At 36.4% G+C, this 259,699-nt stretch overlaps 1 protein-coding gene and 1 pseudogene across 2 annotated transcripts; one reads left to right on the top strand and one right to left on the bottom strand.

The window, feature by feature from the left end:
- The first annotated feature begins 17,281 nt into the window (after positions 1 to 17,281).
- GRB14 (growth factor receptor bound protein 14) lies at positions 17,282 to 135,215 on the top strand. Of its 2 annotated transcripts, XM_054562513.1 has the most exons (14): positions 17,282 to 17,646; positions 18,865 to 18,997; positions 95,120 to 95,276; positions 110,477 to 110,598; positions 112,446 to 112,520; positions 115,244 to 115,381; positions 120,019 to 120,129; positions 120,323 to 120,418; positions 126,093 to 126,173; positions 131,018 to 131,134; positions 131,227 to 131,299; positions 131,437 to 131,524; positions 133,511 to 133,604; positions 134,836 to 135,215. In XM_054562513.1, exons 1-14 carry the CDS (start codon positions 17,456 to 17,458, stop codon positions 134,980 to 134,982), a joined length of 1,623 nt encoding a protein of 540 aa, XP_054418488.1. In that variant the 5' UTR covers positions 17,282 to 17,455; the 3' UTR covers positions 134,983 to 135,215. The 2 variants fall into 2 exon arrangements, with proteins under 2 accessions (XP_054418488.1, XP_054418489.1); XM_054562514.1 differs by lacking the exons at positions 17,282 to 17,646; positions 18,865 to 18,997 and adding an exon at positions 75,934 to 76,160.
- A 44,005-nt stretch (positions 135,216 to 179,220) lies between these two features.
- Positions 179,221 to 179,354, bottom strand: LOC129062008 (uncharacterized; annotated as a pseudogene).
- Positions 179,355 to 259,699: the final 80,345 nt, after the last annotated feature.

Genomic DNA, 259,699 nt, shown 5'->3' with positions numbered 1-259,699 from the left:
ACAATAATGGACATAGGGACTACAGTTACTTTCTAAATAGTCTAGGTATTTTCAGGGTTTCTCATAGCAGTTGAAATTAATAACAGAGATTATTATCAGGGTTTGTTCCAAAGCCTCTGTTTATTATTCAAAAAGAACAAGTCTGGCTTAGCAAAAAATATTAAAAAGCTATGGAATATGCATATTCTTATCGATACTGAGCAAATAAGCTCTGATCTTGAGCAATTTGGGTTTTTTTTAAGTTTTTGTTGGCTTTCTATAAAAGTACTGCATAGTAAAACAATAGAAACACTATGTGTGTTTATCCACCAAAAATATCTGAACATAGAACAGCATTTTTGTCATTTAAGCATTATGAAAGGATGAAAAAGCAAATCTAATGACAAATTGAGACTTTTAAAAAGTAAAAGGACATTACCTAATTTACAAAATATTGGAAACCAGAGGGCAAAGAGGGACTAGTGTTTCAGAGACAAATATTGGAAAAATAAGAGTACATTAATAGCTTAGGCAATCATTCAATTAATTTATTATTTTCAATTCAAAGTCTGTTATAACATCAATTGCTAGTAAATCAATTCTAGCAATCAAGTTTAAAGAATGGTTTAGAAGAATATTCTAAATATTTAAGTATTTATTAGGATTCCACCATCTGTTAGTATTGCCAATTACTTTTTTCAAAATGGGGGCAGGGAAAATAAACCAGTGTTGAAATAGCATTGTAAAATAAGTTTTTAAAGTAAATGCCCACAAAAATTATCTTCGGCTCATCAAATTTGCCTTGGCCTATTCCGTATTTACCAGCTTACTTCCTCCTAGCTATTTTCATCATCTTCTATCATGAAACTAAGACAGTAGTTCTTAGTCTTAAAACCAGCAGAAATAACCACCTGAGGGAAGTAATAACTGCCTACCTCTTTGACCACACCTTCTCTGTTTACTTTGAGGTTTTTTCTTCCTTCTACCCCCTAAATGTTCCTGCTTGAGGTTTTTTCAAGTCTTTATTCCTTACTTTTCATACTTTCGCCTCTGATAATCTCATTTACTTTACCATTATAATTATTGGCTCCCTGCAGAAAGATCCCAAATATGTGACTCTAGCCAAGATTTTTTTCAAGCTACAGTATTACATTCCAACTTCCTGCTGGTCATCTACATGTGAATATATTACAAGTAATACAAAGTTAATGTCTACAAAACCAAAAGCACAATCTTTTCCATAATTAATTTAACTTCTCTGTTTTTATTAATGCTCTATTCCCCTACCTATATTGCCTTGAGAGAGCTCTTTGAGTCCTCTTCCTCCTCTCTTCTGGATCCATCCTTACTGTCATCACATGTACTATGATCAATAACATCTCAACTAGTGTTCTTTTTTCCAGCTAAGGAGCATGTCGATTTGAAGCATCATTCCAAAGCATAGCTTTAATCATGTTTCTTATCTCCTTCAAAGATCTTTGCATCTGATTACTTACAAATGTTCACATTCTTCACTCTACCATTCAGGAATTTAATGATGTCATACTTGTCTAGATTCATTGCCTATTATCCTATAATTTATAGCTTATACACAAACTTTATTGTTTACTATTTCCTCAGTATAACATGCAATATCTTGTCTGTTTGCCTTTGATATTGTGTATCTTGTCTCTAGCTTGAAGTACTGCACAATCTTCAAAACCTAATTAAATATTTGCTAAGAGCCCTACCTGGTGTGGCTCAGTGGATTGAGCACCGGCCTGTGAACCAAAGAGTTGCCGGTTTGATTCTCAGTGTAGGGCACATGCCTGGGTTGCAGGCCAGGTCCCCAGTAGGGGGCATGTGAGATGCAACCACACATTGATGTTTCTCTCCCTCTCTTTTTCCCTTCCTTCCCTTCTCTCTCTCTCTCTCTCTCTCTCTCTCTCTCTAAAATTGCTAAGAAGCTTTATCTGATAGCTCAAGCTTAGCTGTGATCTCTAATTGTTTATTTATTACTACGGGCACCATGATGCAATGGGAAGGGTATGGGCTTTGAAATTCCCCACATCTAGGTTCCAAAATCATTCTGTTAGCTTTGAGACAATAAGCAAGTTATTTAACTACTTTAAGTCTTGACATTCATATCTATAAAATGGGAATTTGCAGCTCTCCAAGAAGTTCAACAGAAATCTTGTGTGGTCATCAGGAGAGAGGCCAATTGAATGGCTATCAAGAAGCTAAGGAGTCAAAAAGGCTAAGCACTTAAGGAGGATTAACAAGATAAAGACAGTCCCCGCCTTCCTGGAGCTAACAGCAGTAGAGTCTAAATTCCCCTCAGCCCAGAACCTAGTCCTTTACCTGCAAAATCAGAAACAACCTGGAATTGATTGGATCAATGGATATGACTCTTGCTAACACCATCCTTAATTAACCCTGATGCCAGAAAAACAATTTTTTATTTATATTGAAAATGTAACTGTCAAATAAACTGACCCCTCGACTTTGTCTAACCAGGCGGCTGAATGAAATCAGAAATAAAATTGAAAAGATTCAAATATTTGGTGGGCTTTTGCTCTGATAGCCAGATGGGTCAATTTGTAAAACAGGAAGGTAGACTTTCTTAATATATGTGTATAATATCATGGCACCTGGAATATCATTATTCAAGAGAGGCCCCAGAATGATACCTCTCTCCTATTTTCCTCAATCTCTGAAAGAATTTGCAGGAGAGGTTCCCAAATATTCCTATGCATGTTAAAGGTAATGGTGAAAATGCTTGCTACGGATCCCTGCCCCAGGTGTTATCTCATGGTGAGTCTGGGGATAACAATAAAAGAACAGAACTCAACTAAATTTTGAACAGGACCTATGAATCCTAATCTGTGAAAGAGAAATCACTGAGTATGAAAGAATAGACTCAGCAGAGTATCTTCTATTAACAAAATAGCAGCTGAGGGTCATAGGATAAATTTTAGTATGAAGAGAAAAGAAATGTCCTTGTTTTCACACCTACTTTTAAGTTGTGGATGGTACTCCCATAAAATTTTGTGTTTACTAATATGTTATCTAAATTTCTTGAAGGGCTGTGACAAGGCCTGGTTGGGCTTTCTATTAGAATACCATGCTCAATAGACAATATGCTCTGCACCAATGTTTGAGAAAGAATGAATGATTATCTTATCTTTAAGTACAGGGAATGCATATTATCTAGACGCTATCTGCACTTGGATAAACACCTTATAAGACAGACATTTGGTGACTGGAAGAGGCCATGCGAAGCAGGCCTTAGATGGCATGAGACTTAAGTAGTACTAAGTTGGCACCAGAAAGGTGGGTTGAAATGTTATCTCTAGCTTCTTCCTATTCCTTTGATATTTGAGTGTTCAAAAAAAGAGAGATCCTTAAGATGTATTGACTGGGCATGGGTATAAAAGAAAACACAGAGTCAGAGCAGCCTTAACACAATAATATTTCTCTGGCTTTGTCCATACCCACTCTGCAGGCCATGTAGCTCCTCACAAAACTATAGAGGACCTAGTAATCTTTTTAAGCTGTTAACTATTATAGTGATGCACCATATAAAAATGTTTCCATCAAGAATCAACATCATTTACCATGGTGGTCCCGTAAGATTATACTGGAACTTAGGAATTCCTATTGCCTTATGATGTAACCATACTTGAAAGGTCCTAATGCACATATTCCTGTTTGGTCCCACTCAGTCTAACCATAGGAATGCCTAGCGGCACTCACCTGGAAAATGTGAGCTTCCACAACTGTCTCCCCTTTGCAAACCAATCTGAGGAGTGGAACCAGCTTGTGGTTCTTACTACAATTGCAAGACACCCTTCAGTGATAACTGTTAGGAAACTTTGAAGAAAACATGTTTCTTACTTAGAGGCCCCGGAGTGTACAAGGCAGGCCAAGGGGCACACTGGCAGGTAAAACGAGGGCAGAGTGTAAGAGTACATGTGCACAAACACACTCATGCACAAGTACATGCACAGATGAGTAAACAGGAGCCTGGGACTCTGCTTTTAATTGGGGTTGAGGTTGGGGCCCAAAGTTTCTCAGGCTCTCTCTTTATTGGTGAATTTAAAACATAAGAGTGGAAATGAAGTGTGGAAAGAGAAAAAAACAAGTAGCCTGAATGGTTAGTTATGAAAACAACCAAGATCTTTGAAACAAAGGAGCCTCAGTGGAAGAAGAGGCCTGGCTCTTCATTTGAGTCCTGTGGCTGGCAAGGTCTTTGTTAAAGATAGGCTTTGTTGAAGTAGGTGCCTCTTCGAAGTGGAGGCTCAAGCAATTAAGTTAAGTCGGGCACTTGTTTTACAAAAGAAAAAGTCACTGTCAGGGCTCACACTGCGATTACTCAGTGTTTGTGGTGATGCTGGTGTAAATAAACAAACCTGCCTTCACCATGTCAGTCTTATACGAGTATAGCGCATACAATCATGGTAGTAGGCTATACCATCTAGGTTTGAGTATGTGCACTCTATGATGCTTGCACAGCAAAGAAATTGCTTAGTAATAAGTTTCTCAGAACGAATCCCCATGGTTAAGCAGCAAATGATGGTGTTGTTATATATTCATCACTAGTTCATTTCAAAAATATATAAGGTGGCTTGCAAATATACTGCAAGATAAAAATAAAAATAACAACAACCAAAGTATACAGAAGGAAGTCAAAGTCAATGCTGAGAATAAGGAAAGCAAAATAAAGCCAAGGGTAGTAATCATGCATAAAGTACAAATGCTGGGATCTGTATACTTGTTATAAATTGTCTCCAGTGGTGACACTGAGCTTTCTTGTACACGCATTTGAACTTTGCAGATATATTCTGATTTCCTTAGAAAGTCCAAGTTCCTTAGGATGTGAGCAAAAAGAGAATCTTTAGGGGAAAAATTGGGTGTATTAGCATTTCTTTAGGTTTTTGTCAGATTTCCTTAGGCGTAAAATACATGGTGCATTGCTGGTTTTAAAACTGTTACCTAAAGAATATTCCTTAAGAGAATTTTCATTTCTATATCTTGCAACTATCCCAGTCTTTTTGCTTTTGCTTTTTAAAAATCCTGGTGATCACTTAAGAAATTCATTCAAAGGCAAGTTATTACTGTTTAAATAAGAGATAACCAAGTTGTTTAATACTTCAAAAAAATTAATAAGAAGGGAACCACACCATGTCACTGAAAGTAATAAAAGTTGAAATATAAAATAGCTGCATTTTACACTTTCATATACAAAATTGGTGTCAGAATCTCGGTGACCCATCTGGAGCTGAAGAGTCTAAGACAGTGCACATTTTTTATCTAATAAAGGAAGGCATGCACAGTGTGCTGATGGGCACTTGCCAAAAGTCATGCTTCTAAGACTGGGGAAACAAAGCATGCTCCGGGAGTCCTGTTGTGGTTTCCATTTCCACTTAAATGAAATGATATGGTACTGAATGTAGCTCATAGAAGTGTCAGGCTGATAGTTTTGGAGCTGAAAAATTTCTTCCTGCAAATCAACAGCCGCACAGGTAGGAATAGTACAAATTTGCTGACATGTTTAGTATGGGACTTAGTTGGGATACTATAGGAATTTATAAGCAAAGCAAAATTTTTATATGACTCAGGTTGAGCATCTCAAGGCTGTGGTAGAAGACAAATCAATAAATTTATAAGAAGTGCAGGTAACGTTGCATGTCAATTCAATCTTTGCTCCTAGAAGTTTCAGTTTTGATTGAGAACAAAGATTATTTAAAATCGCCATTCATGGAAGAGGACCATTTCACAGAAGATAATGGGATCTCCAATAGATTGTTCTTCTATAAAATAAGTCTTGTACTAGCTAATTACAGCACCCCCTCCTATCTAAGACCTTAAATTGTTACTATTATACTACTGTGCTTTATATTATTCAGGTGTGGGCTTCTTCTAAAATCCACTGGAAAAAAATGTGTGGCTCCTTGGTCAGATGAAAGGTGCTTAAGCCTTTCCCACAGTCACAAATTGCTTTGTTAGCACAATTATCTATCAGAGGAGGGTTACAGAAGTCCTGGAATAAAATATAAAACAGGTTAAGACTTGATGAAGAGACATTATCAAATAAAACATTTGACAATTCTAGAGGAGAGTAGAAAAGTTGAAAAAATTTTGATCCTCTTGTGAGGGCTACAACAGTACGGCACTATCGAGGTGGAGAAGGGAGTGAGTATCAACACCCCTTGACCTGGGATGGGTAAGGAAAAGGATGTGCTATAGTAGTAATGACTAATAAGAAAAAGATAAGTCTTTAGAAGACCTAGAGTTTCGCATTGCATAATTGCCATATTATTTTTAAAAGTCATATTGCAAATCAATGTCTTAAAAGTGATGAAAATACAATACATAATCAAGTGCTCAAAGAGAAAATAAGATGAATAAAATATAGCAGAAACAGCCGACAATAGAGACACACAGGGGCTTCAAATATTGGCATTATCAGACAGATATTATAAATAACAACTATTATTTTCAAGAAGGTAAGAGGAAAGATTGAGAATTTCAGCAGGTATTTAGAAACTAAAAATAAGAACATCAAAATTATGTATGAATGAATGGATTTATTAATATCTTGGACTTAGCTGTAATAAAGATATATCAAGAAAAAAATACCTAGAATAAAGCATGAAGAAATTAAAAAGTTGGTAATACATGAAAAAAGAGTGATAATGTCTAAGATACTTGTAATTAGAATCCCAGAAAGGGAGAAGAGAAAGGAGAGTAAGCACTATTTAAAGAGACAATGGGTGAAAGCTTTTCTAAGCTGACAAAAAATATTATGTGACAGAATCAAGAGCACTTACAAACTGTAAGAGGAATAAAAACAACAACAAAAGCCTCACCTAGGTATACCACAGTAAAATTACTGAAAACCAAGAGAAAAAGTAAATCTTAAGGGGGATGGATAAGAGTCAAGTTATATTCAAAATATATGACAATTATATTGAATTGATTTCTCAATATAAACAATTAAGCCAAACCAATGCAAAGATATATTCAAAGTGTTCAAAGAAAGTATTTCTAACCAAGAGTTCTATAGCCTACAAAATATCCTTTAAATATGATAGTGAGCAGAAAAGAACATTTAACAAAAGCTTTTATTCTTTTTAATAAAAACACTCACAAACTAGGAATAGAAGTTAACTTTTTCAACTTTATAAAAGGCATCAATGTAAAGCCACACTATTGTCCAAGTCCATGAGTCCTTTTTCCTTTTTGCTCAGTCCCTCCACCCCCTAACCTAACCTCACCCCCCTCCACTACCTGTCATATGCTCTCCATCTATGAGTCTGTCCCCATTTTACTTACTAGTTCAGTTTGGTCATTAGATTCCATATATGGGTGAAATCATACAGTATTAGTCTTTCTCTGACTGGCTGATTTCATTTAACATAATATTCTCCAGGTCCATCCATACTGTTGCAAAGTATAAAATTTTCTTCTTCTTCTTCTTCTTCTTCTTCTTCTTCTTCTTCTTCTTCTTCTTCTTCTTCTTCTTCTTCTTCTTCTTCTTCTTCTTCTCCTTCTCCTTCTCCTTCTCCTTCTCCTTCTCCTTCTTCTTCTTCTTCTTCTTCTTCTTTATGACCGAGTAGTACTCCATTGAGTAAATGTCCCATAGTTGTTTTATCTATTCATCTACCGATGGAAACTCCAGCTGCTTCCATATCTTGGCGATTGTAAATAATGTTGCAATGAACATAGGGGTACTTATGTTCTTTTGGATTAGGGCTTTGGGTTCCTTCAGATATATCCCCAGAAGAGGCATATCTGGGTTGAAAGTCAGGTCCATGATCTTGTAAATAGAAACATCTTAAGGAATCCACAGAAAACCACCCCAAAACTATTAGAACAAATAAGTAAGTTTGGCAAGGTTGCAGAATACAAGATCAAAATACAAGAATTGATTTTATTTTGCTAAACTAGGAATGAATAAGAATTAAGAAAACAATTCCATTTATATTAGCATAAAAAGTAAGATATTTAGTAATAAATTTAAGAATAGTATCACATTTATAATCTGAAAACTACAAAACATTGTTGAAAGAAACTAAAGAAGACCTAAATGAATGAAAAGATATCTCATGTTCATGGATTAGAAGATAATATTTTTAAGAAAACAATACTCCCCAAATCGAACTACAGATTCAATATAATATTTATTAAAATTTAAGCTGGCTTCTTTGCAGAGACTAACATGTTGATTTTAAAATTCAGGAAGACACTCAAATAATGCAGATAGTTTAAACAATCTCATAAGAGCAGAACAAAGCTGGAGTACTCACAATTCTCAATTTCAAAACTTACTACAAATCTGCAAAAATAAAAATAGCATAGTACTTGCATAAGAAAAAATCTAGATGGAATAGAATTGAAAGTCAAGAAATAAACCTTTATATTTATGGCCAATTGATTTTTGACAAGGATGCCAAAACAATTCAATGAAAAAGAAATAGTCTTTTCAATAAATGATGCTGGGATAACTGAATATACACATGTGAAATAATAAAATTGGACTCTAATCTCATATTATATATAAAAATGTATCATAGACTTAAATGTAAGGGTTAAGTGTATAATATTCTTAGAATAATATATAGGAGTATTTTATCTTTGTGACCTTGGACTTCTCTTAACTGTGACACCAAAAGCATAAGTGTCAAGAGAAAGAAAATAAAATTTTATCAAAATTAAAAACTCTGTGATTTGAAAATATCACATTTAAAAAAGTGAAAAGACAACCCACATTTTAAGTCAAAAATCTTATACTGGGCTGTATTTAGAATATATAAAGAACTTCTATCGGTCAATAATAAAAAGGCAAATGACCCAACTAAAAAATGGGGAGTGGATCTGAACAGATATATCTCCAAAGAAGGTATACAAATGGCCCACAGGTATATGAAAGGACGTGCAACACGACTAGCCATCTGGAAAAAGCAACTCGAAACCATGAGATTTCACAAGGAATCCTCTGGAATGGCTGTAATCAAAAGACAGATAACAAGCATTGGTGAAAATGTGCAGAAATTGCTTTATACATTGCTGGTAGGAAAGTAAAGTGGTGCAGACACTTTGGAAAATATTCTAGTAGTTCCTCAAATGATTAAATATAGAGTTACCATATGGCTCTGCAATTTCAATGAGGAATTAAGACATATGTCCATATAGCCCTGGCTTGTGTGTCTCAGTGGATTGAGTGCCGGCCTACAAACCAAAAGACATATGTCCACATAAAAACTTGTACACAAATGCTCACTGTGACACTAATCACAATAGCCAAAAAGTGGAAAAGTCCAAATGTCCATCAACTGGTAAATGAATAAGTAAAATGTATAAATATATGATAGGACATTGTTCCTCAAACAAAAAGGAATTAAGTACTAACATATGCTACAACATGTATGAACCTTAAAATCTTATATTAAGTGAATATATACAGTCATAAAGGAAAACATATTGTATGATTCTTTTTATAAGAAATGTCCAGGATCTCTATAGAGACAGAAAGCAGCTTTGTGGTTAACTAGAGCTTCATGGGTTGGGATAAAATGAGGAATGACTGTTAATAAGTATGGGTTTCTGTTTAGGGTGATGAAAATATTTTAAAATTGATTTTAATGGTGGCACAAATGTATGTATATATAAAAAGCCATTGAATTGTACTTTTTAAATGGTAATTGAATGATATGTGGATATCTTCATATCATTGTTATATATTGAAAAATAAGGTTGAAATAAAGACTTTTTCAGACAAATTGATAATTAATTGCCAGCAGACTCATCAGTAGAAAAAATGTAATTGTAGTTTAAAATTTGATGACTTTAGAAAGAATGATAACCAAGAAAAAGGTAAGTATAGGAATAAAACCAAATGAGCATTGGTTGTGTGAAACAATATTAATGATAACTTATTAAGCTATAATTCACATGAACACAGGCAGAGATTTATGGATACAATTGTTGCATAGAAGTTGAGAGGAGAGTAAATAGAGAAATAGTGTCCTAAGGACCTCACATTGTCTTGAAAGATGATAAAGTAAATATATTTTTATATCAAGGATATATGTTGTGACTTCCAGTCACAGTGGAGGTGTAGGTAAACATGTCTATCCTCCTTGCACAACCACACCAAAAATTATTAGACTACAAAACAAATATCACCCAGAATTGTCAGAAAATCGAGCTGTATGGAAGTGCAATAACCAAGGAATTAAAGAAGTCACATTCATCCAGATGGGTAGGAGTCGGGGAGATGCAGAGGTGCGCGGAGATGCAGAGAGGCATGGAGGCCCGGAACGGGCAGTCCCACACCCACGTGTGGTGGATAAAAATCTGGAGGGAGACCTCAGGAGTGAGGGATCCCAGCCCCATACCAGATCACCCAGCCCAGAGTTCCAGGCCCAGGAAGATAAGTCCTCATGACTTCTGGCTATAAAAACCAGCGAGGGTTGGGGTGGTAGAAGAAACTGTGGGATTCTTAGGAGTCTCCTCTTAAAGGGCCCACCTGGACTAGGACTTAATGCAGACTCACTCTCTCCAGGCTTCAGCACCAGGTGCAACTGCTGGAAGGGCACCAGTGGCATACTGGGAGAAACTGAAGTGTCGGGCATCAGGGGGAATACCAGGAGACAGCTTCTTCCCTGGTAAAACTCCAGAGGCCAGGGAGTCGTGTTGTCTCCTCCATGAGTCCTCCTTCACACACAGTCACAGAGCAGTGACACAGGGTGCCCCTCCATAGCAATTACCTAAGGCTCTGCCCCATCCAACTTACTGTGGATTTTTCTACAATAGGCCAGGCTACCAAGACAGGGAGTCAAAGCAGCTCTACCAAATACACAGAAATAAACACAGGGAGGCTGCCAAATTGAGGAGACAAAGAAATATGGCCCAAATGAGAGAATAAAACAAAACTCCAGAAAAAGAACTAGACAAAGGGGAGACAGCAATCTATCAGATGCAGAGTTCAAACCACTGATTATTAGGATGTTCAAGGAACTCATTGGGTACTTCATAGGGAGAAAAGCAGGTTACACTAAGTGAAATGAAAAAAAAAACAAAACAAAAACACTTACAGGGAACCAATAGTGGAGTGTATGAAGTCAAGAATCAAATCAATAATGTGGAACATAAGGAAGAAAAAAACATTCAATAAAAACAGCAAGAAGAAAAAAGAATTAAAAACAATAAAAATGAGGATAGGCTATGGAGCCTCTGGGACAACTTCAAACGTATTAACATTCAGATCATAGGGGTGCCAGAAGGAGAAAAGAAAGAGCAAGAAATTGAAAACCTACTTGAAAAAATAATGAAAGAAAACTTCCTTAATGTGGTGAAGGATATAGACATATAAGTCCAGGAAGCACAGAGAGTCCCAAACAAGATTAACATGAAGAGGACCACACTAAGATACTTCATAATTAAATGCCAAAGTTTGAAGATAAAGAGAGAATCTTAAAAGTGGCAAGAGAAAAGTACTTACCTACAAAGGAGTTCCCATAAGACTGTCAGCTGCTTTATCAAAAGAAACTTTTCAGGCTAGAAGGACTGATAAGAAGTATTCAAAGAGATGAAAAGCAAGGACCTACAACCTAGAATACTCTATCCAGCAAAGCTATCATTTAGGGTAGAAGGGTAGATAAAGTGCTTCCCAGACAAGGTAAAGCTAAAGGAATTCATCATCACCAAGACATTAGTATATGAAATGTTAAAGGGATTTATTTAAGAAAAAGAAGATTAAAACTATGAATATTAAAATGGCAATAAATTCACAACTATAAACAATTGAATCTAAAAAAATAAACAAAGCATTTAACACTTCCAATGAGATGCATTTCTAGAAAATACTACTTGTCAAAATGGACACTAGGAGAAATAAGAATTCAGATTAGTCCTCTTAAGCTATGTAAGTTTGAGTAATTTATTAAAAATAACTTTCCACAGAGAAAACCACATGGTCATATGACTCTACAAGTAAATAGAATTAGCTATTAAAGAACAAATAGCATCAATGTTATGTATACTCTTTAATTTAAAAAAAAAAGAGGAACACTCCCCACCTCTTAAGAGACCATCATAACCATATAACGCCACCTCATAAAAATATTATGAGAAAAAAAATTCCAGGCCAATCTCATTTATGCACATAGGTATAAAAATTATAAACAAAATATCAGTAAGCATCAAAAATACATAAAAATGAGTAGTGCTTATTCTAATACTGTAAATTTAATTTATCATTTAAAAATACCAATTTTTACCCTTCATTACCCTAATAGAATGAAAAAGCCACATGATCAACATAGGAGGTACAGAAAGGCTGTTTAATAATATTCAACATCCACGTGTGGTAAAAATTCTTAGTGAACAAGGGATATGAGGAAATCTTCCTTTATCCGATAAAGGACATCTATAAAAGTATGACAATATGATATTTAATATCTATCCCTTTGAGATCAGGAATAAGGTTAGAATCTGTGGTATCAACACTCATATTCAACATTGTACTTAAATTTCTAAGTGGTATAGTAAGGGTAGATAAATACATAAAAGATATAAAAATTAGAAAGACAAAATTGTCAAAAATGTAGATAATAGGTTGTGTACATAGAAAACCTAAAAATGTTTTCAGTTAAATTTTTTGAGTGTGAAAGTTATAATGGGGATAAAAAGATCAGTACATAGAAAAGAGCTGTTTTTCTCATTACAACAAATGATAGAAAATCAAATTTTTAAAAGGTACCCAAAATAGTATAAAAATCAAATATCTAAGAACTTCTCTAACAACATATGTGCAAAACATCTATTTAGAAAACGATAAAACATGATTGCAACAAATTAAAGATACAACTGACCCTGTGAAAATTCATGTATAATTTTTGACTTCTTCAAAAGTTAACTACTAATAGCCTACTCTTGACTGGAAGCCTTACCAATACCCTAAGCAGTAGGTTAACACATACTTTGTATATAATATGTATTTCATAGTTTATTCTTACAATAAAGTAAGCTAGAGAAAAGAAGATGATATTAAGAAAATCAGTAATAGAGTAACAATAAAAATGATTTAAGAATAAAGCTTAAAATTAAAACTAAAAACAAGAAAAAGAAAATCATAAGGAAGAGAAAATACATTTACCGTACTGTTTTATCCTTACTCTAAGTTTATAATCATCTGTTATAAGCTCCATATTTCTTCTGATGGATTTTTCAAAATGTTGATTGAAAAAAAAAAGACACAGTTCAAACCTATGTTGTTCAAGGGTCTACTGAATAACCAAAAGGAAAGATATAACAATTTCATGGATTGGGAATGTTATTTTAAAAAGTACTATTTCTCCCCAAACTGATTTAATCTAATCTAATCAAAATCCCAGCCGGTCTTCGTAGAACTTGAGAAGCTAATTCTACAATTAATATATTGAAGAAGAACAAAATGAAAAACCTTGTTCTACTGAATACTATGACTTTTTATAAATCATAGTAATTAAGGCAATGTAATATTGGCATAAATATTGACAAATAAACCAATTGAATAGAGAGCCCAGAATAGACCCATAGATAGACCATTGAATTATGACAAAAAAGGCACTACAAAGTTGTGAGAGGGTAACTTTTCAATGAAGGAGGCTGTGACAATTACCTGTTTTTATGGAGAAAAAAAATAAAAGAACCTCTACACCTTTCCACTCTTACACCATAAAAAAGAAAATCAGTCTTGGATGGATCACAGATTTAAAGGTGAAAAGCAAAACAATAAATTTCCGGAATACTTAGGAAAAATTTCGAAGCAGGATATAAAATAAAATTATAAAGAGATAAATTTGCTTTATTATACTTAAAAACTTCTGTTGACCAAAAGATCTCTTTAATAGGTCTAAGACACAGAATGGAAGAATATGCTTACAAAACATAATAACAAATTGCTGGTAACTAGAATATAAAAAGAACTCCTATAAAAGAATTTAAAAAAGATAGACAACTCATCATAAAAATGGCCAGGCGACTTGAATTGGTACTTCTCAAATGACAGATAATCATGTGAAAAAGTTCTCAAATTCATTAGTTATAAAGAAAAGTCAAATTCCACCATGAGATACTTCTATGCACTCACCAGAATGTCATGAAAATTCTAATAATATTCTAGTTGTCAAGGATGTGAAGAACTTGGGAAAACTTACGCATTGCTGGTGGTGGTGAAAGCTGCTGCAATTTATTTAAGACACTGGCAGTATCTATCAAAGCTGAACACACATCATGACCTCACAATTCCACTCCTGCATATGTACCATCTGGAAATGCATGCACTTGTGCACCAAGAGAAGTAAGTATACAAAATGTTCATGGTAGCAGATTAGTAATAGTTAGAAGCTGGAAACAGCCCATATACTTATTAGTAGTGAAATGGGTAAATAAATTGTGGTATCTATGAAAGAATGTGGAAATCGAAGAATGAAAGAACTCCAGTTACTTGTAAAAGCATGAAAGAATAGCCAATAACATGGTAAGGAAACCAAGTCAAACACAAAAGGGTCATACTGTATGTATGATTGTATTTAAATATATAAAGGTCAGCACCAGACAACTGACTCTATTGTGCTCAGGGATGGATGCTTATGGTTAAACTATGGGTCAATTATTATGAAAATCTGGGTTGGTGGAAGAGGCTGTTGGAGGACTGACAATAATGCATTTCATGGCTTGACATCAGTGTTTGCTTTGTGGTAAGTGATTATGCAATGTTGTCTGTAAACTTCTTTTCTCAATGTGTATTATGTTTCCCAATTATAAAAAGTTAAGAAATTTGACTTGGTAAGAAAAAAGGAGAGTAAAGCAAGGCGAACATATTTTCCTCGGTGGGTAGAGAGGCTGGGATCCCTAGGGAGAGACAGGAAACAGAGTTGCAAAGGGTAGAAAACGGGAGGAGTCAGGAGACAAGTGCTTTCTTTGCAATTTTAGAGGTTCAAGGTAAAAGGAATAGCAGCCACCCTGTCAGAACCTGCTGTTTGGTACCAAACATCTGTCTTATTGTTTCAGCAATCTTTTTCAGTTATGGGAAGGAAAATTTCCTTTTTAAATTTCCTCTTTGATAGAAAAATGTCTCTGCATTCTCTTAGACTGTACTAGGTCTGATAGTATTCTGCACCTTTTATATTGCGTAGTGCTTTATTTAGAATAATTTCTTTTTGTAAAACCTCAAAAACTAGTTCTTTTGTTAGCTTACATCAAAAATGTGAATGTTCTAATTCTAATAATTTTTGGTAGAGATTGTCAAGGTATCTGGGAGTAAATTAAAAATTTAATGCTAATCTACAAGACAAAAATATTTAGGTTCTCATTCCTCAGAGACTTGTTCTTTTCTTTTTGGCCCCTGATGACTGCAGGTATTACAATTTTCACCCTGGGGATTAGAGGTGGAGGATAAAGCCTGGAAATGGATATTCCCTGGATTTTTACTAAATGGAGAAAATGTCCAGAGAGGGGAGACACAACTGAGATCTCATTCCAGCCAATGAACACTCTTTCTTGAGGTTAACACTTATGTTGGGAAGTGGAGTAGGATCGTAAGAGGAGTAGGAGAAATGGCTGCCTGCAACAGTTTTGGATGAAAATAGGGATAATTATGGTGATGATGATTAAAGTTTCTTTCTTTCTTTATGTTTTTTGTTCAAGTTTTCTGCAATTCACAACTTTTATTTTGCTGGAATGACCTCAAAATATCTGTATGCTTTTACATTAAACTCTTCTAAAACCCACACATACAATTCACACCATAATTTAGGGAACTGGATTTGAGTGAGGTTTTTGCCTAGCCCATAGCATCAATACACACTATCTATCACCATGATTAGTATTATTAATGATATCCGTCAGGAGAACTACCGTTTTGTTCTGTTTTGGCCATTGCATTGTATAAAATGTCCTCCAGACCACACCCATCGTGTGACCCATGACAGTACTGCTCTTTATTGGGTGCTAATTTTGACAGGAAAATTAAGAACTGCCTCCACGGAGTTTCCCAGTTTCCTCAAACGCTGGGAGTTAGCCACCCCTGGGTGTCAGTAATGGTTGGTGCCCTGGGTGTGTATTGAGGGGAGGGGAAGGTATGGGTGGGAAGAAGTGGGGGTTGCCGTTTCCTCGGCAGTGTGTTTGCCTTTCCCTGGACAGAGGTTGTAGAGGTTTAGGAAACCTGGTGAAGCAGATGCCAGGGACAGCTGTTACCTAATTTGGTCAACGAATATAGAGTGTGTAAAAACATTTGGAACCCACAGCAGTACACTGGGATGGGGCTCTTATTGGAAGAGCAGAATACAGACTATCACCCAAAACTTCAGAATAGGGTTGCTGCATCTCCGAGGGTGACCATAATGTAATTACCATTTCAAGTAGCTGATATAGAATCTTCTGGGTTGGAAGCTAGACTGCACCAATTACTTAGTCCTATCGTGTGCAAGGTACTCCATGGCTTTGGGCTCCAATTTGGACTGCAGAATTGGGTAAATATCCAATTTATGAGGCTGTTTTGAGGGGGAATAGGGCAAGGGTGTTCTAATTAAAAGATAATTAATCTTCTATCTAATTGCTAAGACATCTTTAGATTTACTCATGCTTTACTAAGATTTCCCAAACACCTCAGTAGTTTTCTCTACTGATTGTACTTATTGCCTCCTGCCTCCCCTCCTAAACCCCTAAACCCCCCGCGCCCAGGCCCTGGCTCTCCAATTCCCTCACCCCTATCTTGGGCGGCGGGGTGGCAAGAGGAAGAGACACGTGGGGTAAGGACTGGGACATGGGGCAAACCTAGTCCCATGGCCCCCTGGCCTCCCGGCACCGTGGGGCCTGTCATGGCGGCCCAGCCACAGTTTAGGTGATCTCAGACCGCAGAGCATCAAGAATGGAACGGTGTGGGGGTCAGCGCTGCCCAGACCTCCTTTCCCGCCTGCGGTCCGCCAAGCAAGCCCGGCGGGATCGCCGGCTCAGCTGTGTCCCCGCCTCAAGCGGCGCCGGGCCGCCGGCACCCTGGGCTCAGCCTAGCGCTCCAGCGCCCACCTGGGGAGGCGGCGACCCGGGCCTTGGGCGCCGGCAGCGAAACCCAGGCGCGGCACGAGCGGTACAGACACCAGCGCCCCCGAGCGCTCCGGGCCAGCGATGAGCCGGCGGCACTGGGAGCCCTCCCCGCCCCCTCCCGCCCCCTCAGCGCGTCGCCCCGCCGCCCGCCCCCCCGCGGCCCCCACCCACCGGCCGCTCCTCCCCTCTCCCCACCCTCCTCCTCCGCCCCCTCCCCTCCCCCGCCGCCTCGCCGAGAGCTCGGCCGAGTGTCTGAGTCGCCAGGGCCCGGAGCGCAGGCAGCGAGGCCACCGCACCTGCAGCGCGGTCGGGCAGACGAACAGGCATCTCGCCTCCCGCCACCCAGCCACCTTCTCCTGGGCGCTGGGTCTTCCATGACGCCCGAGCCCCCCGACCGGCCACAATGACCACTTCCCTTCAAGGTGGGCAGAGTGCCGCGGGTAGGGCGGCAGCTCGGGACTCGCCGCTGGCCGCCCAGGTGTGCGACGCTGCCCAGGGGAGGGGCGACGCCCGCGACCTGGCGCCAGCCCCCTGGCTGCATGCGCGAGCGCTCCTGCCCCCTCCGGACGGGACCCGCGGCTGTGCTGCAGACAGGTAGGCAGCCCTCCGGGGGCGCGGGGGAGTGTCCTGGGTTGGCAGCCGGCGAGGGGGCGAGGAGGCGGTCCTAGGGGGTGAGCCATGTGCCCATAGCTGGGCCAAGTTTGTGAAAGTCTCTGAAGACAATTCCCTTTGAGCTGGCTTCTACCGGATCAGCAGGACATAGCGATCTCGCAGAGCCTTATAAATAGCATCGCTGTTTCATTGAGAGCTCCGGGTCCCTCTCTCGCCTCTGCCCATCCGTGTGAACTAGGAGGCCGAGCTTCAGGCTGACCACCCATCTCCCTTCATTCTTCGTGGCCCTGCATTTAAAAACAAGCAAACCTTTTTTTATTTTATATGTTTTAAAACCCGTAGCATAAATGAGTTTCCCTCCTACATTGTGTTACAGCAAGCCTGGAAAAGCAAAGCACGGATTGAAATTTGAGCAGTCTTGCTGTTCAGCAGCAAAGAATAGAGGCTTTAAAAGGTTTCCCAATCTCCATAGCATTCAGCACCAAGTGCCTTTAGAGTTCACAATTTTGCACATACTTTAAGGGAAAAAAAAGGCTGCAACAATACAAAAATCCCCAGTCCTTTACACTCATACATTTAATTGGTACTTTTTTCAGATTTTAAAAGTGCTTCAACTTCACTAAAGTTAAAACTACTTTCAGTGGACTAGAGTACACTTATACTAGCAAGCTCTATTCACTTACCTCCTCAAAACCACTGCCTTGTGATTTAGTATCTATAAAGTACTTGAAAAATCAACATACTGTGTCTCGGCAACATTGTGAATGAAATTTGAAGGGAGATGAACCACTATAACTAATAGACCATAACTTCCAAAAGTGATTAGTAAAATAGCACAGGGATGAATTCTCTAAATTTTATTAGACTTTAATGCATGCATGACAATGCCTAACTCCTCAGGGTAATTTTTGCATCAATAAATATATAGTATGTATCTTGGCTTCCAGAAAATTATCAAAGTGCTGGAAATGGGATTTCCATGCCTAGTGATTTTTTAAAACCACCCCCCTGCCCCAAGGATAGGATACTATAGATGACTGATTTATACCAATTAACATATTTTATTTTAACCCACAGAAAAGTACTTCACAGACCGCGTTCACAGAGTGGTGCATGTTGGCTTTAACTTTTTAATTCTGACAGCAATTATATTTTACCTTCTGTTTTATGTAAATTACATCCTATGTTCTCTCCGTGTAGGAGAGAAAAGAAAGATCTTGATGTTCTGGAAATGCCATCTATTCCAAATCCTTTTCCTGAGCTATGCTGTTCTTCATTTACATCTGTGTTGTCGGCAGGCCTGTTTCCCAAAGCAAATTCAAGGAAAAAACAGGTATGCTTTTAAAAATTTTCTAATTAAGAAACATTAGGAGTTCTAAATCCATATAGTCTTTAAAATATTCAATAACTTATTATTAACAAAGGATTAACATGGCCTATTTTAAATAATTCAATTGAGTGACATAGTTCTTTGGCGTTATTTTCCCTTAGGGCCTCAGTTTTCACAGTTGTATAATGGGCATGTTAAAATTTACCCGTCAGGCTTTTGGGATGGCTTAAATGAGAGAATATCTGTAATGTGCAGAGTATGGGAGCCATTATTATCCACAGAGTAGGCGGAGAAGTCTTGGTGATAATAGACTGTCAATTTACATCAGGAATTGGAAGAGGGGGGCAGTGGTATTGGGATGGGGAGGAAACTGGCTGGTTTCGTTAGTATCCTTAATCTTTCACATTTTCAACCTAAACCAACCTCCTTTTACTAAAGGAAAGTGATACAGTGAATCTGTTGCAAAGGTAATTGGAGTTCAGGACTAGACAGCTTCGTTATTTCAGTTAATCCTTCTTACTGAAGAGGCTTCTGGCCTCATAAGGCAGATGACTTGTAAGGGATGAGTAGAAGATGGACTTTATTTTTTTGATTTCCTTTCTTTAGGAGTTTCTAGGATGGGACTGACAGAAGCAAATTAGATTTCAAGGATGAAGCAACTAGGTGAAGATCTATCATGATTGTACATTTTGCAAAACAAACAAAAAATCAATGTATTCTAGAATAATCTTAATATTCTTCCTCTCAGTTTTGAGTAGACAAAACAAAGAAGCTTCACTAGGCAAAATGTACCTTGTTCTTACAGGGTCACTAGGCAAAATGTACCTTGTTCTTGCAGGGTAGGAGCAATAAATTTAGGCAGTCAGATGCTTGTAGTGAGGCGAGGGATCATGAACAGAGAGGAGAAAACAGTTGATCATGGTCTTGGCCGGCTAGGTCACTTGATTAGAGCATCATCCCCATATGCCAAGGATACACTAAGGTTGCTGGTTTGATCCCAGGTCAGGGCACATAGAAGAAACAACCAGTGAATGCATAAATAACTGGAACAACAAAGTGATTTCTCTCTCTCTTTTTCCCTCTTCCTGACTGTCTCTCTCTGTCTCTCTCTCAAATCAATAAATAAAAATTATTTAAAAAAACCAAAAGAAGTAACAGTTGATCATTTGCCCATCTGTTGCGCCCTTTCTTTTTTCTGCACTTTTACTACCTGTGATGGGTTCCATAATGCATGTCTCTAATTTTAGGAATGGAGGTAATACCCTAGGAAATAGATGAGTTCCTGATAACATATAGCAGTAATAGAGCCAGTATGGGAGCATTACATGGAATGCTGTGTTGCAATGGAAGTCTTAGACATACATAATTTTTTTGGTGGGGAGGGGAGGGGACGTTTAATTGCGGCATGTACTTTTTGGATAAGGATTGGAGAAAGTGGGAGTAAATATTCCAAGAGCGGAGGTATGTTCTGAGTTAGTCCTTAAGTGGGTGGGACTGTGACTTTGGATGGGGAGATGAACAAGTAACTTTCTTGAGAGCTTTGTTTTCACAGTGAGGTTTAATCAGAGCCCAAGGGGAAAAAATGCTATTTTGAAATGTCTTGGACCTTTGAGAGCTTGGTTTATTTGGCATATAAGACACAAGTGTGGATGATAGATTTCGCTGTGTGTCACGATGGTGGAAAAAAGTAATTCTAGATTGTTCATGTGACCCAGGAAGGGAAAAGGAAATGTCTGATGGAGTTTAACAGACTTCCTGGTTTACGGAGGGCCTGTAATGTTCCTTGCACCTCGTCTCTGAGGTACTGAGCTGAGCAAAGAGGCCATCCCAAGGGTGTTTACCAAGGTGGGCCTTTGATTTAGGGTTGGGTTAGGGGTTAGGAGTTGAACAGAAGAAGGAGTAGAGGGAGAGGGCTGAGCTTACTCCCACTTTACTTTTGTGAATGGCTATTGAGAATGCCTGTGTCTAAGAGATGCATTCATGGGACAGGTTTCTTCTGAATAGAGAGAAAGAGAGATAATAAGTATTGTATGATTATGTTAATGGAATAAAAAGAGAAAGAGAGTGGGTATCAATGTCAGGGTTAAGCCAGGGTGTGCCCTAAGTGTGGATAGTCATCATCCTAGAGTAAGGCATCTTATCTTGGGGAATGCATTTCTTCAGATCAGGTTTAGCAAATTGGCAAAATGGGAAAAGGGTGCTAGGTTCCTATTGACTGTGACCTGTTTTCCTGCTCAGGCCTTGTTCCCTGTTTCCACAGTGACCTTCTCAGAGAGCACTGCACCCACACAGACAGCTGTGCCGTTTCAAGAGCAGAACGTTGTGGTCTGAGTCCTGGAGACTAGTCCCTGAGGGATGTTCTCACTGAAAGGGCACTTCCTGCTTATCTTTTCCTTCGGCCCAAGGCCTGGGGTCTCTAAGAAGAGAAGCCTGTCACAAAGTTGAGAACAGGATGGGTGTTTTTCCTATTTTTTTTCTGTTTTTCTATTCCCCACCTAGATTTTGCATTTAGAACTTATCCTTTGTTTTTATTCCTTTGTATATGCCCAGGTCTTTGAAATGAGTGAGGTTTTGGAAACACATGACTCTATGTTAGTAATTTCCCCAAGGTCAGTATCTTGGTGACCCAGATGACCCTTTTACAAGATGGTATTTGTATCCCAATTGTCTCTGGCCATTGGTTGAAATGATATAAATGACAGAATGTGATAGGTACTATTTAATATTATTTATGGTTGAAACATTCTAGGGGGTGATATTTCTTTTCTCTATAGTCTCTCTTTTATTTGGTTTGTTTAATCATTCCAGTCTTTTTAGCAATTCCTTTTTCCCCATAGAAAAAGTGAAGAATTGTTTGCTATGTACAAATAAATGACCAGAAAGTTTGAAAGAACCCAGGCTAGAAATGTTAAATTTTATGCCTTTTAAAACCACAGTCAGAAATCATTTTCCAGGCCATAAATATATTTTTACAATTTGAGTTGCCTTCTTAATGCATGAGTGGTACAGTACAATGAAGCCACAGATAGGATATGCTTTATCTCATTTTGCAAATAGAATATCCCACAGTATTGAGTACTGTTGGTTTCTAGTATTTTCATTTAAAAATGAGAGCTGGAATGAGATGGAATCTGGATTCTTTGCTTGCCCTCCCTCCTACTAGTATTTTTAATAATACCGGCCAGACATATTTCCCTGGCTTATTTCTTTGTGTTCACCAGTAAAGCAAATTCAAAGCATGTCTCCTTCTATATAATGGTCCAGAAATGTTACTTGCCATTTAAATTTTATATTAAATGTGACATTTTATGAATTTAGATCTTTCTTTTTTTCTACTTCTGATTGAAATTTACCAGTAACTTGTCCCTGCACACTTATTTTTTGGTGAAAGGGAAATAATGAGACAAAATTTTGGTAACTGCTGAATCTGGAAAATGGGATCTTTACCACTTGCTACAGAATCAGTTCTTGTCTCGAATTTGTCAACCCCCAGATAATTTTTGTGCTTGAACTCAGCTTGTATAGTAACTCTGGTTAATTGCTTCCCAGGCATGTGTAGTATCACTCATTCAAAAGAAAGCCTCTGGAGATTTCAAAGCTAAAAACCCACCTATGAAAAACTGTGTGATGGAATATTCAAACTGGAAGAGAGATCTTTGAAATCATCTAGTCAAATGCCCTTTTACAGATGAGAACATGGAGGCTAAGAAGTGCTATGTGGCTGATAGTGGCACAGCCAGCCCCTGAAATCTGGATTCCTTGAGGCTTTTACAGTCTTTTTTTTAGGAAGGTGCAATTTCCAAGGAAATCAAGAAGTGTAAAAGTAGTACCAGTAATAAACTCAGATCACTGTTGTTAGTTATAATTCCGCCCATAATATCGTGTAAGAGCAGGGGTGATGAATATCATCTGTTAATATTTTATCATCTAAAGACCTGGAATCCTCTTTTTCTTTTTCCTTCCACAAATAGAACTGTGTCTTTGTGTTTTTTTCCTCTAGCTTTCTTCTCCATCTTCAACCTAACACTGATAGGAAAAATCTGTCAAATAATGGATTATATCACCAAATAAGATTTATTAGTATTACTAATAACTAACTTTAAGTGTCGTTTACAGTGCACAGAATATTATCTCACAAATGCACTAGTAAATGGGTCTGTCATCCACATTTTAAACTTTAAAAAGGAAAGTGCAAATGCCAGAAGTGATTTGCCTGTGCTTCCACAGTTTAAATAAAGGGAAATCGAAAAGGTGATTATGTCTCAGTGTGCTTTGCCCCTCACCACACTGTATTTAGTCAATTCTGTATGGAATTAAACTTTTTTATTATTTCAGGAAAATGAAAAATATCTTCCAGATAATTAAGAAGTGACTTTTTCATATGCTCTGCCTTTGAATTATTTTCCTCTCATTTGTCAAGCACTGTAAAAAGATATGTTCACCTCTGTCCCCAAATTAAAGGGCCTCTTATATCAATCCTTTGTGATATCAGTAATTGTTCCATTCTATATAGTGCTGGAACTGTATGTATAGTCCTATAGGAATTTTGTGTGGCTGCTTATTAACCAACTGTACCCCTATATTCCCATTCTCCAGATTCGGCGATTTTCAAAATTTCATACCATTTACTTCATCTATTCCTTTTAAAAAAATCTTTATAGTCTTTGTTGAAATAGTTTAAAGTAAACCCTGTATATGCTGTTAATTGTATCCTTACCTAGTTTTGTGTGATCTCTGAAATACTTTTTATAAATAACTAAAATGCCATTGTTCCCTAACAAAAATCTTAATTTCTTGGTATCATTTAAAACCACTCATAATCAAATTTTCTCAGTTGGAATGATACATGAAATCCTCAAATTACAAAGTGGCTATATTTAAAAAATCTTTAAATTAGCACTTTGGCAATTTAAATTTATTTTCATATGAAGCAACGTCATAAATTGTATTTAGGCACTCCCCCCCAGTCATTTTACAAAATCCTATTTAATGTGAAATGAAATGTAAATATCATGTGTATGCAGAAAGAATGATGAAAACAATACTTGCTTCTATTAGGGTTTCAAACAAATATGTCTTTCCAACAGCAATTGCTACTTTTGAATGTTGGCACTTGATGAATATCATTTTTCTTGCAGAGGAATTTGAAAGTACACAGATCTTTGTAGCAATATTGAAGCAGGCTTTAGAACAGTTCTGAAAGTGTAGTCTCTGGACCAACCTTCCTTAGAATGAGCAGTGATGCTTTTTAAAAATATAGATGCTTGGATCTCTTGTGAAACCCACTGAATAATAATGTCCTGGTGAAGGGCACAGGGATTTAACTTTTTAACTTTTTTTTCTTTAACTTATGTGCAAAATCAGGAATACCCTTTTCCTCTTCTGCTTTCATACTCTGGCTCTTAAAATTATGGTCAATTTCATTTAGTTGATAAAAGGTAGGAATATTACAAATACTTTACAAATGGACTTTAGTTGGTATTTTTATCCAGGTATTGATTGTTTGGAGGAAACAGAACCTCACATGAACTAGCCTGCAAGGTTATGTCATAGTACCTGAAGGCCAAAAGTTCACTGATCCCAGGACAGACTGGCACTGGGAATTAGAAAGTCAGCAAAAATCACTACAACCACTTTCTTTATGCTCTCTTCTTTGTTCTCCCACAAAAACAGCACATAGTTTCTGCTTCTTGTAAATCTATTTCATTATATGACTTTTTTTTTTTCAGTCTTGCTTGTGTTGTTTGTGTGTTGGTACAGTGACCCTAAATGGCCACCCCTATTGGAATAAATGTTTCCTCCTATTAGTGGGTCAGCACTTGGTAACTGACTGGAGTCAATATCTGTACAGGGACTTTAGCCCAGTGTGTTCAGCTCTTAATCAGCCAGCTGTGGTCAAAGGGATGTAGGGTCCTGGACTACTGCTCACTCAGCAGTGGTCTTGGGAACAAATTTTGTGAACAGGTAGTACAGTTCAGTAGGTATGGTATATTGAGATGGAGAGGAAACAATGAACAGCTAGTGACCCAGAAAAAAAATCTCAAAAAGCAAGAGAGCAGAAAAAAATTTTTTTTTCATAAGTGTGTGATATATGGTGAGCCACTGATTGGTATAGGACGCTGACAACCTATAGCGTCCAGTTCCTTCACCTTAACCCACTTGAAACATATTTATTTGATAGTGTTTTCAGTTGTCACCACTTTTTGGTGACAGTAAATTTCCTTGGCCATTGTCCTGAGCTTGCATCTTAGTGATGTCCCTTAGCCTCTAATGGCAGGATCTACCAACTCCAGTTTCTCCCTGCATTCTGCTAGTTATCTCCATTTGTAGCAGAAGACAACTGTCTCTTCCTATCTTAAAACTTAAATCCCCTAGCAAATCTTCTGTTTGTCAAGACTTTATTTCCATTTTGAAGGTTTTCTCTTAAGTTTTGGTTAATTTGCAGGATATATCACATTTCAACCTTTGTCTGCAATATGGGTTTTATTTTTCATTTCTTTGAAAGCTCAGCTTCTGGTTTGTTTTTCCCTATGGGCATATGTTATATTCTATCAAGAGAAGGAAAATTGGAGTCATTTATGTTTCAATATAAATGCGGTTCTTGGTATGAAAAGCTTTCTGTAGTCTTACGGATGTTGCCTTCAGATATGACAGCTTATATGGAATTCTGTTGTGTAAGTATACACCAGTGTGTGTTTGATCAGGGACAAGCGGACTTGGGAGTGGTACTTTTGGCACTCTACATAAAGGGCTGCTCAAGGGAGAACCTGGGAAGTGGCTACAAGCCTTTGCCAAGGTGCAGGAGAAGAAGGGAAGCTTTTAGAATCAATTTACAAGAGGAATGAGAGAGCCAATGTGGGGAGAACAGCCCTAAGTTCTTGTCCTTCCCACTTATTTAGTATTTTTCAAAGTCACAGAGAAAATCAGCACAAATAGGAGGATTAATATTCTTCACTAGTTTACAAATGCTTCTCTCTATTCCAGAAGATTGTTTATAAGTTGGCTGTTTATTCACACACATTTTTTCATAGATGTGAGATTACATATGGTGGCTAGGTTGTTAGGGCAACCTGTGCACCATTTTTAATATTGTTTCTATGGAAAGATGTGAGTCTATATGATGTGATTAAAAGATATTAGACTGGGACTCAGCAAGCCTAGTTTTTATGGTCCTGCAGCTGATGAGTGACATGATAAGAGGCTACTGCCCACACTTTCTGGGCCTTTGAGCACTTGATTTCATCTTGTTCTTAGAGCAGATGATTCTGATGGCTTTTGAAGTACTAATGACTCTGGAGACACAGGAGTCTTGGGAAGTTTATGTGGCTCCATTGGCCTCAGTGGTTTTTTCTTAGCCTTTGTTCAGATCTTCCCGCACAGTCACCACAGCTCCTTTGATAGTCCATTTGGGGTGCCACGGGGCAAGGAGCACACCTCTGTGGGAATGATGGGGGCAAGACGGGCTAGTTAAACTACAAATGGTGCATCGACGTCAGGGTCCAAATACTAAAGAGTCAGAAAGGTGTATCTGGAAAATGGCAGGTTGAGTGGTTACAGTTGTACTTCAACTTAAAAATAAGGATGTGTGATTAGATGTGAATATTTGAGGCTGATGCAGGTCCAGTATGTACTTGTATCTGTTCTACCCTCAAGTCATTCATTGGTTGCTCAAGCCAGAAACCTCGAAGACCTCCTTCTGATCTTTGCCGAGTACAGCTCCATCTGTCATCAAAATATACTGAAATCCATAAAGTTCTTCCATCTCCACTGCTACCATTCCTATTTAAGTCACTATCTTCTCCTGTACAAGAGCCTCATAAATGGCCTCCTCGCTTCTATTTTAGTCTATTTTGGTCCATTCTCCATTCAGTGGCTACAGTGAACTTTTAGAAACGTAGATCACATCATGTCACCTCCTGGTTGAAAAATTTGTGATTGCTTAAAAGCAAATCCAGATTTTTACCTTGGTCTGTAGAACTGTACGTGGTTTGGCTTCCATCTACCTTTTAAAACTCATCTGCATTTTACTCTTTGTTCATTATACTCCAGCCATGGTGGAAGGGCAGTCCTACCTGTCTGGGAACTTGGCAAGCTTTTTTCTACCTCAGAGCCTTTGGCCTGACTGTTTCCTCTACCTGGAACCTCTTTTACTGACTCTTTACATGGCTGACGCTTCTTTAGGCTTCGGGTCTCAGCACAAGATCCTCTTATCAAGCAGGCCTTTTTTCACTTGTCTACATAAAGCATCCCTTTACGCCTGTTTTCCTTTTTTTCCTCCACTCCATCACATTTCCTGTTGTATTTCTTTAGCTGTACTTACCATAATCTAAATTGTCTTTTTTATCTGTTGGGTTTAATTATTTATTGTTTTCCTTCTAAGTAGAGGATCCTAGGTTAGTCTGAGGGTTCTCTTGGTAAAAGAATGAATAACTGGGTTATTGAAGATGGTTAAAACCAATGTTAACAAATTGTATTTTGACAGATTTATTCTAATTGTGGTCAATATTTTCCTCTGTCAAATTAAAATATATATATATATGTAATTCTATTGACAGATTCTGTTAACAAAGATAAAGTTACATGCTAGAATCTTGGACCAATTGGACTTTAGTAGTATACCTTTTGCTTTCATTACACACATAGGGAATTTTGATCATGTGTAATGAAATTAATGATATATTTTTGACTTTATACATTATTCTTATGTAATGGAATTGTAAGTGAAAAGTGCTTGGTGGACCGCTATACTTTCTTCCAGCTTACTGTGTGTTAACAAAAATTCACATATTTAGGAAAAGTTAAATGGAAATATCAATTGAGTTTATAATATAAGTCTCACAGAGCAAGAGGTAGATGTTTGCAAATATTTTAATTATTAACCATTAGTGTGATAGGTGAATGAATTAGGCCAGTGCTCATAATGTGGACACAGGGAGATAGATACTCTTGAATATACAAGAAGACTTTCCAAGAGGTATACAAACTCATAGATTTAAGAAAATCATTTTCTAAATCCTCATCTTCCATATGTACTTTTTCTTAAAACTTATCTTCCTGAGAACCCACCTGTGTTCAGAATAACCTTCTCACCTGATGCATTACCCTGGGGCATGTAAACCTCCAGGGCATCACATACAGGGAAAGCTTCCTTTAATAATTAATCAAAGCACCACAAATCAGAAGGATTTCCTGTCTTTTTATGCTTTACACATATTTCTGTTAAAGGGAGATATGGTTAGAAATAAGAATTTTGGCTAGTGTTGAAATGTTCTCAATTTAGGTAAATGGTGGTGTGATGGGAGTAATGGCCATTTTTTATAGTTTTATTTTTTAATTTTTAAGTATCGACTTCAGTTCATCCCTCTCCTGTTGTCAGAGGTTTTATAAATAACCCCTGAGGAAGAGTTTCTGAAGAACAAAGCAAAGAGTGTATCGGTGAGAAGTATTGAATGCTGAAAATGGCCTTTTGTCATGTATTTAAATGTATTTTCCACTTTTTTCAATACTTGAGATGCATCAGTAACTGAAAGAAAATGCAGCAACAAACATCTGAAGTGATATAGGTTACTGCTGTGGCGAGGATCCTTGGGAAGCCAACTGAAGCATAGGTTTGCCTGTAGAAAGTTTACTGGGGAGCGCTCTTGGAAATGATGCCTGAGGGAGCAGACCCAGCACAGCCACAGTGGAGACCTTAGCCAGTTCCACAAGAGCTGGCTGGCCCTTCAGGATTATTCAGAATTAGGGCAGAGGAGTTGGGCTACCCAGGAAGGGCCTGACTGTGGGCATAGTGGCTCTCTTTAGCCTTGTGCAATGACCCGCAGGGAGGACTTACCCAAGAGTATTCGGTGGCTGACACTCTTAACAGCTGGGAGCATAAGTGCTTCTATCAGGAAGGTTTGGATGGAGGGCCACAGCATCTATAATGGTCAGTAACTGATTCTTTTCAATGTAACAGAAATTTCTTCTGAGACTACCACATTTTTTAGATAAATTGAGTAAAACTCGAGGTAATGTGTACATGATTTCTTTCAGATTTTGTGTGGGTTATGTAATATTATGGTTAAAACCTATTAATCAAAACATATCATGAAATATTTATTCCAATGCCAGTCAGTTCCTATCCTATTTCATTATAAAATACTTTAATATTTCCTACTTTCTTCAACAAAAAATATGCTAGTTGCTAGACTTACTTTTTAAAAAGTATATATCATTTGCTTTCATTAAAAACATAAGAAATTTTTATCATGATGAAATTATAATTAATGGAACTATGTCTAATTTCATACTTGAATTTTATTTAATTACATCTAAAGGCTGAAATTCAAGGTGGAAATTATGTTCACACAGAGGAATTCCATGCCCTTTGTAACTCTTCCTTGTATTCCTTAGGACCCTTAGTTCTGTATTATTTTAATTTTGACTGTTTTCAGTTATTTCCCTTTTAAGATATAATCAATAAATAATTTCAGTGTTTTATTAAAGTTATTTTTTTCAGATTTTATTCAGATTTTATTCATATCTCTTTTTGAATTGAAAAGTAAAGTTGGACTTTATCTGATAGAGGCCCTAATTATTTTACTAGGTGATGGATCATTAAAAAGATTCTAGTTTAGATGGAATTTAAAGATTGACATTGCCTTTTTATCACCTTTGCATTCTTTCCTCCCTTTCCCAGATTAATTTTTCTCTTTGGCACATTATATGGTGACATATGTGTGTTCGTTCTCTGCCTTTTCCCACTAGCACATAACCCCTGTGAGGGCGGGGACTTTGTTTTAAATATGCCACTGGATCAGGGGATAGTGCAATGCCTGGCACCTCGTAGACACCCAGTACATTTTGCCAAATGAAAGGATAAATGACTGAATAAATGAGTGGGGAAGGACCAGGGAAGTAAAGGATTGTTAATGAGGGAGGATTGTAAATGAGGGAGTGTTTGGGAACTTATAGTTCAATATAAATGATAAAGAGTTTGCAAGGAAACTTAGAACAGTGAAATTTAATTTAGTTACTAAGAGGGGTCTGATATTGTTAGATGTTAAAAGAAATCCTAGTTAGGATAAACATTTCGGTATTGATTTGTCACTATTAGCTCCTTCTAAATTTGGGTTACCATTGCTCAGAACACATTCTGAACTGTGTCTCTCGTCCTCTTATAAGCATTTTCAGTCAAGAAACTTTCATGTACACTTTATGGGGCTGAGTCCAGTAACAGCTTTTCAATCAAACCGCATTCACAGTGGAAGATTACTTTCATTCTTGGGAAGGGTGACATATGCGTGTAAAGCCCAGTATTCAGATGAAAGGGTACTTTGGTATTATTCAACTGTGTATTGGCAAGACTCAGGCCAGTATCTAGTTTCTCTTTAGAGACATTTTGCATTATATTACAGTAGTCTTACTGTGCTGTGCCAGGGAAATTAAGATCAGCTGGAACACTCTGTAGGTCATTGGCTTGGAATCTTAGGGCACTGGGAACTTGATGTTTTGTTTTAATGACCTCATTTAGGCTGAACCTGCCTTTGTTCCCAAGGCATAAGGGCCCCTTTACAAAACCAAGTCTACACCTTGGGAGAGGTTTAGAGAAAAGTGACTCAAATATTTGAAGGCATTGGGTCAACTTCCATGCAAAGAGTACTTGATAAATCATGGCTCTTGAGTCAAGAAAGATGAAGAAGAGGCATAATTCAAGTCTCTTCAACATGGATGTAGCCATTACATTCCATGGTATCTGAAACGTATTTTGAAGGTTGAAGGAGGTAGTTTTAAGACAAATGAAAGGAAGAACTGTGGAGAGGTCACGAAGCAGTTCATGGGACTTGTGCACTGGAAGATGCTTTCTGTAGTGATTTCCAGAGGACATCATTCTTGTGGAATGAAGCACTTCCCGCATATTTCTCCAAGGGGGGAAGTGTGTGAGGTAGACATGCACATGGGGTGTGTGAGGATTGGGAGAGGGCCATATGAGAGGTTGCATGATGAACGTGGAACACCTTTCTGCAACAAAACTTGAAATTGATAATAGGGGGAAAACATTTTTATATTAAAATAAACACTCCTGTTGTTATAAATAGAATACACAGTTTATGTGTATATTTAAGAACAAATTAAATACCTTAGAGTTGTGGCCTACCCTGAGATGAAAAGGGATATGTGATTACTTTCTTTTGCATTTTGAATAGTTTTGGTAGAAAAATTTGAGAAACGCTAGTGCTGTTTCCAATTCTGTGGGAAGAAGCTGTTTGTAATCCTCAGGAGATTGGGTTATCATCTATTTTTTCCTTCTCAGTTCTTCTCCAGCCAAAGTTCATTCTCTCTAAAGCTTCTCTTTATGTTATTGGTACCTATATTATTAACATTGAAGATATTGGGTTGTCAAATATTTGTTTTTTTTCCTACTCCCCTGCAGCTTGGCAGGACATCTCTCTCATGAAAGTCTCTGAAAACCACCTTATCCCTGAAGACTCACTTCAGTTCTATTTGGATATTTCAGCAGCTTTGGACATTTCTGACTACCCTTTTCTTCCTGAAACATGTTTCTTGCACACTTCTACTTCTTATAGGTCTCTTTTGTGGGATCTCAGTGTTGGTGTTCCTTACAGTTTTGTCTCAGAACCTTTGTTTCCACTTTACTGCTGGAGTGATCTCATCTCTTCTCATAGCCTCTAGTCCATTCAAGTCTGGACTTGATCTTTACCCCGGGCTGCCTGTTAGTTGTCTTCACTTATTTAGTCCATACACACTTCAAATTCAGCATTTGCCAAACTAAATTAATTCTTTCCCTCTTAAACTTGCCCCTTCTCTTGTGTTTCACTTCATTGAAAATGGCACACACTCATATACTAGAAAGTCAGAAATCTTAGTTCATCTTTGGCTCTCCTCTATTTGTCTCTTTCCTCATCCAAATGGTTACAAAGTCTTTTTGGAAAAACAACTCTTGAATTTATCCATTCTTTACAACTTCTCTGCCATTGCAGTAGTTCAGGCCAAGTCATCTGTCTCATAATTATTATTTAGAGTCTCCTCATTGATGGCTTTATTTTTAGTTTTGCTCTATACCTAGACGTGTCCTATGCTTACCTTTTTTTTTAATTGAGCTAAAATTCATATAACATAAAATTAACCAGTTTTTGTTTTTAATTAAAATTTATTGGGGTAACATTGATTAATAATGTTATATAGGTTTCAAATGTACAGTTACATGATACACCTTCTGTATATTGCATTGTGTGCCCACCATCCGAAGTCAAATCTCCTGTTACCATGTATTTGACCCTCTTTACCCTTTATTATACCCTACACTCCTCTCTTCCCCTCTGGTAACCACCATTCTGTTGTCTATGAAGGGTTTTTTTTTTTTCTTGTTTGTTCCCTTGCTGCTTTCAGTTTTGTATACCACATATGAGTGGTATCATAGGGTTCTTGACTTTTAACGTCTGACATATTTTGCTTAGCATGATATTCTCAAGATGTATCCATGATTCTTTTTATAAAAAACTCTAAAGACTCCACTAAAAAGCTATTGGAAATAATAAACAAATACAGTAAAGTTACAGGATACAAAATCAATGTACAAAAGTCCATTGCATTCCTATATATTAACATTGATATTTCAGAAAAAGAAATAGAAAATTAATCAGTTTAAAGTATCAGTTCGGTGGTATTTAGTACATTTTCTGTGTTATGTAAACATCACCTATCTAGTTCCATCACCCCAAATGGAAACCCTCTATCCATTAAGCAGTTACTCCCCATCTTCTCCTGCCCCTTGCTCCTGGCAGTCATTAATCTGCTTCCTGTCTCTATGCATTTACCTATTCTGGATATTTCATTTAAATGGAAACATAATATGTGTCTTTATGTGTCTGCTTTCTTTCACTTAGCATGTTTTAGAAGTTCATTCACACACTCTAGCATCTAATAATATGCTTTTAACCACGAAATACTTCCAAACCTGTAGAGAAGTACATATTTTTTCCTTTTGAAGAAATAGGAGGCTGTTTATGCATGGTAGCTCTTCTCTTTGTTCTTTTGGTCTCAATCTTGTTTTTTCTCTTTTCCCCCTGCTAAGAGTGAACCACTTTTCTGCGGTTGGTGTGTATCCTTTCCTTCTACTTTTGCAGTATGTAGCACTGTGCTGTGTTTTAATGATTTATATAAAGCATACTGTATTTGTTTCTCCATAACTTGCTGTTTTGGTTTTCTTAATTCATGCTAATACATTAGATTAGTGTTTTAATTTTATTTCATTGTACACATACATCACAGTTAATTTATCCTTTCCCCACTGAAGAAAATTGAGAATCTTCTCAATTTCTATCATTAAAAGCCACACTGTAGTGTATATTCTTGTGCCTCTGTGCCAGGGGGTTCTCTATGTATTTAGAAGTGGAATTGCATGACTGTAGAGCAGGTGCATGTCTTTTTACTAGATATTGTCAAATTGTTCTTCAAAGTGGTTGTACCAACTAGCACTATATGTATCACCGTTTCCACACTTTTTCTTCAACATCTGATATTTTCAAAGTTTTTGCCAGTGTGGTGAATGTTAATGAAATTCAATTAGTGATGTTAATTTGCATTGGCTTGACCACTTGTAAGGTTGAGCATCTTTCATTTGCTTTTGGCCATTCATATTTCTACTTTGTTAATTATATTTTTGTATTGTGTGTGTTTTTCATTTTATAATGTTTAAGTGTTCTTTATATAGTATGGATACTAATCTTTTTGTAATTATAAACATTATAGTGATCTTTTCTCAGTATTTGTGGCTTGTCTCAATTGTGTTTACAGTGTCTCCTATGATACAGAATAATTTTGTTTTAATTTAGTTAAATATAGTTTTCTACTTTTCCATATCTTATTTAAGAAATTATTTCCTCTTTCTATGTCTTTAATATATTTTTAGCTAATCATTTTAACCTTTTATTTCTCATACTTGGGTCTTTGACAAAGCATGATTTACTTTTATATAAGATAGGAATATAATTTTTTTCAAATGAATATCTACCATAAAAGTACCATTTATTAAAGTAATCACCCCTTCTTTTCCCAGAGCTTTTTAACATTTCTTTGGTCATGCATCAAGTTCTCTTTTTTATAGTGAAGTGAAGTAATAGTTTTAGAGGGCAAATCAGATTTTGTCATTCTTCTCTTAAACCATTCCGTAGATTTTTCCTATCATCTTTGGATATAGTTAATAGGGCTCTTGGAGTATTGCATAGCTGGACTACCTCTTTGATCCCATCTCTTACACTCTGTACATTTAGTTTTCTTTTAGTTTTCTAGCACATTTCTTTCTCTTATCTGAGTCTGTGAGGATCAAGTCTATAAGTAAGCTGTTCTGCATTTTTGCATCTCTTTTCTCCTTGATCTTCAAATAGCTAGCTTCATATACATTCCTTTGAAGACTCAGCTGAGAGAGTCTTCTCTTCCCTACCACATCTATGTTAGGTGCCCTGCTTAGAATTTATCTACTAAATCAGTAATGTTGCATTATCTGTATAGTCATCAGTGTTCCACCATCCAGGAAGCTCTCTAGGGCAGCAGGAACCAAATTTGCCTTGGCCATCAGTGCATTTCCAGACCCTATCATTGTGCCTGGCACGTTGTTGGTCCTCTGTAAATACTTGTTCAATAAACATATGGTTCAGATCTCTGAAATATCTATCTGATAGATAACCATCCATATAGTCTCCATGAGCATTTTCAATGATAGTGAGCTTATTTTGCTTGTGATTAACAAAATCTGCATATAAATGCTTTTTCATGCACTACATGTAAACCAAGGTTATATATAATTGTTAGAAAAAAATTATTTGCCAAATTTTTTGTATTTTACCATTTCCTACTTAAATCTTAATTTTGATTAATTATTCCAGAATGTCAGGATAATATTGAATTGTCTTCTTTTTTTACAGTAATTGTCCCTCTCAGTTTTGTTTTATTTTCACATAGGTCTAGATGGCACTGGAGTCTTCATTCAACACTGCAAGACAAAGCTCGCCACTCTAACCTACCTTCCAGAGGGATGCTAATGGATTGGCCAACACTTTAGGTTTTCTCAGCACATTGCTAATCCATTCAAACAAATACTTATTGAGTGCCTGCTTCATACTAGTCATTGTGTTTGGTGTATATATGATTGTTTCATCATTCTAATCCTATTTTATCTTGTCTATCAAAAGTGTCATGAGGTGTTTCTCAGTTAATCTTTAGAAATCAAGGTATCTTCAATTGTAGATAGTCCTTTGACCTATCAGTATAGATAGTATAGTAATAACTTAGCAACTATTACTATTATCAGTAATATTTATTCACCTCTTACAGTGTACCAGGTGCTCTGCTAAGAAGTTAAGCTTTATAACATCTACTTTTCCCAATATCTCAGTGAGATAGACACTATCCTGCTATCCATCTCATAAAGGAGGACATTTAGGTTTAAAAAGGATTATATAATTTGTTAAAATCTACAGAGATGGGAGTGACAGAGGCAAGATCCAAACCCAGACTGCCCTGTTATAGTAACGGCCTATGTTAGTGAGAGTTGCCGACTCCTGATAACCATTCCTTTCCTTCTTCCTTCCATCCTCCATTCTTTCCTTATTTTTTTAAGTTTAAAAAACATTTTAAAAACAAAAAAAGATTGTTTTTATAGGCCTGATTTATTCTATAAATACTATCAAAGGGTGGAATTGTAGAGGTAGGCATTGCTGAGACACCATTGTTTCATGGTATAAACCTATGTGCCTGATGGAACTGAACCAGTATTGGATTTATCCAAAGGTTTTTTTCATTCAGTAGTAGCTTGCACTTGATCAGTGTAGTTCGAGATATATAAAATTATTACAACCACACAAAATTTAAATATAAAAATGCATTTTACTTCTGTGAGAAAAGTGATTCCTCAGAACTGTTAAGACTATATTTTGGATTGCAGAGGTCTGTGCAGTTACAAAGCAGTGTGATTTCTTTTATGCTGGTTTCTAAGAGTGCATTTATCTTGCCTTTATATTAGTGATGATACAGTTTTCAAGGTACTTTACAGTATGTTTTCATTTTTATCCTTTGCATATGTGACTGTAGTAAGTATATGAGTTAGTTTTTTCTCAGTTTTACAGATGGAAAGAGTCAAAGATCAAGCGTTAAATCATACAGTATTGTATGACAGAGCCAGGACTTGAACCCAGATTTCCAGATACCAATTCCAGCCCAGAGTACTTAGCGCAGAATTGATAGGTGGAGTTGTATTTAAAAACTACACACAAAATACCTCCTTTGTATTTTGATGTTGCAGAATTTTTTCAGTATCACAGATTTTTATGTGGTGAAACATGCAATGTGACATAATAAAAAGAGTTTCCTTTAAAGTACACTTGAAACTCATATATTCTTATCTCCCCTGACCTCTGGTATTTTTCCTATGGTATTGGTATATTGCTTTCAGGAAACTAAAAAAATTCCTTTTTATTATTTCCGTAAGTCTCAGAAATCCTTATTATTACTTATTAATTTGTAGGATTTCGAGTGATTTTTAGAAACTACCAGGGAAATTGGATCATTCTCAAAACAGAATGTGTTCTGACTTAAAGAGTTTAGTTGTACTCTGGGGTGTTAAGTTAATTTTAATTGACAGACCCTTGCCTGGGATTTAATTGAGATTTAAGTTAGTAAAAATCCTTCCCTTTGGCCTAGAGAACAATTGGGCAGAGTATATGAAGTAAAGAGGAATGTATTTTCTCATCTTTTTTTTTCCCCTCTTGGACAAAAGCGAGGTCACCTCAGAAACTGCAGATATTTGGTAGTGGACCTGTTCTGCCGCTACAAGATCACCATTAGCGAGTCCAACATCCATCATTGCAGTAATTATGGGGCTATAATATCAGTGGAGAGAAAAATGGTTTTTAAAGCATGGGATCAAAAATGATTCAAATATTTAGAGATCAAATTAAATTCCATTAAAATAAAGAAATCAGCAGTTCTTTTCTTATCAGTATGATTATCCTTCCATCTTCAAAATTTTTTTTAATTTATAATATTTTAGGGTGTCAATTCTCAACCTTCAGTGGGCATGTCACATACCGGGAGTATTTGCTATATAAGTGCCAGTTGCTGGTCCTCATCCCTTGGGGGGGGTTCTCGTTCCACAGGTTTGGAGTGGGGCTGAATTATTACAGCTTTTAACAAGCACTTGCCAGGAGATTCTAATGATTCTGGTATAGGTTATCCGTAGGTCACTTTTGAGGAAGCCATGGTATAATCTGATTGAAACAGGAGTTGGAAGGACTTTTCCCTTACAGAGGAAGAACTGGGCAATTCATCTTGTTTTTGGGAGGTGGTCTTTCTTGAATATCCATGTACTTTATGTATGTTTGTGGTTCTATAATATTTTTTCTAAAGGACAGGACTTGTCTGAATATTTTCAGCTTTTGCTTGAACTTCAAATTACATTACCTTGCTGACAGCTTTGGGAGGGGGGTGGGGGGTTGAGGGATGGAGGGATTGAGCCAACAAAAGAAAAGGGTTCATGGACATGGACAACAGTGGGGTGATGGGCGAAGAGGGGAGGGTGGTGTTGAGGGGATGGAGGTGGAAGAGGGTATAAGGGGGATAAACGGTAATGGAGAAATACAGTAGAAAAACTACAAGGCAAGAAATAAATAACATGTATTTGTTGTTTGAAAAAGAACCCCAGCGGCCGTAGAAATGGTCAGGGCTCCAGGACTGTGAAAGTGGTTGTAGAAGTAGATCACACAGGGGGGAGCTGTTGAGATACATTTTTGTCAGTGTTTATGGTTAAGTTCCAGATGCGGACAGCAGAGGGGGCATGCTTTAAATGACCCAAAGAATCTGCGACCTGATTGTTTCAGTATGAACTATTCTAGATTGCATTGTTAATTCATTTCATTTAGACTATTAGAGAAGTATCATTCTTTGAAGTAAATGGGCTATTTAAGAAAAGACTACATGATCAGAAACCTTTGTAAGTTATTTGAAGAAAAGTATTTTAATTTTGTATTTAAATAATTCTCATTTCTCTTCACATTTTCATATTACATCGTGAACAATGGTTCTAGTTACCAACTCTTATAGGATGGGTTTTTGTTCTTAGTTGTAAGAGTCTAATATGCTAAAGGATTAGTTGACTATGAGTTCTTTTTTATCTCTTCAGTTTCTTCTGTGAAACATTGGACAAGACGGAGTAGTGAGTGTTACCACTGGTGTAAATTACTAGATACAGACTATGGTGGATTAAAGATGACTATAGATGGGAATCTATTTCTTGCCCTCTGGAACTTGGAGGGATCAGATTATTTGACCAATATAATACAGTGGAAGTGACACTGATAGTTTCTGGTCTATCGCAGAGTCCCTTTGAGGGTCATCAGGCTTTGAGAGACTGGCTGCTTCCATATCCTGTTGGAGTACTCTCTTTGGGAAACCTCAGCTTCCTTATCTGAGCCCCCTGTCTGACTATACTAGGACCGTCAGTTGGAGAAGCCATATACGTAGGCTCTCTGATAGGTAGCCAACTAAGCCCAGCTTTTCAGATGACCCTGCCGAGATGCTAGACATGAGAGGGAGGCAGTCTTCACTCCAATCTTCAGACCATCCCATCCACCAGCGAATACCTTTGACCTTTATTGACACTGTAGAACTGAAGAACTGTTTAGCCAAGCCCTGCCCTCCTGATGCACACAATGGTGAGACATAGTAACAGCGTTGTTGTTTTAAATCCCTGTTTTGGGGCAATTTGTTATATAACCATAGAATGACCAGAACTCAGGCAAGGCACCTGAGGAAGGGTGGATGGTGGCAACTGGAAGGAACCTTGAAGAGCATCTTGTTTAACCACTCCCTTTTGTAGGAAAAAAGCTGCATCCCAGAGAGATAGAGTGACATGCTCCCTTCCAGGTCATCCCAACAGTTATGGTCGCAGTCAGAACTCTCATCTGTCCTTGTTGCCCTTGCCTCTGGAGGACTCTGGAAGATCATTAATTTTTCACTTTACAACTGTTAACTAGAGACATATGGATGTAGCCTAGAGAAATCTAAAGAACTACTACCATGACATAAACAATTTTTGCACCTTCAAAAAGAACCCCAAAAAAGTGTTCTAGAACTACCCAATCCAACCATGTTGTACTATTTAACTACCATTATAAAGTTATATTCTAGCATGAATGTATATTTCATTTAATATTCAAATATAATACTAGAAAAATAAGTATGCTCACCAATAATGAATGCTATTTTTTATACAGGAAATATCAACATTTATGCAATTTGTATTCCAAAAGTTATTTTGTAAATTTGGAAACTTTGAATGAATTTCCCGTGGAAGCAGTGGTATTCAATTTAACACAACATGCCTAATACAGTGATTTTCAACCAATGTGCTGCAAGAATTTTTAAAACATGCAGTACCTATTTAGTCTGTACCTCTTTTTCCCTAGACTCTCAAATATTAATAAAATTATGACAACAGCCAGCACAACAAAAGCCATCCAGTGTGAATGCCCTATTTTGGACCTTAAATGCATAGGTCATATAATAGAGTTGTGTGTTTTTGGTCACATCACATATTAAGGTTGCAACTGATTGGTTAATTTTTGGTACTGGCAATCCTTATATACAGATATAGACACCTGTTTTTTTAAAAAGTTACTTTGGGGCAAAGAGGGTAGGTAATTACTATTATTATTTTTTATGTAAATCAATCAAAATCATACCTATTTTTGTAGCTCAGCAAAGAATATGATGTATTTTTTGGTGTGCCACAGAATTTTAGTAATTAATTTATGTGTGCCGTGAGATGAAAAAGGTTGAAAATAGCTGGCCTTTGAATGATCACCAAATTTACCAGTTTTCTATGGGAAAATTTATTTTTCAAATTCCAGCTTGGTTACAGTGAACCCATCAGTCTAGCCTCTCCCTTCATTTGATTTTGGCAGAGGAACTGGGTTCTACTCTTCCCATGAGCAGTGGGAGTGAGCACTTTACCTTGCTCTTAGTGCATGATAGACGTCTTCTTATGCCCGAGGATGGAGGAGAGACTGTTCTGAAGGCTACTTGAGGTTGCAGAGTGTGCTCTCCTTAGTGATGAGGAAAATCAAGGGAGCAACAGCATGGTTCAGGGCTTCTTATTGATTAAATTTCTTAGTTCAGGTCAGGTCCTGGTGCTTTCCCTCTTCGCTTTCTTCTAAGTGTCCTAGAGATTGGCCTGCTTGCTTTTCTTTCCAGCTTTCCCAATAGCTTCCTCCTTTCGGTGTCAGTTCTTAAACTGGGCAGACAACAGGAGGGATTCTTTCCATTTATCTGTACATACCTCGTTCTAGAGATGACAGTAATTTTCTTTAATTTTTTCTTTTCCTTTTTTGTTTTTCCTTTTCTTTTCTCTTTTTCCTTCCTTCCCTCCCTCTCTTCCTTTTTCTTTATCCATTGTGTTATTTCTCTTAAAAATCAAACTAATTTTCTTTATGCCATGGGAATTGTTAGTTGGTATAGTTAATTAAGTCATTCAGTTTATTTTTAGATTTAGGGAAGGTGAGTGGCACCTTTACTGCTTATACAGCATGGGGCAGAAAAATGGGGCAGAAGTAGGTTTACAGTTGTGTGTATCCAAAATAGAGTTTATTCTTGTATTATTATTTATTATCATATTGTTTTCCATATGAACAACTATAAACCTATTTTTCCCACCCTGGGTAGCTAAGAAAAATGATAAGCATTTCTACTAGATTGTAAGCCTTTGATAGGAAGGACTGCATCTAATTTTGAAATACTTAACAATATTGTGTAAATAAATAAAGATTAAAATTATGACCTCTCTCTGTGATTATATATCTGTGCTAGAAAGAGGATGAAATGCACTGAAGGTTATTTTGAAATCCTGTGAATGCCTGCATATTTCTCACATTTTTAGCCTATGTGTTTAATGCAAGCGTATGTGAAACTTTTAAGTAATTTTTTGCCTTTGGTTTTCTCTTTTACCTTTACTTTTCACTTTCACTAAAGTTTTGATGATACTGCTTGACTCTCTTGTTACGATACCATCAAATTGTGGAGCTGTGTAAAGGCATAGATGTGGTGTGGTTAATGCATTAATAATAAGGGGGAATATCTGACATTATTCCTATTCGTAAGAGTAAGATTAAATAAATGAAAGTTATGTGGGTTATTTCAAGGATTAAAGACTAGATATTGAAAATATTTTTCAGCTGTTTTTTTATTGAACTATAGTTCTTTACTCAAAAAGAATAATTTACACTCTGACTGTTCCAGCTTTCCTCAAGGATGAGACAAAAATTATACTTAAAAGTTCAAGGTAAATTTTGTGTTTTATGTTTCCTTGAGACTGATTTGAAGTGTAAAAATAAGATGCCAAGAAGTCCCAAGCTGAAGAACATATTATTCCACAAAATGTTATCTTTGTGTATTTATCAGGTTTTTCCTCTAGCTATTCTAAACTATTTGCTATTTTTATTTTCTAGACGAAATGTACTTTAAATGATTCCTCACGTAATCAAGAGGGAAAACATAGCTATAATATAATCCTGAAGAGTAATTTTAAGAGAGACTTAGAATATAAAAGAAAACTTTTTATTAAGGCTCTTGGTAATCCTTAGTCTTTTTTTTTTTTTTAAAGAAAACTGGCATTTTAATTACTTGGATATTAATTACCTTCTTGTATTAGGGTTCAGGATTCTCTGGATATCCAATTGGGTGCTGATTCTTCAGAAACTTAGTATTTCAAAAGATGGAATTTAGCTCTATTTGCTTTACTAAAACATGATTTATTAATGTTACAGACTTTATAAAAAGTGGCTGTTGTTATGTCCTTTCTATCACTGCTTAATCCCTTTTGTTTGGGAAAAATTTATTTGTAATTATGCATGGAATGGGATACCTACAGTATATTCAAAGTTGTAAGTTTGTCTGTAGGTACCAAATATGGAATGCAGCTTTTGTTTACATTTTATACTCTAGCATATTCTAATTAGGGTCATGATTTTATTCTGCATTATGGCAGGAGCCTTTGAATGCCCCTGGTGTCCCCGATCATACCTTTTTTCTTCTTTTTCTGTTAGTGCTAAAAACCTAAATCTAAACACAACATTTCGTCTGTGTTAATTCTTGAATGACTGTCCACTATCTATTGCATATGTCTAAGCTCTTTGTTGTTGCTTACAAGGACTTCTGTGGTCTGATTTCTGGCATCTTCTCCCTTGCCTGCTCTCTCATCTCACTCCACATTTTATTTTCTCTTCCAGGCATAGCTTGCCATCTCAGAATGAATTAACTCTTGGAAAGGGCATGAGAAAAATGGATCACATTCTTCTTGGGCCCCACTCTATGGCATGTGCTTGTTTTCACAGTATCTATTCATCTCTGCTAGTATAGTTTTTAGATCTGCCTCTTTAAACCACTGTACCATCAGGCTCTTGAGATTAGGGATTATGTTTTACTTATCCATGAATCTTTAGTACATAGCCCCTGGCACATTGGGATTTAAAAAATGTTTATTGAATGAAAAAATGAGTAGACTTAAACTGAAAATGTCTACTTGACTACATACATACACATTGATTTATTATAAAATCTCTTGCATGCTCTCAAATTACTTGATCATCTGGGCTTATCCTATTGTTTTATTGACTTATTTAATAAATATGTGTTTTGTTTCTTGTATTTATAAATACTGAGCTGGGCTTTGGTGAATGAAACAAATACAAACCTATTAGTTGTCTGATAGTGTATTTGACACTTGAAGAATAAAAACATTTTCCTGAAGAACCTTTTGCTGAGTCTGGCAGAAACTGATTTTAAGGTTTAAGATGAAAATGACCTTGAAAACAGTAGGTGTTCTCTCCTCCTTTTCTTCTCTAAACACAGTTTTTACTTTTGTAAATTACAAAAGTTAATAGAAATGTGTCTAGAAGATAAGTTAAAATATTGATGGGAAAAAATGTATAGCTGTAGAATCACTTAATGAAGAAATTTAAGAAGAAATTGATTGCTGCTTCTTGCTCTTAGATATGGCTACTTCAACTAACACCTTGGACATTGTCAAATTATGAGTTCAAAGTTCCCTTTTACCTGTGATAGATAATGAGATTATTTGAAAGTCCCTGGTAAATACTAATATCCAACATCTGTACTTGACAAAAAAGAATACTATTATATTCTTTAGATAGCATCCTGGAGTAAGAGGTAAGAATGTTGGTTCTGCCTGTGGTTCTAATTAGCTAGGTGGTTTTTTTAGGAGCTAGCGTACACATTAAATGTTTCTTTATCGGTCATAGAGATGAGAATGCCCACCCCACTTAATCTTCATGTCACCACGTATATCACATGGTGACATGAAGATTAAATGTGAAATGAGTCATGTGGATACATGGACTAATTTTATATCAAAATAATATGTACATACAACTTAAAAGGTCAAAAAGTAAGTCTTATGAAAATAAAACAAAGTCTCTTGTCTTCCTACCCCAGGGGCAATTTCTGCCAAAGGATTTGGTTCTTTTTTCTCTATTACTTAATGTAGTATTTTTAGTTGGTATATATAAACTGTGGTCTTGTAAGTCAGCACAACATACTTATCTGTTAGATTATAAACACAAGGTATTTTAGATGTTATCTATTGACTCCCTATGGCAGCCGAAGATCATTAAGTTCTTTGGTAGCCTCCCCTTCCTCCCATACTGACAACGTGGTCACATCGCAATTTTTTGGTCCTTCCCTTAATATGACTACGTAAATATCATTCACTGCTACACAGTGTGTTGTAACCCCATTTTTTTTTTATTGTGAGAAACTTTTCATTTTTCCTGAAATTATTAATTGCCTCATTTTTAAAAATTTTCTTCATATCCTTTGATCTTATGACCACATTTATTTACGCCTTCCAGCAAGCTGGTAAGGCCCCCCTCAGCACAGCCTCCTGCCTACCCAGCTCTGCAGGCAGTCCGTTAGTTGCTTCCCTGTCCCGGGAGCCCTTCCTAGAATTTTCTGTTTTTCTGTTTCTGTCCTGCTCTTGTCTGGGAAGGTTGCTCTCTGGGATTACCTCAGAGCTGTTGCTGCTTTGAGGCTCTGCTTTGCCTTCATTCTGGCCATTCCTGTTTTCTCTTTCCTGTAGTTGATTCCCTATTTCCTGAGACTTATGATTATTTTTTTCCTCTTTTTGCGATGGTATAAATAGCTGTGGGAGGGAGGACTAATTTTTTGGAGGCTGCAGTTCTGAAACGCCTTTGTAATTAGGCTTATAATTCTGCATTAGTTTTGTTGAATATAGAATTCTAGTCATTTTTACTCTTTTGAAGGCATTTCTCTATTTGTGTATGTGTATGTGTGTGTTTGTAGATTGTTGTTGAGAGCTGTAGTTCATTCATAATTTCAGTTCTTTGTGACCTACTTGTTCCTCTCTGGAAGTATTAGGATTGTCTTTTTATCACTGATGTTCTTTAATTTCATGATGAAATGTCTTGAGATGAGACTTCTTAAAAAGAAATTTATTGTGTAGAGCACTTTGTAAACCTTTTAATATGGTGATTAGTCCTTTTCATCTATATCTTTTTTCTGCATCATTTCTGTGGTATTTTCCTGTCCTCTGCTTCTCTTTTCTATTCTACAATTGTATAAGTTAGACGTTGAGCTTATTGAAATGATCTATTATTTTAATCATTTCTTTCCTTTTATCCATTTTTATTTTTTCTAATTTTTGAATGATTTTCTCAGTGTATGTTTCCATTTTGAAATGATCATTTTGCTTCAGTAATTATATCTTTAATGTCTAAGATTGCATTTCTTATTTCTAACTATGCCTTTTTTATTTTATAGTAGATGGATGCTATTTCTGCCTCCTCTCTCAGGATATTATTTATGCCTTCTTTGAAGTTATCTTCTATCTCCTTTATTATGTATGAGTTTTTTTCTCTATTTATTTGTTGTGCTTTCTGTCTTCTGTGATGGAGATACTCATCAAATGTCTGTTGAGTTTTCTCTTCCCATTTATATTTAAAAATGAGGCCATAAACTGATTACGGGAAGATCTCTGTTGGGTGATAGCTGTCAGGGTAGAGCAGTTTAATCAAGCTTATTGGGAATCTTCATGACCATATAGGTCTTTTATCTGAGTCCATTTAGTTATCCAAACTGGGATCCTCCAATATTTCGCTTGGGTATTTAAGCCTAGTGGCCAGTGTGTGGGAGCAAGGTGAGGACAGGGTGCTTGGAGGGAAGGTGTCTTTTTAATTGGGATGTAGATTTTCAACCCCAGCTTCCTTTGGCCCAGGTGCCTCTCCAGCTCCATATGTTAAGATGGTATCTTTTAGATGGTGGTAGAAATAGTGTCCTGTCTCTGTAGTATGGAGAGGGGAGGATCATTTATAGAGATTTTCAAGCCATGACTTTTAAGAAAATATATATCCAGGCACAATACCTCCTCTGTACATGTCTTCTATTTCTAGTTTCTGAACACTTCCAGACTTTGTTTGCAGGACATACTGGATTTCTTCTCATTGCTTTTGTCCTCAGATTTGACCTCACTTTTTTCTCCTGTCATCTACCATTCTTCTTGCCATTGTTTTCATATATTAAAGTTCAAGGTTAAATCTGCTTCCTGTTATCTTTGTAGATGGAGTTATTGGTTTTGTTTATTGTTCTTTTTTGGGAGACTTGGAAAAGGAAAAGAAAATGTATTACTTTAGGGTCTTGAAACTTTAAATCCATTGAAGACACATTTATCCATTCACTTAACTTTTAATTTTATTATCTTGAGTAGGTAAAACATACATATAATTCACAATATAAAAAAAATATAAACTTATTTCAGAAGTCTTGCTCCCATTTTTTTAATCCATTGACATCTCCCCCAGTCTCTGCAGGATCTACTTTTATTAATGTCTTATCCATTTCCCTATATTCATTTATATAAATATTAATAACTATAAATACATGTTTATTTTTAGGCATGCCCTATTTACTTTGCTTTTTGGCTTAATAGTTTCTCTGGTTATCTTGACATGAAAACTCTTTAAAGGTATAAACACTTACTCTGTAACTTAAAGTGATTTGTATTAAATTATAACTTGAGATTGGTCCTTGCACAATTGTAATCACATATTTATGAAACTGAAGGCTTGTTATAGGGGTAGGAAGAAGATCAGAGAGTAACAGGTCAGAGTGGCAGGAGCGTGGAGGCAGAGCTGAGACTCAGGGAGAGAAGCAGCACATATTAAAAGGAAATAGAAAAACAGAGGTGAGTAATTATGCCAACTTTCAGGAACTGAGGAGTATTTCTACATGTGGAAGAATAATTTCTATAGTACAGTGCTTCCCTGAATACAGAACACATACAAAGTAAGTAACAAGGAAAGGGTCAGTCTTACTATAAGCTTCCCAGAATATCTAGTGATAGCAAAGTTTGCATCAGAAAGTTTTGCTACTTCCAAAAGAATACCTATCTATATACATCTTGAAAAGCTTTGAGAGACTTGAGACTGTTAAAGGATTTCTGTGATTTTTTGCTTACATGTATATTCAGCAATAAATATACATTCAGTGATTTAAAATGAGGATGATAGCTTTAAAGAAATTACTTTCCAGACATCTATAGCAACGTTCTATAAAAACAATTACTCAAAAGATTTTGCTGGTTGGAATTCAGATAGTGATGCTGAATAAATTGTCCTGTCAGGCTTTGTGTATATGTAAGTAAGAGAGCTCTACTAAAATAGCATAAAACAATAAAAAAAATGTTTGGTGATTTGGGAAAACTTTACCTGACTTTTTACATCAATATTTGTGAAATAATATAATTGTATTTTATATTTTTACATTAATATTATATTTACATTTCAATAATTTATTTAAACTATTAAATATTATGGAAAACTAAAACTATATACAAATAAAAGATAAAACTAAAACCACTGAACAAAATCTAAAGGACAATCACATTGCTTAGGTAAAGTTCTTACTGTATCTTGCATGCCCCATCCTTCCTGTCTTTTTCATGCATCTTAACATAATTTAAATTTTTTGATCAAATATTGTATATTGATCTAGAATCATAAACTTTTAGCAAAAAGGGGCTCTGCTAATGATTTCTTTCTTGTTTTACAAATGTGGAGACTGAGACCCAAATGCATTAAATTACTTGCCAGTACTTAGCTAGAATCCTTTATCAAGCAGAGTGGAGGCAAGAGGAGAACTTGAGTTGATCTTTTGCAGCGTCACTAAATGCAGGCCCCACTCTTTCTTTAATTTCTCAGATTACTAGCAAGTTGCCATGCACACAAATGCCAGACTGCAAAGACGAAGGCTCCATGAACACAGTGTGCCCAGTGGCTGATGCCAGCCACCTGCTTGGATCTCAGCCTGGTGGTGCCCAAGAGGCAGGGCCTCCACGTCAGAATTGGCTTGTTCAGGGTTGAGTCTCAAAGGCCTCACTGAGATCAGTAGTAGCCTATGACGCAGAGGCTCTGGACTAAACTTAATAAGCATGTTGGCCCAGCTGCCCAGAACAGTAGATACTGCTTTCAAGAAGGTAGTGGGATCAGGGAATAGTTTTAGAAAACTAGAGAGAGTGATAAGGAAATAAACTGGTCTGAGAGCTTTGGAAACTTCAGCCTCTAGACCAAATTCCAGTCCTTCCTATATCACTCCTCTAGTGCTCTGAGAATTAGCATGTTGTTGGAATGAGAATTAGAATGTTGTTGCAGGATCCAGTTGGACATAGGCAGAATAGCTTTTTCCCTTTCCCTTGTTTATTGGGCAGAAGACACCTTGTGCCCAAGGCTCTGCTTGAGGTGTTACTGCTGTGGGAAGGGAGGAGGCAGAGAGAAGGAAATAATAATTTTTTTTTAATTATTCTTGAAACATCCCAAGACTTTTGGTGTTCAATAGACATTTTCAATGCAATGCTTTGGTTAAAACCCCTTACTTAATGGACTGGGCTGGAAGGCCACCTCAGTGAGATGCCTACAATAGAGGCAAATGCTAGTGCAATCTGCCTGTGTACTTTTCCCATCCCTAGTCTTAGAAGGTCTACCATTCTACACATACTGATATGGAAGAATGTTTTTGTGTCAGTTTATCTCATTCACTGCTAGGTTTGAGAATTCTCATTGAAATATAGAGAAATATCCATGTGTTCCTTCTTTAAAAAATAAATATTTATTTACTTTTAGAGAGGAGAAGGCGGGGAGAAAAAGGGAGAGAAACATCAATGTGCAAGAAATACATTGATCAGTTGCCTCTCACACGCGCCCAAGTGGGGACCTGACCTGCAACCCAGGCATGTGTCCTGATTGGGAATTGAACTAGCGACTTTTTGATTCTCAGGCCTATGCTCAATCCACAGAGCCACACCAACCAGGGCTCCATGTAGTATTTCAATTAGCTTAATATTAGAACTGAAAGAATTTTCTTAGGGTTGATAGAAATTCATTAGGCCAAATAATTTTACTGGGTTAACTAACTGCATAATTGATTAGGATTATAGCCAAATATTGCCATATTATTATTACAATTGTGATATAGATGTTTGCAAAATAAGTGACAGCTTTGCAAATATGGATTAGATCAATCACCACTGATCTGATCACCATCAGAATAGATCAGATCACCATGACTGATCTTAATAGAATATTATAATAGTGAAATAATGGAGTTAATAATTTCATATAATAAAGAATATGATGGTGTCTTGTTTGTCAAAAATTTTTAAGAAGTGCAATACTTCTGTGAAACTCTATCAAAGTAGCTTCAGTCGTAGAATCAGATGAAACAATGCTGTAGAAGAGACATGTTTAATCTTGTAAGGTTCATCCAGGGTCAGGGTGCAATGTTCTGTACATAGAGTGTAGATTAAATGTCAATTTGCAATAGATCACAATCTAAATAATGGTTTTGTTGTTTCCCTCTCTCCAAACTATTGAATTCAGTTTTATTTGGGTATGGCTTACCATCATGAGATTGATTTATTTTTATTCCGCAAATGAATGAGTTCTGTCTCATTCAGGGGAGTCACTGGGAGATGACATTGATTTTAGGGATGGAGTTACTACTCAATAGTTTTGGAAAACCTGACTTGTTTTTGGAAAATGAGAGCAATCTTTTAATAAATATTCCCACTGATCTTAATTCCTTGTGGCGATATGATCTTGAGGACAGCAAAAATTTGTTCAGAGCCAATTCTGAAGATTGATCTGAGCACTCAAACTAGGAAGTGTATGAAGTTAATGAGACTGGGTTTCATTCTTGGACATTTTGGTATTCCCTATGAGGAATATAAAAACTGCTTGTGGAGAGGCATATTGTTAGAATAAAGATATAGGATGTCTAAAACATTTTTTGTGATATTTTCTGTGGAATTGCGAAGTAGAATGTTTTAAATAAGTATTTTTTCAAAGATAGGGCATTATTATAGTTGTAATTAAACTATAATAAACTAAATACATCCTAGTAGGACAACATCATGAAAGCAAAAACACAATAACCATAAATCCCTATAAATATCAGTTGAATAAAGTCTTATCTTTCAGCTCCTATAAAATGTCTGTAAATGTATATATGTAGACCCCAGGAGTGACCTCTATGTACTGTGTACATTAAACAAGTAGAAGGTGTAATTCTACTTTAATTTTGTTTTGCAGCTAATGTTATCATTATATGAATGTTATCTAAAAGAAATTTTTGGAATGATTTATCTGAATTGGGAATTTTAATAAAGATCTGGGAGGTTCTCAATAGCTTTCCTTGCAGCAAGCTGAACATTCAAAACTACTGCATTGACTTAAGCAACATGTTACTAAAACAGCTTACTGCTCCTTCCCCTTTATCCCCTTTAAAGTTACTTGTTCCAAATAAGGGTGTCTTCTTTGTTAATAAAGTCAATAGGATAAAGATGGCTGAATATAGATTTATTTTTTTAAACAATTTGGAATGAAGTGCCACATGAAGAGTGCTACCTGAATAACTTCTGAGACAGTCACTTTTGAAGGTTTCGCTCATTTGCCGCATCTATATATTCTGGTATATTTGTTAAATCAGTATCATTGTCACATAGTCACACCTCATAAATATTTGAATTTGTGGTCGAAAAATGCATATTCTCCCACAATTTCAGTTAAGAATATTTTTCTCTCTCCACCTACATACAGCTTTATAATGATGTCCACATTTGCTTTCTTGAAGTTTCTGCTGTGACCACTGGCAGAAACAGCATAGCAGACCAGATGGTCTGTGGAATTGAGTAGAGAAATTCTTTGGCCGTTATTTAATTCAGTAGTTCTACTCAATCTGCTCAGGAGAGTCTAATGAGAGAACATAAGGATGCTGCTGTTAAGATTAGGTACATTGGCAACATTTCTGCATTTCTTGCCTACCCTTGGCTGGGTATTGTCGGAAGTTTTCTTATCCTTATGAAACCATTAAATGAATCATTTAAATATTAAATGCATTTTTCCATGTGTTATAATATTTTTAAAAGATCGTTCTAGGTTTAAATCCTCTTAGCTATAGAGAGATCATGATGACTGGAAACACAGATTTGTCTGTTCACAATGACAAGGTGACCATCTCATTTGGCTTAAGAAATATTTTGGTGACCTCTGTGATTCTAGCATGGGAAGATTGGACTGAGTGGGAGTGAAATCCTGAACAATGCAGGGAACAATGCAGGGACTCAATGCAGGGATATTAAGAAATATTTTGGTGACCTCTGTGATTCTAGCATGGGAAGATTGGACTGAGTGGGAGTGAAATCCTGAACAATGCAGGGACTCTCTCTGTCTTGTATCAGAAGTTGCCATGACTAACACCGTCTTTGGAAAGACCTAGTGTCATCTGCAGTGATTCTGTGTCCCCCACTATCTGACGTGGTGTTTTTACTTTTGTGAGAAAATTTTTATGGCAGGTGCAGTTTTCTTTATAGTTGGTCCTAATATCTAGAATAAACCTTTGATTTGGAAGACAATCCTAAATGTCAGTTTCTGATTGGTAAGCTTAGCAGACTCTGAACTGGGGAAAATGAAAGCGAGTAAATATCTTTGCCTTGAATTATTTATTATAGTTTCAACTTACTGACTGCCTGGCTGACTCCCTCCTTTCTTTCTTTCCTTTATTGTCAGTAAAGTTGTTTGTTCATTTGTGGTATGAGAGTCGATAGGTACAAACAATAATACATTATTGTGTCAATTGTGGTATTAAAAATATCTATCTATAAAAACATTGGAGATGAGAATGTCTGGGCAATACAGCATTCCAGTAAACTGAAACTAAAAAAAATAACTAAAAGACAACTTTCAATGCAGAAAACTGTCTTGGCCAGAATAGTTCACTTGAAATAATGAATGCCTAGCACTATACCTGAAAGACATAGCATATCTGTTTATAATTAATAAAGAAAAAGGTCCATTTTTAATTATATTTTATTGACTGTGCTATTATAGGTGTCCCAATTTTCCCCCTTTGCCCCTTCACCTGGTAACCACCATTCCCTCCAGCAGTCCCACGCTTTTATTCATGTCCAAGGGCCATACATATAAGTTCTTTGGCTACTCCACTTCCTATACTGTACTTGACATCTCCCTGCCTATTTTGTACCTACCAATTTGTACTTTTTAATCCCTGAACCTTTTCCCTCAATCTCTTGCTTCCCCTCCCAACAACTGATAACCCTCCAAATAATCTCCATATCTGTGATTCTGTTTCTGTTCTTCTTGTTTGCTTAGTTTGTTTTTTAGATTCAATTGTTGATAATTGTGAATTTATTGCCATTTTAATGTCCATAGTTTTAATCTTTTTTTTTCTTAAATAAGTCCCTTTAACTTTTCATATAATAATGTCTTGGTGATGATGAATTCTTTCAGTTTTACCTTGTCTGGGAAGCACTTTATCTGCTCTTCCATTATAAATGATAGCTTTGCTGGATAGAGTAATCTAGGTTGTAGGTCCTTGCCTTTCATCTCTTCAAATACTTCTTGTCAGTCCCTTCTGGCCTGCAAAGTTTCTTTTGAGAAAGCAGCTGACAGTCTTATGGGAACTCCTTTGTAGTAACTATCTGCTTTTCTCTTGCTGCTTTTAATATTCACTCTTTATATTTAACTTTTGGCTTTTTAATTATTATGTGTCTTAGAGTAGGCTTCTTTGTGTCCATTTTGTATGGGACTCTCTATGCTTCCCGGACTTGTATGTCTACTTCCTTCACTGAATTAGGGAAGTTTTCTTTCACTATTTTTTCAAATAAGTCTTCAATTTCTTATTCTTTCTCTTCTCCTAGCACCCCTATGATTTGAATGTTGGCATGTTTTAGTTGTCCCAGAGGCTCAGTAGCCTATCCCCCCTTTTTTTTAATTCATTTTACTGCTTGTTGTTGTGAGTGAATGTTTTTTTCTACCTTATGTTTCAAATCATTCATTTGATTCTTGGCTTCATACACTCCACTTTCGGTTCCCTGTAATATTTTATTACACTTAGTATAACCTTCATTTCTTCCTGGGTCTTTTTTATGCTGTTGAAGTACCCACTGAGTTCCTTGAGTGTCCTGATAATCAGTATTTTGAACTCTGCATCTTATGGATTGCTTATCTCCATTTTGTTTAGTTCTTTTTCTAGAGTTTTGTTCTGTTCTCTCATTTGGGCCATATTTCTGTGTCTTCTCATTTTGGCAGCCTCCCTGTGTTTGTTTCTGTGAATTAGGTAGAGATGTTGTGACTGCCTCATTCAGTAGCATGGCCTACTGTAGAAAGGTGCACTGTTAAGTTGGACTGGGCAGAGCCTTAGGTCATTGCCAGGGTGGGGAACCTTGAGTTGCCACTTTGTGGCTCTGTGTAGAGGAGAGCTCAGGGAGGGGACAGTTCAGTTGCCTGGCCTCTGGAGTTTTGTCTGGGAGGAAGCTGTCTCCTAATACTTGCCCTGATGACAAACACATCAGTTTCTCCCTGCATACCACTGGTGCTGAAGTCCAGAGGGAGTGAGTTGGCCTAAGTCCTTCCTGAGTTTGTTGCTGGCCCTTTAAGAAGAGACACTTGAGAATCCTGCAATTTCTTCCACTGCCCAACCCCCACTGGGTTTTACAGATAGAAGTTATGGTGACTTATCTTCCTGGCACCGGAACCCTGGGCTGGATGGTCTGGTATGTGGCTGGGATTCCTCACTCCAGAGGTATCCCTCCTGATTTTTATCTACCAGAAGTGGGCGTGGGACCAGCCCATTCTGTGTCTCTGCATCTCCCCACGTCTCTGCCCCTCCTACCCATCTGGGTGAATGTGGCTTCTTTAATTCCTTAGTTGTCGAACTGCCATACAGCTTGATTTTCTGATGATTCTGGGTTATATTTATTTTGTAGTCTAATTGTAATTTTTGCTGTGGTTGTGTGAGGAGGCGAGCCATGCTTACCTGTGCTTCCATCTTGACTAGAAATCCTGCACCAAAGCTCTATTTTTAAGGTTGTCTTCACTTGACCCTCACTCTGTTTAGGTATAAAATTCTAGGTTCAAAATTAATTTCCTCTCAGAACTTTAAAGCTGTTAATCTATTGTCTTTCAGCATTCAGTTTTGAAGTTTGTTGCCAATCTGATTCCTGTTTATAAGACTTTTTGTTTTGATTTGTTCATTGGTTCTTAATCTTCTCTGTGGAAGCTTTGCAGTTTTTCTCTTATTATTGGATTATGATATTTTACCAAAATATACTTAAAATATTTTCTTAAAACATTCACTATTCCTGCTTTGTACTTGGTAGGCTCATTTAATCTCAAACCTATGGTCTTTTATTCAGCTAAGAGAATAGTATGTGTTTCATTATTTTCCCTCCTCTGGTTTCCCCTTCTGGGTCCAAATTTTGCCAAGCATTATGTCAGCATTGTGGTTTTGAGCAAGTTAACCTCTAACATCTTTGATCATGTGCTGTAATATTATAAAGTGGAAATTATAATCCGCAGGAGACCAGTACCCAGTATGATAATTATTCTTTCTCCTTGAGATGTCTTGCTCCTCTAAGCTTATCGTTTTGATCACGACACTTGGATCTAAATATAGACTTCTGGCTCTTAAAGTGATGTCTGGGCTGTTTTTAGCATGAAGGTTATTGGGCATGCCTCTGGTCTTCTTCAGGGTAGCACTGGCTCATTCCTGAAGGTTTCTGTGTTGCCTGTGTTATATGACATATTCAGAGATCAGTACAAGAGGAGTCAAAGCATATGTGGAAATTGGAAATAAAATATTAAATATCAGGGAGACACTCCACAAACACTTAACAGTTTGTTATAAGGTAGAAGTCTATGAAAAGAAACAGTGGGATCTATGATATTTCTATATGGGTTCATCGGATGAATGGCTTCCAAATTAATATTCCCAGAAGGACAGCTTTATTTATGGCACTCTGCTTAAGGATCTTCACTGGACCCCTGTTGCCTACCTAATTAATGATTATTCAACTTAATTTTGAAGTTGTCCAAAAGATTGGCTACAATGAAACATTCCAATCTAGCATCCTATCCCTTCAGTCTAAACAAAATATATATTACTCTGTTTCCAAATTTATTTCATGTTCCCTTTCCATGCCTGGAATTCTCCTAGCCTCCTGTTCACGCCGTTGAAATCCTTCCCTTTCAAGGCCCCTAGCCTCTTCCTTTATGAAGCCTCTATCAATCTTGATGACTTTTTCTCTGTATGGCCCAAAACACATGCTTTGTTCATCTCTCCTCACACCTAACATACTGGGTTGAAGTGACTTTAGGTAGGAACTGTCATACTCATCTGTGATCTACTAAGGTCTAACAGTGCTTCATGTGTAATCTGTTCTCAGTAAATATGGTTGGATGAATAAATGAATCCATGCATTAGTCACGCTGCATAGTAATATTTGACATAGAGAAAAGGAAATTTGGAGTTTTTTTTTAAATGGAGCTGACTAGTGATTAAAATTGTGCTTTGTTGACTATTTAGAGATTTTTTTATATTGTCTGTATGATCAGTTTTATTTTTTATGAATAATTATAAATGCTTGCTAATGACACAGGAATACTGTCAGATACTTGGGAAAGAGTTACTCAGCTTTCAGTCCTTTTCTTTTCAAGAGTTTATATGAAGAAAAATGAAAACCAAATGTAATACTGCTGGTGACTGAAAATATTGTGTGCATTTTAATGAAATTTCTTGTGTCATCTAACTTGTTTGCTTGTGAAAAAATAAACCAACTTGTTACTTGAGATTGATGGTAATAAATCTGCTGAGAGTTGAAGTCTATTTTAAAATCTCTCCTGTCTTCTGCTTCTTCTCCATGGATGAAGTTGAAGATACTGCACAATCTTATTCTTAAAGTTACAGCATTTCCTATAAAGAAGGGTACAACTTACATAACGGCACTAGCCGATTCTTGGTGGATATGAAGAAGAGTAAGACTCAAGACATTCCGTGGGAGTTTGTTATGTGTGATTGATAATATTTGGGAGAAGAGCAGCCAAAATTTTGTATTAAGTCAGTAGGGTGACATTGATTTGTGGCAAGCCAATGTATTCCTATATGTTTTTGCAACATTGATGATACTTAAGAGAATACTTAAATTTACTGAAAAGTACTTTTAAATTGTAAGAACTTACTACTAGTTGGGACATACCCATTAGTTTCTTTCAGGACATAAATGTGTTTTTAAATTTATATTATTTTTTCCCTTTATAAATGGAAAGATACTTAAAGACCATTCTGTACAAATAATTCATTTTGCAGATAAAGATTGGTACTCTGAGAGTTGGTAGAGGACTGAGAACCAAAACTCAAATCTTGCAACTTGTACGCTAATGTATTCAATAGCTTCCAGGGCTTAGGGCATGGATATTTGGGGAGAACCATTAGTCAGCCTGCCACAGGGAACGACTCAAGAGTTGAAGGGATATGCTCTAGAGGAAAGAAGGAACATTTTCTAATTTACTTGATAATATATTTTGTTTGTCTGGTAGTGGAAATGTATTTTGTGGCTGATGTTTCTTGTTTCCTCTTAAAATCTAGTATATTTCACTTGCTTGAAGGGAAGGGCACAGATAGGAGAGCCATAGACAAATGTACCACCCTACCAACTTGAGCGCTCCTGCCTTTGGCTAATAATTAATAAGAGCCTGCTGGGGACTTAGTGGGCTAAGGGATGCAAAGATATCAACACATGGTGTTTATTACTTTCCTGTAGCTGGAGGTTTTGTGGGCATTTGAATGACCATTTGACCAGAGGTGTTTAGAAAGGATTCCTAGGTACTAAGTGACATGAGATGACTTCATAATGAATTCAAATATTTGCTCATTGTATAAGTAATGTAGACTTCCTAAATACAATATGTTTTAAAGAAATGGATAATGTATCGTACAATGTATTAAATGCAAACACCAGAGATAATTGCCCACAAGTAAAGAACACAGTAAGAATTATTAAGGAGCCATTGTCAATTTTTAACCAGTCAGAGCTCATGGCACTCTATTAAATAGACCTTTTAAGGTCTACTTAATGAAAAGTATTTAAAAAAAATTAAAATGTATTAAGTTAAAGCGTTTGATCTTTGACTTGAGTAATCCTATAGTTCTTTACATTTTAATTTTCATGTGAATATTACATTAATTATAAAAATAAATACCTTAAAGTAACCACTTCATGATCACATCTCTTCTCAATCTCAATTTCCTACCTGGAGATCAATATAATTAAAAATTTGACATGTATTCTTCTAGATTTTTTTCCTATGGACCACCTATGCATACATACATACATACATACATACATATATGTGTGTGTGTGTATAAAAGTATAGACATTTTGACTTTACACAAATTATGTCACACTAAATTATTGTTTTGTAATTAAAAAGAAATTAAACAGTATATGAGGCAGTCTTTATTGTTATCCATATCTTAGTTCTGTCAATTGCGATCTAACATTCTATAGTCTGCATACATGTTATTTAATGTGTAACCATTTTCAACTGTTTTCAAATTTTTCCTCTTGTAAACAGTGATGCAGTAACATTCTTCCAGATGACTTTTTAAATATTTTTGCTAGTTAGTTTGTAGAGTAGCGAAACAGGAAAGCAGTAGTTCTGTCAAAGGGTATGGCTTCTCAAAACTTTTTAAAATGCTGCTAAATGTCCTTCCAAAGTTGGCTCCCAGTTATTGTACTTTCATCTATATCTGAGAGTATCACTGTTTCCCTAGCACTTGTGCCAGCATTTGACATTTTCGGTTTTTTAAATTTTTGTCCAGTAGTGAAAATGCCTTGTTTTAATATGCATTTCTCATATTACTAGTGAGACCGAATATCTTTTCTAGTTTCTATATTCAGTGGCATAATATGTTTATATGTGTGTGTGAATTGTGTGTTCATATCTGCATTTTTCTCTTGGGATGTTATTTCCTGTTAATTTTTAGAAACTCTTTGTATATTCTGGATATTAATTTTTTCTTAAGTATCTTCCACATATTTTTCCCAATCTGTGCCTTGTATTAGAATTTTATGTATGAGTCTGTTATACTATAAACATTAAAATGTATTAATTGAATTTAGTGCTTTTTTTTAATGGCTTCTAGTTCTGATTTAGGAAGGCTTTTCCCACCCTAAGATTATTCAACTACTCTTTGATTATTTCTTCTAACATGTTTATAAATTAGTTAATTTTTAGAAATTTTTCTTTAGTTTTCTAATTTTGGAGTCATTTTTATTGTACCATGTTGGGTCATGGTAAGACAAAACTCCGTCGAGTAAATTTGAAGATCTAAAGAGCTTCACTAAGTGATCATCCCATGTAACATCTAGAAGGGTAATCCAAGGGGATGTACAAAATGGAAGGTTTTTATAGAAAGAAGAGCATGGCAAGGAATTATTAGCAAAAGAAAAGAAAGGATTATTTTTAGTCCAGGAACTCTTTTCTTTTTTGGGGGGCGGGAGGGAAGGTCCAGGGTTTTATCAGGTAAGTTCCTGCTTCTTCCTTTTTAGGGGGTTGGGATGGAGAGGGATTACCTCATTGGTGTTTGACCAGAAAATTCAATACTAGGTAATTAAGATTACATTTTTAGTGAGGTCAGAACTGCGAAAAAGTCAGGTATTAAGTCTAGGTTGATATAATGGGTTTATAACAAGTGATACCATTTTGGGTCTGTGGTTTTTCTTCTTAACAGTAAAGAAGCTACATCTTCTGTTTACAAATATGGATATAATCAGCCTTTTTTGTGTATTTCACCTTTTTTTCCCATTCATTTCAACTGTTGTATATACAGGTAGATTTGTCAGTACCTTTTAGAATTTGAATGACTACAGTTTTATAGTGTATCAGCTATGGAAAACCTTCTGTTCTTCTAACTTTCTTGGCTATAATTGTACATTTTCTTTACACTGAAATAGTTTGAATAGCATAGAAATTATTTGTTCCTTAAAGGTTATATAACATTTCTGTGTAAAAACAAAACAAAAAATCTATTTAGGACTGGGCTGCTGCTTTTTGAGTAGCTCTTTGAAAACTTACTTCCTTTTTATTTTTTTAAAACAATGTTGTAGCATTGTTTTCTTTCTTTTTTATTTAAAAGTATTATTTCCTTTTCCTTTCTTTTTAAATCCTCACCCAAGGATATGTTTATTGATTTTTAGGTGGTGGGGTGGTGGGGGAGAGAGAGAAGGAGAGAGAGAGAAAGATTGATGTGAGAGAGAAACATAGATCAGTTGCCTCCTGTATGTGTGCCCTGACCAGAGATTGAACCTATAACCTAGGTATGTGCCCAGACTGGGGATCAAACACACAACCCTTTGGTGCATAGGACAACACTCCAACCAACTGAGCCACCAGCCAGGTTCACAACTTTTCTTTTTCCTATGGGAACTGATGTCTTTGAATTTTCTTTTTTCTGGATTCACTCCTTGTAAATTATATTGTTCTAGAGAATTATCCACTTCATCTAGATTTTATTTGCATAAAATTGGAGGAAGTCGTTTATTTTTAATTTCTTTTTAATGTATTTTTATTTTTAAGTATATTTTATTGATTATGCTATTACAGTTGTCTCATTTTTTTCCTCCTGTCTCCCACCACTCCCTTCAGTATTCCCCCTCCCCCCCTTAGTTCATGTCAATGGGTCAAACATATGAGGTCTTCCTCATTTCCTATACTATTCTTAACCTCCCCCTGTTTTGTACCTGCCAATTATGCTTCTTATTCCCTGTACCATTTCCCCCTTTATCCCCTCTTCCCCTCCCTGCTGATAACCCTCCATGTGATCTCCATTTCTGTGATTCTTTTCCTGTTCTAGGTGTCTGCTTAGTTTCTTTTTGTTTTTGTTTTAGGTTCAGTTGTTAATAATTGTGAGTTTGTTGTCATTTTACTGTTCATAGTTTTGATCTTCTTTTTCTTAGATAAGTGCCTTTAACATTTCATATAATAAGGGCTCAGTGATGATGAACTCCTTTAACTTGACCTTATCTGGGAACCACTATATCTGCCCTTCCATTCTAAATGATGGCTTTGTTGGATAGAGTGATCTTGGATGTAGGTCCTTGTCTTTCATGACTTTGAATGCTTCTTTCCAGCCCCTTCTCGCCTGTAAGGTTTCTTTTGAGAAATCAGCTGATAGTCTTATAGGAAGTCCCTTGTAGGTAACTGTCTCCTTTTCTCTTCCTGCTTTTAAGATTCTCTCCTTATCTTTAATGTTGGGTAATCTAATTATGATATGTCTTGGTGTGTTCCCCCTTGGGTCCAACTTCTTTGGGACTCTCTGAGCTACTTGGACTTGCATGTCTATTTCCTTTGCCAGACTGAGGAAGTTTTCCTTCCTTATTTTTTCATATAAGTTTTCAATTTCTTGCTCTTCTTCCCCTCAGTCTGGCACCCCTATGATTTGGATGTTGGAATGTTTAAGTTGTCCCAGAGGTTCCTAAGCCTCTCCTCATTTTTTTTTTTTTTTTGAATTCTTGTTTGTTCATTCTGTTCCGATTGAATATTTGTTTCTTCCTTCTGTTCCAATTGTTGATTTGAGTCCCAGTTTTCTTCCCTTCACTGTTGGTTCCCTGTATATTTTTCTTTATTTCACTTTGGATAGCTTTCACTTCACTTCTGTGAGCATCCTGATTACCAGTGTTTTGAACTCTGCATCTGATAAGTTGGCTATCTCCTCATCACTTAGTTCTAGTTATGGAGTTCTGTTCTTTCATTTGGGTCATATTTCTTTGTCTTCTTGCACTTGTTAGGTTGTAAGAGGTGGAGGCTTTGGTATTCATGAGGGCGGGGCAACCCACTTCACTGTGTTGTTGCTCTGTATGTGGGAGTGGGTCAGAGAGGAAACAATGTCACTTGCTTGGCTCTCACCCCACTTTCAGTCACTTCCCCGCTATCCACAAGCAAATTGCACCTTTCTGGTGCTGATTCCCAGGTGGCTGGATTTGTGTATGTTCTAGGACTCCATAGGTCCCTCCAGTGGACTCTTCTGTGAGACTAGGAGTTTCTTCAGCTGCTGCAATCCCCACAAGTTTTTACAGCCAGAGGTTTTGAGTCTTTGGTTTCCCACACTGGAACCCTGGGTTGCGTAGTCTCTCTTGCTCCCCCGTTGCTCCTCCGGTTTATCTGCATGTGAATGTGGGACTGCTCCATCCTCTATCCACTGCCTTGCTGTGCATCCTGTCCACCCTGGCTGCCCATTTCTGCCCCTCCTACCAGCCTAGATGAATGTTTGTTCTTTAACTCCTTGGTTGCCAGACAGTTTGATTTTTCTGGCAGTTTTGGTTGTTTTTGTTTTTAAGTTGGTGGTTGTCCTTCTTTTGGTTGTGCAAGGAAATGAAGCCTATCTATCTATCTTCTGTCTTTCATGTTGGCCAGAAGTCTGTTTCCCAACTTCCTTTTAATTGCTTCTTCATTTTTCTGGTGTTATTTCTTATTTTGTATATTGGTATGCTTCTTTCTTTTCCTCCCTTGATTTGTTTCGCTAGCTATTTATCTACTTGATTTATCTTAATGACATTTTCTAATTTTGGGATGTTAATTTATTTTCATTCATGTTTATTAGATGTGTTTAAGGATATGAATTACAGTATGATGGTATTTTATTTTGATTTTTTTAAACAGCGCACTTAAAGAGAAGTTATATTCTTTGATTTAGCCTTACAGTTAAAGCTATGTTATTATGTCAACCTATTTAAGTTTTTCATATAACTACTTTTTAATTCACTCTTGCTTCATGGGTTTGAGAGGGCTGGATGATAGTCTATTAATAATGTTTCTACTTTTTTTCCTCTTATTCCCTGTAATGTGTTTTACAAATACGTATTCCATGATACTTAGGTATTCAAAATATTTTTTTATCGTGAATCCCACCATTCAACATTACAGAGTTCTTTTGATTGGTTGTTTAATGCTTTTTTGTTCTGAGTTAAATCTTGCAAAATATCGACCACTGTTATTTTCTTCCCTCTTCCCTCCTTCCATCTTTTCATTCTTCATCCCTCCTTCTTTTCTTACCCCACCCCCATTCCTTTGTTTTCAAACTGAATCACTTAGACATAGGGGTCTCTTTCCCACCAAATAGAATGGAACTGCCTTTATGATTCAAATGGAAAGTTTGTTTCTTTCTAATAGGTTAGTTTAGCTCTCTCACAGTTACTGAGATAAATAAAAGTTTGGTATTAATACTGTTATGTTATTTTACAGTATATTTTTAAATGTATGAGTTTTGAAAAAAATTTTACCATTTGTTCTGCTTTCTTAGCTTTGTGCTCTTTTAATTAGAAAGGTTGATATTTCTGTTGTCATTATTACTATAACTATATGAAAACCCTTAATCTTCTTATTTTTTAAAACTATCTATTAATCCCCCTCTGAGGAGTAATGATAAAATTAATATTTTTCCTCTTTCTTCCCCCGTTCTATCAGCTAATTTTAGAATTATAAAATCTTTACTTAAATTCTCCTGCAATTTATCAGTTTGAAATAATATCTTTTGACCTCAGTAACATTCTATGTTCTTCCTCCTTCAGCTTTTATCTTCTTTTTTTGGGGGGGGATGTTTTATAATTTCTGTATTATTAAGGCTTGTATTATATTTTATTGTGGAAACACAATCACATAGGAGTTTAGTTCCATAATTAGTTTCAGTGTTTATTCTAGTCTTTTTACACTGATTTTTCCAACCATCTCTTGGATGACTACAGTTTAATCTTAGTAAATTCTTGAGGAAGACCTCATGGGAACAAGATTTTGTGTGTTTGCGTATGTTCAAAACTTTTGAACATTGTTTGTTGCCTTTATAATTAATGAGTTTGGCTGAATTTAAAAATCTCATATGAACTTTCTTTCCCCAAGAATTTTATAGGCATTACTCCATCCATTGGAGTAACGGGGCCGGGGGGCGGGGGTCTGCTGAAACCTGTTGTTGAATGTTTGTGGAGAAATGCTACAACAGAGAGAGATTCTCCCCCAACACCACTACTATTTATAAGATACCAGAGCTTTCTTGCCTTGATTTCCAAAGGATTTTTTTAAATTTGAAGTCCAGTTATTTTACTAGGTATCTTATTGTTGACCGTTAGAACTAGTTTCTCTGGGGAACTGGGTGCCCTTTCAGTAAGTATTTTATTACGAAAAGTTTTCTTATATTTTATCTTTATATATTTATTGTTTTACAATATTTTGCTTTTCTTTTGTCGAAATTCCAGTTACATATATTATATAGATATTCTTTAGATCTCTGCTTTTAATACTTCAATTTATAGCAGTTTTTCTCTCTCTTTGGCTACTGTTCTTGTAGCTGTCATCTATTTACCTTAACTCGGATTTCATTATAGATTTCAATAAATAGCAGTTAAATCTCTTGAGCTCTGCCATCTGATGTTTCTTCTCCTCTTATTATCTTGGTATGTCTTATGCTTTCAATTTTCTGCCTTGTGTGCAGATATTATTTTGCTTATTACTACTATTCTTGGTTTAATGTATGATCCTAATTTTTAAAATATATTTTATTGATTATGCTATTGCAGTTGTCTGAATTTTTCACTCTTTGCCCCCCTCCACATAGTATCCCCACCCACTCTGTCAGGCAGTCTGCCCATCATTGTTCATGTCCAGGGGTCATGCAGATAAGTTCTTTGGCTACTACGTTTTCTATACTGTACTTTACATTCTCATGGCTATTCTATAACTACCAATTTGTACTTCTTAATCTCCTCACCTCTTCACCCATTTGCCTATACCCTCTTCCATCTGGCAACCATCAAAATGCTCTCTATATCCATGAATCTATCTGTTCTTCTAGTTTAGTTTGTTTTTTAGATTCAATTGTTGACAGGTGTGTATTTACTGCCATTTTATTGTTCATAGTTTTGATCTTTTCTTAAATAAGTCCCTTTAACATTTCATATAATAATGGTTTGGTAATGAAGAACTTTAGTTTTTTGTTATCTGGGAAGCTCTTTGATTCTAAATGATATCTTTACTGGGTAGAGCAATCTTGGCAGTAGGCCTCTGCTTTTTGTGACTTGCCAGTCCCTTCTAGCCTGCAAAGTTTCTTTTCAGAAATCAGCTGACAGTCTTATGGGAACTCTTTTGTAGGCAATTACCTCCTTTTCTTTTGCTGCTTTTAAGATTCTCTCTTTATCGTTAACCTTCGGTATTTTAATTATGATATGTGTTAAACAATTAGGATTGTCTGTGCTTCCTGGAGTTGCATGTCTATTTCCTTTACCAAATTTGGGGAGTTTTCTTTCATAATTTTTTCAAATAGATTTCTAGTTTCTTGCTTTTTCTCTTCTTTTGGCATCCCTGTGATGCTAATGTTGAAACACTTGAAGTTGTCCCAGAGGCTGTTAATACTATCTTCATTTTTTTGATTTCTTTTTTCTTCTTGTTGGGCTGATTGGTTATTTTTTGCTTCTTTATATTCCAAATCATTGATTTGATTCTCAGCTTTATTCACTCTACTGTTGTTTCCCTGTAAATTTTTTCTTTTATTTCAATTAGTGTATCCTTCATTTCTGACTGGATTTTTTTATGCTGTTGAGGTCCTCACTAAGTTTCTTGAGTTTCCTTATAACCAATGTTTTAAACTCTGGATATGATAAATTGCTTATGTCCATTTTGTTTAGTTCTTTTTCTGGAGTTTGATCTGTTCTTTTATTTGGGCTATGTTGCTTTGTCTCTTCATTTTGGCAACCTTCCTGTATTTGTTTCTATGTATTGGGTAGAATTTCTATGACTGCCTGTCTTGATATTGTGGCCTAATGTAGTAGGTGTCCTGTAGGGTCTAGTGGCACATCCTTTCTTATTACCCAAGCTGGATACTAAGGTATGCTCTTCATGTGGGCTGAATACACCCTCCTCTTATAGTGGAGCCTTGGTTGCTGTTGGCAGGCCCATGAGAGGGATTTACCAAGGCCAGTGAGTTGCAAGGATTGGCTGTGACCACTGACCACCAGCCTCTGCCCTCTGTGGAGGATCAGGATGGCGGTGCTCTGACATGGTCTGTAGCTGTTTACTGGGTGTGCTGGCCTTGGAGCTTCCTGGGTGGTGCCTGCCACGATCAGACCCAGTTTGTGTGTTGCCTGGGACTACCCTGCCTGAGGTATAGAATAATCTGAGATGGCTGTTACTTGTGCTGGGCTTGGAGATTCCCCGGTGAAGCCTAGCTGTGAATCTGGGCTGGCTGCTGCTAGTGCTGTGCCTGGGATCACTTAAAAAGAGGTGAGGGGGCTGGCGGCTCACTGAGGCCAGCTGTTGCTTGCTTGATAGGATTTAGGAAGTTGTGAAGCTTGAGCCAAGATCTGACATTCACATGGAAAAGCTACTATCAATAGCTGTAAGCTGGGTGAGATGGAGCCTCACTGGGTCTCCAGGGTGGGAAACACAATGTTAGCCAGGTTGGTGGTGTCTAAGATAGGGCACCAGCCTGCCAGCTATGTGGCTCTGCCCACCTTTATGTGTGGTAGAAAGATGCCTCCCAGCTCCTGCCTTGATGCCAGCCACTTCGCTTTCTCCCCGTATGCCACTGGTGCCCTTCAAGCTGCCACTCCAGGGCTGGAGCTCAGAGGGAGTGAGTCTGAGCAGGTAAGTCCATGTGTGGGTTCTTTAAGAGGAACTGCTTGAGACTCCAGGAGTTTCTTCCACAGACTAAATCCCTGCTGGATTTTGCAACCAGAAGTTATGGGGACTGATGGTCCTGGCACTGGTATCCTGGGCTTGGGGGCCTGGAGGCGATGAATATCTCCTCATTCATGAGGTATTCATCCCATTTTTTTATCCAGGACACATGGGTGTGGGACCAGCCCGTTCCAAGTCTCCACCCCTCCTACTAGTCTGGATGGATGTGGTTTCTTTAATTCTGTAGTTGTCTGACTTCTTTGCAGCTCGACTTCTGCCGATTCAGAGTGATGGCTGTTCTGCAATTTAGTTGTAATTTTGATGTGGTTGTGTGAGGAGGAGAGCTGTGTTTCCCTATGCCACCGTCTTGCCTAGAAGTGATCTTAATTTTTATACATCTTTGGCCATACTTTTCTTGCAATACCACTCTTCTGCCATTTGTTTTTCCTGTACCTTTTCTGCATTCCTTTTATTCACGCTGTGTTTGCACATATTTGATCCATGATGGTTCTATTTAATTTTTCATCTTTGAAGGGGGTGGGTTGTTTTGGAGCATACTTATGAGAGGTTCATGAGGAAACAGTCCACATACTAAGTAAAAAGAATTTTCCTCTATTGTGTCTGAATTTTTTCTTGTCTTTATTTCTTCCAAGCTAATGGAAATAGGAAGGTATGAAGTTTTTCTTCATATAATGACTTCCCACTGCTACAGAGTTATGGTGTTCCCTGTAAAGATGGATTTCTGATCTGTCATTTCTGTTATTTGTGTGTGTGTATCGATGCTCATGAGGGATGTTGATGAAAAATCAGATAATATTCTGATACTAGTCTAATTCTCATACCTTGCAGGTAAACATTAATTCTGCTCTCAGGAAGTGTTAAGGATTTTATTTCTTTTTCTTTGAAGTTGTCATATTGCCCACTGTTTTTTTCATTGAAATTAATTTTATTTTAAAGATTTGTAACTTTCATCAGCTCATGGAACTTCCCTTCTACATCTGTAAAAAATTTTTTTCTCCACTTTTTGTTTTTTTACTGTTTCTTTAATTCATATTCTGTACGTGCTTTTTTTTCTTTTTTTCCATTTCTTTGACTTTTTCCTTCACATTACATGAGACACTCAGCTTTGTCTCCCATATTATCAGTTTTTAACTTTATTATGATTAACATCTTATAATCTTGTATTTCCATACTATTTATAATATTCAAGATTGGTGTGGTTCTTTAAATGCTACAGTTATATAGCAGAGCATTCTCTTTTTCAGTACCATAGTACCTCAAATCTTGATCCCATCTGAGCAGTTCAGTTAGTTAGATTTCTAAAAAATTTTAATTTTTTCTCTGAAATAATTCTCTCTTTTTTTGAGGGGGTTCATAGTTGTGTCCTTTTTCATGTTGTTCATTTTCTTCAAAAGTTTAGTGACCTTGGTTGTCTATTATTAAGGTGCAGTTACTTCTTCAGAGATCTAGAGATGTTTTCTTTCTTTCTTTTTTTCTTGGCCCTGGAAGCTTTGGGTTGCTTTTGCCTCTGCAAACCTTTCTTTTAAGTAAATATTTAGATAATATTTGTAATGAGCTTATATTCTTTCAAGGTATACTTTAAGTATAATTTGGATCTGCTTTCATCCCATTTCTCTGATATATCAATTCTCACTATAATTTCATATACTCTTATCAATTTAGTCCCAATAACTTTTTAGCTTCCAAAAATTTTTTAAAATGAATGGTTTACTAAAGGAAACTTTCTTATATCCCATCACAGTTTTTTTTTTTTTGAAAAAAAAATGCCTCCTTTTTTTAGCAAGAACATAATTTTTCTTTTTCTTTTATTCTTCTTTTTCTTGTCTTTTAAAGTTTGGGGATATGAAGAAAGATAGGTACTTGTTTCCTGATTGTTTTCCTGATCTAATCTTTCTAAAATTTTATTGACTTATTTTCTTAAGAAAATCTTGAAGTATCTAAAATCTGAAGCATTAGACAAGATGTTTATGTTTTATAGCCTGTACTTTAAAAAATTATAACTTCTTTTGTAAGCTTATATACAGGAACAAATTAATGACTTTTGCATATATTTGGCTATCTGATCCTGCTGTTTCTACCTCTTTGTCATCTCTGAAATCTTGACTTCTTTCTAATCTGGTAGTAAGATTATTTTTTCACCTGGCTCGTTTAGGTCTTTCTGTTTTCCTTGCTTCTAGTTACCATTCCGGGAAATAACGTAGTTCATCTTCAAAACTGAGAAAAAATTCACAACTTATCAGCCCCAACGTGGTGGCTTATTTGGTTGGAGCATCATCCTGTACACCAAAGGGTTGTGGGTTCAATTCCCAATCAGGTCACCTGCTCATGTTACAGGTACTATCCCCAGTCAAGGTGCATACAGGGAGCAAGAAATCTATATCTTTCTCTTTCCCCCTTCCTCTCACTCTAAAATCAATAAGTATATCCTTGGATAAGAATTAAAAAGTACTCATAATTTATCAAAAATTACTATCTTCAAGAACAAAAATTAAATTCTTCAGCCTGGCTCTTCTTGCCTGGTCACTTCCTCGATGTTTTTCCAGACTCATCTTTGTTTCCTTGACCTGGAATTGCTTTCATTCTTGAAGCCTTTGTCTACTTGGGGAACATGTCTGCTACCTCACAGTGAAGTTCTACTCTTTCTCTTTTGTGGTTCCAGCACTTTATTTATACTTGATTATGGAACTTAACATGTTGTAATTATTTTTTTAACTGTCCATCTGTTCTCCTGCTGATGGTAATGCTTTGGTAGGTAGTCATAATGCTCCTAGAAAACTGTCAGGTATAGAAAAATAGGCCCTTTTTAAATACTTGAATGAACTGTGGGTTGCTTATATTTACCATCACTTGAGCTTTTAAGTCATTTAGTGAATTCTTTGAAAGAAGAAATTTTTTGTTAAGAGTTCATATCAATGATACATCCTGTCAGAAAGAAATAGCTGTCAAAATGGAGGGGAAAAACAGGATAATAGTAGATTAGATCGGGCTCATCAAGTATGAAGACTGATGCCATGTCTCATGGCTAGGGAAGCAAAGAGTCTTAGTAGAAGTAAGTTGAACAGGTAAAACTACAGAAAATAAATTTAGGTCTAAAGATTTAGACTCTTAATTATTGTAACAAAATATTTTAAGATTTTAATGGAACCGGTGTTCTTAGAACAACAGTTGAATTTCATGTTTATACTACTAATCACTAAAAGAACTATGTCACATAGCAAAAGAATATCCAGATGTTTCTGTGAAGAATACTGTGGTGCTTTTGTTCAGAAGAAATTATAAAGCTAGCAGTTGTTATGATGATAAAGGAGGCTTGTTTTCTATATAATTGGAGTGATTGATCTTTCTGCATTGATTGTGCATGAACATAATGCCTACTGTGTACAGGGAGAGCACTCTGCTAGGTATTGTGGGAGCAGCAAAGGAATTAGAGCCTGGGTCTAACCCTTAGGGGTTATATTTTTTGTTAGGCCAAAAAATAGTGCCAGTGAAAAAGATTTATTAGTTATCAAAGCAGGATATTACTAAGTGCAGAGCAAGACATGAAAAATGGAAAGGACTAAGTCCTAAAGAAGTCTAAAACAAGGAATGATACAGTTTAGAGAGAAGAATGACTTCTTTGAGGGGTGAATTTTGATCTGAGTCTTTGAGGGGGATAATGGACCTGGATAGACAGTAAATTACCCCAAGTGGGTAGGACAGTAGCATCATATACAGGGGAAAAGTGAACAGGTAGAACAGGTGTGTTTTGTGCATGGCAGAAGATTGGTTGATTGGTTGGCCAAAGAAGTATTGTAGGACTTAGTAATCAAACAGTATTTTTTTTTTTTTTTTGCCTTGTAGCATTTTTTTAAAAATAGAAAGCCACTGGATTTATAGTGTTATATTTAAAGAGAACTTAGACATGTCCTTTTCCTACATTTCAAATGGTGCAAAGTGTGTACACATAAGAAACAGTAGCTGAAGCTTGACTAAGCTAGTATATGATAAAGGGTAAAGAGACAATGTGGAAAAGATGGATATGATTTGAATCTGTAAAATGGGATTAAATAATACGTGCTTGACAGGTGTGCTAGAATAAAATGAAATAACACATAAAGTGCCTCACACTTAATAGAAACTGATGTGCTAACTGTTTTCCCTGTTCTACTTCTCAATTCTAAGGTAACTTGTGAAAAAAGAGATGCTTGAAGGATGCATGATCATTGAAACTGTCAGAAGGGATGTGGCTTGTCTTGGGCTTTGAAAGATTTGTGGGTTTTAGTGAGTAAACATTAAAAATAAAGAGATAGGCATACAGACTCTGCTTTAGGGAGCTCCACCAAGCTTTTGTTGAGTGGGAGAAGTGGTTTGGAAGGCAGGCTTGGAACTTAGAAGCCGACTGCACTCATATAGCGCTCTTCTGCCCATGTCCCAACTTGTTCACTGCTGTGACTAACGTGTCACCATGTGTCAGCTCCTTTGGTAAATAGGAATCAGAAGTTGATCACTTTTGAATTCTCCATCACAAATAGCATAGTATTTTACACATAGTAAGGCCCTCAATACGTATTTATTAAGTGAGTTAGTAAAACAAACACCTAGGTACACCAGAAACAAGAGCTGTTGAGGATGACAGTTTATGCTTATATTGTATCAAATTACATAGTACAATGTGGGAGAGACTATTGTTGGGTGGGATAGTAGAGTGTCTTGGAGATGGCCAGATGTGGTTTCACATTGGCTTATTGGCTTGTATATTTTGTGAACTTGAGCAAGTTCTTGTTCAATATATACTTATACTGAGACCATTTCTTAGTTGTTTGCTCTTTTGACCTTAGTTTCATCATCTGTTGAATAGCTATTGCCTACCTCAGACCTGTGAAGATTAAATGAAAACTAGCTCAGTGCCTGGCTCATTAGGGTGCTCACATAAATATTGTTAATAATCATCATAGTAGTTACTTTTGATATTCTTTAATTCACATTGTAACCTTGATATACACATTTTGAGTGGCAGAATTCACACTTGTTCTCTCAAAATACTGAGCAAAAAACAAAGTAATAGATAATACTATTCTATAATACTTCATTACTGATCATGCTATATTAAGTTCAAAATGCTGTCATTTCAAAATTTCACTTTTGAAAATAAAGACTTGAGACAGTCTAAGGAGAATGCAGTTTAGGCCCAGTACTTTGCAGTAGGAGTTCAAGGAGTGTTTTTTTTTTCACTCTAGCACCTGCCTGGGGCTCTTCTAGGACTTATACAAACTTGATTTCCTTGATTCTCACAGTAGTTCCCAAATTGCTGGCCATAGCTTTTTATTTTCCTTTTGCAACAGCTGAGGAAATTAAGACTCAGGTGACAAGGTTATTGAGTGTGATAATCATTTATAATAATGATAAACAAGTTAAACTTTGAATGTGTCTACAATAAGTTGGGAGTGAGATAAAGCAGGGTCGACATGAATGCTGAAGAAGGATTACTGGAAAATGAGACTATCTCTATAAAGTTTGGATGTCATCTCAGTCTTTCAGCCTGTTGGCTATGAAAAGTATATGTAAGTTTCATTTTTCAAAGACTGATACCTTTTTGGTCACAGAGAGTCACAGAATGCCACATTTGCTCTGTGTAGTGTTCAGTGAGAACATAATGAACTTCAGTTTTCTAGTGTTCCAAAGAGATGACATATCACAAGTCAGCAATTGGTTGTCTTTCAAATATTATTAAGCCGTTATAGAGCAATCATGCTGGGTAATAAATACAGACAGAACTACGGACATTGTTTTGACTTGAAAGATTCAATTAAGTGTTTAAAAAGCTCCCTAGTGTGATGTAAAACAGCATCTTTGATTTCCATATTCCTAGATTGAAACCTTGGAGTCAGCTTTGAGAACCTCTCTCTGTACCCACATCAGTTATCAAATTATGGATATCCTTTTCCACTTACCACATTTCGTGCAGATGCCGTTTCTTTCCCGAAGCCTGCTGTGATTTCACCTGTGGTGTGCAGTTTCTCCAGCCTTGCTACATCCCTGCTATTTGGCACTAGAGGACTATGAGACTTACATAGAACACTCCTGAATGTGATTTTAAAAAATAATTGTAAACAAATATCTCCATTCCACTATGAGGCAGTGACCATACCTTATTCATCAATATGTTTTTACTGCCTAACTCAGTGCCTAGCACATTGTGGGTACTTTGCTACATGATTTAGTGAGATAAATCACTTCGATCATGCTGAGACCACATTTTTTGAGAATGGAGACCACATTTCTTTGTAATATTTAAAGATTAAGTGGAGAAAAGAAGAAAGAAAAAGTAAATACAGGTAATAATCTTAAAAATATGTATTTACTGTGGGTTTTGTTATTGTTGGTCTGCCAAAATGTTTAAACCAGAATCTTTAGTTCACAAATGGTGAGCCTCCCCCCATCCCCAGTATTAGTAGATTTTTGTTGGGAGTTTGTTTTATTTATTTATTTATCTATCTATTTATTTTTGTTGTTCACGCTATTACAGAGATGTCCCCCATTGCCTTGCCCTTTGCTTACCTCCACCCAGATCCCTTTCCTGCCCCCCCTCCCCTGGCCTTCTCCACACTGTTGTCTGGGTCCATGGGCTATGCATATACATATCCTTTGGCTAACCCTTCATCTTCTTTTATCTAGTCCTCTTTCCCCTCCCCAACACCCTCCTATCTTATAGCTGTCAGTCTGTTCCATGTACCCATGCCTCTGGGTCTATTCTGTTCATCAGTTTATTTTGTTCATTAGATTCCACATACAAGTGAGATCATCTGGTATTTGTTTTTCTCCGACTAGCTTATTGCGCATAGCATAATAATCTTCCAGATCCATCCATGCTATTGCAAAGGGTAAGATTTCCTTCTTTTTTTACAGCCAGGTAGTATTTCATTGTTTAAATGCACCAAAGCTTTTTTATCCACTCTTCTGCTGGTGGGCACCTGGGCTGTTTCCCGATCTTGGCTATTGTAAATACCACTGCTATTAACATGGAAGTGCATATATTTTTTCTGATTGGTGTTTCAGGATTCTTAGGGTATATTCTCAGAAGTGGGGTTGCTGGGTCAAAAGGCAGTCCCATTTTTATTTTTTGAGGAAACTCCGTACTGTTTTCCACAGTGGCTATTCCAATTTGCATTCCCACCAACAGTGCACTAGAGTTCCCTTTTTTTCACATCCTCACCAGCACTAGTTGTTTGTTGATTTATTGGTAGTAGCCATTCTGGCAGGTGTAAGATGATCTCTCCTTATAGTTTTAATTTGACCATAACAAATCTAACTGGATAAGGATCAAATGAATGACTCCAAACTAGGCCTATCTGTGACTTTTTGTGTTTTTAACTTTATTTCACATAAAAGTTTTCTTCAGCCACAGTTTACATTCAATATTAATATGTATTAGTTTCAATACAGTGTACAGCATAGCAGTTAGGTAATCATATACTTTACAAAGTGTTCCTCTGATATTTTCAGTACATATCTAGCACTATACATAGTAATTACAATATTGCTGATTATATTTCCTATGCTGTACTTCACATTCCCGTGACTATTTTGTTACTACCAGCCTATAGTTCTCAATCCTTTCAACTTTTTCCCAGTCCCCAAACCCCCCTCCCCTCTCACAGCCATCAGTCTCTTCTCTGTATCTATGTCTGTTTCTGTTTTGTTTGTTTATATTGTTCTTAAGATTCTACATGTAAGTGAAATCACATGTTAATTGTCTTTCTCTGATTGACTTATATCACTTTAGCATAATATCCTCTAGGTCCATCCATGTTGTTGCAAATGGTAAAATTCCAGTCTTTATTGTGGATGAGTGATATTCCATTATATATTTTTTAATCTACTTTTCTATTGATGGGCTCTGGGTAGTATTGCTTCCATAGCTTGGCTATTGTGAATAACGTTGCTGTGAACATAAGGGTACATATATTCTTTCAAATTAGTGTTTTGGGTTTCTTCAGATAAATCCCCAGAAGTGAAATCACTGGGTCATAAAGCAGTTCCATTTTAATTGTTTGAGGAACCTCCATCCTGTTTTCAATAGGGGCTGCACCAGCCTGCATTACCACCAGTAGTGCATGAGGGTTCCCTTTTCTCCACATTCTTACTAACACTTAATTGTTTGCTGACTTATTGATGGTAGTCATTCTGTAGCAATCTCTCATTGTGGTTTTAATTTACATTTCTTTGATGATTAGTGACATTGAGCATCTTTTCATATGTCTATTGGCCATCTGTGTGTCTTTGAAGAAATGTCTATTCAGGTGTTTTGCCCATTTTTTAATTGAATTGTTTGCTTTTTTGGTGTTGAGTTGTATGAGTTCTTTATAAATTTTGGATATTAACCCCTTATCAGATGTATTATTCACAAGTGTGTCCTCCCATTCAATGGGTTGTCTTTTCATTTTGTTGATGGTTTTCTTTGCTGTGCAGAAACATTTTAGTTTGATGTAGTCTGATTTGTTTATTTATTTACTTTTTTGCTTCTTTCCCGTGTCTGAAACGATATATCAGAAAAAATATTACTAAGGGAAATGTCTGAGATTTTACTGCCTATATTTTCTTCTAGGAGTTTTATGGTTTCATATCTTCCATTTATGTCTTTAATTCACTTTGAGTTTATTCTTGTATGTAGTGTAAGAAGGTTGTCTAGTTTCATTTTTTTACATCCATTTGTTAAGTTTTCCAAACACCATTTATTGAAGGGACTGTCTTATACCCCATTGTATGTTCTCACCTCATTTATCAAATATTAATTGATCATATAGGCATTGGTTTATTTCTGTGCTGTCTGTTCTGTTCCATTGAACTATATGTCTGTTTTTTTTGCCAGTACCATGTTGTTTTGATTACTGTTTCCTTTTAGTATAGTTTGATATCAGGTAGCATGATTTCTCCAACTTTGTTCTTTTTTTTCTCAAGGTTGCTGTAGCTATTCAGTGCCTTTTGCGGTTTCCTAGACATTTTTGGATTATTAGCTCTAGTTCTGTGAAATATGCCTTTGGTATTTTGATAGGAATTGCACTGAATCTATAGATTGCTTTTGATAGTGTGGACATTTTAACAAGTTCTTCTTTTATCCATGATCATAGTATATGCTCCCATTTATTTGTACCATCTTATTTTCTTTCTTCAATGTCTTATAAATTTCCAAGTACAAGTCATTTACCTCCTTGGTTAAATTTATTTCTAGGTAATTTTATTTATTTTTGATGCAGGTGTAAGTGTGATTTTCTTTTTTTTAGAAATATTTTTATTTATTTATTTTAGAGAGAGGGGAAGGAAAAGAGAAAGAGAGAGAAACATCAATGTGAGAGAGAAATAGCAGTCTCATACATGTCCCCACCTGGGACCCAACGTGCAACATAGGCATGTGCCCTGACCAGAAATTGAACTGGTAACCTTTTGCTTTTGCAGACTGATGCTGAACCAATTGAGCCAGCCAGTCAGGGTGGGATTGTTTTCTTAGTTTTTCTGATAGTTCATTATTGGCATATGTCTTTGACTTTTCATATTAAGTGACTTTTCTAAGCTTTAGCTACTATTGTGAGGGATTGTAGATTTTGAAATTCAAAATAGGAAACCCTAGCGTTTGTAAAGTATGTAGTGTTCCACTCCCTCCCTCCCTCCTTCTCTCTCTGTCTCACTCTCTGTCTCTCTTTCTTCATAGGAGATCACCATGCATATAAAACACCCTCAAGTATAAGGCAGTGAAGTGATTCCTGCCTGATAGCACTCTAGATAATAAAGTGGAAGGTTTGTGTCTGAGGTGCTGGGTATCTTCCATTTTGCCTTGTGACTACAACAGTCATGTTGTGATCTAGAAATTACAAGCAATTCCCTTTCTGCTGAAGTTAGGGGGTCCTTCCATGTGTCATGGTTGAAGAGCACTGAGTAGGTGCTTATTAAAGTGTCAGTTCAAGGGGGATTTTTTAATTATAAAAAGTCAGATTAGCTTTAATATTGCAATACCTCTCTATCGTTTTTTAGTGTTTATTTTACCTTTTATGGAAAGTTTTTTTTTTTGTTAGTGAGCAATGTTTTAGTTGTGACCCTCCTCCAACCCCACTAAGCATGGAATACAATTTTTAGTATTGTAAAAAAAAGGCAAAATTGTCATTTAAATTTTGCTATTGCTTTGAGTAGTGATTATTGTTTGAATGCTTTTAACTGAGTGAAATATGGTAAGTTACATAGATCTGTGCTTTTTAAAAATGTATAGGAATTTTAGATTAATATATAGTTTAATGACCTTTCATAATTAACATTATTTTTTTGGTTGATTGTTTAAGTAATAAACAGGGATATTTAGATGTATAACCAATACAAAAATTTTAGCTGTTTAGGAGATGAAATACAAAAATGCAAAATTTTAGCCATGTAGGAGATGAAATACATATTTATATATTGAGAATCTTTTATTATACCATGTAAATTAATACTTTTGGATCAATTCTAACTTTAGGGTTATTTTTGTGACTCTATAATACATTCCAGTGGACTCATTTGTCAATTTTATGAGTAGCATAAGTAAATTTAGTACATCTGCCTATTTGTATACTTTAAATAGACCAATGTAAACAGATCTTATCTACCATATGTTTGAATTTTTTAGTAAAGACAAAACTGCCTAGTCAACAAAGATGGCATTGAATTGCACTGTTTTGGAAAAAAAAGTTAACTAGATGCCTGTTAATCTGGTTCTTTAAATATCATAAACAAAAGTATCAGAACGTGTTTCCAAGGACAAAGACGGAGTTTTCCGGGCTTTGATTGGTTGCTGCGCTGTCCTGTCCCACAGCCATCCTTAATTGGCTTGGGGTAGATTGGAATCACATAAGCAGGGTGACATTTATTGCTTTCCTAGTTGTTTCTTTGCACCGAGCCCTGAGATTCCCAAAGAGTAACTGTAAAAGATTTCTTTCATTTTTGTCCCTGATCTACGAGAGGGGATCCTTCGAAGAAGAGCAGGCATGAGTTTGAGTGCGAGAAGAGTCACTCTGCCTGCAATAACGCCACTAGTTCTACAGAAGAGGGTATGTGGCTGCTTTAGTCTTTTTTCCTTGCTGTTTTTTCCTGTTACTTTGCTTATTAATATGTTGGGAACTTTAGTTACATATCCTGAGAGGCACTATATTTCATTGAGGCTACAGGTAATTAAAGAATATGTTATGAAATTAGACTGGGCGGGGGGCGGGGGGAAAACGTGTTGTAGTAGAACATCTCTGTAGTAAAAACTCCATGTAAAAGCAGCTTGGTCTCATTTTCAGGACGTAGTTTAGAGACTGTGTTGAAGCTTTCATCTTTTTCCCCCTTCTACTGTAACTTCAGACCTCTTTGCCTTTAGTGCACTAGGAAATCTGCTAGCTATTATGTTTTATATTTGTTTACTGAGGAACAGTTTATTTGTTTTACTATAATTTATAGTACATCCATCTTCATTGTTGAATGTACTATATTATTGTTTTACTGTTTACACATGTGGCATCAGTTTATTATTCTCTGGTTTCTGCCAATTTCTGTTGATTTTCTCCCTATTTGCTTAAGAAAAACTTTCCATTAAATTTCCCTGTGAAGGTGCTTTCTGTTAATTATTAATGCAATCAAGTCTATGCATGAAAACAGTTTATCTGTTAGCTTTTTGTAAAGATTATTTTCGTTTCCTACTTGTAACAGTGTATTTCATAAGGTAATAAATACACTGTGTAATGTACTGTTTAAGCAAAATTGAATATACTAAACTTCTCTTGAAAATATACCAAATAAAAATATTGTATTGAAGCTTTTGAAGAATAAAATCTCTTTCCTAGAAAAAGAAAGTACCAAAATACATTTCTGGCAACATTCTCTCTGAATGATTTTGTGCTACTAGAAACTGCAGTGTTTATTTCCATACTCGACTTTTAATAGTTAACTGTCAGTTAACTATTAGTGTATTCCATTAAGTCAAAGGTTATGGTTTAATTTATTTGAAAATGACAACTCTAACATTTAAGGTGGAATTTAAAAATATAAGTGTCTCTTTATTGTTTTTAATTTTTAGCTTTTCAACTTATTTTCTTATTCTATCTACCATTTATCCACTAGGAACATTTTACTTGGAACTGGAATAGTATATGGTAATATTGCCAACATTTGTTCTTAATCTTTCTTGATTCCTTTATTTCATTTTAAGCAAATTTAATTAAAAATATTTTGCTTTGAGCTTGAATCTTTATTTTGATTATGACTTAGCAGTGCATTGATAATGACCGTATAGGTTTCCTAAAGCGTTGGGAATGTGAAAAGGCATATTAACACATACCAAATCTATGTTACTATGTTTTTCTTCTTTATCCAGTTAATACTGCAGTTTAGATTGACCATGAAATGTTCATCATGTGGTCTTTTTGGACACTGTGTCAGTGTGGTGGCAAGCATACCACCTGGACTTTCCATTTACTAGCTGTGTGACCTTGGGCAAGTCACTTAAGCTCTGAGAGATGTTCTTTCCTCACCTGTAAGATAATAGCTTAGAGATTTTCATTAAATGCTTTCTTAAGCCTTATTTGCATCTAATTCTGTGAATCAAATAATATATTTTGTATTTTCATAATTATAGTAAAATATTTAAACCATTTTTTATTTTCTTGAATGGAGTATAAAACATTACACAGAAATGCTATCATTTTTAAGGACTTTGAGCAGTTAGTCTAGGGGAAATTGGTATGAGTACAGCTTGGCTCTGGTAGGTAGCAAACCAAGGGTACTCTGGAAAGCTGTGATTATAATTGATGTTAGTTCTAAACTGCTACTGGACACATCATTGTGATTTCTCTTGGTCTATTTATAATAAGCTTCTTGCTAGATTGCTATTATAATAATTACGTAAGTCAAAATTCCCTAAGCTCAAATCTATCTTAATCCTTTCCATTGAGTACATGTATTAAATGTTCATATAATTTAGCACGTTGTCATTTGCAGAAAGTACTTATGCTATTTCTTTCACCTGATATTTTATCCCCCAAAAGACCCATGCCTATAAAATTGTTCTGAAAATGTTAATGTATCTTATTTTAGGAATTGGATATTTTTTTCTGACTAAAAAACATCCATCTGCTCTGGTTACACCATGACTTTTTTTTTTCCAACATAGAAAATTATTCCACAGTTGTAATTAACTTGTCATTTTCTATATGCACCATAATAAGATGATCTTACAAATCAGTACAAGCATTTCTCAGAGTATTCTGAAGGGAGACTCTCATTTTCCACAAAAGGCAGGTACTTTTCCCACAGGTTGGGGCATAAAGTTTGTTCATCCTTAAAGAGTAGTTCTCCCAAAATAATTTGCCAACTGGAATCCTAATCATTTGAAAAGAAGCTGAGGGCATTTCTGAAAATGCTTAGTAGCACCAGGGAGTAAATCTCTAATCAGCTTGTGTATCTGGCCAAAAGATTCTCCTGAGAATGGTTAGGAACTTTAATTTTAAATATGGCCCTTAACAATGTATGGGCCTTTTTAATAGTAGATTATTACTGTTTGATCTTTGAGGAACAGCATATTTTGGTAGATTCCCCATCAAGCAAATTGGAAATAAATTTTTGGCCTCTTCTAATTGTATTTAGATCTGATTTCCTTGATTCTAGTGAATCAAGATTCTGTCTAATGAAGATGATTTTATCATATCTTTCATAAATTATCACATCTTCACCAACGATTTTCAATGAATCCTTTCCCTTATAGCATTTTTCTTAGGTAACTACTAGGTTATGCATTTATTTTTTAAGAGGAGAAGACTGAGTCTCATCCATGTGGAGTGACTTAGGCAAGGTCACCCTGAAGGTCAATGGCAAAGCTAGAAATAGAATCTAGGTCTTGTGACTTTCAGTGTGTTTCGCCTAGGTACATGTTACCTCCTGAAATTAATATGTTAATGAAATTGCCTTATGGTGTGTATAATTGCCATTCAACTTCTAGTTGAGAATTAGCTTAGTCAAATTCTTTCAACTTTTTTTGTACCCCTACCAACTCCCATATGCTCTAGTGTAGAAAACATTTTATTCAGAAAGCAATTGTAAGCAACGAAGTGAGTGTGAATGATTGTGTGTGTGTGTATGTGTGTGTGTGTGTGTGTGTGTGTGTGTGTGAGAGAGAGAGAGAGAGAGAGAGAGGAGACAATTTATATCCAGACCTTTAGATTGGTACATTGCATCAGGAAAACATTTAAGATCCCAAAGACTTAACAAAAGACTAATTGTAAGGTATAAATTAAATGCAATATAAAATCTGCATTTTTTTTTATAGAAAGGCTTCAACGTCATAAGACCAGATGTACATATTCTGATTCTATGGGTAGGAATGTTTCATACTTCTATCAGATTAATGTTGTTTTGCAAAGTATGCTTATAAGCATTTCTGCATTCTTTATTCATACTACAGTTACAGAGATGTTGATAAAAACACATGATCCTGAAGTCTTCTGAAATCTCAGGAAAAAAAGGGATGTTTAGAAAATATTTTTCTTAAGATTTATATCCTTTAAAAAATATGAAATTCATGTGTATAATATGGGATAATGTCATTTATCAGAAGATTCAATCCCCCATCTATACAAGAGAATAGTTCATTATTTTATTCATTTCCTTTTTCATACAATAAGAATCACTGCTGTGATTTAAAAAAAAAATGATTTTGTGAAGAGTGAAACAGATCATATCATTATTTTGTTTAGAACCTTTACAATACATACAGAGTCAGCCCAGATGTATGCAGCATTCGCTATGCTTCAGGGCCTGGACACACCACAGTTTCCCAGCTTCATGTGAGGCCTCTACTCCAGCACATTGTTTTTTCCCTTGTACTCATAACAGCATTCGCTGTTTGACCCTCTGTGCTTCTGCTCCCAGTCTTGTGCTCAGTGGCCTATAGGAAACTCCAGGCTCCTCTTCCAAAGGTCATTTATTGCCTGTGTCCCAGCTCAGGCTGTGGTACCGTCTTGAAGCCTTCTCATACTCTTTCTCATCTATCTTAAAGGTATCTTGATTCAGTATCAATGGACATACCTTTGTTACTCATTTCTCAATTCAGTAACTGTTGTCACAGGACATCAATTTTATTACCTTGTATGATACTTAAGTCTTATTAGCTATCCCTAGGAGTATATCTTATGCTTTCTGACTTTTCAAATTTGGCTTTAAGTCTTCTCTGTGGATTTTTTGTATTTTTGGTATATTATGCTATTCAGTTTTTAAAATTTAAGGGAAATTTACAACTAAATTTTTAAAATTTAAGGGAAACGTTCTTTAAACACAATGCTTTGTCAGTTATAGGCTGAATTTAATTTCATGTCATCATAAAACTCAGAAGAAGCATATAAAACAGAGGAGAGATTTATTTTTCTTTTACTTTACACGTACAAAAAGAATCAATCCAAAGTAATGTAGCAGCCCCACAATGTCCTCAGGCAACTCAGCTCCTTCTTGCTTTCTATTATAACTTCCTTAGTGTGGGTCCCTTTTCCTTTTATGGAAAGATAAATGCAAAGCTGCAGACATCCTTTTCACATTCCTGGCATATAAAATGGGGAGGACACACTGCACCCCGGCCAGTTCTGTCAGATGTCAGTGTGCTACTCTGAAATAACCAGGAGCTTCTGCTTGCATCTCACTGGCCAGGATTGTGTCACACAGTCAACCCTGAACATCAGGGAGGGCAGGAAATGCAGGCCTTGAGCTTAAAATACTGCCCTCATCAGAATCAGGATTCATTAGGAATGGAGAGGGGAAGGGTGGCTCCAGGTGGGCAACTAGCCATCTCCACTACAAGTGCCAAATTAGGCATTCAGGATATATTTGTCCCTTGGATTTTTATTAGTGTCATGCCAGGTACAAAATAAGGTTATGATTCTTGAACAAATCTATTTCTATTACTTGTATGCAGAGAGTAGATGATGTGCTGAATGGGGAGAGAGTAGGTTTCCAGAGTAGGGGAGGTTAATGGAAATCCATAGATGGTGCCCTGAGTTCAGACGGATGGCTTGCTTGCAAGGTGGCCATGATGTGGTAGTGAATATTGTTATTGCGGTTTACCCGGAGTTCTCGTTCTTGTCAAACCTTGACCTTTCTGCTGCCCTTTTGATTTTTTATACAGGGTAACTTACTTGCATATTCACTGCGGAACGGTGCCACATAGATGAATGGTTTTTGTGTTTTCACAAAATGTTTCTTTTTCTGCGAAGTGAGTTTTTAAGATGTGTGGTGTATTAGAGATCATGTGTTTTTGAGCCAAGAGGCCTTGAGCATGTGCTCAGCTCTGTCACTGACCAGTGAGATGACTTAAGTGCCCCTTTTAAACCTTTCTGAGGATCAGTTTTTCTGTCTTGGGGATAATGAGGCTTCCATACAGAACAGTTGTGAGGATAAATAGGGTAAATACTTAGAAGTATTGCATACTTGCCACATAGAAGAAGCTCAAGAAATGTGAATTCCTTACTCCCCCATCTGTAAAATGGCATGTATTACTAGTTTCATAAACACTTTAAAATATCTCTATTTCTATGAATTTTAATTTTTTTGTGCCCTGTCCTTTTAAGGTGGTTACCCAAAAATTTCCATGTAACAAACGACTCAAACAAAAAGTAGTTGTCCTTGATATAATTTAAAAAGGGAGAGAAAGATAGTATATCTTTCAAATGCTTGCTTGTTCCCTTTGCTTCCTTTTTGTGACTTTAGGTAGATTCTAATTTGAATTAAAAAATTAATCTGACTATTATATGCTGAAAAGTGGTGGTTAGGTGATAATAGGTGGTTAGATTATTTCTTCTTTCACTATCCTAGGGAGTATCTGGCTGGGGCTCATTGGTCGTATATTTGAAAGAAGTAAAATCATGCTTAGTGTTTAGACATTGTCTCAGTAGACAAAAGTGACGGTACTACAGTGTTAGCCATATGATGGCAGGGCTGTGTCACTTTTCATCATCATTGGACTTCAGTGCCCAGCACAGGAAATGTACAGCGTTGGTATAAATTACGCTTACTTCAGCAAACACAATTTTTGACTAAACAAACTTGGCCTCTTTTTTGTACTCACCTGCTATTGACATTCCCTTCTCTATGTTTGTCCCTCTGTTACATTCACATCATTTTTGGGGTTTCATGTTTTGTGGTGAAAAGCCGTGCACTCAAGGCCCACCTCAGCTGGGCCACCCTGCGCTTTTGTCTCCTTTATCCAGTGCCAGCTTGCTGCTGTGGACAGCTAGGTGTACTCACTGCCTTCCACACACTAATAAATATAACAATGGTTGTCATGTGTTCAGCACTGATTACACATTCTCGTTGTTCTCATAAGAATTCTGCAGGGTTGATGGATAAGCCCAGTTTGGGAGGAGGAAAATGAGGCTTGGATAAGTTAATTGTCTTACCCAAAGCACCCGCTAATAACTGTTGGAGGCAGGACTGAGCTTTGGGCCTGAACCGCCAGCCTGGGAAGCGGTCTTTCAGAATCACGTGGGCACGAGCGTGCTGCAGCGCTCTCTTCTCTCATCCATATCTACTCATTTGACACATCTCACCTTTCTGCCTATCACCTTTTGCTCTCCTAGCGATTTTTCATTTGCGGTGCACTCTTATCTTGCCTCAAAGACATAGTGACTAAACTGTCTGTCAGAAATGGGACTGTAGGAGTCTTTGCAACTTCCTCTGAAATGCCTTATATGCTTTCAAAAATTTATAACAATAACCTCTAATATCAATGGCGTGCTATCAGTTTGTCAGCATTTGGTCCATTTTACAGTAGGAGGAATCTGAGGCTCATAACTTACAAGCTGGCAGTTGAGGATCTGCTCACAGATCAGACTCCTGTGTCCATCATCGCTGCGAGCACCCGGACTGAACCTGCGTGGGAAGAGGGTCCATGCCCCATGTCATTGTGTGAACTACGGTGCCTGGTCCACATTTGGCAATGAAGGCAGGTTAAAAATAGCTGGCTGATTAACAGTCTCAGACTCTTGGCTTCGGCCGGCCGGCCTTAGTGCTGGCTCTCCTGGCTGTGCCCCAGCACCCTAAGCCAAGTCTAGAAAATAAAAATCTCTCTTTGGCAGAAAAGGTAAGTGAGACCTTTGGTAATTTCAGATATTAAACCCTCTGAGAGGATAAAGATATTCTACCCCTGAAGGATATTAAAAATATTTGCTCTTAAGACAGTTCCAAATGAGAAATTAAATAATCATTTTGGCAAAAATGGCATTGTCAGTAAATTTTTATAGCTTCCTAATTGGGTGTGCATATTTGGACATATACATTTATTTGTGCTTGTGAAAGTGTCAGGAGTATTATTTCTTAGTTCAAAGTCAAGTTAGTTTGGGTAGTGCTGTCAAGATTTGAAGAAAAATTTTTACATTACCAATTCTAAATGCCAGAGAGAACTCCAGTTTAGATTCCTGGTGAGGTGACACCACACACACACACACACACACACACACACGCACACTTTAAGATGTAGGCGTGGTTTATCTTAAAAAGTTCAAAAAATTAAGAATATTTAAAAACAGATTTAAACTTTACTACAAAGCTTGTAATTGTAGAAAGCAAGAACTCCATGGGGCTTATAGTTTTAAAGTTGTACTTTGCAAACATGGTGTTTCTTTCTCTCCTTGCACCCACTGACAAATCAAGGCTCCCTCTGCTGGCTGTTTCACTGTATGCAATTTTTCTGGCAAATTATGCTAAGAAAAGTGAAAACACAAAGAAAAACAACCTTTTTTTGACATTCAGAAAGGTAGGTCTTCTGGACATAAAAGCATTTTTATGTCCTGGTGTCTCGTTATATAATACTTGTCTCCAAGATGTTGTGTAGAAGCAGCTGCTTAAAGCAGCATGGAAATTGGGCGAGCAGAGTGGAAAGACCAGGATCGCGTAGGAGCCCAAAGACAGGGTTCCAGGGCTGGCTCTGCCAGCGACCAGGCAGAGATCCCTTGGCAAGTCACGCTCTCTCCAGCTTCTTCGTTTGTAAAGTGAAAGGATTTTAGCGAATATTCTCCAAGAGGCCTTATAACTGTTAGTATTTTATGATTCTAACAGTATTGATTCCACTTATTTTGTAGGAGTATACTCTACATGTGTTTTTCAGTGGTATAAAGTAAATATTTTGAAAAATTAAGCAAAGGTAAAATTACAAAGATGGATATAAATCATTTGTTCTTGATGCTGTCACGTCATGGGAATGTTAGGTCTAGAAAGTGATATTTTGTTTGCTATTATAAGTTGACCTCAAAATGCCTCAGAAAGACTGAGCACAGCTCATTTCAATGATTCTGTGGCACCTTAAATGATAAGATGCATCATTATTTTATATGTTTTCAAGTAAATTATGACAAACCATTGATGGTAGATTATGCCCAAGTTTCAGTGAAGTTAATTGTGAGAAAATGTGCTTTTAAGAATCAGTGAAATAAGGTAGTTCCTAAAAGTGCTTCAGCTGATGCCAGCTAGCTCAAGAACTGGAATAAAGTCTGATATGCCCTGGGTTCTAATAAATCTCTTTCCTTCCCTCATGTTTTCTCTTTCTGTCTTCTAAATACGTCTTTTTCCCCTCCTCAACTTGTCCTTTTTTGTCACTGTGTGAAATGCTTTTTAACTTTTTTGCTTAGACATGTCTGATGGTTATTCTGGGAAGAAGTGATTGCTTAAAAATTGAAATGAGATACTGCAATAACACTGTCCAACATAAGCTTGACCAGTGGCTTTATTTTTCTTTAAATATGAATAAGCATTAGCACTTGTGAAGGTTTCTTTCACTTCAAAGATGAATTAGTCAGCACTGGCATCTTTGCAGAAATTGCATGAGTGTTAAAAGTACTGAGGTTTCAGAGAACACCTCTTGGATGAAGCCATTGGAAACATTAGTGTGGGATTTGTGATTTGACCCCCTTTACTATTCATATTGGATTTAGGCCCTAGAACAACATTTATATGCACATATGTATATGTGTGTGTATTTATGCATCCATGGGTTAGGATATTTTTGGAGTTGTTAAAGTTTGTCTTCTTTGGTAATGAAATTGGAGAATTTTTTGTTTGTTTTTTTTGCCTTTTTAAAAATCACATAACAGAGCAAACTGAACGAGCTTCCAAAATTACAAAGAAATTTCTCTTTGTAACATTGCACCCTCCAGTTGAATTAGGGTCTTTCTGTCCCTTAAGGGAAAAGGAAGCCCAAGGAAGGGGAGTCTGCACCACTCTTGGCCAGAGGCAAGGGGAGCAGAAGGGTAAGGACCAGCGTAGGGGGTAGAGTAGAGCAGAGGGGCTTTAAGGAGACTTTCTGGGCCTCCCTTTGCATGCAGACTCTCCTTCTCTTGGTTGGGAGCCTAGACATGGCATGATTCGGCAGTGCCGCTAATCCAAGCTGCCAGGTGTAGCAGTGCTAAGTCCTCTCTCCTGCCAAGTGTGGCCACTTCCAGGAGTGGGCCATACTGGGCCTCTTTGGCCTGGCCTGATGCTGGCTGGGAAGCCAATTCATATCATCCTTGCCTTTGCATTCATATCCAGAACACCTGGAAGATCTATAAGGATTCCCAGTAACACAGGTCCTTAAACTCTGAATTAGTTCATCTCTTTATCAGTCATCCCCTGTGATTTTCCTGTTGAAATGCAGTAATGTGCAAATGTAAACAATTCAGTTTTTACAGAGGTGGGATGGGGACGATCCATCTTGTGACCTTGAGGATTATAGACTAAGGAAAGGACCTGGGTTAGTGGAGACTTGATGAAATTGACTCACCAAAATCCTGAGCTGTCTGCCTTTGATTTTGAATGTGAGGAAAAAAAAAAAATCTCAGTTTTGGGGAATGTCTTTTCTGTTACTTATAGATGAACTTGTTCCTAAATGATTAAATCATCAGGTGATTTTTTTTATCCTTATTTTTTACCTCTTTGTATTCATGTTCTTATAAAACTGTCTTTTAAAACTTAATTCTATATTTTCATCCTTTGAGAAAAGGTACCCTGTCATTTATGTATCTTAAAAATAATCCCTTATTATAGTGGCCCCTTCTCTAGTTTGCAGTGATGGAAAGCACTGTTCAGCTGTGCTGGGCAAAGGCCTTGCTTGCACAGGAGCCTGTGATTCCTCACCTGGCCCTCATAAGTTTGTCCCTCTGATCTTGGCAGTATATTCTGTCTCCTGTTCTGTAGATATTTTTGCTTCTTCAGTCCTATGTTTTCTCATAATATTTGCCCCACTCAGATTATCCTCCTCCCTTCTTTTTTTCAAATTTCCACAGAATCACAGACTTGAAAATCGAGTCCAGAAGTTACCTGATTCACCTTTGTTTAATTCACATATTGCACGAAACCTTGCCTATGTTTTCTGTTTGGTTCATGTGTCTCTCTTCTTTAGAGGTTTTCAGACCTTGTGAGGTTTTAAAGCTGCTATTTTGGAATACCTAATAATGTCTCGCATAGGGCTACCCATGATGATTTCACTCATCACTAAAAGAATATTTTTGTTTGTTCACTGTGTGCTTAATGCTGTGCTAACTCCTGGGGACATAACAGGAAGCAAATGCTGATGTGACCCCTGCACACGCAGCTCTCTAAGCTGTGGAGTCTGGTGCATACTAATTAGATACATGGAACAAAGGGCCTGGCCCTACACTGGGAGAGTCACTGAAAGCCTCCCCTCAGAAATAATGGTTAATCGGGGGGATGGGTGTAGAAGCTGGGGAGACAGTATTCTAGGCAGCAGAAAAAGTATATACAAATGTCCTGTGACAGGAAAGAGAATGGCTATTTCAAGAAACTTGAGGAAAGAAGTATGGTCAGAGATCGAGAATAGCAAGAGATCATAGGGAATAAAGTTGGAAGGAGCCACAGGAGTATGGAAGGGACCTGTTTGTTTCAATCAATTCCTGAAGTATTTATAGTGATGATAATGTCTGTTCTGAGTTAATATCTTGTAACTAATTGAACATTTACTGCTCATGCTCAAGTAAATTGTTTTGTTGAATATCTCTTTTGATAGAATTTAAGACTTCCTGTTACCCAATTTCTCTAAACTGTACTGTTTGGCTCTAAATTAGTATTTGACAGCTAGCAAAACAATACAGGATGGTAGTAGAAAGCAATAGCTTTTCTTGAGCTGTTAGGGTCTTTCAGAACAATCTCTTTTATTAAAAAAAATGTAACATTTTGTTAGAGATTTGGAGTAAGTAATAATGAATGTATTATTTTACATTCTCTTCAAGAGAACATATTAAGTTGCTTAATTCATAATATCTGAGCTGTCTTCTCTTATCTTAGGACACTGTGTTCCTTATTTAGAAAACCCAGGGCTACTCTGACCTTGATATAAAAATATTTCATTTGACTTAGGTGCATCACGTATCTATTAAAAATAATAGAGAAAAAAACCTTAAACATTAAGAGATGACTTTATAATTCTGCTTCACTTTGATGGTAAACTTTTAAAGAGCTGTAGAAATAAGCTTTACTTTGGGACCTTGTTGAGAGCAAATTTCTATGGGCCTTGCTCCTTACCTTCTATTATATATAAAAAACATATGATATAATAAATATATTAATAGATATAATAAATGAATTTTTCTGTTTAAAAGTTATATACATTACATCATGATAAGATCTTGGTATTAAATATGGTGTTTAAATTATTTTAAATTAAATATTAATAAGAATTAAATGTGGTATTTAAATGTAGTTAATTTAAAAACGAAATTTGTGATCCTAACATACAAGCTTTGGCCAGAACATAACCATGCTCCATGCTGCAAAACCCTTTTCCCCCTTCCTTCCTTCCTTCCTTCCTTCCTTCCTTCCTTCCTTCCTTCCTTCCTTCCTTCCTTTTTTTCCCTTTCCTTCCCTCCCTCCTTCCTTCCCTCTTTCTCTCTCTTTTGTTTCCCTTTTTATCATATGGATCCTTGTTTATGTATTTATGTTTAATCAATGCTCTTTTAAAATTAAATTTATTGGGGTGACATTGGTTAATAAAATTATATAGGTTTCAAGTGTATAATTAATTCTCTCATACATCATCTGTATATTGCATTGTGTGCGGACCACCCAAAGTCACATCTTCTCCCATTGCCATATATTTGACCCCCTCTACCCTTTACTACCCGCCTGCTTCCCTCTGGTGACAACTATAATGTTGTCTGTGTCTATGGGTTTTTTGTTTGTTTAGCTTTTTTTCAGCCTGATTAATGATTATCTCTCTTCTCTTCTCTCTCCCTGGAGAAACAAAGAATAAATGGAGGAAAGCTCTTCAGTAGCTAATTACCAAGGGTTTCAGTGCCCCTTTCTGCTTGGTGGCATTGTCAAATGACCAGATCACAATCCTGAGTTTCTTTCAAACATTCTTGTGTGAACCAGGTTAGAAGAGGATGCGGCTGTCCCTCGCTTTCACGCCCCCGGGGTCTGCAGGGAAGAGGGGAAAGGCTGCCTGCTCATCCCTTGCCAGTGCTTTCCTAAGGCATTCCATGTTTTCCGTTCTGAGAATCAGAATTTCCAGTGATTGTAGAGATAAACACTTGGTGTGCTTTGGGAGCAAAGTGGTACATACTGAAGTGACTTTCAAACTTGATCTCTTTATTTTGTTTATTTTTTCAGAAGTGGTCTTTGTCTTATTCTTTAAATAATCTTCTCTCTTTCAGTCTCAACACTCCAGAGGCCTCAAGCCTTTTCCTGAAAAGTTAACCATGTCTTGCTGTCTCTATATTTGAACATTGCTGTGTCTACTCTTTTAAAAATGGGTTATGTTAATTTTTTTATCTCTTTCCTCACTTTTTATGGACGGCAGTCTAGGGGAGTTGAGGTATGAAGTATATAAACTGCCTTGATAAAGGTGTCAGCCAAAACAGAGATCTGCATACTCCCCCAGGGCTTACTCTGTCTGTGTATTGCATTTTCATTGCTCCGTGCCAGATGCTCCCAGAGCAGTTTTTGAATCGGTAAACCACTCCAAAGGCCAAGGTTACTCTGCTTGTCAGGATTGCCGTGACATGGAAGAGCTTTCTAAACACAGCCTGTGTCCACTGCTGGCTGTCCTTGGGTGCTCTCTGTTTGTGCAGATGAGATGTCATAGACAGACCTTATCAGTGCATGTCTCTCCTGCTAGTCAAGTGTTTGTCCACTGATTACACAAAGGAAGTTACGATTCTTCTTTCAGGTCCAGGCAGGATTTCATCCTGCTGGTGTACAATTTCAAATGATTTAGTAGATAAATTGATATAATTAATAGTCTTCTCACTCAATGTCTTATTTTATCAAGTAATCTGGGAATTTGGGTCACTGAACTGGAAATGTATAATATCCCTTTATGAAATAGCATGATGATGTGATCTTCCAATCTCTGTTTTACCTTTCAGCATTTAAAGGAGACAGGAGACCAGTCAGTACTTCGCTGATTCTTAAGAACATCTTGGCTATTTGGTTTTTACATGATCACAAAAGTTTTTAACTTAGTTCGCTTAAAAAATATTTATTTATTTATTTATTTATTTAGTAAGTTAGTTTGTGTTTGATTCTAAAGAGAAGGAAGGGGAGGGAGAAAGAGAGAGAGAGAAACATTGATCAGCTGCCTTCTGTACACACCTGAAGCTGCAACCCAGGCATGTTCCCAGACTGGGAATTGAACTGGCAACCTTTCAATTTATGGGATGATGCCCAACCAACTGAGCCACACTGGCCAGGGTTAACTTACTTTTAATCCATACTAGTCATGTAGCTTTTCTGATGTCTTGACTTTCTTTCTTACATAGGAAGTTTTAGTATAGTAATACTTTTGGCAAGAGTCACATTTTAAGGAGAAATATAGAGACGTAAAATGAGACTTTTAGTAAAGGCATCCCATTGGACATGTAAGGGATTTTTCATAATTACCAAATCGATCTAAGAGCTGACAGGGATTTACTGTCATGGAATGTCAACCAAAGTATAATTTTATTATTCATAGATGAATATGTATTTTGGACAAATGTCAGAATTAAATAGGATTAAAAAAATAAGGGTTTGAAATGGAGCGCCAACAAAAGTATTGCATTTTTCTCTCAGCAGGTGTTATTTATTTAAAAAATGAGTACATGTACCTATTCCAGAAATCTACATTGGCCTAACTCTTCTAAATTTAAGTCTTGATTCTTGGCAACTTATTTCTCTCAAATTTGCAGCAACATAATTTGAATAATGGCTTTCCTGATTGGTTAGATATCTTTTTCATTTCCCCATCTCTACCTCTTGCTCTGTTTTTGCCTTCTTCATGAAATTGGCTTAAGTTTCAAAATGTTTCCAATTTTTCACTTTCGTAGCCCCTCGGATATAAAAGATACAGGATGAAAAGTAAGAGGCATGCTGCTGTTACCCCAGGTGATGGGAGTTTACTGTAAGGAAACACGGGATCGTCAGGAAGTACAGGGAACCTTTTTAGCAGCCACCAGGTCATTCCCAGTCCCCCCCGTTTCCTGGAATGTGCAGCCAGCCGGTCTCTGAGGGACCTGAAACAACAGCTCGTCATTGCCTCCACGATGGGGCCTCTGGAGTGGTCGTCTTCACATTGCTTTTGGCCGGAGTACCCCCCAGTGCTCGATCCCGTCATTAATCACAGCAGCACAGATATACAGTGGACAGCATCCGTTAGGGTCCTTTAGAGTTGTCTAACACAGGTACAAACACTGAAGGTTCACATTTAAGGGTAATAGCTTACCCAGATGCGGTCGTGGGAGACACTGAGATTCCAAACAGGTCTTGGGGTCTTAGTGAACCACATATATTAACCAAAAAATAAATGAACTGAAATGAAAGTTTAAACAGTCACATCTGATTTGGACAATTTGTTTTCGTGACCTTTTTCATATAACTTTAATGCTGCCTCAATGGCTAACGCTCAAAATGGCCCCCTAATAGCAATATTGAGTTAATTCTTACCTAGGATTATTAACATGAAGAATTGTATAGCTGTTTCTTATTGAGAAGAACTTTAATTTCTGAGCATAAAATTTAATCAATGATATATTTTGTGACAGAATATTTTTAAACTAAAATTTATAAATATGCATTGAGTACATACTGTGTACAAAACACTTTGCTAAGCTTTGCAGGGGTACAAAAATATTTCGTTCCTAAGATCTTTATTAAGCCATGTCCTGCCTTGGGCTAGGTCCCTAGGATGTGATGACAAATAGTAAACAAACTGTTTTTTCTTATAAGAACTTACTAGTACAGTTCAAGAGAAAGATATGTAGAAAATACAAAATGAGAGCACATTAGAGGGCACATTACAAAGCCATGGGCATTCAGGGAAGACTTTCCAGAGGAAGTGCCATGGAAACTGGGGCGAAATGATAAGTAGGAATTTGCCAAATAAAGCACATGTGTTGATGGTTGGAGCACTGATTTCAAGTAGAGCGTAACTCACATGCAGCTAAGAGAGAACATGTTGCAATTCTTTGTCATGTTTGACTAGGATCACAGAATGCCCTGTTCCTTAGGCTGCTCTGCTGGGAAGTGTGCACGCTGAGTTCACGCTTTCTTCTATGAGATCCCACTCCACTGGTTATCTCTATCTCACTTTATCTTTTAGGCTTTCTTGCCTGTAAGTCACTGTTAAATTGTGGAATTTCTTAGGGTTCAGTCCTAGATTCTCTTTTTCCTTTGTTCTTTTTTTTTTCCCCCTGTCTTGTCAAACACAGCCATCTCCATGTGTTTGTTTAGGATCACTAAGCTCCATGATTCTCAGGTCAATTCTGACCTTGAACTTTTACATCCCTTCACCACCATCATACTTACCCCTCAGTTTCCTTAGGGCCATGCTCCCTGTTTGCTCTAAATCCTTAGAACCTGCCGAGTTTCTTCTCACCCCAGGGGCTTTGCACAGCTTCTATTGCCTGAGCGTGAAATGTTCTTACCCTCTCTTTGCCTAGCTAGCTACTGCCCACTCCTCCTTCAGGTCTTGGCTTAAATATTACTTTTTCACAGATATATTTTGGGCCTATTCTAACCCTTATCTTGTAATTTATTAGCATACATACTGTACTTTTATGCCCTATTTTGTTATTATTGTTTTTCCTTTTTTTAAAAAAAATTATTTATTTATTTTTAGAGGGGAAGGAAGGGAGAAAGAGAGGGTGAGAAAACCAATGTGTGATTGCTTCTTGTGTGTCCCCTACTGGGGACTTAGCCCACAACTCAGGCCTGTGCCTTGACTGGGAATCGAACCAGCTACCCTTTGCTTCACAGTCCAGCGCTCAATCCACTGGGCCACACCAGTCAGGGCTGTTTTTCTTTTTTTTCAATCATCACCTGACGATATGTTTATCACTCTTAGAAAGAGAGAAAGTGTGGGGTGGGGGAGAGAGAGAAAGAGAAACATCGATATAAGAGAGATATTGGTTGGTTGCCTCCTATATGTGCCCCAACTGGGGATTGAACTCGCAACCTTTTGGAGTATGGGTTGATACTCCAACCAACTGAGCCACCTGGCCAGGGCTGTAATTACTGTCTTCAATACTGTTTTCCCTGATGGACTTTAAGCCCTCTGAGTATAACAACCATCTCTTTCTGTGACAGCTTCATAATAAAACACTTAGCAAAGGACATGTACCTTACATGGGATCTTAATAAACAAGCAAGCTGCTTGAATTAGGAGAATGAGGAGCCCTTGGAGAGTTTTAGTAGCAGAATGACCTGATTGGATTGGCTATTAGAAAGTTTATTCTTCTAGCAGTATAGAGAATGAATTGGAGGGGTTCATGACAAGAACAAGGGAGATAAGTAGGTGGGTGTTACCACTAGAAGCTCATAGCCTCCTAGCATACATGTGATAAAAACACAAAGAATACCCGTGCTCCTTGATGTAGGAGCTCAGTGATGTTCTCAGTATTTTTCATTTCTTGGACGGCTAACTCCGTTTTCCCACACTCTTCTTTTCATGAATAGTAGCGTTCTTGCCCTACATCTGCCCCAGAAAAGAGAGTCCCCTCTATGGTTATGTGAACAAATATCACATTGGCTCTGACTTGCTCTGGTTAAGGCACATGCCCCATTTCTGAAGTAATCATTGTTGGCTACGTGGATACTGTATGTCGATGGATAGTCTGTACAATATCTTCCATCTGGAGCTAAGGCATTGGTCCACTGGTAAACTGGATCTAAAAAAAAAACAAAAAAACTTAAAGGCCTTATTTGTAGCATTTGTCCATTTCCTTGGTGTATGTACTCCTACCATGACTGTTTTCAAGAGGCCTGGCTTGCAAAGTTCTGGAATGTGGAACAATCAGTTCTTACAAGCCAGTCCCAGCAGCTCCAGCCAGTTCCAGCAGCTCCAGCACACCATCGCTGGCAGAAGTTGGAGCTGCCCAAGTCACAAAGCCTGACGGCGAGGGAGGCGGTGCTGTTCTAAAAGACGATCAGAGCACTGTTCCTAGAGGGGTAGGGAGGTGCTGCAGAGCCAAAGCCAACATCATATCACATAACATATACTTTGGCATCCTAATTTTATTATACTTAAGAAATTTTTTAAGTTCTTGTATCATTTTCTTGAATAACCTTTGTAAGGACCATATAATAATTCCATTCTATGAAAGTAATACATTTGCCATTCTTTCATTGTTGAATATTTAGGTGAATAGAATTATAAAAACTTTGCTGGACATGTCAAGCCTAAAGCTATTTTCCACATTTAGGACACTCATTGAAATTGTTTGCCGAAGTGCAGTTACTGTGCCAACGGAATGAACCTTTGATGCTTTGGATAAATATTTTCCAGTAGGTGTACACAATAGTTTTCCAGTTTATATTACTACAGCCATTGTGAGATAGCAACTATTTCATTGCACTGTGATTAAGTATAGTTAAAAAATGGATAAAATAGAATTGATACATCATTTTAATTTGCATTTGTTTGAATTACCAACAATGTTCACGTCTTTGTTTTTGTAACAGGTGTATTATATTGACTTTTCTTACCATTTTCCACTTTTGGGTGTGTGTGTTTGCCTTATTGTACTATTGTCATAGCTATTGATCTTTTTATAATTAATTTAATTAATATATAATATAATATCATTAATACTGGAAATTCTAGCACTGAGCATAGCTTGGTAAACATTGAGGAGAGTGTTGCATATGAACCTTGAATTCTGTGTAATTTAAGGAAACATAACTGTGCTAATAGGTAAGTACAAGTGCACAGTGAGTTAATGTAATAAAAGTTCATTTCTTGTTCATGTCAAAGTATCATATGGACCTTTCTCGTTGGGCACCTTTTGTGTGGTCATTCAGGGACAAAGTGTCCTTCTGTTCCATGCCTTTCCTTTCCCCTAGGTCCTTGTAGTCATTTCCATCCAGTGGAAAAAGAGAATAGAGGATAATTTCTGGGAGGTTTTTATGGCCTGGGCTTGGCAAACATTGCATGGACTTATATTCCACTGACTAAAACACAATCTCATGGTCACAATTAATTGCTAGGGAGGAAAGAAAAGGATTTGATGAACATCTAGCAAGAGTTTGGCAAGACTCTCGTACCTGAAATGGAGAAACGTTTTTAAAAAGTTGGATTCTCTTTACTGGTTTTACTGTTTGAGTGTATCTGGGAATCAATCACCCATGTTACTTGGGTTAGTTACAGGATTTAAATATGGCATGGAAAATTTAAACTATTGGTAAGAAATACAGAGCTTTTGGGTAGGTCAGAATGGTAGGGAAAGAACATCTTATACTTAATTTAATTAATATATAACATTACACCATTAATAGTGGCCAGTGACATTAAATGGTCTTTGGAGGACTCTAGTTTAGATGAGGAGGAGAGTGGAAGTTGTTGCACAAAGTGACTTTGACACGTTATAAACAAGTCTTGGGATAAGTAACATTCACTTAATGTGTAAAAATTAGTTGTATAAAATAAGCAATTTGTAATCAGTTCAACCAATAAGTTTGATGAATTACTATATAATATAATGTTTTTAATAGAATATTTTAGCTCATTTTCTTATTTCTGCATACACAGGTAATTAAAATATACAGTGAAGATGAAACCAGCAGGGCTTTAGAGGTACCCAGTGATATAACTGCCCGAGATGTTTGCCAGCTGTTGATCCTGAAGAATCATTACATTGATGACCACAGCTGGACCCTTTTTGAGCACCTGCCTCACATAGGTCTAGGTAAGGATACAGAATGACAGTCATATGATTGCTTTTCTGTCCCTTCCAGTTTTGATTAAATGGCAAAAATTTTCTTCAGGTACAGAAGAATAAAAGAAAATAGTGAATAATTCTTTGTTCTTTTTATTTTTGGTATTGAAGGAAGAGAGATTAAAATAGTATAACAGACCTTGGCTGGTGGGGCTCAGTTGGTTAGAACATTGTCCCATAGACCAAAACGTTGTGGGTTCTATTCCCAGTCAGGGCACATACCCAGGTTGCGGGTTTGATCCCCAGTTAGGGTGCATACAAGAAGGCAACCAATCAGTATTTCTCATTTACATAAATGTCTCTCTTTCTCTCTCTCTTTTTCCCTTTCTCTTCCTCTCTCTCTTTACATCTCTCTCCCTTCCTTTCTTTTTTTCCCCCTTCCTTTCTTTAAAAGTAATAAAATGTCCTCAGGTAAGAATAGAGAAATAGAACAAAATGGAAATAAGGATAAAAATATTACACGTTTGCTACCCTCTTTGTTTGAATAATGATTTATGGGACTTTTAGACCTAGAACATTAGAGTACAAACTGATGGAAAGATAAATTTGACAATAATGTGTAGCAGCACAATTAACATTTTTTGAGACATTGAAATAAGTTTCTGTTTGGATAATTTTTTTGAACTGATTATAGAGCAGACCTGGGGAGTATCCACAGCTGTTCTCTTTATGGGAGCATATACTCTGAATTTTTCTTGAAGAAATAAGTAAGCTCTTTACATTTCAAAATTGAAAAAATAAAGAGTAACCTTTAAAAAATTTTTATATTGAAAATACATTGTTATATGGTAAACTATAGAGAGTTTTTATTTATTTTATCCAGATATTTCAATAAGCTATAAAGAATTTTCATTCTTCTGCTAGGATGAAACAGGATTGGCAACAATTTTATCTCCCTTTTCTTACTTTTACATATGTCAGTGTTAAAAAATATGTCCCATGATAACTAGATGAGAAAGAAGGGAGTTACGGCGGTGCCATTCAGTGCTTTGAGTTCTGTGCTAGTTTCCTGTGGCTGCTGTGACAAACCACCACAAACTTGGTGGCTTAAAACAATGAAATATTTATTCTCTCACAGTTCTGGAGGCCAGGAGTCGTGGGTTGAAATGGAGAAATTGTCAGGAATGTTCTTTTCTCCGCAGGCTCTAGAAAATCTGCTTCTTGCCTCTTCCAGCTTTTTCAGGCAGCTGCCATCCCTTACTTATGTCTGCAGCACTTAGGTCCCTACCTCTGAGGTCATGTTGCTGTCTCCTCTTCTGTCTGTGTCAGATCTCCTGTTGCCTCTCTCTTCTAAGAACAGGAGCATTTACGCTCTATTCAGATTATTCAGGAGAATGTCCTCATTTCAAGATCCTTAACACAATCATATCTGCAAAGTTTTTTTTTTCTTTCTTTTTTGCTATGTAAGGTAACATTCACAGGTCCCAGAGATTAAGATGTGGATATTTTTTTTTTTTTTGCTTGGGGCGGGCGGGCACTGTTATTTAGTCTACTATAAACTCCTTTGCATTATATGTTAAAAACTTTTAACATACAGTAAATCATCAAAGTTATTTTAAATAATTTATCAGTGACAGCTGAATTATTTCCTTTAATTTGTTCAAAGAACTGAGAATTTTCTATCTAGCCATGAGTCATTCGCTTTCTTGCAAAACTTGCTACAATATATAAAATGTTCCCTTTGTTTGGTGCATAGAGGATGTGTTCCTCAGAGCAGTAGCCAAAGTAAGGTTCCATTCAGATGACAGGTTTGCCTTTGTTTGATGAAATGGAATAAAGATCATGCTGGCAAGACCTGAAGAGTATCATGCTAAGTGAAATAAACCAGGCGGTGAAGGACAAATACCATATGATCTCACCTATAAGTGGAACCTAATCAACAAAACAAACAAACAAGCAAAATAGAACCAGAGACATTGAAATAAAGAACAAACTGACAGTGACCAGAGGGGAGGGGGAAGGGGAATAAAGGAAAGAAGGGGAAGGGTCAAGTCAAGGAACATGTGTAAAGGACCCATGGACAGAGACAACGGGGTGGAGGGGGAGGATTGAAAATGGAACGTGGGGGGTGGGTAGGGCAGGAGAGAGTAATGGGGGTGAAATGGGACAACTGTAATTGAACAGCAATAAAAAAAATTTTTAAAAAAGATTATGGAAATTGGTTCATGTAAAGCTACTTGCAATCTCTGAACCCTTCAGATAGTGTTATGTACTTTCCAACTGAAGACTTGTCCTAGGATATGTCAGGACCTCAGGGAGATCACAGAGGGAAAGCTGTGAAAAAGAATCTTGCAGTCCAGCAGTCTCCACACTGATTCTGAACCCCAGTCCATCTCCCCCAGGCCCAGCTGATAGGTGATGGGCTACAACATGTCAGCTGATCTTGGCAGCTGAGCATATGCCTGCCAAGAAAACCTTGAATTCTGAAGATACATTAGTCCATGAGAAATAGTCTCACCTTCGTAGGGCAGAAAAAGCTGCACCTATACTTTCTTCATGGCCATTGTGACTAATTTAACTTCTATTCATGATAATTCATCTAGAAATGTGGTGCTAACTCTCAATAGGTATCTGCTATATTCCAAAGTATTTCATGTACTTAGGCTTGTTGGAACTCAGCTCTTAATTAGAATATATGTAATTATAGCATTTTATACTCAAATTTTTCTTTTGTGGAGACTTTAAAACTTGTTTTTTGGTTATAGTCACTACAATGTATCCTTAACAAATAGCTTAAAATGATAAAAATTCTACTCTGTAAATCAAGCAGCAGTTTTCACTGAGATCACTACAAGTTATATTAAGGAATAAAATGCACAAATCTTTAAATGTAGAGGCTTAAGATGGAACATTGAGAATTAATTTGAGCTACATACTAAATTAAACTTCTGGATATCATATAGAAATAAATTTTTCCATTACTGTATTTTCTGGAAACTACTGAGATAAAACCAAAGGTGTGAGAATACTGTCTCATGGCTTCTTCAACCATGCCTTAGAACATAGTTTATGAGAAAGAAATTTAGTTCTAGAGCTTTCTTGTATTCTTTTTGTTTTTACTCTAATTTTACGTTAAAGCAGGAGAAAACCTGTAGATCCTAATGATACCCAAATACTAGTGTGTAACTGATTTACCAGCTTCCATTTCTTTAACAATGTAACAAATAACGAATATGTTCTTCAGCATAAAATATAAAACTGATTTGTTTCTTTACACATGTTTAATTTGGTATGTGTAGGATATAAATACTCTTGGAATATTAATTCAATCTAATAATGAAATTAAGTAACTTTTTCTCTATTTGCATATTAAAATGAACAAAAAGAACTAGAGCAGCTTGTCCCCCCTTAAACATGATACGAAGCTGCAGATGCTCTTTGTCAATAGATTGAACCACTGAGACCTTCACCTGTAAATCTTTTGTGAATGCTAGTGATATAAAGAAACAAAGGATAAATGATTTTCAAAAATTTGGTGACCAGCTAGTCAGTTGCGTATATTGCTCAGGAGATACTCTTGACTACTTTTAGACTGACATAAAGAATTTTCAATAAGTAGAATTCTGAAAGAGAGGTGGTGGTATCTGTTATTTTAAAAATATTTTCAATGCAAAAATAATTCATTTCATTGTAAGTAACTGAGAAACAAAAATCTCAAGAAAGAAGCAATATTGTCCATGATTTTACAGCACTGAGATGACATTGATTAGTGTGTCTGTTTTAACATAATTTCTAATTATACTTCCTTTTGTATATGCGTGCACCAAAGAAAGCATCCTGAGCATTTTTATATATATTTTTTTAACTTTACAGATTCCACAAAAACTAGGAACCCTCCCTAACTTTGCTTCCACTATTGCCTTCCTCAAACAATTTAGCAAATATTTATTGACTGTTCTGTCCCAAGCACATTCTGTGTGTGGATCCTGTGGGTACAATGTGAACGAAGTAGGCAAAAAGCACTGCCCTTGTGAGTTTGCATTCTAGAAGGGAAAGAAAGACAAATGATGAAAATTTGTAGTCCCTTAGGTGATGTAAGTGCTGGAGAGCAAAGGCAGGCAGGGAGGAGGGACAGAGTGCTGGGGGAGGGGAGAGATGCGCTTTGAACAGAGGGACCAGGGAAGGCCTCTCTGACAGTGAGACATTTGAGTGGAGACACGAAGCCAACAGCAGTGACCCTTGCAGTTATAAGTGGATGAAGATTGTTCTAGACAAAGGGAACAGCACGTGAAAAGGCCTGCGTGAGGCAGTATGCTGTCTTCAGGAAGCAGCCAAGAGGCTGGTGTGTCTGGAGTGGAGTCAGTAAGGTGGGAAGTAATGGAAGAGAACTTCATAGAGCTGCTGTGGGGCAAGTTCATGGAGGGTCTCATAGGCCATGGAGGAGACTTGACTTTATACACTGAGTGAGGAAAAGAATTGGAGGTCTTTGAGTCAAAGAGCAGTATGATCTGATTTAGTTTTTAAAGTAGGCCAGAATGCAAGTTTTGACCTTTTGGAGGCTGAGCAACTCTGTTTTGCTTTTACATCAAACTACTTGTGGCTTCCTGGGTTGGTCTTTGCCCATTTCTCATTTTTGCTGCGGTGCATTGCCCCATTGTATCATCTGCACATTATGATCTGCACACTTGCGGTTTGGTGTTTGTGAGGTGCTGAAGCCTTTTAAGCAAGAACGTTTTGACTTACGGCATAGATGAGAGTTGAGGGTTTTCTGCACTTTAGTTCACTCTAATGTCCGAGGTAAGCGTGCGGAAGTTTCAGAGACATCCTGTGTTGTTAATAGATATTGCTCCTGATCCATTAAAGCACGTGCCAAGTTATTAAAGTCAGAAAGAGGAGCACTTGACATTCAAAGTGTGGTAGGTTTATGGAATCTAAAGTCTGTTTTCTGAGTATTTTCTGTGGCAAAGGAAACTTCAATCTTCTTAGTATTTTTAATATGAATGCATGCGTGTGATAGCTACTATTAATATGCATCTTATACATGGAAGACACTGAGTAAGAGGTTTTACATTAATCTTGATAGATGCTCTTAATACTTCACTTCATAGCAACCCTGCAAGATATGTTCTTTAATATCCATTTTACATACAGGACTATGAAGACTAGTGGTGAAACACCTTGCCTAGAGTCAAACATCGCACAAACCTAAGTTCTGTCAGATTCTGAAGTGTATGCATTTTCCATGGAAGCATGTTGGTGTCTCCTCACCCCAATAGGTCAAGCAAATATTCCTGGGATTCTGCTATTGGTTCGTCTCTGTCACACTCTCCATCTGTGTCTCTCATGCATGCTGTCTATATAAATTGAAATTTTGAAATTTTGAATCCTCAAGAACATTTTCAGATAAATCTTTCTTAACAGAGATAGTGCTGAAACTATTCGGGTCAAAGTGATTGAGCCTGGTTCACTTTATACCAGCTATTTATTATGACTGAGCGGGAGCGTCATGTTGTAAATGACTTGTTCTCGAATTTATACACAGCATGAATGGCGATATGCTATTTGGAACTTTGAATACAACATCAATATTTCACATCCTCTGCCCATGGTTGTTAATAAACGGTGCTGATAATTTTAATAGGTGGAATAAATTATTGAAGGCAGTTAAACATGCTGATTTCATTATGAATCACTGATTTGCCTGATTTTGGATCATGTTGTGATGAGTTCCTAGTTATGTGCACATTTTTATAGGCATTGAGTTTAAAATATCAGTATATCAACAGATACTTCCCCTCCTCATCATACAATAAACTGAAGTTTTTTGTAACTGGTGTCTTTTAATACTTCACAGCCACTGGATGTCACTGTAGTTCCCCAGATGGAATCCTCTCCTTTTATACTCATTGTTGAGAGGATGGTGGGGAGGAAAACTCTAGTTTTCAGTCTTTAGGAACTTAATGGCATCCATGCTTGTCTGGCTCCTATTCTGATTCCTGATTGAAGCCATGGTATGAAGCAGTCGCAATTAACACAATACCTCAAGCACATACCTCTATACTCCTCGGGAAGAGGATTTAATTGTATTTTAGTGTCATTGCTAGGGACAGCTGAGATTTCCATTATGAATTTCATTGTGGAGTGGCTTTAATAAGCAAAATGAATGACTGGAGGCTTTTAATGATACCACTTTTATGTGCACGGCTATCCCCACATGATCTCTGTAAGACAGAAGCCACGCCGAGTGGCAGTGAGGGGACGCTTCAGGGGCACCTGCTTTGAAGCTGCTCCTTCACTTTTTTTTTTTTAACAAAAGCAGCTCAAGTGTTTTGGGGTTTTTTTCTGTTTTCCTGCCATTATTCTTTCTGTGCTATTTGGAATCTACCAGCCCTCAGCATTGTGACTACCCTCATGACCAGCAGAAGTAGCTGTGAAGCCTGTGGGACATAGGACACTGCCTTTCCCTCCCTACGGAGGCTGTGGGAGCCCTGACCTGAGCTTTGGGGAGGCATGGTATCCTGATAGCACGCTAAGGTTGGAGGTGGAAGATAGGAAACTAGCAAAGAGTGCTCGTAATCAAACCTCACTCCCATTTCAGCTGGGTTTTCCTTCTCAGCATCCTTATTCTTACAGCCTGAGGGCAGATCTCACCGTCTTTCTCGTTATTCCGTTTGACAGCTCTTCCTCTCACATTTGGTTATACTAGTTGCCCGTCTGCATGCAGGTCTGATTCTCCTTACATTAGAGTCCAAGGTCCTGAGCGGGAATTGTAGCACCTGGGCCCTGACTAGCCCTCCTATCTCCAGCCTCCTATCCTGCCTGTAGCAGCCTCCATACAGTACGGTTTCTACTCCTCGGTTCTTTTGCTCATGCTGTGGAAGTTCTCAGGAAGTCCCTTCTCACCCACCTTTACCTGGCTAACGGCTATGCATCTTCCAAAGCTTACTTAGAATTTTAGTTAAAATGACTGTAAAGTTTAACCACCAGCTGTGTCCTGAAAATGTGTATGAAGACAAGGTAAGATGAAAACCCTCAGCTGTCCCAGCTTACTGATAGCTAACCTAGTGCCACCCTCTAGGGAGAGGACAGAGAGGAAAGCAGCTGGAGGCATCCCCTGCTCGGGTTTCTGAGGCTCTGTCGCCTTTTCCATCTGAGAGCTGGTAGGGAGACATATCTGCCCCCTCCACATGCCCAGCCCCTGGGCCAGACCTTTGCTGGTCAAAAGCTGTTCCAGTGAGACAATCAGGATACGTGCTGGCACCACTCCTTCTCACACACCCGTTAGGAAATTGCAGATTCCCAAAATAACGGAGTGGTGTAGGGAGCCCTAGGGGCGATAATGATGAACTGTGTCCTCGGAGGTGATGCTTCCACAAGTACATGCTATAGATGGGTGTGGGAAGCAAGCGCATTTGGACAAGAAATAGGTGTCATAAGGCTGTTTAAGCAGGATTATTTATACTATTAGTTTGAACAATAAAACCTAGTGCTATAATGAAAGGGGGATGTTATAAATTACTTTATACCTATAGGACGTACGTTACATAGCTTTGGTTTATGTTTTTGGAGTTCTTCCTTTGAGGACCTATGTGGCTGATGTAAGACTATAACAATGGTTGAAAAAAAGTATGTATTTTTAAACCAAATTTAGAAGCTGTATATATATTTTATGTATCTGTTTACATGTAAAAAATGTTTTCTAAATTTTTTGAAAAATATATACACAGCTACTTATATAGTGCAATATATTTGCTAGGAAAAAATAACAAGAAGGGAATATACTGAATTTTTAAGTGCTTAATCCTAATCGACAGGTTTAAAGATGGTTTGGGATTATCAGCTGTCTGTGTTTTTCAAATTTTCTGTAATCAGAAAAAAGGAAAAAACAATTTTACAAACTTTTGAAGAGATTTTTAAAGACTTAACTCAGACATTTTCCTGAAGTCCCAAGTTTGGGTCAAGTACCCATCTTCTGTGCTACTGTAACATTTTTGCAACTATCTTCATAGTGACCATATTATTATAACTAGACAGTAATTCCATGAGAGCTAGAGCTTCTTGTATACATATACCTTTGTAACCCAGAAATTAGGACATATAAATGTTTTTTTTTTTATCTAAGCTATACTAAACTGTAAGGTATTTGTATCAGACAGTTCAAAGGATGGATTATTATGTATTGTATGTAGAAGACAGAGACTTGGAAAAGAAACCAAAGCAATCAGTCATGCCCACATGGCAATTTACTCTGAATCCTTAAAGCATACATTAGGTAACTTTGAATTTATGGAAGCCGCTTCTTAGCTCTTAGGTATTTATTTACCAGTCAGCTTGAGGTAATATGTATGCAAACACAGTAGAAAAATAAGGCTTCTTATGAACACAGGTTGTGATCGTTGAGTCTGAGTTACTATGAAGACTATTTAGAATTGCTGAAGAATGGTCCACAAGGCCTTTCTACCCATAAGCTGAAGTGTCAAGATTTTCCTTCTTATTGCACCTGGGAAGGTGAATTTGGTGGTGGCAATTTTCTGGGGGATCTGTTGGTATTAAGTAGTTCTCTTAGGTTAAGGAACCTTTTAGAAATTGAGCTTTGTTTTATTCTTTGCTTCTCCAGTTTTTGTTTTGCTTGATCAGAAGCTGTTCATTTTTATCTTAAAATAAGATTGACAAAATGTATGTAGTTTCTGCCTAGCACAGAGAAGTACAAGGACCATTTGTCTCCTGGAGTTTCCTGTAACAAAGGTATATAGAGAATTGTTTTCTGAGTGAATTAGAGGTAAAAGCCACTCCTGTTTCTTCTCTTATCAAGTGACGAGAAGAGTAGGGGACTCAGGTTTCTATTTGAGCCCCACGCTGTACTTTCAGGAGATTCAGCGAGGAAATCCAGGCAGAAGGTCACAGGTGAACACTTTCCATACTGGGAGGTTTGAGTTTTTTTAAAAGGACTTTCAAGTTAAATCAACAGTTTCAGAAGGGACATTTTTTTCTTCTCTTCTTTTTTTTTTTAAAAAGGAAAAGTTTCTGAAAATTAAATAGAAAACAATTGCATGTAATTATCATTATTTGTTAATATCTTATTCTTTTACCATAATACTTCACTGATTTGTTAGAAACAAAAATTAAATTTAATACAATATGAAGCTTTTGTTTTTATTTTTAAAAAAGATTTTTTTTGACTCTTTGGAGGCTTTCTTTCCTTTTTCCTCCTTTTTGGTTGCTGTATTGAAGTGATTTAAGGTAGCCTTTCTCCTATTTTTGTACCTCCATAGGAGTCGTATTTGATCATTGTAATCTACCTTCCAATGTCTGAAAAATACCTTATTTTTAAAATTAAAAATGTTAAAAAATAGTTATATCTTTCAAGTTATAGTAATATATTTTAAGGTAGTATATTAGATGGACTTATAAAGCTTTAAAAATAAAATCTTTAAAATAACCATGATGAATTGATGTGAAAGCTGCCTAGGGTCACTTTTCAAATGGTAACTCAAAAAGTATCTGAGTTCATTCTGGGTAATAGTTCCTAATATCATTGTTTCAGATGTTGCAGCGAAGACCCCCTGATTATAGAATTATTTGTTTTGTTTAGATATTTAAAAAATTTAATAAATTACTTAGGATCACTTGGTTGGTTAAAATCTGCTTGGTTTTAGAGTGGGGCTCAAGGAAGGAGAAAGTGCATTGTAAGGCATCTAGACTAGTGTTTTGTTTTGTTTTGTTTTTTTCCCTCTTTGTCTTAGGTCTTGGTAATGATGTGTTATGCCTAGGCCTAGGTAAAACAATGCTGGTCTTCAGTAACTTTTTACCTCCCCATTAAGCATTTTTCTTTTCCTCTCACAGTAATCCATTTAGGCATCCTACATCTTCATGTGGAACTTTCCCCCTATTAGGATCTGTATATAGTTAAATATCTGCCTTTTGAAAAACCCACTAATTTTCTGTAAGATGTGCTACTTGATCATCAGTTACGCCTCTTGGGGTTACTTGGGTTATCGTAGCATTAATTCTTTAACATAATAAGACTTGGTAGGAAGATGGTATATGACAGTGCTTCCAAATTGGGGTGGCGATACATAAATTTAAAAATTGTTTTACCATAATATGATACAATTTTTAAAAAGCTGATTCTGTAACAAGAAAGTTTATTTCCATTACCAGATAAGTATATGAGATGAGAACAGGCAGCTGCATTTGATCCTCTGGACTTTACTTGCTTTTTCATACATTATATGAATTTTTAATAGAGTACTATCAGAGATTTGAAGGAATGGCAAGTATGTCTTTTGCTTTCTCACATACTCCAGTTTTTCCTAGCTTTTTTTGAATAAATTTTTCTTAAGATTACCAGCATGTTTTCCTGATGCTACTACATGCATTATTTAAACATTTGGTATTGTAGTGCTGTGAAATTTTTTGCAGATATGTCCCTTATTTTGTCTTTCTAGATTGATATGTTGGGTTTTATTTGCATGTAGTCAACAAAACCCTGACTAGACTGCTCCTTCTTTGGTGATCACATATATTTTACTAGGTGTTCTTTTGTTACACATTTGCTATAGCTGTCCAAATGTGCTTGGTTTTTCTACCCTGTTTCTTTTCTTTTCTTTTAATTCTCACCCAGGAACATACTTACTGATTTTAGAGAGAGGGGAAGGGAAGGAGGAGAGATGGAGAGAAACATCAATGTGAGAGAGAAGCATTGATTGGTTGCCTCTTGCATGCACCCCAACCAAGAACCAAACCCACAACCTAGACATGTACCCTGACTGAGAATCTAACCTGTGACTTTTTGGGTTACAGAACAATGCTCCAACCAATAGAGCCACACTGGCCAGGGCCCGCCCCTCCCCCCACTCTTTCCCTCCCTCCCTCTCCCCCTCCCTCCCTCCCTCCCTTCCTTCTCTCCTTTCTTCCATGCTATCAAGATTCAAATGATTTATGTTACTTTCATGTAAGGTTGAGATTGATGTAACTGGAAATATCGCATATTATTTCCTTTCCCCTTCCACTCAAAATTTAGGTGTTTGTTTTCACCTAATTAGCAAACTTCTATTGAATACATTTCAAAATAAAAAATAAATGAAGTGATTGAAACATGAAAACTGCAGGAAAATGAGAGAGATTTTAGCTAATAAGCAGAAAGAATGAGCAGGATATATACAGACCAGCAGAGGTGGCAGGGGCGCCATTCTGGTGGGAAGGCCAGGGCAGTGCTGTGCAAAGAGCATCAACTTGGGACCAGACATGGGACTGCCATTTAAATCCTTAGATTTTGCTATTCTGAACTTTAGATTCATTTTCTATAAAGTGGAGATAAAACTTGCTGATTAGATTATTGCATTAGTTTCCTAAGGCCTCTGAAACAAATTACCAAAATCCTAGTGTCTTAAAAAAAAGAAAGAAAGAAAGAAATGTAATCTTTAAGAGTTCTAGAGGTGAAGTCCAAAATTAATTTCACTAAACTGAAATCAAGGTGTTGGCAGGGCCACCCTCTTTCCAAGGGCATTAGGGGGAATCCATTCCTTGCCTCATTCAGCTGCTGGTGCTGTCATCATTCCTTGGCTTGTGGCCACATCATCTGAGACTCGACCTCTGAGGTCACATTGCCCTTTCCTTTTCTGTCTGTGTCATATCTCTTTCTGTGTCTGTCTTATAAGAATACTTGTGTTTGGCTTTAGGATCTACCTGGATAATTCATGATAATTTCCTTATCTCAGTATCTTTAAGTTAATGACATCTACAAAGGCTTTGCTATATAAGGTAACATTTATAGGTTCAAGTTATTAGGAACCATGATTGGGCCATTATTCAGCCTACTTCAGATATTAAAGGAATTAAATACAGTAATGAGAAAGGTCTCAAACTGAGACTTGCAGAGATGTAACTGTCTTTATTTCTATAACTGAATTTATTTTTGACCTTCAGTTTCCTGCCATCTCAATGGCAAATAGTTTAATCTTTATTTGTTTGCTTTTTGGATTGTTCTCAGTCTTGTTGTAATAAGTATTAAATTCATGTTCTACAAAGGAGTTACATACAGGTTTAAAATATTCTCAATTGAAGGATCAAACCTACTTTCATTCCTCCAACACTCCGGTGGGACATTTAAGTTTACATTACTTCTCTAACCCATCCTGGCACTCTACCTTTTGCTCACTCAGCATTAGCCACATTAACCTCAGGCTGTATCTCAAACACATCATCCTTGTTCTTGCCTCAAGAGCTTTGTTCTTGTTCTTCCTCCAGAAATCTGCTTGGCCCATGTCTTCTTCTCCTCTGGGTCTTTGTTCAAATATCACCTTCTCTAAGGACCTTCCTTGGCAAGCCATTGAAAATGGACTCCTTTCTTTTGTGCCCTCCTCTCTCCCTCTTCCCCATTCTATTTTTCTATGTAGTACTTAGAGTCATTGTAAGATTTACATTTTTTATTGTCTTTCCATTAGAACGGAAGCTCCATGAGGCAGTGATTTTTGACTGTCTTTTTACTACAAAATTTCAAGCCCCAAGATGATTGTCTAACACTTGGTAGGCCTTTAATAAATATTTGTCTAATGGATGAATAAATAAGCTAGTTATAACTTCCAGACTACATGGATTTGTCTCATAACAGGTTGGGAAGTCAACAAGCTCTTTCAGCAGGGATTGCATTGATACAAATATCTTGTGAGTTTTGCTATATTAGTGTTCAGGTTGGATTGAAAGAACAAGAAAGTAGGGGTTTGGAGATTAGTTAAGAAAAGGTGAAGGCTCTCACCAGTGGAATGGTGATAGTGGGAATGGGGAAGGGGTTGTTGTTTGAGAGATGCTCAGAGGAAGAATCCTTGATGCTGGGGGATAACAAGAATAGAGGATATTGGAGTAGACATGGAGAAAGATGTAATGGAGAGAAGAGAATTTAGGAAAATGCAGTTTGAGAGGTAAAAAGGAGGAGGACTTTGATTCTTTTTTAATTTTGGTAAAATAAGCATAACATAAAATTTACCATTTTATCCATTTTAAAGGTATAAGTTCACTGGAATTGTATATATTCATAATGTTGTGCAACCACCAACATTCATCTCTAGAACATTTTTATCTCTCCATACTCAACCCATTAAACAATAACTCCTCACTTCTTCCTCTTCTTCCTTTCCCCAGTCCCTAACAACCACCATTCTACGTTTTGTCTGTATTAATTTGTTTATTCGAGGTACCTCATGTAAATGGAATCATACAGTGTCTGTTCTTTTGTGTCTTTCTTATTTTGCATAACATAATGTCTTTAAGATTCATTCATGTTATAGCATGTGTTAGAATTTTATTCTTTTTAAGGCTGATTTTCCCATTGTATGTCTGTACTACTTTGCATCGTTGATTCATTTGTTGGTGGACATTGAGATATTTCCACCTTTTGGCTATTGTAAATGATGTTACTATGAACATTGGTATACAGATATATGTTCCAGTCTCTGCTGCCACTTTTGTTTATATAATTAGAAGGGGGTTTGATGAAATTGTTTAATATTTTTAGGATCTGCTACTGACGGATTTTTAGACAAACTGTGTTTGAGGTGGTAGAAAACCTAGCAGTTAGGACTGGAGTGTGAGTGAAAGCGGCTGTACTCAGAGATTTCATTTCAAGGCACTTAACAGACATGATGGCGAAAGAGGGAAGCATAAATTAGTTTAGAGAAAGGGAAAGAAAAGAGTCGAGCCAAGGATCGCATCTTAGGAGGGGGAAGGAGCTGCAAGAGATAGTCAATGAGACAGGAAAAGAGCAGTCAGAGTTAGGAACAGAACCCAGAGTGTTGAGGCACACTTAGCTCAAACTCATCCATATTCATTGAGCACTCTTACAAGAACTTCCTTTCACAGAATAAGCTTCTATTTAAATATGACATTACTTTCAAGGGTTCGGGTGTTAGAGGTCACAGATCACGACGGAGTGTTGAATTTCTGAGACACAGATACTTTTCACAAAGGTCCTAGAAAAAGCAGAGGATTTCTATATTCCTTATTTGGCTGCTCTCTAGTTCCTGTTTTGTGTTAGTAATTTCACAGCTACTTTAACTTTTTATTGCAATATGACATACTTAAAAAATATGAACAAACCGTTTGGACAACTCGATGAATTCTCTGCTATTGCATATGCCTGAATATTCAACACCCAGAGCTACAGGGTATTTTCCATACCTAGTCGTTCCCACCGTACCCCCACTTACTCATTATCCCCATTACCTTGATTTCTAACACCATAGATTTATTTTACCTGTGCTGAACCTTCTATAAGTGGAATCATGTAGTGTGTACTCTCTCTGTCTGACTTCTTTTATTTATTATTATGCTAGTGAAATTCATCCATAGAAACTGCTTGTTGTTGTATTATATATCCCACTGTGTGCTTTCACAAAATTTATTTATTTATTCTCATGTTGATAAGCATTTTGGTAGTTTCTAGTTTGCTAGAATATATTATGAATATCACTGCTAAGAATATCAGTTTCTTATTAAATAGGCATTTTGCATGTTATGTTCACCCCTTTAAAGTTGTCTGCTTATTTAATTTAAGTGACTTTCCTCCTTAGTGCCTTCCCAACCTACCTAGTTGTCTTCATTGTTAATACAAAATATATTTCCCTGAATATTGGTTTTAAAAGTATAAAGTGCCACAAAAAATTAGATTTCTTAAAAAAAAATGTGTATACTTGCATTAACATTTCCCTTTTAAGATATTTATTTTAATTTTTCTTAACCATTCAGATTATAGGTCTTAAATGCATATTGAATCTGTCAAAATTTTTCTTTTCTTCATGGGCTGAATTGTTCAACCTTGGGCAAATATTTTAATTTTGGCACCATGGTGAGTTGGAAAAAAGGAATAGCTCCCATATTCTTAATGCAGACTTGCTATCAAACTTATAATTTGCATGTCAATAAAAGGAGATTCAGAATTAGCAAAAAGTGCATTGTGATATTTTGTCATTTTTCTCTTCAGGTTATAGTCTGCCTTGGCATAAAAATCAGTCATTACTAATTTAAAATTGAAGAAAGTTTTATCAGTCTGGCTGTTTCAGAATAGAGTTGAAATTTTCTATTTTGAATAAATATACATACGTAATATATTTTATATATTTGTTTGGCTATCTATCTATCTATCTATCTATCTATATATAATTTATCTACCTACCTTATTATCCATTTATTCATCCCTCCATCCATTGTCATACTCACTGAAACTTTCTTTACAGAAAGAACAATAGAAGACCATGAGCTGGTGACTGAAGTGCTATCTAACTGGGGAGTGGAAGAAGAAAATAAGCTATACTTTAGAAAAAATTATGCCAAATATGAATTCTTTAAAAATCCAATGGTAAGTGAAATCCCTATTAATAGTTATGAAAAATAAATGAATTAGTTAAATTTTGTTTTAGTTCATGTGAAGTATCACTATTAATAAAATATACTTCCTTATTTGGTAACTTGTGGGTAAGAATTCTGATCCTTTATAATTAGTCACATTTCTTCTTACTCTAGTATTGATTAGTCACCATCACCACAGAAGTTCAATTACATAGTTTTCAAGAACTCTTGCTGCTTTTTAAGAACAAAAAGGTATACAGTTGATTTAGGGAATGAATTATGAGATATCATCAAGCAGCTTCTAAAATATTATAGTTTAATACTTTTTAGAGAATTTAGGATATTTAAAATAGAAAATTTCTAAAGTAAAAACAGATTGATGGTTGTTGGGGGTGTTGTAATTTAATCTAGGAATTTAAGACTGATATGAGTCTTGTAGTTGTCAATTATTTTGTTTTTAGTGCAGTAATCACTGAGCAAGGTAGAAATTAGGTAAAGGCCCATTTATTATGTAGTAAATACTTTCACTGTAGTCTCTTTAAAAGAAAATAAATGTATGTCACATTTTAATGAAGACTAGGGATCTTTAGAAGTCAGAATAGCCTTTGAGATCATTATTTTAAATTGTTTTTGTCTCTGCAGCTGTAGCATTTTTTTTTTATACTAAGTCTTAGATAATTGGATTGGAATGATCCTTTATGGAAAATATATGATGCTCACCATAATAGAATATTTTCAAACCCCAAAAGACCTTTTATGTTCTCTTTTATTTGAACCTATTAATGGAAACATGATGGATGATCTTTGCTAGGGAAAGTAAGACTTTTAATAAAAATTAAATAGAATTTGAAGGGAAACTGTTTTCTTGTGAATCTTTACAAAAACCAAGAATTTAAAAATCATAATTATAGACAAATGGTTTAGTGTTTATTTTTGGTTTTATCTATTTTTTAGAAGTTTATATAGGCTGTACGTTCACTTTGTAGACCTAGAACAGTGGTTCTCAACTGGGGTGGTGACTTGACAATGTCTGGCGATTTTTGTGGTTGTCATACCTGGGGGTGGGGAGGGCCGCTGGTGAATAGAGGCTGAGAATGCTGCTAAATATCCTAGAGCGCACAGGACAGCTCTCCCCTGCCCCAACAACACAGTATTATTATTAGACCAAATGTTAATAGAACTACTGTTGAAAAACATATGCTAGAGGGAGTAGTGTACGATATATTTTCCAAAACTTGTCTGATCATAAAAATTACCCGGGGAAGGGGAGAGCGCTTGTTAAAAACACAAGCTCCAGGAGCTAACCAGAACTACGGAATCATTCAGGAATGTGGCCTCAGAATTCCTATGTCAAGCAACTGCTCTGGGTGAATTTTATGATTAAACAAATTTGGAAAAACAGTGAGTGGAAAAGACTGGATTTTTCACTCCCTGGTCCTGGTTTTAGTCTTGGCTCCTCTACAGTGTGGGCTGAGACCTTGAGTACACCCTTCTATGAGCTTCGACTTTCTAAAATGGAGTTGATAGTCCTTTGGCACCTGCTAGAGTGGTTGAAGGACTCAGGGAAGAGAAATAGGAGCAAGCACACTGTCACCATGAGGGCAGCGTTTTGTGTAACATGAAGTATATAAATCTCTTCATGGGCATCCTCTGAGGGTGTTTGCTACTCTGGGCCCTACTCTGATCTTCCTGTTAACAGACCTGAAGGTAAAGTCCAGGGAGTGTCATTTTTAAAAGCAGTTTGAGTGAATTTTCAACACACTGATTTAAAGAACTTACACTTTAGATTACAGTAGTCATAACTGAATCTTTTCTAGCACAGGTTTTGGGATAATGTAACCTGTATCTTTTCGTCAGTATTTTTTTCCAGAGCATATGGTGTCTTTTGCAACTGAAACCAATGGTGAAATATCCCCCACACAGATTTTACAGGTAAAATATACTTTCATTAAAATATGTAAGTAATAATAAAAGGAAACATTAAGGTCCATATGTATAAATGTCCTGAATTTGAAATGTTAAGCCCTGACTGATTAATTTTTACTAGAGGCAAAACTGGAAAGAAAAGAATGCGAAGGAAAAGAAAAGAGCCTAACGTGGGTAAAGAATTCCTTAAGTCAGTAAGGGCCCCCAACAATATTATTCTTCCCAGTTTTGACCAATTGTCAAAGGATTGTAAACATTTAAAAATGTGTATAATGAGAGGAAGCTTGCAGTTTTGCTTTGTGATGTGTTTAAAGATTGCTAGTTTTTTGAAAAATTAAAATTTCCAGTAAGTAGTAGATATTTTACTAATTGGTATTTGGTATTACGTTTTATAAGAAATGCCCTCAATTCTATCTGTAATAAAATAGTTAGCAATTAACTAAAAGGAGAAAAAAGATATAAAATATATGTTTCATACATTAATATTTGTAATACCTAAGATGGAAGTACTTGAGTAGAACTGTGAAATATCATGGCTGAAATTCAGAGTACTGGTTATTTAATTAAAAATCTCCTTGTTTTTGCATTGACTGGGCTCATTTCTTCCAAACTCTCAGTGATTTTAGGTGATCATTTTCCAAGTAATTTTATTACAGCAGAAGAATGATTTCAGTTATTTTATTTTATTTTTGATAGATCAGTAAGTCTTATACCAGAAGCTCTAGACTTGTGACCACGTTTATATGGGGCAATATCTCTATAAATGTTGCTGTTCGATCTAAGCCCTGAGCATCCCCAGACACATGCAGTATTCTCTGATCTTAAATGAAGAAAACTTCTAATATTTTTCATTTAATATTTTCAATGTATATATTACTTTAAAAGTACCAGTATTTAAATATACTGGTAAATACATTAATACAGATATTGGGTATGACAGATTTGTTTTCTGTGAACTTTTTAATAGGTTATATTTCATTTTTATATTTCAAAATATAGTAAAAATCCTCTTGATTAGTCTCAAGAGGTTTTTGTTTCAAAGCTACTTATACACTGCCCCATCAGACTACGAGGGTGAGTGGCGGCAGCGGCAGCGCCCAGCACCCCAGCTCTCAAGCCGTCTCAGCACCTCCCCACCGGGATGTGTTGGGATGGCGGGTTGCAGTTTTCCTTCCATCTCCTTTCCCAAATTCTCTTATAATGTAGTTATATTACTTTAATGCTACATTATAAAAACAAGAAAAATCATAGCCCTGGAATCAGATAGTCACGCATGTGGCCCTGACCTCTTCTGTCCACTGAGGCAATGTTTCCAGTTTCTAAAACGTTTCTTCTTTTTCTAGTGTGACCTCTGTGACTCCCTTTTTAAAATTTAATTGCTTTGCTTTAATAACTTGGAAAGCACTCAAACTGAAAAACGTAGTAGCCTGTTTTGCATGTCAATTAATTGATATCTGTGGCTCATTAAATTGAATGTTTTTAGTAATTTACTTAAAAAACATAAATATCTACTAGCAGCATTTCCCTGAGTAGCCTTTTATAATGTTGCATTGTTTTAGCATATAATTTCTCTCACTCTCAGTTTTACCTTTTTGCATTTGTTTATTCATAGGCATTTTTATTTTCTTCTTTTAATGAGATGCCAGTGCATTTTCATTGTCTTATTAAAGGTGCTTAGCACAGCCACTCAGATAGAGCTATTCCTTTTCATTTTTGTTTTCCTCAGGAACACATGTGTCAGTTAATTATTACTGTGTAACAAACTATTCCAAACCTTAATGGCTTAAGTACCCACTCACATTTTGCTACCAAGTTTGTGGGTCAGGAACTTGAAGCGGTTTACCTGGGTGGAACATTTCTGAGACACTGAATCACAGAGGGGTTGAAGATCCCCTTTTAAGTTGGCTTTTCACTACCTCTGCCTGGTACTGCTTGGCCCCTCTGTCTCTCTCCATGTGGTGTCTCAGCCTCCAGAGCTATCCACCATGTAGCTGTCTCAAGGCAGTCACATTTCTTATGTGACAGTTTGCTTCCAAGAATTAAGTAGTGGAAGCCAACAGGCTAGTTAAGGACTACACTTAGAATGGGCTGTCACTTTTGCCAATCTGTTGAATCAAAGCCTTGCTGCGATTGAAGGGAGATGAAGTAACAGACTCCACATCTTTAGGATTCCGTGGCTAGATCACTTTGCAGAAGGACATGTGGAATGGAAGATACTGTTGTAGTTCTCTTTGGAAAACACAACCTGGTATACCTATTCACAACTGAGAGCCCTAAAGACAAAGAAGAGATTGTTTGTTTTACCGTCATCAGGGAGGTGAACTTGGCTTAACTTCCTTAATAATTGAAGTCAGAATTGTAGTACACTATAATGAAGTTGAAATTGATAAGTTCTTAGGAAAAAAATAATAGAAAACATGAAAAGTATCAGGACTTAACCCCCTAAATGAAGTCTAACTTTTCAAATGGATAGTCAAATAGCGTATAATTTTGGTGTTTGGCTAAGTGCTGATCATAATTTAGAATGTATATTTTGTGAACATATTTTAATTTGGAACTTGAAAGGCTGATCTCTTTTGTATGTATTGTTATTTATGTAATAATAATATATGTGGTAATGATATTGTTAGATATTACCTGTTCATATTTGAAATCTTAACATGATTAATATAAAGTTACAATATCATTGATTCAAAAACCATATGGGAATGTCCGGTTTTTTTTTCCAGATGTTTCTGAGTTCAGGCACATATCCTGAAATCCATGGCTTCTTACATGCAAAAGAACAGGGAAAGAAGTCTTGGAAAAAGATTTACTTCCTTCTAAGAAGATCTGGTTTATATTTTTCTACTAAAGGGACATCAAAGGTAATTGGCGGTATCAATGTGTTGTGATGTGTTATAAATCATATATAACTTGTAAGTTAAAATGGGTTTTACTGTTTTTATTATTTTATTACTTGATCTCAAGAGTTGGTAAAATTTTTGGATTTGAACACTTATTATAATCTGTTTAAAAACAAACTTTTCAGCAGATGCCTATACCCACATGCACAATCACTCATATATGTAATTCCCACAGTGCTCAGCACTATGCAGTCTGTCTTTCTATGTGGTCTAGTAGATTAGACTATGCCATATGGTCTGTGTTTTATAAGTATTCACATTTTATGCAATGCAGTCATATCTTTCAAGTAAAACTACTCAAGAGTTTTCACAAGAGGTTATTTTAATTGTATTTTTATGCGTCTATTGTCAATGACAACATTGTTGATTCTTTATGGGTAACAGTCATTTTTCTCTGGCTGTTTTCCGGTATTATTATAATCATTGGTGTTCAGTCATTTTCCTGCCATATTTCTCGGTGCATTCAAATACATTCTTATAACCCTTGCTTGATTCCGAACATATGCATTCAATTTTCAAATTCCTATTTTTCTTTTATGCTGGAGATGTTTATCCACTATTTATGTCACATTCTCATGACCTGTTCCTTTAAATTTTCAGTAGGATTAGCCGTCTTGGCTGGTCCTGGCTCCATGTGCCCCTTTGCTTGTGGCTGCCTAACATTAGTCTCTGTATCTGCCTTTCTGTGTCTCCTACAAGAACACTTGTCATTGGATTAATCTAAAATGGCATAATCTAAAATGATCTCCTCTTGAGACCCCTAATTTAATTATATCTGCAAAGACCCTTTTTCCAAATTATGTCATAGTCACAGTTTCTCAGGGGCTAGGACATGGACATATATTAGGGGGAGCTATTATTCAACTCACCTGAGGAAACCAGTGAACATTTTTCAGCAAGAGAGTGAAATGATCAGGTTGTAAGATTCGTATGGCTTACCTGGCCAGGTGGCTTGGTTGGTTGGAGCATCATCCTGAACACAAAAAACAGTTGTGGGTTAGGGCACAGACCCAGGGCACATACCTAGGTTGCAGGTTAGATCCCAGTGAGGGCACATGAGGGAGGTGACCGACAGATGTTTCTCTCTTGCTCTCCCCCCAGCCCTGCTCTCTGAAATCAATTAAAACAAAAAAATATGTCCTCAGGAGGAAATTTTTAAAAAATATATTAGTGTGGCCACGCTGAGCTTAAAAAATCAAGAAAAAAAGAGGAAAAGAGAGGAGGAGGGAGGGAGAGAGGGAGGAGTTAGGAGGGGAGAGGAAGAGAGTGAGGGGGAGCCGCACAGATGCCAATTAGATGACAATTTGGTAATTCAGAGTGGAGGAGATGGGCTCTAACCTAGGATGAGCAGTGGAGGAAGAAAGGAATAGATGCCAGATTAAATAGCAGATGGCTGTGTTTATGTGACTGCTTGATACCAAAGAAGAGGAAGCATTCAAAAAGTTCTTATGGAAAGAAATAAAGAAATAGAAAATGTTTTAATAGAACAAAGAGGAATAATAGGTTTGCTAAAAGGTCATTATCTGAGAAGGAAGGTACTAATGATCTTACTTCTGGATACATTGTGCTGAGGTTGAAGCATCTCAGAACACAGTTAGTGATGGGGACCGATTATCTGGGTAGTGGTCCTCACAGGACCTAACAGGAACTGTAAAGGAGCGGTATACTTGACTCTTTTCCATATTTTCCCCAACTGATTTTACAGTTTCCTCCTTTTCCTCACATACTGTGTTCTTTGTTGCTGTTTGTGTGCATGCGTGTATGCGTGCGTGTGTGTGCGTGTGTGTGCATGTGTGTGTGTGTGTGTAAGTGGTATAATGCTTCATGGAATGGGGTTGACTAACTTACAACTCATCCCCTTACAGAAATCTTTTATTTTGAAGTATGCATTGTTTGACTGCTTGTATTTTATCATACAGATGCATTTAACTAATTTTTTATGACCATTTAAATTAGTTTTCACATTTTCCTATCATAAATAGTGTTAGGATGAATTATTACCCATTTTTATAATTAAAGTTTTAGACTTTTTTTTAACCACTTTAATGAACTTGCTCTTTTCCCAGTATTTCTAAAGGTATGAAATTACACATGAAGGTGTCTTTTGAGCAAATGTGCAATGGATCATCTTTTTGCTTTGAAAATCAGAGAAAAGTACTTTTAAATCTAGTAATCTTGCCTATTTTACTGTTTTTTTTAAAGATTTTATTTCTTTATTTTTAGAGAGAGGGAAGAGAGGGAGAAAGAGAGGAAGGGAAACATCAATGTGTGGTTGCCTCTCACACTCCACTGGGGACCTGGCCTGCAACCCAGGCATGTGCCCTGACTGGGAATCGAACCAGTAACCCTTTGGTTCACAAACCGGCACTCAGTCCACTGAGCCACACCAGTCAGGGCTCACTGTGCTTTCTTTTTTTTTTCAGTGATCCTTCACTGGAGGATGTGATAATGTCTCTTGAGTTCCTGACTTCTTAGTTTTGCAACAGGTTTCAAATTAAAATCAACTTCATCCTTCACCTTCTTTTCCCCCTACCCATCATACAATACAGGTCTTCTTTCTACTTGATCCATGCTTTTAAAAATCCTTGCAATGGTCTTCCCCTTGGCTAGGCAAAATCCTGAGCATCAAATCCCTATTCGTAGCCTGGAACCTTAGCTCTTTCAACGGCATCCTACTTAGCTGTGCATTATAATATTCTATTTAGCCATTGCCTACTAAGCTCACATTTCATGGTCTATACATGAAAATGATTTTAAGTTCCCCTCAATAAAGAAATATGAGGTATTACATAACCTCAAGAATGATGACTGATAAAAATTATGTAGAATATCTGGTATCTAACACTGACATTTCTACCTGGCAAGGAGATTACATCTTGTCCTTTTTCTGTGAGAAGGGTCTCCATTTATTTTACTTTCTAAAGATGTAGGCTGTGCAGGAATTATATAACCACTGCTGTAAGCCTTGAAGATGTGACTGTGGCTTACATTGTACAGAAACACCTAATACCCTCCTCTCCAACCCCTCCGATGTTATACATGTGCACACTTAGCTTTTGCTAACCATGCCAACTCGGCCTTGTAGTCTTATAATGCCATAAGCCTTAATATGCCTATAATGGGGAAAAAAATCAATCAAAAGAGGAATCTCATCATGCCTCTATGACCTTCCAGTCTTTTCCAGTTTCTTGAGCTGCCTTTTTCTCACATTTGAATGACTCAGTGACATTGACCTGCACAGTATCAGTGGGCAGGGATGGTCTTATTTAATCTTCATAGAAATCAGACACTTTTTTACTAACAAATCAATTTCTATCTAGGAATTCAGCTTTAAAGGCCATGCCAATAAGAGTATCTTTCTCCATTTTCCTCCCTTGTTCCACAAGCTCTAGGCTGGGTCTATTTTAGCAATTTTCTTTTCTGTGCTATTTTCATGGAATTAGGAACTAGAGCTATTCATTAGATCAAAATGCCTAATAACAGTGATACACAGAGAAACAGTGACATACGTAGAAATTCTCACTGTACCAATCATTGGGAACAACATAGACGGCTGGTAAATGAGTGAAACTTATTTGGATGTGAATAGGTTGCTCAAATTGCTGAATGCTCTGTTTTTTTTCTCTTTTCTTTTTCTTTTTGTTGTTTGCTTGTTTTTAGAGCATTGTGAAATTTCAGTGCATATGAAATTTCACCTGGGAGCTTGGTAAAATGCAGATGTTGATTCAGTAGGTCTAGGGTGGGCTCTGAGATACTGTGTTTCTCATAAATTCCCAGATAATGCTGGTGTGGTCGAGGCCCACGCTACTATCAGCAAGGTTTTAAAGAACAGCCATATTTTGGTCAGTTTTGATGATGTATTCGACCCCAGAATTGAACACTTCTCCAAGTTATTAACCTATCATAGAATAGCATGGCCTAGTGATTTCCTATGACCAGTTCTAAATCTCATGGATTTCCCCAAGAAGAAATAGCTGTTCATGGTTCCACTTTGCCTTGAAAATCAGACACATCCCACTGCCAAGTAATTTCCTTGAACTCATCGGAACAGGCTTCCTTCTTTTAGTGAAGGAAGATAGTCGTGTCTCCTATTTCATTGCTTGCTGTGGCGTTAGGCAGTACACAGGCAGGAGGGATGATTATTTCCGAATGAATCAGGAATTGTTGTCTGTATCTCCTTTTTCTTCTCTAACTGCTGTGGAAGTTTAAACCAACTTTCTTCCTTTTAGAGAACTACCATTATTTGAAACCCAGAAAGGAAAACTTTTTCAAAAGTCATTCTTTCTGTCTTCTCTCCTTCAAAATCCTTGAAATGGTGGTTAAAGGGAATAATTTTAGAATAGCAAAGTGTATTTTTTTTTTGTATATTGGAAGGTAAATTATAAACAAGTTACCATGTCTTAAATTAAATAATATTATATCGAGCTCCTGGATATTTAAGAATATAGTGTCTTAGCTTTCCTTCCCTTTAGTTTCTGTTACATTATTTGGGATAATTTCTGCCAAGATATAAATTATGTTATATAATAGAAATACAAAATAGATATTGCAAAATGTGTACCAATGTCAACACTCGCATATGTTTTTCTTTTTTAAAGGAACCCCGGCATTTGCAGTTTTTCAGCGAATTTGGCAATAGTGATATTTATGTGTCACTGGCAGGCAAAAAAAAACATGGAGCACCAACTAACTATGGATTCTGCTTTAAGGTACAGGCTTAATATTTTGATAGATGAATAAAGCAAGCCTCAGCCTTTTAGGTAAGCTCGAGTTTCTTTTAGTTTCTTTTAAAAAGAGACAGCTTTCTCTTACATATATGGGAGAATTTTAGTGGCTTTTATTTCAACAGGTGTTACCTTCGAGATATGCATTAACGATAAACAATGTGCTGTGGCCTTCTAGCCTAACAAAGCGCGAGGGCCCCGAGACCTGAAAATGCTCTGTGCAGAAGAAGAGCAGAGTAGGACATGCTGGGTGACCGCGATTAGATTGCTTAAGGTAATCTCACTGCAGTCTTGCATTTCTATTAAATGCTGGGAGTACCATCCAGGTTTGAAAATAGCTGTATTTCAAAACGCAGAAATTTGCTATGAGTCTGTGTGGGTATGTGAGTAAGAAGAAAAATCACCAGCATCGGATGTGTGTATTTTATTTTATTTTTATCTCAAAGATAAACATTTGCAGAGTAGAGTGGAATTTATCTTTTTTGTGAGAAGTATTCTATTTTTAGAAATGTCCTGATTTTAATTTTGCCTAAGAATATTACATTTGTAGCTAGTATACACTGATTGAAACAACTTCTGTACATGACCTAGTGTGTATTTTAAAAATATTGCCATCAATCCATTCATTATGAAGTACATTTTGAAATGTGCCCACCTGGATATCTTTAGTGTAGTTGTTTTATATTTTATTTAAGTGTGTTAGAAATTGCTTTCTATCTTAGATATAACTCAAGTTATTATGTAAAGTTTATTACAGATATATTAAAGCATCTACTTTTGTATTAAGTAGAAACTACAACTTTCACAAGTATAATTTGTGGGTAAGCATTTTGAAAGGAATAAGGATGTTCTAAAGGCAGGTAGGGAAGAGAGACACAATTGATTTCTTCCAGAATGTATAGAAAATATTTATATTTGGAACTTATACGCTAGTAAATTTAACACCTTTAACAACTTTAAATTTAAAGTTTAAAAATTATTAACATTTCCTTTTGAGGAAGGGTGGAATAATCAGAATCAGATTAGTTGTCATACCAGGTTGGGAAGAGAGTTTTGTTTTTTATTCTTTTAATTTTTTTAATTGAGGTGAAATTTACAGAACATAAAATTTACCTGATTAATGTGGACAACTCAGTGGCATTTTGTATATTCAAAATGTTGTGTAAACACCAACTCTGTCTGGCTCCAAAAGATTTTCTTGCCCTGTCCTGGTAGCTCAGCTGGTTACAGCATCACCCTGATGCACCACATAAGGTTTGATCTTCAGTCCTTGCGTATAAAAGAAGCAATCAATGAATGCACAAATAAGCAAACCACAAATTGATGATTCTCTCTCTCACAAAATCAAGAAATGAAAAAAAAAATTATTTTAAACCCATTTTCTTCTCCTCTAAAGGAAGCTGTACCTATTAAGCAGTTACTCTTAGTCCCTGGCATCCACCAATCTTTGTTCCATCTTTCTCAATGTATCTGTTTCAAATGAATAGAATCATTCAATAGGTGACCTTTTGTGTCTGGCTTCTTTCACTTAGCATAATGTTTTATGGTTCATTCACATTGTAGCATACATCAGTAGTACTGCATTTCTTTTTTACAGCTGCATAATGCTCCACTGTATGTTTATGGATGTTAAATAAACAGTTTATTTTCCTGTTGATGGATATTTGTGTTGTTTCTACCTTTTGACTATTGTGAATATAATAGAGAAAATGCCTTGAGGTCTCTGATTTTCTCTCCCCTTCCATCAGAATTCTGGAAAGCTGGTAGAGGACATACGTTCCAACCTTGTTAGCCAAGTCTTCTCCCTTCTAACTTGGGCTCAAAGTTAGGACCCAGTGCAGAAGCAGGTGGTAAACCCACTTCCTTAGATCAGTCTTTCAGCGAATCTAACACACCACTGACTTCACTAGGCTACGCCATTATTTTTGTGTGTAACTAGAAAAAAATTATGCCAATACAATTATCATATGCTTTCACATTACTTATAATTTTTATTTAGTTAGCTTAGATTTATGTAGACTTAGATTTCATTTATCAATTTTATGTATGTACACAGAGATATATACAAATATATGAACATATGTGTGAAGAAAATTTGTTGAAGTATACTTAAGCTTTTTTATATTTTAAGTCTGGTTTTTCTAAATCATTTTCATTTCCGAGTCAAGGATATTCATATTTTCCACAGAACATCCAGCTGTATGCTCTCAAAACCTTTGGGAAGGCCGAACCTTTCAGATGAGTGCCCTGCTCTGTTCTGTGAGGTTGTCTTTCTAGCCACTGACATCTCTTTTGCAACGTTTGATGCTAATGATTTCTTGATCCCACCCATTTCAGGCAATGAGAAGGTTGGTCCATAGAGAATATACGATGCTACAGATTATAGGTCAAATTTAAAGATGTTAAAATATGAAAAGAAATGTGTGTTTAAGAATTTATGATCCTTTCATATACAGAACACTTGGCTTCTGGGAGATTGTCCCCTTCTCACTTTTTTCACTCATCTGACTCGTCTCAAAGCCACTTTCAGGTCATAAATGTCCAGTTTCAACATGCTCTTTTGCATTAGTTTTCTATAGCTGCTCTAACACATTACCACCAAAGTCATGGCTTAAAACAGTACAAATTTATTATCTTACACCTCTGTCATTCAGAAGTCTGAAAGAGATCTTAATTGGCCTGAAAACAAGGTGGCAGCAGGGCCGCGTTCTCTTTTGGAGGGTCTAGGAGAAAATTTATTTCTGCGCCCTTTCCAGCCTTTAGCAGTGACCTAGATCCCCTGGCCCGTGGCCCCTTCGTCCACGCTCACAGCCGGCAATGTGTACTGAGTCTTTTTTACACTTCAGTATCTCTGGTTCTTTCTCTTCTGGGTCCCCCTTCTGTTTATAGAGACCTCTGTGATTCCACTGGATCCAGCTGGATAGTCCAGGATAATCACCTTATTTCAATGTCACTTGATTAGCACTCTTAATTCCATATACAACCTAATTCCCCTTTTCTTTGTAGCCTAACATAGTCATAGGTTCCAGAGATTAAGATGTAGGCACCTACAGGGGCCATTATTCTGCTACCACATTGGTGTTCCTTGGTTGTTTCAATTATGTAAAGCTTTTCCAGTTGAGGCTGGAGAGGGAGGCAAGGATCGGTGAGGACCGTTATCTTGGGGCCAGTCAGGAACCTGTGAAGGGTTTCAAACAGGGAAGTGATATGATCTGTTTGTACACTTTAAAATATCCAGATACTTGGGTCTGGGCTTGTCCGCACAGACACACTTGAGATATGTTAACAGGGGACTGAGTTGGTTTCCCTGGCAGGTTGTCAGTCGGGCATCTGTTTGATCCCTGGGGCTGGTACCTCTGGGGTCACCCCGTGCTAGAAGTATCTTTAGATCCACTCCTTTGGTTGTCTATCATGTTATTTCCAGAGTTTATCATTGCAGAGTAAGTCCTTATGTAATGCCCTTGATAGGTTCTTGGAAACTGTGACTTTAGAAACGATGGATAATGAAACTGATATACCATAAGCTAATTGATAAAAACAAGAGTTAAGTTTCTATGGCATATTTCTGGTTACACAAACATCACCAAACTTCTAAATACAGAGCCAAAACACTTCTAATATTAAACATTGAAATAAATATGAGTTTTACATACATTTAAGAAAGACACATAAAAACAAGAGAGAGAATGATTTTCCAATCTGTTCGGGGTTGAAGGTGGCCAGAGCCTACCCTGGCTGTTCAGGGTGCAGGGCAGGACCAACCCTGGACAAGACGCCCTTCCGTCGCAGGTGCACTCACTCAGATTGGGACAATGTAGACACGCCAATTCACCTCGTGTGCACGTATTTTGGGATGTGGAAGGAAACCAGAAAAGAAAACCCACACAGGTGGGGAGAATGTGCAAATGCCACACAAACAGTGGCCTCAGCTAGGAGTCAGGTTTTTTCTCTCATCAATATTTTAACAAAACATTACTCGAGGACTTGATGTACTTAGTGGGGAGGAGCAGGGATAAAGTAGTCTATGTGATTTTGGCTAGACCAGGAATACCCCTCTAGTTTTCCTTATATATTGCTTATTAGAGATGGCCTCCCCCAAGAATTTGGCCTCTTTTACTTTCATTTCCCTTTCATTTTCATGTAATATCAGGTGGAGATACTCCTGTTCTCTTTGGAGAAATCCCAGTTACATACAGAATCAGAAAATGAGACTTAGAAAAGGGATTTGCTCATCTACAGTGTCCTAGCTACATGTCTGCTTCCCTTTCCTTCAATTAAAACTCTGCTGGCTTCACTCTGACGTATTTTAGTCCCTTCTCTGCCCCTCCATAGGGACAGGGAAATGTTAAAGTGACCCATGCCCTACCCCTTGGCCAGAGTTAAATGCCTACCAAAGACCTCCAACAGCACAGAAGCAACTAGCCAACACCACAGGTACCAGGGACAATACATCTCTGAAGAAAACAGTCTTATTAGTTGGTAGCAGGCTTTTCACTGTAGATAAATAAAAGGTGGCCGAGCAGCATGTACCTTGTGACCAGTATTGGTTGGAGGTTATTGTATATTCTCTAAAGTGAACTTCACTAGGAATTAAGCTCCCCTGTCGTCGTCTTAAAACTATTGTAAGCTTAGAGTTGATTTATATTAAATTGTATTAGGTCTCATTAATGTCAATCAAAACTTAAATTAAAGATAATTTTTAGAAGTTGGAATATAATTGGATAAAAAAAGTCAACCCATAATTTTAAATGAGCGCAGGTTTATATTCATGTTAAAAGCAAAATCTTGAACACAGTGACTCTCCTCGCCCCACTCTGATTTTCTGCCTATTTACGAAATATATCCACTTTGCTGAAATTGTTTTTAAGGAAATAGTCTTTAGTAGAGAAACAGCTCTTTCAGAATATTTAAATGGTGTTCACCTTAAGGGTAAGATTGGATTCCATGGTACGTCTTTTTTGTATATAGGACCTGCTTTTAATAAGTTCATTATGATTCCTTGAAATGGAAAGAATTGTAGAGCATAGCAATCAGAGCAAAACAAAAAACCCTGTTTGTCCCATTGGTTTCTTCTTTTCTTTTTTTCTCTTTTCTTTTTTCTTTTCTTCCCTCCCCCTTCCTTTCTACCAAAGTGTCTTAAATCTAAGGGGGTTATTTTCCAGTTTCATATGGGGACCCCTGCAAGATAAGTGTGCTCACAGAAGTTGGCATTCTTAATGTTTCTCAAACTAATAATCCAGTATTATAGTCTAGACCCATTTTCTCTTTGTAGCCTTGCAGCCCAGGTTTTATTATGCTGCCTCCTGAAAGTAAGGGTGCTGCAGTTCTTATTTACTGCCATTTATATTGTATTTTGTGACCCTTTATCTGAACTCAGCCTAATTCCCCATCATTTTGATTTCCCTGAATTTAGAGCCAAACATGAAACAGTGTCATAAACGTAATGTTAACAGAGGATGTCACAGTGCTAGAGATCTTTGACATAGGGCTGAGTTCATGGATTTACCAAATTCATCAACCAGTCATTGAAGAGTTATGGTAAATTTTACCTGGTTTTGCTTAGGATGTGTTTGCAGAGTCTTTGTACCATAAAGCCTGGCACTTCTTCCCAAGTGAGCTTTCTTACCACTAGGTGATGTACCCCTCCAAACAACTCTACTGCTATTGGTTGTAAAAATAATGTATAGAAATGTCAATTCCAGATCTTTGTACTGGTGAGCTACACCTTAAATAGTGGGTCCAAATAAAAAAACACTATTTTTAAATGTATCATTTTAAGGCACTAGAAGCCTATCTTTCAAAGATTTTGTTGCTTTAACTTATTAGTTTTAAAAAATGCTTATAATTTTTATTTTTTATATTGATGTATAATTAATGAAAGTGTTGATTGTTGTAAATTGTCTGTGTAGTAAAAGTAGTGCCACTGTTTTTATTCCTTTATTCTGTAGTATGGCATGCAGCTGTACCAGAATTACATGCATCCGTATCAAGGTAGAAGTGGCTGCAGTTCTCAGAGTATATCACCCATGGTAAGGACCAAATTTCGAACATATATTTTATTTTACATTTATATTATATTAATTTGCAGTTGCATGACATTGTAATACATTTACATTCTTTCCTCTTGGTCAAATAAAGTGACTCTTTGGCATCATCTTACCTTAATGTTATATTGAATTATTTATTCTTGGAGTTTGTATGGTTGTAGCCTATGTAATAAAATCGCAGCACTAGAGTATACATGAAATATTCAATTAAAATAGATAGCTATATGTTAAAGAAAATTTTTAAATATTTGGAAGAATTACATGAGTCCTCTGTCTCATTACAACATTTGAGGATTAGGTGTTAATAAGATAATATATAGAATATTTTCATGGGGTTGTAGGTGTTTCCATAATTATTGGTTTTGATTATGTATTTATTTAATTTAATATTAATTTTGGAGTTGTCATAGCCTACTGTAAAGATTTGGAATTTTAAAAGCTGTACTATACATTTGTAAGCTCTTTCGCATTCTGGCTTTCTAACAATAACATTTTTAAACTTCAAGTTCCTTGACAAGCACACTCCTCTCCAGAAAACCCAAAACTGCCAGCTAAAATATGAGTCATGTATTATATTAAGTCTAGCACCACTTCTCAGATTTATACTAAGTCCAACTTGGGTATTTATTAGCAGACACACACAGACACATCTTTTTTCTTCTTTAGGACCTAATTTTAATTTTCTGTACATTAACACAAGAATTTTTTTTTTAATTAAACTTTATGTTCTGCTAATTTGCCTGTGCTCTTTAATATTGAGTATATTAGAAATTCAGATGTATGTGCCTGTGAAACAAATCAGCTGCCACGCTGCACTTGCACTTAGGTTAAAAATACGCTCCTCACGCCTGTGACCAAGGAAGATGCATTTCCCCACATGGAATATAACAGATGAGATGCTCAGTTCTAGGAATGAGGCATGAAATAATGTTGATTATGAAGCCCAATAGACTAATATGGAAAAAGAACTCCAATTCTGTAGTTATGTTGCTTTGACTGCAAGTTATAGGAGAGTAACTTTTCATCTTTGTATCATACTACTTTTAAGCCCTAAAATAAGAAACAAGAATATAATGAATTTTTATAAAATCAATTGCCTTAAGGTATTTTTATAATTTGTCAGCTTATCCTTATCTTTCAATCAATCAATCAATCAATCTATATATATAGAAAAAGTAATGACTTTTATTATCTTAATCCTTTGCTAAACCCTTCTACATTTCTTTTAGAATCTGAAGTTATTAGGATGAACATATTAATAGCAGCCATGCATTGAAGGCAATTGTTTAGTGCCTTCTTAATTATAGGAAAATATTGTCATGAACAAAGAACTTTTTAGTCTCATCGCTGTTACTAGCATACAAGTATGGTGTTATTCTTGCCTGTCTCCATTGAAAGTGATCCTACTGTTGATCACTATGCTTGTGACAGTTGGGTTAGTGTACAGCTTTCCTTGTTCAACACCATGTACAGGAAAAGACACTCCTTCGGTTAATCTGGTTGAAAACAGGGACTAAGGGAATGGATTTTAGGTGTCTTTGTGCTGATGACCTGTCTGTTCTGTATGGCAGTTGTCATGATCAAAAAGCATTTGAGATTTTAGCTCCATCCTCCTTAATTTACATGGAGGAAACTAAGAAGTTTGGGGGAAATATTTGTATTTATTTTGGTATCTGTACTGAATCCCACTTTTCTAGATTATCATGGAATAATCAGTGACCTATAATGGATAGGAGTGCCCCTCACCTGCCTCTGCTGGTTTTCACCCAAGCACTATTTTCAGAGGAACATAGAAAAGTTAGTATAAAGGAACAATATTATTATCTTATCTTCTTCAGAGATAAATTTTGAGAAAGGAAATGAGAAAAACATACTCTCATGCCATAATAAACATCATACTTATATATAGCACATAACAGCCAGCCCTATCAGCCTTTGAAATGAAAAACATCAGCAGATATTTCAGGAAGCCAAATATAGTTGGTCCTTTTTAAGAAAAATGGAGAATTCATTTAAAGGAGCATCTGTTAATGTGGTCCTGGATGGATTGAAGGGTTGGGAAAAACAAGTCTACATACATTCTTACTCTTCCTCACTTTTGACTGTTACCTAGACATTCCATACCAGTTTCTTCCCTGTGCCTCCCAATCTGTGGTATGTAAAAGAACCCCAGATATAGCCTGTCTGTGTCACTGCTTTTACCATATGCTGTCTGTGTGACCTTGTGTGGGTCACTGGTGTCCTGCAGTGTAAAATATGGGGGCAGTTGCATAATATCTGGAATCAATTTCATCTCTGATGTCCGATTGCCCTTTATGAAGTCAATGAGAGAACAACATCTGAGGAAATTTTGTGCCCTCTTGCTAAGGAATACACTGCAGCTTTATCTAGACTTTTTTTTTAATGAGGTGGCAGACAGTGACTAGCTACTAGTTGCCACCCATCTAAACTGCCTGAAAAACATGTTATGTTTTCCACTAAGAGTGACTGGATCTGATCTCAGTGTTTGGCTTGGACAATCCAGACTGTACCCAGGCCTTTCTTTCTTAAAAAAAGAGGCATGCCCATAAAATCATGGACTCTTTTTTAGGGCTTGCCCTGTATATCGCACTAGAAGAAAGAGCTAGAAATAGGGGCAAATGCTTTGAAAAATACACTGATTCTGAATGTTATCAGCATTGTTTTTCTATGTGAAAGACATTGAGCTGAAAATGACCTTTCAAGTTCAAGTCCGATTTTGCTTCACTTTCATTCCTTTGTCCACCAAAGGTACACTATTAATTTTTTATCTACCACCTGCCATTCAGTAGAAAATATTTGCTATATTCCTGTGTTTCTCTCTAGTATAGTCAATGTAGCAAATGAAAATATTTATTTGTACCCTGGCTGGTGTGGCTTAGTGGATTGAACGTTGGCCTATGAATCGCAAGGTTTGATTCCTAGTCAGGGCACATGCGTGGGTCGTGGGGCCAGGTCCCCCCTTGGGGGTGTGCGAGAGTCAACCAGTGGATATTTCTCTCACACATCAATATTTCCTTTTTCTCCCTTCTTCCCCTCTCTCTAAAAAAATGAAAAAATAAAATTAAAAAAAAAGAAAGAAAATACTTGTATTGTAGATTCCCTACTTATGCCTACTTATGCTAATTATGGAACATGAGATCTTGTTTTATATTCTGGCCTATCATATTGTAGGCCAAAGCAAACAAACAAACTAGTTGCATTTATTTATTTATTTTTCCTCACAGTATTTCAATGTTATTAGGAATTTAAGATTACAGAGTCCATCTTGACATGTGAGGTAGAGATACTATAAGGATAAAGCTATCATTATGATTGAGATTACTCTGTGGTTTGGGCAGGTAGAGGCTTTTCCTTAAAAGTGGCACAGCAAAAGTATATCGACTTTGTCGACAGCCCAGCACACATCACAGGTGAGAAGAGCAAAGTAAGGTGTGGCAGCAAATAGAGATTGCAGACACAGAATCTGTCTGGAAAGAGCAGCTGTCAATTATAAAGGCTCCTGTAACAAATGAAAGATTGCACACCAAATCTCTAGAAGTAAAGATGAACCTTAATGAGATTGTAGTTTTCTATAGCATGGTTTGAAGAGGAAGTAACAAATGTTAATAAAGTATACAGTGTGGGATGCAGTGATAAATGAGCCCCTCGATTGTTTGTGTGTGTGGACAGGGTTTCAAATACACATGTGACTGTAGTCTGCTAGGCCAAGCTACAAAATGACCATAAGCCATGAGCCTCCCGATGCACATTGGCTCCTCACTTACCAGTCGACTTCCATTTTTTGTTTTGCTCCTCTATTAATGAGTAGAGAATAACTTAAACGTTGTCCATGCTGGTTTTTTTTTCTTTCAGAGAATTTTAAGTTTTAAAAACTGAGTGACACAGTTGACTGGAGATTTTTGTCAATTGTCTTTTTTTAAGATGCATGACTTGGAGTGGCATACTTTTTAAAAGATTGTTGTAAAGTAGAGCCCTAAACAACCAAAAAATAAAATCAAGTCCAGAATATATGAACACAAAAAGTAATTGACAAAAATTATTAGCAAAGAGCCCTTATTTAAAATTGTGTTTAAAGAGTCTTCCTTTTGTATCAGTTCTTTGTCATTGACTTATTTTTGCAGCTCTCATTTTGCCATGTTTATTCTCTTAAGATAAAAAATATATATTAAAGCAGAGAAAAATTTAAGAATAAGGAATTATCTGAATTATTTCACTAAATTTGATTTTCTAAATTAGATGAAAGCTGAGGTGGTAAACTTCTAAAATACATACTTCAGTTCTGTTATAAAATGAGTACTCTTTCTAAAGGATTGATATAAGTCAACTTATTATAGCTTTAGTGCATCTTGAATGTTAATAAATAGCTGCTTCATAAGTAGATAGATTTGCCATTTAAATGATAACTGATAATTCTCAAAGCATAATAGAAAACCGAGTTCAAAAGTAATGGACCTTTTTATCCACATAAAGGGCTCAAAATTCCTTTCTAAATTGGTGTCTCCCTTTTTTCCCAGAAAATATGAAGAGAGGGTTGTTTTAGGAAAAAGACATGCTTACCTGGAGATATTTTAATCCCATTATTTGACACTTAATTCAGTGACCTTAACTAATAACTGTGTAACTTATTTAACCAAACTATTTTATAGCACCATTTTGTCTTGAATATGTATTTTTGACATTTTAATTCCCTGCTAGCCACCTTTGGAACTATATCCTAGAATCGAAACGTATTGCCAGCAAAACACTGCAAGATAACTTCAAATATATTTTCATGGTAAAAAAGGTGTGTTTTTTTTTTTTTCCAGAGAAGTATATCAGAGAACTCCCTGGTAGCAATGGACTTCTCAGGCCAGAAAAGCAGAGTTATAGAAAATCCCACGGAAGCCCTGTCAGTGGCAGTTGAGGAGGGACTCGCATGGAGGGTACAAATTGGTTCATGTTCTTTAAAAAATATTTGTGATTTGAGTTTGTTTCATTCAGAAAGCTGAAATTTGTTTTTTCCTTCTCTGTGCAGAAAAAAGGATGTTTACGCCTGGGCACTCATGGTAGCCCCACGGCCTCTTCCCAGAGCTCTGCCACAAACATGGGTATGTCTGCGTCTTCACCGTGACTGGATGGATGTGCATTTAGGTGTAGTCACTGAGGGCTTGTGGTAGAAAGTTCATGTAATTAAACTGTGATCATTTCATACAAAACTTCGTATTCCTTCACTCTGTTTCTTCAGCTATCCACCGCTCCCAACCTTGGTTTCACCACAAAATTTCTAGAGATGAAGCTCAGCGATTGATTATTCAGCAAGGACTTGTGGATGGGTGAGCTTGATTTTGAATGGCAGTGATTTTGATTTCTGCTGTAGGTAGTAATTACTTTTTCAGCAACACAAAGTTTTGACTTTGGCTTATTAAAACAGAAGTGACTTTGTTCTATAACGATGGCTGCCACGGTATCCTAGAAATGTCTATAGGATATCCGTTCTATTGTTTGTGGTTAGTATTTGTGCATAAATGAACAGATAACTGAATAGGATGCTCTGCTCTTAACTAATGATCACTAATATTAAAGTTTGATGCAGGGTGTGGTAAGTAAAAAGTTGCTTATATATTTAGACTTTCCTGTTTTCCTTTCTGTTTATATTCCAATTTTCTTTTCTCTAAATAATAAAAGCTTTAAATAATGTAAACCTATTCAAAGGGTACTTCTTGGCTATTTCTCATGTTATCTTTTAGTAGGGTACCATGTAAGATACAGAAGAAATATAAAATATTATGAACAATTTATAATCTAGAATGTTTTTGTCAACGTATTTCAGATACTTCCTATAATACTGACTACATTCTCTCCCCTAATGTAACACAATTAATGAAGTTGTTTTGAGGTTTGGATGAAAAATGAAACTAGCATCAATTTAAAGAAGGGGTGATGGGCTCTTATATCTTTCAAGGGTTGGCTTAAGAAGATGACAAGATTTCAAGGTGATTTAATATTGACATTTGGATAAAAGTGCATCTTCACATGGGAGATTATTAATAGCAAGTCAGGATTTCAGTAGACTCTAAATAAGAAAAGAATTTAATATGCTTCCCTGCAGGGAGCACAGCCTTTTTATATATAAATTTGGATATTCAGCACAAATCGTAATCTGATGAGAATAAGAAAAGAAATAAACCATGAAGAATAGATAAATGTTTTGGAGGATTATAATTTCACTTCTTTCTGAGCCTAGTTTTTATAGATTGAATGAAATAACTGCATGAAGAATGATAGTATCTTTTTTAAACGAAAATTTTTTCCTCTGGTATTTCTTTGGAAAGATGTGATGATGCGAGGCAGGCCACTAGGTGGTGGTGGTGGTTTACTCGGGAATGAGAGACAATTACAGCTCCATTTGCCAGTGAAACTCCCTTTTGTCCCATGTCGGGATCTCACACAGCACAAATGAAATGGATAGTCTCATCAGACATCTGTGCCGGTTCAAATTTGGCGGCCCCTTTGCCCAGGCACACTGAGATCAGTGCCAGAGTCACCTCTGGAGACTCTCTGCGCGGTCTGTGTGCCAACAATTAATACAATGCTGGTTTTTCACTGTGTTGCCAGTAAGTAAAAGTCCACGCCTGGCAGCACTTTTCTCTTAGGCCATTAGGCCACGTCTTGTTTTTTTTAGCTTGACATTATAGAGGCTTTTCTGCTGCATTTTTCAAGGTTAAAGTAGACGTTGTTTGGGTGTTTTTTTATCTTAAAATATTTTGCTCAAACATTTAATACATGATTGCAGGATTGTTTTTTTAGAACATATTTATTTCTCACTTTCTGTTGTGTATGTAAGAGTAGGAAACAGAAACAAAAGAAAAAAAAGGGGATCCAGAAGAGATGATTAAAAATGATTTTGTTTTAAGGAATTTTTTTTTCCTTTCAGGGCCTAATATGACTCAGAAGTTAAAATAGCAATATGATAATGCCCCATTCTCCATCCAAAACAGTTACATGTAAATACCCAATTTCCCAGTGGAAAAAAGGAGAAAGCACTACCTACCAATGCCATCATAACATTTATATGGGTTATTGTGACCAAACAATCTTTCAAATGGGCTATTAAAATTAGCACGAATAACAGTTTTATAGTAGAAGGTAATGTTATACCATATTGTTTACCATGTTAGATAATCCCATCACTGAATACACGGTGGGAGAAAACACTGGCCGAATTTATGTATATACTTTCTGGGTTTGTTACATGCTGTATTTCTTTGAAAACCATAAGTAAATGAAGAAACACACTGAAATTCCTTCTCTTTCTTTAGAGTTTTCTTGGTACGGGACAGTCAGAGTAACCCCAAAACTTTTGTACTGTCAATGAGTCATGCACAAAAAATAAAGCACTTTCAAATTATACCAGTAAGTACTTTGTGATTTCAAATTCGTATATTAGAGGTGATCTTAATGGATAAGCTTTTGTAAACTTTAGCTTTCTTTGGTTCTTTCATTGAATATAATTTTGGAGTTTGTTGACTAGAGTTAAGTTTGGCATAAATGGTTTTATGAGTCTGAATTAATGTAAGAAATACAGGAATTGTAAAAATTAAATTTTCTTTTCCCGTGAAATTTGATTTAGCAATATCGTATAGACCCCATGCCACCTATTGTTAAAAGGCCACTAAAGATTCTTTCTCCTGAATTCTACTAGCAGTTCTTTAAAACCCATTATTTTAGAGCCCTTTCTTCTCTGTTTTCCCAAATTTTTTTTTTCCTTTGGTAGTTTGGTTTTTAATCATTGTTGATGGATACACAGGTGCTGCAGAAACTGGAGATCGCTTAAACTGTTCTGAGCCCATTTCAGATTTTGTCGTGATTCTGATTCTGAGCGGCACACCTTGCTTTGGGATTTTTGTTGCTTCTGCTAGTGTGTGTTTGTCTATGTATGTGTGTATGGCATGTGATTTTTATATTGGAACAAGGTCGTGCGAATAGAGAATTATTCTCCTTCCAGGAAAGTGTTACATGAGATTGCTGAATTACTTGTGTTTCTTTTTGAATGGATTCTTTTTTGGAATTATCCAAAGTTTATATGAGGTGTCTTCCCTACCTCATTGATTATGTGAACCATGTTCCTGGCAAGTATGAATTGCCTAATGCCAGAAGAGCTCAGTGACAAGCCAAAAATAAAAAAGGAACTCTGTCAGCCCATTAACATAATGTTTTATTGCTTTGGAATCAATTTACTCATACAAATTATGTGAATATTCATTTTTAATATACTAAGTGAACCTGTTAGGTAGACAATATTTAGAAATGGAAATTAATGTCTGTAAGTGGGGTCATTAATACACTGAGTAATGCAGACTTCTCACTGTATATTGATTCAGAATAGTCATACTAGTTTAGGTACAGAACATTGCAAGAACTAAATGTAGAGAAAGTACAGCCACATTGCTTATCCTAGGATCAGATATTTCTTTTCAATGTAAGCGAGGTTACAAAAAAGAAATCTGCATGGCATTCTTTTTACTGTCCTTTAGTTATATAAACCTGTCAATTTTGACATATAAAGACGCAGTATGCAATAGAATATGATTGTCCTTCCGGGTTGTTTGCCCTTCTTACCAGTTTGTTATTTTTCCTCTTGCAGGTGGAAGATGATGGTGAAATGTTCCACACCCTGGATGATGGCCACACAAGGTTTACGGATCTGATCCAGCTGGTGGAGTTTTATCAACTCAACAAGGGTGTTCTTCCTTGCAAGTTGAAACATTATTGTGCTAGAATTGCACTTTAGGCAAACCAGAAGTGACTTGTTAAACTTGAAGGAAAAGGATTCAAGGAAAAAAAAATTTAAAAGGAAAAAGAAAGACCATAAAAAATGGTGAAAGCTTTGTCACGGTGAAAAGAATCCCTTTCACCTCCAAGTTACAAAAAATAGTTTGTGCATTGAAAATAAGCAAAGATCTGGATTGCTATTATATTCATCATTTAAAATCCATTAGTTAAAATTAAACCTCAGAAAAAGAATGACGTGGTGTGTCCTTGTGTGATTTTTACATTACTATATTATTTTCTTCAAATATACGTATTTTAAACATTTTTCTGTCCTTACTATACAAGTATTAGGATTATCAACTCAGAATATAAAAAAAATTGAGTTCAGAATGAATTATTTGAGGTCTGAGTTTAAATTATACTACTTTTTCTAATAACTTAAGAAGTATGATTAAAAACTTGCTATCAATTAAAAAAAGCCACCCATGACCTATTAATAAAACTGAAAACTATTTTGAATTATATATTTTCTGAGTGGACTGTAACATTAAAATCAAATGATATTTTGAGGTGGCAGCTTAAAATTATTTTCAGATATATTGATTTCTTTCAGGGTAACTTTTATTACATTATTAAATTATTAATTGTACTATAGTATTTTTGCTGGCATTGCACCTCTTAGTGACATGCTATTTATTGTATTTTTTCCATTCACTTAATGATTGACAGTAATTATGTATAGTCATGAGTCTCTTAATAGCAGGGATACATTCTGAGAAATGCATCAGGCAATTTCATTGTTGTGCAAACATCATAGAATGCACTTACACAAACCTAGATGGTATACTCTGCTACACACCTAGGCATTATGGTATAGCCCATTGCTGCTAGGGTACAAGCCTATACAGCATTTTACTGTACTGAATACTACAGGCAGTTGTAACACAATGGTAAGTATGGGTGCAATGCAATACACTGTGAAGTTAAGAACAACTACTATGTCATGAGGCAATGGGAATTTTCCAGCTCCATTATAATTTTATGGGACCAGAGTCATATATGCAGACCATTATTGATTGTATTCAGTGTATGATTCAGTTTGTTTTTAAGAAAATGATCAAAATAAGAGAGGGACTTTTTATATCAATAACTTATATTTGCTTTCTTGTGGCATATAATCTATGACACTTACACTGTCCCCTTAATATGTCGTATTTGCCCCCATGCTGTAACTTTATGAAAGCTACTTAGATCCTCGCTCCACTACTAGATCATGAACCCAATTAAAATCAGTTTAATCAAAGATTCAAAAGTCTACTAAGATCCTAATAAGTAAATTTGTGTTGTTCTTTCTGCTTACCCATTTTTCAGTTTTTCACCCAGGCAACATCGATACAGAAGCCAAAGTCTGTGAAAACATGAGACACGAACCTCTCTTATCCCCTCTTTGAGATCACCTGGGAAGGTTTTGTTGGGATTCTATAATTCTGCTTTTTCACTTTCTGAGGGCAGAGTGTTTATTTATTTATTTATTTTTTAAGATAAGAGAATAAAATATAAAATAAACTTTAAAATCATACAAAACATTGCCCATTTCCTCTAATTGATCCTTATAACAACATTGTGGGAAAGTTAGATTTTTTAAAACAATATTTCAAAACTGCATACTTTAGTTTTAAATAACTATACATTTTTGATAACAGCATCTGAAAACATTCATAAAATGCTAATAAAATCAATTGCTGAAAAAGAGTTATTGGTGGAATTTTAAAAATATTTCATTTTTAGCTGATGCAAACCTACTTCTTTAGAACATAAATTTGATGTTATGAAATATCAATCTGGTGTCTATAAAAGTGTGGAAGACACTTAGGACCTCTCAATGGAGGAGCTTTAAGAATAGCCCTGAGTATTTCTGCTTTATTTCCGATTTATAAAAATACATTTTTGTTTTGAATTGAAATGCATTTCCTCATTTTGCGTCCAGTTCAAATTGACAGTATCAGAAAATGTAGTATTTTAAATACTAGACTCTAAATTGACCAATTTGCACTTGTCTTTGTTATTTGTGTCTCTAACTTCATCCATAATCTAAAGTTATTGTCGAGCCAGATTTTGAATGTAATTGCTTACTTTGATCTTAAAGCACGAGTCAAAAAAATTATTGGGGAAAGGTTGACATTAGCCTTCCTTTTTCCTTCTGATAAAGGGTTTTGAATGTGTATGTGTATGTATGTGTTTAAATCTAATATGAAATCAAATCTGAGACTGTCAGGCACATTCACACAGAATTAAAATGGCTTTCTAAGAAAAATGTGAATTACCTTTGAATTATTATTTTTTGTTTGTTTTGCTTTAGCTATGTTCTGCTATCTTGCACCATTTTGGATAAATATTAGGACAAATCAGTTCTGTTTTCTTTCTTTTTCTTTTCATATGTTGGAGTTTGCATGCTTCCTTCTCCTAGAAGGAAGCAAACCCAGCAGACTGCCTGCCCCACGTTGTTTTGTAAAATTTTCTTACATGGAAAAATTCAGTAATTATTTTTAAACCTTCAAGAAACCTAATCAAACAAGATAAAAATTATTAGGAGTGTTTCAATCAGAATAATTAGTTGTTTCACATGTATAATAGTGTAAACTCTGACTGTATATATGGTATTTGTTTTATGGTAGTGCTGTCAGACTATGGATTTTGACTTTTCTGAAGAGGAAAGATTGTCATTGGTTACAAATTGGTGTTTCAAGTTGGCTCCTCTATTTGGAAAACTCTCCTCTCCTTTGCCAGGCACTTTTAAGCTTTTTTGTGCCGTGGGTCTATCTATCACCCTGATGGAATTTATGGACCCTATCAAAATGCCTTTAAATGTCAAAAACAATTAGAATTTCAAAACAAACTAATTATAGTAACATAATTGTATAATTGTGTAGTTGGACCTCAGGTGGAAACCCTGCTCTAGTGGAACCTGCTGTGTTTCCTGGTCGTGTTGACTATTGCCCACATAAGACCTCCAGTGCTGTTTCGCGTTCTTAGAGAGCACTGTGGGTGATTCTCAGTCACTTTTACCCACACTGGTTGTGTAAAGAGTAGTACTTGAGAGGCAGTGTCCTCGTAACACTTACTGAATACTCGACCTTCATACTTGCTTCTTGTGGGAATGTATCACCTCCTACCAGCCCTGGGTTCCAGAGTTTTAGCTGACATTTAGGAGTACTGGTAGCTGGGGTACCACTTGTAATGTCTCCAATTGCATATACCTCACTCTGCAAATTATAGATGTGAACAAGAAAAAGGCCAGTCAACCACTTGGCTGAGCATATAACTATACTCACCCCAAAGTTCATTGTGGAGATCCTCCAACCTAAGAAAGGTATCCAAGTAAATTTCTAACCAGCATAAATGGTTGTTTCTGCAGTTGGGGTATCCGGTGACTGCTTTTTTCTGCCAGTTCCCCTCATAATTACGAAAAATTGACCACTTCCTAATTTAACCCCATGTAACACACAAGGCATTAGAAACTGGACTCAGGGTTATAACTCTGAATTGGACTTTGTGGACTTGAATTCCAGTCTATTATATGGTAGCTTTGTAGACTTGGTCAAATCAGTTTCTTCATTTCTGTAGAGGAGAGAGCACCGTCATCATTATTCACTTCTTAAGTTGCGGCGAGTAAATAAAACCATGACTGTAAAGTAGCACATGATCTAGATCTGACTTGATATGTTTTTCATTACATTAGTGATTATACAATTAGGAACCCCACCTTCCTGGGACATTGCCCAGTGCGCCACTGAGTGCCTTTGCTCTGCCACCACTTGTATACCCTTCCTGCTGAGAATAACACAGTGTACAGTACACGTTGTGCCTCTGCCCCGGTTTCAGTCCTTCCTATAAGACTGCTTTTATGGAAGTAGCCGTAGGTACAGTGCAGTGGGGGAGAGTGCCCCGTCCATCTTAGGGGCTATGTGGGTAAGGGCTCACCTGTACCACATCCTACGGACTCCCCTGCTTTTTTCTTCTTGCTGATTAAAAATACGAAGTGAGCTTTGGGATTCTCACACTTTCCATCTTCCTCCCCTGAAATAACAGAGATCGACAGAATAGGAAATATGTGTGCATTATGTGCTGTTGAGTTGGCTCCCACTCCTGGTGACTTGAATGAGTGGTGTCCACAATGACCTGTCCTCAACAGCCCTGCTCAGCTCCTGTGGACTCACGCCTATCGCTATGGAGCCAATCCATCTCATATTTGCTCCTCTTCTTTTCCTGTTGCCTTCCATTTTCCCCTGCATTATGGTCTTTTCCAGAGAATCCTGCCTTCTCACGATATGCCCAACGGTAGAAGACAAAACCTGCTTTAGAGAACCCTGCCTGTAAAACTCAGGAAATGGGCTGATGTGTGGCTGAGAGGAGAAAATGGAAAAGACTACCACATGATTAGTGCATGTCTGAGAAATTAATAAACTTTCACAGAATGCACGTGTGCCTGAATCTGCTCCCCTCACAAGCACTTGTTATGTTAGCGATCAGATTAGGAGCTAAAAATGATGTTCTTACCTTGGGTGCTTGTTAAGTTCACTTCAGCATGTATTGAGTGCCTATTATTTGAAAGGCACTTTTAGAGATGCAAATTTGAATAATAGAGTATAAATATATAAGTACCTGTCCTCAAAGCGAGGGTGGGTAAGTGTTTCCTATAAATACAATGGGAGAGAGACATGGGCAACACTTGCTGAAAGACGGGAGGAATAAGGTGGGTCCTGAAAGGCCTACTGGAGTTACATTTACAAAGTCTTGCAGAAAGAGCTGTACAGTGTCATCAAAGGGACAATGGTAATGCCAGGCAGCATGGAAAGGGCATAGATTGACTTCAAGAGTTTTTGAGCAAGTGATAGCTTCACTGTAAGTGAAGTCAACAGGGCATTGTGACAGAAATGGAAGTCAGGCAAATAGCACTAGAAAGGCAAGCTCCTGCTGCGTTAGGGAAGGCTTCATCGCTGTGGTTTGCATTTAAGTTAAGGAAAGCCGTGGGTTCCTCAATGTGTCACCCTATTACATTTTTACCTGTTTGAAATCAAGAATGGGTTTTATTCCTTTTTTTATCGCTGCCCTGCATGTTGAAAATTCTCAGACATACCTATTGAATGAAGGAATGGAATAATTAGAGGGTAGAAGTACACTGACGATGTCTGGATCAGAAGGGCGATTGTGTATAAAATGAGTGAGGATGGGGAAGGAAACCAAAGAAGGACAATCCATCAAGAGGCCATTGCAATAATTTGGGCAACAGCCAGGAGAGCCTGCTCTACAGTCATGGGCGTGAAAAGAAAGATTTTATGGAGAAGGAATCATTAGTGATTGAATGAAAGGGATGAGGGAGAAGCAAAGGGAAGAGTCAAATAATTAGTAGGTTTTAGACCAGAGAAACTAGAAAGATAGTGATAATTAAGAGGGTGAGAAAGTTACTGTTTTAACAGATTCATTGGAATTCTTTAAGAAAGAATTGGCTTCACTTAAAACTCTTTATATAGCAAGGTGAGGCCTGGAAGCCTTGATGATGAAGGAAAGAAATACAGAGGATTTCGTTCTGCATAGGCAGTGAAGAGTGTGGGTGTGGAAGTGAAGAGAGGAGGCGGTGAGAGAGCGAGTCAAGGGGCCTAAAAAGCAGGTGCAAGGCTGGAAGCTGAGGAGAAAGATGGCCATGGAGACAGTCTGCAGACCAGGTGGCAAAAAGACCCCTTTTAAGAACATGAGTATTGAGATACATACTTTTTGGGATGTTCGTTCTGTGGTTCTACAACTTAACAACTTTCATTTTCCCAAACCAAACATAACATCCGTTTTGTTTTCTCTCTTTAATGTAAGGTCCTGGCCAGGAATGACTGTCTTGTTTATGGCTGTAGCCCCAGAGCTTAGCAAAGTGTCTAAAACTGATTTAAGTGTTCAATGCAGATTTGTTAAATGAATCGATACAATGATGAAGAGGAACAGAATATGAGATCAGTTTTGAATCTCCTAAATGTGGAGTTCCTGTGGGACATCCATGAGGAAATCATTCTAGGTCTTTGGAAATCTAAATCAATTTATCTATTTCTATCTCTCTATCCATCTATTTCTATCTATCTGGTTTCAGACATAACATAAAAATCAGAATTCAGATTTACCCTGTGGTCATTGAAGTAAGCTTGATAATCATTTTGTTTTTATTCCATCCTTACTTTATTGAACTTCATTGAAAATTCATACTCATTTAAAAATTGGTTTCACATTTAATCCCATTGAAAACTTCCAAGAATTCCAATCTGATTTTCTGGGCCAATGGTATGGCATCACTCCCATTTCACTTTTGAAATTGCTGAGTCCCAATACTCACCAAACCTATAAGTTCAGTACAACCGTCATTGAGATCCTACTGGATTTTTTTCCCTTGATGTAATAATTCTAACTTTGACCAGAAGAATAAACATACAAGAATAGCCAAGACCACTTAGAAAATGGAATTGTTACTACCACAGATAATGTAAATAAAAGAGATTAAAATAATTTTAAAATTGTTCTTGTTGTTCTGAAGACTCACGAGAGAAGAAGAAAACTACTTTTTTTCCTTAACTTACTTGGGGAAGCAGAAACCAACATTGGGATTGTAAATATCTGAACTACCCTCACACTTTTGCATGCTACACATCTGAAAAAAGGTGATAAAACCTCATATTTTAGGAGCTATTGAAGGGTAGTAAAAGCTAGATTACTCAAAGAGGAGAAAAGGGATTTTTTATTTTGCATAAAGTGGAAATGACCTAACCAGAAGAGAGAGAAATATAGTTTAGCCAAAATTGAGAAGTACGTGGTTGTTTGAGGTTTCCCCTGAGGAGCACAAAATCTGTGTCCCTCTTATCTAGAGTTCTGTGGATAGGTGAATAATTGGAGAATTGTCCAGGAGGACTGACCCATAAGTATTTTATCTTTGAGAGTAGAGACAAAGGCTTCTGTGGCAGAACCTGTAGCCAGAAGTAAGCAAGGGTGACTTGATGGCAGTACATCCACAACAGATGTCTTCATTAGCAAAAGGACCAAATGATGCTCATTGCCAAAAAGAGAGATCAAGTCATGGCTCATGTTACTTGGGACCATGCCTTGGCTTTCCATAAAGGTGAGATTTGCTGCACTTAGTGCCATTGAGCAAAGGAATATTGCTTTAAAATGGGAAAAAGAGAAACCAGTAAAAGAATCGAGAATACGCATAGATTTAGAAGTCAATAATAGAATGATCATTTTCTTTTTTTAGGTTTGATGGGACAACTACTGTTTCATAATTCCCTACATCACTCTTCATGCCATACAGAATTTCAGATAGTTATAAAACCTAAACATAAAATATGAAGTCATAAAAAACTGGGAAAATTAAGGGGGAATATTTATGTAAAATTGTGGTTGTATTTAATCATGATATTAAAGTCATAATTAAAAGAAGGCTTGAAACATACAAAATTAAAATATATAAAAAAATGATTACCACTATAAGGCTTAATAACAATAGAAAAATTGGATAAAATATTTATAATATTAATAAGAAATAAGTTTAATATGCAAAATGCCTTTATATATCAAAAAGCAAAATATACACTCCAGTAGAAAAAACCGTAAATGAACTGGTAATTAAAATAACAGATAGCTAAAAAAAAGAAAACCCATAAAGAGATGTTCAGCCTCATTAGCATTCAGCAATTAAAATTAAAATTTGAGTAGTTACTTATTTTTCTAATGGATTTGTACTATCAAGTATTGTCAAGAATGTGGGGAGAAAGTCAGACACATCCACAAATGTTATAGGTAGAAATTTCAAGAGCTACATACATCTAGTAGAACAGTTGGGCAATGTTTTTTTCCATTAAAATATTTGAGATATCATTGACATATAACATTGTATTAGTTTTAAGTATATACAACATTGTGATTTGATATATGTGTATATTTCAAAATGATTAGCTTAGTCAACAGCAATCACCACACAGTTATAATTTTTTTCTCATGATGAGAACTTTTAAGATCTCTTTAACAACAATCAAATACACACTACCGCATTGCTAACTATGGTCAGCCTACTGTATATTATATCCCCCAGACGTATACCTGGAAATTTGTATCCTTTGACCATGTTTGCTTATTTCACCCCCACCTCTGGCAACCACCAATGTGTTCTCTGCATCTATGAGTTCAGGTTTGTTGTTGTTTTTATTTCCCACATAAGTGAGATCATACAGTGTTTGTCTCTTATTTCACATGCTTTCGAGTTCTATTCATGTTGTTATAAATAGCAGGATTTCTTTATTTTTTTTATAGCTGCATAATATTTGGCAATATTTATATGAAATAGAAAATGTGAATTCCCTTTTATTATGAAACTCTATTTCTAGCAAATGGCATTCAAGGGGAGACAAACGATTAAAAGAAAACTAGGCGAGAACCCTGTGGGTGAAGAGCTTCCCAACCAGTAAAAAGAACATGTGCAAAAGCTCAAGGGAAAACAATGTTACATGTTTGAGGAACAGAATGGTTGGGCGTGGTGTGTAAGGAAGGAATAGTGTAGATGGTTGTGAGCAGACAGGCAGCATTCACATCATACGGGACCTTTTAGACCATGAAAAATCATTTGGGTTTTATTTTAAGGGTAATAGAAAGCCACTGATGGCCTTTCAACAAGCAAGAAGTGATAAATAGGATTTATATTTAAACAGTATCACTCTTGAAGCCTTGTGGATAATGGGGGAAAAAGGGGAAAAGAGCAAATGTTTGCTGCAGCATTATCTATAATCATGAAAAATGGAAACAGAAAATACCTAGGGGATTGATCATAATCATCACAATGGAGAATTAAATATCTATTGATATGGAAAAACAGCCACAATTTTTGAGTAAAAGTGTGTGCACACACATATGCATATGTGTGCTCACAAGCACATGCTAAGAAGATAGATTGTCACGAAAATGATAATAGAAGCAGGTGACATTGCCTTCCCTATAAAACTAGTGGGATTTTTGGCTTTATAATTTTTCTTTATAGCTTTTAATAAATGGGTATGTGTTTTATAATCAGAAAAATGTCTCTTTTCAATTTAGAGAAAAAGACTTATCTACACAGGAGAAAATCATTTAAGTCATTTTATACTCTCTACTTTTCTAAGTTTGCCTACTTCAATTGTTTGTCATTTCTTATTATCAGCTGGCATTCTTGTCTGGTAACATGCACGCGTGGAGTTTTGGATGTCTTATCCCTCTAATCTAGGTTTCAATCTGAGCATGTTACTCTTCTGCCTAAACACGTGGATTTATTATTTCCCATTAATTCTCAGTGGATAGTGGATACGCATCTTGGCAGACACCTGCTAATTCCACAAAGAAAGACGTCTAAATTTAGGCTCTCTCCTCAGGCTGTGTTCTTTGTAACTCCATAAAATTACAGAATTTTTATTGAAAGAGACCTGTTTTTATCTTTTGAAGCTAAGTCAGCTTCTCGCTTTTATCTTGGAGGACTAGTAGAGATTATAAAGTAACTTCAGCATCAAACTATCAAATCCCCTTCCAGGGACATTATCCCAGACACACATGAGTCCTACACAGGTCTCTGGGAGCCTGAAGGTTGTCTGAACATGTTTTCTGAAAGGACATTACTTTTTTTGTTGCCTACATTATAACACTGTGACATTTTACTATAGTAGAAGGAATAATTTATCTGGAATTATAATCTATCTGGTTAATTGTTAGTCCTTTCAAAAAACGGACAAAAACAATTTCCTTTCTCTAAGTTCTAGACGATGTCTTTCCTGCTCTTACCATATTATAACCCCATCTCTAATACCTTCCCTTGGTTTCTCATAGAAAAGAGCTTAACCTTTGTGCTTTCTGGGCCTTATGTCTCTTACCTTTTTGGTTCTTCTCAAAATTGTCCTTTACACCAAATCACAATTATTAACTTAAAGTTATTAGATCAGAGCTTCCAAGTAAATACCCAAATACTTTGTTCAGTAACTTAGTTCTTGAAATCATTCATGAAGCTTCTGATTGACTGAAGGCTTAATTTTGGGATTTAGGGGGATGATGATAATGATGATGAAGAGTGGTTAAATATTGCCAAGACTACTGAATGTGCCGCAGAGATCTCCCTGAACAACCATGATTTCTCCAGTACTTATAAGGTATGTTTACCTAGGTTTTGTAAAAAAAAAAAAATTACATAAATAGCGCATCTTCATTGCAGAAAAGACAGACGAAAGTGGCAAAAAAATTCACCTGTAATTTTGCCACCACAGAGAAAAAAATACTGCTAACATACTCATATGTATAGTGAGTATAAATTATGTATCGCCTTTGAATGTTTCACATGATTCCCCACCTATTTAATCTCATTTTTCTGATTCTCTGACTTTTATGTATAGACAATTATAGCTATTTCTGTCTTATATGTACTGCCTATAAGATTAAAAAATGTTTTTTTTTTGGTTTTTAATACCTTTGGAATTATTTAATGATCAAATTTTGAGAAGTGACAACTTTGAAGAATTTTTCTGCTAATAACTTGAACCTCTTCCGCATGTTACCCGGAAAACATTGTCCAAAATTTCTGTATTCTCTATGGAATTCCACAGTTGGAGAATTAAATATAGGAGTTTCTTTCTCTTAGTGCAGTGTTTCTCAAAGTGTGGTTTGTGAACCACCTGCATTAGAAACTTCTCTCAGTGATTCTGACAGAGCCCAGAAATTTGCACCTGTAGCGAGCAATCCAGGTGATTCTGATGTTACTAAACTTTGAGAGCCACGATTTCAAGGCGCTTGGCCATTCCTGCCAGTGCTAGTCTTTGCCAAATGCTTCACTATTCTCAAAATTATAGCAACAAGGCAATTCACCAAGTTCCCATTATGGTAAAATAATACTATTGATTTTCACTGATCACATGTAACTAGTGAAGATGTTTTCTCCTCCTGCTGTTTCAGTTTCTCTTTTTGCAAACTCAGAGATGAGGAACTTCATTTGAGCCACTCTAACTCATAGTGCAAGATTGATTTAAGCTTTTAAAAGTTAGACATGTGATGCATTAAGTGGATGTATAGGTTAATCTAATAATGTTAATTCTACAGAAAGAGCAACTATGTAAAACCCAGTAGTTTTAGTTTTACAAGTCACATTGAAAAAGCCAGAGAATCTGAACGATGCTAAGGGACAGCCAGTGGATGTCACCAGTGCGCCGTGGACTGGTAGAGCCAAGCCCTGTTTCTGCTGCCACCTCTCAGAAATAACTGAGGCTGGTGGTCTTACACCTTCATAACATCCATTTTTTCCTTTTCTTATAAATTATTGACTGATTCTGCACCAATTAGTTCTACCAGTTAGTAAGTTTGTTATCAAGTTAAGCTTCAAGATAAGAACCTGGACTCAAATGATTAAAAATTTAAAGGCAGTTGATTAAATATGCAGATGGTCTCTGAAGCTACTTCTTGAAACCATTATATTGCCTTTTAATACTAATGATTTGTATAATTAATAAAAAACAAGCTTGAAAGCATTAAAGAAAGAAATGAGACATTAAAGGCAACTGGGTTAAATGCCAAAAAGTAAGGATATAATTCGATCCGGGTACATTTACTCTAAGTTAGTTGTAGCTGTTTTGTTTTAATAATGTGATTCCCTTTTTAACAAAGACTATGTATTGAATTCTACAATTGTTTTGGAAATTGTGTGTTGGATCAGTGAGTGGTCTGAGGGCTAATTAAATACATTTTGAGAATTGTATACTTTTTCTTCCAATTAAAAATCTTAATTACCAGTACTCCAGTGAATTTTCTGATTTGAAGGTTTGTTGTGAAGTATAGGCAGTGAAGCGTAGATGTCCAGCTCGAATTCGGATTGCTGTTGAGATCCCCTGACTTACAACAAAGCTATTTTTAGTTAATTATAAAATTATAAAATTGCCCTAGCAAGTCTGACCCCCAAATTCATGTTTTTAAAATGAATTTTTCTCTAGATCATGGATTCTTTTTTGCTATGAGCACAGATTTGGAGTCAGTCCAGGTCTTTCCATTGTGTGATAGTAGGAAAAACATTTAAACTCATTATACTTCTGCTTTCCTAGTGGTGGTATAGGGCAAATCAAACAAAACCAGGAATAACTATCACACAAGGGCTCTGCTAAGTGATAGGTACTATCTATCATGGGGCCTTTGCATGGTCTACCAAATTTAATCACTGAAAAAAAAAATCCAGAAGGTATGTTGTGCTACTCTGATATTGCAGAAGAGAAAACAGAAATAAAATGCTGGTGCTTGCCTTTAAATCCTGGAGTGTCTGGCTGAAATGCCTAAGATCTCTTTCACAAGGGCTCTTTTCAGTAGATAATGCTGTTGCCATGCTCTCTAAAGCCCAGGCATTGCCCTGAATATGTTCCACGGGTAGTATGTTGACTAAGGGGCTGGCTATGTGAGTGCTATTGATGTCAATGTACAGTATTCCTGGATGGAAAATAGTTGCCCAGCCTCTTCCAGTACCCTTTGAAGGGGGCTCTGTCTGTGCCCACCCATAGGCTTGAACCCAGGTACTTACACATTGGGGACTGTGGAGTCACAGCCATGCAGAACATTAATGCTTGTTTAAGTTTGGCACATTATCGTAGAAGAAGGAATGTTAATTTAGACATACAAAAGACATAAAGAATATAAACAATAACCTCAAGGCAATTTCAAGATTCTGGATTTAATGCTGGGAATTACCAATTCTTCTTGTGTTAGGTCCTGGACATTGCTTGTTTGGAGCTGATTATCAGTCATACTTCTGTTGGAGACATTTTTCTGAAGACTGCTTTTGTAACTCCAGTTTTTTCTGGGGTTATCGTTAACTATTTGCTCTAATATCATCCTACATTCAGGATGGAACATTTATATCTGTGGGTGAACACTGTGAGTGGATAAATTAGCAATTGTAAAATGATTTAAAATAGGTTAAGTGATTAAAAACAAAGGTTCTAGATTTTTAGAAGCATGTATGGACATTTAAATAAGTTGGTGGCAAAATTTGTTTTCTATTTCTTCATATTTCAGTGTTTGGGGTATTCTTTTTGCCCAGAATTGTGATGAAACTACTTGAGTTTGCCGTTGTTTATGTGTGTTGCTTTTCACTTGCTATTAATAGTTATTTATCTATCTGTTTCTATATCTCTGTCTAGCTCTCTATATATCTCATTTGTTTTTCCAAATCAGACTCTATTAGGCCTTTGCATAGACGACCTCTGCCACTGGATCTTTTGTTTGGAAGGGACCTATGGGAGGCGGTATATATAAGGGGGGATTCCCTCCAAAGCAGTTTATTTATTAAAAATTGTGCACTTATTCTTACATGCTTAAATTTCAGTCACCTTCAAATATCCCCCATTTTATGCAATACACTTATCAAGATCTTTTTTCCACTTCTCAAAACAATTTTTGAACCTGTCATATTTGATGCCTTTTAGTGCTCCTGCTGTTTTTTGTTTCACCTCTTCTGCATGGGCAAAATGTTTCTCTTTGAGGACTTCCCTCTTTCAAGAAACAAAAAAAAAGTCACTCAGGGCCAGATCAGGTGAACAGAGAGGGTGGTGCAAGGGGTTCATGACACTTTTGGTTAAAAACTGCTGAACACTCAGCACAGTGTGCTCATAAATCACCCATTGAGAAATGGGCAAATATGCTGAGTCTTCAAAAATAGTTCACCAAAGCTGAACACAACCTCTCACAACAACACCAGCTGGTATGCTGATACAGATGGGTTCCTAGAACATTTACCTAATGGGGGAAGCATGTACTATAAGGGGCCTGACCTCCAGAAGACAATTCTGGGGTTTTTTTGGTCCCCCTTCGTTTGTGGGAGGCAGGAGATGGGGAATGAATAAACCATGTGTTTTTGGTTCAGAGAGACAGGTGGTTCAAGTCCACTTAATACCTCTGTGACTTTGAGTCAAATAGCTTCTTTATTTTTCACTTTCCTTTTACAAAAGGAATTATGATAAGAATTGGGATAATATATGTAAAACTTGAAGCCTAAGACCTGGCACAAAACCACTCTATAAATACTATTCTTAAAGTCCTTTCCTTTTTTTCTTCACTTTATGCAAATATTATAATCATTCAATAAATTTTGATTAAAAGGATAAATGCTACTGTATGGATAACTTCTAAATCCATTGATTTTGCTTCTCTTCTTATCATAATCTTCTAATGTTCTACCTCCCAAATTGTTTTAAATGTGAACCTGTTGTCTCCAAAACTTCTGTGGCTTTTACTTTTGCTTATCACTGCCTCTTTATTTTTGGTAGGCTCCCATGCCTTCCTTTTCACATCTGCTTCCCCAGAAGTAGACTTTTTTGGTCACCCAAGGCCTTCTTCAAGTATTCATAGTCTCACTCTACTTCAAAGTACAACTTGAAATATACTTTTTGATGAACCCTTCCAAGATAAAAATATTAGGTTCACATAGCACACAGTTCTCAAAGATTTTTACACTTCTGAGGTTATGTTGAAGTGGGCTTTGTAAAATCAGCATGCATCTGAAACAGACTAGACGGTACTCGTGAGTAGGCAACGCACCTCCCGTATTACTTTCCATGCTCTCGATGGTGCCTAGTGAGGCGGCCACTCAAATATTTGTTGATTTGAAACTAGATACATTTCTAACCAAACCATATCAGAAAGAAAGACTATAAAATCCTTCTTCAAGATTTAAAGAAATTATTTTTCTTTCCACTTTTACCAGTACCTCTTTTCTTTTTTTCTTTTTGATGGCTACAAAAATAATTTTAAGCCAATTTCTATATAAGGAAATTTTCAGAAGTTTTTTTCTGGGGAGTCATAATTGTTTCCTGTCCCTCCAAGTAATCTATTTAATGTCTTCTGATCACCTTCCATGTCCTTGGTACTGTTTTAGGGGCTAAGAAAGTGAAACACAAAGAAGACAAGGTCCCTATCCTCAAAGAGCCATGAAAAGTGAGGAGTACAAACCCAGTAAGAGATACATATGAAATTGTGGTTGGTGCAGTGATAGAACTCAGGAGCCTAACAGGAGCACCAAATATGGAGAAATTTAGCTTGCTTCCAACTGCCATTCTTTCAAAAATAAGATATTCTCATACAACTTGCCCATGAAGATCTTGATTTAGTGGGCCTACCCCCTTTTTCATATTGCCACACTTCCCCTTCTTATTGGACTGACTTCAGAAAATTTTAACGCTTTTTATTCCATGTTGGAAATTACAAATACGTGTGAGTGTATATATAAATAAATATATTTTTCATTCACAGCCCTTCTCCATTCTATGCATCAAATTACCATCTAGATTTCCCCTATGGCATTATTGATTATGGCATGTAGTCCCATAGCATTCACTCATTACCTTACAAAATCATCCAGAATTTGGACAAGATCTATTTTGACTGTAAGCATTTGTAAAGATAATAGCATATTACATTTCTATATCAATTGATATTCTTCAAGGCATTTTTATGGAAATCTGAGCCATGGGATTAATGTTTTCTAAGAAAGATGTACCATGTTCATAACAGATTACAGTGGACAGAATATTTGGCAAATGCCACACGTGGCCATTTTTTCCACACAAAGGCAGTCAAATGTTTAAGTAATTCTTGTCATGTCAGAGAGTGCAAATGTTCTTCAGGTATGGTTGGTTGATTTTATAAATGAGTTTTTCGCTTTCCATAGTTACGTCAACAGACATTTCATTAAATTATATTTAAAGATTTGACAAGACAGGTCCTGTGGAAAGCATGTTAGCTCAGATTTCACCATCTCGTCACACCGTGATTGGTCTATGTGTGGTAGGGCTGAAAGGGTGGGCTTAATCAGCATGAACATTTGCAGAAAGTAATGAAATTTAATAATAAATAATTCCAAGAGCCCTCGTTAAGCTGGAACATTATTATCAAACTGAATGTACATGTTGACAGCTATGCCAATAAATTTGAGAGCTGTGAACATTTACCACATAAAGTAATGAAGGTGCTTTAAAAAGCTCTGCTGCTCTCGTTGTAGGAAAAGGATTACTCCCCGACTTATTTTCTTTTTTTGTCAAAAAGGGAAAAATGAGGCAGAGATATACTTCTAGGTTTGCTGTCAGGGACGCACCTGTTAAGAAGTGTAGTGGGATGAAATAAATGGTAAGAAAAAAAAATTCCTAAATAAGTTTATCATATTATCTCTACTCTCAAAATTAAGACTACCTATCTAGATTACCACAGCTATTTCTTTGAGGTTTTATATCTTATCAAATTGAGATAGTGCTTTTGGATTTTAGTTATGAATAGAAATATAAGAGGATTACTTAATCCCTAGATCTTGATTCTGAATGCAGAATTGAACACAAACTCATTATACTTGCTGCATTGAACTTAATAAAATAATGAGCAAATAATTAAATGCTACACTTGAAGACAGATTATGTTATTTTTGTATCTACTAGTAGTTTTTCCAAAAGGAAAAGGAAGCAGATAAATTCTGTTAAATTTGTTTAGAATCTCTTGTTACAGAACACGGATACATTTAGGCATTAAATTGCCTTGGACATAAAAATACCTAGCATGCAATTTCACATAGAGAACTGCCAGCACAGATGATTACAATTTAGCAATGGCCAGGGGAGGATCAAATATATAATGGAAACTAAAGTATAATAAATGAATTTGAGAAAGAGACCTTCTAATGAGATTAGTTTTAGGCATAATTGCACAAACCCTAGCATTATTAACAATAAACAATATAATCCCCTTAAAAATATTCTCAGAATGTTTTCTGGGCTTCAACAAGTTTTCATTTTCTTGTACTGAATCCAATTAACAGAAGTGAAAAGAATGAGAATGAATGACTTTTCTTTGATTTTTGTGTTTTCCCATAAACATATCAAACCGTGGAAGATTTAGCACCTACTTGCCAACTGAAGTTATCAGCAAAATAAAAGATAACTGCTTGAATTGTCTGAAAAAACAAACAAACAAAAAAAGTCCTAAACATGTCTGTCTTGTGTTTCTGATTGTTGGCATGTTGTAATGATTATACCGAAGTTCTACACTAAAAACTTTGGACTAAACTATTTTTTTCCCCTCAATTTCTGTGTGTCAGTCAAATATTTGGATCTGCTAAGTGATACTTTTATGTAGGAATTGGGAAATCTACCCTTTCTGTACTCTTAACCCTCTTTTCAAACTTGCATTGACTGTCCTCTGAGGATGTCTTCTCTTGCTACCCAGCTTCAACCCAGCCTACACAACACAGCCTGTACCTTGGTAGACATTACCGGCAGTCACCAACATCCAATTCTTTCCCCTTCTAGGCACATGGAAGACCAACTCTTGGGCTGAGTGACTCGATAACTTATTCTGGCCAAAAGACTATGTGTTAGTGAAAAGACTGTGTGCCTTTCCCAATTACTCTTGACCCACAGTGGTGCTGAGAAGGGTACATCTTCCGAATAGTATAGTTATGAGATGGTGAAGCCGCTATTACCTGGATCCCTGGAATTCCCTCCACCAATCACATACAACATGAGTGAGAAAGAAACATTTCTGTTAAACCAATTAAAGTTTTTGGAGTTGTTTTGGACTTGTTCTCTGCTAAACCAAACCCAGCCCAACGTAATTAATAAATGCTCTGACACGGGATATTTTCCACTCCAATTGTTCCTGTCAAATTTTTCTTCATCTTAGCTAGCTGTCTCATTAGGTTAGAAAGGTGTTAAAAATTCCATGTATATGAAAATATTAATAGCTTCAGCTACCCCTTGATGGTAAGAATGAAGGCAATAAGAGGCCAAAGATAAGGGTGATCGGAAGTAACAGTATTATTACCCAAGTGAGTACTGGTTGGTAGACTGTCAGAGCTCTATGGCTGACTGGAAGAGGATGATAATTCTGAGTGAGCTCTGCTTTATTTCTACATGGGCTTCTAACAAAAATGTTAGTGCTTTCAGGATTCCTCACTCTTCCGTAATAGTTTTTGTCTGTGTAAAGTCAAGTCAGTTGTTTCTTAAATGGTAGATATTTTAAGTTGTTTAAAGTAAAAATTATTAAAGTATTAATGAGAAAAATAATCATAACTCAAATTTAGAAGGTAAAGGTTGTGATAAATGGAATTTGACATTAACTCCCTGAGTGTGTAAGAAGAAATATTATGTACCTCCTCCCTACAGAATCATTTTCCATGGCAGACAGTACTCCTCCCCCAAATTAATAAATAACATTTTGTCATATTTACCTCATACTATATTTTTAAAGAAATAAAACCTTACAGTCCTCCCCTTTCTCCCTAAAGGTAATTACATTCAAGAACTCTGTGTATTTTATACATTTTTACCACATGGTAAAACTATGTTTTAACTATAAACTATAAGTATGTAACTATAAAAATGTTATTTTCTCCATGTGTGTAAATAATGCTATCATCCTATACATATTGTTCCATAATTCGCTTCAAAAAATTAAACATTACATTTTGAGATCCATTCATGTTGATTGGCTTATATATGTATCATTCTATCTGTATGTATCATTCTATTTAGCTATGGGTGTGTTTCATTTTTGCTGTTTTTAAAGATTATATCAAAATTTATTTATTTATATGTTACTATCTAAGTTGTTTCAAAGTTTTCATTATTACAAATAATGCTGTAAAAATATTCTAAATTGTGTCTCCTTATGAGAGTTTTGTTTGTGTTGTTTTTGTTAGAGTATATACCTAGAATTTGATTTTCTGGATCTTAGGTTTTGTGCATTTTCTATGTTACAAGGTATTGCCAAGATGATTTCTTAATTGATCTTAATTATTTTTAATCCTGTGAGCAATTTTAATGTGAGTTACATACATTTTCTCTGACAGTGTTATAGTCTTAAATTTATTTTTTCTTTACCAATCTGATCAGTGTGATATAGTATTTAAATATACAAATGTGTCTGAATACCTTTCTACAGGATCATGTTCACTGGCAATTCAAGTTTTCTTTTCTGGTATTTGTTTATATCTATAGCTCATTGTACTGTATGGTTGTGTTTTTTAATTTAATTTAATTTTTTAATTTTAATCTCTTTTTTTTTTAAAGATTTTATTTGTTTATTTTTAGAGAGAGGGGAAAGAAGGAAGAGAAGAAATGTCAATGTGTGGTTGCCTCTTACACGCCCCCTGCTGGTGACCTGGCCTGCAACCCAGGCATGTGCCCTTACTGGGAATTAAACTGACGACCCTTTATGTTCACAGTCCGATGCTCAATCCACTGAGCCACACCAGCCAGGGCTAATCTCTTGTGATATGTATTTCAAATATCTTCTGGTGTGTGGCTTGTTCTTATCCTTTGTGTGTGCTATTTTTCATGCACAGAAATTTTAATTTTGGTCTGGCCAAATTCATTCATCTATTTATTTATAACTTCTGATTGTTTGACATTCTAAGACCACAGATATATTGTTAATTTTTTGTTTTTATATGAAAGTTTTAATACCCTTGTAATTTTTATCGGTGTATTTGTTAAGAATCTGATTTTATTTTATTATTGTTTAATAATTGAAGCTAATATCCAAACTATGTATTTTGGAATAGCTTGTTTTTTGTTAATGTGTTTCCAATGCTTGCTTTACCATTTAACAAGTTCTACTGTATGCACACTTCTGTTCCCGGGAGTCTGATTAAGTCCCATTGATCAATTTGTCTCATTCTACTCTATTACCACATTGTATTAATTATGACAGCATTACATACAAACCCTTACTTCTAATGGAACAAGACCTCTCAGTTCTTTATTTTTTTAAATATACATTTTTATTTTTCAATTAAAGTTGACATTCAAAATGTCAGTGCAATATTTTATGTGTTTCAGGTGTACAACCCCGTGATTAGACATTTATGTAACTTATGAAATGTTCATCTTGATATGTCTAGTACCCATCTGTCACCATACATTTTTATTGCAATATTCCCTATGCTGTACTTTACATCCCCACAGCTATTCTGTAACTACCAATTTGTACTTCTTAATCCCTTCACCATTTTCACCCATTCTCCCAACCCCCTTCCCATTTAACAGCCATCAAAATGTTCTCTATATTCCCCTTGCTGGTGTAGCTCAGTTGGTTGGAGCACTGTCCCATACACCAAAAGGTTGGGGGTTTGATTCCCAGTCAGGACACATACCTAGGTTGTGAGTTTAATCCCCAGTTGGGACACATATGGAATGCAACGAATTGAGGTTTCTCTCTTACTTTGATGTTTCTTTCTCTCTCCCTCTCTTCCTCTTTCTCTAAAATAAATAAACATATTAAAAATGTTTTCTATGTTTTGTAGGTCTGTTCCTGTTTTGCTTGTTGATTTATTTTGTTTTATAGAGTCTATATAAGAAATCATGACATTTGTCTTTCTTGGTCTGACTTATTTCACTCAGCATAATACCCCCTAAATGCATTCATGTTGTGGATTATAAGATTTCATTCTTTTTTTATGGCTGAGCCATATTCCATTGTAAATGTGCACCACTTCTTTATCCATTCATCTGTTTGTGGACACTTAGGTTACTTCCCATATCTCAGTTATTGTAAATAACACTGTAATGAACATATGAATGTACATGTCTTTTCTATCTAATATTTTTGATTTCTTTAGGAAAATACCCTAAAGTGAAATTGCAGAGTCCTTCTTTGGTTCTTGTTATTGCTTTTGTTTTAAAGTCTATTTTGCCTGCTATAAGTATTGCTACCTCAGCTTTTAAAAAAATTTCCATTGTCATAAAATATCTTTTTCCATCCCTTTAATTAGTCTGTTCATCTTTTAGTCTGAAGTCACTCTTGCAGACAGCATATGCATGGGTCTCGCTTTATTATTCCTTCAGTTGCCTTATGTCTTTTGATTGGAGCATTTAATCCATTTCTATTTAAAGAAATTGTTGATATGTATTTACTGACATTTTGTTATTCATATTTTTTATCATTTTCTACTTCTTCATCTTCTTAAAGAAGGCTCTTTAACATTTCTTGTAATACTGGTATGGTTGTGATGAACTCCTTTAACTTTTTCTTGTCTGAGAAGCTTTTTATTTGTCTTTTAATTTTAAATGATAACCTTGCCAGGTAGGGTAATCTTGTTGTAGGTTCTTGCTTTTCATCACTTTGAATATTTCATGTCAATCCTTTCTGAACTGCAAAGTTTCTGTTGAAAAATTAGCTGATAGTCTAATGGGAGCCCTTTTGTAAGTAACTGATTTTCTCTTGCTGCCTTTAAGATTTTATCCTTGTTTTTAAACCTTTTTTTGTTGTTTTTATTTTTTATATATTTTATTGATTATGCTGTAGGGTACGTGGAGGCGGTCTGGCTCCCTCACCTAGATGCATGGGTAACCGGAGGGAGCAGCTCCTCACAACCTTGGAGGAGTCTGATAAAGCAGTGTTCCCACAGGCTTTTGCCCGGGCCTCACGGCCTTGAGCCCCGGGTGCGATAAACTGCCCTGTAGCCTTGAGTAGAATCGCTTGCACAGCTCATGATAGTTACTTCACCTTCTAGCTTGATTGCCCTGCTTTGTTTGGGGCTAGTATAAAAGGGATAGGAGCTTTGGACGGGGTGGGGAGTTAGGACACAGACTTGGAACTGGGCTTGTGGCCTGTGTGGCTCCCTCCACGGAGGCCCATGGCCTGTGTGTGGCGCTGATACAGGCTTTGTGGCTTGTGTGATTTCCCTGGCCCGGGATTGTGCCTGTGTGACTCTCCCGAATAAAGGCATGTCAAGCATCCCCAATGCCCCACGCATCTTCTTCCGTCTACCTGAGCCCCGAGTGGACCTGTCCAGCCTAGAGAGGCTGCAACATGAGTGGCGTCGCGAACAGGATGGGAATCTCGGGAGGGAGATGGAGTCCCTGGGTTCCCAGGAGCACAGTCCCAAGGGCTGGCCTCCTACTGGGAAATGGCAATCAGTGGCGCGACTCCTGGCATTGTGGGCTCTCCCCAGGAAGTGGCCTGATGTCAGTAGTGCACCTGACATCGTGGAGAAGGCCTTAAGGGAGGTTGGGGATACCCTGAAACGGTCTAGCAGCTGTGCGGCTATGGGGGCTGTTGGCTGAGTGTTTCTTTCAGCTTTGCAAGCTGAGATGGAGGCAGAGCCTCGTGATGTGGCGAAGCAGAGGGAGCTCCGGGGACGGGAGGACTCCCTCAAGGTGAGAATTGCCGCCTTGGAAGATGCTTTGCAGGCAGCTGAGCAGCGCAGCAGTTCTCCAGGGTTTGGGACTTTCCGTGCATCCTGGACTCGTATGTCTATTTTCTCCACCAGGTTAAGGAAGTAGTCCCTCATTATTTTTCAAATATATTTTCAATTCCTTGCTCTGTCTCTTCTCCTCTCAGAACCCCTAAGATGCGAATGTTGGCATGCTTGACATTGTCTCAGAGGCTCCTTAAACTATCCTCATTTGTTGCTTTCTTTTTCTTTTTGCTGTTCTCATTAGGTGTTTTCTGCTTTCTTATTTTCTGAATCACTGATTTGATACTCTGCTTCATCTACTCTACTATCAATTCCCTGTAATGTATATTTTACTTTAGTTATTGAATTCTTCATTTCTGACTGGTTCTTTTTTATATTTTTTATCTCCATTTTTATGTTTCCTATGTCTTTACTGAAGTTCTTACTAAGTTCATTTACTTTTCCCCTAAGATAATTGGGTGTTCTTATAAACTAGCGTTTTAAATGCTGCATCGGCTTGATTGTCTCCTTTCTTTTGGTTCTTCTTCTGTAGTTGTGCTCTATTCTTTCATTTGGGGCATGTTTTTCTGTCTCCTCGTTTTAGCTGCCTTCCTGTGTTTTCTATGTATTAAGTAGAGCTTCTACATCTCCTGGTCTTGGTAGAATGGTGTAGTAGGTGTCCTCTAGGGCCCAGTGGTGCAGTTTTCCTGCTCACTCAGACTGAGCACTCCAGGTGCACCTTCCGCGTGGGCTGTGTGTACTCTCCTTTTGTTATTGAGTTTTGATTGCTACTGGCACATCAATGGGAGGGATTTACCCCTTAAGCCCATTAGTTGCAAGGACCAGTCATGAGGATCTGTTGTGCAGGGGTCAACCCCATGAAGCGAGACTCCCTTCATGGGACTCTGGTGCAAAATGGGTCTGCCCCTTGAGTATTTCCTACTTTTAGGAGGTTGTGTGGTACTACAGCGTGGTCTGAAGCTGTCCAATGGGTGTGCTGGCCCCAGGGGTCTCCAGGGAGGTGCAGGCTAAGATCAGCCTTTTCCATGTGCCCTCTCCAGAGATACCTGACATGAGCTACAAAGCGATCCTCAGATAGCTGCTACTCGTGCTGGGCTTAGAGGTGCTAGGAAAGGCCAAACTTTGAACCAAGGTTGGCTGCTGCTCGTGCTGAGCTTCGGGCCACTTAGCAAGATGTACAGGACATGCAGAGGCCAAATGCTGTTTGTGAATTTTCAAGTGATCTTAGAAAACTCTGTAGTGTGAGCCAAGATAGGACATATGTATGGAAAAGCCACTGGAAATGGCTCGGGTAGACCTGAAAGTTGGGTGGTGTGGGGTCTCAGGGTATCACCAGGGTGGGGTGAATTGTGTTAACCAGGTCAACAGAGACTCAGATATTGAATCTACCTGCTGGTTCTGTGAGGGGAGCACTCAGAAAAGGATCAGTGGTCTCTGCCAGCACTTCTGTCTGGGAGAAAGTGGTCTCTCAGCCCTTGCTTGATGATTCAGTTCCTCCTTATGCAATCTTGGTGCCTCCCCTTGCTGAAGAACTCACTTTCTCCTCATGTGTCCCTGGTGCCTTTCCAGTGCTGGAGCTCAGAGTGAGTTAATCTGTATACAGTCCCTTTAAGTAAAATGTCTGGGACTCCAGCAGCCAGAAGTTATGGGGACTTTTCTTTCCAGCACTGGAACACTAAGCTGGGGATGCTGGTGTGGAGCTGGGAATCCTTGCTCCTTAGGCAGGACCTCCATAGACAAGATATCCCTGCTGATTTTTAACAGCTGCGCCTGGGTATGTGATCAGTCTGTTCCACATCTCTGCCCCTCCTACTAGTCTTTACATGGCTTCTTCTGTATATCCTCATTTATAGGACTTCTGCTCAGCTAGATTTCAGGCAGTTCTGAACATTGATTTTTTTTTTTTTGTAGTTTAATTGTTACTTTGATGTGGTTGTGGGAGGATGCAAGTACCGCATTCACCTACTCCACCATCATGACCAAAAACCCACCTGTTCCTTGTCCTTTTTTCCAAACATGTTCAGCTACTTTTAGAGCTTTATCTCCTATATGGATCTAAGAATTGGTTTATTGAAGTGTATGAAAAATCTTATTGTGCTTTTGATCAGAATTGCATTGAATTTATAGATGTCCATGGCATTGTGGCTTTGTCTACATAATGCTAATATACTAGAATAAAAATGTGATGCATATTCAAATCCTCAGTGATAAGTCACAAATAGTATGTGTGCATCACTTCCGAATTTAATAGGACTCTCAAGAGATATGAGCCTGTGTTAGAGAGAGGTACTTTAGAAAGGTGAGCAGGTGGTGTTTAAAATGAAAAAGAATTTGGGGAGGATTCAATTTTAAAAACAGAAATAAGAAATGAGCAAAAAAATATCACCATGGCAGGGAACAAAATGACATTGTATCAGGTTTGTGGACAGGGCCAAGGGGGTCCTGGAAAGAAATCATACAACAGTTCTAGTTGCATTGTTTGACTCTTCAGTGTCCTGAAATTGGAAACTTTTTGAATGTGTTTCAAAGTGGTAACCCTTTCCCGCAAACAACAAATAAATTAGTTTTAAAAACCACTGCCAAGTTCAAGCTTCAGAATCTGCCAGTTTAAATGGTCTGTGCCAATGCATTCTTGTACACCCCAGTTTCCTCTGCCAGCTTCACCGCTGATTGGATACTGATGGATGGCATCGCTCTGTTCCACTGCAGCACTTTATAAATTACATAATGCTCTGATCTACAGCACAATGGCAATTCCTATTTTTGCAGCATTGGTCTGGGTGGAAACAAATGATTTCCCTAATAACAGGCCTCTGGATGGATATTGGGCTCTTGATACGTCTTAATAAATGTGTCAACAAGGTATTAAAACACAGTGTATATGCTTTTATTAATGTGAACATTTTAGGCACAAAGCAAATTTACTATTTAAATGCACTTTTACTACCACAAGTGTGGAAAAAAATAATTAGATGAAATAAACTGATACCAGAAGAAATGTCAAACACAATGCCCATATCTGTTAGATTAACATTACTGGGCAGCATTAATTAATGTTAGCACTTTATGTCCTCAGTATTTCTCTTAATTATTTTTTTGGAGAATACATATTTTTTTCACAGATTTGTTATTTCTTTAAAAGGTTCCCTGACCATATTTGAGTGAAAAAAAGTTTAACTATCAAAAATTTGGCCAAAATAAAAAAAGTTACCAACATTTTGAGATAGTCTATTTATAGGGATATGGGCACTACTAAATGTGATGATATGAAATGTAAGTCAGGAATTTACATCAGCTGATTGAGGACTCTATAATAAGAATGCCAGGTGGTTGGCTAGATTAACAAGACCCAAGACTAAATTCTGCAAGAACTTTGCAATGGATATTGTAAGAATTATGGACTTTGGTAATTATTTCGAGCTGCAAGGGATTACGTTATCATTTAGTCAAATTCTTCCATTTTACTGGTGATAATATCAAGTTCATCTCTAATTTGAAATTTACATAGGAGATTATTTTGATGTAATGTTGCATGCCTCTCTCTGCTGTCTTGAAGTGATACCTCCTTCCTGTCCACTCGGGAGCCCTAAACTCCAACCTTCGGAATGCCTCAAATGCTCTGGTTCTGTCACGCGCTCTTACGTACAGGCTTTTGCAACTGTTTCTTTGGTTAAAATGCTATTACCTCCATCACTAGTCCATGATTTTAACCTCCTACATTTTCTTTGATAAACAGAAGAACTAGTAATATTTATTGCATACCTACAATATGACAAACACTATTCTAATCATGGAACATCACTTTACTCATTAAATCTCCATATTAACCTGATAAAGCATTTCTCATTCCCATTTATTTGACAGATGGGAAAACTGAGACACTGACATCTGAAATAACTTGAACAAGAACACGAAGTCAGATTATCCAGTCAAAATTTAGTAAACACATCTCCAGTGCATAATATTGTAATCTCTGTGCTACATTGGCACAGATTCTGCTCATACTTTGCTTGCTCCTAAAACTCTGCTCTTAACCAGGAAATTTCATTTTTGAGACTCCCCCTCCTCCCCCCCCAGGCCTGTTATCTACAGCCCCTTCCAAGGTGAATATTAGATTTCATTTTGACTCTCCTTTTGTGGTCTTCCCTAATGCAATAGGCAGCATTACATAGAATTAAAAGTTTATAAAAAATTAAGAGTTTGAACCTGGGATTGGGTATACCCAAATTTGAATCTGTCACTTACTCAAAATGTGACCTTGGAAAATTACTTATCCTATTGGAGCTCAATTTTTCTCTTCTGCAAAATAGGGATAATAATGGTTGCTTCATCATGTTACATTAGAATGATTAAGTGCTTATGTACATAGTTGCTCAATATGGACTAGCTAATAACTATCATCTTCAACCTCTAAATTTATTATATCTAGTGGTAGATGAATATTTGTTGCATAAATAAGGCTATGAGGGGCACAGTTGAACCAGGTTGTATTCTGAATTTTCCAACAACTGACACTGTGACACTCTTGTTTCATGAACTATGTAGCTTAACCTTCAATAGAGATACATATCCCTTTCTTAGCTATGTTATCTTCAGCTTAGGGTCCTGTGTGGTAACACATTTGTCATCTTAGTTTACGTATCAACTCAGTCTACGTGGGATATTATTTGGAGTACAGGGAATGGATTTTTTTTAATGCACTCATGTTTTCTGAACTGAAGGAAGGATGGACATTGAGAGAATTCAGTCCTTTAAATAGCTCCTTGAAGCAGAGGGAAGGAGCTATTGTAGAGTGATGATCTAAGCCACTGAGTTGCTGCATGACCTTCAAAGTATTATTCTAGTTTTGCCCTAGAAAAAAGAAAACAAAACTAAAAAACTGTTTATTCCCTTTATCCATTGCACTCAGCATGCCTCTGTGTGTGTGTGTGTGTGCGCACACGTGCATGCAGAGCTGTGGCCCAGGCATCACCTTTATCAATAAGTTTTGGGAGAACTGGCCCTTGAGTGGGCGATAGAAGTTATAGTTCTGATGTTCCTGAAAATATAATGATATTTTTAAAGATATAAACTTCAGTTATAAAACTGGAATCTAGGTAAACAAATATGCAAGCAAGCCAAAAAGGAATGATATCCTCTCAAAAGAATAGCACTGCCCACAATGTAACCTCATATAGTCCCAATGTGAAAACACAAGGGACCCACTAGCATGCTCAGCATCAGTGCCCCAGTGTACAGTGAAGAGTACAATGGTGTGATCAGATACTCAGACAAGTGAGGGGACCGCCCTTCCCAGTGGAGTTTCCTGAGAGTATTGAGTGAGGTCTCATTAATTAAGGAATGATATTGCCCAATAAAATATAATGCTAACATGTGAAGAAGAGATACATATATATCTCCATGACCAATCAATTCTCCACTTATCAGCTAGAGTAATCTGTTAAAATGAGGATACAGACTATTGTGCTTCTGTTTCAACCTCTTCAATGGTTTCCATTGTCCATTGCACTTATGAATACACTAGTTATTGCTATGACCTACAAGATCCTCCATGTTCCGACCTTCTTTTCCTTTGCAATGCCATCCACACCTTTTCTAAGTATGCTCCTAGACACAGGGGGCTCTTTAAGTCCCTGTGTGCACCTAAAGTTTTCCCACATCAGGGATGCAACACATACTGTTCCGTCTACCTAGAGCACTTTCCCCCAAATGTATGCATGAATGCTTTCTTCTCGTCTTTAAGCTATCCCTTTAAATAGTATCTTAGAGAAGCCTTACCCACCTTCCTTATCTCTTTACATCTTATCATTTATAATTAGGCCTATTTATATCTTCATAAAACTCTTCATAATTTAAATTATGTGTTTTTGCTCATTTGTTTACACTTGTATATGGTCCTTTTTCTCTGCTAGGTGGTGAGCTCCAAGAAGGACATTGTAATCTGCTTTATCACTGTATAGCCAACACTTAACTTACTGTCTAGAACGTAATGTGTGGGTAGGTATTCAATAGCATTTGTTGAATGAAGAATGAGTGAATGAATCAATAGTTCTAATCTAGTCTCATAAAAATCTGTTAGAAAAATCAGTCAAATGAATTGGAACCCCAAGCCAATAGCTTTATATGTTTATGAGGATTTGTCAATCTAATTCTCATCCTTTTCTCCTTGCTATGACAGAAGGGTGAGTGCTAGGAGCCAATTTAGAGAAGGACTCCAAATGGCAGTATATGTGAATTCTGGTGAAGGTGGGAACTAATCATATATTTAATGCATACTTGTTAAGTCCAAAGCACTCTGGGGGATACAAAGTTAAAACAGATGTGATTTCTTTCCTGTCATATGTTACAATTTAGAGTATGGGAGTGGTACTATAAAGGTAAGTCTAGTGTGAGTGTGGTATACAGGTCAACACTGTGTTAGGTGCAATTATGATACTGCATTAAGTGCTATGGCAGAATACAGGTAATTGTTTGACTTTTAAAAATAGCACTTTGAAGGCAGTGATTCTACAGTTTTTCTAATTTAATTTGTTCTGCAAAAACAATGGGCTTTATGTCTTTTTAGGTCCATGTGCCATTACAAAATTCTAGAGGGGACTGGTAAATCCATCTCTCTGTCATTTACTTATTAAGTCAGGAAATATTCTTTGGTCTTTTACACATAATCAAGCATTGTGCCTAATATGTGAGACACCAAGAATATTGTTGTGAATAAGAGAGGCTAGCTCACTGCTCTCACAATGATCTTGCATTCATGTGAGAAAAACAGACATCAAAGAAGAACTATGTCAGATTTGGAAAGGTGTAAGTGTAGAAGGAGAGTGTGGAAACATAGAAACATTAGGGGTCTGGGGTTGGAGCTGAGGAGAAGAGGCCTTCCTAAGTGTGTGACATTTGACCTGAAGCTTGAGAAATGACCATGAACTGCCCATAGGAGAGCCTAGAAGTATAGCCTTCCATTCAGACAGGAGCTAAAGTAGGTCCTTGAGGTAGGGCAGGCATGTGAGTGTGTGTGAAAGAGTGGGAGAACCCAGTGTAGCTGAGCCTGTGGGGGATGAGAGTGAAGAGAAGGTCACAAAGATAGATCACGGAGGGTCTTATGGGTTGTATGTAAGAGTTTATGTAAATCTTATTCTAAGAAAGAGGAAAGAGACATCATTGAAGTGTTATAAGTATAGGATTGACAGAACCTGATTTATATTTTTAAAGGATTATTGCTATTAAAAGTGTATCATGAATAAAATACAGGACTCAATGATCTTTGAGACCCCTATTAGACATATATTTCCACTAATGATAATAAAACTCAGCAGAAGTGTGTTGAGTAACCCCTGTGTGCCAAGCACTGTGCAGAGGTAAGATGGCAGCATGGCTGGATTTCATCAATAATACTACTGGGTTTTTCTATAGGGAGTCACTGGTCATATTTTTCAGAATTTAATTCTTCATTCATTTTTAATTCCTTCTTTATGATTAACTAAATCAAAGGCAAATGTTTGGGGTCCTTTTAACCTGTTCACCTCAACCCCTCTTTCTCTTTCTGAGCAGGTCTGTAATTTCCCAAAGTGGTGCGTGGCTGTGGCGTGTAATGCTTACCCCCAAGAAGCAGGTTCTGTGGGGGTTTATGCTTGAGTCCATTTTCCTTATCTTTCTCAAATGGCCGAAGTTAACTGATTTGAAAGGGCCTCATTTTAAATTACATTCATTCAGTGAAAACAGAAATTAACACTTAGAGACATCTATATGCTAATGATTGTAGCTCAGGGAATTCACTTCTAACCTTTTCAAAAGGCACTGGTAAAGAGCCATTTCACTTGAAAGCAACTTACTAAAACTGGTAGATTAATTAAATACCATAAAATTTCCTTAAAAATCTTTATTTCACTTATCATTTATGCCATTATTTTTTTCTTTTTTATGTGAGCCACCTTGGCTTAGATCATGCCTTTTAGGGTATATTATTTGGCAGAGTTGACATGAATAATGAAAAATCCAGAGCAGTAATGTAATGCCATGTTTTCAGAAGACAGTAAAGAAACAAAAGACAAACAAAGGAAATCTGTTCATCAAGACCACTCCTAACTTATGCTGTAGCTTGTGAAAAATAATTTTTTAAGTGCCCTTTCCTCTCTCAGTGAAGGCGTGGGAGAGGGCACAGACTCAGGCTTGGTGAATGAAGTCAGGGTGCAAAGCCCCTCTTGCCCCTTCAGTCTCTTGCCCTTGTACAGTGAACCATTTGCACAGTTCTATTCTTTTGTGTCTCTATGTCTCATCTCTTTATTTCACTTATCTATATTAACTGGTTTCTACCGATCCTCACCCATGATTGTGTATGTCATTAAATTCTATCATCAAAGAGAAGCAGGCTTTTCTTCCAGTCTATCCAGCCCTGAATAGTAAACTCCACTAAAAATTTTGGAGTAAAGTGCATCTTGTTGAACTGTAAAGAGATAGATTAAGTAAGCCAGAAGAATTTGTTATATTCACACGCAACTTAATCCTTCTATCTTCTCAATAAATCACAGCATTTTAGAGCACGGGGTTTTGAAGTCAGACTTGCTTATGAATCCAGGTTCTGCCTGGCATTTACTGGTCGTAAAACTTTGAACACCTTATTTAACTCTTCGAGCTCCAGTATTCTCACCTGTAAAATGGGTACATTAACACTTGCTGGGATTATAAATGAGAAAATATATGTAATATGCTTGGTAAGATGCCAAGTGGAGAATAAATGCTTAATACTTGAAGTGGTGAGGATAAGTGGAAGAAAAAAACAATTGGCAATACTGCTTCTTTTAGAAACTGTACTCCAGAAAATGATTCCCAAATTAAGTTGAAATGAAAGATTTCACGTCTAAACTGGCAATAACGTATGACCCTTTTGTTAAATATTCTTTAGTCATGCTTCCCGGAGACCCTGCTTCTACTTGAACCCATTACCTCAAAAGTGATATTATATAACCATCAAAGGGAATCATGTCAATAAATTAATCCATGGTATATTTATTTTATTACCTCTCCATTTTGTTTAAACGATTGTAAAATTGATGTTTTGACATGTATTTATACCCATACAAATTTTGCAACAGTGAAAATAATAAACATGTCCATCACCCCCCCAAAATTTCCTTGTTCCCTTTTGCAATTTCTCCATTTACTCTCCCATTCTCTACTCCTACCAAACCCATCCCATCCCCAGACAACCACTAATCTGCTTTTCATCATTACAGATTTACTTGCATTTTTAAGGATTTTATATAAATGGAATCATACATTATGTACTCTTTGTTTCTCCTCCTCCTCCTCCTCCTTCTTTTTCTCCTCCTCCTTCTCCTTCTTGGTGTAGTTTTGATTTGGCTTCTTTCATTCAGCATAATTATTCTGAGTTTTATTTTTAAAGTCAACATTTTGACTCCAGTGAAGGCATCTTTTCTACCTGAGTAGCATCCACATTGTTGCATGTATCAATAATTTATTCCTTTTTCTTGCTGAGTAGTATTTATTTCATAGATAAAACTATTTATCCATTCACCTTTTGAGGGACGTCTGAATTGTTACCAGTTTTTGGCTATTACAAATAAATTTGCCTTGAACATCAAATACAAGTCTTTTCATGGGCATATGCTTTCATTTTCTTTGGGGAAATAAGAGTGAAATGGCTAACTCATATGGTAGGTTTCCCTTTTTAAGAAATTGCCAAATTATCTTTCAAAGCTGTTGTATATGAGAGTTCTAGTTGCTCCATATTTTCACCAGCACAGGATATGGTTGATGTTTATTATTTCAGTCATTTAAAGAGTGATAGATTGTTATCTTATTGTGACTGTAATTTTCTTAATGACTATCACGTGCTTATTTGATGTCCTTATATCTTTTTTGGTGAAGCGTTTATTAAAATATGTTGATCCTCTTCTTATATTAAATTGTTTTCTTATTACTGAATTTTGAGCATTATTTATACATTTTAGATACAAATCTTCTTTCAGAAATGTGGCTTGCAAATATTTTCTTCCTGTATGTAGTTGTCTTTTCATTGTTTTTGAGATGCCTTGAAGAGAAGTTCTTAATTTTAATGAAGTCCACTTTATCAACTTTCTCTTTCATAGACCTTTGCCTAATTCATGGTTACATTTTTTCTATGCTTCCTTCTAGAAGTTTTATGTTTAGATCTACGATCCATTTTGAGCAAAAATGTTTATATGGTGAAACACATGGATCAATGTTCATTTTTGAGGGTATGGATATTTAAATGCCTCAGTACCATTTGTTGAAAACACAATTCTTTCAGCACTAAATTGCCTTTGCACCTTTGTCAAAAATCAATTGATCATATATGTGTGGCTTTATCTCTGGACTTTGCATTCTGCTCCATCGATCCATTTATCTATTTTTAAGGCCGTAGTATATTTTGTAACCTTTTAATTCCTAAGGGAGTTTGCTGAGTGACATCCCATCAGTCTCTCTCTCCTTCCATACAGTTCAACTGGACAACTCAGTTTAACTTTGTCTTTTAGTGAAGTTTTCATTTTGTTTGGTTTGTGCTTCTTGGTGGTATGTGGTGGAGAGCAAGTGTGATAAAAATACCTTGAAGTTGTTTTTTTATTGCATACAGACCTATAGAAACTGGCATAAGTTATCAAATTGCTCATGGTAGGTTAAGTAGTAGTAGCTAAAAATAAAATGAAGAGCCTGAAACAAACATTAAAACCTCATGAAAGAATTCTTGCTAATGAATGTGTCAACTTCTAAATTATGTCTTTTTTTCCTCTGTCCTATACTGTATACACAGAGGGAAAATATTCAATTTTGCTTTAGAAATGACATTAGGGACTCTTGAGAGCAGAGGCAGGCAAGAAATCCCAGGGCAAGATCCATCTGAGCCTGCCTTAGAACAGGGCTTTCTCAGGTAGGATTCCACTTGTAAATCCCAGCTGTCAAATTGTGACGGACAGAGCCTTAGAGAAAAGAACCAGCCTAAGGGAGGAGTCCAGAGAGAGTGTGTGTGTTGCAAACTATAAGGCAGGCGAAGTGGTTATCAGCCCTTTAATAGGTCCAAGCTGATTGGTGAACTCCTTGTTGATACTAATAAGGCTATTTTTATACTGATGGTTATATTATTTCCAGCAATTGTCATGCTTACACAGACAAAAAGAAAAGGTGAATAGTAAACTTTCTGAATAAAGGGATGGCATGAAATTGGAATCATTTAATCATTTATTCTAACAACAAAAACAGGTTTTTTTTTAAGATGAGCTAATGAACTCTGTTTTACCACTGGGGCTATGATCCTTCACTGACATCAGTCTCCTCATCTGTTAAAATGAGGGGGTTGAACTAGATGATCTCTAAGGTCCATTCCAGCTCAGAAAAGTCTGTGATTCCATGATTACTTAATCTATTTCTTAGTGACTGGAGGTTTTACATTTACTATATGCAGAAACAAAGGAGACATTTAACTTGGAAAATTTGAAATTTTATTTGCATCTCAAGCTGGATTACAAAAGACAGGCAAAGTGGAGATGTTTGAATTAAAAAAAAATTGGTCCCTAATATTTTGGACTACATATAGCAACCTGACAATTTAGTGATACATTGTGGGGACAGGATATGAAAGCATTAAAAATCCTGCTGGTCCTGGTTAAAGGTACAATTTCAGATTCATGATAGGTTAGTTCTTCTCTCAAGAAGAATAACCTGCTTTCTGTGCTAACACCAATCTTCTTTCAAAAATGGTTCTCAAACACAATTAGGCAGAATGCATCGAGCTAATACGGTAGCCGTGTGTCACAGCTGTGTGTGCCTGACCAAACCAGGGTGCAGACTCTAATGGAGACAAAAGAATGCATTAGAATTCTCTCAGACAGGGATCTGCAAGCAGATTATTAGAGTTGTTACAACTCTGGGCCAAAAATAGGCAAGACTTTATTTTATTCTATAACAGTTTCAAATATTGGAATCTATAGATAAAGAGCATAATGCTGGAATCAACTACCTAAACATGCTAGCTCATTAGTCTCATATTTTCATCCATAAAGTCACTTAAATTTTTTTCCATCTATACCTACTGTTTTGGGGAAAAGGCCAAAACTTTATAGTCTATGTATTGGGTTGGCCAAAAAGTTCACTTGTTTCTTTCCATAAGGTGGCTGTAATGGTGCTTAGTTGTCTTGACTTCATTCACAACAAATTTATTAGATTATATTGTGACAGTTCTAATATCAGCATGCATTAAAAAATTTTATCAAAATGGGTGAATTTTTGTGTAGCCATTTTAATATTGAAGATAGAAGAAAATATGCAATGTTTTTAGCATATTATGCTTTATTATTTCAAGAAAGGTAAAAACACAAGTGAAACTCAAAAAATAATTTGTGCAGTGTATGGAGAAGGTGCTGTGACCAATGGAATGTGTCAAAAATGGTTTGCAAAGTTTCATGCTGTAGATTTCTTGCTGGATGATGTTCCACGGTTGAGTAGACCAATTAAAGTCAATAGAGATCAAATTGGGACATTAATTGAGGACAATCTACATTACCCCACATGGGAGATTGCTGACATACTCAAAATATCCAAATCAATAAAGTTACTGGTGAAAATGGAAAATGCATCTTTTATTATATGGAAAAAAACAAATCAACTTTTTGGGTTGATTTGAGTTTACTTTTTGAACAACCCAATGTAAAAGTTTAGCCTTAGCATAGAGAACTTTCTGTAGCCCTTTCCTCAAGGAACTTACAATCTCCTTGGGGAGAGAAGGCCTGATTAGCAGTACGCGGCAATGAGTGGCTTTGCGGGGGGCTGAGGGACACGGCATGTTTATGTATGAGGTGCTTACTGTGTACCAGCGATGGGGCATAGCACACAGGCAAAAAGGATCATTTCACTTCTGTCCTTTGGATTAAAACACTGAGACTCAGGGGTTTAAAAAAGAAACACAAAACCCATGGTGGCACATACAGTAAACTTTTGATTTGGGGTTTGAATGCTGGTTCTTCAGATGCCAAGTTTCGTCCTATTTCTTCAGCACTAGGGATGGCAAACAGGTTTCATCTCAGCTGCTTACACCAAATAATTGATGGAGTTAATTGAATCGTTTATTGAGAAAAGTTCTGAGTACATATCTGGGGTCAGAGGGAAGTGCTTTGCTCTATTTGTGATGTAGTACAGATTCTTGAAATTTACCATACTTGCCCTAGCACCTGCTGACCAAATATGTGGCACACATCTAAATCATTGGAGAAATGAAGAGAAAGGAAAGCCGAGTAGAGCCTTCATGCTCAGGAAAACTTTCTTAGAAAAGCAGAGGATAAGCCAGCTTTGATAGATGGGTAGAATTCGGACAAGTGGATCGAAAGCAAAGCAGCACACCAAAAAAGAGTTTGAGATGTGGAGCAATAAAAGAGCAGACCTTTAAGGCAAAGATGGTGTAATTTTTATGAAGCTGAGACATTTGCCTTCACACCTGTGTTAATCACAGAGAGTGATGGATATGAGTATATCATTTAGAGTAGCTCAAAGCCTTTTGCATTTACACCACTTGAACAATCTTTCTGTGTTTCATTAGTTGCCAATAAGTCATCCCTTTGTTTCTGTGTTTGGTTTTATGGATTCTATTGTTGTAATGATGAGAGCACAGGGAACCATGTAATGACAGGGGGAAGCACTCGCTGGGGGAAAGAAAAAACACTTTGAAGCAGTGGGGCTCCCGGGTTGCATCTGGGCACAATGCCAGCTTTTCTGAGCTGAAGAACTCTCCAAAGAAACAGCTGGCAATGGCTACAATTCACCTGTATTAAAGACCACCCTTAGAGACTACTCAGCACACTAATCAATGATTTATTAATTGTATCAATGGAACAGATTATTTGATTGGCTTCAGGGGACTCAACCCCTCCCTCCTCCCCCACAGTCAGAAACTGCCTTTGAGAATGGCAGACACACGCATTTCCCTCCAATACTTTTATTTTAAGACTCTCATGATTACAACTTTAATACCAAAATATATTGAAACATCACATACACCTTTGACTAGTGTTTATTGACATTTATGGAAGTGTCAGGAAATTCCCGTGAGCAAATAGAGCCTGTCCCCATCCTGCCTCTCTAGGTGTATAGATTCCCTGGTGGTGGTGCTGTCCCTTTGGGGGGCATGAAACATCTTTTCTTCAAATGAGCTTCTGCTTAGTTCAGTCTAACTGACAGGGTTTTGTCAGAAAGAGTACATATTCGGTCCTATAGCATTTTGAGTATTCTCTATCCCCTCCCTCTTTCTCTGTGATCCTGTGAGGTGTCCTCAAACCCAGCCAAGGTTTTACCCAGTTGTAAGTGGGGTTTCCTACAGAGGATCTGGATGACTTTTTTTCTACCCACTTACTGGTGGTCAAGTGAACAGACACAATAAAATGTGGAGACACTCACTGTGGGCTTGTTCTGACACACATAGTGGGCCGGCGGGCACAGCAGGTCTCAAATCACATCGCTGCCAGTTCCTCTTCAGGGAGTTTTCATAGCGCTTTTCCCACAATACCTTCTTAATCTCACCCGAAGTGATTTGGCTATTACCTAGTGTCTCCCACATTAGCTAAATCTAGTTGGTTTTAGAAATCTGAGCATTTATGATATTGGGTCAGTTAGAATTAGGTCTTTCCCGTTGGTGAGTCTATCATGACATTAGACAAAAATAAGGGGTGTCCATCATTGTGTAGCCAGCTCACGTTGTTAGGTATGTGAATGATCTCAGACAGGGACTCATGTAGGTAAAAACAAACAAACAAACAAACAAATAAATCAAATCAAATCAAATCAAATCAAATAAAAATCTGTTCCCCACCAGCCAGGGGAACTAGGGGCTTAAAATGTTTATAAAGGCTCTGCTCTGGGCGCCCTCCCAAAAGCCAGGTTTCAGTCACTTGCTAAGGGCACCAAACTCCGGCAGCTCTGTGGTCAGTCTGCCCGGCCCCAGTTCTGGTGATTCCTTTTATAATTTTTTGTGTGGTGTTTTCAGCTGTGGACCCTAGCACCCATTTGGAGGCAACCAGAAAAATCCCACTCACCATTCTGATACATATAAGGACTCCAGACAAATTTTCCATATCTAGAAGTATATTCGCACTGTATTATTTTTAAAACACTCTTCTACTCTCTCCTCATCCCATCAAATAAAGGCCTAATCTGTGAGAAGGTTGTGGCCCTTTTAAGAGTGTATGAATTTTAATGTGTTTGCTTAAGGCCTGAACAAGCTTCAAGACACAAAGGGCTGAGTCAATAACGGTGGGATTTCAGGCAGTATGACAGGCATTGAGGGGTATACTTTTGGCCAGAGGTTCTGCCTGACTCCATTCAAATCTCACAAAAACAGACGGTTGTCTATTCCATAAGAAAATGGACAATATCTTTTTTTTCCCTTTTCCCCTCATAGTTTTGACATAAGCTATGCAGTAGAAAGCAGGTACTGACTGGTAGTATCCATTATGTATGGGGGCCAATTTTATTAAGGATCTAGGGAATCCCTCCCTTGGTGGCATATTTAGAAAGTACTATTGGCATCCCGTCCCTCCGTGTTACCAGTGAATGACATGTCAATGTCTTGATGTCTGATCTTAATTATTCACTTTCTGCCATTTCCAGAGCTGGGAGATGGCTTTCGTCTGTGCTGACACATGGAATATAGCAAAGAGCATTAGTGGATTCCAAGCATAACTGTGAGACCAGAGAAGAGAAATTATACATATATATATATTTGTATATATACACATGTATATATGCATACATACATATGTGTATATATACATATATGCACATATACATGTATATAAAAGTTGATCATAAAACCCATTTCGTGGCATCTAGCATATGTGGTGAGAGCACCATCTTGTTCATACACATAAGATACCACAGTGACTTTTCTTTCTTGGCCATCCCCTGGAGAGCACATTGGGTATTTAAATATTACCTATTAATATTTATGCAATGTTTGCTATTTTATAATTTGTGGAATGTTCTTTTGAGGAGAAAGTGAGGTGATAAATTTGAAAACTCTTTGAAGATTGTAAATTGTAAACTGAAAAATATATTCCATCATAATTTCAACTCTGATTCTTTTCATGTTATCTATTTGGTTGCAAGTTCCAGATTATAACTTCTTAAGCCATAGGGCTGACATTAGTTGGCTTTTCACTATGACAGCAGGAATGACACAGTCACGAAGAAGCACAAGCCCAGCAGAGCAGAGGAACAATGAGTGCCAGGGAGCTCGAATTTTATTCCCCGGCCGCTGGTAACAAATCGTTTGCCTTTGGCAAATCATTTACTCTCACCAAATCTTTGAATCCTTATCTTTAAAATGAGAAAGTAGATCAGCCCATTTTTACGGATCCTTGGAAAACCTTTTTTAAAAATATATGAAATCTCTCATCAGGGAAAGTTGTTACTACCAAGTCTTTCCTTCAACCTCAAAAATTAGCTTTGGTCTCCAGGTCCTATAGCATGTTAGACTGTAAGAATTTGATAATATTGAAATATTTTCCAAAAACCATTTGAATTTCAACAGCTATTATCAGCTGTGTTGCTACCATGTCATTATAATATGTGGAAAGAACCTGTAAAAAATAAGAGCACTAACAAAAACAAAAACTTGGAGGGAAATCTTTTTTTACTCAATTAATTTTTGCTGTCAGTTTGATTTGTCCAACTACAAAGATGTAGTAAATGAATGTTTCCTTCCTCCCTCCCTCCCTTCCTCCCTCCCTCCCTCTCTCCCCCTTCCCTTCCTTCCTTCCTTCCTTCCTTCCTTCCTTCCTTCCTTCCTTCCTTCCTTCCTTCCTTCCTTCCTTCCTTCTTTCCCTTATTCTTTCCCTCATTCCCCACTTCCCTCCCTCCAGGTCCTATTCTTTATAGAAAAAGAAGTTTGATAGGATCAGTGTTAGAAGGTAATTTGGAGTGGTAGACTACTATTCAATTCATTACCAATAACTTCTAAGAACACTTTTTAGGCATTCTCACCATTTGTGAAAAATGAAAGGGATGAGACAGGAAGAAATGACATGGAGAAATGCATTTTTAGCAGCCTCCTTCTAGGAAGTCATAGCATTTCTACATTAGGTGCCCATATTGTACACTCAAACTATGTCCATTTTTGGATTTTACTCTGAAATGGTGATACTCTGTAAACAGTTTGCAACTTCTATGATTTCTCCATTATAAACCTACCTTATAAATTAAGTAGATTGAACTAGTTGTAGGAAAAAAAAAAGATTTATGCATCTCTAAAGGTCTTAACAGTAAGGTGATATTTGAATAGTAATCTAAAGAAAGTGAGAGATTAAGTTTATAATTCTGTCTATGTTGGCAAAGACCAGTCCAGGATGAGGTAAGCATGTGTGTAAAGGCCTTGGGGCATTCCATGAGACAGGAGAGTGTTTAGAGGAAGAGCAAGGAGACAAAAGCCTGGTGACAGTACAGAGAGGAAGGACAGGCAGATCTTGTAGGACTCTGTAGGCCCTTGTGAGAAAATTAGGATCCACTGGACGAATTGAGCAGAATGACTAGAACCAAGTGATGCTGCAACAGGACGTCTATGGCAGTGAACAGAGAGACATTAGATGGCAAAAAACATAATCTAGGGGATGGATGATGGTACCTTGAAACAAGATGATAGTAATGGAGGTGGTGAGAAATGGTGAAGAGCTGACATAATCTGTTGATGGACAGCATAAGGAAGGAGTATGAGAGAAACAAAGGTCCACGATGACTCAGAGGTCATGGCGTGAGACACTGAAACTGCGAAATTGCCATCAGTTGAGATGGGAAGATTAGAAATTTGTTTGCAAATGTAAATTTTTGGTGCCCATATGAGAAAGAAACGTTGTGTAAGCCCTAATCAGTACCCTTGTATGTAGCTCTTTTCATTCATATTTAAATTTAAGAAAGGAGATTAGGACACAGAAAAAAATCTGGGACTAGATAATGTTCTTGATTTCATCTAGTAATTTAGTCTGTCACTAATTACTGCAGTCTCGTACACATTAAAAGTTAGGTGCTAGGTGCTGACAGAGGTAGAAAAATGTTCATAAGTGAATTATGCTACCAACATGCCTATAATTTAATAGTGGTACTTGATAGAGGAGGGAAATGTGTGCCATCAGCACAAGTAAGATGCCATGGTGTTTGTGTATGTAAAAGTGATTATGAGGTGGTGACGTTGCATGGTGGCTTGAAAAATTGTTTGCCACTTTTTATTTCAGGAGGAAAGTTGTTGCCACATCACCAAAGCCAGAAAGGCCATGAAAGAAGAAAGGGGTTTTCTTATTTGTTACTGATGTTGAGAGCTTGTTGAAGGAATCGGAAAGAAAAATCTAGACCAGGCTTTCTCAAAAAAGTTTTGAGAATTAAGCCCTAATGCTCATCGTCTGTAATGAATTTACTTATGTCATATTCATTTAGAATGCAACTGGTTATGTACCATTCTTGGGAGACTTGAAAAAATTGTTAGATGGTTGAAAAAGCCTGCTCTACTCTGTACAAGTTTTAAATTCAAGGTTATATTTAATTAGTATAGAATATCTCAGCTTCTTGTCAAACTTTCATATCTAACCCAATAAGAAATAAGATGGGCGGTAGACTTGATGTCTGCTGAGCTCAACATCAGGTAAGAGGCTATGTAAGTAAGTGAAAATAGCAAAAAGAAGTACAAGAAATTGCTCTTACTCTTGAGGATTTTATAATCTAATTAGGAAGACAAATGCAAGGACAAGCACATGAGAACAACTTCACAGCACAATCTAAATATTGACCAGTTGTATCGTAGTCTTCGAGTGTGGGCAAAGAAAGGTAGTGTGGTAATTTGCATTAGAGAATAATTAAGACTGGTTGAGTTGAAGCAGAGAGGACATCCTTGAGGGTCTGAATCAAAATATTGGCAAGCCATTGATTCATCAGTTTAAAAAGATTGACATTTGAGCAGGGATTTTATGAGCTAAACAATTGAGACTTGATAAAAATGCTGATATTCAGGTGGCTTTCCTTGATTTTCAAAAAAAAATTATGTATAAAAATCTTTTCTTGACTCATGTTTGTGCTTCTCAAATCCGCTGAATTTTTGTCTCCTGAAGGCTGACATCTGTCCAATACTTGAATTGTGAAAAATGTCCCCTTTGATAAGCTCTTTTCATTGACAGTTACAAAATTTCCTTTTGGAATCAGTGAGTGCTGCCTTCACAAAACACACACGGCAACATGATGAAACCTTTGAAGGGAAAGCGAGCTCCCATAAAGGCGAATTCTGCGCCCCCTGGGTGTGGATAACTGACTGAGAAAGCTTTCTCTCTTAGCCTGTGGGACTTCCTAAGGGATTCTGAGATACTGCTGTTTGGACTCAACAGGGCTCTTTAGCCTTAGAGCTCTCTATTCCAATCTAGAAACATCCTAAACATGTTCGAGACAGCAGAAAATCACACTGTATATTTCCAGTATCCATTCTGGCAGTAAGTTGCCAAAACCAACAATTTGTAATAGTAACATCTTGAGGTGAAATGTGAAAGGGCAGGTGCAATTGCAGGTGGAGAAGGAGAGGCGGTGATGTTTTCTGAGGCTGGGATAACGTGACAGTGCCCGTGTTCCCGGAGCACAGCACACTGAAATATCACATAAGTGATGCAGAGCATTTAATGAGTCGGGACTGAAAACTTTAATTAGCTTGTAGGGCTTTTTATTATTTTATTTTTTTTGTTCATTATATTTTCTGCTCAGTCTCTGTGGATGTACTGTATTTTCATCATCAAATGACTGGCTGGCTATTTTTGTCAAACAAGAACCCTGAAACCATCAAGTGAGTGCGGAGACAGTCTGCCTGCTCTGTCAACAGGATGAAAGTGAGTCTCAGGCTTTTTTAATTACAAGGATAACATGTTCGCTCATCTAATAATGAAGATGGTTAGCAATTTTAAATTTTAATAATCAATTACTGAAAGTAATTCTCCATTAAACCACAAGAGAGCCATTAAATCTCAAAAGATGGAACATGCTGTATGTAACAGTAGCAAATTTTCTATTTTTAAATATCATTAGGGAATATCTGATTGTTTCATTTCTCTGCATTTCTTTTACCTTTTTCCTCATGCAGACCATCTCATTTTCCACAGGAAGACAGCACATGATCTTATAAATAATAAAAGAAAACCCTTGCAAGACTTGATTCAGGGATGTGAAATATGTGCTAAGAATGTAATTTATTTCAGTCTGGCATATTTTGACTGAATAATAAGGAAGGTGACTAATTAATATTATACTATGCTGTGGGCAAGGCAGCACAGTGGGCTGATCCATGCTCCTTTCACCTTTGGAGACCCGCGTTCAAGCCTTAGAGGAGTCACGACTGCCGAGCGCAGTTTCGGGGACGGGAGGGGAAGGTGTCAGATGACTTTTCCTGGCTGTGGAGACCCCTGTCCACATTCTAAAACCACCCTCAACATCAGCCTCTGCTCTGAGGAAATGAGGGAAAAGACAAATGATTGCTACTTGGCTGTGGCAATTTGGCTGACTTACATGTCAGGAGGAGATAGCTCCGTGACAGCTGCAGCTATCCTTGCTCTGGTCTGGTTTGGCCAGCTCACTTTCTTCTCACTTAAATATTTGGATTAGATGGAATAAAAGAAAAGGGGTGTGTGTGTGTGTGTGTGTGTGTGTGTGTGTGTGTGTGTTTGGATAAGATGCTGGATCGTAGTGTGGCACAATAGCGAGATGGCCAGAAAACAGTGAATTATTTAGAATCAAATTAGCCTAAGTTTCCATTAGAAGCAGCTGATTCTATTTCTGCAGTATCCAGAGCTCAGAAAAACTAGTTTGGTACTGTGCTTTATCTCTAAGGCATTGGATTAGTTTTCAGACAATGGGAAGACCACTTTGAATCTAACCAGTGTTACTATCCTCTGTACCCCCAATCCCACTCCCCGCCACCATGTGATCTATGTGATGCAGGGAACTTGAGTACCTCCAGTATCATAAACGCCATGGCCAGAGATGAGGCTCTTACCATGTTAAATGTTTTTCTGAGGAACCCGTGCTGGCCTTCCCAGGGAGCGGTTCATGCTTCTCTGGGGAGGATTAAAGCAGACATTCTGCAAAACCAGGCAGGGTTGGGGGTGAGTAAGGGGGATTTCATAGCATGTGTCATTAAAATGCACTTCCTTTGTACACAAGGAATTTCAAGTTGTGGGATATTGTACGGTTCCTGTTTCTCTCATTCTGCTCTTTGGACGTCAGTCATCATTGGAACCATCACCAGAGAGAAGCTGGCTGAGTGGAAATGAGGGACGGTTGGCTCCCAACCTCAGGAGTTCTCTAGGTGACATTCGAAACTGGCCCCTGGACAGAAGAAAGAAGCAGACCATCCCAGGTTGGTAGGTGGCGGGTTTAACAAGCAAGGGAATTTGGGTAACAAGGCTTGTCTTGGGCAACTGCAAGGTGAATAGATCTCTGCACCTGCAGAGGCCTTAACAGGGTTCTGTCTCATACACAGTCCAGATGGTCTCAGCAACACGTTACTATCTCAAGGCTGCTTCCTGAAGTAGCTCCTGTACAGGAATGGTGGGCAGAATGTACATTTCAAAGACAGGGGTAAGGGTAAGGAGCCTCGATTGCCCTTGTTCCACTCGCAGGTCAGCTGGAGGTCACATCCTCTCAATGACCTCCTCCAACAAGGAAATATGATACATATAAGATAAGTTCCATCTTTATTGGCATATCTGATAGGTGGCGTGGTAAGGAGAATAAGAAGAAAGTATTTGTTAAAGTTTAGGTTATGATGTGAATTACAATTATCCAGTTATGATGACTAACTCATGTTCTACTATTAGTATGTATAAATGGGTGTGAGAGTAGTTTATATATATATATATATATATATATATATATATATATATATATATATATATATATATATATATAAATTTTAGACTTCATTCACTTTTCCAGATTACTAACCATGGATTATAATGAGTGAACAATCATGATTATATCTCCTCAAAAATACTTAGCTCTGTTGAGTGCTAAGTATTTAACATCCTATGTAGAACTTCACTATTTGATCATAGAATGAAGAGCTCTTGGTTTCACAGCCCTATAAACCCTCTTTGAAATGACTTATATGTTTTAAATGGAACAGAAAGACTCATAACCTCTGGATGACATAGGCAGGTTTCAAGAACCAGAAATTATGACAATCATATCCTTAGATGCCATGGAACGGAGTCCACATTAGTGGGTTTAGTTCTGCTTGATATCTGCATTCCTGAGTGCTCTTCCACATTGCATTTTCCACAGAAACAAATCCGGTCCTTCAAAAGGGCATATATAGGAAATATTGTTTCTTCTATTTCAAATCTATATTTAGAGACAAATTACAGCTCTTGATGCTGTGGTTTAGTGAAGCTGCTATTTTGAGGGCATGTATGTTACTTCTATAATGGGTGTAAAAATAAGGTGACCCAGGGCATGGAGACTTTAGCTCTATGCTGCCTGCTAGCATTTTGGGGGCTATTTCTGATTGGTCTCTAGGGTGCATGCAGGTAGCTGAGCAACATACATTGGATCTTCAGCTATTTGATTTAGAGGTCGGGCTGTGGGTTGTCTCCCCTCGGAATGTTTACTGCTTTGGAGTGGGAGAGGGCCTGCCTTTAGTGGCTTCTTTAAGGAATACCTGATAGCCCACAGAGAGCTGGAGAAAAAGGGCAGTGCCAAACTTCCCTCCCCTCTTCGGTGTTGTTTAGGGTATTCCCTAGAGGTGGAAAAGTTGTCCATGGCATCCTTGAAAGCAAGATTCTACTTGTATTCCACAGAGAAGGGGGCAAAGTCAGCAGGGGGCCACTCAAGGGAATCCTCTGCTACTTACTGAGAAGCAGAGAGCAGAATAAGGGCAAAAGCCTAAGGGAGGCCTAATCTAATACCCAGTGGAGGGATGGGGAGGCAATTAGGTAGCCTTGCCTAAGAGGCTCAGGGCTAGAATCATAGAAAGTTAGGAGAAACCTTTTAGGAAAGTGCTAGGCATAGGTGCCCAGATTACTGATGAGAATTGGAATGATTTGTGAAGATCAATGAGCAGCCGTAGCTACACCCAAACTAAGGACCTTTGACTCAAAGCACTCCGTTTGTCTCACTATGAGACTGTGTACAGTAAGGCAAATGACTTTCCAATGCAGTGCAAAGCAGCAAGGATGTGATGTGGTAGAGAGGGTGTGGGCTTTGGAACTTCAGACACTTATTAGCTGAGCAATTTATTTAACCTCTTTAAGCCTCACTCCTCGTCTGTTAAGAGGGGATACAGGTAGTGTAGATTTTCTCAGCTTTGGCACTGGTGACATGTTGAACTGGATAATTTTTTTTAAAAGATTTTATTTATATATTTTTAGAGAGTGGGAGGGAGGAAGAAAAACACCAATGGGAGAGAGAAACACCGATCAATTGCTTCTTGTATGTGCCCCACTGGGGACTGAACCCACAACCCAGGCAGGTGCTCTGACCAGAACTGAACCTGTGACCTCACGTTTTGCAGTACAACACCCAACCACTTGAGGCACACAGGTCAGGGCTGAACTGGATAATTGTTTTCACGTGCATTGAAAGTTGTTTATCAGAATTCCCAGCCTCTACCCATTAGATGCCAATAGCATAATTTCAGTAGCCAAAAATTACTTCAGACATTGCAAAATGTTCCCTTACATCAAAATGGTCTCACTGTGCTAGTGTTATGGCAGGAATAATGACATTCTATATAAAGCACTTGGCATAGTTTCTGGCATGTGATGATTACTCAATAGATATTAAATACTATCTTTACCTGTTGATTAAAAATGTGAGCAATGTCTTTATTAGATATTAAATAATACCAGATATTAGGGCATACCATTCACTCTCTCAGGTAATGTGTGAATATTCTTATCCAGAGTTTCAACTAGCATTTCTATCCTTTCCTTTGAATAAGGGGAAGCGGGTTTAAAATGAACGAACAAACAAACAAACAAAAGAAACAAACCTTTTTTTCCCTCTTGTGTTCACAGGCTTAGTTTATGTGTACTTTGCAGATACTTTCACAGCTCACCTGGTAGAGGGTTTGCAGAACAGTAGCTGCATGATTAATTGATTAAACATTGCGGTGTTCTTCACATATTCTGGGAGAACAATTACAAGTTCCTCAGCGTAATACATGTCTGGATATTGAGTAGCTGCCCACATTATTCTTATCTAGGAAGACATTCATGACAATTATATGTAAGCTTTCATTAAAAATGTGTTTATATTGTTTCTGAAACATAGAACACTCACTGACTTTGTTGACATAATCTAAAGGGGAAGGATGATATTCTTTTCTGTTTATCGTGCACATTTAATATCCTATGTTTTGGGGCTATTACTTGACAGCATGTACAATAATATAATCATTCAAAATGCAATCCTAGCTTCTCTTTGAATTTAGTGTTTTAAAAACAAACCATATAACATAATCTTCTGAGTCTTGGCTTCATATATAACTCCCACAACTTCTTCAGCAAAAGCAAACTTTAGGTCGCTAATAAGAACAGTCATGACTAAACAAGGTAATTTCTTCCTGCATTAATCTTAAATTCTTTAAAAGTCATCAAGGTTTTATTTCTTCGGCTCAAGATTGAACTGTTGAATTTTGCAGAAAGCATTAAAAGTTACACAAAGGGGATTAAATTAGAACAAAAGACACAACTGCCATTAAGACAATATTAAAGAGAGGCTGAGAGAAATCTAAGTCCCTGGCTTCATATCTATATGTATGTAGTTTTTAAAAGAAAACATCAGGCTAAGAAGAACCGTCCTGCATTGGAAATACTAGGGTTTGGTTCTCTCGTTTACTTTGTTAAGAGTGAAAACTACTATGGTAACAAATAGAACACTGATTTGATAGAATCTTTGGGAAAAATCTTTAGCAAAATGGTATATTAGAATTAGAATATTTATTTAACAAATTGCAAAAGCAATTTGAAGAACCCAGTTAAAACAAAGTTGTCTTTATTTTCATTTAAGTCTGTTACATGACCTTTGAGGCTATCTGTCAATCACTCTCCTCCCTCCATGTCCCAGCTCCTGTTTCCTGTACAACTTTATTAGCACCAAATAGACATTCTCATGCTTCCCTGGTTTTATCTTAGGACAACCATCTTCACCACTACCTTAAGGCTATGGGTCAAAATCTGTCCTTTCAACTCTCTTTTCTAGTTACACCTGTGCACATTGATTGTATCTTTATGTCACTCTTAGGTGATTTTTCTTTGCTCTATTATTTTGCACTAGTTTGTATATTGCTTAGCAACTATGCTGGTTGCATGTATTTCATACCTACCCCAAAATCATGAAAAGCATAGACTGCTTTGAATTTTATTTTTCTCAAAGTTTGCATCAAGGTATTTTTAATGTCTAACAAGTACGTGTTGGGGAATTAACAAATACTATGTTGAACTATTTTACACTGAGCTTTTATGAAGAGCCATTTATTTAAATATTTCAATTTTTTGATGAATATATATACACACACACATACATGTGGTCTGTCCAGAAAAAGTCCAACAATTGCTAAGGTAATGAGAATGGCTTGCATGACAACATCTATATAACCTGGCAGCCAAGGAGAGTGGACTGGAATGCACATGCATGAACAATGATGACTTCACTGTATTAGTCAGTGGGAGCGATAGATGCCATTGAATGATCATGTGTACTGTGTGGCCATCACATTCAAAATGACTGAGCAAGTAAAGAAATGAATCTGCATCCAATTTTGTGTTAAGTTAAACATTCCTTTACGGAAACTGTTAGGATGGTTCAGAAGGCCTCAGCTATAGGCAACTGGTGATTGGCAGCTTCATCAAGGTAGTGCACCTGCTCCTGCATCATGTCTTGTGCAGAGATTTTTTGGCAAGACATCAAGTCACCCAGTTGACTCGGCCCTCCTACAGCCCATATTTGGCACCCTGTGACTTCTAGCTTTCCCCAAAACTAAAATTGCCTTTAAAAAGGAAGCGATTTCAGACCATCAATGAGATTCAGGAAAATACGACAGAGCAGCTGATGGCAATTGGGAGAACTGTGTGAGGTCCCAACATGCCTACTTCGAAGGTTACAGAGGCACAATATTTCTAGTGTCTTCTATCTTCTTCAATAAATGTCTCTATTTTTCATAGCACATGGCTGGATACCTTCTGGACAGACCTCATAACCAATAACAATATCAGGAATATCACCAAATCAGAAAGGTGCACTATCATAATCTAGTCTAATTCTTGTTTGCAGATGGAAAACTGCATGGATAAATAAGTGACTCACCTGATAAAAACTCAATAATCAGCTTAAAAGGGTAACTGGATATTTTCACTCATAGTCCCTAGTTTTCATTTTTTAGTGTCACTTTCCCTATTAGTTAAATACTACCAATGAAAAGACTCACTGATGTCAAATAAATATAATGGTATCAGGTCACCTTATATTTGCTAGATGGGCAATATATAGCCTGCTCGAGTTAAGCTCAGGTTTGAGGGACATGCAGATTGGAGATTAAGCGCTGGCTCTGCCACTCCCTACCCTGGAGAACTCAGATGAGTATATTTAACTCCAAGCTTTGTTTATTTATCTATATATAGAATGGGACTGGTAATTGTATTTACCTCAAAGCACCTAACATATCTGATATAACATATCTGATATATTTTGCATGGCATATAAAAAGCTGTTAGTAAATGTTACCTATAATTATTAACACCTTAGGGCTACACAATTTAAAAATAATTCTCAAATATTAATCTGTTTTATAGATACTACATATATATTCCAATTCATATAATTTATGTTATAATTTAAGAAATGTGTATCTTTCAACTCTATTTTGTCAGTATCCCCAGGAAAATTTATTTTAATAATAGTTTTCTCTAAATTACCAAGAGAAAAATAGCTTTGCTTTTGAGTTTTCAGTTTAGGTAATATTGATGTTATAGATATTTTTGTTTTCATTTTTAGTACTCTCATTATCCTATTTTAAAAATAGCCGTCAACATCCTTAAAAATTACTTTATAGGTTTAGTCATACATTTCCTTAAGAAACTACATTTTTCTTTCAAAAAGTGAAATGGTACACAATATACTGAGATGAAGTGCTTATTTTATTGTTTTGTAGCACAATTTTTATAACTACTTCTTTAAAACCATAGTTGGAATATAAAATTCACTGAATACAATATTAGATATATTTCATTAATATTATATTTTATCTACTTTAATTTCAAATTATACCTCTTTTCTCAGATAATTGGAAAAAATATCTTTCTGGAAAATTAGTTACATAACATTAATTTTTTTTTTAACATTTGCTATTATCTAAGATCAAACTAGTACAAATGCCTTTTCCTGGTCACAAGCAGGTTTGAAGTATGGCTGCACCAGGGCAAACTCCAAGTACCTACTCTACATAAATTAATCTCCCAAAGGAAAATGCATTATGCTTATAATTGAAGTTACCATTTCTAATACCACCATTAATGCTGATTGAATCTTAAATTTGTGTTGGGATCATTTATTTGAAGACACTATATCTCTTAAAAATTCATGTCAAGTACACTCTGTAAAGGTTAATCTACAGTCTTGAAGCTATTTCTTAGGCTTTGGCAACCAGGAGAAGGTCAGATTATGTATCTATGCAAAAAATAAGAGCCTATTTTTTAAATGGGTAGAATGAGAATTATTTTATAGGAAGATAAAGATTGGTGATTTAGCTTAAGTGTTTTATTTTTAAACATAAAGAGTTGTTAGATGTGTTCACAACATAATCCATTTTTTAACTTATTATTTACATTTTGTTAAATTAGAATTTTTCATATTAAGTAATTTCCTCTACTCTTCCTTTGTATAGTGAGTCCTGGAAATGAGTAACCTCCTCCAACTAGGTCCATTTTTTGTCTTTCTCTTCCTGTCTCTTCTACCCTTTCTGCTACATAAATGGTTGCCGTCACTATCTACCCAGCTGCTATATTTAAACACTTTGAGGGAGGGTCACTGCTGATGCCTCTTTTTCTCTTCCTTTGCCACATCCAATAAATCTTAAATGATGTCTATGTCCTCCTCAAAAAGCAACAGAAGATGTGGAAAACATCTATATCCTTTTACTCTCCTTATCATTGCTTTAGGGCAAGCATCAACTACCCAGCCTTTAGGTTGAACTACATGAAATTGGCATTTGTGTCAGATGAAAATACTCATATATTCACAATGTATTTTACCCTAAATAATTTCCTTAATCTGATCATATTTTACCCTTGTTAACCTCTGTCAATGGTTTTCCTTTGTCCCCACAATAATGTCCAAATTCCTCAAATTCCTTTTCTCTGACCGGCATAGATGGTCTCTATTGATTTCTTTAGTATCATTTTTTGCAAATTTCTACCCTTGCAATTTTGCTCATCTTATTTCTGCTTTTGTGTACATGTCATTTCTTCTACATGGTCTCTCTTCACTGTCTCTTTTCTTAGTTAAATCTAATTCATCTTTCATAATTTAGTGTATCTTACACTGTCTCTAACTTCCCAGATCATAGGTGCTCCTGTGACACTAGCCACACTATACTTAATTTCATATTCACTGTTTCATCTCCTTTACTCAATATACTCCATGTAAGCAAGGATCATATCTTCCAGTTGATCCTTGGGCTTTTAGTTCTAATGTACTTGCAGGTATTCATACATTCTTGGGCAAGTTACTTAATCTCTTAATTTAGCCCATTTCCAAAGATGAGGATAACTTCAGTGGTGAGGATTCCATGACAATACCTGTGTAAAAGGACTTCTGGACAAGCTACTCTTATTTTATTGTCTTTATACTTCTGCTTTCCATTCATTTTCTCGGTAGTGTTTTTTTCCTTTATTTTCTCACTGATAGAGGAGAGATTTTTGGTGCATGATGGAGTGAGGATAAAGGAGGATAGGAAACAGAATGGAGTGGATTTTCCTATCCCGCTGCCAACTGGCACCCCAGAGACTGGGTGTAGGTAAGTACAGAGAGAGTTGTAGAGGAGGTAGACTGCACTGTATCTAGGTGATAAAGTGGCACAGAGTTTGGAAGGAGAGACCTTGTTGCCCTCTTGCACGGGATACAGTATTTTGTGACTCTCAGAGGACCAGGACCTTGAGTTTGCCAGTCTCAGGTTATAGGGATTTATTGAGACTACACCTGGCAGTAAGGAAGGCAGCATTTATCTCATGGGAATAAAGAATAGTAAACATGATATGTCAGACTTTGCAGAGACTAGAACTAAATTCACGAATATCTAAGGGACCTTTGTTTTATGGGTCTTCATATTTGTGTTTTCCTATTAATGGTACTCCAAAACATTCCCGGGGTTGCTTTTGTTTTTCTTCTGTCTTCTCCCTTCTCTTGCTGCGGGCTGTTTTACTGATACTCTATTCTGTATGTCCTTTTATCTATGTCAATGCTTTTTATCTACTCACGCATCTATTCATAGCTGAAATTATCTTCATTTTACCTTGAAGAATAAGACTAAATAGGAAACCAGCTCATCATTTGACTGTGAACTTGTTTTCTGGTCTTGTACCTTTGCAAGCATTACTGTTACTACTTATTTATTCATTCAATTCATTCATTCAACAGATATTCACAGAACATCTCTTACACTCTAGGCATCCTTCATGGTACTAGTAATAATACCTAGGTATTACACATAAATGTCCCTGCCCTTAAGACACTCACATTCTAACAGCATTCAAACTATTGCAATTTAATATTGGGGTTGGAAATGGGCCTAAGCCTGACACAGAATTCTAGTAGTTACCAATGTGTTATGACATTGAAAGTCATCAGTGAAGTAATACATTATAATGTTTAGGTCTGCTTTTGTGGTTCCTTCAGAGAGCTCTATGTTTTCATTCTCCCCATTGATTGCTCACAGCCTTCTCCATTGTCTTACTTCTAAGTACCCAAGTACCCTTATGCAGCCTGTCTAGAAGGTGTCCAACCACACACTATGAAAAATAGAGATAATTAGTGAAGAAGATACAAGATACAAGAAACATTGTACATAAGACAATGATGCCTCAGTCCCCTTCAAAGTGGGTACCTTGAGACCTCACACAGTTCTTCCAGTCACCATTAGCTGTCCCTTCATATTTTTCTGAATCTTATCGATGGTCTGAAATCTCTTCTTTTCCAAAGGTGATTTTAGTTTTGGGAAAAACCAGAAGTTGCAGGGCACCAAATCTAGGCTGTAGGGGGGCTGAGTCTCCTGGGTGATTTGATGTCTCTCAAAAAAACTCTACATGAGATGCATGAGCAGGTGCTTTTTCATGATGAAGCTGCCAATCACCAGTTGCCGATAGCTGCAGCCTTTGAATCATCCTCATAGTTTCCATAGCGGAATGTTCAAGCTTAACACAAAATTGGATGCAGATTCGTTGCTCTGCTTGTTCAGTCATTTTGAATGTGATGGCCACACAGTACACATGTTTACTCAGTGGCGTCTACCACCCCCACTGACTAGTACAATGAAGTCGTCATTGTTCATGCATGCACATTCATGTTCACTCTCCTTGGCTACTAGGTTACATTAATGTTGTTGAAAACATTCTCTTTATATTAGCAATGGATGGATTTTTCTGGACAGATCTCATATATGCCTTGCACATTTTTTCCCACAAGACTGCCCCTTCCATTGTCATATAGAACCACTCAGTTTTCCTGGTCATGAGTAGTTTATCTATAAGGTTAATTTATGGGCTGGGGAGTGCTCCTGAACGAATGTATATTATGCCCAGGTATTATTCTGGCATTTTGGAGGAAGTTTCATCCCAACACCCCCACAAAGCACCTCTAAGGATAATTTCACATCTATTCTTCAGGCTAATGGGGAAGTAATTTGGTCCACAGGCAAACATTTCATGCTTCCCAAATCTCACTATCTATATGATTAATTGATAGACACCCACAAAACCTCACCTAAAAGAGAAATAAACCAGAATCAATTATGTTTTTATGCCAACTATTATATATGTCCTTCATTCTTTTAATAAATATTTTAAATTTAAAATATTATGATATTTCTGCATTATGCTCATTAAAAACTTTAAAAATTAGGTCTTTCTTGTGTTTGACATTATAAAAAAGAAATCTTGGGTATAATATTTAAGTGGGATAGAAGCCATCATCAGTGAAAAGCTGTTTAAGTACAAAGATGCAACCCAACTACCGCACTGCGTTATGAATCATCCTGCTGTTACTGCCATTCCCCGTAGTATTATTTCACCTTAAATATCAGTGCGTTTTTTGCTTTGCACCCCAAGATTCACCACACTAGGAGTTATTCACCACTTTGAGGGCAGAGCCTCCTTTCGAACACAATAGAAGCCTTAAATCTTCGTGTTTCCCAGGTGTCATTCTCCAGTCATGGCCCTTTTTAAAAGGGTTTGGGGTTCTCCTTTCATTACAGATGCATAACTTCCATTAGTGTTAATCACATGCTCCATTTTAGAGCTGTTTTGGCCCCTCCGGTTAAATGGGCGTTTAAGCAGTTTTTAATGCATTATATGTACTTATTTTTTAAATGAGTATTATATGCCCAATTGACTGGAATGAATACAAAGTCCATCAGGTGAATACAGATTTATAATTGTTTTTAAAGCATGTATTATTTACTCAACCAACCATGACAGCCCTTTTGGAGTCATTCCAGCTGAGAGGGGAAATACATGTATATGTCAATACCAAATAAACCTTCATGAAATCTTTTAGTGAGGTTCTCTCAGTTATGCTTAAAACTTATCTAGCTAATCATTTTCTCTCAATTTCTGTCTTCACAGATTCTCAAAATACTGTTCACTATTTTTAGCTTGCATTTTCATATCATCATCTGTAAACTGGATGAAAGCTGTGCAAATCCTCATTCAATTCAAATAAACTCAACCAATTCAACATGATACACTGTGGCTGTGTGGCATTAGACCTTAATACTAAAAAAGAAAATATATACTCAGTTCTCAAGTCACATATGATTGGCCTACATAAAAAGTAAAATTTAGTAAATTATTTTACTTTACAAATTACTAAATCTGTCTATAAATTCCAATAACTAGTCAGACCGAAAAAATTAAATGTATTTTTTGTTTCTTCTCAGACATACAATACAATAAAATTTCACTTTGGTATTCTTTCATAGCATTAAGCATGTTACCTATCTTTTCTTACTTCCCTGGGTTAGTAAGTTTATTCCAAAATTGTTTACGAAGTATTTAAAGTATTTTTTATTTTTATAGTATCTTTTTTTTACTATAATAAGAGATTGACTATATAATAAAACATTGGAATTTATTTTTATTAGCTTTTAAAGCTCAAGAAAGTTACATCATGCAATTTTACAGAATGTATCCAGACCCCATGCCAAATGAAAGAGAACTGTTCTAGACCATAATGTAAACCATGTCCTGTGATTGGTAGAATTGAAATCTATATTAGCTGTGGGAAGAAAATCTATTTCTTATTACTAGAAAAGAGCAGCATGTAAAACTTGAATTTCTGACAATGAAGTTTAAGAGTGCTTCCAAAAATACTTTAGGAAGACCTTGCCATTCTTGTAATTAAAAAAATGAACACAGAGAAAGACTGAACTAATTGAGGTAACCAGGAGTAATTCTTTTCATACTGTATACATGTAAAAATGGCCCTTGGAGTGGCCGCTGTAGCCTTTGTTTGCAGAAACTGGCCATGTTTGCAGTTCTCCCTCAACATGAGGTCAACCTGAGACTGTAGATTGCTAGGAGAGTCTTCCCAGGAAACAGTGCTCTGAGTGCAGGTGCACTGCTGGCTGCCGTTATTGTCCACTCAGCTTCTAAGGGGGCCACTTTTTGATGCTTCATAAGAGCATCTTTGGATATTCCTGTGTGGCTGTCGCAGAGGAAAGCTTAGTTAGGACAATGTGGTTCAGAAACTAGGCATCACTGGGTAGAATGTGGTCTCTTTATTTGAAACAAAAACACAAACTCACCTTCATGAAATGTATCCTTTAATTATAATGAAAAAACGTAAGCTTATAATAATAAAAAAATCCATATTGAAATTCTAAATAATGAATAAATTGTCAGCCCCACAACCATATTTATATCTGTATTACTTGTATTAGATTAATGCTATACCATGTCTGATAGCAACAGCTGTTTAATTTAATGTTATTATACATTTTATACCATTCCTTTTCTTTTGGGTCTTCCTATTATTTAGCTTTCTTATGTAAGCTTGTTCATCCTTCCTTTCTCCTTCTTTTCTTTCTGTCCTTCCCATTCTCATCTTTTACAAATACTGATTGAAAATTTGCTACATGAATTGGGCTCTAAATGAAATATGGTTCTAATCTTTAAAAACTTTATATTTCAGTAAGGACTATATACATAGAAAAAAATAACACTTCAACATGATAAGTATATAGATGTAGTGTTAATAAAAATACCAATAGGATCATGTTAGTTGGGATTCATTGTTGGCTTTATTTTTTAAATTTGTTTGATATGTGCATTTCTGTTATCAGTCAAGCTTTAGCAGTAACAGGAGTCTTTCTTAAATTAGAAAAAAAATTTCCATGCAAGAATCAAAATTATTCTATTAGAAATTATGGGAAAGTCCCCCCAGTGCCCTTCTGAGTATCTTGGTTAAAAATATGGATTTTCAAGAACATAAAATATGTAGTTAATAAACTCTATATAATGACATATTACATATAAAAGTAATAGTTTGACTTCATCAGGAAGTATTATCATTACAAAACCTAACTCACCAAAAGTATAATTTACAAAAGAATAAAATAAAACTTTACATGATATTATAAAAAGATTTTTAAAAATATTTGCACTTCATTTCCTTCCCACTTAAAAAAAAGCCTTTTAAAATTGTCCATAATTTAGGGGAAATATCTCCAGAAAAAATAATTTTTTAACTCTCATATCATCAAGCATATTTTCTTCACAGTTTTATAAGGAACAGACTTTCATTTCTATGTCTTTGTTCCATAGTGCCAAATCTGTGAATGGACCACATTTTCTTACACATACAGGTCCCCTCTGCATAATCACGTAGATTAACTGACCTGGATCGTTAATTGTTACACTTGGAGACCTCTATACACTTGAGCAGAGCAGTGAGTAGTAATGTGACATTGACCACAGAGAGACTGGCATTTGCTTTTTATGTTGTTTCTTTGCTTGTATTTTAAAATTGTTCTCTATTTCCTGGTTATTTCCCATTTGAAAGCAATATTACTGAGATGTTTTATTATAATAAACTACTCCCGCATTTAGCGATCTCTCAAAAATACCCAACCATTTCATTAGTTGGAATACACTCTAGATTTTACAGAGCTCTTTCATTAGTAAGGCAACAAAATGATTGCTTCTTCCCCATGCCTTTTACGCTGCCGTTAAAGTGAAAATAGGTAAATAAAAAGGATCAGCATCAAAGCAATGCTGCTGTTGCAGAATTTAGATGAAATGTGATTTGTTGTTTATTGATATTAATACTTTGAGCTGCTCTTCCCTCTGTTACACAGATCGTGGCTTCAGTGAGAATTTTGCTGGCAACAGAACAAAACAAATAAAACAACCAACCAAAATTATATTTTACAAAAGAATAAAATGGAACTACGCAATATATGACTGTAAAAGTATTTTTACTGCATGTTCTTGCCATGTTTTAAAAGCAAAGTGATAAAATATATGTATTTCTATATTGTATTTTTGAAAGCATTTGGATTATTTACTCTATCCTTAAACATTTTAAAATGTTTAATTAAATGTTTTGTTACAATATTAAAAGCCTACCAAGCTAATTTAAACAAAAAGAAATCAGTTTGGTATGGCAGATAAACCATCAAGAATCGCTTCTCGGAGAATTTTTTTTTTTTTTAAAGTGCATTCAGGCTTTCAGAGAAGAGGAATAGCAAATACATTTGAAGAAACTGAAGTATTCTTTCTGTCTCTCTTAGAACCCCTGGAATCGACAGTGCAGCTGAGCTGATTTCACGTTAGAAAGCTGTCCTAAATACGCGCTGACAGAGGGACCGCGGGAATGGACGCAGAGCTGTCTGCTCTCACACACATGCCACCGCGCACACTCTCAGGTTCTGAATTGTTTAAGAAGACTGTGCTAGGAGTCCTGAAGCTTATTCTTAAAATGTAGTCTCCTTAAGATGAATGCAGACTCATGAGCCTGTGCACAGATATATCTCGAGGCTGAAAACAGTTTACCTGGTATTCGAATGTGTATTACCAAATTATAGAATCACAGTTAACAGCCCTACTGGTTAAATAAGCATTCTGGCGAATATTGTGACTGATCTAGAAAAAAATTAACATAAAAAGGGAGTAGATGTGGTTTACCTTGATATAGTTGATTTGGAAGGTGTTTTTAAAAATTTCCGTGTGTGGTACAACCAGGTGTTGAGGAGAATCTACAGTCATGTAAAGAAATAGAATTCCTATATATCTTTATTGAAAGTGACACAGTATAATCAAAGAATGCACATAATTAAGTGCTGGAGCTCAAAGCATCTTTGAAGCAGGAATTCTGCTGATTTTTTATTTCATGTGATTGCTTACAGATTAGTTATCTATTTGCTCCTAAAGAATATACTTAAACACTCAATCAATGAATAACCTACAGCAGTTTGTTGTAGATTCAATAATGGGGAATGGTGCATTGTACCAGGATAGTCAGATATACCCATAGGGAGTGTCAGTGGTCAAAATGCTTCCATTGCCAGAAGGTAGTCTGAAAATGGTCTGGAAATTCAATACAGCATTGACCCTACCTTGTATACATGATCCACAGTCAGTTTCTCAAGCATACTTGAAGTTTTAAAAAGAACCATTAAAAAAAAATCTATTTGAAATGAGTTGATTTTGTGTGTGAAACAGTTGATTTTGAATATATTAGTTCAAATGAGCTAATGAGCAAATCTAATCATTTTCATTTTAGGTTAAATATGGTTATAATTACTTTATTTAAAAAAATAAAAATTGAGAGTTTAAAAAATACAAATTTAAAGTTATGTACTAATATTTCTATTTGTATAAATACAATTAAATGCTCATCTCTTTCATCCTCATATATCCCCTGATTATCAAACAACAAATAACTACGTGTATACACAAATCCTTATAATGTTTCTGATTTTTTATTTCTTTATTAAATTGTTTTTTTCTTCATCAGTGGATTAAGAGCAAGATAAGTGGGAAGGTTTTTAAGTAGAGTCATTTACCAAACATATTAATGTGTTTGCTTTTTCCTTCATTTTGAGAACTGACACTATATTTTCATTAAAATACATATCACCTTTATATTCTTTAATTACTAGGTACTTTCATTTGCATAGTTATCCCAAATTGCTTTAAGATGACAACTTTGTTATTCTGAAATCAGGACAATTTTAGAATTAGAATTCTTACTAATAGAAAAAAATAACAAATTATTTTGGAATAGACTTAATTTGAAAATATAAAAATTTCTTGTCATTCTCATACACAGACTGAGTTCTTTTTCAGAATTTTAAGAAACTGAGAACGCACATTAAATGATATCACATCAAATTCATACTAGCATCTATTTTGTAAGTTTTAGCTTTCTTATTTTAACATTATGAGGATAGCTACATTTATATTTTGAGAACTGCAATTATATTTACATGCACAATAGTAAATATTACATATATGTAAATAATGTCTGTATACACATATACATATACATAAACACACTTTTAGCATTTCACTTGGCGGACAGTAAATGTATAAGTGAAACATAAAATTCCATGTACTTTAGGACTTGTTACTAAAATCTTAGTTTCGCAATTATGATTAGTGGGTGAACGGCACGGACAAACCATAGAATCATCCTGTCATGTTGCTGAGAATTAAATTCTTTCATAAACTTTAAACAGCATCCTGTTGATTTTTGTCATGCAGATTTTATATGTGAGATTTCAACAGCTCTTGATGATAACAATAATTTGGATGTTAATTTTTTTTCTGCATTGATTGAAAGCATGTGAGTGACTTTTTTTAGGAAGTTGCCATAAATCTTACAGCTTATCAATCAATACAGTAGTTCATTAAGTTCCCTTTACAAAATCTGTGTAAAAGAAGTGCTGTTTATTTAAGTACAGATGGAGGAAATAGTGTTATAATACAAGTTAATTATTTCACACACTGAAATAAGAGTTAATTTTAATGATTCGTTCTTTTTTCTATTTGACTTTCTACTATTTTAAGATGCAGATTATACCATACAATAAAATGGTTTAGCTGATTTTAATCTGATGAAAGAGGTGAATGTTTGTGCCTGGAATTGAGTTGGGCACATAGTTAGATCTTTAACAATTGTTAGCTCTCATTACTTCTTCTGTGTTCTATATTTATCAAAAGAATTCTAATGCTTGTTCTTTTTTTGGGAGGGAAGACTTCACTTTCTACTTTGGGCAAACCAGCTGGGAAATTATAGTGCACCTTGAAAATAACAAAGCTGTTGAACAAAAATTGAATAAGGACTGAGCTCAAGAGGGTTAAGCCCTAGCAGTGCCAGAAAAACTTAACTTTTACCATGACTCATAATCATAAACTGACAGTAATAGTCCTGAAGCTGATTTTCTAGTTTAAGCTAAATTATAGGATCCAAGAACAGGGCTGTTGTGAACTTCTTCTGTTCACAGTTATCTATTCAGCTCCAAGCTCACAGTAGGTGCTCATTAAATGTTGTTTATATGAAAGAAAAAAGGTATATTTTTTCTTCCATCTTTATAAAGGCATGTAAATTAATTTAAAATTGATATAAGAATCTTATGATATTTTTAAATAATCAGGATATCCTGTTTCCACGAACTAATTTCTCCAATCACTGTTTTTCCTAAGATGGAAGCTAAAGCACTTCCACTCTGATAATGATTCAGGATCCTCATGTGGAGAAATCTCTAATTTCTAGTTTACAGGTCGCCCTGCTGAATGGTATACCTAGCCTCAACTGCGGGACTTAGAAGAATTCAATGGTTTTAATTTATGAATCAAAACTTTTTAATTAGCTACTTCTTAAAAACAAAGAACTTGACCATTGGCATTTATGGATGGGACCTTTGAAAGGACTTTTCACATACCTAGAAATCAGTGCACGCTCTACTTCCACTGATGCAAATATTTCCTAAGCAGAGAGAAAAAGAAAATAACCTTCTCCTCCCCTTTTTTTTCCTTTTCTGAAACGTAAAAGCATTTTGTTTTCTTGAGCTCTATAAAAGTTCAGCGCATGAAAGGTTAGGAGCCTGACTTTTTTCTGTCGTGTATATCTTTGAAAAATTGGTTTATGAAGAGTCATACATCATGTAGCCAGACATATGGGAATAGTTAAAGATTAAGGTAAATAGACAAATTGAACTGCTTTAAATCATTTTCCTGGTTTCAGTTTTATGAAAGAGCTTACGAACAAAAGCTGACGTTAAGCAATCACAATAGGCTCTTCTATGTGTTTTAGACAGTGGTAAAGACTTTAGTGTCAGAAAGTGTTGCATCACCAATAGTTACATCAATTTGATTGGTGTCCGGATTTCAGAAATGTTACCTTGTCAAACCATAACCTTTTCCAAGTCTTTCATTTGTCATTGTTTTGTAGATTATATCATTTATTTTACATTACCTGTATCAGAAAACATGGATCATGGGTTATAAGATTTTTTTATTATATATTGGTTGTTTTTGTTTTTTAAATAAAATTAATACTGTAGGCATTTGTGTTCCAAAGGACTAATCAAATATTTTGGAAGGAAGTTTGATTTCATGTGACAAACATTACTGTAACTTTGCCTAAGAAGACCTTTGATTTCTTTTTACAAGAAATAAAGAAGATATTTTCAGGACCATTAGGATAACATTTTAAATAGATTGAATAAATATACTGAACTTTTCCAGGGTACCTAATACAGTAGTATCCTGTGGAGAGAAGCTGGCTGTTAGACTTTAAGGTAGGTCCCAGGAATGTGCCCAGGGCTGTGGTGACAAGCCCCTACTCTTATAAAAAGTGCTATGAGATCTTTAATGTCCACACAGGAGAGTAAGGTTTTAAGATTTTGTGGTCTCATTTGAAAGACCCCTACATAGTAAACTGCATGGAGCTCAATTTATCTACCTTAAAAAAGAGAGAAGGCTTTGTAGCTCCTGTACCTATAAATCTAAGGAATTCTGTGAATATGCCTTCATATTCATGCAGCACCAATCGCCTTCCTAAAAAAATAATAAAAATAACAAGGTCTATGATCATCAGGTTGATATAGATAAAAATCCATTAACTTTTCATCATTATCACAGCTTTCGTATCAAAGTGCAGACATTTGTGGGGCTAGCTCACCTCCCCTGGCAGCTGTACAAAAAGATAGATGGAGATCTTTTACATACTTTTTTGTTGGTGTGCCTTTTATAGTGTTATGTGCTCGATTTGGGAAACTGCTGATGATTAAAACGTAATTTAAGAAGACTACAAATATTTGCACAGGTATGTGAGCCCAGCTTACAAGACATCCAGCTAACAAGATTTCTCATATCCTGAACAATGTGAATGGCAGGAAAAAAAGTTAAGGTCCAGGAAGTGCTGCCGAAGTTTACAGCAGAGTTTGATGTCATTCTATGTGAGATAAGATATGTTTATGCCCAACCTGGGGACTGATATAAATTAGATGCTGCATGAATGTTAGTTTTTCTTTCAAAATATTTTTAATTGTCACTAGAAATATATGTAAGAAATAATTGTGTAAAGTTTGCTGAAAATCCTCAGGACCTAAATGTATGAACTCTTACTCAATAAGAAATTTGGATGTAAAGAGGAAAGCACCATTTTGTATATTTTGAAAAAATTCTAGCATTTTTGTGGTTGAGAATCTTTCTGGGATTGAGTGCCACTGGCAATTTTGTCCTCAGTGTCTCCTTTATTATAACTCCAAGCACACACGCACTAATTTTGATGCACTCAAAGGATGAGATTTTTATGTATTTGTTTTTCAGGTCAGGTTAGCTAAGTGACTTATTTATATGAATGCAGTTTATGCCTGCATAAACTATTAACTATAAATTTATGATTTCTCATTCCTTCACTATATGTTTAGCTCAGAAGCTTAGAAAGATATATTCATTATTTAAAGTTGAATACACATGTCTTCCCTGACTATGAAATTCTATCTCAAAATATAACTAAAACAAGTTTTTCACAGATAATGTACTCAAAAACTGTAATGATACATATTTCTTAAATAAAGGGATTTAAAACTAAGGAAAAAACGATCATTTAATCATTTGATGGAATATTTATTATTCTCCTGTATAATTAATTATGTTTTAAAACATGTCAAATTCATTAAAAATTAGGATTCAGAGATAAAGCTTCTCTCCCCCCTCCTTCCTACAGTTACTGGAAACAATGTAAGTTCAATATTTAATTGTACCTTATAGCATTGAGTGTAAAACAACTTCTCTTTTAAGGTGCTGTCATTAGTTAAGTCAGTTATCCCAGAAATTTAAATAATTAAAATATATCCTGAAATATCCATAAAATTTGACAATGTATCACTGAAGCAATACTTTTAAAAAGTTAATGCACTATTATAACTTAAAATAATCTTAGATCATTTTAAATTTCCTCAGTATGCTTGATCGCAGACTTACTTTAAAATATTTTTAAGTTTAAGAGCACATTTAGGTCACTGGTGGTGATGGATAGACTTTTTAAAGTTTCTTAATATTGGCTATAAAGCAAGTGTCAATGAACTCAAACTGCAGAGGAACGTTTTTCATCTTCCACAAGGTGCTTCAAAGCTGTGGACACTAGAGGGTGCTGTTGGAACTGATACTAACAAGACGCTTGAACTGGTTCGTTTTAAATCAATACTATCAAGATCCAAAATGTTTCTAGTGAAATACTATATCGTTATTAGTTTTTAACATTGGGCTCTGGGAATGTCATCAGCACACCTTGCCAAACAAATAACAAAAGCAGTAATTAAAGCAAAAAGCGCCATAACTTGACAATTACTTGTTGTTGAAAGGAAATCAAGACCGTTCTTTTCGACCCTTTTTAATCCCCTCCCAATCCCTCTTCAGAATGTACAGGTTGGTGATACATTTTTATAAATGGCAAGGAAAATGGGCTTGTCAGGCAATTAACATTTTCTTTGGACTTTAAACGTGCGTAGCCACAAAAGGTTGTTTCTTAAAAGAATTGTGTCAAGAGGCTGCAGCTCTAACTTTTCTCACGGTGTTAGTGAGAAATTGTGGGCATTCAAAGATCCTCGCACAAGACGCTACATCGTCCTTATGTAGGAAAATGTTGCTTTATATGAAAATTGAAGAACCATCTCTCCCCCTAACCCCTGTAGTTATTTATAAAGGTGTCATCGGTAGTTGCCTTTCTTAGACCTTCTCTGCAGGCATGATCAGACTCAAGCAGGCAGCTATTTCCCTTTAATTTTCCACAGCAAGCCAGTAATGCTTATGATTATTGTGAAGTCAGGAAAAGTTTAGTTTCATCAAGTGACATGTAGTGATACAATTAGTTACTTAAGCACTTCTCATAAAATGTTCCACCATGGAAGCTAGTTTGTCAGATGCAGCTAAATATTAGCATCTCATATTAAACACAAGAGTCAAACTGCCTCGTGGAAAGCACAGCTGACAGCTCTCAACATGAGCTGAATGATCACTCTCAATTGTAATCGATTCTGTAAGTACTGAACACAAACCCCCAGGCAATTGAAGAAAATAGGATGATGAAGGACTGCAAACTAATATGTTACACATCTTCATTGATTAGACATTGATTAACCATTATTTTCCTGAATGACAAACAGCTAGCGGTAAAGTAACTGAGGCTTGTGATTTATTTACATCTTAGACAGAGATGACTTCTTTATTCAGCTGATTGTGAGCTAATGCTAAACCAGGAGGCAGTGATAGTTTGACAACCCAGGCTGCTGTTTTCTTTCCTTCTGTAAAAAGATATTTTCTGGCAATCTTCTTATGTTTCTGACATGTTTCTATTAGGAACACATTTAATTAGATTTAAAAATGATCAGCTGAGCTTTAAAATAGAGAACATGTACTGGTGTTATAACTACATTTAAAGGGAAGATCATTTTATAAACTTGGTATTTACAAGCATATTGATCAGTGTGTATTGAACTTTTAATTTAATTCTCTTTTCTTCAGTGACTTATTGGCAATTATACAATTTTAGAATGAGCTGATTAAGAGTTTTTAAGTATCTGTTGCCTATTTTCCTTCTGTGAAGCATAGTACTTTAGAAATATGTGACTCTTAAGATATGATACATGTAGGGAGACGGCTATTTTAAAGTTTAAGTAATTTTTGGTTCACATAAAACTGGGATATTTTAGACTACCTTGTATTTATGTAGTAAAATCTTGAGGCAGTGTAGTAAAATCTCTTGAATCTATATCAATAAATCTCAAACAATATGCCCAATGGAAAAATTTGCTCTGGAATTTTCAGATAGCCTCTTTTCTGTTACAATGAAGAAAAGAGAGCGAGATGTTCATTAAATGAACTGCATTAGCACTAGACTACAATGAAACTATCTTTTTTTTTTTTGCTTTCTAGAGCATTCTTGGGCATTTTGAAGATTTGTGGGAAACATTATTTATAAGCAGAAATAATTAAGATGTTCTGGTGTTCTTCATCATGATGGTCATGATAAAGACTTTTGATGTTCAACAAAGCATAATTTGCTTCTCCATTGAAATTTGATTGTAAATTAGCACTAATTAATGTTCACTTATGTGTTACAGATGTGTGATATCTCTAGTTAGTTACTGACGGGGTAGCCATAGAAAATTTGTTCTGGGAAAGTACGTGAATTTAGAGTAATCATTAGAGTGTCTTTTAAAAAAATAAGAGAAATTCATTACCACTTCCAGTATTACAAGACAATTTTTAGCATTTGCGTGACGTAGGAAAAAATAAATTAGTAAACCATATTACTTCAATTAATATGGAGATGCAGTCAACACTACCCCTATTAGTTACTGAATTATTAGACTTGTAATTGTGGGATTTCATTGTCTTTTGCCCTTTAATGTAATTCTAACTCTGGGTTAATAAATCAGATCTGTTCTTTATGGACATTGCTATCTTTATTATAATAAATATGTGCATATGCCTTTTGTCAGGCAACTTTTAATAGCTGCACCTAAGATACTGGGCCTCTGTATATAGATATATTAACTCAAAGCTTTTAGTTAAAGATTTGAAGTACAGTGTAAGGATTTTAATAATGGAGTAAAGAGGAAAATATATGAAGTTTATTCTGTACTTTTAAAACTTAGTCTATTTGTTAAAGATATCCAGCTGTACTTTAAAGGAAAAAGACTTAAGTTTGAAAAGAGGAAGACTATCTAGTTGGGATAACATGTGATGCTCAAACTTTTACAAAGGACATGAAGGATAAGCTTAACTCACCTTAGTTTAAAGTACAGGCCAATATTCCCAACACCATTTATTGAATAGACTATCTTTACCCCATTGCATGTTTTTGCCTTTTTTGTCAAATGTTAATTGATTCATATATGGAATTAAATGAACAAAATTAACTAACACGCAACATAGAGGCAGACTCATAGATGGAGAGCAGGCTGACAGCCGTTGGGAAGGGAGACTGAGGAACTGGGCAAAAAAGAAAAAAGCTCATGGACACAGATAACAGTGTGGTGATTGCCACAGGGAGAAGGATGAGGAGAGGCAGAAGAGAGTAAAGGTGAGATAAAGGGTGATGGAAGGAGACTTGACTTGGGGTGGTGAACACACAATGCAGTGTACAGATGACGTGTTGCAGAACTGTACACCTGAAACCTGTATAATTTTGTTAGTGTCACCCCAATAGACTCAATAAAAAGGAAAAAACAAGGAAATCCAAATAAATTCTGTAGTTTAATTAACCGTATTGTACAAGGTTACTGTAATTTCTCAGTTTTTGTCATTTCTCTATGCTTATGAGTAAAATAACATGGAGGGAAACTGGGTGAAGGGTATATGGTAATTCTTACTGTTTTTGCAACTTATCTGTAAGACTAAAATTATCTCAAGATAAAATGTTACAAATCAAAAATATTAAAAAATAATCAAGTAAATCAGCAGACTTGTAAACTACCTCTTTAGTATAGTTTTTGAGGGCTGAGATCCCCCCTAGTTTTACAGTAGGGCTCAGGACACAGGGAAGGGAAAGTGTTGATTGGCTAGTGGGGCATGAAGAGAGAACAAATGAAAAACCATCCAACAGCAGCGTCCCAGAAGAAGCTCGCAACCCCAGAAAGAAGTCGAAGAGTGTGCTGTTTCCTGTCCCTCTGGGTGCAGGCGAGAGCACCATTGCAGGGGTCTGCATGTAAAGGTAAAAATCAAAAACCTGGAATTTCCTAGAAGTAGCGATGCTGTGATATTTGCCCAGCAACGCCCTTTTGTGGAAATACGAGGCGCCTCCGCTGGTGCGAGCTGTCTTCCGGAGAACGTGCGCAGACGTATGCACGCAAACGCGGAGGCTTATGTGGAGCTGAGTAGGCTTCAGTTTCTTCAAGCATATTTAATATCTTTAAAATTTTAAATGAAAATGTAGCTGTCAATTTTAAACTAATTTGGATGGACAGCAATAAAATGCAAACCTCACTTCAAATTAGAATTTTCAGTGAGGATTTCTAATGGAAAGTAATTGCTGACAATAGGAAATGACAAATTACTAATTACTTAGTTCAATTAGACTTTTGTGCCTTTGGTCCTAAGTGGCAAGCATACAGCAAATCTTGCACTTTTATAACAATTAATGACACTAAAACTATTTAAACTGCCAACAGATGTGAGTAAGAAGACATGAATTGAAACTTACTTAATTTACATACTATCCCTATTTTATATCAAGTAAATGGTGTTTAATTTTTATGCTACAATTAAATATTACTGCTACAGTGCAATTTTCACAGAACTTCAAAGGGCAAAATATCACTGTTCAAAAACTGGTCAGTGTTAATGCTTTCTTTTCTCGTATCACAGCAGTATTTTCCTTTAAAAGACTCTTAGAGTATGAATTCCTATCTATACTCTATTTATGGCTATACATCAATGTTAATTAAATAACAGCATCCCCATTCTTTTTGCCTTTTGTCTTTTTATTTTTATCTATTCTGTTCATATTTAATTTCCTAGTGGTCCATTTAGAATTCACACAGTATATACTCCCCATACTTCTCTTAAGACTAATTCAGGTGTGGCTTTGTGAAAAGATTTTGTTTAGAGGTTCAATTTCATTAAATGTCTGTGTACTGTTAACTTCTGACTGTAGCTAACAAAGAAATAATTTGGTATTCTTGGTTCTATCATTTTTGGTAATTTTGATTTTGCAAATACAGAATTTTAAAAAATGTTTCCAGTTATAATAAGATTTTTTCTCTATAAGTCAGCAGCTTAGTAGACCTATTGCAAATGCATGTGGGGTAAAAAAGATAGGCAATGGAATCCAATTAAGTTTGTAATGATCAATTTCTCTCTTATGACTTTAAATATATTTATTCTTTTTTCAAAGCATATAAAAAAGTATTCACTTGTGAAATGAAAATTAAAATGCTGATCAGCACTTAGACAAATTCACCTGGCATTTTGTGCCTACAGAGTAAGAGCAATGATTCTAGGCAACTAAACTAGCCACAAAAATAAACATTAAAAGATGTCACAGAAAAACAAAATACATGTGAACACTGGCAAAATTAAGGACTTTAAAATCTTTGCATATCTAAGCAAAGAAGAGATTCAAGTATAGAAACCCAGACCGGCTATTATATTCCACAATTCTCCTCTGGGAATTTCTTTAGCTTGTAAGATTCTCTGCATGTCACTAAAAGATCAGGCATGAGGAGCTTGATCATCTTCCCTAGTGTTCTGGGTGAGACTGCACACCTCCTATTCAAATTTAATATATTTTTTATAGTTATCACTTACAGTTTAAGATAGCATGCATTCTGTGTCATCTTACTATTGAGAGTTCACTGTAATTGGGTGAACAGAAGGTCTTTTGGTCCAGTTCTCCAGTAAACAAGGGAAGAGTGTAAATATATCTTGTTTTATCATATGACTGCAGGGGTGAGGCAAATTGGAGGGCCTAAGACTTGAGAGCAAACGAATGACAACAAGTGCCTTCTCCGAGGCTTTTGCTTGATTTTTTCAGGGTTTTTTTTTTCTCTCCCAAATTCCTGCAATTAAACTATTGTTTGGAGGTAACCCTGTAAACTAGATCCAAATAACAAAAGGTAGATTTTGGACAAAACTCTGTTGTTTCACCACAGCTTTAGTTTCCTTTTCTCATGAGCCCTGTGAACTTTAAGGGCTAGAAATATAACAGAGAGCATGAGCAAATAATAGAGGAAAAAGGAAAAGCTTAGGCAGGGGGTAGGAGGCCTGGGCAGGGACAGAGGAAAGAAAGACTTTCACAAATCATAAGAAAAATGGCACTGGCATTGTGCCTAAAAAAAGATAACGTGGAAAAGAAGTAATAGCAGCAATGGACTTAGCAAGTGTATTTAGAGTGAGACTGATCGGAAGAAAGAAGTGGCCTAATTAGAGGAGAGGAAAGAGGAGAGAGAGAGAGAGAGAGAGGCAGAAGGAGAGGGAGTGAAAGTGTAAAGAAGTGTCAGAAAAAACCACAGAAAGTAGTGAACCTAGGGAAATGAGCAAATGTATATGAAGCTTATGATACATCCTCACATGTCACAAAGCATCATGAAAATAGAAAGTTTTGGTTGCTTTAAACATCCAAGGAACATATCATTTCTTTCCTAGTTTCCATCATCATTATTGAGACACAAACAACATGTAAATGTTACTTTGGTAACCTAGATACTTTTTATGTAATTACTCGAAGAATTGAAAGGTATGCACTATCTAAGAGTTATGTTTTATGCATTATATGAAATTGTCATATACCTGCTTCTCTATACTTTGTAGGTATACATGGTTTACACATCTAAATACTCAGTGAAAATATTGAGGTTTCTAAGCTCCAAGAATTTTGAGTGCTTAATTGTTTTGTAAATGAGGAAGCATGTTGAATTTTTCAGATTTTGTGATAATTGTATGTTTTCTAAGCATATTGTATTAATGAACATATATAAGTAAACCCTATTTTGAGTTGCATTTTCCATATGAAAACCTTACTTATATGATCATGTTTCCTATTTTGTTGTTAATTACATTTCAGTTTGGAAATACTCAAGCTAGATTTTGATCAGGTGTATAATCTCTCTAGACAGGCATACAAAAGTGCCCAGATTGTTCTTCAGTCATTTCCTTTCTTTTTTCCTCTTTCCTTTCTTTCCTCCCTCTCTCTTTCCAGGATGCACAGGGCCTGTTTGGATGGATTGTCCCATTGGGTGGAATGAATATTCCAAATATAATTTTATAACTTTATGAGATAGATAAGGGAATAATTTCATTTAAATAATCTTTGAAGGTACACTAGAATGTTTGGTGATTTTATCATCAAAGCAGATCTAGCCATATGTCTCAGGTTGCAGATATTGTTGGCTTGAACTAGAATGGAAGCAATGAAAGCAGTAAAAATCAGTTCTCTTCTGGATAATTTTTTATTTTTAAATATATATTTTATTGATTATGCTATTACAGTTGTCCCATTTTTTTCCTCTCCTTTATTCCCCTCCACCCTGCACCACCTCTCCCCCTAGCATTCCGCCCACACCTTAGTTCATGTCCATGGGCTGTATATATATATATAAGTTCTTTGGTTTCTTCATTTCCTATATATTCTTAACCTCGCCCTGCTTATTTTGTACCTACTATTTATGCTGCTTATTTCCTGTACCTTTTCCTCCATTCCTCCCCCTCCTCCTCTCCTCTGATCTCCATTTCTATGATTCTGTTCCTTTTCTAGTTTTTTGCTTAGTTTGTTTTTGTTTTAGATTTTTTTTTTTTGCGGGGGAGGCAGTTCAGTTGTTGATAGTTGTGAGTTTGTTGTCATTTTACTGTTCATAGTTTTTGATCTTCTTCTTTTTCTTAGATAAGTCCCTTTAACATTTCATATAGTAAGGAATTGGTGATGATGAACTCATTTAACTTGACCTTATCTGGGAAGCACTTTATCTGCCCTTCCATTCTAAATGATGGCTTTGCTGGACAGAGTAATCTTGGATGTAGGTCCTTGTCTTTCATGACTTTGAATGCTTCTTCCCAGTCCCTTCTTGCCTGCAAGGTTTCTTTTGAGAAATCAGCTCATAGTCTTATGGGAACTCCTTTGTAGGTAACTGTCTCCTTTTCTCTTGCTGCTTTTAAGATTCTCTCCTTATCTTTGATCTTGGGTAACTTAATTATGATGTGCCTTGGTGTGTGCTTCCTTGGGTCCAACTTCTTTGGGACTCTCTGAGCTTCCTGGGTCTCCTGGAAGTCTATTTCCTTTGGCAGATTGGAGGAAGTTCTCCGTTATTTTTTCATATAAGTTTTCAATTTCTTGCTCTTCCTCTTCTCCTTCTGGTACCTCTATGATTCGCATGTTGGAACATTTAAAGTTGTCCCAGAGTTTCCTAAGCCTCTCTTCATTTTTTTGAATTCCTGTTTCTTCATTCTGTTCTGGTTGAACATTTATCTCTTCCTTCTGCTCCCAATCGTTGATTTGTGTCCCAGCTTCCTTCCTTTCACTGTTGGTTCCCTGTATATTTTTCTTTATTTAATTTTGTGTAGCCTTCACTTTTTTCTCCATTTTGCAACCATACTCAACTAATTCTGTGAGCATCCAGATTACCAGTGTTCTGAACTGAGCATCTGATGGGTTGGCTATCTGTTCATTGCTTGGTTCTATTTTTGGAGCTTTGATCTGTTCTTTCATTTGGGCCATATTCCTTGGTCTCAGTACACCTTGGAAATCATTGGAAGGGGTGGAGCCTTAGGTATTCACCAGGGCAGGGCAACCCTAGTCACTGAGTTTTGATGTTGCCTGTGGAGGAGGGGTCTGAGAGGAAACAATGCTGCTTGCTCAGTTCTCTGCCTGGCTTTCAGTCACTTCCCCTGCTACCCACAAGCAAATTGGGCCCTTCTGGTGCTGATTCCCAGGTGGGTGGGTTTGTGTACATTCTAGGACCCCATGGGTCTCTCCAGTGGACTCTCCTGTGAGGCTGGAGTTTCTCCCGCTGCTGCAACCCCCAAAGGTTTTTACCTCCAGAGGTTTTGAGGCTTTCTTTTCCCGCACTGGAACCCTGGATTGCATGGTCCGTCTCATTCCCCAGCTGTTCCTTATGGTTTAGCCACGTGCAAATGTGGGACCACCCAGTCCACCAGCTGCTGCCTTGCTGCGAGTCCTCTCCACCCCGCCTGCCCATCTCTGCCCCTTCTAGTGGTCTGGGTGAGTGTTTCTTCTTTAGCTCCTTGGTTGTCTGATTTTCATAACACTTGATTTTCTGGCAGCTCTGGTTATTTTTTGTTTTTAAGTCTCTTGTCCTCTTTTGGTTGTGCAAGGGAGCAGAGTGTATCTACCTATGCCTCCATCTTGGCAAGAAGTCTCTTCTGCATAATTTTGAAGATAGAGCAAGCAGGATTAGCTGAAGAATTGGATGCAACATATAGGAGAAAGTCATGGATGACTTCAGTATTTTTGGTTTGAACAACTGAGAATAGAATTGTGATTTACCTAAATGGAGAGGTGAAACAAGTTAGGCAGGAAATATCAGGAGATTTTAAGTTTTAGAAACCGAGTATTCAAAAAAAATATTGACTAGGCAGTTGGATGTGAGTCTGGAGTTTTGCAAAAAAGATATGGGGCAGAAATAGAACTTTGAGAGTCGATAGCACATAGAGGATACTATTTAAAATAATAAAACTATATGACATCTGCCAGATGGTATCCAGCCATGTAGTATGAAAAATAGAGACATTTATTGAAGAAGATATAAGACACAAGGAACATTATACATAGGACAATGGTGCCTCAGTCCCCTTCAAAGTAGGCACCTTAAGGCCTCAAACAGTTCTTCTAATCACTATGAGCTGCCCTGTCATATTTTCCTAAATCTCATCAATGGTCTGAAATCTCTTCCTTTTCAAAGACGATTTTAGTTTTGGGAAAAACCAGAAGTTGCATGGCACCAAATCTAGACTGTAGTGGGGCTGAGTCACATGGGTAACTTGATGTCTCACCAAAAAACTCTATATGAAATGTGATGCATGAGCAGACGTTTTGTTGTGATGAAGTTGCCAATCACCAGTTGCCCACAGCTGCAGCCTTTTGAATCATCCCAATAGTTTCCCTGGAGGAATGTTCAAGCCTAATGCAAAATTTGATGCAGATTTGTTGCTCTAATTGCTTAGTCATTTTGAATGTGATGGCCACACAGTACACATATTCACTCAATGGCATCTACTGACCCCACTGACTAGTAGAGTGAAATTGCCATTGTTCACACATGTGCATTCCAGTCCACTGTCCTTGGCTGCCAAATTACATTGATATTGTCAAGCAAATCATTCTTGCTATATTAACAATCTTTGGGGTTTTTTCTGGACAGATCTCATATATGTAGATGAATTATCAATAGAATGAGTGTAGATAAAATATAGAAGTGATCCAAGGAATGAGTCCTATGCCACTTTAATAGTTAGAGGTTGCAGATGATTTATGTTACCACCAAAGGAGACTGAGGATTGGTCAGAAAGAAGGGTAGGGAAAGTAGTGGGAATAGTTTCCTGGAAACCCAATGAAGAATATGTTCAGAATGGAGAGGAAACACAATTGCCTCAAATGCTGCTCATAAGTCAAGATGAGAACTGATGGCTGACCATTGGATTTAGCAACATAAAACTCAATAGTGATCTGGACGAGAGGAGAGTTGGTGGAGTGATGAGGGGCAGAAGTTTAATTAAAATGAGTTTTGGAGACAATAAGAGAAGATAACTTAAGAACAATGAATCTAAATAAGTTGTTTCCCTTGTGAGATTTACTGAAAAAAAAAAGGGAGGAACAGGAATGGTAATGACTTAAAAATGAATCAACTTTTTAATGTAAATTTTTATATAGAAATTTCTTATGTAAAAATGTATGCAAATAGAAATAAAACAATAGAGAAAGAAAAATAGTTCCTCAGGAGAGAAATGGTAAAATTGCTACACAGCATTCTTAAGTAGGCAAGAGAGGATAGACTCAAATGAATAAGTACTTTAGTAGACTATTGTCCATGTGTTTCTCAGATTTCTGCATGTATTGTTAGTCAAGCACATAATGCATTTTTGTTCTGGACTATCATTTTAAAGATGTTTATATTGCAAAGAGCCTTGGAAGTTAAGAGATAGAATCTGTCTTCCTTTAGAGAGGAGGTAGGTTTGTTTACTGTCCAGTTATAATTAAGATAATGCCTCATTCCTTTATAAAATATTCAAGTTTCCTAAGCTCAAAGTTCCTTTCTTGTAATGCAACCAGCTGCATGTGCTGATGTCCCTTGGTCTTTATAACGTTGTCCTGTGAGAATTGAAGTGTAGGAACTGTATTAGCCTGAGGTCTTCAGAGAAATGGAATATATATGTATTTCTATATGGATATGAAAAGATTTACTATAAGAAATTGTCTTATGTGATTATGGAGGTTGTGAAGTTCCAGATCTGCGATTGGCAAGCTGGAGAGCCAGAGGAGAAACAATGTTGTAGTTCTAGTCTGAGTCCAAAGGCCTGAGGACCACAAGAGCTGATGGTATAAGTTCAGGTCCAAGTCTAAGTCTGAAGGCAGGAGAAAACCAATGTCCAAATTCAAAGATGGTTAAGCAGGAAGAGAGAATTCTTCCTCACTCAGCCTTCTTATTCTATTCAGGTCTTCAATGGATAGGATGCAGCCCATCCACTTGGGGGAAGGCAATCCACTTTACTCAGTCTGTAAATTTGAATGTTAATCTCATCCAAGGCTGCTCTCATAATAGACACACCAAGAAATAATGCTTAACCAAATATCTGATGTCTTAGTTTGGGCTGCTATAACAGAATACCATAGACTATTTGACTTAAGCAACAATATTTATTTCTCAGAGTTCAGGAGACAGAAAATCTGAGGTAAGGGTGCCATAGTAGTTGTGTCCTTGAAAGTCCCTCTTTCTGGTTTTGCCCTCACATGCCTTTCTTGATGAGTACATGCAAAGAGACAAAGAAAGATCCTGTATCTCCTGGTCTTTTTATAATTTCATCATGAAGATCCCACCCTTATAATCTAATCTATCCCTAATTACATTTCAAAAGCTCTGCCTCTAAATATGATTACATTGGGGATTAGAGTTTCAACATATGACTTTGAGGGGACACAAATATTTAGTCCATAGCATCTGGGCACCCCATGGCGTAGCCAGGTTGACACATAAAATTAACCATGATGGGAACTATCACAAGAAAATGACCATACTCTCACTATGATGATTTATATGAGTAATAAACAATCCATTTCATCCAACCCAGGACTCTCTTGTCTAGTAGTATTAGCCATGAAACAGTGGCAAGCTATTGTTTTAACTTATAGGTAGAGTGGAATCTCAAAATCTTCATAAATCTTACAGGCTATAACTAGGAACCTGGGCCATTCTCCATGTTAGCAGATGTGTAGGTAGAGTTTATGGGTGTGGTTGCTGATGGGGGGCTGTGATGGCTTCAGTATCCTCAATGAAATTGGAAGCAAAGTCATTAAAACATAAGATGGGAGAGAAGGTGATGATGTTTGAAAACAGAAAAAAGTGTGAAATAATTGTTTAGGAGAATGAGAGTGTGAACAGACCAGGGAAATATAGTAATGAGTGTTATTAAAGGCCATGTGCTCATGAATTTAAAGTGAGATTAGATAATGTGATTGTGAATGGTTTAGAAGAAGTTATGTTTCAATGCAGGCATAGGTTTAGATTTAGAGGGTGGATGTTGAGTCAAGAAGGCCAGGGAGAGGCAAAAGCACTAAGAACCTGTTCGTAAGAATGGTTGTTAATGAGAGTGGGTCAATGAAGATGATGTAGGATCTATGGAATGTAGTTCTCAGAGCAATCAGAAGAATTTAGACCTGGGGTATTGGGGGAAGTGAGTTGGAAAAATTATTCTGATAATCTACCATTTTAGCTATTCCTTCTAGTGTGTGTCATCTAAATTCTTTATTCATATCCTGATCTTGTTTTAAATGCTTAGCTCTAACCTAGATAGTAGCTCCATTCTCTTAATGTCAGAGTGATATTGTTATGAAGATAAATCAAGTCAGTTGTATGAGTTAGTTTTACAAAAGTCATCTTGTTTTCTAATAATGACTACATGCTTTTCAATATATTTACATCTCTTTTCAAATGTTCACACAATATCTCTTCTAGAATGTTCTTGATTATAGATATTAGCTTCCTAGATCTATTATTTACAGAATTTATGTCCTCCACTTCAATGACTTCCAAATATTTTTGATAGTGTGCTCCTTACAGTAAAATATTTTTATAAATTTGTATCCCATTATGCTTAAGTATGTTATGTTTTTATATTAAAATATAAATGTAATTAACTACAAATATGATAAGTATATCATGAAACTTGACCAATTATAGGAATTGAAAAAGAATGAAGTTTAATGCAACATTATTTTTTATGTGAAAACTTTTTCTTATTAAATTTTAATAATTATATTATAGTCAATACTATTAATAACTTTAATATTTCAGTGCTAGTAATATGATTCTATGAGATCTCATGAGATTATCATAGATTTTTAACTCATAAATGTCTTATAGAAAATTACCTGAGGAGAAAGAGAGATTTTAGCACTGCCATTTTCTAATTGTTCAGTTGTACTTTTGTTAATAAAATTACTTTTAATCAATGGTTCCTTTGCAGGAGTATTTTGGAGTTTCTTGTTCATTTCATCAGGGTGAATTTTATTAAAACTTCAGAAAATAATCTGCAAACCTGCTTAACTGGTCCACTTAAATTGCTATAGTTCAAATACGAACAAGGGCCACCTCTCTATTTGAACTCCTGCTGTTCCACGAGGATATATCATACAGCAACATATGATCACAGATTTGGGCTCAGTGAAGATGGCTTTGCTCTTCTGTAAATGAACTATGAATACAGCTTCATATCTTTCTTATTTCTAGGCAAAAATATAAAATATTTAATATTTTTATTTCCAATCCCAGAGAATTGTCTTATTTTCTCCCTACCGTGAGACCACTATCTTAGACTGTCATATTCATGAGAGAACAAAATGATTCTCTTTCACTGTTATACGTGCCACATCTATCATAGATACTAATATAGATTATGTGCTCAATAAATATTTGGTGAATGAATAAACCCATGAACTCTCACTGATTTAAAAATTAGGAATCTCCTTATTTCAAGTATTTGATACATCTTTGCAGTTTCCGGTTTCTCATATATTTCTCCCAGTGGTTATCAATCACAGTTGCTTATCATCCTGAAGTGAAATATAGTTAAATCTTATTCTATACAATACTTATTTGAAAATTTATTGTCAAACCCCATTTTTTGATCTTCTCCTGGGTGTGATGGCTGGTACCCTTCTGTTCTTTTTTCTTTTTCCCATATTATTTTAACATTTCTTTTAATGTTTTTAAAGTAATGTACATACAGCATACATATTAAATAATTTAATATGTTATAAAAATCAAGTTCCATAGCTGTAAGTCCATGTCAGTTTGCCTATAATGACTTCCAGGAACAAGGTTAGGTACCTTTTCCTTTATTGATTCCCTCAGTCACAATTCCAACTCTGAGAAACTCTTGAGCCATCTGAAAAAATGGCCAGCCGTGAGCTGACATCCTTCTCACTGGCACTGTAACCAAACGCAGGTCTGGCTGCCTGCTGCTTTAAAGCTGATACTCGAGAGGCAGGTGCTGATGTAGAGGAAAGTGGTTTATTTTCAGGTGCTGGCAACCTGGAAGAAGGGGGAATCATGTCTCAAAGTTCATCTCTACCTCTCAGTGGAGGCTGAGGTTTTTATAAGGAGGAAGAGGGGAACTGAACACGTGGTGAATGCTTATTCAGTGAATGGGGTATGGATGTCGACATTCCTCATGCCTGTGAAACTCAATCCTTTAGTATGTGTCCCTCACTTTATTCATATTTACTTTAGAGGTAAGGATTCTCTTGGTGTACCTTCCTTGCTTGCTTTACTGTGGTTCTCACCTTCACTCTTTCAATACCTACAGACATCTTTGGAGTCCTCTTTTTTAAAAAAACAAAAAACTCTGTTGTCTTAGACAACTTTGATATCTGTCCTTTGATTATTGAAGTTCTAGTGGAGAAAAAAGGAAATAAAACTGATGATGTTGTTAGATGATACCAGCTTTTTCTTTTTCATCATGCTCTTGTGTTTTTCTTCCTGACTTTTTCTTCTGTTAAGAAAATGAGTTCTTACCTCATTCTTCCTTTATAATCACTGTACAGACCCTTTCAAAGTGTTTTCTTAGTCATTTAACGTCCCCATGTTCCCTGTTGATGACAGCTTGAGCCTTGTCTGTCAGTATATACAGCACAAATGTAGTAGTATCTTTCTCTTACACTTTCATTATGTTTAGAGAAAAAATAAATTGCTCATTAATTTGTCAGAAACTGGGGAACTATTTTAATTGACAAAAATACGACTTAGGTTTCAAAGGGAGTTTTTATTTCAACACTGCAAGTCATCAGACATTTCTTCTTTTCATGCAACAGCTAAGTGATGAGGGAGAGAACTTGGAGGCAAGATTTTTGAAAAGAATCATTTGAGAATTCCTGCAGTTTGTGTTCACGCACAGTCCCTCAAGCCACTGGAAGTTGGATTACTTTAAAATGTATGACACTAGTTCTCTACTACCAAGCAAGTATATTCATTTAACAGACTGTGACATAAATTCATTGACAAGATTCAAAAAAAGAAGGCTGAGAAGGATTTTATAAAATGTATGTTTTCATTTTAATTTATTGAGGTGCCATGTTTGCCAAAGCCAAATACAACAGAATCAGTAGTAGGAATAGAAGGTTGTTCTGGACTATCACTTTTGAAAATAAAATTTAGCATTTTGTTCCTGAATACAAAAAATAACATATATTGATTATATCTAGAAACTACAGAAAAGAAGAGGAAAATCACCACTTATCATGAGATAGCCCTGATGGAATTTTTATGTTCTTAAAATTTTTATATAGCATGAGAAAGTTGGGTTTAATTTTTAACACCTTTTCTTATTTCTTTAGGGGTTTGTGGTTTATTCAGGTTTTCTAGACCTTGAATAGATTTTAATAGTTTAAAAAAATCTTTTTAGGAACCCATCCTATTTATTTAAAATTTTATATTTTTATTTATTGCTAGAACTCTCTGTAGTTAATTTATTTTCTGACTTTTATTTGGAACTTTAAAATATTTGCATGTTTATTTGTGTGTGCATGATCATTGATATTTAATTTTTTAAATGCACTAGCTTCTGCTTTATTTTATTACTTTTATTCATTTATTGTTAAATTAAATTTATTTTCTCTCAACTTAACCTACCACCCCAAGCAATTAAAAGCTAAGTTCACCGAGTATTATTCTTCCTTATTAAATAATGAGAATATTTTACGGTTATTAATCCCTTTTAACTACAGATTTGACTGAATTATTTGTTTTGTAATGTAGTTTTTCTCATATTATTGTTTTGTGTATAGTCTGTAATAGCAGCTGTAAATTCTGTTATCTGGATCAAAATTCCATAAGGAGCCTGGAGTGGGCGGCACTTCCATAATCACTAAGGTGCTATATTCTCTCAGAATCTATTATACTGCTGAGGGAAGTACTATCTCCATCTAGGACAGTACTTCCTGTCATTCCTTACATCATGGCAAAAACAAACTATATTGATATGTGTATAGCTCAGTGGGCAAATGGTTGAGGCTACTTCCAGCTAAAATGTTTACCTTAGTTTTGGAACTCAGGACCTATTCTGCTGCCCACAGGACTAAGAGACCAGCATCCCTCATATCCCTATAACCCATTCTCTGCCCACCAGTTGGGAATTTCTACTCTGAGAGATTAAGACCAGTCATCATGCTTCATCCGATTGTTTACCTCAGTCAATGTCAGAGATCTAAGCCTTTACATCTGTTATCAACTAATTTCTAAAACAAAAAATTATTGATGTTTACTTTACATACAATAAAATTCTTACTTTATGTGCACAGTTTTATGAGATTTTACTTACATCTATAATTTAGTGGCTACCACACAATCAAGATATAGAACAATTTTATCACTCCAGGACACTCCCTTGTGCCTGTTTTAGTGTACTCTTCCTTAACGCCCAGATCTTAAGCAACTACTGGAGTGTTTTCTGTATCCCATAGCTTTGCGTTTATCATATGAATGGAATCAGACATTATGCATGCTTTTGAATCTAGTTTCTTCCACTTAGCATAATGCACTGAGAGTCATCCATGTTGCTTCATAAATCAGCACTTTGCTCCTTTCTCTTTATGGTTGAATAGTATTCCACTGTATGGATGTATCTCATTAAATAGCTAGCTGAAGGACATTTGGGTTGTTTCCAAGTTTTGGTAATGAAGAATAAAGCTGCTCTAATGATTTGTGTACTCATACATTTTTTTGAGGGAGCATAGTTTTCAATTTTTTGGATAGATGTAGAAAAGATAATGCTGCTACCTAATTAGCAAGATTTGTGTACTGCGATGAATATTGTATGAATACCATTTCATTTTTAAATGCACTTTCACTATCACACAGAAACACTACTATGATGTTCTAGATGCTTAGTTATCAATTCTTTGAGCTTCCTAACTCCCCTGACTAAATTTCAGATGAAGAACTTTATTGTCCATTGAAAAAGTAGCAATATACAGATGCAAAATATGTTATCTTCCCACCACAATCCAAAACTCTTTTTACATCTGAGCCCATTTCCCTCTCTTTCCCTCCTGTTACAAAGAGGTAGTCCCCTTTGTCTCTCTTCTCAAAAGAGTTTACTGCAAGGCTCTTCTTATTCCTCAAATATATATTTACATCCCCTTCTGCTGAAATTTTGTTTTGACTCTCACTATCCAATTGAAATTACTTTCAGCAAAGCCACCAATGCCCTTCGTGTTGCTAAATTCAATACATTTTTATTCTGTCTTTATCTGACTCTAATATCTTGTGTATCATCATTGATTCCCATTTCCTGTTGCTCTATTTTATAGCTTTTTGTTACTAAAGCTGGAATATTTAATAGATTTAAATTTAATTATTTTGAGACATTTGGAGCAATCCTAAGATATAATGCAGTTTTCTATTTTCAGTTTCAATTTGACTCTATTATCTTCTCCCCCAAACTTTTAATTTTAAAACTTTTAAACCTACAGAAAACTTTTAAGAATAGTAGAATGAGCATTGATGTAACTTTCACTTTGATTTTTTAATGGTTAACATTTTGCTAAATTTGTTTTAATTCTCTCTCAATCTGTCTCTCTCTATAAAGAGAGACCAATGTTGATCTATATTTCTATATACACTTAGACATCATATTTTTTCTCAATTATATATTGTAATTTTGATAATTTAATCTTGTACATTTAAGTTTGTGATTAATTTTAAGTTAATTTTTGTATGAACTGTGAAGCAAGGGTTAAAGTTTTTTTTCTCACTGTTTTTTTTTTTAAATAGATTTTGTTTCTTTAGAGCAATTTTAGGCTCATAGAAAAACTTACAGGAAGGTACAGAGACTTCATGTATCCCTCATCCCCCACGCATGCATGGCCTCCTCCATTATCAATATTCCCCACCAGAGTGGTGTTTGTTATAATTGATCAAATTAGTGATGCATTATCACCCAAAGACCATAGTTTACATTAGGTTCACTTCTAGTGTTTTACATTTTATAGATTTGGACAAATGTTTAATGCAAATATCCCCAATTATAGTATCATGCAGAGTATTTACACTGCCCTAAATATCCTTTGTGCATTTCCCATTCCCTCTAACCCTTGTCAATCGATCTGTTTACTGTCTTCATTTTGCCTTTTTCAGAACGTCATATATTTGGAAGCATAGGGTACGTGGCATTTTTAGATTGGCTTCTTTCCCTTAGTAATATGCATTTGTTTTCTCTATATCTTTTTGTGGCTTGACAATTCATTTATTTTTAGTGCTGAATTATTTTCAGTTGTTTGGTTGTACCCTAGTGTGGGCCCAGGGCACCTCGTTCTTAGGGGGCACTTCTGCAGCCAAGATTTCCCTCTAGATTTTTAACCACTATGCAGGGCTGAGAGACTGACTCCTTCCCTGTCTCTGGTCCTCTTGTTAGTAAGGACGTGACTTCTGCATATCCATGGGTATATAAGATTTCTGTTCAGCTAAACTTCAGGTAATTTTCAGTGATGGTTGTTCTGCAGGTTGTTGGAGGAGACAAGTACAGTGTTTACCTACTCTGACATCTTGACTAGAAGGCAAACCATGATCATCCATATCAACTTTAAAATCAACTTGTTGATATCGAAAAATGGGCTTGCATTGAATCTATACTCACAGATCAATTTAGAAAGAACACAGATCTTGACAATATTGAGCATCCCTTTCTGTAAATATTTTTCTTTTTATTTAGTTATTCTGTGATTTTGTTCATAAGAGATTAGTAGTTTTTTTCATATATATCTTGATTTATACCTACATAGTTCTTTGTTGCAAGTAAAATTACTTCTTTGTTACTAGTAAAAATACTACTGTACTGTAATACAAACATAGTATTGTGATTTTAATTTCAAATTCAGCTTGTTCATTGTTGTTATATGACAGTGACTGACTTTTGTATATTATCTTGCATTCTGCACCCTTGCTATAATAACTTATTAGTTCCAGAGGTTTCTTTGTCAATTCTTTTGTATTTTCAAGTCATCTTTGAACAATTTTATTTTTTCCCTTCACAATCTGTATACATTTTATTTTTTAATTTAATTTAATATTTTATTTTATTTTATTTTAGCCATTGCACTACCTGGAACTTTTAGTACACTGTTGAAAAGCAGTGATGAAAAGAGACATTCTTGCATGATCCTGATCCCAGGTGGAAAGCTTTGAGTTTCTCACCATTAAGTATGATGTTACCTGGAGGTTTTTTTGTAAATATTGTTTACTAAGTTGAGAAAGTTCCATTCTATTTCTAGTTTCCTGAGGGTTTTTATGATGAATCGGTGTTGAATTTTGTCAAATGCCTTTTCTGCATCTATTGATATAATCACATAATTTTTCTTCTTTAGCCTGTTGATGTGATATATTACATTTATTGATTTTCTGAATGCTGAATCAGCCTTGTATATCTGAGCCTTGTAAATCCCTGTGGTGTATAATTCTTTTTTATATATTATTAGATTTAATTTGCTAATTTTTTTTGAGAATTTTTACATCCTTGTTCATGAAAGAGATTGATCTGTAGCTTTCTTTTCTTGTATTTCCTTTGTCTGGTTTAGGTAACAGAGTAATACAAGCCTCAGAAAATGAGTTAGAGTTTTCCCTCTGATCCATCTTCTGGAAAAACCTGTAAAAATGGTATAATTTCTTCCCTAAGTGTTTGGTAAAATTCACCAGTGAACCCATCCAGGCCTAGTCCTTTTGGTTTGAAAGGTTATTAATTATTGGTTAAATTTCTTTAATAGATATAGTCCTATTTAGATTATGTTTTTCATCTTCTGTGTTTTCTTGTGTGAGTTTTGTCAGACTGTATCTTTTTGAGGAATTGGTCCTTTTCCTGTAGGTTATAAAATTTGTGGGCATAGAGTTGTTCACAATATTCTTTTATTATCCTTTAAGTGGCCCTAGCACCTGCAGTGATATACTCCTTTTCATTGTGATGTTCATAATTTGTGTTCTCTCTCTATTTTAGTCTAGCAAGGGGCTTATTGATATCATTAATGTTTCCAAAGAACCATCTTTTGAATCACTATTGATTTTTATTTCTAGTTTCCTTGATTTTTGCTCTAATTTTTATTATATCTTTTCTTTTGCTTAATTTGGATTTACTTTTCTTTTTTTAATTTCCTATGGTGAAAGCTTAGAATATTCATTTTTTATTTTTCTTCTCTTTTAATGTGTGCACTCACTGTTATAAATTTCCTCTAAGCACTGCTTTTATCCCATCCCACAAATATTGATTAGTTATGTTTTTATTTTTATTTTATTTAAAATATTTTAAAACTTATTTGATTTCCTCTTTGATGTTCATTTTTGGGCATATGGATACCAAATGTTTTTCATCACCATTTGTTGAAAAACTGTTTTTATTTTTCCTCATTAAATAACCTTATCACTTTTGTCGAAAATCCTTTGACCATATTGTATGAGTATATTTCTGGACTCTATTTGCTCCATTTTTCTATTTGTGTATTTTTATGCCAATATCATCACACTGTCTCAATTAATATAGTTTTATAGTTTACAATACTTCAATTTGTATATTTAGAGTTTTCTAAACTTGCTTTTTTTTGAAATAAACTTTTTATTTCAGGACAGTTTTAATTTATAGAATTATTTAGAAGATAGTGCAGAGGGTTCTTTTATATTTCATACTCAATTTCTTTTATTATCAACATCTGATAATGTATGGTATTTTGTCTCAATAAAATATTGTTGATATGTAATGTTAAACTTTATTCAGATTTTTTTTTGTTTTCCTTAATGACTTTTTTTTTCTGTTATATGATCTCATGTAGGACATTACATTATATTTAGTAATCATGTCTCCTTAGGCTTTTTTTTTTTTTTAGCTGTGACAGTTTCTCAGAGTTTCCTTTTTTTGATGACCTTGACAGTTGTAAAGATTACTAGTCAGGTGTTTTATAGGGTATCCTTCAGATGGGAATTGTCTGGTGTTTTTCTCGTGGTTATATTTAGCTCAGGGGGAAAACACAATGGTAAAGTGCCATTTTCATCACACAATAGCTGTGATAAGTACGTACTATATATATCTTGATGTATATTAAGGCTATGTACTATCAATATGACTTTTCATTACTGATGTTAACTGTGATCAGTTGGATTGACTTATGTTCCCCATTCTTAAGAGCAGAGTATTTACATAAATATTTGAAACTTTTCTACACAGGAGATTCCCCCTCATTTATTTATTTATGAAATCATTTATTTATATCAGTATGGACTCATGAATATTTATTTTATACTTTGGATAATAATCAAATATTAACCTATCTTTCCTGTTGCTGAAATTGTTCTAGCTTCAGGCATTGTGAACTCTTTCAGTTGGCTCTATACCCTTTGACATATCCCAACTGTGGAGTTTTTTTAGTATATCCTTACATTTTTATTTTTTTAAATATTAATTTCTTGTTAAAATATAATGGGATACAATATTATATTAGTTCCAGGTGTACAACATAGTGATTTCACATTTATATACCTTTCAGTGTAATCACAAAAAAATCTAGTAATCATCTGTTGCTGTGCAAAATTATTATAGTAATTTTTATTTTCTACCACTACAACATGCTTCAGGCTCATCTTATATATTTTCTGTCATATTCTAACATCAGCTGTTTCTCTAAGGAACTCAGGTTCTTTTTACTGGAGAATGGTATTAGAAATCAAGACCTGAGTGTTTAGTGTGATTATTGTCATGGTGTTAATCGCTTCAAGGCTCTCTCAGCTGACACACCAAGAAGATAATGTGTGTTTACACATATCTATAAATATTTCTGAACCAACATTCAATGTCTTTATTAAGAAAAAAAGGCATTATATACTAATATTTTCAACTGTAATCCATTGCTGCAGTGTTCATTCCAGCCTCCTCTCCTTGCTATCTGTAACCTTTACATCAACAGTGAGAAACCTGATGACCATTGTCTGCTGTGCATTTACTTATTTGTTCAGTTTTGGTATAAATGTTTAGTAGTTTTAGAACTGTTAACCTGTATCCCTAGGGAAACAACTCTTTCAACTGTGGTACAGTGTTTATATACAGTTTCTTTTGCATTTAGTCTTACAGACTCCACTCATTTCCCGAATACTGAGGTCAGTCAGCACCTTTCTCCCTCATCCTGTTCAGTGAGGTTGTTTCATACATGTGTCACATCTTTCTGCAGTCCATCCTAGAGTCCCAGAACTTCCTAAATTTTAAAAAATTTGCATATGTTAAACTTCACTCTGTGTGCTATAACGCTTTACTGATTTTTATAATTGCATTGTGTCATATATCTATCATTAACAGAATCATACAGAATAGGTTCAATATTCTGAGCTTTACCTATTCAACACTCCCTCCCCAATCCCTAGCAAACTGATCAGTGAATCAGTTTTCTCTATCTATAGTTTTTCCTTTATTATATGTCACATATTTGGATTCATGCAGTAGATAACCTTTTTAGTCATCCTTTTGTACTTAGCAATATATGCACAAGATTCATCCATGTCTTTGTGTGGTTTGGGAACTCATTCTTTTTTATAACTAGATAATATTCCACTCTATGACTGCACCATACTTGTTTAACCATATACTTATTGAAGGTTATCTTGGTTATTTCAATTTTGGGGTTATTATAATAAATCTGGTATAAATACTTACATGTATGTTTTTGTGTAGACATAAATTTTCAAATCAGGTAAATATCTAGAGTTTGGTTGCTGGATCATGTATTAAGACTATGTTTATTGTCATAAGAAACCACCAAACTCCCTTCCAATGGAGCTGTACTATTTTGTGTTTCCATCAGTGATAAATAAGAGTTCCTGTTTGCACCCTAAACAACTAGTATTTTCAGATTTTTGGATTTTAGCCACTGTAGTAGGCATGTGTGGTATTTACATTCTCCTAAAGACAAATCGTGTTGAACATCTTTTAATATGCATATTTGCCATCTGTATACCTTCTTTGGTGGAGTATCTGTTCATATCCTTTCATTATTCAATTGTTGCTTGGTTTCTTATTGTTGAATTTTAAGAGTTCTTTAAATATTTTTGATACAAATCCTTTATCAAATATATATGTTGCAAATATTTTCTCTCAGTCTGCAGCTTGTCTTTTTATTTTCTCCTAGCACTGTGTTTATCAGAATAGAAGTTTTACTTCTAATGATGTCTAATTTATCACTTTTTTCTTTTATGGTTCATAATTTTAGTGTTGTATCTATGAACTCATCACCAAACCCAAGGTACATATATTATTTTCTATATTTGCTTTTAGTAGTTTTTGTTTTTGCTGTTCAGTTGTTTTTAGTTTTTTATTTTACACTTAATTCCATAATCTATTTTGAGTTAATTTTAGTGTAAGCTATAAGGTCTATGTTTACATTCATTTTATTTGCATATAGATGTCTAATTCTTTCAGTGACATTTGTTAAAATATATATCTTTTTTTATTGAATTTCATTTGAGCTATTAGAAAAAGGAAATTGACTATATTTGTGATCATCTATGTCTAGGTCCTATTTCCTGACACATTACTGTATAAATTTATTCTTTTGCCAATATCATGCTATGTTAATTACTTTATAATAAGTCGTTAAATAGATTTCTGTTATTGTTTTTCTTCTTTAGTATTTTATTGGGTATTCTATGTTTACTGCTTAACCATATCACATTTAGAATCAGTTTGTTAAGAAATAAAGCTTCCTGGGATTTTGATGAGGGTTTTATTAAACCTATATAGATCAATTTAGAAAGAACTGACATCTCAGCAATATTGAGTCTTCTAACCCATGAACATAGAATATCATTCAATTTTTTTGATATTTGATTTCTTTTATCAATATGTGCTTTTATCAAAAGCACATATAAACTCTATATATGCTTTTTTTTGTATCTAAGTATGGCAATATTTGATGCTGTTATAAATGGGTTGTTTTATAATGTCTAATTCTAATTGTCAATTATTGATATATAAAGATATAATTGTTTTATATATTGATTTTATATTCTATGACCTTGTTTGTTTCCTCCTTTCCAGTGTATATAGCTTCTATTTATTTTTCTTGTCTTATTGCTCTAGGTAAAATTTTCAGTATAGTGTTGAATAGGACTGGTAAGATAGCACATTGTTGCTCTGTTTCCAGTTTTAGGGAAAAAGTGTCTAGTCTTTTGCCATTAAGTGTGATGCTAGCTATTTTGTAAACATTAGTTTACTGAGTTAAAAAATGTTTAATGAGTTAAAATAGGCATAGTGTCACTTTTATTGAATTTTATTAGTTAAAGCAATAATAGAACTCAATTCAAAGATAAGAATGAATGTGTAACTCAGCAAGAATTTCAAAAAATATGCATTCATCTTTAATTCAACATACTCCACCTTGAACTACAATCATTTGTATTTATTCCAAATAAAAATAAACTTTCTCTAAATCCCACCAATTTTTATCCTATTGCAATATTATCTCAAAATCCAAGATTCCATTTTTAAAAATCAAGTTCAGGTTTATATTAATTTCCTTGTGTGCAGTTCTTCATATATTGTTTCCCTTCATGATACCCCTTGGACAAGATGTGTTCCCAACTCCTAACATATAATGGTGAGCGAGGCGTAAGATAGTACCAATAGATACTCCTGTTCAAAAGAGGGGACCATGAAGAGATATGGTAATCTCCATCCATAGCGTTACTGAAATCCAGTCAAGCATGTGTCATTATAAAAACAAAATTAGAGCACAGTACTGCTTCATAGAAATAATTCTCAGTGCCTATTAACTTCTCCCACTGAGCTATTGGTTTGACATTGAATTCACCTTTTCTTTAAAAATAAGAAATACCTTATGTTTACAGCTGAATAGTTTTCTTGTTTTTTGTTTTTTTTTTAAATTTTGCCTATAGGAAATCAGGACTGTGATACCTTTTTCATTTTGTAGTATCCCTATCTTTTTCAGTTCAAGTGGTATAATTCTTTTAAAAGCTTTCCAGACTTCATGTGTATCAATTTACAATCCATTTCATGTCATAAATATTTTCAAAATAGCCTCTTCTATGCCTTGGGCACTCTGGGAGGCTGATACAATGTCCTCAAGATCCTCACAAGCCCAATATTTAAAAAGAGAGAGTCATTTTATCTGGCTGAGAAGGTCTATGGAACACCATTTTAAGTCTCTACAAAGTCTTAAAAAAGGTTTTACACTTTCACCCTTGACTTCATTTTTTACTCTCATACCATGCTTTACTTAACAGGAGTTTGCATTTGATCTTTTCTATGAAGCAATGTCTTTCTTTAACAGTGTTTTTAGTCTTGGAAAGACTGTCCTGAACATCTTAGTATTTCTTCCAATTATGCTAGAAAACCTAAGAATTTCTTCCTTAGTTTGTCTCTCTTATCTTTCATTTTGCCATAGGTGGCTAGAAGAATTTGTGCCTGCAAATTTCTTTAGCAAGATTTCTGAGATCATTAGGTTGTTTTTGTATTTACCATATGGCTGCAGGAAACAGTTTTGCTAACTGTTCCATCTGTATATAACTTAGCTGCCCTTTTCACTGGATTCCAATAACATTTTCCTTATTGTCCTTGACACCCTAACAGTCTCCCTAAGGCCATTCAGGATTTCACCCATAGTTCCTTCTAGTTCCTTCCCCTCACCCAGTCCCAGCCAATTCCATGTTTGTTTGTCTGTTATTACAACATTTCACATCCAGGTATCATATTCTGTCTCAGTTATCTATTGCTACATAACAAATTACCTTAAAACTTGGAAGCTTAAAGCCAGAAATGATTTATTTTATCTCATGATTTTGTGACTCGTAATTTCGGCAAGGCTCAGCTAGCTCGGACTTCTATATCAATGTTCAATGCTGCCACCAGGTTGTGTTCAATCTGTGAATGAGATGGTCTTGAGAATCAGAATGGCTTTACACACATTTCTGTTGCCTCATCAGGAGTGGCTTGGTGGCTCAACTCATGTGGGACTTTTGAACATAGAGCCTACCTCTGGCCTCTTTGTCATGGAGGTTTAGGGTAGATGGACTGTTTGAGTAGCAGCAGCTCAGGGCTTACACAGAGAGAATTTTCTAAGAGACAAAATGGTCCAAGGTATTTTAAGACCTCAGAATAAAAACAGACTGAGGTACATCTCCACTATACGCTGTTGGTCAAAACAGTCACAGAGCTACTTAGATTCTAGGTCAATGATCATGGAATCACTTCTCTAGGGGGATAGTCTCAAAGAATTTTTGGTCATCTCTAACCTGCCACACCTCCTGTTTTTCTTTTTAATTAACTATCACAAACTGAGACTTTGAAGTGTGGACAAATTATTCTTGTAAAAAATGCTTGGAAAATTTGGTCTTAAAATTGAGATGTTAATTAGTAGTAATTATTGAATATTAATTAGTAGTCATTTTAAAGAAATTTATACTCCATCTCAACAATATTAGGAAAAAACGCTCTTTTTAAGATTTAAACTACATCCTATAAATGATCTGGTTATGCTTAGATCATGCCTTTATCATTGAAGAATCAGGCTTCCAATTAAATGTCAGTTTTATTATTTATTTTCTAATGCCATGTGAACATCTTGATTTCCTCAATTGTAAAATGGAGTGTGTGTGTTATTTACCTATATAATATTATGTAAAGTGGAGCAATTTTGGAAATACTAAAAATGAGATGGCTATATCTCCTTCTTAAAAAGCTAAAATTGAAGCTCTCTTGGGTAAATGAGAACCTATTTGCCTTCCTATTTCTCATATGTATACCAATGACCATTCAAAATATAAAATGTGAAATAGAAGCGAAGTAGTGATATTACTCCAATTACTTTTGGGGATAGTAATTACATATTCTGTATATATAGAAACTTCTAAACCTGGTTCTAAATCTATTTGCATCACCTTCAGTATTTAACAGTAATAATTATATGATGTTTTCCTTAATTTTTGGTAGAACTGGCATGATATATTTTAAAATAATTTATTTTTATTCTATTCTCAGAAAATTCTGAAGAGGGCAGATCACTGCTCACCTTTGAATAGTACTTTTTCCCACTTATTACAGGTACTCTTGTGTCTTTTTAGGTGGAATTTTCATACAAAGTAATATCAAGTTCTCTATGTCCCATGTTTCATATTGTTAATATAGTTTGATATTCATTATAGTTAACTCTTCAATGGTTTTAAATTAGAAACCTCGGGACAGTCTTCAAACTGATCAGCCATTAAATAAACCTACACTTTTATGTGGATTTAATGAAAATCATTAGCTTAGCACATACAAAGTGAAACCATTCTAAAACACACTATTTCATAATGGTTTGTTTTAATTTCAATATTCACCCTTATTTCTCAGCACAGAATATTGTATCCAACGCTTTGCCTTTATGTCTCAGGAATTCTTGCCTAACTTTAGTTCTAGTTACAAGTTGCTGACCATGCGCTCAATTCTGATACAAAAGAAACAACATTTGAACAGCACTGACCTTGGTAATCCTGGGGTAGCAGAAATCTAGGAAAACAACTCTGAACAAAGTCTAAAATCAGATTTTTTCCAAAGTAAAATTGGCCGTCAAAGACAGGAAATTTCTTCCTTGTGGGAACTGGAGGTTCCAGACAGGAGCTAAGTCATTGGCTAAAATTCAGCTATGAAGAACTAAGGAACAAGGTCAAATCATTCCTAGCAACACTTTGGATTCAATCAACCATTCAGTGAGTAATGATTAATCTATAAGTTTTTTATATTCTAATACTGTAATTTCAGGCTTAGGCTTTGGTTTGGATTTGTAGGGAGCTTTATAACGTGAAAAAAGAAGTAAAATATTTGTGTTCAAAAACTATAAAATATAATGTGTGGTCAGTTTTGCTAAATATGCAACAAACTGGAATGAGTACTTATGAGATTAAACTGGAACATTAAGGAGAAAGGGTGAGTTAACAGGTGGACTTAGTTTCAATTTTAAAGCGGGGAACATGTCAATCAAAGTGATTAGTTAATGTTTGTACGTGGATGGAGGAGTTTCATTGAGGTAATATTAATGAAAGCCCAAGAAATGCTATTATATTCAAGTTCAAAATATACACATAGGTAAGACTAATCACACAACTCATTTTCACTACATCCTATTGATTGCAACTGAGTCACTAGAGCGACCAGAATTCAAGGAGAGGGGAATTCAACTCCATCTGTTGACAGGGGAATGTCAAATTCACATCGTGTAAGGGCTTTTGGGATGAGCAAAGATGTTTTGACCATTACTGCAAAATTCTTTCAGTAAACTCAGTATCCTACTTAATGGGGAGATACTAGGGGTATACCTGTTACAGTCAAGGTAAGCTGTTCAACTATCTTCATTACTATTAACACACATAATTTTTTAAACCAATGTAACTAGATTAGAACAACCAATTGAAGCCGGCATACAAGTTGTAAAGGACTATGTTGCGTGTTTGTGTGTGTTTGAGTGTGTGAAAGAGAGAGAGAGAGAAAGAGCAAGAGAGAAAAGAAGAAGGAGGAGGAGGAGGGGGAAGAGGAAAGAAGGGAGAGAGTAAAAATAAACATAGCACAAAATTAGCATGGAGGGTATACAGATGTTCATAGGCCTATTCTTATTAGCAACTGGGAAGATGGAGAAATTGTATTAGGCTTTCAGAGTGTGTATTAAAAGGCAAGTTTTGTCTTTGCCCTGTTGATACCTACTGTCCAATAAAATACACAAACATATCAAACATACAATTGACAAAGCCATATAATTACAAATTCTAAAACTACCTCTTGCAAGATGTTGAAGTGTGTTTATGCTGGCAATTTAAAGATGAATGACCCCATATAAAAGGTTTCTGAGAGGAGGTAGGGCACAAATTTGTGACAGCATATACTAGTTGACAGGGGCACGGAGGAAATTGAAGCATGAGGACAAGCCTGGGCAAACTGTGGCCTGGGTTGCAAAGTTGGTAGCAGAAACTCATGCACATGTGATGGAAGATTTTTAAAAAACCCATACACTTTGGCTTGGGGTGAGAGACCTAGGAGGGAAAGGTATGCATGTGGAAAGGTATGCATGTTCCCTTCATCTCAGCTGTTATACTCTACAAAACTCTACAGAGATTTATAATTGAAAGTGTATAATAGAAGTAATAGTAATAGTAGTAGTGGTAAGAATGATAGCGTTAACCTTTATTAAGCCCTACTGTATACTAAACCTTGTGCTAAGTAAGAAATGCTAGACTCAGCACCTCTAGTGTTATTTTCTGCTCCATAGTTCCTTCTCTCAAAATTTATATGGGCTCTCTGCTGTGACAGAGCCTGAGCAGAGAGCACTCAGGGGGCTGTGATCTCCCTCTGGTCACTGATAATTGGGGGGAAGACTGTGGCCCACCTCCCATCTGTGTCCGAAGTCCAAAGAGGAGCAGAGAGCTCAGGAGGTATTATTGTACATGCCCTTTTCATTAGCATTCAGTTTTGCTCTGTTGCTTATGATGAGATAGGACAAGCATTTTCAGGGTGCTCCATTAAATTTCTTCCTAACGCCTGAATCTCTTTATGATAGTGGGAAGATAAGATGCCCTTGTCCTCCATGTCCTTTTATTATTCACTCTACCCTGGTTCTCGAGTGTCTCCATTCACCCATTCTGAAGCCTTCTTTTCCTAATCTTTGTAGATTATTTTTCTATTTTTTGAAGACCAAGCAGTTGGCTCTTAAATGTTTCCTGCAGTCCTTTCATTTCACTGAATTTTAAATATTTCAGCCAATTTGAAGAGTTCATAATGATGAATAAGATTAAGCTTGGAGCTTAACCTTTTGAAACTGGGTGACGCGTTAACTCGGCTGGAACGCTGGTTAATTTAACAGCAGGAGTTGAATTAACTTGTCACAGCTCTGCCATTGTTAAATTTCCTGCTCCTGATCCTTGTCCCAGTCTCACAGAGCTTGGTTTTCCTGGGACCAGAGGATGAGCTGGGGTGAAGAACAGAGAGGAAAGGGGAAAGGAGATGGCATGTGTTGTTAGGATGTCCAGAAATGCCCAGGTGAGGGATCCATTTTAGTTGGGGAAGACCAGAAAAAAACAGGAGAGAAGAGAGCTTAAGAAAATAAAAGGCTGTGTAAGGAGTAATGGGAGGGGTGAAGTGAGGAACAGATTGAGGATGAGGCAGGAAAGAGAGGTGTGTATTAAGAGGACGCAATGGGTGATGTGACTTAAATTTCTTGGAAATGGATTATGTTCAGCACATTAGAAGCTCTTAGGGGTGGCAGCCTGGCACACACAAATAAAATTACCTGTTTAGAAATGCCCCTTCCATTAGGCAAAAATGAGAATGTTGAACCTTAGGTATCATTATACAGATGTTCTCAACAAAGAGAGAGAATTCTTCTAAATTTGGCTCTGCAGAAATATTTACTTGGCATATTTGTAGATCCTTGGCAAACATTTTGGCTTGATGCAGTTTGGTCAGGAGGAGAGGAAAAGAGAGAAGGAAGGTAATCCAGGGTTCAGTGAGTCAAAGGAGAGGAATGGTGGTCTTTCCCCAGGGAGGAGGGGGAGGGTGTCTGTGGAGGCTGGGGACAGAAAGTCAAAACGGAAGCAGCTGCAGCTGTAGTGTTTGTACAGCTACCTTTCTCGTAAGCACAGCGTCAGGCGTTGCTGGGCTGGAATGCTCTGTGCATGTATTGCTTACCCCACGAGTAACTCTCAAATATGCATTATCTCAGGTTTGCTCTTCCCTCTAAGACAGGAAGCTTTGTGTAGTAGAGCAACCTGCTCAGCCTTCAGGGCAGAGGCCTAAGGGCACCTGAAATGCAGGCAAAATAACCAGTCTGCTTCTAAGCACCAGCCACTTTGAGGCCCATCAATAGAGATCACCTAGAGCCTCTCTTCCTTTCAATTGTTTCAGCAGTGCCTTCATTTATCACTGAAAGGACATTTTCTTTTCTATTTGTATGCTTTTGTTTCAGGGCTCATGTTATTCCACGGATGCTCTAACAGGTTTTCAATTTTCAAGGTTGTTGCCTGAAAAGACTGTTGGCTGTGCAGGAGCCTAACCAGCGCTCAGTAGCCGGATCTGAAGAGGATTACTAAGGATTCCAGGGCCTTTTGTTTCTCTTCAAAATTACTTTCAGATATAGCTATCAGATGGCCGGGCTGTGTCTGATGGATCAATGGAGTGAGGCAAGTGGAGAGAAGGCGAAAGGGATAAGTAAGAGATGGAGGACAAAAGAAAGGCAAAAAAGATAAGAAAAAGTACGAGAGGGAAAGTATAAAGAAATTCTTTAGTTTCAGGATAGACATCAAACTGTCAAGGCATTTTAAATTCACCAATTGATGTCAAAAGGTACTAAGAAAGTTTTGAATCTGGGTAGCATAGAAAGCAATGCACTGAAAAGTAACCCAAATGAGCCCTGGCTGGTGTGGCTCAGAGGGTTGCGTGCTGGTACCAAAGGGTCCCTGGTTCAGGTTCCAGTCAGGGCACATGCTTCGGCTGTAGGCCAGATCCCCGGTCGGGGGCGCAAGAGAGGCAACCCACACAGTGATGTTTCTCTCTCTCTCTCTCTCTTCTCCTATGTCTAAAAATAAAGAAAATCTTAAAAATAAAAAAGGTAACCAAAATGAAAGAGATTTGATGAAGTAGAGATTAAGATTTAATTACCCTCTATACCATCGATTTTCAACTTTTTTCATCTCATGGAACACAACACATAAAGTAATTGTATATTCTATGGTGTACCAAAAAATTTACATTTTTTGCTTATCTGACAAAAAATAGGTATAATTTTGATTGATTCACACTGCACAGCTATTGTTGTGTTGGCTGTTAGCATATTTTTGTATGACAATCTAAGGGAAAAGAGGTCAGTGCCCCTGTCTAAATAGTCAGGTATTGCATGTTTTAAAAATTCTTGCGACACACCTGTGTGCCTACCTTGGCACACTGGCTGAAAATTGCTGCTCTTTACCAAAAGCAGGTTGCTGAATGTATGCTTATGTTACTTCAGATAAGCCAAGAAAAGATACTGCCGTTGGTAAATGTTGTGCAGAAGTTAGGGGTATAAATTTGCACAGTAGTGTATGCTGTAATACTATAAAATTAAAATTTTTTTCACTATTCAAAAGGCATAATAATGAAAATCACATCTAGTGTGAGGTTTGTCTTGTTCTCCTGCATAAGGATTTAGTTTTACAAGCTTTGGAGGGATCTTAAAATTATTTGGTGTCTAGGTCATGAACTCAAGGGCAGCACTACATAGGAACTCTAATACCGTCCCTGAACATGACACTTCTTAATATTGCCTGGCACAACCTGAATTTGATTGGTCTTAACATTTCTGTCGGATAATGAAAATAAAGGAAGGAAAATTCAAATTATAAAAAAAAAGAGGGACACAAGAATTTGTCCCATTTTAGATGAATAACACAATGATTTCTAAACTGTTACATGGACTATTAAAAAGGTATTCAAGACTTTATTACTATACATCTCCAGATGTGGTCAAGAACTTTGCAAATATACTAACCAGGGAATCATTTTCTTCACAGACTACCGATTCTTACATCTTGAAACAGAGCTTTTTTTCCCCCAAAGAATATTCCAGTCATTTCTTTCACTGAGTTTTCATGACCTTGCCCAGAAATAACTAATCTGCAGCCTATTCAGAGACAGGAGAGAATTAGGCATTCCATTAGGCTGCATGATTAATTAGCACTTCTAACTGTTTATTAACTTTTTAAAATATTAAAAATACATTCTAGTACCACCAATGAGATCCATGATGTAGGTTTGACGTAAGACATATTTGGCTACTTATGTGATGCTAACTCGGGCAGCCACCTCAGCTTGTTGTAACTGCTACTGGTGGTGGACAGTGTCCCGGTAACTTTGTATGTACAAGTTAAAGAGATGCCAAGGAATTGCTGCAGGGAAAACCAACTTTCAAGCTTTGAAGGTTCCAATGTGCTGAGAGTATACACGGCACAGCTACAGATGGGGGGAGACGTGGGCTGTTCGGCTGTCTGGACAGGACATCTGTACTCCTAGTCAAATGGCTGTCTAGGCACCTTAGTGCTACTTTATGTGCCTGTAATTTCCATTATGACTTTAGACTGTCATCTTTCAGCATTTTTTCATTTATTGTTTTTAGCTACAATCGGAGCAGTAATAGGAGAACAATTCTAGGGAGTGAGTGCGCAGATAAAATATGTAGACCCTGGCAACAGTGAGGTCTACTTAGCCACACCTCATATTTCAGGTCACAGAAATGTGTGTGGGGCTGACATAAGTACTCCCTGTTGTGTGATTGCTTGTGGCTCAGTAGCCCTTTGAGAAGATCGGAGAATAAAGGACTGCGGAGAGCGGGTGTTGTTGAAATGGCAGTGCTAGAGAAGGTGCCTACAAGCACCCGAGAGAGTTTTATGTTTTTTAACAAATGTTTTCTTGATGTTACCCTTAAATCCCACCTGTGTTTCCTTCTCTCGCCATCCACATCAGTCACCTGTCTGCTTTTCAGGCTTTCTTTTGAAGCATCAATGAACCTAAAGGAAGCCAGCATGGTGGGAATTTCGCCACCACTTGCAGCATATTGCGCTTTCTTGGCAAGCAATGTTACTGAATGACATTCAGATGCTCGCTGCAGGGCTACAGCTGATCAATAATTTCCAGGAGCCCCTTCTGGCTGTGGCAGAAACAAAAACCAATGAATGTGACTAGACCAGTTAGAAAGAGCACCCTGACAGGAAAATTCCAGGGCAGTCAAAAGATAAATGGTAACATTTGGTTATATTACAATGTGCTAAGCCTCTTTCTTGACAGGAGACATTCAGTTCCCCTTTTAAGGCTGCAGAGGGCTTTAACTAAGTATAGAGATGTGTATGTAACAAATGAGTGTTTCAAACAGCTACATTAAGAAACTGAGGTTGTCAAATTCCCCATATACCTTTAAGAACAAGAGATGATCATTCAGGTATATACTAAAGACTCTATTAGACAACCATTTTAAGTGCTGTTACACTGAAAAAACATCCCCTAATGAAGTGGAAATAATATTAGAATTTCTAAACTATTTTTTTCTGACTTTTCTATCAGAAAAGTCTCTTATTTTGCAATGTAGCAGACATATTTTTCTTAGCTTATTTTTCTTTAGTAGGAGTGAGTTTAGTTATGTTGACAGTTGCTGTATGATTAATTAGTACTTCTAAAAGTTTATTAACTTTTTAAAATATTAAATAATACAATCCCAGTCCAGACAGTGCCAAAAAATAAGAAAAGTTGGTAAGTATTTTGGGGTAATGAGAGGAAAATTAAATTCATTCTCTTCCTTTGTATTGTGCATGTGGAGAGGAGACACTAACTATTATAAACATCCTTGTCATCGAAGACATTTACTGTTGGCTGCATGTAGGATATAACATGGGCAGGGATAAGAAAAAGGTTACTCAACTCTTAGACTTCTTATCCTGTTTTTGCAAATTAGCAAACTAAAGGTCAGACTCCTTGAATAGTTCTGCAGGTCACAAATGATCAAGGTAGAATTTGGAAGGAGATATCTCATACTCTAGAGACCTTGCTCATTCTTTAATACAAGCTTGTGTCCTAGTCAGTCAGAAAAAGCATTGGTTTTAACAAGGTATTGATTATGATTTCAGCCTCAGTCATTTCATCTGTAAATGGGTATAATGTTACATTAATTTCATATATTCAAACTGTTGTAAGGGAAGCAGATAATTGAAATACAGAAATTAACATAGGAGGCTTTTTTTTGATGGTATTCAATCATCATCATCATTATAATCCTCATCCTCAACCAATAACAAAATGACTTGTAGAGTTAAGCGGGATAAAAAACTTTTTTAAAGGGATAAGGTTAACATTGATCAGCACTTTGAAAGGGCTAATGTTAGTGGAGAAGGGGAAAGTTCGTTCATGTTTAGAGGAAATGTGTGTGTCATAATTTGAAAGCAAGATAAAGTTAATTTTGTAGGGAATCTTTTAAGTAGGACTCATTGGATAGAGCTGAGAGGAAGAATGGCATATATTGTGATGGCAATTAAGTCTTCATTTATTTTTTATTTTTTAAAATTTTTAATTTTTAAATCATGTTTATTCTGTTACAGGTGTCTCAATTTTCCCCGTTTGCTCCCCTCCACCCATCCCACCCCCACCTCCCTCTCCCACAGTCAATTCCCACACTGTTGTCCATGTCTATGGGCCATTCATACATGTTCATTGTTTAGTCCTTTCTCCTTCTTTCCACCACTGTCCTCCTTTCCCCATCCCCTCTGGTCACTTTCAGTCTGCTCCATGTTTCCATGTCTGTGATTTATTTTGTTTGTTAGTTTATTTTGTTGAATAGATTCCACTTATAGGTGAGATCATTTGGTATTTGTCTTTCACCGACTGGCATATTTCACTTAGCGTAATATTCTCCAGCTCCATCCATGTTGTCACAAAAGGTAGAAGTTCTTTCTTTCTTTCTTTTTTTAATGCAGATTTATTCTTCATTTATTTATTCAACAAACATTTAATAAATGTTTCTTTTTAAAACACACAAATTACTAGGTGCTGGATATAGATTTATAAGATATATAAATCATGATTCCTGCATTCAGGGAGCTCACAGTTTAATGAGGCATCAAATAATGAACCAATACCCTTCAAAGTAAAAAGTGTTATAAAATAGAGATGTGCACAAGGTACAGTAATGTCAATGAGAAAGAAAAAACTGACTTTCTTGAGAAGACTGAGAAAGTATTTTCTAAAAGATGTTGCTTAAAACAGCACTTTTCTTTGGAATTGCAGTTCGAATTTCAGAGGATGTGTGGCTGAAGAGCTGACCAGAGAAGGGAATTAACATGATCAAAATGTTTGACAAATAAATTCCTTTACCTATAGGATGGAGAGGAGAATGGGGAAGCAGAAATATTTGAAAAAAATGCTGTTTTACATCTTATAGGTAAAGGAAAGGATCTGACCATAAATGAATTTGAAAGAATTAATGGATGATGAACTCTGTGTCAAGGGTGAAAAAATGAGACATGCAAAATAAGATACTATATTTATGAGTTTGCATGTTGTCAGAGGTAATCGTGCCTTTGATATTATACACAGAAAGAAGAAGAGCCATACAAAATGTCAGCTTGAGTGGGAGTTAATTATTTCTTGCATGGAGAGAATTTCAAGAAGGTGTTAACCAATGGGACCAACTGGGAAAACTGAATAACTTACAAGCATTTGCTGAATAAAATCTATATTGTTTTGTATACTGTTCTGAAACCATAAACATATAATGGATAAACCTGACAGATGATCAAACCATTTTTTAATCTTTTGAACTTTTTAAGAATAGGTAAATAAAAATAAAACATCTAATACAGCATCCCTGTATCCAAAAAGAAGTATCCAAACACACTTATTTCGGAACCCAGACTCACTTTGGGATTATTTCCTGTTCTACTCTCCTTGATTAGTATCAATAAGTGAATTGACCCTCATTGTGATAAGACTTTCTAAATAATGTATTTCTTTGGTTCTTTAAGTGAGAATATATGAAAACTCGGTACAGTTGTTTTGATTATATGGAAAACACTATATCTTCAGTCAGTCATCACTTTCATGGTTATTACCCTCCAGCCCTGACGGTATAGATTTTATAGCTATGGTCTGATATGTGCTTCTCTGTCATGTTCTAGCCTGACTCTTTGAGTAAGAGGAAGTATGTCATGTTTGTTTTTCTGTGTTGTGCAAACTTTCTGCATTTCTTAAGCTCTACATATGATAATTATTAATATATCAACATGTTAGCCCTGTGGCTTAAATGGAAAATCTTCCTGAAATAATATGAAGTAAATATCTGGGTGAGTAAAAAAAGATCTGAAAATCTGCATTTATTTATTTATTTATTGTGAAGGAATATGGCATGAAAAAAAGATTTAAACTTTTATTGAATGGGAAGAGCATCATTCTTGCTTTCATGAGAGACATTAAAATTTAATATTGTTGAGATTGAAAGTATATTCCCAGGAATATATAGAAAATTTGGAGGAAATAGGCCAAGTGGACATTTTGGTAGTTGAGTAACAAAATTAACAGTGATGAAAGAGAATCCCAGGAAATTCATGTTTGTTACTTGTTGCTTGAGATGATTCCAAATTCCATGAAGGTGTTTAAGAATAATAGAGTTTACTGAGTAGGAGAATGAGCTTATCATCACTTGGAACTGGATTCAAATCCTTGTTTCCCAACTAATTATAAGATTTTGTGAAAAGTTACTTATCTTCCCTGAATTTTACTTCCTTCATCTAGGATAGTGGTAAATGTGAAACGAATACAGATAGATAATGGGATGGATCAATAATGTTTGCAAAGTGCTCAGCACTGTGCCTGACACAGTAAATCATCAATAAATGGAACTAACATTAACATTTTACGTTTCTTTATCCCAAGCTAGCTTTAAAAGTTCAAACCCAAAGAAACATTTCAGGGGAAGGGATTTAGTTGCTTCTCAGCCCCCGTCTTTTTGTACACCACTAGAAAAGTACAGAGGCCTGAACATTTTCTTTGGCAAGCTCAAATCAATGCTCTGCCCACTGCCTGCCAGACTCCAAACGACTACGAGCTTGTCCTGACTGCTCAGACGCCCAGCACTGCTCCCTGAAGGCAGAGCTGCTTGAATGAAAGACTTCCTGTCGCCAGGGCTTTCCTGTAGTTCTTGGGCTCGCTGGCCTGAAGCTCTGCCCCTGTTGCCCTTACATGGGAAATTTTGCCTGCCCTTTTAGCCTTTAGTCTTTTTTAAATTTCTGTTCTATTTTAGCTCCTTGAGAAACGAAGAGCAAGAGTGAATTTAGAGCTCCAATCCCTGATGTGGGCTTGTGACTTTGGGTGAACTGAAGAGTTAACTCAACCAAGCAACAGTTCTAAACAGTGCCTGTCCATTTCTTATTTCCATTGTGCTCCTTTTGGGGGGTGCAGAAGATTCTTCTTAGTCTTAGGGCAATGGTTAAACAAATTGCTTATCCCACTTTAAAATTCTTACCAAGAAGAAGGAGGAAAATTTCTTTACCTCCGCATAAGCCTTAGATGCCAGCATTACCTGAGGCTCTTTGGTCATGGTCAAATACCAATACGCAACTTGTGTTCAAGCAAATGATGATAGTCACTGTTCCTGTTAGTGCTGTTGAGAGCATTATGGTAACTACCAACTGCAGGGACTTAGTCTCTCTGCATTTTTACTATAGGGGGATCAGGTTGCTAGTGGAATGCGGGGTCACCCTAGAACCCAATCTACTCTGGTTTCCGTAGACTCAGAATATTCTAAATAAGAAATGGATTTCTTGCCAAGAAACCCTCAAAAAAAGTAGCCAATTGCCCAGATCTGATCCGAAAGGAATCACATTGTTAGAAGTTTAGAACCAGCTTCTAGAATAGTTTATTCGGGGATATTCAGGGTCAGTTCAGAGTCTCCAAGTGATTTACACCACAAGAATAGAAAATAGCAGTCTCTTCCACTTGGAGTTTGTCATTTTGTCACTCGTATTATTTAGAGTGCTAAAAAGAGCCAAACTCAAAAAAAGGTTACCATAATGACAAAGTGAGTTAATATCAGTCTTAAAATTAGTAAGCCTCTTAATGCTCTAAGAATTTGGCTCTTTAAGAAAGAAAAAACACTTTAAGTTTTTTAACAATATTCTAGATCTTACACTTCTTTGAGGAATGGAAAATGTAATACTGATATGGCAGTCATTTGAAATTAATTTCAAAAGCCTACTCAGTTTACTATGTAAGATCATTTCTCTGACATTCTTGGGATACTAATTACCACTACAGCTTAATTGACGTCCACCTGAGGAAGGATATACATATACACACATGCTTATGCAACCATGTGATGATGTTTTTATGCACATACATATTTATCCATAATATATTAAAATAAAAGCAGTCGAATAACTGGGTTTTAAAATACACTGTTGACATATTGGCATATATTAAAAGTGTTTGCTAAAATAAGATACAAAAGAGTTCTAGCCAGGTAGCTCAGTTGGTTGGAGTGTTGTCCCGATCTGCCTGGGCTGCGGGTTCAATCTCTGGTCAGGGCGCGCGTGAGAGTCAGCCAGTGAGTGCATGGATGAGCGGGACAGTGGCCTGGTGTTTCTCTCCAGCTCTCCCTTTGTGTTCCTTCCTCTCTCTAAAATCAATGGATAAAAACTTTATAAAATAGAATAGAAACCGAGCATGAAGGCGAGTGAAAGATTTTGTGTAAGAAAAAATTCTATTCTAGCCATCTTGCAACTCTATGTAAGACCTTTTGAAATGTGGAAGCAGAAGCAGAAGCCATTCTCCCAGCTTTCTCTCTCTGTCTTTTTTCCCATCGCATTTTATAAAACTGCAGTTTTATTGCTAGATAATATGGTAAAAAAGATTCATTGTAAGGGTTACCTAACAACGTTGGTGGTGTTGATGAATTGTTGCAATTAATACATTCCCTTAATTAGTCTGATACCCAGAAGATGCACCTGGCAGGTCATTTTAATACTACAATTGATTTATAGCTGCTAGAAATGATTTTACCAGCTATCTTCAGAGAGTACAATTAGAGTGGATTTCATTTTTTTATGCATTTTCACTGAGGAATAAACATAAAAGGTCTATGTAATTCAGAACAAAGCAGCTATAATGTACTAATGGTTTATGGATTTTATTAATATTCAGCTAACATTAGAGGCAATTTTAGGGGAGAGCAACCTATTTTCTTTATGAAGTATTCAGTTTTTTTATTATCTGAGTGCTTTGTTTAAAAAAATCAGCCTTGATATTTTTTAATGAGTTGCTTCTATTTCTTATAGGAAGAATATTGTTAGTTACAACGTAGGAAAGAAAATAAAAATTTAAGTGCTATATATTAATTGCATGCATATGCATTTATATACTGTATATTTACTATACCTATAAATTCAAAAATAAGTCATTAGGCATTCATGTGATTTAAGTAGTGCTTCCATTAATATAATTGAGCTAATGAATGAACTCTATTAGTAATGGAGGGAGTTGTACTTCGTGGTTGAACAGGTAACAGACTATTTTAAGAAGCTGATTGCATATCTGACTTCTAATTCCCTGTTTATCTGAGGTATTAATTTTGTTAATTGGGAATCGTTGTCCTTCTTCCCCATCATCCCTAACATGGGACTAATTTACTTGTTTAGTTTACAATAGTAGGGCAATGAGAAATCATTTTCCACAGGTAAAGCCAATAGTCTTATGAAAAGTGTTAATATTTAAATACACCATTCCTATGACTAAAATGAACTCCACCTACAAAATGTCTTTATCAAAGGGTCAGTGAACCTCTGTTAGTTCAAGAAAAATTTACATGTAAAAATCCAAAATTTATTTAAAATGTATCCTATGACTATTTAGCAAGACCTACTACATGTAAGGTACTAAGCTTAGAAGTGCTGTGGATTCAAGTGGGAAAAAGCAAAAGGTTTCTGTCAACATGGAATTATAGACTAGTGGGGCAGGGCAGGAGGATCCGCAAGTACAAAATTGTAAGCTGTTCAATTCTGCGAAGGAACTGCTAGGGGCCTGCATAAAGACGGGGCAGGGCGAACTGGTTGCTGCTACATTTTTGTGCTACTGGGTCCCAACTGGAAATTGACAGCCTGGTCTAAACTGCATAGAAATGTGTCACAGCACCTTTAATGTCTCATGCAATCTCTCTCCTCCACCAGCAATAAAGATTCTTCTGAATCCCGCCAGTAGGTGAGTTTGACTTTTTGTTTTGTTTGTTTTTCGTAGTTGGCAGTAGATTTGCAAAATCATTCAGTCTCTTATCCGAATTTCCTTCCTACTAATGCCACATATTACAAAAGAGCCAGTTATACTAGCCACGGAGTTCAGGATCAGGCATTCTAATGCTTTGAAAACTAATCATCCAGATAGAGTATTCTTTGTCAACTCTTACAACACATATTTTTAAAATAAACTTTCTCAGACAACACCATTCTGGATAACGGAGGGTTAGTCAAAATTAGTCTTAATTAATTTATCTTGAGTCGTTAAGGCAAGATGAGCTGTCAAAACACTTTAAGGCCTTTGCTTCTGTACCTTTCCTGTAAAACCACAAGCTAAACCCGCGCCGCCCCCCCAAAAATAAAAACTGTGCTCGTTTATCAATCAGTTCAGCCACCCACAAGGTTCTGAGACTTCTTGGAGAATGTCCTAATTACATGATGACTTCCACTAGGTTAGAGGGCCACAGGAATTCGGGTGTTTTCAGATATTAGCAGCAAAGCCATTTTCTCTGCTAACATTCTGGCACGGCAGGCAGAGGGTTAAAGTATGATGCCTCTTGGCTACCAGAGCCTGCTAACCCCTTTACCACCACTTCTGTTGTTATACTGAAGGAGTCAGTTAGCATTTCCTAAATTACAGGATTGGGACTTCAAGAGGTCATTGTACCCATCCCCCTGCTCCTGGGCAGGACAAAACTTAATTATCTTCGCTCACAGAGAGCTCTCACTGAAACCAATTGATGCATAGATGTGATCATTTGCCTCGGGGGAACAGAATGCTATGTAGATAGATTGTTTTTGTTTATTTCTGTTTTGGGAGAATGAACATTTAAAAGTGAAATTCTCCCCTACTTTATTTTGTTCCCAACATGGTCTAAATTATATTCTGCTCTGGTTCTCATGCTGCAGGAGGTTTTTAATGCTGAATGGGATCACTGACAGCCATCTGTGCCTGGCCCCAGGCACGGACTCTCCTAGGATATGTCTACACTCACCTGGCGGCACCACAGGTTTAGCCTGCTAATATCATTTGAACACTTTGCATTGAAAGAAATAGGAATGAAAAGGTAGTTTTGTGTCCTGTGGGAGAGTCATTATTCTTACAACTTGCTGGGCAGCTCCTCCTTCCCATCTTCTTCACTGCTGGCGGTTGCAGCAACTCATGTGACATTACATTATTTTTTACTTTTTAATTTTTAAATACAATTAAACTTGTAATTTAAGTTCTTAAGAGTTAGTTGTCTCTGATTCTTTTTCTCCTTATTTCTACTAATACACTTATGAAGACGCAGGAAATAATGACTAAAATATAAAATCAATCTGTGGCTTGTAAACAACATTTAAGTAAGAAACAAATCTGTCTCAATCACTTAAAAGAGAATGGACAGATACTTTCTTCTTTCAAAGTGGGCACCTTGATGCAGAAGCCTACAGTCTGTGCCCAGCAGATGACGAGGGGTCATCTCACCCTTGCGAGGGCGGGGAGCTGGACAGAGACCATGGCTTGTGGACCAGAAGCATCTCCATCCCCTAAGTGCTTGTGAGAAATGAGGGATCTCTGATCTTACCTAGATCTATTCAATCAGAATCTGCTTTAAATAAGATCCACAGGTGTTTCATGTTCTCATCAGCTGAAAAAGCACTGCTTAAATCTTTGAGATCGTTTGCCAATATGCAGTATTAAGAAATAAACATGATTAGAGAGAAGCTTATAATGTTGAGGATGAGAATTTTAACTAAATTTGATGGTATTCTGTCTTAGCTCATGCTAAGAATTTTTTAGTTAAGAGACCTAATAAAAAGTGTCTTTTTTTTCTCTTTATCCACAGCAGAGTTGCACAGAACAACAAAATGGCCTTTCAGACTTTTTTTTATAGTACCACGGTACTTAATAATTAATTTCAACATATTAAATAATCTGAGACATGATGTTTTGCTTTAATTTGACAGAGACTATCCAGTAGCAAATATCATTTACTGATTCCATCTTAATTTTCTTTCCATCTATGCTATCTGAATGACTCTGTTGTAAATACATGTAAAAATCAGAACATACAGAATAATACCAACTTTTAAAAAATACATTGGAGACATTATATTAAGAACATGCAATAATTGCTAATGATTTTCATTGTTATAAATTATCTATGAATTCTTTTTCTTCGTTTTAATTTTCTGTATGTCCTAATATTACTATAACATGTATGTGTTACTCTTTTAGCAAGAAAATTTTATTACTTGAACTTAATTCATGCAGTTTGTTCATACAAGAAGATGAAACTATAAAAAAACTGCATAAAAATATTCTCTATACAGTTCTGTATTTTTAGTTTTCTATATATGTATTTCTTTTATAGTAGTTGCTACACACATTTCAATAAATGTCTAATACATAGTTTTTTTTTAAATGTATGAATGAATGAATGGGTGTAGAATTTACTCCTTCACAACTAGTGTTAACTGTGAGGTATTGCTTTATAAATTATCAGATGGTATCATTTATAAGGATTGAATTATAGTGACTACAAATCAGATTGGTGATAGGAAAGCAGAGCCTTCCCAAACATCATGACATTTTGTAAAGGAATGATTTAACTAAACTTTCTCAAAACTTAGAAACATACTCTTTTTATAGAGTTCCTTACAAAGCGATTTATATTTAAATTAATTAGCGTGTGATATAGGTGGTGATGATAGAGCAATTAAATTTTGACTGGAAGGTACATCTCTAAATTCAGATCTTTAAATATGTTTTGCTCTGGAGTCCTGTTTTCTGAATGTATTCTTAATGGAGACATGAAAATTAAGCACAAACAAGAAGTTTTGGTTGTCTGGGATGGAGTGAGTTCCGGTTCCTGTTTGACTCTTAAAGAGGGACCTACGGGCCTGGATGTGGGAAGTATAGTCCGAAAACTATGGAATCATAGAGATTTGGGTACTGGGTTAAAGTAGAATTTTTTTCATTCCAAGGTACAATGTGACCTACTGAAATATGATTATTTAGTATATTATATTCACCGTCTTTTGTGATCTTTTCTGCAGCACTAAGAGTCAGTTCCTCATGTTACTAGTGAAAGAGAAAGTCAGAGATATTCAATAGGCTGCTCATGTTGACGTTACGACATGTGACATCGTTGAAGGACAAAACCAGGTTTTGACCTCAAGTCAAAAGAATACAAACCTCAAGTACTTTCAATGTAAGTACTTTAGTTAAGAGACCTAATAAAAAGTGTCTTTTTTTTCTCTTTAACCACAGCAGAGTTGCACAGAACAACAAAATAGCCTTTCAGACTTTTTTTTATAGTACCACGGTACTTAATAATTAATTTCAACATATTAAATAATCTGAGACATGATGTTTTAACATAACATAACATAAACATAACATAAAATTAACATAAATATCTGACATATTAGCAGTTATTATTAGCTAGAGATGCATTAGAGTGTGGTGCCCAAGAGTTCATGCTCTTGAGTCAGACTACCTGAGTTTCAAATCCTGCCTCTGCCACTAGGTAAGCAACGACCTTAGGAAGATCCCTGAGTTTCTCTGTGCCCTCGTTTCCTTGCTTATAAAATGTGGTCATCATAATGTCTATCTTGTAGCTTAGTTTGGAGTTTAAATGAGTTAATATAAGTAAAGTATTTAGCATGAGGCCTGATAAAAGTAAGTACTCAACAATAGTAGGCTATTTAGGATTTTTAGTGTAAGCCAAGGATGGGAGTAAGCATTTTTTAGGTACTATTTATATTTAATACGTACCATAAAGCAATCATTTATCTTTTTTTTTAATTCAATTTTATAGAAGAAGAGACAAAGGACTCTGAGAGTAAGTCCTGAATCTGGAATTTTATCCCAAGTTTCTCTAACTCTAAGGTCAGTGCTCCTATTATTGTTGTTTTTAAAATCACAATAATTTTTTTAAACATGACAAACTTTCATTGAATTGGTTTCTCGAATTAGCTGTGAGTAACAATAATTTTTGGATATATTTAATGTTAGTCTTCTGATGAGTTGAAAGTGCATGCATTCATTTATTTTTATAATAGTCCCATAGGATATGGAATAGGCAGATATTATGATTCCCAGTAATAGAAAACATCATTAAAATTATGTTTATACAGAAAGTACCAGTAGCAATATTCATATAATGCAGATCAAAATAAGTGAGAATGTAAGCCTCAATGTAGAGTGTGTTCTATCTCCATGGCAATCAATTCTGCTACTTTGTATTTAATAGCTGGTATAGATTTTCATGTTTTCAGTTACTTCTTTCTTCCTGGTGCATTACATAAAATACCTAGTGGTGTTTAGAATAATCATTTCACATAATCGGTATTATACAATACCATTGAAATTGATCATTATTTCCTTGTGGTGGCAAAAGTACCAGAAATATCCTCCATGGAGTTCACTTCTGCAAAGTGTCAATTTCCCATCACGTTTGTATTCAAATGTGGATGCAAGAAAGTTCAGAAGGTAGTATGTATTCTTATGACGAGCAACTAAGAAATTAAAATAAAAATTTAAAAGCTTAATGTGGCTGGAAATGGCAAAAAGTGCCCTACTAAATTAGCAATTCATCAACTTTGAAATAATTCTGTAGAACCATGAATTTCCCCTGAGTGACTCGTAGACGGTCTATTTTGAAATAAGTCAATGAACTGAGTCTAGTTCCAACTGACTAATCACAAGCCTAACAAAAATGAAATATTATTCCTATCTTCTTCTGATACTTTCTACTACTTAGCAAAGTGGACCAAACTTTAAAGGAGAAAACAACTGGACTACTCTTTCCCCAAAGAAGTTGTCCTTTTCATTTGGGATTGAGGCATGTTTCCTTTATTGCAAAGGGCAGTTCATATTGAGGCTGTCATTTATATTGATGTTCTTTTTTCAAAATGACACCTCCGTGTAATTTTTTTCTGCAGAAAAATTGGACTTCAGTGTTCAGGGTCATTGGTAAGAGATCTTTCACTGATTCAAAATTCATTTAAAATTTTTAGGAAGAAGGGAAAAAAAAAACCAGAACAAAACCTCCCCAAGAGAAGTAATCTGTACCTTATTTGGAAAACCTAGTGCATTTTAAATGAGCTCACCAAACAGAAGACAAGTTTTTCCTTTGAGAATTTAATAACAACATATGAGAATTTCTTTCCGTAGGATTTTGTGAAAACTTACAATTATCATAGGGCTGAGTGCAGTTTGTTTGCTCCTCACAAAAGCAGAGATGATTTTTATTGACCAATCTTTGATCCGAGAGATTAAAGAAAGTACTGCATGAGCAGCGAGAAGGATAACACCACGAGGGTCAATAGGCTTTACTGCTATTGGAAATGAAAGTGAATCATTCCATTGGGAGATGGGGGTAATTTAGGATTCTTACAGGGAACTCAGGACTCTTTCTTTCTTTCCCCTTTTTTTTTGGAAAAAAATATTCACCTTATGAATAGATTTCTCCATGACTTAATACCATGGCCACACATGAGGTCATCTGGAGGGCACTAAATTCACCAACATAATTCTGTACAATGCCTTTTAGCCCAAATGGCCCGGCTGTCACATTCGCACACCCTTGATTGAAATGTCTCTAGTAGACTTTTGGAATGCAGTCTGAAGGCTTAGTGACTCAATATTTTCACAGTGAATACATTTCCAATCTCATAGAAAGTTGCCACTAACTATTGCAGAGGTCATGCGTCTTTCAGTTTTCCTCTGAAATACTGTCAATGGAGCAAAATTCAAGTGAAGCTGAGTTTTGAGAAAACAGGATATCATAAATACCGACTGCCATTATTTGCCATTATAATAAGGCCTATTCAAGTCAAAACCATCCAGCCTACCATCTTTCAACTGATAGTCTGTAAAATGGTTACCTTTTTTCTTATTATCATAAATGGAAATATAATTTGTTTCTTTCCTTTTACTATGAGCCAGGGAATAAGGTTTGGAAGTATAACATCTGGTATGATTGTGAATGGGTCTACTGCTGCAATACCATTGTTTATAGAATAGTCAGCAGCACAACTGAGGCCTCACAAAATGTCCCTGTTATGCTTTGAAAGGTTGCTCAAGAAATTTCATGGAATTGTCCTGTTGTATTTCTCTTCCAAATTGCGAAAGACATATTTAAGGATTGGGTCAATTTATTTTAACTTTTGACTGATTATTTTTAACAGTTATTATTTGCAATTTTTTTAAAAAAGATTTTATTTATTTATTTTTAGAGAGGGGAAGGGAGGGAGAAAGAGAGGGAGAGAAGCATCAATGTGTGGTTGCATTTTGCGTGCCCCCTGCTAGGGACCTGGCCTGCAACCCAGGCATGTGTCCTACACTGGAGATTGAACCAGCGACCCTTTGATTCGCAGGCCAACGCTCAATCCACTGAGCCACACCAGCCAGGAAATTTTTGCAAATTCTGATGTCATTGTTCTACTGTACTTATAGTCCTTCATCTGCTTTCCATGCTGTGAAACCTATAATGAACTGTATAAACATTGTTAAGTTTAATTTGTACAAGTTTCCTTGTAGCAGGCGTATACAACTAGATTCTATACACCATGCTTATCCTTTATCAAATTACTCCATTTGAATTTAAAGTTGTGATGAATACTGAGCATAATTTTCTTCTTCTTGGGGTAAAATGACATTTGTTAATAGTCGCAAGAATATACTGCTGTAAGTTTACATGACAGGGTATGATTCCTTGCCCCCTACTTTCTAGCACATATTTTAAATTTTTCTATATTCTCCTGTTACCATTCAGTAAGTTGCTGTTGGCTATACCAAATTGTGTCAAAGTGGCTAGGAATAGTACATATTTCTTTTCAAAGTGTTCACTTTGGTTATTAGTAAAATTCTGTGCAATGACAAAGTCTGCTTCATTAAGTGTTATTAATACATTAAATTTTGACCAATGTCTTATAATTAAAATTAATAAAAATAATAAATGATTTAGGAGACTAAACTTTTTTTCTAGACTAAACATTGATTTATCTTTGACCTGAGGCAAATCAATCCATTTGAATCAGGTATATATAATTTGGGAATAACTTTTTACTTTGATAAGAGAGCTGGGTAATATTTTACTAAAAGTTACAAAGATTTCTCATTCTTAAACTGGGAAACTTTTGATGACTCTGCATTATTAGTGGAAGAATGGTGTTATTAGGCTAAGGTATCTAGTACCTCTATCTAGCTTTGTGACCTGGGCTCAGATCAGTTTTTGGTGGATGCTTGATATGAATATCAAGCAGTAATATGGAGTTAATGTTAGTGTTAGAGATCTTGTTGAATTCCTGTGTGCTGAAGTGTAGTACTTAAAATTGTAACAATGATAATAATTAATACTTATTGAGTCCTTATTGTGTAACAGAAAGTGTAATTTATCTGCATTATGCCATTTGATCCTTAAGATAAATATGGACTGAATACACATGTTGCGTTCTTCCAAAATTTCTATGTTGAACTCCAATCCCCAATGTGATGGTATTTGGTGATGGGGCTTTTGGGAGATAATTAAGTCATGGAGATAGAGCCCTCATGAATGGATTATTAGTCCCCTTTAAATGAAGAGGTCAAGAAGTCAGCTTACCCTCTTACCACATTTGCAGATACAAGAAAAAGTGAGCAGTCTGCAACCCAGAAGAAGAACTTTATCAGAACTTAGTCATGCTGGCATCTTGAACATGGATTTCTAGCCTCCAGAATGATGAGAAATAAATGTGTGTTGTTTAAGCAACTCAGACTATGGTTATATGTAGCAGCCTGAACTGATTAAGACAGGTATTAATATCATCCTCATTTTATGGTTGAGGAAATCCTAAAATACTAAGCACACCTAGAACTGGGATTCGAATTCTGGTTTATTTGTCACTACATTCCACTCTAAAAACCATTCTGCCATGTTTTTCTCTTGGATTTGCACATAGTCCACAATTGCACGTAATCTACATTGATTTCTCAGAACCACACTTTTGTCAAAAAATTGTTTGGTGGTGCTGTTTGCCAGTCAACTGTACTTTCTTGGAGCCTTGCCATTTTGGGCAAGTGTTGAGGCAACTGAAAACAATTTTATTGAATTTGCAATTGATATGCAGGTGTGAGTGTAAAATGAAAAAGGGCTATGCTTTTGAAATATAGACTACTGAACTTAAACAATAATGAAAAAGATCAAAATAATTAAGTGCTGAAAATAATAAATCTTAAGTTTCATTTGGAAGCTCATTGTACTTAAGCTGGCTGACCCTGAGTTTGTTAAGAAAACAAATATAAATATGCATAAAATGTTGAAAACATAATCATGAAGACAGCTTTTAAACTTATGCATATTTATAGTTTGTATATTTTTAAAATTTTTGTTTTATTGTAGAAGTCGTTTTCTGTTATATGCTATATGTTTCACATTTTTCAGTTACTAGCTATGTATAAAATATAAAAGTAAGAGACTGGGTACAGTTTATTTAAACTTTACCTAAGAGTAACTTATGCCTCCTCTCCCCGCCCCACAAAACACAACAACAAATGAACTACAAAGCAACACCTGACTGCTTAATCAAACTTAGCCAAAAAACTAAAAGCATAATAGAATACTTTGTAGATAAAGATTGCTGAAGATCTATTTCCATTAGTTTTCTCTTACAAGACCATTCTTTCCGTGTGCTATAGTGGAGAAGACTTTGGCCTTTAAAATACACACACCTAGGTTCAAATCCTTACTTAATGGCTGTTAAGCTATCAACACTAAACAATCTTGAGCAACTTAATCTCTTACCTCAATTACCTTGGTTTGAAGTAAGATTAATAATGTTACTTGCCTAACAGAGCTATTGTTACGATTCAATGAAATAACGTACAAATATGCTTATCATACAGTTTTTGGCACTTAATAAATATTAATTGTCTTCATCATTTTTGTTAGGAAATACAAAAGGGGAAGCAGATGATACAGTGATTATTACTTTGTGGAGAGAAGATGGCAGAGGAGTGAATGGGAGTCACACTAACCTCCTCCCAAGACCAAACTGGAATTGCAAGTAAATAGTGGAGTAATCACCTGGAAAAAAATGGAACAATAGTGGGAGAGGAGCCTTGGTGCTGTGGACAGTGGATTCGACTCTCACACATCCCAACGGGTGAGAAGTGCGGTGGAGGCTCGAGAGGGTGGGCTGGGTGCGCACAGGCACTGGCACCAGAGGGACATTGAAACGGCCAGTTAGCTTCCCCCGAGAAGAACGGGGTCTGAATCATAAACAGGGACCCCTAAACTACAGCAGCAAAAACCAAGAAAATATAGACAAAACGCAACCCCAAAAAGCTTAGGGGCGCTCTCTGCCAGAAACAGGTGGCTGGGGATGCAAAGAGACATTTAAAGGGTCAACGCAAAAATTGCAGTGGCAGCCACCCTCCATGATTTCTGGGTAGAGGCGGCAGCAGCGTGGGCTGGTGGCTGGGAAAAGACTGGTGAGGAAAACTTTGTGAAGAGAACTGACACGGTGGCTGGTGGAGCCCCGGTTATAACGCACCTCTCACTCTGCAGCTACCATCTCGCTCAGGCATAAGAGAATCAATTAACCTGCCTTTTGTGTGCTCCGCACACAGCTTGTGCGCGTGTGAGCTACGGGGCTGAGTGCAGACTGGCTGGGAGAGCCTTGAGGAGAGACTGGAGATGGAGGCTTTGGGGAAAGAACGGGAGGAGGAACCGGGGATTCCCGACTCTCTCCCCGTTCTGTAGTCTCCATTGTGAGCTGGAAAGGCACGACCCCAAAGAGGCAGAAGCGGGGCGCGCATGAACCAGACTGCTTGCGATTGAAACGCAGTCTGCACAGGTGGTGGATCCTTGGCCGAAGGGGTCACAGACTGCCCAGAGGCTCCTGGGGAGAGTCTGGAAATGGAGGCATTGGGGAAAGAATGGGAGGAGGAACCAGGGAGTCCCGACTACCTCCCCTTTCCGTAGTCTCTATTGTGGGCTGGAAAGGCGCGCCCCCAAAGAGGCAGAAGAGGGGCACGCAGGAACCAGACTTCCTGCGATTGAAACGCAGGCTGCACAGGTGGTGGATCCTTGGCCGAAGGGGTCACAGAACTGCCCAGAGACCCCTGAGGAGAGACTAGAAATGGAGGCGTTGGGGAAAGAACGGGAGGAGGAACCGGGGAGTCCTGACTCCTTCTCCTTGCCGTAGTCTCCCCTGTGCGGGAAGAGGCCACACCCCCAAAGAGCCAAAAGCCGAAAAGCACACATAGACACCCCAAAAACACCCAGTGCAGGCGCGCACACTTGCACCGAGTGACCGGCTAGGGTTGGTGAATGTGTGCACTGGCCGGCAAGGCCTCCCACAGATTGGCACCCATATGGCCTGCGAGGCCTGCGAGGGAGTGCACAGAGCGGCAAGGGCAGGCATAAATTAACCCACCCACCACGATTGCGGAGCGGCCCACAAAATTAGTAGAGCTGCCCAGAGTCCCTGGAGGAGAGACCGGAGACAGGATTAACCCGAGAGTCCTGGTGCTGACTTCCTCCCATTTCCGTATTCTCCATTTGGCGAGGGCAAGCAACGCACCCAAAGAGCCAAAAGCAGGGAAAACACACAATAGAAGACCCTAAACTGATCAGTGTCGCGGAGCTCGCTGGCCAGAGGGGCCAGATGAGTACGCGAGGTCGCGAATAAGCCCCCTGGTCTGGGGCAAACACATGCGAGCCCAGGCAGGTGGGGGACCCTGCCGCTCTGGGAACGCGCTCAAGGAACCCGCGTGAGAGTGCAGAGAGATCCCAAAAAATAGCCCTGCCCTGACCGAAGGGGTCACAGAGCTGCCCCAAGCAGGAGTCAGACACAGACAGTAGACTCCTGGAAGGCTCAAACAAACAACCCAAGGTCATATAGGGTCAACAACTGACATCATCAGAGGCAGGTCCAGAAAGAAAAGTAAAGGACAAAATTACTTAACAGACTCTCATAAAAATGGGAAGAAAAAGTTTCCCCCAAACGAGTGGAAAAGGAGACTCCCCACAGAGAGAGCTAAATGAAATAGAGGCAAGGGAACTATCAGATACTGAATTCAAAACAATGGTTCTAAGGAAGCTCAATGAGCTCAGCCAGCTCAAAGAGAACTAAAACTGCAGAGAAACTATCAGGATCTTACAGCAAACTATATCAGCCTGGAAAAGGACATAGAAACTATTAAGAAGACACAACAGGATATGAAGAATACCATTTCTGAATTGAAGAACACAGTAGAAGGAATCCAAAGCAGGCTGGATGAAGCCGAGGATCGAATCAGTGAGATGGAGGATAAGGTAGAAAGAAGCTCCCAAAAAGAACAAGAAATGGAAAAAAGACTCAAAAAGAATGAAGAGACATTTAGGGAAATGCAGGACAACCTGAAACGCAATAATATCCGTATAATAGGGATACCAGAAGGAGAAGAAGAGGAGCAAGGAATAGAGAACCTCCTCAAAAAAGTAATGATGGAAAATTTCCCTAATTTGAGGAGAGAAAGGCTCTCATGGATCCAGGAGGCACAGAGGACCCCGCTCAAGAGGGACTCAAAGAGGTCCACTCCAAGACACATCATCATTAAAATGGCAACTGTCAAAGACAATGAGAGAATCCTGAAGGCAGCAAGGGAGAAGGAGAAAGTAACATACAAGGGGGCTCTGATAAGGCTAGGAGCTGACTTCTCAACAGAAACACTACAAGCCAGAAGGGAATGGCAACAAATATTCCAAGCCATGAAAAGCAAGGGCCTATAGCCAAGGCTGCTCTACCCAGCTAGGCTCTCCATTAAAATAGAAGGGGAAATACGGAGTTTCCCAGACAAGAGAAGACTAAAAGAATTCATCTCTACCAAACCAGCACTCCAAGATATGCTAAGGGGACTGGTTTAAGCAGATGAAGGAAAAGAATATGAGAGAGAGGAACACAGGTACAAAGAGAAAAGATGAGTAACTTTGTATCAGTAATATCTCTCAATGTGAATGGACTAAATGCCCCAATCAAAAGACACAGGGTAGCTGAATGGATAAGAAAACATGACCCACACATATGCTGCCTACAAGAGACCCACCTCAGAGCAAGAGACCTACACAGATTGAAAGTAAAGAGATGGAAAACAATATTCCAAGAAAATAGGCATGAGAAAAAGGCCAGGGTTGCCATACTTGTATTAGACAAAGTAGATTTCAAAACAAAGGCCATAAAGAGAGACCCAGAGGGGGACTTTATCATACTTAAAGGAAGAATCTATCAAGAAGACATCAACATTTTAAACTTCTATGCTCCCAATATAGAAGCCCCCAAGTTTATAAAGAAATTGTTGGATGACTTCAAAAAAGATATAGACAGCAACACACTGATAGTAGGGGATTTCAACACCCCACTGTCAAAAATGAACAGATCTTCCAAACAAAACATTCATAAACATATTGTGGCGCTGAATGACACACTGAATCAAAGAGACTTAACTGACATATATAGAACCTTACATCCCAAAGAAGAAAAATACACATTCTTTTCAAATGCTCATGGCAGTTTTCCAAAGATAGACCACATAATAGAACACAAAGCAAACCTCAGCAAATTCAGGAAAATTGAAATAATACCAAACTTTTTCTCGGACCACAAGGGATTGAAACTGGAAATCAACCTCAAAGAGAAACTTCAAAAACTGGCAAACTCATGGAGACTGAACAGTAGACTATTAAACAATGAATGGGTCAATAATGAGATAAGAGAAGAAATCAAAAAATTTCTGGAAACAAATGAAAATGAACAGACAACAGTCCAAAATCTATGGGACACATCAAAGGCAGTCCTGAGAGGGAAGTTCATAGCAATACAGGCTTACCTAAAAAAGATAGAAGCATTGCAAATAAAAGACCTAACACTACAACTTCAAGAACTGGAGAAACAACAACAAATAAATCCCAGAGCAAGTAGAAGGAAGGAAATAGTCAAGATTAGAGCATAACTGAATGACATAGAGATTAAAAGAACAATTCAAAGGATCAACCAATCCAGAGGCTGGTTCTTTGAAAAGATAAATAAAATCGACAAGCCTTTAAGCAGACTCATTAAGAAAAAAAGGGAGAGGACACAAATTAATAATATCAGAAACAAAAGAAGAGAAATAACTGATACCACAGAAACACACAGGATAGTCAGAAACTACTATGAACAATTATATGTCAAGAAATTTGAAAATCTTGATGAAATGGACAAATTTTTAGAAAAGTATAATCTTCCAACACTGAAGGAGGAAGAAACAGAAAGCTTGAACAGACCGATAACAGCTGGGGAAATTGAAGCAGTAATCAAGAAACTCCCAGCACACAAGAGCCCAGGGCTGGACGGTTTCCCAGGAGAATTTTACAAAACATTTAAGGAAGAGCTAACCTCTGTCCTTCTCAGACTATTTCACAAAATCCAAGAGGAGGGAAGACTCCCCGACTCTTTCTATGAGGCCAGCATCACCCTGGTCCCAAAACCAGATAAAGACCCTACAAAGAAAGAAAACTACAGGCCAATTTCGCTGATGAACATAGATGCTAAAATCCTCAACAAAATATTGGCAAACCGCATCCAGCAATACATTAAAAAGATTATCCACCACTATCAAGTGGGATTCATCCCAGGCATGCAGGGATGGTTCAATATATGCAAATCAGTAAACGTGATACATCACATAAATAAAAGACAAAAACCACATGATCATCTCGATAGATGCAGAAAAAGCATTCGATAAGGTACAGCACCCATTTATGATCAAAACACTCAGCAAAATGGGAATAAATGGGGCATTCCTCAACGTACTAAAGGCCATATATGAAAAACCTACAGCCAATATCGTACTCAACGGGGAAAAACTGAAAGCTTTCCCACTAAGATCGGGAACACGACAAGGATGTCCGCTCTCACCGCTTCTTTTTAACACCATATTGGAAGTCGTAGCCACAGCCGTCAGACAAGAGAAAGAGATAAAAGGCATCCAAATAGGAAAGGAGGAAGTAAAGCTATCATTATTTGCAGATGACCTGATAGTGTACATAGAGAACCCTGTAGACTCTACCAAAAAATTCCTCAACCTAATAAGTGAATTTGGCAAAACAGCAGGATACAAAGTCAACATTCAGAAGTCAAAGGCATTTTTGTACACCAGCAATGCAATAGAAGAAGAAGAAATCAGAAAAAAAAATACCATTCGATATAGCAAGAAGAAAAATAAAATACCTAGGCATAAATTTAACCAAAGACATAAAAGACCTGTACGGAGAAAACTATACAACATTGAAGAAAGAAATTAAGGAAGACACAAATAAATGGAAGCATATACCGTGCTCATGGATTGGAAGAATTAATATCATCAAAATGTCCATACTGCCCAAAGAAATTTATAGATTCAACGCAATCCTTATTAAGATACCAATGACATATTTCACAGAAACAGAACAGACATTTCAAAAATTTATATGGAACCATAAATGACCCCGAATAGCCTCAGTAATTTTGAGAAAGAAACACAAAGTAGGAGGGATCACAATACTGGACATCAAACTCCACTACAAAGCCACTATACTGAAAGCAATCTGGTACTGGCACAAGAACAGGCCCACAGACCAGTGGAACAGAATAGAAAGCCCAGAAATAAGCCCAGGTCTATATGGGCATCTAATATTTGACAAAGGGGGCAGAAACATAAAATGGAGCAATAATAGCCTCTTCAACAAATGGTGTTGGGAGAGCTGGACGGCTACATGCAAAAAATTGAAATTGGACCATCAGCTGACACCATAGACAAAAACAAACTCAAGATAGATAAAAGATTTAAATATAAGTCGCAACACCATCAAAGTCCTAGAGGAGAACATTGGCAGGAAACTCTCAGATATCCCACGCAGCAATTTTTTCACGGATATGTCTCCTAAAGCAAGGGACATAAAGGAAAGAATAAACAAGTGGGACCTCTTCAAAATAAGAAGCTTCTGCACGGCAAAAGAAAACATCAGCAAAATGAAAAGGGAGCCAACCCTATGGGAAAATATATTTGCTAATGATACATGAGAGAGAGGTTTGATCTCCAAGATATATAAAGAACTCACTTGACTCCACTCCATGAAGACAAACGACCGAATCAAAAATTGGGCAAAGGACCTGGGCAGACGCTTTCCCAAGGAGGAGGTACAGAGGGCCCAGAGGCATTTGAAAGGATGCTCAGCATCACTAGCCATCAGAGAAATGCAGATCAAAACCACCATGAGGTACCACCTCACACCGGTCAGAATGGCCATCGTAAACAGATCAACACACAACAGGTGCTGGTGAGGCTGTGGAGAAAAGGGAACACTAGTCCACTGTTGGTGGGAATGCAGACTGGTCCAGCCACTGTGGAAAGCAGTGTGGAATTTCCTCAAAAAGCTGAAAATGGAACTGCCTTTTGATCCAGGGATTCCCCTGCTGGGACTATACCCTAAGAATCCCAAAACGCCAATACAAAAGAACCTATGCACCCCAATGTTCATAGCAGCACAATTTACAATAGCCAAGTGTTGGAAGCATCCTAAATGCCCATCAGTAGATGATTGGATCAAAAATCATGGTACATATACATAATGGAATACTATGCAGCAGAAAGAAAAAAAGAACTACTAAACTTCGCGACAGCATGGATGGAACTGGAGAACATTATGCTAAACGAAATAAGCCAGGGGGTGAAAGACAAATACCATATGATCTCACCTATAAGTGGAACCTAACCAACAATACAAAGATGCAAGGAAAATAAGACCAGCAACACTGAAAGGAAAAGAAATCAACAGAGAGAAGAGGGAAGGAGGGAGGGGGGGTGGGGAAAAGGAAGGGAAGGGGCAAGTCAAGGAACATATAGCAAGGACTCATGGACAAAACCAAAGGGGAAGAGCTGAGGGAGGGAAGGAGGGAGGGGGCAAGGGAAAGTGGTGGGGGGTAGGCAGAGACAAATGTATTTGAAAAAATAAATTAAAATTTAATTAAAAAAAAGATACTTTGCATTACAATGGGAAGTGATGGCCATGTCCTTCCTGAGGGGAATCTGTGCTGCCACCCCAGTAAAAGCCTATGTGACGTTCAGTACTCTTCAGTACATATAGTGCAGAATATGAAGTCACACAGGAAGCCCTGGGCCAGCATTTAAAATTAGGATGGCCAACCATGAGGGATACACTTGGACTGAAAGAGTGTAGAAGGGCCACCGCTGGCGTGCCACGAATTCTTGTGTGTAAGGAGGTGCCACACGGTTTTGGATTAAGAGCTGGAGGAAGAAAGAGGAGACAGGCTGGGAAACCTGCCAATGAGAACATGGCGGCACAGCTGATGGAATTGAGGGAACCTGCCCAGCCAAGCACAGATTAACGGGAGATGCCTGGGATGCTGAACTGTGACAGGGAATGCTGAGCTGCGGACTTCTGTTTTTCTGGAAGATGGTATTTCTGATGGGTGTATTCTGAAACTGGCCTGATTTGGCAAAGGGAGGCAGGACTGTGTGTTTTGGGGTGTTTTTGAAGGGATGGGGACTTAACGGCAGATTTCCACCATTATTCTAAATCTGTCTAACTTTTAAGTAAACAATTCCTTTCCTTTCCACCAAACTCTTACACTGGAAGTCACACTTCTTGGCAGCAGGCAATCGGACCCCAGAGAAGTTCCAGAACAGCAAAAGCTGGGGTTCCATACACATAGGACAAGGTCTTTGTCATAATAATTGAAATTATGGGGTCAATGGGCATGGTTTGCACTTCTAAAGACTCATAGAAGTCATTAAGTGAAAGAAGCAACAATTCTTCTGTGGCCATTGAAACTAAGAGGTGAAGGCCTGGTTCTGTATCTTTTTTAAAAATACAAAGCCAGTCTTGGCTATTGATGAGAATAGTATTATCTATTTTAGAGGACCCTAGCTCAATTCCTATTGTTTGGTTTCTTTTACATCCTCATTGTTAAATACTATGATAATTTATAGAGCATTTAGGGTGTTTTGAAGATCTGCTTATTCTCTACATATGTTTACTCTATTCAAAATGTACATTCTGCAGCATTAGAAGCAAAATGGCGATTATACAACTGGATCCATTTCCCTTAGGTGTTCTTCTAAGGATCAAAAACTTCAGCCTTGATATTAGTATGCACATCTACCATCTCTGTCATGTTATGATTTAACTCCATAATTATTTTTTGATCTAGGTGTTTTTTTAACTTTGGTATTTTACAGAGCAAAAGGAAAAGTAAATTGCAATTGTGGCATTTTCAAGAAAAGCAGAGACATTTTGATATGAACATGAAAACTTTTGCTCTTCAAAAAATTCAGGCCAGTACCCGAATTTTACCACATTAAGGAAATATTTTTAGTTGCTTCTCTGAAATAAACAACATGAAGAATAAAGAACAGTTCCTTAGTCAACTGATGTCTTTTTAAAGCTTTTATTCTTTTCTTTACTTCAAATTATTTACTCTTAGAACTTCATATTTTCTCTAATCTTCTCTATAGTTCAGTAAAAGTAGAAATCATATTGGTGATATTCCTCAACTTTTATAACTATGGAGGAAAAAAACTACTTTTCATGGAGAATTTCTGCTTTTATAAAATAAGACCCTGGGACATGCAGAGCTTCTGCAGAGTTAGAACTTCAATTGTTGAATGTCAAATTATGCTTATTTTTACCTGTTCTGAATGATGAAAGACTAAGTTAAATCTTCTTGTTATTAAACTTCAGTTTGTGGATATAATATCATCTTGTTAATAATAAAACTCTGTATGGTATAAGTTTTGCCTGATTAACATCTATGAAATGGGAGTATTATTAATTAAGATTCTTATGAGCATATGTGGTAAGAAAAGTCACTTTAATCTCATGGAGAATCAAATTTTTCTATATTGAATGCAATGCAGTTCTCATATTAACTACCTAGAGTTAGTTAGTAGGTTAGTTAGTTATTTAGCATAGACTTCAGATTGAAGGCAGTCTTCCACATGACTTTAGATACCAGCTGCAAACTCTGGGTTTTCCAGAATACTTTGCTTCTGACCCACTGGCTACAAAATCGGTGGCTTCCACTATACTTAAAATTCAATAATTCACTAGAACAACTCACAAAACTCAAGAAAGTGCTATCTTATGATTATATTTTTATTATAAAGGATGCATATCAGGAGCAGCCAAAGAGACTCATAGGGCAATGTCTGGGAAAGTCATTTTTTTCATGTCAATACATATATTTTATAGTGTGATATTAACAGCAGCAAAATATTTCTTTATTGGGTGACACTTATTCAAAGTACTAATTTTGAAAATTTATTTTTAATATTTTTTTGCTTCATTGATTATTCTTGTATTTAAAACATTGTACGTATTTCTGGTTATTCCTTCTGGTTAAATTCTTACAATGGAATTACTAGATGAAATAGTATGAACACTTTTAGGACTTTTCATGTATGAAGTTCCTCCCAACAATACACCAATTTGCCATATCAGAAACTAGTTTAGTTTCTGATTCAATACACTCTCATATTATAAAGCACTGCAACTTTAAAAAGTAAAAATCATGCCCATTAGTTTTATACTTACTATCTGTAATGAGATTAGTATATTCTTCAGTTACTTACTGACTTTTATACTTCTGTTTTGTGTACATTGAATAGGTATACTTTTAATAAAGCTTCCTTGATTCACTGGGTAAAAAGTTTTTCATCCTCTCTTGAACTTCCAGAGAATTTTATCTTTGCTTAATGGAATTATTTTCACCTTTGTTTTATTGCATTGCATGTAAGTGTTCTGGCTCCTCATAGCTGTGAGGTTGGAGTCTGTTTCTATTCCTGGAAGCAAGTACAGTATAACACATAAAACAAGTGCTTAAGATGTATTTGTTGCAGCAATAACTGATCTTTGTATTTACTTTAGCAGATACTAGGGCAGATCAAGTGATCTTGATTTGGGTTCATGGTCTTATTTTTATTCATGGTTTTAATGCTATTTTTCAAATAAAGTATCAATTTTTGATATAGTCCTGTTTTGATAAGTTCATTTTACTAAAATCCAGTTTAAAGCATCATGTATTATTATCCATTATCATATTTCTTCCTTATTTCCTGTTATTGTGTATTTACTTGATTCTGCTCCAATTACACACTTTCATCAAATGCAATAACACATGAGCTGTTAGTTTAGTTTAGTTAGACAGTACAAACTTTACTATGTGTCAGAATCACCAGGAGGGCTTGTTAAAACAGATTAATGGTCTCTACTCTCAGAGTTTCTGATTCTGTAGGCCTGAGGTGGGGGCCAAGAATTTGCATTTCTAACACATTCCCAGGTGGTGCTGATGCTGCTGGTCTTCAGACTACATTTTGAGAACAACTAGTCTAAATGATATTCAGCACGCTTAGTATTCCCTTGGAAAGAAACAGCAGCTGCTTCTTTGCATAATTTTTCTTGTGAAGTAGGTATGTCCTAGCAAGGGACAAAGAAATGGACTTTGAGAAGAGAAATTTGCCTGTAGCTTTTGTAGAAGGACTATCTGAATGCCTTGCATTTTTCTCTTGTGGGGGACTCCTCCTGTTGAGAGGGGTACCACCGTTAACATTTTAGAACTTTTTCTACTTTGAAGAACCAAGTGAGTTCAGAAGAGAGAGGAGAGAACAATGAGAAAGGACAACTGTGATAGATGAGGGAGTGGGGTACAGTTGTGATCAGATGAGTGGCAGTGAATCACTAACTCTTGCAACCCCCCAATATAGAGGTTGGCATGTTGGCTCTACCTAAGGCTGGCTCAGAAGGGAAATATCATGAAAGTATAAACTGCTGCTCAGGGCAGCACAAACCTCACGGGGGTGTCAACTTCAACGCCCAATTAAAAAAAATGTGTGCCAGCTTCAAGTTGGCAATTTCGAGTTGACTTCATTATAGTCAATGGCGCACCTTCACACAGTACATGCAAGACACAAAAAGGTGCCTTGCAAACTGACAGAGAAAGGAGAGTCCTCTGAGATGAAATACTAACATAAGACGTGGAAATGGTTTGTCATAGTTGCAAGCTCACTCTTTGGGGTTTACTTTGCTATAGTGAGTGAACTGGAGTGTGGTACCCTAACAAAAGAGTCTCAATAAAATTAGACCCCTCGTTTAAAAAGGGCAGAGGGGGAGAGAAAAGAAAAGTTTTTTCTTCTGTGTGTGAGTGTGATAAGAAGTTTAACAAACCTGGAAAAATGCTTTATATGGATGTGAGTTTTCATGGCAGTCTCAAGCTAACCCTCAGTTGCCTTATCATAGACCAGGCTACTTTAGCAAGCAAAGGATAATGGAACAACAGAGAGTGTTGGAAACAATGGTCAAGTGGGGAGCGGGGAAAAACCTTTCGACAAACAATATTCTGTCACTAAAGCAAAAATATACATTTTCTTTGTGTTTTTCACATACTATACTCTTTATAAGAAAGAAAAAAAAATGTGAGTTTCTTCCTGAGCTGAATCCTTGAAGTTGTTTTGAAATGTGATTTAATAAATATATTAATTTTTACTCATAAAATAATGTCATCTGTCATATTTAGGGCCAGGGAAATTCTGTATATTGAGAGAAAAGGCACAGCTTGAGTGACTTGAAATAAGAATCATTTTTGAAAGCTTGTTTCCTGTATATTATAGTGGGCATATAAAAGGAACATGTTTATTGGAAAATGGAGCCATCA

This window comes from Pteronotus mesoamericanus, unplaced genomic scaffold (genome assembly GCF_021234165.1).
Source record: "Pteronotus mesoamericanus isolate MK-2021 breed Mesoamerican mustached bat unplaced genomic scaffold, CSHL_Meso_final scaffold_651, whole genome shotgun sequence".
Classification (NCBI taxonomy): Eukaryota; Metazoa; Chordata; class Mammalia; order Chiroptera; family Mormoopidae; genus Pteronotus; species Pteronotus mesoamericanus.
This window is presented reverse-complemented; position numbering and strand designations above follow the sequence as displayed.

Excerpts from the sequence above, each read along its gene's own strand:
- GRB14 (XM_054562513.1), top strand. The coding sequence starts at position 17,456 with ATGACCACTTCCCTTCAAGGTGGGCAGAGTGCCGCGGGTAGGGCGGCA. Across the intron at positions 95,277-110,476 it reads CCTGCCTCACATAGGTCTAG|AAAGAACAATAGAAGACCAT; the intron begins GTAAGGATACAG and ends CTTTCTTTACAG. Across the intron at positions 131,525-133,510 it reads CAGCAAGGACTTGTGGATGG|AGTTTTCTTGGTACGGGACA; the intron begins GTGAGCTTGATT and ends CTCTTTCTTTAG.